The sequence below is a fragment of the Cynocephalus volans genome, chromosome 6 (genome assembly GCF_027409185.1).
Source record: "Cynocephalus volans isolate mCynVol1 chromosome 6, mCynVol1.pri, whole genome shotgun sequence".
NCBI classification, from domain to species: domain Eukaryota; kingdom Metazoa; phylum Chordata; class Mammalia; order Dermoptera; family Cynocephalidae; genus Cynocephalus; species Cynocephalus volans.
The window spans coordinates 66,661,919-66,927,688 of NC_084465.1; the positions used below are offsets into that span (position 1 = coordinate 66,661,919).

General features: G+C 36.0%; 2 protein-coding genes across 6 annotated transcripts; one reads left to right on the forward strand and one right to left on the reverse strand.

The window, feature by feature from the left end:
• Positions 1-16,118: 16,118 nt before the first annotated feature.
• HEPACAM2 (HEPACAM family member 2) lies at positions 16,119-60,440 on the reverse strand. Of its 4 annotated transcripts, XM_063100534.1 has the most exons (10): positions 60,331-60,440; positions 47,877-48,230; positions 45,362-45,646; positions 35,046-35,342; positions 23,910-24,035; positions 23,795-23,819; positions 23,665-23,702; positions 22,258-22,331; positions 19,078-19,187; positions 16,161-16,222 (listed from the first exon to the last, which is right to left on the reverse strand). In XM_063100534.1, the coding sequence occupies exons 2-10, from the start codon at positions 48,079-48,081 to the stop codon at positions 16,219-16,221; spliced, it is 1,164 nt and encodes a 387-aa protein (XP_062956604.1). In that variant the 5' UTR covers positions 48,082-48,230; positions 60,331-60,440; the 3' UTR covers positions 16,161-16,218. The 4 variants fall into 4 exon arrangements, with proteins under 4 accessions (XP_062956605.1, XP_062956604.1, XP_062956603.1 ...); XM_063100533.1 differs by lacking the exon at positions 60,331-60,440 and having other exon boundaries at positions 47,877-48,270; XM_063100535.1 differs by lacking the exons at positions 23,795-23,819; positions 60,331-60,440 and having other exon boundaries at positions 16,119-16,222; positions 47,877-48,270.
• A 439-nt stretch (positions 60,441-60,879) lies between these two features.
• VPS50 (VPS50 subunit of EARP/GARPII complex) lies at positions 60,880-181,811 on the forward strand. 2 transcript variants are annotated; one of them, XM_063098871.1, is made up of 28 exons: positions 60,880-61,001; positions 67,916-67,984; positions 76,377-76,499; positions 77,593-77,664; positions 79,980-80,033; positions 80,879-80,949; positions 81,657-81,774; positions 81,856-81,891; positions 83,053-83,135; positions 96,563-96,605; positions 98,125-98,223; positions 99,684-99,824; positions 114,632-114,764; positions 118,016-118,107; positions 130,458-130,552; positions 130,889-130,987; positions 132,933-133,023; positions 135,834-136,010; positions 139,463-139,581; positions 141,815-141,921; positions 152,746-152,867; positions 160,183-160,263; positions 170,536-170,684; positions 171,765-171,861; positions 172,938-173,096; positions 176,727-176,848; positions 178,698-178,887; positions 181,157-181,811. In XM_063098871.1, exons 1-28 carry the CDS (start codon positions 60,969-60,971, stop codon positions 181,274-181,276), a joined length of 2,895 nt encoding a protein of 964 aa, XP_062954941.1. In that variant the 5' UTR covers positions 60,880-60,968; the 3' UTR covers positions 181,277-181,811. The 2 variants fall into 2 exon arrangements, with proteins under 2 accessions (XP_062954941.1, XP_062954942.1); XM_063098872.1 differs by lacking the exons at positions 170,536-170,684; positions 171,765-171,861; positions 172,938-173,096; ... (1 more) ...; positions 178,698-178,887; positions 181,157-181,811 and adding an exon at positions 156,029-156,139 and having other exon boundaries at positions 160,183-160,259.
• The last annotated feature ends 83,959 nt before the right edge of the window (positions 181,812-265,770 follow it).

The following is a 265,770-nucleotide window of genomic DNA, read 5'->3' on the forward strand; positions in this document are numbered from 1 at the left end:
TGAAATTGGGACATTTCAAAAATATAAATTTCTGGAGAATTTACAACTAATAGATTTTCACTGAAAAATTATTATAGTACTTGATAAACTTTAATGGAAAAGAATTGAACCTAGTGGGAAGACACATGACTTAAAAAATTGGAGGCACACAAATTGATTAAGGTGTGTGTGTGTGTGTGTGTGTGTGTGTGTGTGGTCTGATGAAGAGATATTAAAACATTGTATTGTTCAGGAAGGACTATAAAGATATGGATTAATTCCAGATTTTGAAATGAAAGTGTATAGATAGATATTAAAAATATAGGGTACCCACAAAGCAACAAGAAATACCATTTGGAGCTTTCATGAGAGTAGGGAATAAAAAAATGTAGAAAATTTTATCAATCTGCCAGAAGGCAGGAAAACAGAAGAAAAAAAAAAAAAATAAACAGAAAGCGTGAGGTATAAAGAAAAAAGAAAGCAATTTATAGTTCGTATAGTGAATATAAATGGATTGAATTCACTTACTGAGATTCAGTCCAGTTTACAAGAGACCCAACTAAAACCAAAATCACACAAAGAGACTTAAAATAAAATACTGAAAGATACACTAGGCAAATAATAACCAGGCAAAGGATATATCATTGTTAATGTAAAACAAAATAAAATGAAATAGAATGTAAGACAAAAAACTCTGATAGGGATAAAGAACATTTTACCAAGAAAATATAATAATAAATTTTTGATCGCCTAACAATATAGCCTTGAAATATATAAAGCAAAAACTGAATTATATGGTAAAATTGACAAAACACAAAAAAAAATTTCAAAAGAAAGTATTTAAAACTTGAGGCTTGAAAAAAAGATTTTTGAAACAAGACACAAAAATACAAACCATAGAGAAAAATATCTACACATTTTTATACATTAAAAAATATTTTTTATATAAGAAATCATCAAGTCGAGGGTATACCTGTTCCCCAATGTTCATCGCAGCACTCTTTACAATAGCCAAGAGTTGGAACCAGCCCAAATGTCCATCATCAGATGAGTGGATACGGAAAATGTGGTACATCTACACAATGGAATACTACTCAGCTATAAAAAAGAATGAAATACTGCCATTTGCAATGACATGGATGGACCTAGAGAGAATTATATTAAGTGAAACAGCAGGCACAGAAAGAGAAATATCACATGTTCTCACTTATTTGTGGGAGCTAAAAATAAATAAATAAATAAACAAAAAAACTGAGGGGGGGAAGAAGACATAACAATTACAATTGCTTGAAATTGATACAACAAGCAAACAGAAAGGACATTGTTGGGAGGGAGGGTGGAGAGGGAGGGTGGAGGGAGGTTTCAGTAATGGGCCACAATAATCAACCACATTGTATATTGACAAAATAAAATAAAGTAAAATATTTAAAAATAAATAAATAAATAAATAAATAAATAAATAATTTTTTATACAAGAAGATACCATATAAAGGAAAAAAAAAGTCACATAATCAACATAGGATTATAAAATCAATAAACAATTAATATCCAGTATGTAAGGAAGTCCTACAAATTGATATAAAATGATAACTTATTAGAAAAATGGGCAAAAGATGTAAAGAATTTATAGAGGAGAGAATCTGAATGGCCAATAACCAGAAGGAAAATATCTCATCCTCACTGGTAATCAGGGAAATATATATCATGCCTCTCACCTAGCTTCTAGTAGCCTCAGGTGTTCCTTGACTTGTACCTGGTGTTCTCCTTGTATTGTCACATAGCCTTCCCTATCTGTGTCTCCATTTCTTCACTTATTTTTTTTCCATAAGGACACTAGTCATTTTGAAGTAGGGACCCATCTTACTCCAGTACAACCTCATTTTAACTTAACTAATCATATCTTCGATGACCCTGTTTCTAAATAATAAAACATTCTTAACTATGGGGGGTTAGAACTTAAACATATAAATTTTGTGTGGGGTGGGGGGGGCCACAAGTCAACTCATAACACAGAGTAACAAAGGAAAAAAAGACACAAACTGATAATATCAGAAATGAAAGAGAGATAATCACTACTGATCCCACTGATATTAAAAAGATAATAAAGGAATATCATGAACAATTCACAAATTTGGAATGTTAGATGAAATGAACCAATTTTTTGAAAGGCGCAGACTACCAAAATTCACACAAGGAGAAATAGATAATCTGAATAGGCCCATGTTTATTACAGATATCAAATCAATATTTAATAACCTTCCAAAAAAGAAAGCACCAAGTCCAGATGGTTTCACTAGTGAATTCTACCAGACTTTTAAAGAAGAAATGATACTGATTGCACGTAATCTCCTCCTGAAAATAGAAGCCGAGGGAGCACATCCTAACTCATTCTATGAAGCCAGAATTATCATAATACAAAAAAAACCAGATTATAAAAAAGGACATCATAAAAAAGGAAAGACAAAATAACAAAGACATAATAAAAAAGGAAAACTACAGATCAATATCTCTCATGAACATAGTTACAAAAATCCTCAACATGGTATTAGTAAATAAAATACTAAAAAGAATTATACATCACAACCATGTGGAACTTATTCCAAGTACGGAAGGTTGTTTCAACATTTGAAAATTAATTAATGCAATCCACCATATCAACAAGCTAAAGAAGAAAAATCATATGATCATGTCAATCAATACAGTAAAAGTATTTGGCAAAATGCAACATCCATTTAAAATAAAAACTCTCAGCAAGCTAGGAGTGAGGAAAAATTTCCACTTGATGAAGAACATTCACAAAGAACTAGGTTAATGGGCCGACCCCGTGGCACACTCGGAAGAGTGCGGTGCTGGGAGTGCTGCGCTGCTTCCGCCCCGGTTCGGATCCCTGCGCTCACTGGCTGAGCGCGGTGCGGATGACACCACACCGAGGGGTGCGATCCCCTTACCGGTCACGAAAAAGACAAAAAAAAAAAAAAACTAGGTTAATGATGAGAAAATGGATACTTTCTGCCTAAGATCAGGAATGAGGCAAAGATGTCCTCTCACCACTCCTACTCAAAATTGCACTGGAAGTTCTAACTAGTGCATTTAGACAATAAAGTAGATAAATGGCATACGGCTTGAGAAAGAAGAAACAAAACTATTAGGACTATTAAAACTAATAACTATAGCAGTAAAGCCAGTAAAGATAATGATGACTTGGTGGAGATGGATTTAAGAGGTAGGAAGTAAAATCGACAGGGCTTGGGGATGGATTAAATGTACATGGTGAAAGAGAGAGAGGCATGAAGGATGACTTTTAGGATTTGGTTTGCATAAATGGTGAGGCCCCTTACAGAACTGAAAGAGCGCACTGATAGAGAGTAAATTTGGAAAGAAAAATCACATTAAGTTTTGGTCAAATAGAGATTAAGAGACTTAGAGACCTCTAAGAAGTGAAGTCAGTAGACCATTGTGTGTGTATGTGTGTGTGCGTGAGTGTTCATGGAATTCAGAAGAAAGCACTGGGCTAGAAATTAGAGTCTGCCGAATGGTGATGGCCAGCTTTGTACTCCATGAATATTCATAACCAATAAAAATAAAAAGAAATTAGAGTTCGTAAATTATTTGTATGTAGGTGGATACTGAAACCGTAGCTATGAAGAAATTGCCTAGGGAAAGATTATAGAGTGAGAAGAGGGCAAAAGACTGAGCCATGACATTTAATGGCCAAGAAGAGGAAAATGAGCAGTAAAGGAAACAGAGTAGCAGCTAGAGAAGAGAGGAAAAGCAAGGGTAGAGAGTGTTTCAGGGAGGAGGCACTGCTCACGGGTGCTGACACCTGCTGAGACACTGCAATGAATGCAGGAAAAAAATCCATGAATTTAGCAACACAGAGGTCGTGAGTGACTTTATAGAGAGCTGCTTAGCTGGAGTGATGGGGCCACATGCCACACTGGAGAGGGTTTAGGATGGAGCAGGAGGTGTGAACATTTCAATAGCCCATGCAGGACATTAAGCGGGTTGAGTGCGAAGTGAGCAATAGAAGTAGGACTATGGCTTGCTAGAAGTGAGGAGGCGGAGTACATGGATTTGAGTGAGGCATTCTTTTTATTTTTTCTTTTAAATAACACGCACTTGAGTGGTGTTAAAGCTTATGGAAAACATTCAATTGAGAGGAGAGGTTGAAAATATAAAGGGGAGCAAAAGGGATAATGGATGGTATAAAGTTCTTGAGTAGTTAACAGGGGGTAGAATTCAAAGCAGAGCTGGAGAGATTAGTCCCCTCTGTGGAAATTAGAGAGATGCAGACCACGATGAAAGCACAGGAAGGTATGTTTATTTTAGAAAGATGAAAAAGTTTCCATATGATGACTTCTGTTTCTCTGCAAAGTAGGGACTTTATATCATTTGTTTTGACTGCTGTATATGCAAAATACAACAATTTCTTCCAGCATATTTATACATCCTATTTGCCAAGCAAATAGCTGTTTAGTTTTGTAGGTTATGGATTATATTAATTTTGGTGTGCTATTGCACACTGTAGAATTATATATCTCTTTAGGTTTTTGACAATTTATAAAAGGCCTAGAATATTTCCATAAGGAGAAAAATTATAAAGATTACAACTAAAGGTGATTTTCCTTCTTTTGACACATTTTAATAATGGCTGCAATCAGAATCCATCATATAGATGTATTATAATCACTTGCACATTAGGTTCTTTTAAATTATACTGTAATATATCTCCTTACACGTGTATGTTTGTCTCTCAACATTTCCTAGATATGGAATTACTGGGTTAAAGATTCTAGACATTTTAAAATCTCATATATTGCCCAATTTCCCTCCAGAAAGATATCCAGTTCTGTTAATCATACGTAAAAGGCAAAATAAAATTGAGTGATAAAGCTAATTTTAAATCAGGAGACTTACCAGTATCTAGAATTTATGTTTTAAACTAATGCTTTCTAAATTGGGACCATAGGTGGCACTAAAGGATTAAGCAATGTAACCACTTTTGAAATCCTAGGGTGGAAGGGATTTTGAATGGACATTTCAGCCACCCTCTTTTATACCAGATAAATATTTTATACCAGATAATTTATAATTATCTAAATTATAAATTTTAGAAAACAAACCTTTCTTTTCTTAACATTATCTGTAAATCACCTTGGTCTCACATTCTAATCTCCTACTTTTAGTCTTAATAGTCTGTTTGTTCTACTTGACATTCTGTAACAACATAAGCCTGTTTGAATTTATCTTGTCCTCTAGGCTGTGGAGTATACTTCACCATGCCATTTGCAAACTATTCCTTAAAATAACAACTGTCATACACAAAACCTTGCCACCTTTCATTCTTCTGCTTTTATAACTCCCCCCCCCCCAAAATGGAAACATATAGGTTATGAGTCAGAGAGACAAAGAACTCTCTCATGATCTGATCATAAAGCTTAACACTGTATCACTCTGGATATAAATTTATGTGACATACTTAACTTGCTAAGTTGTATGGTAACTTTCTAGGTTTGCATTGTTAATTTCCACACTGATGTGTCCTGGTAGAGATGGTTTTGAACGTCAACACTGTCCATTGTTTATACCATCCATGGAGTTGTTTTGGTGACTTTTTACCTGATACTTGTAGATTTCAATATTCCAGTGACTGAGAAGCAAACAGGAGATGGCTTTCCCTCTGTAACCTCCTTCAGCAATGACAGTAGAAAATGTTTTCAGTCATTCCCTATTTATGGTTGGGAGATAGGAAGGGGAGGGAAGCAAAGAGGGAATTTATGTTAGAGCCTTTCCTAAAATAGATCACAAAATGCTAATCCTTACTTACTGCTTGACACTCACAATGAAAATGCATTAGATGCAGAGTACCCAGGAATTGAATCTACCTGTTAAAACTGGCTTATACTAGTTTAAACATGTACCCACTGCTTCATAGACCTTTCAGAGCCACATTAAACACACACACACACACACACACACACACACACACACACACACACACACCCCTCCTTCATCTGGGCTGCTTTGTTTCTATGTAAATAAAGGTCTCACTGACTATGTTCTTGGAGCAGCTGGGTATCAGAGATAGGAGTTGAGATTCTAGGTACCCAATTCTGGAAATGGAAAGAATACTACTTTATCTTTCTCTCTCCATAGATAATGAAGTTTGTAGTCTGCCTCACAGCAATGGAAACATTGCTTGAATATGTGTAAATAAGTATGTAGATATTTCTATGTATAAATAAATAAATATATGTATATGTGTTTAGTATACATTAAATATGTATTGAGAGTCATACTCCTTTTGATTCTAGCTTGTTAATTCTGAAAAAGTTCTCCATTCTTTTTCTAGTTTTCTTATGTAAAGTAGAAGCCACCTAAACACTGAACACATTGAGTAGTTGTGTTCCACAACTGCTCACTCCAAGACAGCTTAGAGGCTTTAGCTAAGAACTTTGTTAAGTAAACACACGGCTTCATGAAGATGCCAGTATAATTCCACAAAGCAGCCTGGATTTTGCTGAGAATGACACAGACATTTACTCATTAGTCGGTGACATTGAAGAGGCTACGTAACTTCTCTGAACTTTGGTTTCTTCATCTATAAAGTAAAGATAATGCTTCATATAGTTGTTCTAAGGGTTAAGGAAGAATATATTTTAAGCACCTGGCAGAATTTGACTTACAGTGCACACCAACTTGCAATAATAAATTAAGTGAATACACGAAAAGCTGCCACCTCAGGTTAGTCTTTTTTGTTCCAATTCAATGTGTTTCAATTCTATTCCATTCCATTCAATTTCAATTTCAATTTGATGACGTAGACTTTTAGCCGTAAGAAGCAAGACCCCCACATACTGTATATCTCTCACTCACCCTTCTGACTAACCTGGCAGTTGCCATGATAACCAATAACCCAGTCCTTTCTTGATGATGGAGGCTCCTTTATCCCAGTTTTGCTCTTTTTCCTTCCTCTAGGAGAAATGGCCAGAAGGTGAAATGTCTACACCCTTAAAGCCAAATTTCTACACATTTTGGTGAAGAAAGAAAATTCTGGATTTCAGTGATAGAATTTTGTTTTAAATCTCTATGGTTGGTCTCTGAATCTTGATGTCCTTTTATCTTGGCCACAGGTCCTCTCAGGTGGCCAGACCACACAGTCCAGAATCTTCTATTTGGGCAGACCTGGGCCATGCCCAGAGCCACCACCCAACACAAATGTCACCTGTGGGTGACACTCTCAGATTTTCACCTTTCAGGTATCTAGCTGAGGGGCAGGAAGAAAGGAAAATAAGGCAAGAGGACACAGAATACGGCAAGGAAAAATGAAATCAGAAAGAAAGAAGGGAAACCAGGAGGAAAGGGACAAGAAAAATGGAGAGAAAGAAAAATAGGGTAAATGAATGGGAACAGATAAGTGGTTTATATACATAAGCAATTACAGAACAATGTTGCACAAATGGAATTTCAATCATGATGTGTGATTTAGAATGTTAAGTTCTCTATGTAAATTTTTTGTGTTTTATTTTATCATTGTAAAAATATATGTGAAGCAGAACAAATTTCTGTAAAATAAGAAGGAAAACAATCTAAGCCTCCTGCCTGCTACTCTTTTTCCCAGAGGTTGCTACCTAATATTTTCTATATATACAGAAATAAAATTTGTATTCACATATGGAATCATACCATAAAACTGACCTGTAACATACTGTTTTCCAGTTAATGTTTACGGAACTTTCTCCCATGTTATTACATTTAGATTTATCTGTTTCTTTTTTATAGGTGCAGAGTGCCCTAACTCTATTAGCAGTACTAGTGCTTAACTGGTCCCCTGCTGATAGGTGTTTAGGTTGGTTTCTTGTTCCCTTCCTTTAAAAAGATAATTTGAAAAAGAGAAAATTCAAAAATACTATTGGAAAAAGGTTGAACATTTTACTGACATAATAGATGTTCGGCAATGATCAGTCTGTGTGTAATTACTTGATGGTACTTATGCTAAGTGGTACATAAAAATGCATAAAAATGATAAAGGTAATAGTGAGGTCCCATGCTGACCTTCTTTTATATCTAGTTCCTGGCTCAGTTATATAAGCAAAGGCAGCAGTTTGGTTAAAACATTTGGACCTTACGATATCTGTTTGCTAAGAAGATATACATATTTTTAGTAAATTAAAAAAATCAGCCCATGGAGCTTAAAGGAATCCTAGAGTTTATTTTGTCCTACCCTCTCATATTACAGATTAGACAATCAGGACTGGGCCCAAAAAACTGTTTGGTTTTACATTGACATACCCACTACTATTTTGCTAATATCATTTCTAGGTTTGTAACCCGGTAACTAAAAGATAATTTCATTTATTTAAAATTACTTCATCGTTCATCTAGTAGGGGAAAAATTACCAGGGCTCCAGGAGAGTGTAGGCAACATTATGGGACCACATAAAAGTGGTGGACACTTCTGGAGAGGTTGCACAGTGGAGATGACATTGGCACTGACAGTCTCGAAGAGTAAACAGGAATTTTCCAGATGGACAAGGAGGCAAATTAGAGCTTTTCATGTAAAGTCATGATACAATTTATTGTTCAAAAATACGTGTGTTTTAAGCATGTGTATTGGAATGGTGGGGAGAAGACGGCCAATTTTTTCCATGGCATGGGAAACTATTTCAAGGTTAGAGGTTGTTTGATGGATGTAGAATCAGGCAGATATGTTTGTCTATTAGAACCCAATTATGATAGCCTGGCAGATCAGCCCCTACTACTAAGGGTTTGTTTGAAACTAAGAATCAGGATTCCCAGGTGGTAGATTTCTTCATATGCAAACTCATAAAGTTAAAAATTTAATTTCACTTAATTATATATCAACTATATGTCAATTAGACTAATAAGATTCCACTAAGATAGAACTATCTGAGAGATGGTTTTGCACGGTCATTGCAAATACAGAAATCTTTCCTGATCAGGAGCCAGGATATATGAGGGGGGTCTTCAAAAAGTTCATGAGATGATTCATATTATCTTTTAATTTTATTTTCCATGAACTTTTTTGAGTACCCTCATATAAGGCCACCCTCTTTCTTAGCTATTTATGGATACACAAGAACAAAATTCCTGTTCTTTTTCTCTTTCTCACTCCTGTTCTTAGATGTATCCTATTACCCTTAAAGTTTCTTTCCAAGTTCTCCTCTTGCCCCTTTAACTACTGCTTCTTAATCTTCCGTGGCTTATATTTAATTTCTTGAAGTTGGTGTTTCCCTCTTTATTTGCTTTCCATCTCATTCTCTCCCACCCATTTCCAACTGTTCCTTACTTCCAAAAAAACTTCAATTTTGTTCAGATACCCACTGTTTTTCCATCCACCCAGGTGCTTCTGGAGATGTTGGCTTCTTCTGCATGTCTAGGGAAGTAAATTCTGAGTATTGTTGGTAATCCCATTCTCTTTTCAGTAATTCCTTTAGGGGAGGACCTGTAACTAGTATGGCCAAGGTAACACTACTGAAATTCTAGTGGAGGCTTCTGGGAAAGGTTTTCTCATACCTAAGAAAACAACATAGGAAGAAAAGTGGCTTTTTCCATATTCTGGATTTTGTAGCATCTGGATGTAACTTCTAGAATTGCTCCAGGCATCCTGTAACCATGAGAGCAGAGAGATGGAAAAGGAACTTGGGTTCTTGATAATATTGTTGAGTTGTTAAATTAACCAATCCTGGCATCCACCTCGCTTTTTAACTTCCTGTCATTTGAGATAACAAATTATTTTTTAGGCCAATTTTAATCGGTTTTCTGTTATTCTCTGCCAAAGGCATTGTAAGTGATACATTGTTCAGCTTTATTTCTTAAACCCAGACCTTTCCTTGAAGTTCCCATCTTGGATATACAATTGCCTATCAGGCATTTATATTTGGAATACTAAACTAATCCTGATTCTATATAGTCCTGAGCTCATCACTTTCCCCTTTCTAAACCTGTTGTTCCACATGCATTCCCATCTAATGTGATGGCCTTATCAGGCAGTCAAGACAGAAACACAGGAACTGTTCGTGGTTCTCCTCTATATTTTATTTCCCACATCCAATCAGTCAGTCCCTACAAGTTTTATCTTCAAAATGTATATTTCAACTGCCCTCCTACATCCAATCCAGAGCTTCGTCCTCACTATGATGATAGTAATATCCTCCCAAATATTTATCTACTTTCAGCCTTGTCTCATAAAATACATTTCCAAGCTGCTGTAGAGTGGTCCATCCAAAACAGACATCTGATGTGATTACTCACCTGATCTGATGTCTCATCACTTAGAGAGTAATTCCAAGCTCCTTGACCAGACATGCAAGTTCATTCATGATCTGGCCCTTATCCAAGTACTCCCATTAATTCATTTTATCATCAAAAAATTATTGATTACTGAGACTTGACAAGCACTGGGAATATAGGCAGACATAGTTCCCTGCCTTCTCTGCCTCTGGGAGCTTACAGTCTAGCAGAGAAGATAGGGAACAAGTAATTAGTCTTGTGATGAGTGTTAGGAAGAAGTTTGCTATGACCATTCCCCACCTTATTCTCTGTCATTACTGCACCATTTACTGATTTTCAAACAGACCAGGTTGTTCCTCGTTTCTATGCCTTTGTCCAAGCGGTTCCCTCTGCCTGAAATGCTTCCTTCACATTTCCTCACTTGGCTCGCTTTTCCCACCCTTTGAGGTTCAGCTGATCTTCCTCCAGGAAGCCTTCTTTGAATCCCCTAGATTCAACCTGATGCCTTCATCCAAGCTTCCGTAGTATGCTCTGTGTTCTTCTTTCATAGTGAACCATGTTGTATTTAATATGTGCTAGCTTTATTATTAAAATCTTGCATTTCTTTTTTTGACTAGATTGTAAGCTCTTAGAAGATATGGACTGAGTCATATTTGGTTCTTCTCTATCTTCTGGCACATAGAAGACAGCTATAAAAGTTGATTAAACATAACTGAACTGAAATTTCTAATGAGATTTATCTCCCAAGCACTGAACACATTTGTATAATTTTACTAAATACCCCCTCCTGGATAATCCACATATTCTTTGTTTTGCCTGTCTACCTACCACACTTGCTCCTTGTATATTACAAATCTTTTATTTTTTATTTTTATTTTTTGGTAGCTGGCTGGTACAGGGATCAAATCCTGGAACAAATCTTTCTTAGTGTTACCTGTTGAAATGCCCTTTCCTCTAAAGCTGGTGAACTCCTCTTGACCTTCAAAACCCTGCAGGCTGTAAGAAAACTTCCTAGATACCCCCAAAAGAATTAATCACTTCTTCCTCTGCACTGCCTCTGAACTTTTACACCATTCTACTATTGCATTTAGAGCACAGTATTATAATTATTTCTTTATATGCTTGGTCCATAATATAATTACAGTAGTTGATAAGGGCTTTGATAGACGAATGATGAGAGCATAGGAAAGCACCTGACCTGCTTGGAGGGTGTCATTATTGGGTAAATCAATGCAGAGCACAGGTTGCCTAGTCCACCCACTTCAAGTTCTGATAGGGAAACTGAGGTATCAAAAATCTGAGTCTTGGTTACCCCATTTGTAAAATGTTTGGTGACCTGTGATCTGTGAGTCATAAACTATCAATTATTTTGTAAGTAATGAGTAGGAAATTTTATAGACACAATCACACTTCCATGACTCTCTACTTTCTGAAGGAGAAAACATTTTGATAGAGTTTCAGTGAACTGCAAGGAAAAATAGCTCCCAAAGTTATTAGGGTGTTATGGAACAGACTTTACAAAGAAGTGGTCAGCACTCAGAGGGTTGGAGAGTCAGGTATTTTATTACACTGGCAGACAAGCTAGCTCTCCTAGCTCTGAGCCCCGAGTTTAGGTCTTACTGGGTTTATATAGGCAAACTCTTCCAGGTTTTAGGTTTCACTTTCTCAGCATTCATGTAGCTAGTACAGTAATATGTTTCATTTCTCAGCATTCGTGTAGCTATTGCAATAAGCAAGCTCAGTTTACAGAAGTGGGAGTGCAGAGCAGTTGATTAGCAGTAAAGCTGATACTAAGCAGGTTCTGTTTTAAAGGCAAAACAAGCTACTGAAAGAATTAATTTTGAATTTTTCCAACAAGGGGTCCCTGAGGGTCAAACTGAAAGGAATTTGGTTATTGGAAACACAGTAATTTATTTGCATCCTATGGATGCTTTCTTCATTAAATATACAGAGTGCAGGCAATTCAACTCAGTATAATTCAAAAAACGTTTATTGTCTGTGTTCTAAAGTGCACATGCTGGGATGGGTGCATTATGGGACACTCAGAAGAGCTGGCTTTCATGGGAGTCCCTGAAGCCTCTACCTCCTGTGACAGCTGTTTATGTAGAACTTAAGGGAATTTAAGCCTTAAAGCTTCAAAAATCCTCTGTCCACAGAATGATGCTGACCTGAACTTCTTAACTTCTTTCCCTATTAAGCATGGTGAACAGCTCCCCTTGGAGGGCTAGCCTTTCTGTAGTTAACCCCTTTATAAATAAGTCTATCTCCTCTTTTAATAAAGCATTGCTTGCTTTAAAAAAAAAAGCCTCTGTCATAAATGTAAGGTGGGATTCTGTTGGGGATTTTCACAGGTAAGAAAACAATCTGTCAATTTATGCTCTGGTGATGGCAAACAATTAAGTGATCATCTTCCCTAGAAGCATATTCAAATGAGGAAGTTCTCAGTCCCAAATACACACGTAAATAAACTGTTCACTGGGGGCCCAATAGTATTTGAAACTAGTGAAGTTCCCAAGGTAAGGCTGACAGAAGAAATGTTCATGTACACTCCACTCCAAGATGCCATGTCCAGAGAAATCACGTGGTCCATTGGAATAGATCCTGGACTTGGAGCCAGGGGTATAGTTCAAGGGTCAGCTCTGCCACTCATTGGTTTGATGACTTTAGGAAACTCATTTAACTCTTGGATGGAGGCTGGCCGGTTGGCTCAGTTGGTTTGAACATGGTGTTGGTAACACCAGGGACATGGGGTCATGGGTGCAGATCCCCATACCTGCCAGCCACCAAAAAAAAAGATAAAAAGAAAAAAATTTCAGGGCTGGCAGGTTAGTTCATTTGGATATTGTGCCACCTGGTAACACCAAGGTCAAGGGTTCAGATCCCTGTATTGGCCAGCCACCCAAGAAAAAAACAAAAGAAATTAAAAACTCCCAGAGTCTTGGTTTCTCCATCTGTGAAGTGGGCATCCTTGTTCTAGCCACAGGGTTCTTGTGAAGATCAAAGGAAGTCATATGTAAAAGTGTTTATAAACTTCAGGGTTGACACGGTAATCACAATAAACAGAGTATGTAAGAGATGAGAAGGAAGGAAAGTAACACTGTTAAATCCAAGTGCTGTGTCTGATGTTTGTGTCTGTGAGGAAAGAAAAATTGCTTTCTTACTGCCTTATGAAACTAAAACATATATATTAATGTATATCTGAACATGAATTTTAGAGGAATATATAAGAATGACATAGGAATATACCTGGTCATACACAGCAATGTAGAAGCAGAAAATAAAAAATTTTTAAAACGAAATTAAATCTTCTGTATGTCAAGTACTGTTACCACTCAATTTTTAATATTTTGGCAGAACTTTAATAAAGTACATGATCTGGTAGAACTGAAGGATCATGAGGACCTTGTTCAGAGTGTATGTGTGCAATTTAATTGAAATTGTCTTAATAACATGGAAGTTACAAATGTCAGAAAACCAAGAAAAACTGTTTAATTCATAAGTATTTTAATTTTTTGTTGAATAGTCTATCAGTAAGATATACTCTTTAAAAATAATAAAAACTAGCAATATGATTCTATTCCAAGTTAGAAGTAGTCATATGGAGTTAAAAACTAACAATAGCTAAAATTATGTTTAGCAGTAAAGAAGAACTTTAGGCTGGTTTTTAAAGATTAATTTGCTAATTAAGTGAACATCTGGGTTTGGTTCATCACTTCCCTTGGAAACCTTGATTAATTTATGAGATTTTTCATCCCATTTACTAAAAAAGCAATGAGTCATCTAGTGTTACACACCAATGACAGCAAAAGTTAATTGGATTCTAGATCCTTTCACGTTTCTCCCTTCAGCAATTCCTTGTCGCTTTCAGAGGAACCACGTGATGAGGGGGTCCATGTTTTTGTGTGTGTGTGAGAGAGATACAGAAATGAGAGTAATTGAAAAGTGAGTTTGCAAATAACAAGAATATATATGACGGCACTTGAAAAAGTTCGTGAAAGAATGGAGTTAAAAGATAATACGAATCTTTCCATGCACTTCCTCTCATATTTTTATTTTCTTTGGTTTGTGGTGAGAAACTCTGGAGGGACACAGAAAAATAACCAAACTGAAAACCAAATGCAAAAACTAATAAACATAGTTATCTTGTTGCATACTTTTTTATAGGGTTTTGGTTTGCGAATCATGAGAGTGTATCACTACCTTTTCAAGAAAGACTGTCGGTTAAAGTGTTTCAGGGGGAGGTTTAGGAAAAGGAAGGCAGAGATGCAGCCATAGTTTTTTGTAGTGTCTGCCCTCCAAATAAGAGGTGTGTCAGCAAAGAGAACAGCCCCAGGAAACGTGAGGACCTGCGAATGAAAAAGGAGGGGAGAGGTGGATGGAGCTGGGGTGGATGGGTGACTGTGAAAACTGACCTGCTCTCTCCTGGTCCTGCAATGGGATTGCAACCTTTCTTTGACTCTGACACTGACAAATTGCATTTAGCTTAGAAACCCCTCCTTGGATATACACTTGTATATGCCACATGATCTCGGTGGTGTAAAACAATACCCACAGATGAAGGGGAATTCACCACACTGATGATTAACCTCATTTCTGCTTTCACTTTGCTTTTCACTGTTCTTTCTTCCTGTTTTCCTTATCAACTTTATTTTTTGAGGCTTTTTTTTTTATCTTGTTCTATTTTTGCATTTTTATGAGATACCACAAATCCTTTCTGGTACTGGAAGGAGTATGAATAAATATATATGTAATGAATCTAGGAAAAAGCTAACAGATTATTTCTGAGAGGTGAGATTATAAGTGGTTTTAATTGTCTTATGGAGGGTCTTCTGCATTTTCAAGTACTGTGTTTTTACAATGGGCATGAACTCTTTTTCTAATCAGATAAAGTAGTTTTTAAACTAAATGCAGAAGAAAATATTTGTGGTAGGATTGATTGACTTTTCCAACAGAAAAATATATGTGGCAGAGAAAGAAGACCAGGAAGGATTATAACACCAAGTTTAAGGGTTCAGATCCCTGTCGTGGGACTTAGTTTTGGTTTTCTTTTCACCCTCTGTGTCTATGAAAATATGGGACGTACAGTGTAAATATAGTGGTTTGCTTGAAACATTTTTAAAAAGAAATTCTTTTTTTCTCAATTTATTTTCTTCTGTATAAAATGGTAGACCACAAGAGAGCAAGATTCTTACTTTAATAGTTTGCTATAATCTACACTTTATTGCACATTGGGAAATAAGGATAAAAAATCGAATTCTACAATCTGTAATATTTTTACTCTGCAAGACAAAAAATCAAGGCCATATACAAGCAAAAAGGGAATAATTTATTTGAATCCATCTTTCCCTGAAAAATAAAAATAAGACTTTAATAAGTCATTTCCTTAAGGGTTTACAAGTCTTTTCAAAAACACCATTGATGACTGACAACAAGGAGAAGGCACAGTCTTGCTTGTTGTGAGAACCATTCTTATTATTTTGTGGTACAAATAACAAGAAAAAATTTGGGGAATAAAATTTAAAAAAATGAACTTAGCAACCTTAACAGTAATGGGAATTTAATAAAACAAAGCCTGCTGAAAAATGTACAAATAAAGTTTCCATACTTGTAGGTGTGATAGGATAGTGTTAATGTTGTTGGAAGTGAAAGTATAGATTAGAATTAATTGCGTTTTTAAGAGAAATTTGATATAAAAAGAGCAATTGAAAAGGCACATCCTTTTCTCTCTCGCAGTCAACACAACAGACTGTCCACTGAGGAATATTTCCCATGACGTTCCTCTGTAGCACAACACATTATGTGTATGCTGGAAAACCTGCAGTCCAATTTGTATAATGCCTCTATTCTGCATTTAAAAGAAGTAATGAATAAGAGGTACTGGGCTTGATTTCTTCACTGATTCCAGACGAATAAGCATTTTCAGTGTTTTTCCTCAAAATGTTCCATCATTATTTCACTCCAATGTACTGCTTTGCCCATGAAAACTCACCTGGAAAAGAGAGATACAAGATAGGTAAACTGTTCTATAGATTTTCAGGCCTACAGGTAGAAGAAACAAATTATTTTATTCCTTTCCATGGCTGCAAATAATGAATGTTTTGAGGTAGCTCAAAAAAATTACATTTATCAACCAATAAATATAAAGAGTAAGCAAATGTTAAATTCTGTAGATAATTTCCTTTTGAAACTATAGGTTTACTTCCTTGAATGTCTTATATTAACACTCAGCTTTGGGTTTAAAACAAATCATGCCGAGCATATTTAAGGAGGTCAACAGACAGCATTTAAATAAATGCAGCCATAATTTCAATAAAAAAGTAATTGGGCTGAGTACTAGAACATGAACACAGACCAGTTTACCAGTTTGTTAAACACCAGTCCAATTAGGTAATAGACACATGTAGTCAAGGAAATAACACTGTTAGAATAGTCTGAGAGCCAAAAAATGAAGTTGTTTGGCTGTCTTTTCTACCTCAGAAGCAACTGTCAAATAAAGATAAAAGAAAGCTATAAGTTAGGATTCTTTGACCAAAACTGGTACATTCGCTTTGTGAATGGAGGATGGAAGAGATTCACTAACCACCTGTAATACTGCATTATTCATGAAATTGATCTTTGAATTTAATTGGACCTAGAGAATAAAACCATAGGTAATCAGGAGAGAAAAATGGTATCTGCGTCTATAGGCAGTATTTATTTTATTGAGTAATTTTTATTTTACCAGGTATCACCAGTCTTTAGTTAAAACAAGCAAACAGGAGCCTACTAAACTATGAAATCCTTAAAGACTGACTCTTGGTTAACCTCTTTTCCTAGCACATAGTAAAATGTCCTGGAAATATCTGTGGATTGATGATAAATAAAATAAATGCAAAACAGTTTCTGATAAAAAAAAAAAAAAGAAAACATTCTACTTATTTGTTTTTAAAATTTAGAATAGGAAATGGAAATCTGCATTCAAAGAAAATAACACTTTTTAAAATGTTAGCTCTCCCATTTGGATGAGTTGGAAGACAGGACAAAAATTTTAAAAAAGGATATTAGAGAGAAGGGAGACAGTGTCACAGAGAAAGAGAGGAAAAGTGAAGGGCAGACTCAGAAGAGGCAGAACTCGAAGGATGATGATAGGGAAGAGAGAATGAGCCACTGAAAGACAAAGACACACACAGAGAAACAAAAAAAGAGTCAGAAGACAGGGAAGAAGGAGGTGAGAAGAGAGAGGCCACGGGAGCCAGGATGTCACTCAGTTTGGGGCTCGGATCATGAGTGGGTGTCCTGGAGTCCTGCCTTTTGAAGGAGTATATCCTCGGTAGCAGTTGTGAATAGTCTTTTTATAGGCTTGAAGGTGGGCATTTCTGCTTTATTTTAACCTTCAAATTTTATTTTTGAAATACTCTTTTATATTTTCAAGAAATTCTAAAGATTTTGTTCACGTCCAAAAGTTTTAGTTTAGAAGGTGATTTTTTTTTTTTTAGAGAATTGGTTTTTTGACATGTAAAAACAAACCAATCACTTTATTTTTTGTTCTGAAAGTGTAGCTGCCATATTCACAATTTCAACTCAGATTTATTTCATTCTTGGGAAACTTAAAAGATAAACCTCAAGTTTTTATTTGATTTTACTGTATTCTAGAGGGAAAAAAATAGATATTTAGAGCAAAGGATATATTTTAAAAAATGAATTTAAATAGGATGATATTTTAGTGGGATTAAATCTTAGAAAGCAGACATACATACCGTGAAAATTGTTTCTGTACCTTATATTTAACAAAGAAAAATATCCCCTAATTTCCTGTCTAGAAAGAAAAGAGTTGGTTAAGTATCATTTTAGAGAGATTTTATTTTTATACTGTCATGGAATATCATCCCACTCCCGTGTTCTACTAAATTAATAATATAATGCTTTAAACCAATTTTTTTTTATTCAAACCAGTAGTTCCTAGCTCCTTCAGGGTCTAGGTAAATTTTCTCTCAAGGGGTGTTCTGAAGTGTCTTGCCACTTATTTAGCTCTTAAATGACTGCATAGTCTCCCCAGGATTGGTTTCTTCCTCGTAAGATGATTTCCCATGCATTCGTTCACTCCTAGCTGTTATTTCTGCTATTTACCCAGAGGTGTGCATGAATTGTTTGGCTGGAACTGTTTCTTTTGCCAGAGGGGAAGTTCTTGCAAGTGGTTATTGATGTTCTTTTCAAAGTCAATAAATGATAAATAAATAAATGATGTAAGATGATTTGTGGCAGTTATGCCTGCAGGCAACTACAGCCCACAAAAAAAGAGAAGTTTATTGTGTTATTTCAGAAGACTTAGGCTTAGTTTCTCCATGGCAGGAAGGGAGAGAAACTCTTTAGTGGTAGCCTTGAGCTTAACTGGATAAGTAGTTTCTTGGCTTTGGCCTCAACACAGGCTTTGTCCTCTCTGGGTGAGAGGTCAGGCCTCACTGTGGTTCTACTCACTTGGGAATAGATTGTTGTAAATTGTAAGAGGTTGGGTATTTGATGCTGCTTGTACTGGGGACCTTCTGGAAGCTTGAGAGCTTCCATACCTAGACATGCAGTCTTTGAGGGGATACTCAAAGATTGACGGGGAGAAATGTACACAACAGCTGACTCTAGAGCTCTGTATCTAGCTCACTGGCCCACGTGTGTGGTCCCAGAAAATATTTGTGTGTTTGCCTGTTTTATTCCTCAAATTTATTTTCAGGTTGAGAAGTGTGTTTAAATATACAGAAACTGTAATTTCCTGTTTTAATATTTTTCTCCTGAGCTTTTCAATAAATTCCGGGGAAAGCAGAGGCTGAACGCCTAGCCCCTCCATAGCACCATCAGATGCAAATTCATACTTACTCTGGATAGTCTTGCTGTTGGGCAGGGATGTGCTGAATAACTTCATAAATTGTACTGTGCAAACCTTGCCCTGATATGCCATCAGAGGCTGGAACAGACCTACTCGGCCCCTACAAAATGTGGCACATTAATAGAAATTAGTACAAGACCAGTAAGTAGTATTTCCACTATCTTGCATAGTTGAAAACAACTGGCAGTAGTGATAATTAGAGAATTAGAATTGCTATTGTCCCTAGAATGTTCATTTCCTTCTTGTTACAGTTTCCTGCACTGAAAGGTCAGAAGGGGAAGAGCTTGACAAAGCTATCACTTTTTTTCTTCAATTAAGAGGAAAGCTGGCAGTACTATAAAGGTAATGTAATAGAAAGAAAAATAGTGAAAGAGGAGATATCAGGACAGCTTAGAAATAAGAGAGCATATATTTTCATCTTTTAAATTACATTTCAATTGGGCCGAGCCCGTGGTGCACTTGGTAGAGTGCTGCGCTGAGAGCGCGGCGACGCTCCCGCCGCGGGTTCGGATCCTATATAGGCTGAGTGCCGGTCACAAAAAAACGACAAAAAAAAAAAAAATTACATTTCAATTATTATAAATACTATTTGCCAATTATGTGCGTGAGGGGGCTTAAAAGGAAGACTGTATCACATTGCAAATGAGTAAAAACAGTACCAAGAAATATAGAACACACAAACGGAGATACTTGGGTTTGAAAGTAGTAATGGGCTCTAAAGACTAAAGACTTGGATGAATGTGGAAAGAATGGTAGTGTATTTATGTTTGGTAAAAACCAGTATGTACTTTATTGAAAATGGCATTTGTTTTTTAATTCCCATTCCTTATATTTTATAATTTCCTTCTGCCTGTAAACTTCCTTCCAGTTATTTAGCCAAAGTCTAGCTCTCCTTCCCTTCCCAAATGCTTCCTATTTTCATCATGTTTCTGCTCATTTTCATATTTATGTAGCTCTACCTAGGGACTCTGCCCTTTGTAAGTCTGAAGAGTTCTCTATCTCATACAATTTGACCGGCTAGGTTATATTGGAACATTTTATCTTTATGTTTTTCTGGAAACCACCTGTTTCCATTCCATTTGCTGAAGCTCTTATGGGCAGCCATAGTATGCAGTCTGTCCTATAATTTTTGTGTTGAGGAGATTTTGGTTTATAGTTTGGTTTTTATATACTGGAGATCTACTCTTGATTTTCTTTGGTATGGAGGTGCTATGATAAAAGCAGTCTATAGATGTTCACTAACTTACTCACCTAAGCTAATATTAGAGCTGTTAAATAACAAACTTGTTCATTTAATGCAATTGTCTTCTGTCCAACTCCTGAAAGAGGTACTAAATGGACAGTGAAATGTACAACAGGTACAGAGAGAAGTATTCCATTTGTACAGGTACCACAACAAGCCAAGGGATTATTTCAATTTTTAAAAACTCAAAAAGTTAGTAATTTATATCTCTTCTTAACTTTGCTTTTGAGATCTTGTTTTATTATTTTCCTTTTCTTCTCAAGGCCACTGCATTTGATTGCTAATCTTCCTACATAACTGCCACTCTGGCTTCTTCTCAGGTAGATTATCCTCACGTCTTCATCTTCTTCCTCCTCCTTTGATTGTTGGTTTTGATTTCTCACTTCTTCCTCAAAGTACCTGGCATTGCCAATTAGGAACCTCGGCAGATTTCTCGGGAGTTTTCAGCTTTGAAGGTGAGCGTGGTTCCAATTTAAGTTATTCTGTTTATGACAGAAACAAGTAGGGCTTTTGACATATAACTAAAGCACCCATTTCACTGCTTCAAGTTCTTGAGGACTGCAGCATTTCGAATCAATAGAAGTCCTCCCAAAAAAACCTCAAAACTGAGTATTGATTAATCCCAAGGCTAAATTTAAAGTTGCTTACATAAATCTCACTCCTGTCAGGAATTCGCTGGAATAAAAAGTGTGCACTATTTTAAATAAGGAAACTCCTTAGTTCAAAAATTCAATTGTAAGTCTTCTTAGCTCTTCAGCTTCCTGGTCTCCCATTTGAAGCCATACCTTAGAGCAGGGCTTTCTGTGATGGTGAGAAGCCATTTGAAATAATTGATCCACCAAATTTTTATTTTTGTCTTTTTGATTGTGGGAGTGAAGGGTGAGCTAATTCTTCCTAAGACTGACTAGACTGCAAAGACTTTGCAGGGCAGTCTCCCCTTCATCTGTGACAGTGTGGGTGCTACTGACTCGCCCTTAGGGAGGATGAAATCCCAATCAATCTCTCCGTTACTCACCTGGCACTTCTGAAATAAAGTCTATGGCCAGGAAACTTACTGGATGAATCTTTCACATTGATAGAATGCTCTGAACAAGTGAAGTAACCATTCCCTAATGGCAAATAGTTCTTTTTAAAAATGGAAGTGAGGATGCCCAGAAGCAGGTAATCCATTTACGGCCTCTTCCTTAAGGAGACCATCATAGGGAAATAAGGAAGTAGGGGAGAAATTGGTCCTAAAGAGATCTATTGTTAATGAGCTGATTAGCTCAGGAAAACTTCCTGCATATCTGTTAAACAATATTGATTGCTTTAAAAGACCTTTTTATTTTTTTTGGCAGACTGAAAAAATGGCTTCAACTGTATAAAAGTTCCCTCCCCCTCCAGCTCATGCACTTTTAGGATACTAATAAAGATGTATACCTGCATACTTTAGGTCTGTGTGGTACCTTCTTTCTGAAGAGCACCAGGTACCTTCAAGAATATGATCAATTGTCTTTGCAATGTCTTCAAAAGATATGAGGGGGGAATGAAGGGGAAACTGAGGAACAGAGAGAGTTCAGTAAAGTGATGTGCTACAGTCACCAAAGTGATGCAGTATGATTTAAACCAGGATCTCCTGATCCTTTATTTATTCAATTCTCTTGACCTTCAACCTAGTTAGTTCTATCTTCACTGAGCTTACCAGGTAAAGAATGTTTATTAATCAGCATAACTTCCTTATTTGTGTAAGCTTTACTCATACAGGCCGAGAAAGATGTTTTAGCTCCCCAGATCCGGCAATGTCATTCATTATAGAGTAAGTCAACACTGCTTAGTGGGTAATGCAGCCATTCGACCACACTGCCCAAGTGTTTAAATGAATGCTGCTTACACCTCTGGTGAAGCAGAATTCTACTTCTTGGTTAATCAGCTACTAGGAAAAACCAACCCTGGGAACACCAGAAGCATCTGGAAAAGCAACAAATTCATATATTCCAAAGTCATCCAGAGCGTCTTCATGGCCTGAAATGGAAAACAAATACTATTTACAAACCAGATGTCTTGATTTGCTATTGTTTTTAAAAACATTTGCAAAACTTATCTTTATTGTCTGCTTTAAGTGGTATGTGTACAAAACCAATTTCACATTTCCTAATCCCCTATAGTCATATTGCCATTGAAAAGTGTTAGAAATCACTTCTTCTGAACCTGAGAATTGAAACAAAATTGGAAGAGTTATTCTTAAAGCCTGATGTAGGAACAGAGTCTCATATATTCAAATGCACACATGTGGGCAGGGTTGTCCTTTGCAACCTGCAGTTACTGGAGACTCATGGACACTAAGGCTTCAGCCTGGAGGTCACAGCAGCCCTTGATTCACTCATATTTCCTGCACCCTGCAAGATCTAACAGATACCACCAGAACTAACAAGAATAAATAAATAACTGTAGCTTCCCATACATACAAAATATAATACAATATAATCTGTAAAATGACGGGGGTGGAGGTGGTTGGGAGGAACCAAATGGTCTCTGGGGCCCTGCCCAGCTCTGACATTCTATCATCTGCAACTGAGGGAGGGCTCGGTAAGAGGGAGAAAAGAGGAATTTATTAATCATCAGGTGTCATATTAGGAACTCCACATACATAGTTTTATTTAATTATTTATTTAATCTCATAGCAACTCTAGGAAGTTTTCATCCCTATTATATAGGTGAGGAAGTTGAGGTCAAGGAAAATAATTAATTTTCCCAAGGTGACATAGGGTGAAAGTGGCATATATGGAACTGAAACCTGGCTCCCTGTAACTCCAAGGCCTAAGCAAATATCCATTGTTAACTTATAACGACTCAGTACAGAGTCAACGGTGATGGCAATGAGGGTCACACTGAGGACAAAGAAGTAGCACTGGCCCCTGTCAAATCTTCATTTCCTCTTCTCTCTGGGATGAAACTGCCAGCATTATATCTTCTTTAGGAATTAATGAAGTGAAAGAACACTTTGACATTTTCAAAATAATAATACTAGGATCAATGGACTAGGATTCAGTAGAACTCAGTGACTGTGGCAAGTGACTTCATCTCTCTGACCTTAGTTCTCTTGTCTGTAAAAGGGAATTAAGAGTGCCTTCCAGGCTTGTTTTACAGACTTGTGTCATTTACATAAAACCAATACAAAGAAAAGCACTTTGTAAAGTTAAGGCACTATTTAAAGGTAAGGATTGTTAGTATTAAATTAATATAGCTTATATTAATTCTATTACATTAACAGTATATTATATATAATAACTAATATCAGCAATATTAATTAATGTACATTAACATTGATAATAGCCCTTTTCAGCCTGGACATTACCTGAAAATGTTTGTGTTTTCCTGTATTCTGGTTCTGGCCTGAAAGGACAAATAGGTATTTCTATCATGGATAATAATGGAGGAAAAAGCATTCAAGGAAAGAATTATTTTCATAGAAACATATGAATTACCTGCCATCTAGCTTCTGTTTTATAACTAAAACCGAGAGAGAGAAAAAGAAACAAAGTAAGGTACTTTTTAATACATATATAAAACTTTAAAAATTTTTTTCTAATTTTAACTTACCTTTGTAGGGTTGGTATTTTTTCCATAGGAAGAGAAGACCCATGGATATAATAAAAAATAGTGATATCCCAGTTATAATTGCTAAAGGGGACAGTGATTTCCCTTTTTGTGCAAGCTTTTCCAGTCCTAAATAAAAAGACAAATATATTTTTAGTAATAAATTACTATATAATTTGACTCTTTAAGATTTATCTTAAATGAGACACAATTGCAAATATATGTATATACACACAGAGAGAGAGAGAGAGACCAAATGGAAGGACTGCACTTATTTTAGAACATACACTAAACTCCCTAGAGATATTTGTGATTGGAAATGTGTGAACTGCCCAGGATAATACCGATACATTGTACTAGTTGTAGCAAATAGCTCATGTCATACTTCTTAATTGTGCTTGCACCTTAATTTAGATCTGTTTCATCTCATTGTCTCTACATCCCCAGATGCTAGGTTGTTCTCTCTCTCTCTCCTTTCATCTCACTCTTTTAGCATAATCCAAGTATGCGAATTTTCTAGGGAGGTGGTGTGTGATTAAAGTTGCTAGAGGGAAGGTGTTTATTTCAAATATACTTTATCGATTTTTGACCAATAAAGAAATGTCAATTCCTAAAATAGGAAACGTGTGGTTTTCAATAAAATTGAGTCCCATCTTGTGATTATAATTCACTTTGTTTTATATGTTATTCCCTTTGTTAATATCACCATATAAAATATGGTACAAATATTTAACATCTACTTAGCGCTTACAATATGTTAGGCTCTGTTCTAAGGGCGCATGATACATATTAACTCCTTGAATCTTCACAACAGTCTTATTAGGGAGATATTATTTTCTCATCCTTTCTTGCAGATGAGTCTGAGGCTTGCCCAAGGTCACTCATGTTACAAGTGGTAAAGTCCAAATGTGACCCTTGGTTCTTAACACTTTATGCTGCTTCCCTTTAATGCTATTTTAACACAATTTATTAACCATGGCTATGATAGTACAGCTCCAGACTCTAACATGTTTAGTCATACAGTTAATCTATACAGTAGGAAGGAGTTGGCATGCAACAAATTCGAGTAACAGATGTCTTCCATATTATCATATGAATCAGGTATCCATGTGGAAACGAATCATGGCGGTCGCCTGTCTCTGTTAAGATGAATGTGGAGTGGAAGTCATGTGATGCCACTTGCACTCCACAGTGGTGGTGAACAGCCTGGAGAACCTGAGTGTGGTGAAGAGCATGGTGGCCACTCACCAGCACAATAAACACCCAGCCTGCACCCTGTCCTCCTCCACATAAATCCTCTGCTGAGGTCTCCAGCAGCTAACATAAGCAGGAAGCCAGAATCTTTTCTTTTTCTCAGTATGGACCTACATACACTCTCTTGGCTTTTCCACCTAGAATACTTTCATTTTTTAATCTTTGAAGAATCTTTTCATAATGAAGTATACTATAGATCACATATGCCAAACTCTAATAAGTAAGTCATAGAAATTATGCTATCTTTTCTAATTTTCCCATACAACGCTGTTCCCCTTAAGTTCTCAGGAGTTAAACAAGGTTGTTTTTCATTATCAAAAATCTTTACCATCTCTGATGGGAAGTTTATACATTTCTAATATTTATTTAGAGAATTGAGTTCTTAAAGTATTCTTCTACGGAATTATAATAGCTGTGTGGTGTGACATGTATTGTCTTTAAACAGATTTTAAACTCTTTTAAACTTGGATGGAAGAAATAAATGCAAGGTAGTTGAAAATGAACTAGAATAATAATTTACTGGTTTTAAATCTAGACTAGAACATGGCAATTTAGTAGACAGATTTTTTCCTCCTTTTCTCTTTGTCATTAAGTTGTAGAATAATTCATATTCTCCCACTGCTAGTTGACTTTTTAATTTTTCACTGCTTTAGCACTTGGGTGATCTCTTAGTGAAGTCTTAATCAGCCTTTTTTTGAATATTGTTCTCCTGCTTCACAGGTTTGTTCTCTCTAAAGAGCTGTGCAATTTTGAGTGAGCCATTTGACTCTTATGGGTTTTGATTTTCACACTAGTAAAATGAGGAGGTGAGAGTGATTGGCCTTTGTGTTCTCTTCTTGCTCTGATACTCTATTATTTGGGGCAGCCAGAGAGGTTTACGGAATGTTCATTATGTCAATAGGACAGTGTATCTAGTGGCATGCTAATAACTCAGTTTCAAAAAAGATTGCCTGGACATATATACATGCATAAGTTATAAATTTTACTGATATAAAGGATGTAAAGCACATAACTTGCAAATAACAATATAATACGCAATACTCTTTATTGTTAATTTCATACAGCTAATCAATTCTCATGGAGTGCTTTTGTTGATTTTGCTGAGCTCTTGTATCTGTAGTCAACCTATGGGTGAAACTCAACCATGTTTTGACAAAATTAGTCTTTAAACAAATGCTTGATTACTATCCAATTCAGCAAAGAAATTGCTTACATCACTGATGAACAAGTGTAGTTTCAACATGAATGTTGGTTGATATTTAATAAGATTAAAAAGAATCAATAATGACATACTTGGAACTTCATTCATAAGTGACGTGAACAACTTTTTTGCTGAACTGAATAGTAGTTTTTGAATACTGAAAGAATATTTTCTCAATTTTGGTATTACAAGGCTGCATTCCAACCAACTGAGCTAACTGGCCAGCACCCTTATTTTCTCAATTTTTTTGGTGTCTTATATATAATGTAATGTCTACAGACACAACATACTTTGAAGCATAATTTGCATTACTATTTTCTCCACCATTTTCTTAAGTTTAGACAAACTAGTTATAGAGAAACATTCTCTGAGTTTTGAAAAGTAGTATTTTCAGTATCAATTAAAAAACATTTTTTTTGCTTTTTTTTTTCTGTGTTTTTTGGGGGTGGCTGGCTGGTACAGGGATTTGACCCTTGGTGTTATCAGCACCATGTTCTAACCAACTGAGCTAACCAGCCAGCCCTAAACATATTTTCTGATTTTCACTGAAATTTATTATTTGACCTATAGGTTATTTAGAAGGGTGTTACTTTTCTTAAGCTTGGGAGTTTTCTAGTTTTCTTTCTGTTATTGATTTTTAGTTTAACACCATTCTTGTTAGAGGGCAATCCTTTGAAATTCGTTTTTTTTTTTTTTTCAATGTCCACACGAATGGTCATATGAAAAGAGGGTGTGTTCTGCAGTTGTTGAATGTAGTATACTGTTTCAATTAGGTCAGATTGTTTTCCTCTATTTCTGCTAAGTTTTTTGTCTGTTTGTTTCATCAGTTACTGAGAGAGATATTTTAAAATCTCCCACTGTGGATTTTTCCATTTTCATTTGTCAATTTTTGCTACTTACTAGGTGTACTTTGAAGCTATGCTATTAGGTGCATACAGATTTAGAATTTTTATATCTTTCTGCTGGATAGACCACTTTACTCTTATGAAATGTTCACTTTTTATGTGAAGTAATGCTTCTTATCTGAAATAATTTAATCTAATTCTTATATAAGTTATCTGATATTAGTATAGCTACACTAGCTTTCTTCTGGCTGTTTGTATGGTTTATTTGTTCATACTTCTATTTTCAACGTCTCAGCATCCTTATATATATGAGATGTGTTTTTTGTAAGAAGCAAATCGTATTTTTCTAATCCAGTTTGACAATATTTGCCTTATAGTTGGACTATTTAGTCCATCGACACCTAATGTAATTACTAATATATTTCTGTTTAGATCTACAATCTTATTTTTTCTATATTTCCTACCTTTTTATTTCTCTTTCTCTCCTTTGTTGTTTTAATTTGGATTAATCAGGATTTTATTTTATTCCTCTTTTCTTCTCTATTTGCTTGTTAGTTACACATTTTTATTTGTCTCTTAGACTTTAGAGATTTAAAACATTTTTTGACTAAAATTAATACTTTTACTACTTACTGCTTCCATCTGCTTCTGTAATGCAAGAATAAATTCCATATTAAAGACGGGAAATCTAAGACTCCAGGACTCAAATTTGAATTTAATAACATCTGACTACAATTCTATGTTCTTTCTACCACTTCTGCCTGACCATTATACAAGAAACAGAAATCCTTCCCCCAAATTAAGCCCAAATATACTTGGTTCTATCAATTTGAGCTACAACAAATAAATCAAATACTTCCTCTATGTAATGCCATCTCAATTGTTTGATGAAACTCCCACATCTCCCCTAAGGATTCTCTTCAGATTCAACATCCCCCGATCATTTTGTTACTCTTTATAGGTCTGGTTTTCAGATTCTCTACCATCCTAGAGGTGCAATTTTGGAAGCTCAACAAAAGTTATACAGTTTCACTCCTAAGATATAAATTCAGAACGACCCCATACTTTGTTTTGGTTGTCAGTAAGACAAAGGCAAATAGAGTGCTTTCTCAGATACCAGTAGTGATTAAAAAAAAAAAAAAAAAAGAAGAAGAAAAATTGGTAAGAAGTAAATAATTAAACTTGATAATAATTAATAAAGAAGAAAAAATTGATCAGAATACCAAATAATAGAATGGCAAGATTTAAGATATATTACATGATTTGGGCATCACTTTTAGCAAGTGAATTCTCTATTTCATCATTTTAGATCTGATATTAAAATAAAAACTAGCTAAGAAAATTTTCAGATAATGCACAATTAAATGTAGAGCATTATGTGTATATAAAAACAAATGTGCATTTGTTTCCTATTTACTTGGTATAGATGAGTCTTATCAGTAATAATGAAAATAATTTAAAAATTACAACACCATTTATAGGTACAGATAAAGAAATAGTCTCAGAGAAACTAAAATATTTGCCACAGTAAGCCCTAGAATTCAGATTGGAACATAGCTTTTTTTCTGACTGCAGGTTCAATTTTTTCCCCACTAATCTGTGGTCAAAGAATGGTTTTTGCAATTGGCAGGTAGGCACCTATACATCAATTTTTCCTCTAACCTTTTCTAGCACCAGATTTCATGTGCTTCAGCTCTTCACTTCTTGACAAAAAAGAATTCAATGCTAATGTATTCTGTTCAAGTTCTTGCAATGTGCTTTACTATGAGTAAAACTACAAAAAAATTTTAGTTATCTCAGCTGTTTTTTTCCTCTTAAACCTGAAACTGTGCTAATAATTATTTCAGAGCACTTATTCTAATGGTGAAGTTTCAGTCTGGCATACATTAGCTCTTTGCCAGATACTTCCATGATGCTGGTAGTAGGTTTAATATATAGTGATGGGATGTCTTATACTAGATGCATCTCCTCTCCTATCTTCATTTTTAACTGTCTCTTTTGATAGGTATTTACTAAAATGACCTAATTTGCACATTGTCTCCTACAGAGGACCCCGCCCTTCCCTTCTCCATTACTTCCTTATTTCTTTAGACTCCTTCCTTACTGCCCTCTTGACTATTCCCCTTGGCCTCTGCTCTGCAACATCAGAGAAAAACCCTGTAGTGTTTAGCTCCTGTCAGCCCCAAAACTAATGAGGAATAAGAATAGTCCTTTCTCAGAACAAATGATCTTTCCTGTTAGGCCCCCTTCTCCTCCCAAGCATCTTGGCTCTCTGCTTTCAACACCACTACTCTATCCCAGAACACAAAATATTTGCTAGGTCCAGTATTGCAAATTTGTCCCCTTTCACAAAATAAAAAGTGTCAAACATGTCAAGGATCAAATCAAGGGGTACAGTTTCTGTGGTCTCAGCCCTAGGCAAGAGGGTTTTGGAGAGATGAACTAACAGAACCCCAACCTGAAAATAAGACAACAGGGAAATTCTGACTTTATTGCCAGAGGATGTAAAGGGATCCCTAATGCAATTCTGGACACTTGCAGGAGCTCTCTTCTTTCTCATTTCATAGAGTTTACACTATTCTTTAGCACATAGCATGCCATTCTCCCCATTATTTAAACATAATTGACTCATTTACCAAAGCCCTACTGCAAATCCTATTTGCCCCCTCCTTAGGCAAACAAATAAAATGGAATAGCATGGTAAGTGCAAATATGGGCAAGAGGTGTGGTTTCCATGGTATCGCAACCCTGCTGTTGGAGAGACTGCTCTCAAAACAGGACGGCCATATGCTACTAGTCAGTGTGTCTATTTCTAGATCAGAATGAAGTTCTGAGATGTCTCCTATCCAATCTGTTCCCTGATTACAGTAGCTGATTTGAGTCCCTATGGAGATGAAGGTGCTGTATTGCAGGGTGTACTATCACTCCAATCCACCATGGTTCCACTGGACATGCACAGTTTTTCTGTGTACATGCACATGGCAATGTCACCTAAGGTCTCAGGGTATGGATGTCAGGGCTTTAGTTCTGTCTCAGTCATTATTTCCAGAAGCCCAAAGTGAAATACATCTCTTAGAGAACTTGACTTGAGAAATTTCCAGGTAGATAGAAGAAATTAGTAAATTCATTTTCCTGCCTTGGATCTTTTTCTTTGTGAAAAATATGGAATATAAGTAGATATAAAAATGGTAGATTTCTCAGGATCACATAAAAATTCATAACATTTCTATTATGGTTAATCTCAAACTATGGAGGCACGGTACTAGGGAACTCTATATATTTGAATGCTTTCATTAAATGTGAACATCTGAGTTCTGATTAGATCATTATATTTCCATAAACACTTTGTTATATATATATATTGCATATCACAATAGCAATTTAGGCTTAGTTAAAATGTTAAAGTAGGGAAATCTGCATTCAAGGAAGTCCTTTATTAAGGTAATAAAATGATTGTTTTTCAAAATACAAATGCTAATTGATTATTTTAGCAACAATTCTTAAAACTTACATTGTAGGTATTATTTTTAGTTACAGATATTTCATAATTTCTCATTAATATGAAATTATACATATGTCATGAACAAACCAGAGTACCTTTATGTATACAGCATTAAATTAGCTGAGGTGAAGAGAAAATGCACACTGTACTCTATATGTGTGATCCTATACATACGTTTTAAAAAGAGCTTAGTTCCATCAATATTCTCAGTTACATTAAGGGAGATAGTTTGTATAGTGGTTAAAACCAAGGGCTTTGAATTCAGATATTATTTTATCACTTACTAGCTGTGTGACCTTCCTCATTGTCTCTATTCTCTTTAGGATATCTCCACTGAGATATAGAAAGGTCAATTAATATCTCAAATTAGATGGGACTCATAGCCCACAGAAGTGGTTTTTCTTACAAAGGCAAAAAAAACACAGAGCTAATTGTCATATTCTCTAGCCTTCCTCTCCCCACTGAAAGTTCCCAATAAAACTTCTGATTATTTCCTGACTTTGTTATTTTCTTTCTACGTCAGTGACCTTGGAGTCATCTTTGACTCCTTTTTCCTTTGCCACATTCTTATTCCTGAGACTTTTTAGTGGGCCACATTTTTCATCTCATTAAAAAAAAAAGAAGTTCATCTATTTCCTACGACTCGACTCTGGCTATACCAAACACCAACTTAGTTTTGAAAATATTACAAAGGCAGGCACCTTATCTTTCTAAATGATTTCAAATTCTTCACAATCTGCATATAGCTCATTTATCAGAGTAAGTGATCAATTGATAGTTACAAGTGATGGTCATTTATAACTGTAAGTTGGTCTACACTTAATCTGGATTGCAGAGATTGATTCATTTGTAAACTTAGAAAAAATCAAATACTTAAAACATATCAATACCATTCATTTTCTTCACCATTTTGTTGCTGTTTGAGTTAAAGTTCTGTGGACAGTTGGGTGCTGGAAAACAGCTCTAAAAACCACAAAGAGGTCACTAATGTTGACAACCCTGAATCCCTCTGAAAAGTAAGCACCTGCTCTTCTTATTTACTATAATAACAAATGCCTGGTCTTTGTACAGGTCAAACAGGTTTTTTAGATTTTGCAAAAGGTAATTACCTAACGTTAAGACTGTAGGTGTCTTTGGACCTCGGTAATAAGATCTTAACCAAATATTGGGGGCTTCTGACATTATGAAAATACCTTGGCTAAATATTAATGGAGAAAGTTTAGGCAGTGGGAAAGGCTTCACTGCAGTTCACTTCTACATATTACAGTCATGATTTTACTTGCAATGAGCACAAGGAACAAGTCTAAGATGACATCTAGATTGCTACTAAATTATTTTATATGCTTAATTATGGCTTGCTTTAAAATTATGTTTTGGTTAACTAGTGGGGTGAAAAGCTGGTTAAGTGTATTAAAAATTAAGTAAAATTGAAAGCAAAGGATGTACCACAGCTAAATATTTGCTATCTATATTGGATCATGAGCAGGAATTCTTGTGAGCAGGAATTACTTTTTTTATATGGTATTTTCAGTGCCTATTCCAGTATTTGGCCTATAGGTGCTAAATAATGATAAATGATTGCCTAATTTACATCACCCTAAACACACATATGCTTTGGGGGTCTACAAGTGAAATACATTATTATCTACTGCCCAAATGAAGTACGATTCAGGTAAAAATTCTAGAGCTACATTTCTCAATATGGTAGCCACTAGATACATGTGGCTATTTCCATTAAAATTAAAATTAATAAAAATGAAATGAAATAAAAAATTCGGTTCCTCAGTAGCATAGCAATATTTTAAGTGTTCAGAAGCCAAATGAAGCTAGTGGCTACCACAGTGAATAGTGCAGATATTGGACATTTTCTTCATTGCAGAAAGTTCTACTGGATACCACTCTTCTACAGAGCATAATATTTTCTTATTAAAAAAACCAAAACCTCACCATGACAGTATATAAATTCCAATATATTCAGGTGATTGTTTAAATATGAATGCCTTCAACCTAAAGGAGTTTTAGAAGGACCCCATCCATTGTACATTTATTCATTAATCTGAAGGTTTGTAATAGTCTTATAATTCTTGATGGCTCTTTAAGGGCTTTTAATAAATTAAAAATGATATAGAAGGATAAAACATCTTAAACAAGTGGTTATCATGCTTGTGCTTGCTAAATATTCAGATTCCTGGCTCCTACTTGCAGGCGAAATCCTAATCCAATAGATCTGAAGTATCTTGATGAAACTACATTTTTAGCAACTTCCCCAGGTGATTTTGATGCAGGTGATTCAAGGGCCACATACTGAAAAACTTAGCCCATAGATTATATTCTTGCTTCATTTATTCAACAAAATGTATTGATCTTCTCTATGTTGTGGGCCATATTCTAGGCACCCCAGCTATAAAGATGGCATCAATGGAAATATATTGATGCCATATAAATATATAGCATCAATGGAAAAAGTATTAATGGGTGTTACTTTTTGTGAACTTGTACCTCCATCAATCATAAGCACCTTAACCACCACTTTCTGTTCAAACCTGCCCCCAGGTTCTCCCCAAGTGAAATCTGGCTTTTCTTTTTCTGTATACAAGGGGGAGTCCAGGAAGAACTTGACAGTAGCAGTAGAAATGGTAATAGAAGAGGAAGAAGAAAAAGAGGAGAAGGAGAAGAAGAGGGGAAGGAAGACAGAAAGGGAGAAGAAAAGAGAAACAAAAAACTAATGAAAAAAAGGAGAAAGGAAAGAAGAAGATGGATTTGAAAGGTAGGAAGGAAGGAGAAAGGACAGAACTTGGTATCTGAATGTGGGGCAGGATAATAAGCAAGAGGAAAGAGTTCAGGATGACATTTCACTTTCTGCCTTAGGTTGGTAGATAGTAGGGCCATTCACTTAAACAGGAAATACAGATAGAATAGCAATCTGGGGGTGAGGGGAAGAAGACAGTTCAGTTTTGCTATACTGGACCTGTATAATGCCTCTGGTACTTCTAAGAGGAGACATCCAGAAAGAAGCTTAGTACATACAGTTTTAGAGCTTTAAAGATATAGATTTGGGATGCACTATTGCTACAAACCATGGGAATGAATGAAATCATACAGGAGAATAAAGTCATACTGTAGAGAGAGAAAAGGAGGCTTGAAAGATGGGAAATTTGTGGAGGATAGCAACATCAATAAAGCAAATGTAGTTTTAGCAAGGCCAAAGCCCTGTAGTTTAAGGTATAGCCTAACTTTTTAGTATTGCACATAGAAATGCTAAGCTTGGGGGAAACTGAAAACTTTCCCAGGACTAAAGTCTCTGTTGTAGATAAAAAAATTGTAATACAGCAAAAATGCCTGCTCTAAGGGCAGATGTCCTTGGTGCAGCTAAACCTAATGATGGGAAAATATGTGGGCTAAAAGGCTTCAAGGTTGTTGGTTGGGGGATGTTCCACATCTTGTCTTCAGCTGTTTCTTTGAGTTTCTTGGGGAACTAAGGGTAGCCATAACAATTATCTCATTGTTCCTTTTGTAACCACCTGTGTTCCTTTTCTGTAACTTTCTTGTCTGGACAATAAAAACTGAGAGAAAACCTCATTCAGTGTTATTTTCCTAGGAATCCTTCTCTCTTGAAGGAATTGTTCCTGGAATTAACCCCTTCTGGGCCTCTCAGTGCTCTGGAGAAATGGGCTTTGAGTAATCCTTTGCGTCTCCGTCACCCTGGGAGAGGTGACAAATTTGATGGACATCAATATTTTAGGCAGGAACCTTATCAGGATTGATGACCTTTTTGAAAATCAGATGATTTCTAGAGAATGCCAAATTTCACAGGCTTACAAAATTTTGTAATTTCCAAGATGTTGAAACTACTGTTGAGAACCTCCACAGATCTCAGGTGTTTCAACGGTGAAATAGGAAGGGGAGCTCATGAAGGACAGTGAGAAGGGGAGTCAAATAGGTAGTAGGAAAACCAGATTTCCAACTCATGGAGATGTAGGCAGCTGACCTAGTGCAACAGTAGATATAAACCCTCTGAATGAACAGCCTGCTTCTCTTACATTCCTGTTTGTAAAATCAGGAAAGCAGGAACGCACATTTAGAAATAATTTATTGAATTCTCTTTTTCTTCATAGCCCTTCAGAGCCAGCAATTGAATTTCCCCTCCTTTTGGATTTGGGCTTTCTTCTTTGACTCACAGAAACCATGGTTCAGTTAATGTAGGAAACGGAGCTTTTTAGAGCATATGAATATTTCCACAATGACTTTCTCTTCCACACAGGTATAAGATAGGGGAAGAACAAGGCCAGCACGCATTTGTGTTTTATTGGGATTCCTTCTTCTTATTTCACACTTACCTACAGAAGTGATGATAACTGTGAAATGAGTTTCATCTCGCCTTCCAGTTACGTTGTTGTAAGCACAGCACACGTAGTCAGTTGTCTTCTGGGCTACTTTCTCAGATGCAACTTCCAAGCGAGGCCCATGCTTAATGACATATGTTATATTGTCAGTCCTCCGGATCCAGGAGTAGGTGTTGGGGGGATAAGAATCAGCAGAACAATCAAATAGAATAGCTTCTCCAAGGTCAACAGTAAACACTTCCCCTACTTTTAGCCCTTTATCAGAATTAACTTGAAGTCCATAAGGTCCATCTGCATCAATGCAAAAGGAAAAAAAAAAAATAGAGGAGTAACAATCACAACATAGTTTTTGAGTTTGGAAGAGCTTAGTAGCATTTTACTTTCTCTGAAAATCTTCATGTTGGACTTGGGCAAACAGGTCCTCATTTAGACTCCCAATAAATGATAAAGACCTAAATATGCTTTATTCTGATATCCATGAAAATGGAAATTGAGATGTGATTGAACTTATTTGAAATAGTGAAAAGCTGAAATTTAGTATATAATTGTACAAACACTGTCATCGTAATTGTGATGCTAAGCTTTTGACTAGTGTATTGATAAGGCCTCAGTTTTGTTAGACAAACTCAATCTTTCTGAAACAGTTATTGCACTTCAAAATATTTTGAAAACAGATTATGGCCACTATTTTCTCTTTGACAGCCATACTTTGAATATTATATATTATTCTTCTCAGTGCTAGGGTAAGTAATGCAAATATTTATAAAAGACATAGTTTTACATGGAACACAGATTTTTGCAAATAGATATATTCCAAATATTCATGACATTTTAACAGGTAAAGAATTTTAAAAATTTCTCCCCCCAAGCTAAGCTTAGGATTTCATTTGGAAAAAATATATTTTCATTATCATTAACAAATGCTCATTGATTATCAACAGACTACTTAATTATGAGTAACTGTGGTGTTTTTCCTCAAGCTGCAGTACTCCTGTAGCACTTTACCATTTCTATGGCATCAGATTGATTGACAGAAGTTGAAGACACATTTCTCACTGCTTCCTTCAGAGAATAAACAGAGAGATTTAAAAAAATTCCTCAGCTGGATAGGTTTTCTCATCCAGTCTAAATCCTGACTTATATTCTAAAAAACTTTGAGGTTTGAGTATGATAATGCTCATTTTCCAGCTAATTATTACTGACAATTATTGAATATTTGCCATGTGCAGGTACTTTAAGTGTTTATACAGACTGCCACATTCAATGTTTAAAGCAACCATATGAGATAGATGTTATTCCAATTTTAAGATGAGGGAAGATATATTTGAAACATTTATTGGCCCATGGCCACATAGCTATTAAATAGCAAAGCTGTGACTCTAAAATATAAAATCACTCATACACTCATCAACTTCAAAAAATTTATGGAAAAATTCATATTATCTTTTAATTCTATTTTTCCATGAACTTTTTGAAGTATTCTCCTATCACTTCCCTAAAAAGAAAGAAAGTGTAAGTGGTATAACTTTCTATATCAGAATAGTTTCTTGTTGCCTGAATATACTATGAGTTCTACAATAAATTATTGTCGAATTATATATTAATTCTGTAATCAATCAAACAATCGATCAAATATTTATTTGAGAAATACCAAGTGTTAGAATATATGTAGTATATGTAAGATAGAAAGACATATAAGGCACAGTTCATATTGTGTCAAGGAATTTACAAATTGTATAAGGCAGTGGAAGTTTCGTGTAGTAATGACCTAATCTCAACGGTCCTGTTTTGTTTTTATTTAAGTACTGACTGCTCATCTCCCATCATACGGAATAATAGGTGCAGTGACTAGACAGTAAGAATTTTTGTCAATCATTAGTTAAATATTCTTTAGAAATCATTTAAACTTTTTGAGTCTCACTTACCTTACCTTTTAACATAAAAAGATGGATTAGATGACTGATTGCCAAGGTTCTTTCTACTTTTGAAACAGCATGACTCATGCCATGCTAAAGCTATTTTGTATACTGGCAAGCCAATTTCAAGTTTGCAGATTCCCAGAGCGGTTCTCTATTATGTCAGCATTTTCTGACCAATCTACCATTGGGAAAACATATTTCCTAAGATATAATAGAAACTGAAGACACTAAACAATAGATTACATTTAGCTAGGGAATATACACTTAAACATATTTTCATTCTAAAGTCATGGAGAATTGTGAAGGCACCCTAGAGATTTGTATTAATATGTTTATATGCAGTAACCCTGCTTTCAGAGAGCAAACAGAAGTTAGCACTCACTAATTTAAAGTGATTAGGGGGTGGATGCAGAGGATTAAAATGGGGAGAAATGTATTGCCCCTTCCTGTTGACTGCACTAGGACACTGTCACACTGTTCTTTCATTTCAGGCTATGAAACAGTCTCAGGTGAAACCACTGTGACAAGGGGTTTAGAAAAGTGTGCTGGAAAATGGAACCTTCTTATTATGAAATCCACTAAATAGTAAGTAATGTAAAGAGAATGAAAATTTGCTGTCACTCACTCAACCAAAATCAATATTGAGATGTTACTGTGCACATGATACTGTTCTGGTCATTGTGAGGGAATCTGCAATGTTGAAAACGTGGTTTCTGTGACTATTTTCACAGGTGCGTGCAGCAGCAAGTTCCCTTCAAGTTGTCAGCATTGATAGAACATTAGGGCAGCAGAGACCACCTACAGGGGGCACTGGTTATGGTTCACACAGAAGGAAACCAACAGGAGGAATGGACAGAAGTTCGGGAGAGTGAGAGATCTAAGTCTATGTCCCCAAACTAAAGTCTGAGAGCCCTTTTGGGAGCAGAGCAAGACAGGCTTGATGAATAAAAGTGTGATCATAAAAATATGGCCATTCAATTTAGTGTCTTCCCACTGGGTTTCAGGGCTTACAGAATGTTGCTATAAAAACAAATTGCCTGATAATTTAACACATGTAAAAGTGAATGTTTCTCCTTTCAAAGCATGCTGACATTACTCAGAACTTTTTTGGAAACTCCTCATTTGGAATTGCCTTAGGACCTTGCAATATAATGGAGTATTCTCACAATTAGTGATTCTTCAATTTTGGAGGGTGGGTTCAATTTGTAGAGGAGGCCCACAGTCATTTAGATCCAAGGCTGGTGAATAAAGTCAATGATCTAATTTATTAAGATCACTCTAGTTTAAAATAAAACATACTTTTAAAGAAAGAAATCTGATTATCTGAGCTTATCTTCCCTACTCACTCCTGTTTATTTTGTTTTTGTTACTTTCTCATTTGTTGGGTTTCATGGTCGAAATAATCTTTTCTGTTTGTCTGAACTATATGCTACACCTGACTCTTCAGAGTCAGCCTCAATTCCTCAAACTGCCCCCCCAATCCCTGCCCCCCAGCATCTCTTCCAGCTCCTGGAAGCTAACACCCTGAAGCATTTATGTTCCTTGCTTCTGATATGATTTCTCAAACTAACATATTTTATCTGATTATTTAAGAAATACATGCTCATTGCAGAAAATTGTAAAATTCAAAAAAGCACAAAAATGAAAACAAATATCATTTGTAATTTCATTGCTAAGAAAACCAATTTCCACAAGTCTTTCTTTTATGCATCTCTCTCTCTCTCTCTCTCTCGCACACATGCACAAATCTATCTCTCATGCTCTATACACTGCTTACAGTCTATTTTCTTCTGACTACACTATGATGTTGTTTCCTTTATTATTAGCACTTCAGGCTGACTATCCGTCTACCTTGAGGTGCAGACTAGTACATTATTCAAGTGAATGGGCAATCCAGTTGGAGACATTTGGAGTGAATCACCAGGGTGGCCTCTGATACTGAAGATTAAAGCAGAAAGATAATTCCATGTTGACTTTGGATTATGGTTTACTTTCTTGCCTTTGGCCAAGAGCTCCCAATAGAAATGAACCCTTTGCCTCAGGAATGGCTGTTTACCAAATGACTTGTAAAATCACATATCATCTGTTCTCTTTAACAATTTATGGCTGGGCGGGAACAGTACCTAAATTTCCATCATGATGCTGCTTGCCACCCAGCTTGGGAACAGATGGTAAGTATTTACTGTGAATAACCTTTTTTTTTCCTTTAATTTTTATCACTGGAGTACTCCCCTGCAGCAGTGTCATATGTTGCACACAAAATGCGGTGGTTACTGGATTATCCTTTACAACTGGAGCTAGAAGGCATATACATTTTATCAACCACAAGTAGGTATTTGTCCAAATTATTGGTTTGACATTGTATTCCATGAAGGCTAATACCAGACTATGACAGCCTAACTTCAAGAATATATGGTCAATCTTGATAGATTTTTAATACTTTTTTTTCTGCCAAAATAAAAAATAATTCCTGCTTTCATGAAAGAAACTACCATGGAAATAGTGCCTTTAGAAAACAGAATAGGTGATTCATGCTGGAATTCTAAATTATAATGTGGACCTTTGTAGGAGAGTATTGGAATATGACATTTACTAGGTTATTGAAAAACTTTGCTAACGGTCAGAAAAAAAGAAGGGCCAAAGCACCATAATGAAGGTGCTGTCATTTTATAATGGGAATTTAGCCTTTCTACAGCATCATCAACTAACACTGCAATCTGAAAGGATATGAAGAAAGATGAAGTTCAAGAAATTTTTTGTGAGTTCTTAATCTGTGTTAGGTATTGCCCTGTGGATACAAAAATGATAATGCAGAACTGCTATTTGGGGTTGATGTGCTTACAAGTGCAGGAGAGTCAAGGTAAATTCAGTTCAGTGAGAATTGGGATGGATATGAGCATAGGACACTGCAGGAGCACAGCGAACCTTGTAGTGACACTGAGGAGGTGAGACAAAGTGCAGGCAAGTAAGCCTTTCTGGAGATGATGTCATGAAGGAAGAAGAGGGTAACCAGATGAAGAAAGAGAGTAGAAATAAGATCAACCAAGGCATATATTCCCAGTTTGCATGGAATGATAAAGACTGCAAACATGTTGATATCACATCAACAGATAGGATAAATGACAAATCTTCATATTACACATTTTATTTAATTCTTGTTCCCAAAACCAAGGAAATAAAACAAAAACAAAAACAAATAATAAAATAAGGCAAAAATAGTGATAGCAAGAAAAATTATTAAATTAACGAGCCTGGATTGTGCTCTTATATGTTATGTGATAGGTAATAATTGCTTTGCACAAACAAGACCCTGACATTTGATTTTTGTCAAACTATGAATGAATGAGTGAATAAATGAGTATCAGTAAGATGAGATGTTGACCAAGTGAAGGTTTCTGCTTTTGAACGTAAAAATAATCAAGACAAAAAACTAATTATACTGTATTCACAATTACCAATTAATAGTCAAAATATTTCTTAAGTCATGTAGATAATTCATCTTTACTGGGGCTGGCCAGTTAGGATAGTTGGTTAGAAGGTGATGCTGATAACACCAAATCCAGAGTTCGATTCATTATCGGACAGTCACCAAAACAAAATCATCTTTACAATGTGTAAACAGAACCCTCATTTGTAAATTTTCTGAATGTTCTTCTTTCAACTATCTGTCACCAGTCTTTACTCATGATAGATGTTTCTCTGTGAGATATTCATAAGTTATTTCTAAAAGAATGTAAAGAAGAAAGTTTAATCTGTAAGTAGAAGGTACGTTCTGTGAAACATGAACTAATTCGAATTGGGATATTTTAATTCTTTCAAATAACACAAGAAAGGAAAGACGGTTTAGGAGTCTGAAGCATAATATTTAACATTTACAGGTGTGATTATGTTTTTTCCTCCCATTTTTATGTTTTCCACATTGTATATAAACATATTCTGTGATAATAATGAGATTGGTGTACATACTTGCACATGTAGAAAGAGAGATCTCATTTTCATTTCGTCAGATTAAAGTAAACTATATAACAAAATGAAAGTGCATTTCAAAAATATTTGCATGTGCCTATAATTGTTTAGGCAATTTTTCCCAGGAATTTCTCATTTAAATCTATGGTGAAAGTTTAAAGATAGATAGATAGATGGAGAGGTAAACAGAGAGCCATAAGAATCAATATAAAGAAAATATTTTATTGTAGAAAAATAAAGTATTTTAAATTGGGAAATGATAATGTATGGAGAAGAAAAATGTTCTTCTCAAGGCATTCTTCCAGTTTTCTCGTTGCAGGTTTCTTTTAAATTATCCAGGCTCTCCATAAATTCTTACCACCATGTTGCCAATTATGTCAGCATAGCTTTGGTTCAAAGAAAACAAACAAACAAACAAACAAACAAACAAAAAAAAACAAAAAGAAAAAGAAAAGGAAAAGGAAAGAAAAAGAACTAACAGTATTGAGTTTTTCCTATGTGCTACACACTAATTTCTTCATACATAAAATCTCCTTTAATTCTCTCTATCCCTCTGGAGATAAGTATTAACACTATACTGAGGACAGCACAGATAAAGAGACAAGGAAACGGTGCACAGGAAGGGGAAGTAATTCGTGTACACTGGTAATGGCAGAAGAGGGCTTTCACCCAGTCAGTCCAAATATATAGCTCAGGCTCATAACCACTGTGCTACCCGATGCACTCCCAAAAGACAAGATATTAACTAGAGCCCATGGGCGAAACCAAACACGATCAGGTTTTCCTCAATTAACAAGGAATGCTCCAACACAATCTCATTTCCTGCTGCTTCCCACCACATTGAAAGATGGTTTTTTAGGGTTAATATTCAGTAGATGATATCTGGTTGGTTTAAAACCTTGTTTTGCATTTTGTACCTTTCCTATGTGAATGTAAACCATTTAGACCAAACAACAAAGAATAATGTAAAGACATGTCTGTGTAGTCCGAGATTTGATTCAATTTGTCTGCTCATACTTTCTTTTCACTGTTTAAATAACTCAAACACTTATATCTGTGCTACTTGAAGTTGAATGGAAATTTTAATTTATGTCAGAATAACCCTTTTCAGTCAAGATTACATGTATAAATAGACTACACCAAGTCCGAATTTTTCATTCCAATTCAATGTTAGCCAAGCAGTATAGCCACACCTTATACTTTTTTTGTGAACCTATTTCTCTGCCTATGCTTTAAGGCAGACAGAATATTTTTACAACATTATCTGAATATAAGATTATGTGAAATTACTGTAAAAATATAGCTAAAAGTTCAGCTAAAAAAATAACACCATTTTAAAACACAATGTAACTAACAATTGTAACAAGTCTTAAATAATTTTCTTGCAGTGTGTGGTGTTTTGGTATTTCTCAGTGAAAAACTAATCTGGAACTCTAATATAATTTCTTCTGTTTCTGAGTGAAGGCACTGGTTTATCTTTGAGACACTGAATTTTGAAGTAGGTTGGACTAGTAGTTAATATTCTTTGGTTTTCCTACACCAAAATTGAATTACTCAATCAATATAGCAAGTTTTAAAATTTTTATATGAACAATACTTTTTAGAAAAAATGCTTTCAAATTGCTCTTAGGTATGTTTAATCACTGTATAGAGTTCAAAATTGGTGACTTTCCTGTTTATATAGTAGATGAATAAAATATGTCCTATGTTGCTTTTTACCTTTCCTATACATATATCCTTTATACAATTGTATAAAATTTTTGATTTATATTAAAAATATGTGCTCTCTTGACAAACATTTCTTGATTTAGCCTGGAATAGGTATGTGATATGGATTCTTGTTTAAAAAATATTTTTTATTCATTCTTTGCTAATAACGTCTGGCATTCAAAGCTCCTCATAATTTGACTCAAATTGATCTGTCTGACCATCTTTTCTACCACTATCCTGGCCCCTATCCCTGACCCCTGTATCCTACACTCCAGCTGAAGTGGGCCATTTGCCAAATACTTTTTACCTCTGCTTTGTGTCTGGGCTCCTGCCATCCCTGTTGTCTGATTTGGTTTTCCCAGACATTGCCACTTGCCCCAGTCATACCCATTGTTCAAGGTCCACCTCAAATGTTCCTTTCTGCAAGAAGCCTTCTCCCCAGTCAGAAGTAATATTTCCATGCTCTGAATTCCCATGGGCTAACAACATTATAGTAATAACAATGGCTAACAGTTATATAGTCTTTACTATGGGCCAGTCACTGTTCTAAGCACTTTACACATAGTAACAGATTTAATCCTCACAATAACTCTATCAGATAGGTACTACGATCATATGGATGAAAAAACTGAGGCACAGAGAGGTTGAGGTAGCAGAGGCAGGATTTGAACCCGGGCCTTCTGGCTTTGTTTTTAGCCATAATACTCATACTTCTTTATATGCATCTCTAGGGTATCTATGACATTCGATCTCATATATTTTATTGCACACATTTTCACTCTTCTACTAAAATATAGGATAACGTCCAGTTTCAACATTCAATGATTCTGCTTTCCTTAGCTTAATTTTGCTGGTTCAAGCAAAACCTCCATTGTCACCTGTATCACTCTGTTCCCTTCTTCCCAGCGGTTCCATTCCCTGCTCATTGCTGCTGCTCAGTTTTATTCTAAAGTTTTCTCTAGTTGGGAAAGGCTACATTTTGTACATATTCTGGTGCTTTTTCCCAGAGTTAATAACACACTTCCTCAAGAGGACTCTACAGGGATTTTATTTTATTTTAATTTTGTTTTTAATTGGCAATTGATATGTCTATATTATGAAATGATTAAATCAAGCTAAGTAACAAATCCATCTTCTTACATGCTTATTTTCTGTTGAAGAAAGTGGAATACAGATGCGTCAATCATAAAAACAGGCTCTATTTACTGAGTGCTTGCGTTGTGTCAGTCATCGGCTATTTTTCAGACAATACCTCATTTAACCATGGCAATACAATGGGGTAGTTTTAACTATCTCCATCCTACAGATGAGGCTCAGAAAGATCAAGGGATTTACTTAAGGTAACACAAATAATGACAGAAGCATGCTTCCCGCATCAGTCTGTCTGACTCCTAAGCACTTAAACTAGGCTTTTGGGTCTCTTCCAGTATTGTGAAGATATATTTGACGAGTGAGTGGATATATGCACCAGGCTTAATTCTATCCTTATGAATCAACCAGCTGAAACCTCCACCCTTATGCCACAGGGGTGAGGTGTTTTCCTTTGCCACATGTCACTTTTCTTGTTAAGGTGCTGTTGTAGCCATGCTTTAAGGATACATGGTAACTAATAATAAGATTTCCCAATGTGACAGGCCATTGGCTCTCAACTGGGGGATGTTGCGCATGGGAGCATATGGCAATGTCTGGAGAAACTTTAGTTGTCACAACTGGAGCGGGGTACTACTAATATGTAATGGGTAGGGCCCAGGTCCTACAATACACAGGACAGTCCCCACAGAAGAGAGTTATCCAGACCCTGTGCTAAGAGGCTGAGAAACCCTGTGCTAAGCTGAAATTAGAGTGCAATATTACACAGCCACTAGTGTAGAGGCTGAGAAACCCTGTGCTAAGCTGAAATTAGAGTGCAATATTACACATATTAGAGATAGTGTTATGGAGTAGAGGGGACTGGGAAAAATAATACAATAAAGAAAGAGAGGGACCTTGCTTGGGTTGGTGATGATAATATGACATGAACTGAAGAGTATGAAAAACTTAACTCTGTACATGAGGCTCAACAACAACAGAAAAAGAACCAAAGAAAATTGGAATTGAGAAATAACTACTGATTCTCTGTGAATCTGAATACTTTATGCAGAATAATTAAGTTTTTTCTGGATATGATCCTCCCTGCACCCTTCTTCTAAAAATGGTGCTGAGAAAATGGGCAGAAAGAACAGTCATGCCCTGGGATGTACTACCCATGCATAACCTGGAACATTCTTTTTCCCTGGGGTCAGCTACAGAGCACATCCCTTTACACGGTTTATGGTCACCAACTCTTCCTCCTTGGGGATGAATAAATTTGTGCCTCTGCATGGTTCTGGGTTCTTGAAGTTGAGGTTCCCACTTTCTGATGGAAATGAGGTCACACAATGGACTGAATCACAAAATGTATCCTTAATGGTCCCTGCACAGTATGTATCTCAATTTGATCTTCAAGAAATAGGGTTGTGCTAGTAGATATATTTCATGACAAGACAGTGCCTAGGAGGTGTAGTGTTGTCACAACTGGAGGGGGGTTACTACTAGGAGGTGTGATTAGAACTAGTACTAAACTACTGTGATGGTAAAAACAAAATGACATCTGATGCTGACATTCTCTGTCTACTCCTGTGAGAATTTCTTACGAAAAAAAACTAACTCACAAACATTTTTTTAAAAAAAACTTACAGTATATGGTTGGCATAATCATGTCACTTTCCATCTCACTGACAGGGTTCTTCACCAGGCAACTGTAATTCCCAATGTCTTCCTTGGTCACTGGAACAATACGAAGGGTGTTGTTTTGGGGAGAAAAGGAGTAGGTGGAGCTGGTGTGGACAGGCCTCCCATTTTTCAGCCACTGGTAAATCAGCCGGGTGCCCCCTTGCACCCAGCATGTCAAGGTCATGTTCCCCACATACTCCACAGCCCCAGAGGAAGGATAAGTCTGCATCACAGGCTTTGTGACAGGATCTGCAATATCAAAAGGGATAGAAATGATTGTTTCCACCCATGGGGTTATAATAAAACTCTATGAGGTCTTTCAAATATTAACTCCTGGAAAAACAATTCCAACATTTTAGACTGTAAATGTAGATAGCTAGGCAATAATTAAAGAAGAGAATAAAAAACTCATGGGAAATGCAAAATGATAAAATATGAAAATAATATTTATAGTGAGAGATAAACAAATTCTAGAACTTACTCTTCAAGATTTGTCTAATGAAACCCTTTATTTTTTCAGGTAACGTAGTGAGTGGTTGAGAACACCAGATTTCCTTATTCCTATTCATTGTGCTTTTTCCAACACCATAAATGTATATGCTCACAGGCTACATTTCTATGATTATTCCCCTCTCTTGACTTGTCCTGATGTCCTAAGAGCTGCTGGTTGGGGTGGATGTGGTGAACCCAAATTTATATTCACCACCTACAAATACACAGCTCATCTATAGCATACTTTTGGAGAACTTAGGGAAAATTTTAGAGAGTCACATATGCACAACTTCTATTTCTTTCTATGTAATTGAACTAATTATATGTTTTAATTACTTTGCATTTGTGTTGCAACATTGTTAGTCACTTCAACAAAACAAAGCCTACATTTCAACACTGACTCAATCTGAAAATAGGATAAAAATATGTTTTTGGGATTATATCAAATTAGAGATATAACAGGCAAATACATAGAAATCCCTGTTGAAAAGTCAATTCATAGGAAAATAATCTTATTTCATGGTCTAGAACACAGTAGGCTGTTAGTAATATTTGTCAAATTAATAAGTTTGCAAAAATTAAATCTGCAAAAAATAAAAGTAAATATTTCCTCTCTGAGTTTTAACTATAAAGTTGATACATAAGGGTGGGGATTATATAAACATTCATGATCATTTTCAGCAACTTTCATTAATCTTTGAGGTTCTTGACTCTATTTGATAAAAACAGTGACTTGCCCAGAGTTACGTGCAGTCAGTGGGAAAATGAAGAGGGTTTTAAATCTGGCAATGTACCTCTCTTGCATTTTGGAAAGAGATATATTTAATTATCTCCTTCTATGTGTGACTACAGGACAAAGAGAGATGGGGATGAATTTTTTTTGGTTGCATTTCTCTAAATAGATCCAAATTTACTATATATTCACAATGAAGGGATGTTCTATTAAAAGTTTTGGGGGAGACAGGACACCACCCAGGAAAATTTCATGAAAATTCTCTTTAGAAATCTCTTTTCTTTCCAGTTGCTCTCTAGGCATCTGCTTCCACATCCTGTGTCTTTGCTTCTCCTGAACGTATGTCGTGGGAGATCATGTTGGGCCTTGCAGGCCATTTTTAATAGTTTGACTTTTATTCTTAGTGAGATAGAAGCTATGGGAGGATTTTAAGCTGCAGGTGGCAAGTACAATGGGGGTCCAGGTCTCAGGTGATGGTGGTGTTGAGCAAGGCAATAATGGGGGTGGTGAGAAGTGGTTGGACTCTATCTATATTTTTATGGCGAAGCCAGCAGGTTTTCTTGTGGATTGGATGGGGGATGTGAAAGGAAGAGGGGTCAATGATGACTGCAAGATTTTGGCCGAGTTAATTTATAGAATGGAGTTGGTACTTACTAAAATGGGGAATATTGTCAAATAAACATGTCTAGAGAGAAAAATCAGAAGTTAGGCTTCAGATATAGTATATTTAAGGTGTGCCACTTACATATCTCAATAAAGAAAATAAATATCTGAAAGTTGGCGGGCCCCACTCCCCCTCAGAGGACATTTCCAGGAACTTCTATTGTTTCTTAAGTGTGGTCCTTGAGCAAATCTCATTCTCCCCCAGTGCACCAAAATCAAAATCTTCACATGAAAAAATAGGGTTCTTCCTAGGGTGCATTCTATTACTGAGAAAATAAGATGTTCTCCATATCATTATATCAGAAACTTTATACTTGGTAGTTCGCAGGCAAAGAAGTAATAAGTTATGCTTATTGCTTGATGCTTTTGCTGGGCACTGTGTATATGTCTTACTCGTATGTCTTAATTACTCCTCAGAAAGCCCTATGAGGTAGATAATGTCATTAGTGCTATGAGATGTTGATGCTTTGAGAGTTAATTAATTTGCCCAAAGTTACAGAGCCAGGATCTAAAGCCCAGGTAGTTTAGTCTCCTAGTCTTTGCTAACTGCCAGGCTAGCCTGCTGCCCATATACACTCAGAGTGGACTCACCATCCACAGTGACTTGTATCTTCTGACTAGCAGACAGAGTTCCATTTCCCTGAATGTTGACCTTCATGATGTAATTGCCTTCATCCGTGAACTGAAGAGGGTTGATGAGCAGAGATGCATTGGGCGGCATCATGGTGAATTTGTGTTGGTATTCCAAGTCGGGAACCACAGACTCATTCACAGAGCCCAGTAAGTATTTGGGCATCGTGTGGGGTCTCTCAAACAGCCATATGATCTGGATGTCTGATGCTGGAGTGTGGAAGTCATAGTGCACGGGGAGGTAGAGAGCCTGACCTCTGATGCCATGGATGATGTGTGATGGCACCGTCACCTTCAGCCCCAAGCAAGTGCTTGCTGCAAAGGAAAGGAAAGCTGTGAACACCCTGAGCCACATTCCACAGTCTAAAGGGGTGGCTGCACAGAAAACTTGATCAGGTGATAATCCTTTCCAAACAAGAGAGGCTTCTAGGTACCGACCAGTCTGGTACTGTTACATGTAGAGGTAAATATTTGTCTCTAAAACCTTCTGCATTTGAAAAAACTCCACCCAAAGCCTATGTTGATCACATGACTTCTTTAAAGGCAAGACAAAAAAAAAAAAAAAAAGAAAAAGAAAAAGTAGTTATCTATGACTGTTAAATAATAATGGGAAAGGAGAACTGGGAAAGATCATTAGTTCTAAAGTCCAATGAAACCACTAAAAACATTTGAAATTATGACTATATGAACGTCTGTGTCATTTCACATCCTAATCAAACTAAGTGATTTGAGAAACACATGGATGGTTACTTCTTCCCAGGAATTTACCCCAAAGCCTTCTGAAATGGCTTTATATTCCATTTTTGGAGGTTATTTTTCTTTAGCCAAAGCCTTGCCAAATGCAAATATCCCAAGGACAGTGGCATTAAACCATTATCAGTCATGACCAGTCATTCTTTCCCCAAACGGGTATCTGGTTGGTGTGTTTGAGGAAGAGCAAGAGGCAGGTACACACAGAGCAGGTGGAGGAGGAGGAGCGTGGCAAGATACGAGGGCAACAAGGTGGCCAGGCCAGATCTGGCAGGACCTCAGGATCACGGAAAGACTTTGGCAACATTACTCTGAGTGAGAGTTTTGTGGACAGTGGAGGGATAGAATCTTATGTTTTATTAGACTCATTCTAACAGCTGTGAGAATAGATTGAAATAGGGGCAAGAGCAGGAGCTGGGAGACCACTTAGGGGTGACCGCAATTAAATAGGCAAGAGATGACTGTGCTGTGGACCAGAGTGGTAGTAAAAGATACCATAGGAAAAAGTTGGTGGTGTTAAAAGGATTTGCTGACACATTGGGGGTGGGATATACAAAACAAAGAAGAGTCAAGAATGACTCCAAGGTTCTTGACTTGAGCCAACTGAAAGAATGAAGTTGAAACTAATTAATTAATCATGGGGAAGACTGTGGGGAGGATAGGTTTTTTTGGGGGGTGGAATATGAGGAGTCAGTTTTGGGCATGTTCATTTTGAGATGCCCATTAGACATCTGAGAGGCAATGTTGAAAGGACATACCAGACATAAAAGCCTGATTAAGGTGAGTTTAAGAGAGAATAAGTAGCCTAGAGGGCCTTGAAATATACAGCTCTGTGCAATGCCTAGTCCTGGCTAGTGGCTGAGTATTTGGGCCCATGTACTCACTGCTATGTCTGCAGGTTTTTTTCTAGTTTCTGGCACCTGGAGATCTCCCCATTTTATCTTAAGCCATATTGACATATTGTTTTGTTTTATTTAGCATTTCAATGTATTTGCAGTGGTTAGAGAGAGCTCAGACTACTATGTCGCTGGATCCCTAAGTAAAAGCTCTTTGCTTCAAAATCCTATTTTTAAAGGGGGGCAATATGGTATCTATATCACGGGAATATTTGAAATAATGGGGGAATGGGAGGAGTTTAAATGTGGAGTGTTTTGATGTTCAAGAGAGAGAAGAGAATCAAAAGGAAATTGGAGACAGTATAGACAACATTTTGAGGAATTTTGCTGTGAAGGTGAGCAGAGAAATGGGGCAGGAGCTGGAGAGGGATGTAAAATCTGAAATCAAGAGCTTTTAGCTACTGGGAATGTTCCACTAAGAGGGAAATGTTGATGAAGCAGAATGGAAATGGGTGAAGGTGGAATAAAATGCTTGAGCAGGTGAGAAGAGAGGGATATCAGGCACAAATAGAAGGATTTTACAATTTCAATTTTCTTATACACAAGATATTATCCTCTTTGGTTGCTTCCTCTATTCATTGCTACTAGGAAGGGGGTGGTTAAGCTTCATCCAAGTCATTTTGTGAAAGGCCATCAATACTGAGAAAGGAAAGGTAGAAAAGTCTGTTTTGTCTTTTGCAATGATTTCTTTGGAGAAACTCAAATGTGTAAACCTGCTCCTATGAGGAATCAAGTTCTACCAAGAAGAAATTTATCTCCTTCCTTCCTAGGGTGGAGGTGGGAGCAAAGATTCAATGGTTTTGGTGTTTGGCCAGCTATTTGTAGACAGTGAGACTTGGGCTGGCAGGGAAGTCAGAGCAAAGAACTCAGGAGGAGAGAGCACGAGAGGAAGATAAGAAGAGATTAGAGGGAGGAGAGACTCCTAATCACAACTGAAACTGACTGTATGGACTGGAAAGTAGGTGACTATATGGGAAACATAATGGCGTGTCTTACAGTCTCCTTGGCCTCTGTGTGTATTTGTGATTAACTTCTAATTTTTTTTTTTTTTTTCCTGATTATGGACTGTACTTGTACATTCACTTTAGTGATTTGGTCCATAACAAAGGAGTTACAAAGTTATGAGGATTCGCTTCTGTATTCTTTCCTATAGAAGAATGTTAAATTTGGATTTTTCATAATTTGAGTGATTAGAAAGAGAGAGAACCGGGTGCTGGGGTTTCTAAAGAGGAGATAAAATGGATTGCAGTGGGAATAGTAGGAGAGAGAAAGAAAGACGAGAGCGTAAATTTATGTCTTAAAACTAGTGATGTCTAAGACCAGTGAATCAGAAGCTGAGAGAAGCGGTGAAGCTCTTACGGTCATAAATATTGAAAGGCATTGGACATTTGGATAGGACCAGCACGGGAAAAGATTCCTCGTAGTATATGTGTTTTCTGCACAAAACGAAATGTACTTACATGACTTTCATTGAAATTGGAGACAGGGAGCTCATGATAAGTTCCTGCTAAGCAATAAATAAAAACTAGTTCTCTAGTATTCGTTATTACCAACTTAAGATATGTAAAATGTAACTTTCACTGTATTTATTAAGTATGCTGCTGTCTCCTTTTTTACTTGAGTGAATATGATATATTTACAAGAATTTCATGGCTTAGTCTTGATCTTGAAACTCCCTTGTACTATCTTCACCATACAGTCTTAAATTCACACTTTCAAATTACCCTGAAATAAGGATTTTCTGAAACCTATTCTCTAAGCTTGCAGAGAGATTACTGTATTTGACACTTGGATAAAGTTAAAATTTTACGAAAACATGAGGTCTTAGTAAAGGAAACACACTTGGGATAAAATGGTGATTGGTCAGTTATGGGACCTTAGACAAGTCATTTTAATTCTCAGCCTCAGTTTTCTCATGTGTGAAAATAGGGTAATATTTGATGAAGTCTAAAACCTTTCTCTACTCTTTATGTTCTTGACATGCGAAGATGCTTTTCTCAGGGTAGCAGCTATCTACATTTGAAGGTGGAGGGCCCAAAGAATTTTGAGAGAATTCAAATTGAGAGAGGGCCTAAAGAAGTTTGAAGTATTGAGTCTGAGTTTTTAGTCCACTTATTAAGTTGTCAGTCCCTGGATATCCTTTAATAAACTGGCAATGCTGTATTCGTTACCAAGGAATCAAGAGGAACGGTGGGAATCCACATCATTGCCTTGGGTGTACACTAGCAAAAGCTTCATGGCTGCTGACATAACACAAGTAGTTGTCTCTGGCAACGAGCAATTTTGCCATTGATTTATTGGTCCATTTAAGACATTTCATAGATCAACCTAAAGACCACTGCTATGCTGAGATGTAGAGATAGAGGGCCTGAATGCAATTCTGGCCGATCTGTTCTTGTCATTTGGGAACATCATTGCAGAAGTCCCTGTTTGTTTTTTGAAAAGGGACCAAATCCTTTAATCTAGTTTCTTTGTAGTTGTAGTTGAAAACGATTGAGATTTATTTAATATCCCGGAAATGTTTGGGAGGCACTGTATTACTATGGCGTGACAATATCACTAGAATAGAAATGTTGCTGACTTTTAGATCTTGATTCAGAATGTTGAATCAATTATGAACAGACTGTTTGGAGAGTCTATGACTAACGTTATGGGAAGAAAATTTTACTTAATAAAATATTAAATACAATACAAATATTACAGGCTAGAGAAAAATGAAACTACTTTAGTAGAAAACATGGCATTTACAATAATTGTTTAGGGGGAAAACTAGTTTTCTGGGCTATTTTAGAGACTGCATCATGCAATATCTCTGAATATATTTAATGCTTTCATATCAAATGAAAATTTTTAAAAATATGTGTGATTTTTCAAATGTTGTATGCCAGTGAAAGACAGCACAGCTTTTATAATAGCTGTTTGCTTACACCATTGTTATCAGTTAAATTATAGGTAGCAAGTTATATGAATGCCAGCAAGGAATGAATTTTTCTTTATACAGCATCTTATCTCAGACACCTAAAATATTTTCATATTGCAGGAAGAACATAAACCTATTTATATGATGCAATCTTTACTCGTAGTGATAGACAGCTAATTGGACGCTTCCTCTACATTTTAGGAACACATGCTCTCTTGCCAATTATGTGTTTCTCACTGCAGCTGTAACGAATCCATGCTGTCAAATGCAGTAGTTTAATAATTTTAGAAACATTAGCTTCATTTTGAGAAATTTTCAAGTGCTCTTTTCTAGTTGTAAGAGAAAACCTAAAGGACTAAAACTATTGATTTCAGAAAGTCAGTCCTATGTATGAACAAATAAATTTCAAGAAAATAAATGATAGAAAAATTGATGAAATTTTAATTTCCTTTTGATGTTCTAAATATTTGGACTTAAATGGAAATTTAATTTTATTATTAGATTCACAAATACTATCTGAATATAAAAAAGGAAAATTCTTAGATTTTTTGCACATAAGGCATTATACTAATCTGGAGAAACATCAATAATGTCATTGATAATCTGACATACAAAATTACAGCAATAATCTCCCCTGTAGAGACTCTCTTAAACTGTATAATAGCATTATAAAGGAGTATACAGTATTAAGAAACACTTGAAGTTATACTGTAAAATTTATCTATATTCTAGCAACAAAGAACTCTGTAGACCAGTTCCACTGTATTGAATATAAACATCAGACTTCACAAAGTGACCTCTACTGTAGCTCAAAATAGTTGGCATTTACTTCCCCATTATCATGCACGGTATTAGCAAGCATAACACAACTACTGTTGACTGAAAATAAACTGGCATTTTTAAAGAAAATAGAAATTATTAAGTTGTATTTTGAATAGGCAGTACAAACTACATTTTGGGCTTCAAATTATTTAGTTTTTTTTTTTTTCAAAGGAAGAAGTAAACAAAAATTCAATATTCCTAAAAGCAAGAGATTTCCACATTACCTGTGGTCTTTACAACACACTACCTATGGAGAAAAGTAAACTTGTATAAGAAAGAAAGTCTTAAGATATAATAACTGCTTCAACTATTTTTGAACATGCTATTTCTCTAATGTACATTTTAATTTTATTTTAGTCAAATTTCTCAACTGAATTGTCTCTTAAGTTCTTCTTAACACCAATTCCAAAAACATCACTTATGAAACGACAGCAGTCCTGTTGTTTTAAAATTAAAACTAAGTGGGGCACTGACACAGGATATTTTCAAAGCTGAGAAAATGCCAAAGATAAAGGTCAGTTACGGTAATTAATTAGTTTTCAAAAAAAATTTAAAAAGAAAGATCTATTACAGGGTCTTATCTTAAATTGATAACATAAACACTGTAAAACTGTAATAATCACAACTATGGGAAACTCAAATACTTTTTTAAAAATTGCCAACTGTACATTTTAAATATGTAAGATATGTACAACATTAGGTATAAATTTGAATAATAACCATATTTACAATGACATTTGTAACAAAATATACCAGTGAAAGTAAGGCTCTAAATAACTGAAGAAGTCTAAAACTTAAATTGCTTATTTAGCAAAGTTGTTATTAAAACTTAAGAAATATTCTTTTTTGAATTCCTATCTGTTGAATGTAAACAAAACAAGAAAGTAACTTGACTTTTAAAACCAATGAAACCGATTTCTTCCTAGAATGGAAGAGAGAACATCTGGTGAAAATAATGTTAACAAATAAAAACAGTGGGAATGTTAGAGAGACTCCTTTGAACTCTTGGGATAAAGAGGAGGATGAAGGAAACATATTAAAGTACAGTAAAAAAATTTTAGTAGGACTAGCCATTGGGCAAAGAGAAAAGCTAAAGGCATTTTGGAAAAATAATCCTTTTTAACACTGCCTTTTGTGTATAAAATATTTTTTGTTAGTTTGGAACCTTACTTTTTTCCCGATATTTCATAAAATAGGTAATTTAAAATGAAGCAGAATCAACCGTTTGCATCAATGTCTTTAATTAAAATAATATCTTAAAAAGAAACTTTTCATAAATTGTTTTGAGTTTTACTCTAAGTGGTCACAATTTCATGGCCTATTAGAATATTTGCCAAAATAAATGCACTAAAGACTATTGAACCTATATGTAAACTCTGAAAAGAACAAGTTCATTAGATTTTAAAAATGTCTTAACTTTCTTAATGAATGTTAGTGACAACAGTTGTTTTAAGAGAACAATAGCAATCTATTTATTGAACTTCATTTCTCCTAAATGTTCCTGCTTTTTGCTGGAACAGTGTGTTATTGTTAAAATGCTCCAAACTACTCTTCAATTACCTGAACAAATCTACAGCCTAAAGCAAATATTTACCTTATACTCACAATTAAAACACACACACGTACACACACACACAAAACAACTAAAGCACAATTCATGAGGGCTTACCTAAGAGGAGGAGGTATATTTTGCATTGAAAGACTCCAACTGTGCCACAGAAGGGCTCCATGAAAGCATCCTGTCCCATGCATACAGTGCCCTGTTCTCAGTGGTAACTTGGTTCATGGACCAGCAGCTGCTGGTTTATTTGCTAGGGAAATTAGCAGTGAGGTAACAGACCCTATCCTGCCTCTTGCTTCTGTGATTTGAATACAGAATGAATATGTATACAAAGGACACAGGGAGTGGGAACACCTGTTATATGCTGTGCAAGAACACAGGCTTCTGACTTTCATAATAGTTTCTTAGTGATTATCGGTAACCATCAATATATTTTATAAATTATTCTTAGTTATTAATAATCACACGAAGGAAAACATCCTTTTGGATGACTTATTAATATACAGTATGCTTTCATAATGAGAGCATATTATGAAATATCCTTAAAAACAAAAGCTGGTTTCCTATCATGCAAAACTCTGCCATTATTTTGAAATAATTATTTTCTATGAAAATTGAAGTAGTTTATGTATCTGCTAAACAGTTATAAATCTTCATGAAGTCACTAACATGTAAAAATTATACCAAAGAATCAAAACAGAACACCAGAATGTCTTTTAAAATGTATTTTTCTACGCAGTGTTTACTATTACAAATGACTGCTGTGGTTTTATTGAATGTACAGATTAATCTTACTTTTACAATCAAATCACAGGTGTGTTTCCAAGTGGGGCTGAAGCATGGACCATGCATAATTATAATGAATAGCCTATGTCAACAGATCATATGTGAGGCCACATTTTCACAGCCGAAGCATAGGGGAAGTGAACCAATGATCTAGAGAAGATCTTGCCTCTGCTGCAGTGCCCATGCTACAGTTTTACAGCCTGGCCTCTTCATTGTCATGGCAGCAGGTAGTCTGAGCACTTCCGTTTAATTTACTAAGTTATCAGTTAACTCCCATTTGCAAGAAGTCTCTGGTCTGAGCCTTCTACTACATAAAATGGGAAGTATATAACCAAATCTGCATCAAATCAAGTAAAATTCCTTGCATAAAGAAGTTTTAACAGTAAAAGCTCACTGAAGAAGTTCAATGACGAGAGGAGAAGGAAGAATATTCCTTAAGCATAATTAAAAGTCAAAAAGGAATGATAGCTATTTTGGAATCCAAGTTGGGAAATCCTCTTGCATTAAGGTTTCCAACTCAACTAGAAGGGCTTCTGTAGGCAAAGAAAGTGAGTGACTGTTGGGAAACCTGAGTCCTCTTCAAAGGTCAGTCACTTTATGAACTCTCCATGCTTCAGAAAACCGGCAAGAGCTGCCCCCTGTCCCTATCCCCCGCCCCCCCCAGGTAATAACTATACAACAACTTTGCACTATTTCTAAATCTTGCACATACACCTATTATAGAACTTATCTCATTAATTTAAATTGATTTTTGATGGATGTTTATTTTCCCTCTGAGCTCCTTGAATACAGAGAAAAGTCTTATTCATTTATGGATCCTTAGCACCTAGCATAGTGCTTAACTTGTATTTTCGTTAAGTTGTTCCCCCCAGAAACAAACTCTGAATGCTCTTTTGCCCATGCCTTTTGATTCTCAGTTGATGCTTAAGAAGTGCAAATAAATTTTAATATCGGATTGCACAAAATATAATTTGGAAAGTAATATGGAAGTTCTATAGATATCACATAGGCTCCTGCAACACCATTTAGATCAATATTGATCTCCAATTGCTTTTATTAAATAACCTCTTTCCAGTGTATTTCAACCCAGTGCTTGCTAATGATAAAGTTTGTTGGATCCTTGGCAAGATGAAAGAAATGTACTAAATATGAGGACTGTTTTTTATTCTGAAAATTTTTCCTATTTATTTTGTTGTATTTAAAAATATCCCTTCTTTTGTGACATAAGGTGACAGTATATAATACATAAATTAAATGCCAAAATGAATCATATTTGTGATCTTTTCATGTCATAGCACATATTAGGAAATGACAATAGCTCTATGGCACATCTTGGGAAAATGCTACATGGTATAAACATGATAAAACACCCTCTAGTGGAGACTGGTAGGTAAAATCTCTTTTCTGCTGGAGTAATTTCTGAATTCAGGATGCTTACACAAGAAGTCATACAAGCAATATTCAAATTTTACTTCAACTATTGTCAATTTTTACATGATTCTTAAAAATGGTAAGAAGTGTTTTATCCTTATAAGAAATTTCCATCATTAATATCTCACATCAAACCTGTAACCCACTGGGAAGCCCTGTTCTGCCACACTGTTCAAGAAAAAAGGGCCTATATAGCCTTACTGTTTACTGATCTTGGTTATATTTGCATTAAAAATGAGAAGGCTGATTAACCTAAAACAATTTATATCCGTGGTGATTAAATATCAAGCAATGCAAGGAGCCACTGGGAAAATGTGTGGGGTGGGAGTGTAGGGACAGGGCTTTTTCATTACCTCTCCAGTCACACTGCATAGTTTACAGTCTAATTTAGTTAAATTGTAAGTAAGGCTGGTCTTGCTTTATACAGCAAAAGTCTGCTACATGAATTCCAAACATCCACATTCTTTGATCATGTGTAGCATATGAATGTTTTGCAATGGCAGAAATAATTTCAGAGGTGCTGAAATTCCAAGTCAACATGGAACAGCGAGGACTAAGAACTGGGGAAAGAAAGCATTTTTCTTATTGTTGTAATTAGGTAGATCCCAGGAAAGATTACAGCGTGCAGGGAAGAGCTAGCTGCTAGAGACCACCACATATGCCTATGCCTGAGCTAGTGTTCACTCCTATGTGGTCAAGTCCACAATGATGCCTCCCGGAAGCCTAGATCTATCTTATATGGCTGCTAAAACACTATGCAGCAATGTCTTCCTCCCTGGGTGCCTCTCTAAGTCACTGCTTTACCTTCAGCAAGTGTGTTTTTTCTTACTGTGTGCTCAGGAAGTGTAGTCACATCATCCTGGAGGGGACACATCTCTCCACTGCTTTGGTATTTACAGGACGATAAGGAATTTTTCTAATCAAACAGGGATCTCAGCTCTTATTTAAACCCGCAGAGGCACCTTCTGTTTGGGCGATTAGAAATATGCTCTTACAATGCTTTATTGCTAATTCTATTGGCCTAAATCAGATCAGTTCACTTAACTCTCAGCTCTGATGCTCCCACCTGAAAAACGGGGCTGGTCCTCCTTTACCAAGGAACTATCATCCAGCAAGCTTTCCTCAAGACTTGTTGGAAGGCCATCTAAACTTTTCACTAGTTTGCACTGGCCTACCACTAACAACAACCCTTAGGCAAATGTGGAAGTCCTAAATAAATCTTATATATATATATTTTTGAAAAGTAGAAATAAAATAGCACCCCCTTTTAAAAGGTGTTCTTTAGTGATCTAGGTTTTTTGTTTAGGGAGCTAAAAATGCATCACATATAGCTCAAGTATTTTATACAGTGTTAGGGTATACTGAATTAAAAAATATAGTTTAAACAACACCGATTTACTTTACATGCTTTCAATATTATCGTTATAGCCTTTGACTTTTAGAAGCCTGGATTATCCATTTCTCCAGTTTACAAGAAATAAGCTAAATTGCAGAGTATTAAAGTAAAACAAAGTTGTAATCCTTTCTTGCTTTTCAATGTCAAATAAATATGGAAAACACTCATTTTCCCGAATTTGGCCAAAAGAAAAAACAAATGCACTGGATAAAAAAAACAAAACTTCATTTTGGTTAACCTTAACTTTATGTATTTGAGTGAGTGAGGGAGAAAATTCTGGGTTTGATCTAGGGATCAATCTAAGCTCTAATAAGATGTATGGCCTCAAAACCATATATAAATAAATTTCTTATCTCTAAAGAATGAATTTGAAATGCGAGACCTTGGCTGCCTATAACAATGACTGAAGATCTTAGACAACCCCAAAGAAAACAATAACAACAGTGCACTCCTCAGGTTATTGAACATTTAGGTTTGAGAACTACTGGACTTGCATTACCCCTATGATATGCTTTTCAACTAAATTGTAAACTCCTTGAGGACCACAATCATAACTTATTAACCTAAAGTGCTTAGTATAGTATTGCTTTGTGTCCAACAATCAACAAATGATTATTGAATTTGTCTTATTTTATATGCTAATATGGTTGGCAGTTTCTGTTTCTTTTGATGCTCTCAGGGACTTCTAGATATTGATGATTTTCATACGTTAAGAACAGTCTGACAATTATGATTAGAGCAGGTAAAATAAGAACTAAACTAGAATTGCCCTAACGTGATGGTAATTTCTTTAAGGGGTTAGAAATAACAATCAGAAAAGCATATAGGTAAACATATAATTTCAAAAGGAATTGCAAAGTACAGTAGGAGTAGTATGCACAAAGTGGTTCTGATGGAGCAGAGACCCAGGCAGAATTATGACTAATAATACTTCATAATTGTACAGTGTTTTACAATTTATAAATTACATTCACTTACATCATCTCATTTATCCTTACAAAGACCTCGGTAGGTCAAATCTTACAACCTCATTTATAAAAGTTAATAAAACAAGGTTCTGAGAGGTCAAATAATAGAATTTCCAAATTGGAAATAACCTCTATATGAGCGTCCCTAAAACTTCAGTCATTTGCAAACTACCTTTACTATTTTTGCCATATCTACCACCCATACTATGGTTTACCTAATATTTTTCAATAGGTAACTGACACACTTCAACATTTTTTTTAGTTGTCCTAATTAATACTTTTGAAATCATAGGTCTGTGTCATATTTTTAAATAACATGAAAATTAATGTAAATTAAAAAAATTACTGGTACCATGCTTTAGGATTCGTTTTTCAACACAATACATGAAACCCTTACTTAAAACATCTGGATAATCAGTTCTGCAGTTTCTGCTTGCACATGTGCAGTAATTTTAGGCAAGTTCCTTAATTTCTCCATACCTGTCTCATCATCTTTAATGGGGATAACAGTAAAAACCCCGTAGCACGCCCGTAAGGATAAATGAATCATATGTGTAAAGCTATTAGCAGAGCTCCTGACACGAAGTAAGTTCTCAATAAGTGTTATTGTTAGCTCTTGGGCCGCTGTTTTCTGGTATTCTCATAATTGGGAAGTCCTTTTTAAACTGAGCCCCCAAAGACTCTCCTATTACTTTCCCTAATTTAACTAAACTGTAAAAGTTGAAAAAAGGACTATAAAGTGACATATGTACTCATTAGTATTGTCATATTTTCCGTCTCAACTTGCCTTAGGTTATGCAAGTAGTAAAATGATTGGGGGGGGGGAGGTGTCAAAATCCTTTGATTTTCGGGCTTTTGCAATGACTGAGGGAGAACAGTCCTAACCTTGGCCCGCCGCCTGTGGGGCAACCTGGACCACACCTTTCTTCAGGCCAAACCCAGCGCCGCCAGGGTAGTTCGGAGTTCTCGGGTCACCTCTTGGAGAATGCGCTTTCTTGAGTTCCTTCTTCGCGTCAGACCCACGTTTTCCCACCCCGCCCATCTAGACCAGGTGGGGTTTCCTCCATCACACTCCTACGGAGCATCGAGTCAGTCATCAAGTCAGTCTGGTCTATATATTGTCTCCTCAACGTTTGTTCCTGTCGCTCAATGCCTGGGCACCTACGACTTGGGTTTCCACCTCGCCGAAGCAGACACGCCGAGTGTAAACCCTTCCGTAAAGACCGGCGATCGCCGCGGTCGCTCAGAGCAAGATCTGGAGGTTTCACTGAAGAACCCGCTGTGTTGCTTGCTGGGAAATGTTGTACCTGGGTTGGCCTCTTTTCTTTGTTGCCGCGGCTGGCGTCAGCCGGAAGACTACAGTTCCCAGCATGCTCAGGGAGAGAAAGGATGACCCCGGTCGGCGGCTTCACGTGACCACCCACTATGGCTTCCCTGTGCCGGGGCCAGATGTGTGGTAGTTCGGTGTGATTTGTAAGCTCTTTACTGAGGGGTTCCCCTGCCCTCCGCTCCACGATTTCGACATGCAAAAAATCAAATCTCTCATGACCCGACAGGTAAGTCGCAGCGGCCGAAGCTAAGGCCTTCTTCGTCTCAGCTGGGAGAGGAACAGAGAGATGTTCTGTGCCCGGGCCGCGGCGGGCGGAGACCGAATAGGTGGAGGCAGGTGTCAGGGGGACGGAGAAGCCGGAGCACATCCAGGAAAACTTACCTGATCTGCCTGAATCTTAACCCTGCTCCAGCGGGTAGCGGCCTCCCAGAAACATTTCTGTAGACAAGGGTAATGGGGAAGTCGGAGGCTGTCTTTGTCTCCCGTCCTCCCCATTTTGCCATCTTTCCAGGACAGCCCAAGCTGCCTTGCATGGTACCCCGCATCCAGGTTGTCTGTCGTCTGCGAGCAGGTGGCCTAGGTGGGGAGGTGAGGTCTGTGCAATAGGGATGACCTGGAAAGAGCGGATGATTTGAAGACAGAATTGGTAGCTTCTTGATTTGGGGCAAGACCCCAAACCTTGTACCTTAAATTTCAGGATGTAGAAATGAGAATACTAATTGTTTTTGTTCATTCTATCTCACATTTCTGTTATGGAGTCCTCAGTAAGCAAATATATGTGAAAACTCTTGGTGAAATGCTGCTTTTAAAGTTATTATTGTCACGGCAGTATAAGGGTCTATTTTATGCTAGAATGACAAATCATGAATAAATCATGAGCTTTGGCTATTTTGTAATCTGTTGCATAAATGTTAGGGACTTCCTAATAATGCTTCAGCTTCCTTCAAGCAAGAAGTGACAGAAATTTCCTTTTATGTATTTATTCATCACTTGGTTTTAGATAGCTTTATTTCAATTCAATATTTCACTAGAATTGGTCATTATTATTTAATATGAAAGAAACAATTTAGATTGTAATTTTAAATCAATGTGGCTTTGAGAAGTTTGGAGAATGTGGAGGATAATCATTTAGTGAAAGGTTCATTTGTGAGTTTATTTTGTTGATTTAAAACAATACAAATTCCAAATTCTTATTTGGTAATTTAGAATTTGAGAGGTATCTGAACAGGTTACAAATAAATATCTCTGGTGGACAATACACAAATGATCTTCTCATGATTATTTTAATTTTGTCAAATCATATTGCTCATGCCATGAAAATAGAATTTAAATTTCAGTGGATTAATAAAAGGTTGCTTAAATAAGCGGGTAGTAACAGTTGGAAATTCCTCACATTTGTGGAGAACTGGTGTTATGCTTCCTACTCCTTACTTGCAATTGAGTTTTTAAGGGTTCTGTACTATCCTGTGGTAGCTGTGTAACCACGGGCAAGTTACCTAACATTTTTAAGTATCCGTTTCCACATCTTTAAAATGGGAATAATAATGTGTACCTCATGGGTTAGCCTGGTTATGATATAATGATGTAAAAGAGATAAATAAAGGCGTTAACACAGTTCTGGGCATTGTCAAGGAAGTTCTTTATCCTAGAGGTCATCACATTGGCTACACTGATGGTGTGAAAGCAGGAAAACTGGAAGCAGGTTGTTGCAATAACTCAAGCAATAGATAATTTCATGCTGACTTTGGGATCTGTTTGTTTGATTTTTTAAAACAATACACACTTTTGTACATTATAACAATGCCCCTAAACTGCCTTTGGAATTCTGAATTTGGACATTTGTACATCAGTTCAGTCTGGTGATCTCTCATGTTTGTTGCCTGCCATAGAGTTCAGTGTAGACAACATTGTCATAGCTGTACAGCAGTTTTGGTTGGTTTATTGTTTTTTTGAACTGATTTGTCAAATGAGTAGGAGAGAAAAAATGCAAAATTACAGATACCAGTGATAATAAGTTTGTCTCCTAAATGTAATGAAATTGTGCTGAAAAGTTTAATTCCTAAGCTTCAATAAGTTGCTTATTGAATTTGAGCAGGTCAAATCTGTGTTTAATTGGAATGGAAAAAAATCCATGAAGAACACATACAAAAAGCTGGAATTATACTGTGTGAAAAGTGAGGTAAAATTAGGAGTTTTACACAGATTTTTAAAGTCATTCTAATTATATATCTTTATGGCTTGACCTCCACATATTTGGTTATTATTAATGCACAGGTCATGAATCTATGAGGTATGAAAATAGGGTACTGCCTAGAGTTACACTGGGAGTTTTAATTAGTACTGTTTATTATTGGATTACATGTAATAATATTGCAAATAACTATATGCCAAGATGTTTCTTTTTTTGAGACTACAGAATATGCTAATAATATATGTTGAGTTTATGTGGAGAGATATGAAATTAAGGTCTATGAAATTTAGTATTTTTTGGCATTTCAGCTATCCTAGGATCTTTATTTGGAAAAGAATAGGAGGGAGGGAAGGCTTTGTTAGCTCTCTTTATTTAGATGAGATCTGTTGTTTATCTTTCTCCATTGTCTTGGCCTCTGTTCTTTCAGTTCATTCAACAAATGTTTATTGAGCACTGTGTGCCAGGCACTATTATAAGTTGAGGATGCGGCAGTGAACAAGACAGACAAGTGATAAGGCAGACATAGAGCAAAAGAGGATAGGAAGTCGTGGGAGTTGTTGGCAATTTGGGGTAGTTTATAATTTTAGATGGGGCGGCCATGGACGTCCTCAGTGTAAAGGTAATAAAAAAGACCTGAAGGAGGTGAGAAAGTGAACCATGTGTATATCCAAGAAGGAGCATTCCCAGGGGAAGGAAAAGCAAATACACAGGCCCTGAGGCAAGAGCATGTCTGAGGAGCAGCAAGGGACCAGTGTGGGTGGAGTGAAATAAATGAGGAGAAAAATAGGAGGTGAGGCCAGAGATATGATGGCAGGAAGCTAGATCACATAGAACCTTACAGGTCAGAGCAAGGCCATGGCTTTTATTCTCAGTGAAATGGCAAGCGGAGGAGTGATGGAATCTGCACAATACTTCAGAAAGACCATTCAGACCTGTGTTTTAAGAACAGAGTTAAGAGGGAAAAAAGAGCAAAAACAGGGACCAATAAGGAGGCTATTGCTGTAATCCAAGGGAGGGAGGATGTGGGCCTTATCCATGGTGCCAGTGCTGGAAGTGTTGAGAAGAGGTCAGACTGTGGATATGTTGTAAATGTAGTTGACAGGATTTCCTGAAGGATTGGATTTGGGCTTTCACTAAGGAAGGTTGACTCCAAACAGCTTGGCCCCAGCAGTTGGAAAAATGGAACTGCCATTTGCTGACACAGATAAAAGTGAGGGAGGAGCATGTTGAGGGAAGGGAGATGGCTTTTAGACTTGTTAATTTAAAAGCCTCTTAGATATTTAAGTGGAAAGATAAAGAAGGCATTTGGCCAAATTAGTCTGAATTAATGAGGTAAAATCCAGGGTATAGATAAAACTTTGGGAGTTTCAAGCAGGTGGATGGTGTATAAACTGGTTACGATCACCAACGGAATGAGTGTATATACACAGAGTCCAAGGTTGGAGCTTTTGAGAATTCACCATTAAAAGATCTGAGAGAAGAGGTGGATCCAGCAAAGCAGAATGAGAAGGAGCAGCCAGTGAAGTGAGAAGTCTTCAGCCTCCTAAATGTTAGTTGGCAAATGGCAGATGCTCAGTAAATATTTGCTGAATGAATGGTGGATAAAGAGAACAGGGAAGAAGACACTTCACTGTTCTCTTTATCCAGAAGCCAAGTAAAGATTTTAAAAGAGGAGGGAGTGATCATCTGTGTTAAATGCTGCAGATTGGCCAAGTAAGGTAGCATGAACCATTGGACTGAGCATTAGGGGGTCATCAGCGAGCAGACAACAGCCGTTTTTGTGAAGTGGGGGAGGAAAGCCTGATTAGGGTGGATTCAAGAGAAAATAGGGGGAGAGAAATTGGGTACTGAGTGTAAACACTCTTGAGTTTTGATAAAAAGAGAAGGAAACATAAATCATTGCAGATGCTCCTCTGGATTGATAGGACATAAGTTGCTGGTCTCATAAATGGAAAATGAGGATTCACGTAGACATAACTGAAGTTGTCTGAGGTGTTAATCTCATTTAGGCAAAGAAATAAAATGCAGAGGCAGGTGTCATTTATGTCAAATTTTGTGTAACTTTAAACTGGGGAAATTATCAAAACAAAAATTCAAAAGAAAGTCAAATAATGGCTAATGATTACAATGAAAGTTTCAATCTAATAAAGACTGCATTCTGCAGTTATGAACATGACTTCATGCTGTAGAGAGATGAAGATAAAATAAAAATTTCATATTTGTTAGTAGAAATTTATAACATTGATGATCAAAGGGTTAAAGATCTATGATCGTAAAGTACAGTTTAGTGTCAGATTTTGTGCTTTGAAACATTTATGTGATTCTTCTTCATTTCTGTTTTGATAAAAGAAAAGCAATTCTCTGTGATCATGATAATATTAAGAATAATGGTTAACAAAGAACCGTTGTGATGTTCCAGACGCTATTTTTGTTTCCTCACATACGTTATGTCTTCTATTCCTTCTAACAGCCCATGAGTTATCACCGTAATTAGAATATAATGCACTGGCAGGATATGTAACTGTTGAAGACCACAGTGCAAGAGTCAGGGTACAATCCCAGGCGGCCTGCTCTGGAGCCCATTCTTGGAATCACTCCACTCCTCCTAACATATACACAGGGTTTCCAATTTTTGTTACCTTCATTTTGTACATTTGGTAGAAACTTACCAAGTATTAGTTTAAAATTGTGTGTGTTGATTAATTTGGAAGTAAGACTGTTTCTAGATATGGGTATATATTACATTACATTTCAGACATTGGTTTCTTTACTGAGTAGCTCTGGGGAAAGAGAAAATTAGACATGATGTAGTCCTCCAAGGATTTCTGTTAGACTAGTTAAACACATATGTACTTTTAAAAATGTTTGTTTAAAAGTCATGACAGTTATACTTTAAAAAAATATTTTAGGGGTGTTCATGATTTTGAATTAAATTATGAAGTTTTGATTTTGTGTGTCTGTCTGTATGTGTGTATATATAATGTATGTAGAAGTTTAGTTATATAACCCAACCTTGCCTTCTTTACCACTTTTGAAGCTTCATGATGACTCTTGGTGAGAAATTGAAACGAGGAAGAATAAATGTCTCAATACAAGTAACATACTTCCCCCACTCACTCATTATAGGGCATATTAAACCTCAGTAGGCTCTTCTGTTTCCAGCAAGCCTTCCTGCAAACTTCATTTTGCAGTCAATCGCATGTTCTCATGGGAACAGTGTGCACTTGGAGATCAGACTTCTGTCCAACAACTTACACGTTTCTTTGGTGTTTACTCTGTTCCTGGAACATTGCTAGCCACTGGGTTATAGAGGCATTTAAAGCTTGGTCTCTCCCTTCCCTTGGGACTTAAAGCCTGGAAGAGAAAGAAATACATTTAAAATGTAAAACGTCACTACTTTGACCACGGTGTTGTCTTAGAAAATATCTAGCTGTGTTTCCAAAACATTAGTGATCATATGTTACCTAGGGTAGTTGTTAAAATGCAAATTCCTTGTCCTAATCCTCAAATATCTGTTCATTAGGTCTGTGGTAGGGCCCAGGAATCTTGCTTTAAAAAAATTTCCTGGGTGGTGTTGATGGAGATGATCCACGGGCTACACTGAGCAGTACTGTGTTCTGTGAAGCATAGGGATTTAGGAAGACTTCATAAAGGAGATCATTCTGAAGGTGGCGTACTAGTTTCTCGTTTCTTAGAGTAGGGTGTGGGGGTGTGTGTGTGTGTGTGTGTGTGTGTGTGTGTGTGTGTGTGTGTGTGTGTGTATGAGAGAGAGACAGAGAGAGAGAGAGAGAGAAGAAATGAGAAAAAAAGGACGAACAGGAGAGAGAAGGAGGGAAGGGTGAGTGTGTTAGATATTCTGGGAGTAATGGAAGATTTGAGGATGAGGCAAAGCTCTTTGTCAAAAAAATTGTAGATATGACTGGTGGTATTTTACAGCAGGAAAGATGAAGTACATACCTCTATAATTTACAGATAGGCAAGTCTGCTCTAAGTCCCAAATAATCAACATAAGCATACCATATATTTTGTTTACTAAGGACTCCAAAGGTTAATATAGGGCACCTAAAGGACAACTTGACAATATCATCTCTACTCAAATTAATGTCCTCGCTAATTTTGTCTTAACACTAATATTACAGGGACTTTAGGTATCTGCTTTGAATAGCTTATTTTTAGAAAAGAGGCTTTTATAGAAAGTTTAAGTTGCTGACTTCTTTCTGTCTTGATAATTTCCCCTGGCACAAATAAGGCTTTCAAAATCCCTTAGTGGATGTGAATATAGAAAGTACAGGATAATAAAGAGCTAAACAACAGGTAGAAAGCAGTGAGATATGAGATTGAAATCTTAACTTACTCAGCGTGAATTGGATACATTGGTGAGAAATAATCAGGTAAAATGAAGGGATTACTTATGTATTAATTAAGCAATTTACATTATTTAAAAATCTTTGATTAGCTCCCTTAGTATATTGTATCTGTGAATCATAATACAATTGCTTGGACCTTTTTATCAGGTGAATTTGGCTATGATGAATAGATAAGTACTTTTATAGAATGTTTTTTGTCACCTATGTTTCTTTTCTATTGGTTGTTTTAAAATAATGGTAAAGTTAGACTTCCTCCATTAGTTGTGAAGGTGCCATATAATACTTTTTTCTTTTAAAATTCCAAAAGTACATCCTTTTCTGATTTAATAATAGGAGGAGTCTTCAAGAAGTTAATGGAAGGATTTGTATTGTCTTTTAATTCTATTTTTCTGTGAACTTTTTGAAGTACCCTTGTAGTACTATGTGTATTAAATGACGATTGTTTCTAGAATATACGTTCCATTTATTTTGAAGCAGGAAAATTTCTAATTTTAAAATGGTCATTTCTCTTACATTAAGTGTGTTCTATCCTTTTACAGTTCTTCAGCATAATTAAAATTCTCCTTATCTTGTTTTTTTAAGGGTCTGAAAAGCCCTCCGGAGAGCCTCAGTGATCTCGGTGCCATTGAGAGTCTCCGGGTTCCTGGAAAGGTATCGATCTACACGTGTGAGCGTGACCTTTCACTTCCTTAAGAAACTGTTATTCCCTCTGGATAATGATTGATTCGCAGAAGCATTTCTTTCCCACAGGCACATGTTTGTTGTGATAAGCTAGATAAATTTTTGTAGTGCCGTAGGGGTAGGGCTTGTTTTTGCTTTCATTACTCATTGGGATGCAATATGATTCACTGTAGTAAAGCAAAAAATGCAAATTGATAAATTTGGAGTTTATTATATCAAATTCTTAGTTTAAAAACAATTATAGATATATTTAACTTATTGATTTATCTGCTGTAATTTGGGGAAATAAAAAATAGTTTTCTTCTGACTTTCTGTACTCTGATGCTCTGAGCCAAAAATCATGGTTAATTATATTTTTGTTGTGGAGCAGAGATTTTTGAATAAGCAGTTGAAATGTAACTTACACAAGGTGGTACATATTTTAGACTTTTATCCCCTAATATTCATGTGAACTTCTCAATTTACAAATTTAATATGCATTATTGGAAAGCTAGCTGGCTTCCCCTCAGGAGAATTACTAACCGTTGTTAAATCCTTGCTGCTTCTCTGGAGTGTTGCAGCTTGGAACTCCTATGTGAGTAGCAGCCCCATCACAGATTAAAGCTGGCACTTCTGAATGTCTGCTCTTGTGATTTTTAATTTGAAGAACACGTTTGAAAGCACTGTTTATTTTCTGTGTCCAGCATCTTTACACATAGTGCTTGTTTCTCTTGATCAACAGTCTAATGCCTCTCCTTACCCTCAGTGTCAGCTGCTTAGGTGCATGACTTCTCATCTCTTTGAGGTACCTTACCTCCTAAAGGGTATTTTGTATTTAATGAGTAGCCTTTTATTTTAGGTCAGGTTCTCTAGATACTAAAAATTCTGACCAACCCCTTTGCATGAAATGGTTCAGATAAATACTTAGAGGCATTTTAGAATAGTTTTATATAATGTTTTTAAAGATTATTGAATGTGATAAAATGGGGAAATAAGAGATAATCATAAATCCTAGTTGACAAATAATTCTCTTTATTTCTTTGACTTCAGAAAAAAGATTATCATGCATTATGAACATGCCTTGAATTAGATTGCATTACATATTTCAGAATCAATGTCAAATTGATGAGTGAGCCTCTTTAAAGAAATACATGAATGTGTTAATAAGAACTTTCTGTTGTCTTTAAACCATAAGCCTTAATGTTTTTACAGTCGTGGTAGGTAATGAATTTATGATGCTCTCATTAATAGTCTTCTTACTGAGTCTTCACCCCCAACCCCATGAGTGACCACTGCTGTCCACTTTTGAGATCACTGGCCCTGGTAAGGGTGGCCAGTCTGGAATCACAAGGTCAGCAAATGTAAACGGTTCAGGGGAAGATTAGGCCTGGGGCATTGGTTTATTTGGCACATGCTAAGAAGCTTAGCTAAATTGTTAAATAGTTAATAGTAAAATAGGTATTAATGCTGTAAGCTTACATTTTGCCTTACTGTTAAGAAAGCCTTACAAGCTTCCTGGCCTGTTTTCTCATCTGTGAAAAGATGTGATTGGACTAGATTATATTTTGTAGCTCTTTTAGCGCTAATATTTTATACTTTCTGTATAGTAATATTGGTAGGAGAAATATACATTCAGAAGAATGTACTGAGCAGTGTTTTAGAAGATGAGTATATTGGTATCTGTATTAGACAGAATTAGTACTGAAGTTTATAACTGAGACTATTGACTTTAGTGATTAAAACCTTTCAGTTTAGATTATGTATCATTTAGGACAGATGTCTTCTGTAGGTGATACCAAGTATGACTCTAACCATGGATCTGCAAAATCATTTAGTTTTTCTTAGGTGCTCATGGCTAACAGTATTTTGCTGTGTTCTTTTTAACCATTAATGAATTATGCTTCTTATGGCTTCAGATGCTTTGAACTTCTTAATCCATTGTTCATAGCAAATCATAAAAGATCATTCACGCAGTCTATTTGGCAAACATTTATGGAGCCAGGCATTTACTAATTATTGAAAATACAAAGAGGTACAAGACTCTGTTCTTACCTCAACCTAAGTGGGAGAGACAAGCAAAAGTAGATAAGCACAGAGTAGTACAAGATATAAATAGATAATCACAGGAGAGGATCTATATATGAAGGTGTGCTAGGAGAGGAGTAGGAGTAGGTGGGAGGGAGTGCAGGGTCTCCTAGAGTTTGTGATTAATTTTTTAGAAAGATTTCAGGTGTGTGGGGTAGATTGTTGAGTGGAGGCTAGAGAGTAGGATACTGATTTAAGAAGAAAATAAAAAAATGAAGTGTAGGAAATGGGGAAGGGTTAAATTTGAAGGACATTAAAAACAGAATTTATAATTGAAGATCTTTTTGGATGTGGAAAGAACTTTAACTGGGTTTAAAGGTGCTATGATGTCTTTTTTTCAGAATAGATAGTATTTCTTCTTTTAGAGAGGGTCTGATGAGATGTTTGGAAACTAAAAGAAAAACAAAATTAAGATGTACACATTGGATTTTTCTGTCTGCATCTCAATTTGTGATGTGTCTTTTCTCCAGCATTGGCCTCTGAATGGGCGGGCATGTGGCAAACAGCTTAATGTTGTTCACTGAAGATGAGGTATATTTTTAAAGATAGCTTTTTAAAAAATATATTGATTTCTCTAGAGCTATTGTCTTTAATGTTTTCCTTTTCATAGAAATAAATTTAGGCAAATACTTGTTAAAAATTATAACAAAGTACTGAACTTGGGTTGTATTTTTAACTATTGAATAAGAGAAATAAATAAAAATATTTAGAAGAGTACCAAGTATGAAATTTTTGCTGTCTAATTTTATGATTTTAGTTATGTTGATAACTCAGTAAATTTCTATGAATAAAATCAGTTTTAATTCACGATCTATTTCTTTAAAAAACAACTATGTGTAAGTTTGGAAGACTTTCATTGTGTTGAAATTGATTAAAATGCATTATTTTTATCACTTAAGTGTTTTGGGAAGCCAGATTAAAATAATGCCATACAATAACCTTTAATAAAAATTTTCTATAAATCATTTTGCTGAAACTTCCTTTCAAATTGTAACCTCACTAGTATTCCACTAGGTGGCACTGAAAGCCTGAAGAAAAACAGGATAGCCATTAAAAGCTATGTTTTATTTAAAATGCACACACTGAAATTGATGAACCGGCTACCTTTGATGGATTATTATTATTGTTCTAGTGGGATTTTGAGGAAATGTGCTATTTCCCCACATAATCAGACATCTGGCAATTCATTATAAAGTTACGTGGTATATGGTTTTAGGGTATATGTGATCTTGAAATAGGTTTTGAATCCTGTTTCATTTGGAAACATATCAAACCTATTTCTGTTCAGTGATTTGTGACTTTCATAACACTTATTGAATATTGAAAACTTCATGTTTTGTTCTTCCTTTTAGCTATGTATAGGTTTTGGTGGCTAAACATTTTTTGCTTTCAGAGCTCTAATGTGATGTTAAGTTTGATAAAAATATGGCTTCTGATTTTAGAATGTAACAGAATAGCTTGTTTGCGATTACTGAAGAAATGCTAACAGTAAAAAAAAAAAAGCCTTTGATAAGATTTGTTGTGACAAACCCAAATCCATGCTTTATAAGAGCAAAATCTACCCCCCTCCCCATGCATTCTGCCATCCAGGTGTACATATAGTCAGGAATATAATGTGCACTGTGGTCTGATAAGCTAAGAACAGAAAGGGGAGTTGGTTTGCATTTCATTTTTTATTCTATAAATTTTCTGTGGAATTTGGAAAAGAAATGAAATCTATGAAAATGAATATTTTGCATTCATTTCTTTGTTTGAATAAAAACCTACTACTGAAAATTAGGAATTTCCAAGCTATTCTGTGGGTTTAAAAATGAGGTTAAATTACTTTCCAAAATTAAAGAGAATATTGAGTTTAATAATGGAAAGGAGAACTGTTAAGTTGTCCTGACTAACTTTTTACACTTACATAAATGAATAGAATTGAAGTCCTGAACTTGGGTTGGTAATTTTAATTTGTGTGGTATTTTGGATAATTTGAAAGTAGTGGTTAAATGCAAAATTTGTAGTCTCTTTTTTCTTTCCTAAACTTGAATACATTCCCATAAGAGAGGAACTCTTAAGTGGGAAATTGCTTTGTAAAGTTATTGTCTAGTTCCTTAGAGACCATAAATATACTAGAAACGTTTTGTAACATCTTATATTTGAAGGCTCGTATCATTTTATAGACTTGAATCCCCAGTTCTTATAAACCTTTTGTTGTGATGTTGAGAGGAAAAGTGGCTTGGCTAAATCAGACATGTTGAGTTAAATTTCTGTTATGACTGTTTTTTTTTTCATGTTTTATAAAGTTACATTTATGATGTGCATTTAATGTGTATGTTCATGTGGCTTTATTTCAGAGATGATCAAAAGAAAACAGGCTGTGTAGTATTATATGCAACCTTATGGTGTTTTGTGACTGCTGGCAAACACAGCCTCTAAAATATTGAATAACTTCTTTGTTGTCTACCACTTCCCTAAAATAGTCCTGCCTGGTTTGTTATGTTAAGAAAATGTTGACTATTTATGCTTATTTTGATATAAGCATCTGGCACAGTGATGTATGTTAAGATACTTTATTTTTAGCAAAGGTAAAATGTGGTTCTAATATATATAAAAATATACCGGATTTTTAAAACTCAGTTGTTGCATTTTCTTGCTTGTTGTGTACTTGCCGAGTCTCCCCCTGGTTATTTTTCTGCCCTGAGGAGCCACCCTTTATTGCTTGAACCTGTTTATGCTTTCTTGATGTAATGTTTTTATTTATGCTTTGCTTTATATTTGTAACCCTTATTCCCCAATTTCTTAAATTTGAAATTCTGCCTGTTCTCATATTCTGCAAAGGCCAGCTCTTCCATCAGCTGTGAGCTCACCGTCCTTTGGCGCCCTTTATTTTGTTTATACCTCCCTCATGTTCTACCTGTACTATCACTCGTTACCTTTTCATCTGACCCCTCCTGTTACTTCAGCAACTATTTGAGGGAAGAGGTGTATTTTACCGATCTTTGTTCCTGTATGACCTAGTATGGGAGATTTTTACGTAGTGGAAATTTAAGAAAAATTGTTTGGTAAATGGAATTATGTTGACTGCAAAAGGCAAGGTTTATAGAGCTTTGAAAGTAGGCAGGTTAGTTCCTAATGATAGTATGGGAGAGAGATTTAATTTGTTCATTTTTACCTTTTGTGCTTTTGTTTTCCCTCCTCTGCAATTAAATTCATTACCTTAATTGTAGTTTTTCTCCAGCTTTAATTCTGGGATGACATTGATATACTTTTTATTTTTATTTTAGATGTAGTTGATTACCATTGGCAGGCAAGTTGTGGCATATTTGATAATCTATGTTTGTTGACAAATTATTTTTGTATTTTCAAGTTTTACAGTGCATTTATACCATTATTAATGTTAATACATGCTTATTAGTTTCTATGTGACACGAAACTTATGGTAAAAATAAGTCCTTTTAAACATTTCATTAATATAGCAGCAGTTTGTAAGACTGAAGTATTTTACCCCAAACTTAGCTTAAATATCTAATATTATTGTCACTTTTTTTTCTTAAATCACTTGTATTAATTTAGTATAAAGAGTTTCATTTTGGTATCCTTTTCCCTCTGATTTTGCCTTTTAAAATTTTCACAGGAAATCTTTTGTCCATTTTGTTTATGTAAAATTTTGCCTCCTACCTGTGTATTGGCTTGCCAATTTGGTTCTGTTTTAGGTGAAAAATTATGTATTTTCACACATCTCTAATTGCAGGATATCAGTTTATATTAAATTATGGAGTAATAGTGTGAAGAATATGCAGTCTAGCTGCTTCTGTTTACATGCATAAAATATTCCTAAATCATAGAAAAAGAAACCTTTTATTAAAAGTTGATAGAAATTTTGAGTATCAAAACAGGAATATATTGTCTTTTCATTTCTTTCTGTTTTACGTTTTTTAATTTATAAATGACTAAATTAATTTTACTTTGATCCATGATTATTGTCTACAATGCGCTTTAGCACAACGGAGCATGAAGATGGAGAGTAAGGAGAAATCTCAGTTCTCAAGAAGGGTGTAATCTGATTGAGCAGACAGCTCTAACAGTGATGAAACATTTGGAGAATGATTAGATAGATGCAGAATCTTCCAGACTGCATGTGCAGTGCGACTAAAAGGAACACGGTGATCTGGATTCTTGTCAGAATGGAGTTTGTCTGAATGAGTTAAAATGTATGTTTTTACCTAGGAGCCACCAAATTCTCTGAAAGAAGAGGGCATTTAATAGGGATATAGTGTTAATTTGAGGCATTTGTTCTGAGTTGACTTCTACTTTGTGTGCTATACATTTCTTTTCCTGCCTTTCTAGGTTTTATGTCTCTTCTTAGTGCAGATTTCTTACACTTGGAGTGTCAGATGTTCCATGTCAGTTCTTTCAAATTATATGGGTTTGTCTGCTCTCTGTGGTATAAATTGCTCCTCACTTGGATCTAATTTCCTCCTATGCTTGTGGCATTTGAAGCTGGTATTTCAAATGCCTATGGACTTTTAGGGAGGGAGAGTGCCAGATGTTTCTGACCTCTTCCATTTCATGTCTCACTGTCATTTCAAATTTCCATTGCATACATGGATGTTGCCTGTTGACAAGCTAGTTGAGAATCTTCCCTCCCACAAGTGGTGTGAGATTAATCCAAGTCTGTGTGTCAGTACCATTGTCCAGAGTGCCAGACGGATTAGTGTGTTGTAGATAAACCCCCAAAGGAGTGCAGCTCCCACTGTTAGGATGCTAGGTTTCTTATTGTACTTATAGTATCTAATTGCATACTGAATTGATGATAGCCATATCTTTGACCTTTTTTTGTTAGTGTATTTTATAAGTTGAGTTTGGTACAGAAGAGGCATTCCCTTTCCCATGCATTTTTGTCAGCACCACGCTCAGCCAGTGAGCAAACCGGCCATCCCTATATAGGATCCAAACCCGCGGCCTTGGTGTTATCAGCACCGCACTCTACCGAGTGAGCCACGGACCGGCCTTCCATGCATTTTTGATTCTGCAGGCTTGATTTTTATATAATTTTGCATTCTCTTTTAAATTTATTGGAATTTTAAATTTAAACAGTTAACTGTTCTCTTGAGTTTCAGATTTATTGTCCTAATATTTTCTTTTAGCTTGAACCTAATAGGGGATAATTGTATAGTTAATAATTTTTACAGATATAAAATATAAACTCTAAACGATACTCAAGCTAGACTCTTTGTAAATGAAAAATAAGCCCTGCAGTAAAATAATCTAGAATATCTCTATTTGGAAAATAATGTCCTTTAGCTGACCAGATAATTTTTGTGTGTTTAATTAGTAATGATTCACTAAGATTTTTGTTAAGTATTCTTTTAATGACTGTAAAATGATTTTAATAATAGTTTCTTTTTGTGTATATAAGTATATTTGAGGTTAATTTGAATAAAAAATTGAATGGCTAACTTGTTATATGTTTATAGTAATGTCTTGATAAACAGGTGTGGCAGGGGAGTGGTATCTGGATTATTGAAATTTCCCAGTTAATTGAAGGTTTATCCAATTATGCAATGAAATGTCATAGGATAATGGTGCTGACATTAGGGGTAGGGATTTATTTGTCTGTCAAGCTCTTTTTTGTTGCATAAATCCACAGAAGCCCCATTCTGTATCATTAGAAAGAAAGCATTTTATCAAATGCAGAGCTTTAGGTTTATAATCAGATTATTAATTGCAGCATCAGTACACTTTGAAGGAAGCCTTATAGAATTACTGAGCTAAACTTGTGAACCTTTTCTGAAGCCAGTGTTTCTTAGCTGAGCTCTGAGATTTTTAGCAGAGTCGGGTGTCTGCTGCTCAGGGTTTGAATGCTGATTGTGACCAAAAAGTCATTGAGGTGTTGTTTTTCCCTTGTTACCTGTGATGAGACAGATTTTTAGAATGATGTTAAATGGTAAAATGTGTGTATATGTAGTATGTATTTATGATAGGTTTAGGAAGTCACCTTTGTTTTTTTCTTTTGTTAAACATTTAAATTCTTTTAACCTTGTTGGCACACAGGGAATTGAGAATAAAATCTGAATCTTCAGACTGGCTAATTTTTTCTCCAATAGCAGTTTTTAGTGTTTTGCTGTTTTATAACTTTTCATGAACTTTTCTGGCTTTTATTAATTTGTATCCTTGGTCAGAATGATCCCCAGAAGATACGTGATTGTTAAGACAGATGATCACTTATTTCCACAGACGATCATTTATTTCCATGCAGTTGGAATTTTAACAGCTACAAGAACCATAAATTGTGAACTTTTTTTTCTTAAAGGAAGAATTCAGGGAACTTCGAGAACAGCCAAGTGACCCTCAAGCTGAACAAGAGCTTATTAATAGTATTGAACAAGTATATTTTTCTGCAGACTCGTTTGATGTTGTTAAATATGAGCTAGAGGTAAAAAAAATTTCATTAAAATATATCTAAAGCCTATTTTGTTGAGTGATTGAATTTGTGAGATTTGAGTGCTGGGGCATTTATATATATTTTTGATACCAAAACCAGGTCTGTGATTACCAGATTATGATTAAATGAACTGTCTGCATTGTTTAAAGATGAAATTATTTAAAAAAATGTAACTTCTAAGTGCACCTGTAGAATATTGGTCAGGGAAACATTTCTGTATTTTTGGTTTTCAACTGTTAGCATCCAATATGTTAGTGTGCTGCTGCTATCATCTTTTATATTGGCTGAATATGCTTGGAAATGCTCTGAGACTTTAAATCATGAACATGTATTTACATAATTGTTTAGTCATGATAAAAACCTCTCTGCCATAATGTTTCCAATACCAGCATTTTAAATTTTTATAGGAATTAAAAAAAAAAAGTCAGAATAGTAAAATTTGATTTTAGACAAAACCGAATGCAGTATGCACACATACTTTATCTGCAGTACATACAAAGTCAGTCAGTCCCCACCTCATTCTGAAGTTCATCAGTTGACTGAGACTTGGAGTCTGTTTCCCCATATACACAATGATATGCATTTTTTGTTAGTTTCCCGTATTATCCTCTGAAAGCTGGTATAATCCAGAATGCAGTTCAACAACTATCACTGTCACACTGTAGTACTTCATTACCATTCATAATATTCCAGAGGGGAAGTCTGTCATAGACAAGGAGGGATGTATCTGTGGCTGGTAGAGTGGGGATTAGGGTTAGGGACTTTTCTTACCTTCTCCTGTGGAAGCAGTATCTCCTAGCCAGGGGCTAAGGGCCCCAATGATAGTGGGCTTTTCTGGAGGTCAGAGTAGCAGCAGTGGGAGTAGCAAGGCTGGGTTACGGATGGAACCAGAGGGTTGTGTAATACATATGTAGGCTTTTGTGGCTGGAATGTAGTGAGGGGCATTGGGACGACAGGAAAAATGGAGGGTGATGGGATGTGACACTGTTTTGTATGCAGATTGTAGTTCACTAGTCAGAAGTGCCCAGGTGAATAAAACCAAATCAAACTATTTTTTACTTTTCATTTATGAATTTTTCTATAGAAGCTCCCACCTGTTCTCAATTTGCAAGAATTAGAGGCGTACAGAGATAAATTGAAACAACAGCAAGCTGCAGTAAGTAAAAAAAGCCATATCTTTCTGACAAAACTGTAAATGAAACACAGCAGAGAGGTATAATATTTGCAGATTTTGTTGTTTTAACTAATATATCAACATATAAACAAATTCTGTTATTTAACATGACTTTGACTCAAATGACATATTTATATTAAAATTTAATGCCTATGCAGTTTTCCTCATGTTACTTTGATAGTTTTGCTTCTAGAACTTGGAGTTGTCTCTTTGGAATCCTAAATGTGATTAGAGAAATTTGCACTTTTTTTCAGATTAGTGAGTACCTTTAGGCTCCTTGTCATGAGTGCATGACTTTTCCACCCTTAGTTTTGTAATGGAATATTCTTATCTCAGAATAAAGGTCCCTACTTCTACTTGAAAAAGGTTTAAAGAGAACACAGGACTAAGAATCAGAAAGTCTGAATTGTGGTCACTATTTAATTAAGACATTGGGCAAGTCATTTAACCTCGCTAATTTCTTTTGTTTTATCTGTAAAGTGATAGCTTAGGCTTGAATTTTCTCTAATGCTATAAAATTCTGTGATTTGATAATTTCCTTATGGTAGGCTGAACTCATTTTATGAAATTCAGATTTCATCGTAGAAGGTTAATGATAGCCTGTGGTCTTATTATTTTTTTTTAAACTAAAGGAACAGTAGTAATAAATTTATCTATTTTTTATTTAAGATATTTTTAATAATGCATTTGGCAAATAAAGATATTCTTTTCTTTTCTATTACTCCCAGTGGTCTCAGTGGGAGCAGGGATCTCCCTGGGGGTAGCAGTGGTGGTGTAAGGTAGGCTTGGGCAGGTGAAGGGACTTGAGCTCTAGAGAACTGTGTAGTAAAACTGTATTGTGCTTTTGGAGAATGAGATTTCAGTGGATGGTGGCATCTTTTGCCTTCTCTTGGCATGTTTAAATAAGTACTCTTCCATATGTATACATTATGTGATAGTATTCTTTTGGGAATGAGCTGTATCACAAGGGCTGTGTATCACAGTGACCTCTAGAATTTGATAAACCTGGGCCTGAATCCTTGTCTTGCAACTTACTGACTGTGGGACTGTGGGTGAGTTACTATTACTTTTAAGATTGTTTATCTGAAAAATGAGAAAGTATGGAACTCATCTCAGTGGGTTGTCATGAGTCCTGATTGAGATAATGTAAAAAAAAGCACTTAGTATATTGCCTGGCACAGCTTAGATTCGCAATAACCACATTGTCTTTTTTTTTAAAAACCCAATTCAGTAGAATTAAGTGAATTTCTGTCTGTGTACATCAATACAAATTCATATACATCAAAATATGTGGTAAAAAGCTAGAGCTTGCTGATTTCATTTTCTTACTTATGGCTCCTATTTGACTTTTTCTTAATATTAATATTAAGAAATTAATAGTAAGGATTAATATCAATATTCCTTTATTAATTGTAGTCTTAAAGCTAATAAAGTTTGATTTCCTTTGCCTTAATGCAACCCCTCTTTCTAGACCAAAACAATGTATCTAGAAAATAATTCACATAATTGGAAAGATGCTTGAAGTAGATTAAGAGAACGTGAAAAGATTAATGCAGTAGTTTAATATGTGTGCAATATTTCGTTCTCAGGGCCTGAGGCAGGGGAGCCAATTTTGTTTCTTGAGCAAACACTCACGTACTTGGTGTTAGATTTGGTATCTCCGTAGTGTAGTTGGCCAGGCCCTGAAATCATGATTAAGAACCTTATGTTTAAAATCATAACTCTAACTTGCATACATTAACATTATTCATGGACATTAACATTATTCATGAAATTGGCCAATAAAACCTTAGATATCTTCATAGCATTCTAAAAAACATATGTTTTTCAGCTTTTGAAGATCAAAGTACATGTTTGTTATCGTATGTGGTACAAAGGCTATAAAGGGTTTGAACAGTTCTCTGTTTCCTAGATATTGTCTCCATAAAATCAGTTGATTAGAAATTTATTTGTTTTAACAAATTCATCTTTTAAAACCAAATCCTCTACCCTTACAGATTGTTACACTTTCATGCATGTTAGTTAAATCATATAATGATATTCATTAACAGTAATAATGACCATTTATTGAGTTTCTATTAAGGAACAGGTACTATGCTATGTGCTTTATTATACTACCTCTTTTACTAATTTCATAGCCCAGAGAAATGTGTATGGCCATAGCATGCCAGTATCTGCTCTAGAAGTTACCGGGAAGACCTATGGGATATTCTTGCAAAAAATTTAAATGTGAAATATAGTAGAAAGCATGAAGCATTTTTCTTTTACTTCCTTCATTTGACTGCATATTCTTATAGGTCTCTAAAAAAGTAGCAGATTTAATCCTTGAAAAACAGCCTGCCTACGTAAAGGTAGGATAATGTTTGTTATTTTTTATAGTTAAATTTTAAAAATAGTTGAGTGATTTACAATTGAAACTGTTGAAATACTGTAATTTTTCTTTTGACTATAGTTCTATAGCAAAATATTTACTCTGTTTGGGGTGTGTGTGTGTGTATGTGTGTATGTGTGTGAATATTTTTCTCTCTCATTTGGGGAATTTACCAAACTGAAGAAGTGAGAGTTTTTATGTATGATTCGAAAGTGAGCTCTTTGGTTTTACAAACTTAAGAAAAGCCAGTGAAAATTGCTCACATGAACTTTGTAACAAACACAATAATGTAACAGAAGCAATAATGACCACTCAATGGCAATATAGCAGTCTGGATTAAAAATAAGATAAAATTGGAACTGTCTAGGTGAATCTGTGTTTTTATCAAAAAATCAGAGCCTTCAGAATCAGTTGAAGTGCCTACCAGTGTTTAAAAGAAAGCACTCATTGTCAAAGCATCTTAGCAAACGGAAATCATATTTGTCATATCCTTAATTACCTTGTGAAAATCTGTTGGGTAGAAACATTTAAATGGATATATTATTGTTATTTGTTCCTGTCTAAAACAGGTTAAATCTAGGTTAACTTACAAGCAATACCAACTAAAAATTTTGTCATCTGTCATCGTGAAAATCAATTGAAAATAGTTATTTTAAATTATTTCATGAAAAATATACTAACAGTTTTCAAGCGCAGGTATTTTTGTTGCTACTTTGTTTTCCAAGCAGGCTTTTGTTTTCAAAACACTGTAGGTTTTGTTAGGGTACCATACAAATAAGAAAAAAAAAATGCCTGAACAATAACCTGTACCTAATTTTTCCGTAGGAACTCGAAAGAGTTACCTCATTGCAGACAGGTCTTCAGTTAGCTGCTGTTATCTGCACAAATGGGAGGAGGTACTGCTTTTGATGAAATTTTGTTCTTTAGGCTGGAAAGTGTTTCAAGAATAACTATGAAATCTATCTTTGATAATTGATTTTATATTTTGGCTATGGTTTCTAGAATACCATTTATTAAGTAAACAATATATTATGATCTGAAAACTGCACTAAGAGGGTATGTGGGAAATATCTATTAATCTATTTATGGGTTAAAAAATATTGTTGTTTTTGTATTGTTTAGGTTAGTGCTTCTTAGCTTATTTGTGGTATGGGACCACTTTTTTTTTTCTTTTTTCATTTCCAACCTGTCACAGGCTGTTGTTTTTGAAAACGCAATAAGAACAAATTACCAGAAAATGAAATAAAAAAACCAAAGCAAAACAATCAAAGACATACAACATGGTTCAAAGTTTTTTTTATTAGATTCACAAAGAATAAAATTATTCTGTCAACTTTTGTACTCTTTTTAAATACTATTACTCAATTACAGAAATTTCTTGTCATGGATCATTAATAGTTTGTGGACTGAAACCAGTCCACCTGCCGTGTTTTGAGGAATGCTGCTTTAAAGTGAGCCCTTCAATATATTTATCAAATAGTAGTCACAATCCCCAGTTTTAACAGTAGTTCAGGTCAGTACTTCATTAGTTGCCTAATTGTTCTGTGTGGATAGTATTCTTATTATACTTAAAATTTTAACTATTTGTTTTTTACTTTTACAGACACTTGAATATTGCCAAGGAGGGTTTTACTCAAGCTAGTTTAGGCCTTTTTGCAAATCAGAGGAAACGTCAGTTGCTGATTGGACTTCTGAAGTCTCTGAGAACTATAAAAACATTGGTATACACAGGTCAATTTTTAATAATTAGAACTTAATTTTGTGATTGAAACAGGTTTTACCTCTGATTTTTGTTTTTACAGCAAAGAACAGATGTACGCTTAAGTGAAATGTTGGAGGTAAGTTAACAAGGCTTAGAAATTTGGTGATCCTAATAATATTATATAGAAAAATTATAGTAGACAATTCAGATGTGTATTTTTCTCAAGTTGGTATGTGTTATAAAGAGCATTTTTAGACATGTAAAGTTATTTGCTGTAGAAACTTTTTCTTTTGACATAATACATATTTTATTTATAAAAACAAATTTATTTGAGGAAACATTTATTTTGTAGAAACATTGAAATGTTAACTTCAGTCTTTTGATTGTATTGCATCCAAATAGCAATAAAACTATCTTTTGTACCTAACATGTAGTAATGATTTAAGAAATGTGTGATATTTTAGTTATATTTAGTATCTCATATATTAATTAGTTTTCTGAGTGAGCCTTCTGTTTTCTCTTTGATGCTTTCTTAGCATTCTTTATCTACTTCTGTCATAAGGTTTATCAAAGCATAATGTAATGTGTGAGTTTCCCTATAATATTAGAGTTCCTTGAGGTAGGTACTTTGTCATTCTCAGCACCCACAGTGGTTTGAATTGTATCTGTTGAATTTTGATATGAGGATCGGGGAAAGTTTTTTGTGGTTTTCTGTGTAATTGTTGTATTACTTCTAAACTATTACTACTAAACTAGGGTTTGAGATATCCATATGAAAATTCATTTGGCATTAAATTACTGTTTAGGGGCTAAAAATATTCTGAGGTTATTAATATTTTACTTTTTCCTAAATTTATTTCTTTAGAAATATTTTTTGATTTCTTGGTTGGTAGAATTGTTGACTGTTGAATAGAAATAGAATGCATAGTGTTTTGGAACATATTATGTAAACATTACTGAAAGAAGATATGTTAACAGTTAAATAAAACCTTCCCTGTGAAGCAGCTTAATCCTATGTAGGCTTTATCCATAAGTCATGGTCTCAGAGGGCTGTTCCTGTGTATTAGAGGGAACAGAATATTTTAAATACTTTTTCTATGCATACATTTTAGGCCTGGAGCTAGTGGCCTCTTTATATTTTCTTATTTATCTATCATTGGTATTCTAATCCTTGTTTAAGAGGGATTAAAATTTTTTGATTCTGTAATTTTTGGTCGGAGTATGAACAGAGATGTATTTTTATCAAAGGTGTTAAGAAAAATGTTTCCAGTCTAATGAGTTCTGTTGTTATCTTAAGGAGGAAGACTATCCAGGAGCTATTCAATTGTGCCTGGAATGTCAGAAAGCTGCCAGCACTTTTAAACATTACAGTTGTATAAGGTAAGGTAATATAAACATTGTAAAGCTGATTCTATTGTCAGTTTTTTATGTGGGAGTTGTGTAATAAACTGTTAATAAACATTGGAAGTTAATATAAAGTACTGCGTTCTAGTTTAACATTTCATGTTCATAAGTGAGTAGTACAATAAAGTTATGAAAGTTCTTAAGGTGTAAAAGAGTAAATATGTTTTAATCATGCCTCTTCTTGTCACTTCATTGAAACTCTTTTTCATATTCTCTCCAATGTGATTGATTTCATTTTTATGGAGTAGTAGACAAGAATAAATTCATTTGTTCATGTCTACTTTGCATCTCTTAGTAATTCTTCCTCAACTTTGCCCAGCTTATAAATATTGAGAGTAGTATTGCAGCTTGTTTTAAAGATCCACATGGTTCTAGTGTTTGGCTCATTATGATAAGAAGTCTTTTGGGGGCCGAGCCCGTGGCACACTCGGGAGAGTGCGGCGCTGGGAGCGTGGCTACGCTCTCGCCGTGGGTTCGGATCCTATATAGGAATGGCCGGTGCGCTCACTGGCTGAGTACCGGTCATGAAAAAGACAAAAAAAAAAAAAAAAGTCTTTTGGAAAATTTAAGTATGATTTCAGTTTATGTAATTATCATTTTTGTAATTTTTAAGTTATGTTTTTAATGTATTATATCTTTTGTTTAATTATGGTAAAATGTACAGTGCAAAAATGGCTGCTGCATCTTTTGCTTTTAGTTCTAACTTCATGAATAGATTTTTGGTTTCCTTGAAATGAAGTGTCTCTATTACTTGTGATAGTTCCTTAGGGAGGCTCTAATCCCTAGGTGTCATTTCCATCATTCCTCTAAGGCCATCACAAATAAACATACAATCTAAGTAAAATAGTGTGCTTGTGAGGCAAATCCAGTTTCAAATTAAATCCATACCTGTCCCAGGATGCAGCCCCTTTGTCTCTCCTCTATGGAAATTCTGGCAGTCAGTGAACATGGCTTACTGATGTTGTAGATGTTGATTCTAGTATCTGAAAAATAAAAGGATTATGATAGATTAAAACATTAATACAGTTTTGAATTAATGTTTTTCTTTTAATGTACTCTCATATCATAGGTCTTTGCTGGGTGTAAACTAATGGCTAAATAATTTCCTCCCAGAGATGGTACTTAAATATTTATGGTATTATTTTTTTATTTAGGATCATGCAGATTGAAGCAACACACTTTTTTATTTGATTAGGATATATATAGATGGGTAGTACCAGTGATATTTTGGTTTTGTCCAATTTGAGAGTGATTAACTGTCATTATTAAAAACCAGATAATGTCACTTACACTTAATAGATTGAGTGAATAGAGAAGTAGCTCTAGTATGTTGAATGTATTTGTAAATTTCTAACAATGTATTCCGGGTTGTGAAAAAACGTATAGCATCCTTTTAGTTCATCTTGTGGTGATAAATCTGTTACAGTGGTAATAGCTTGTTTATTAGGTGAAAATGATTCAGGCAGTTATATATTTACTGAGTGTTTACTGTGTGCCATGTGCTTTGCTTTGAAATTGGCAGTATAATGGTGAACCATACACAATGTTATCAATATAATTCCTGGTTTCATAGAGAACATAGTCTATCAAGAAGGACTTGCAAAGAAGGCACAAGTGGAATTGGGCCTTAGAGAGAAGGAAGTTCAGCATACAGTGGAAACACTGGGCTCTAACTCTCCCTGGGGGGGATCAGGACTAAGGAAGACCCAAAAGAGGGATAGGAGGAGAAAGCTAGGTCAAGATAGGAAGAGTTATGGATAGGAAATTCTGGGTACCATGAATGAAATCTTTGTTGCAGAGATGCCAAGCAATATAAGGACTGAAAATATCTGTTGGATTTATAGCAACAAAGAAGGGGACAGCTTTGGTGGGAATTGGTTGAAGTATAAGTGTAGGATGAGGAAATCTTGTGAAGAGGAGAGATTTGGAATTAAGAGAGAGAGAAACCTGAATATTTGAAAAATAGATGGGAAAAGAGTGAGAGGTTGAAAATAATATAGAGAATATAATAATATGCCAAGGCTTTGCAGGGATTATAGCAGAGATTGACTTTGAAAAGGTCACCCTCTATTTTAATAGAAAAGAACTTGAGTGTGGAATTTGGTGGAAGGAAATTGAGGGAGCAGGTGATGTGTTGAAACTTTATATTTTCCATTAATTAAAAATTCTATTTTAGCTATGCTAAAGTAAATATCTTACGTGACGAGACTTAACTATAAAAAAAAGTCTTTGAAAGAAAATCTTATTTGGGTTTTTTCAAGTTAGTGTGAGGTGGCTTCTAAGCACTTTTTCATTAATGTATGCATTGATAAGTGGTGTGGCTATAGTTATCAGACATGTAAAAAGTGAAATCGAAAAGATCTGTAATGACATTTAAATTAATAGTGGTTTTATTTTAGATAATACAGTATCTAAGAAGCATGCTATGTTTACATATCTGATGCATATAGTAGTAAGAAGAGTTTGTCTTATTCTCTGCAAACAAGTAAAAATCCATCACAAATACATTCAAGGAATATACTGTCATGGGATTTTACCTTATGTTTCTCAGGAAATCATTACATCAAGTTGTGTTTTTAACTTGATGACTTAGTGACAATTTCAGGGCGGCTTACAGAACTATCAGTTGGAGCTGTGTGTGGTGATGGGAGCACCTCTGCCAGCAGTTTTTCTCCCCTGCAGAGTGTCCTTTGCTAGTCATCATTTATCCTGCCTAATGCCACTCCTCTTTTCCCTTCACCTGTTACTTTACCCTTTTGTTTCTAGTTGGGAGAGCGTGGTAAGTTTGTTCACTTCTTTTGTAGATAATGTGATGTAGGATACAGGGATAGGATTAGTTGATATGTGGGAAAGGTTGAGTTCACAAAGATGAAAGACATTTGTTCTAAATTTTTTTTATTAATTATATGCACCTCTTTTATTCTATGCATTTGTTTTTCTTCTTTTTTTCTTCTGGTCTTCCGAACACAATGTTGTCCCTGTTCTTGAGCATTGTAGTTGGGCCTGTTCAGACAGTGTTTATCAATACATTAAAAATTCATTTAATTTGCCTGGTCTTGAGAAATTTAGCCAAAGGCAAGATTTAATCTTTGCTTGGACCTGAGTGAATCAGAGTGAAAGATCATTTGACACTCTGGTAATCATAGGATTAGAAATTAATTACTAATTGAATTTACGTATTCTCATTTTTCTTAACACTTAAGTCTATTTTCATTCCTGTTGATGATTAGAGAATCACAAATAATTCCCTATAGAAGTGTCCTTTAAAAGAACCACCCCATGATTTAGAGCATTTCTGGATTCTGGAGTGATTTTTTTTTTTTTTTTTTTAATGTTTCAAACAAGTTCATATGCACAATGTATCTGCCTGTCTGCTCCTTAATTTCTCCTTAGTAGATTGCGTGTTCTTCTTTTCATTCCTAGTCACATCACTCCTTTATTGGAAAAAAGGTTTCTGATAGAGGGCAGAGACCCTGTGGTCTTAGGAGATGTACTTGGAGTAGATTAATGGAACAGCTTTGACTTATGATTCTGAAAGTAGGAAAAACAGAAGTCAAATACTTCTGCATAAAGAGATATTGACTGTATATCTAGTAAGTCTCAGATGTTATGACTGTGTAGTTTGATACACGAAGTGCCAAGTACAGTAATATCATGATGCACCTAGTTGGTTGAAAAGTGAAAGAAAACTGATGCCTCTTCTCTACCTTTCTTGAGATGTTCTGTGTTTCAGCATCTTTAATAAGAGATACTGTAACAGCACTTTTATTTTTATAAGTGACAAAGAACATTTTTATATTATTTGACATTTCTTCAGTTGATTGACAGAGTCATATAGTTGGGGCTTACTGGGAATAAGAATCAGAATGTGTTTCCATTAAAATGTGTCTGTGAATGAAATATTTAATTTCTTTTTCACTTGAAATTTATCTAAATTAGTTTCAAAACAAGTTATTTTTAAAGTCAAAACTGCTTTATTTTTATTCTTTGAGAAAAGCAACTTGAGGGAACTTGAGCATTCTGTATTACGCACTGAAAAGTTTGCATATTATCAGAACTAGTTTGTTGAGTACTCTAATGTAGACATATGTGTTTAATTTCTCATAATCTTTAAAGTATCTTTTTATTTTTTCTTAGAATATGATCATGGCAGTTTAGTGAAAACTGCAGATTGAAGAAGTTCTTTCAGTCATACAGTAAATGAACATAGCTTTTATCTACAAGTATAGCAGTATTAGGGACTTTTCTTCTTCTATCGCCCTTTATTCCTTTCTAGCAATATATGCCTGCTTTTTCTTTCTCTAGGCTCAGGCCAAGGACCACCAGCAACTCTGCCTCCAGTAATGTTTGAACATTGAGTGTTTCTGCTGGGTCACTAGGCCTATTAACTAGATCCATTGCCTTGATCCCAAGTCCCTGTTGCTTGGTCCACTTGGACCAAGTTATTGATATCTTGCTACTGACACTGCCTGTAGTCCTTATCTTTTAGGTTAAATTGTTTTCCTTTGCCTCCATCCCCCCATGCTGCATCATTTAAAAATAATGAAAAATGATATCTGCACATGGCAAAAAACATAATATTTAAATAAAAGGGTCTTAAAAGTTAAAGGTTTTTCTTTCTGCCACATCCACCATTCCTTTCCCTACTCCCAGAAGTAGACCACTTCTTCAGCTTATTATTTTTTAGTAGATTTCATTGTAATTTAAATACTACACTAAAATATCTTTCTCCTGATTTGTCATTGTAGATAGTTGTCTGTTGATGCCCCATCTATTTAATTCCCATAACAAGATATCAATAAGAAATAGGAATTTGATATACTTCCTTTCCTTCTTTTCCTTCTCCACTTTCTAGGTTTCTTTAGTGAAAGTGTTATTTTATTTGGTCAATTTTATAACATTTATATTCTTTTTGCGACTGTAAGTATGTAATCTGTGCTTTTTCAGTAGTTTACTTCTAAAAAAATTAACCCAATAGAAATCATTTACTGTATTATGATTATATAAATTGTATTATCTGCAGAACTAAGTAGAATGATTGTACTTATAAAAGAAAAAAAGTAATCCTTTGTCTGTAAATGAAAATCAAGGTCCATTGGTGCTCGTTTAATTTCTGTTGAACATTTTTCACTTTCTCTTAGGTCCTACTCAGCTGCTATCATTTCTTATATAATATTTCTCTTTTGTATATTCCTTTGTCTTGTTCTGTTACAGTTACCTTTTTGAGAGTTTTTTGTTTTTGTCTTTTTGGTACATGAGAGGTAAACTTTCAGAGTTTGGAATTATCTTAATTTGGTCCATATACATGATTGAAGGAAAAATTTTTTTTTTTCCTCAGGAAAATGGAAGGCATTGTTCAGTTGTCTTCTAGACTCCTATTTTGTTAGACAGAAGTCAGATGCTATTCTCATTCTCATTTCATCATTAATGGTATCATTTCTTTTCTTTAGAAATATTTAGGATTTTTTCTTTTTCTTCGATGTTCTACAATTTCACCAGTGTTCTGGAAAAGTCATCTGTGTCAAACTCTTCACTCGTAGATGGTGGAACAAGAATGGAGGATTATTTATTTAATACTTATCTGCATGAGATGCTAGGTTACTTATTATAACAAGAGGTTTTGAATTTTATTTGTTCTTTAGGAGTTGTAATAACAGGCAGTTAATATGGGGACTGTGGGATAACATGCTGGTAAGGAGCAGAGTATACAAACAAAAGACCATCATAGATGTTCACTCTGTGAATGGCTCATCTCTTATAGTCCTGCAGGAATGGGAAATACTGACATTCATAGGAGTGGAGAAGTAGAAGCTAGGCACTATTAGCTAAGGTAGTAATAGATCTACCTTAGCAATCTAGGTAAGGTTTAGCTAAGGTAGCAATAAAATCTAATAAATTAGATTTTAATAGTGTTTTCTCACTAAAGATTTTTTTTTAGCTTTTAAAAATTGAATCATGATGATGGTGATAGTGATGATAGTTATGATAATATCTGAAATTTTTTGGCTTTTACCATGTGTCAAGCATTATCCTAATGATTTTCCTTATCTTGTTTAGTATTTACAGAACATTCCTCAGAAGTATTGTTGTTGTCTCTATTTTATAGAAATTGATGCTTTGTAAAGTAAGTGGCAGAGCCGAGATTTAAACTCATGTCTGTTGGAATGCAGAACTTGTGCTATTAACCACTACTGCACTACACTCTCTACTAATGTAATAGCTGTTATATAAAGGGGAAGCTCATGGCTAGTAGGCTAATTTTTATTATTCTGTTCCAGTGACTGAATTGTGTGCTTATTAGAGTTAATTGTATTTTTTTCCTAATCTTGCTTTACCAGTTGTCTCTGTTACTGTATTTATGTTAAGTAAATAAATTAATGAAATGAAACAGGTTTAAAAAAGAGAGAGCAGTAGGTTTTATTTGCAAAACATTGCACTTAATTATCATCAATTATAAAATAATATTGAAATTCCAGATTTTAAGAAGGCTTTCTAAGAAGGAATTATGAAATGAGACAAGTTTTTGAAAGTAAGTTGAATGTGTTGGAAAGACAAAACATATGTTAAAAATAAATTTCCTTTTGAATTTGTTGTAGTTGAGACAACTCATAAAAATGGGGAGATATAAGGTAACTCAGTGTGATTTGGCATTTGGATTTCTTTGCATTTCTTTTTAAGTTTCTGCTTCACCTGAGAGAAACTGAAACTTGAAATTGCAGACAATTTATTTGTGATTTGGATCATTTAAGACTAAGAAGTTAAAACTCCAGTTAAATGAAAAGAAAAGGCATTGGCTCTAAATCAAAAGATAGATGAATGAATTTCATTTGTACAATTTTAGTTAAAATATTCAATGCACATGTAAAGATACACACATGTATATGAAAGTACATCAAAGAGTTTGTAGAAAAATAGAATTGAAAGATAATGCAAATCTTTCTATGAACTTTTTGATATATCCTCATGTATATATTTTCATGCCTTATATAATGATGTTTCAGTCAACAATCAACTGTGTATATGATGGTGGTCAGGGCAATAGGCTATTCCATATAGCCTAGGTGTATATATATATATAGTAGGCTATACCATCTAGGTTTGTCTAGGTAAGTCTATGATGTTTGCACGATAATGAAATCACCTAATGACTCATTTCTCAGAAAGTATCCCCATCATTAAGCTATGCATGACTTGTGTGTGTGTGTGTGTGTGTGTGTGTGTGTGTATGTGTGTGTGTGTGTGTGTGTGTGTGTGTGTATAAATCTTTCCTGTTTTCACTTTGATCAGTTGACCAACTAAACAGTCTTCTGCTGAACTTTAGCAAAGGGTTGCCAAAGTTTTTCTCTAAAGGGCCAGATAATAAATATTTTTAGTTTTGTAGACCATAAAATCTCTATTGCAACCTCAGTATTCAACTTTGCCCTCACAGTCCAGTAGCAGCCATAGACAATATGTAAACAAATGGATGTGGTTGTGTTCCAAAGAACTTTATTTAGAAACATAGGCTGCTGGCTGGATTTGGCCCATGGGTTCTGATCTGTGCTCTAGAATTACAGTTCATAAACTTTGGAGATGATTTGAACATTTAGTATTCTTAGGAATGGACTCTGAGCTTTGTGGTCTCGGTTAGGTGAGGGCTTTCTGAATAGAGTGAGGATAGAGATCTAGCTAGATCCAAAGTGATCACAGTCTGGTCATAACTGTTCTGCAGGATAATGTACATACTTCATAGTACCTCAGGGTTGTTGGTTTAGCTTGAAAGTGTTTGAGAATCAGGTTTTCTCTGAGGTCTGTTGATAAATTCTCTGCTTCCTGTGAGTATATCGAATAGATTGAAACTACTGGAATAGGCTCTGATCTAAACAGACTAGAATTTTCAGGGGCCATGGACATATATTATAAACCTGGAAGTCCATTTACTTAAGTTCATTCTAAAAGTCTTAGAACTTCACTGAGCCATATACAAAGTTGTGGTAATTGGGTAGCTGGTGTTCTGCACATAATAAAATTATGAAGTATTAGAGTTGGAAGCAACCCTTTTGATCTTGCCCACCTTTATATAGGAAACTGATGCCCCGAGATATTAAGGGACATGACTTAAATCACATGGCTTGTTAATAACAGACCAGGGAAAGATCATTAAGATGTTAATTATCTTTGTACCACCTTGTCTTTTTGTATGGTCATACTTGTACAAAATTCTGATTTATATTCTCCCTTTCTAGTACTCATTTTTGCAAATATGTGTGTATCCTAGATTAGCTATTTAAAAGAACTCTATTAATTATTTATGGATATGTTATCTTTAATACGAGGGTATTTCAAAAAGTTCATGGAAAATAAAATTAAAAGATAATATGAATCTTTCCATGAACTTTTTGAAGTACCCTTGTAGTTTCTGTAGTGATGGTAAAGATGTTCTGTAGAATTGTTTGTTTCACTACATTCAGCTTGCATATAGCTTTTAAAAGCTTTTAGCCTTCCATCTTAAAACTATTAATTTTTTTGTCCATATTGCAACTTTTATTTGTCAAAATGTTTATGAATAGATCCTTTTAACATACTTTTATTAACTGACTACAATGGCTTGAATTCACAATTCTGAATGATGGCTAAGGGCTTCTTTAAAAGCCACACAGTTAATGTCCACTCCTTAATCATATAATTTGTATATATATATTTTTAATTAGTGGTAAACTGTTGTCAAACTGCACTTGTACATTTAAAAGCATTTTTAATAAAACCAAATTTTTGATTTATAGATTTTATATTTATAATCTTCTATATGCTAATTACATTATTATGTTTGCATTTAACTCAATACGTAGGATTTAGAATCATTTAATTATAAATAATAGCAGCAATAAAAACATCTAGATTTATGATAGTTTTATAAACACTGAAGCCCATTTTTTTTGATAGAGAAACTGAAGAAGTCATTACTCTTACCTGTGAATGAATTTAGATGTATTTCTTCTCCAAACTCAAAATATTCCCTAAAAGAATATGTTTACCAGTTCTGTATTACTCATTATTCTAGTTGTCCTTGCCTTTCTGTGTCTTTCTCTATGTGAACTTTTGAATTCCATCTGATAGAAGAGTGGAACTAGCTTTAGGTCTGCTCATCTGTTCCTCTTGTTAAGGCACCTGTAGACTCAGAGTCTAGTGTGGTTCTTTTTCTTCTAAAACATTCTCTTCCCTTTCCTTCTCTCTCTATAGTTTTTTTTAATTGAGGTAGAATGGCAGTAAAATTTTGCCATTTTTCTTTGAATTGCAAATTTGACTCAGCCATTATTTATTACCTGCTCTGAATCAGGTAGTGAATTTAGTTCTGGGAGTCACTGGGGAATAAGCCACAGTCTCCAGGAGCCTTGTGCCCAGAGACACAGTCACGAGTATTCCTTACTATAATGCAGGGTGCTGTAAACAGAGTATTGTGAAACTTATGGGAGCAGTTAGTTAGTAGGGGAGGAATTCCAGAGAAGATGGAATTTGAATTGAGCCTTGAAAAATAGATGGACATTTGTGAGTGAGAAAGGGAAAAGGGATAGTCTAGTTATTATGAACACTGTGTGCAAGAACAGAAGGTGTGAAAGTCTGAGGTTTATTTGAGGAACTACACACAGCCCATATGACTAAAATATAGTCATTGAAAAGTGAATGGGAGGCTAATTTTTTCATGTCAGATTGTTAAGGGCCTTACATGCTGTTCTAATTTGAGGCTTTTTCCTCAGTTAATGGGGAACCACCAAAGGTTTTAAAGCATGAGATTACTGTGATTTTATTTCTGCTTTACTTAAGAGCTGCAAACTCAGATGTCCTTATGGACCAGGCAGGTAACATAAATGTGAATCTGTCAGATGCAAGACCATAGGGAATGGTAGGGCCCAGAGGACTGAAGAGTACTTGCCTTCCCTGAAGCCTTTCACATACAAGCTGTTCGTGTGTGTCTGCCAAATCACAAAGAATATTGACCAAATCCAAGGTGAAGTTAGATCCCTGCTCTGAGCTATCCCTGGCTTTTGGAGGACATTGTCCAATGTTTGGTTGATGGTATTTGTCAGGCAAACAGATGGATGGATTAAAGGGTGGAATGTGTATGTTGTATGCAGTGATTTTTTAATAGGCTGTTATAATAACTTAAGCAAAAGATGATAATGTTTGAATTAGGACACAGAACTGAGAAAGGGTACGCATGGGTGGATATGGGAAATACTGAAATGAAATGGTAGTATCATCAGGATTTGATTACCAGTTACATGTGAAGAGAAGGAAGAATTAAAGATGACTGAGATTTCCAGCTTGGATTGAGTGAGTTATTATGCTATGAATCAAGACAAAAAACATAGGAGAAGGAACAACTGTGGGGAGAGAGAATACTGATTTGTTTTTCTTTGTTTTGTTTTGCATGGAGTATTTAGTTCTTTCTAAGTTCTAAGGCATAATCATGACTATCCTTTTTGAGGTATTATTTTGGGCCTTTAGCTCTCATTCTTACTTTGTTCATTCATTCACTCATTCGTTCATTTATTATGTTTTGGGCAGGAATTGTCTTAGAATCATTTTTTTAAGGAAAATATCAGTCCAGACTAGTATTTCCTTAACCTGTACCTGTGGATTTGGCTATATTCCTGGCATAAATCTTGGTTAGAGATCTTACTTTTTCTAATAAGGTATCAATCCTCCACTGTCAATTGCCAAAGGATATAGTTTTGCTCACTAATTGCCAATCCTCAACCTCAATCCAAAGTATGCTTATGATAAATATTACTTGTAGAAAATTCCTCTAGATGTTTGGACGTTTATCTTGGAGACCATCAAAAACTAGGTACTCATGTTATATTAGTTGTACTTTTCCGAAAAATTGCTTTATATCTATATCTTTGTCTCTGTCTTGCTCTGGTGTTATCTCCTAAGCTGCATTGAAAGGTTCTATAAGAAGCAAAGCACAAGGAACTGATTATTGTATATCCTGTAAGGTATTGTGAAGGGCGTTGTGCCTTAGGAAATAAAAGGTTCCCTTTATCAGGACTCTGGCAAAATTTATGTCAAACTTAATGTCAGCAAAAGTGATTTTTGTTTCTTTGTTTGATTTTGATTTTTTGCCCCTTGAGCTACTGGTATATTTTGATATTATGAATGCTGAATTGTATATTGTGGCCCTACCTACTTGCTTTGGCTGCTAGGAATTTGAGAGTCAAATTTATAATCAGCAGACAGCAGTTATAAAAAGCCTGTATGATTTTGATATATTAAACTACACTGTTGACTTGTTCTAACTATTTTAAAAAAAATTTAAGTATGTCTTTTTTGTTAAAATATTTTCTCATTTTTTAATTTTGTTAGATATCATGAATCTTTTTTCGTAATAAGATAAAATAATTCTCTTAATGTCAGTTCTGTTGTTTTTTTTAACTGACTTAGTGAGAATTAAAGGGGGGGAAAATAAAAACTAGATTCAATCACATACCTAAGTGTATAACTCAATAAATTTTTACAAAGTAAACATATAGTTATATAATTACTACCCAGATATAGAAAAAGAACTTTCTAGTACCCCAGAAACTTTCCTCATGGCCCATCCCAGTCGTTCTCTCACGGTGACCACTGTTTAGGCTTCTGTCACTAAAGTTAGTTTGCTTGTTTAGAGCTTTAAATAAGTGGAATCATATAGTATATACTCTTTTAATTGACTTCTTTTGCCCCAACATTATATTTTTGAAATTCAGGTCATATATTTTCATTGCTGTAGGATTTCATTGTATGAACATATCACACTTTACTTAATCATTTAATTATTCATAGATGATTATGATGCTTCAAGTTGTTGCATGTTATAGGTAATGCTACAAGGATTATGTGTGTGTTTCTGTTTTATATATATATATATTCAACATACTCCGCAGTTCTAATCCTATATATATATATATATATATATAGGATTAGAACTGCGGAGTATGTTGAATTTCAATAGATATTACGGTTTTCCAAAGAGAGTGTAATCAATTTTCCCCTCTTTTAGCATTGAATGAATGAATATTTGTTCCACATCCTTGCCAGTATTTGGTGATGTCATTTTTAATTAAAAAAAAATATTTTTAGCCATTCTGGTCATTTGTTACAATGTTATTGTAGTTTTAATTTGCATTTCCTGAATGACTAATTGACTTGAGTGCCCATTTATGTGTTTATTAGTCAATTGGATATTCCCTTTGTCAAGTATCTGTTCAAGCCATTTACCTTTGTCTTTACTGTGTTCTGTTGATCTCCTTATGTATCCTTATGTCAGTACCACACTGTCTTATTGCTGTAACTTTATTATAATCCTCAACTTATTTTAGTACGCGTCCTTCAACATTATTCTTCAAGATTTTCTTGGCTATTCTTAGCCTTTTAAGTTTACACATAAATTTTAGAAGCTTCTTGTCAGTTTCCATAAATTAAAAAAAAATCTTGCTGGGATTTTGATTAGAATTTGAACTATTTTAGGAGATCATTTTGGTGAGAACTATATTGAAGGTTTTAATCTATTATACATGGATATACAGATGGTCCCTGACTTATGGTAGTTCACTACGATTTTTTGACTTTACAGTGGTGTTGAAGTGATATGCATTCAGCAAAAACCTTACTTTGAGTACCCATACAACCATTTCATTTTTCACTTTCAGTACTGTATTCAATAAATTACTTGGGTTATCAAACACTTTATTATAAAATAGGCTTTGCGGTAGATGATTTTGCCCAACAGTAGGCTAATGTAAGTGTCTAAGCATTTTTAAGGTAGGCTAGGCTAAGCTGTGATGTAAGTCAGGTATATTAAATGCATTTTCAACCTAGGATATTTTTCAATTTACAATGGATTTGTCAGGGTGTAACTCCTTGAAGGGTGGAGGAGCATCTATACTTCTAGTATTTAAGTCTAATTTATTTTAGCTCAGTATTGTCTGGTATGTTTTTGTTATACTTATTCACAGGCATTTGGCTTTTTTAAATGGTATTTTTAAAAATTATAGTTTCTAATTTTTTGTTCCTAATATATAGAAATTAATTTTATTTTTGAAATTTTACTTTTTATTTACATTATACTTTTTATCTTAAAAATTTGCTATTAATTTTTAATTCTTAAGTGCTTAGTTTCACCTGTAGGTTCTTTAGAGTTTTCTACTCACACAATTCTGTTGCTGCTAGCAATGACTTGTATTTCTTTCTCTCTAATCCTTTTCCTTTTATTTATTTTTCTTGCCTTATTGCATTATCTGTAGATTCACCAGTGTGTCTTACTGCTCATACTATTGATCTTTGAATTTGTTGATTATTTATTCAGCTAGCATGTCTTTATTTAGCATTTAGTTGGTCTTTTTAAAAGGTAGACATATCTAACTCTCTGTTTTATTTAATAGTGAACTGAATTCAAAGTTGCAAGATACTTTAGAACAAATTGAGGTAAGAAGGGTTATATTATAATTTAAACTGCTTTTTCTCTTCAGGTGTTTCTGAATAGCATAGGTGCAACATTATGTTTTGACTTTCATGTTATTACCAGTGTTTCTAGATCACTATATCTTGTTATTTTTCATTTGGAATAGCTATGTGTAGTCAGGTTAGTGTTAATCTACTTGTGAACTCAATAATACTTTTCGAATTATTAGATCTCAAAACAGTACTTAAAGTATCACCATTTCCAGAAAAATCCCCAAACTGTTAGTTATAGTTATGTTCTCATGCACGTTATATTATAGCTAAAATATTTCCTCTGTATTAATTATATTTTGATTATCAACTACTTCTCTTTTTAGTTTAGTGAGTTAATCTACTTATGAGTAATTGTTGGCTGATGAAAACCCTCCTAAATTACTAAACCTGATAGTGATATCTCATATAGTTCATCAAAAATGTACAAACTGCGCCAAGCCCGTGGCGCACTCGGGAGAGTGCGGTGCTGGGAGCGCAGCGATGCTCCCGCAGCAGGTTCGGATCCTATATAGGAATGGCCGGTGCACTCACTGGCTGAGTGCCGGTCACGGAAAAAGACAAAAAAAAAAAATGTAGAAACTGGAGAGGAAAAAGGTAAGTCATTGTGAGCATGAAGCCTTGTTTTTCCTCCTACCCATATTCAGAGTTCATCTGTGTCCTTGGCAGTCTTTGCAAACTGTGTGTTTATGTTAATAAATTTAACTAGAATTATTTAGTTTCTTCTGGTATTTTATTTTATTGTTTTCCTGATAAGAGTACTTACAAAAGTTGAGGCTAGACTTTGAATGACCTTTTGTGAAAGTAGTTTTTGATTTTAAGTGCAATTATTTGCTAATTGTAAGAATGCTAATTTATTTGATAATCACAAAACAGTTGGTTTGAATCCCTTAAGTAAACAATTCCATGAAAATTTTTTTTTTTTTTTTTGTCTTTTTCGTGACCGGTACTTAGCCAGTGAGTGCACCGGCCATTCCTATATAGGATCCGAACCCGCTGCGGGAGCATCACTGCGCTCCCAGCACTGCACTCTCCTGATTGCGCCACGGGCTCGGCCCCTTCCATGAATATTTTTAATGAGGGCTTTCTATTGAGAGCTCAATATTTCTTCACTTTTAATATACAGTATTATTCTGTGCTTATGGAGAAAATCATTATTTAAAAATGAAATCATTGAAATAGAAACCCATAAACAAAGTAACACACTTGGATATAAAAGCCTAACTATTGAGGTATGTACTTTTAAAGTCAGTGTAGTTTTGTTGAAAATTGCTATTCAGTGATTACAGAATGATTGTTTTATTGTTTTTCAGTAGTCCCACAAATTCAGTTTATATAATTGTAAGATTTTAGTTGATGCTTGAGGAAACATAAAATTAAAAAAAAAAAAAAGATTTCTTAAGAAACTATCATACTTACACTAGGCATGGGTTTCAAGACATAGAAAACCTAATTCCTTAACCACCTCTTGCTTTCTCTTTGAATTACACAGGAACAGCTGGATGTAGCTCTTTCCAAAATCTGCAAGAATTTTGACATTAACCATTATACCAAAGTTCAACAAGCTTATCGACTTCTTGGAAAAACACAGGTTAGTTTCAAAATGACATTCAATTTTTTTCTTAATTAGGAATCTGTTGACCTACATGATTGATTAAGTCTGAATATTTCTAATGTAGTGTTCTTAAAAAATTTCATTCAGTGAAGTACATTTTTATGCTGAATTAACAGTGATAACATGGATGTTCACATAGACAGTATTATATTGATACTGAAAGTTTGTTCTGAACTGTGAAGTGTTTGTCGGGTTTAATATTTTCACAGTTTTATGTAGGTTTATAAAAAGTATATTATAGGATAATTCAGTGGGAGATGACGTGTGGTCTCTTATATACCTCAGATCTTGGTCCTGAAACAAGGCTTCTTAATTTGGAGCTACATGGGTTCCTAGATAGACCAGCATGACTCCCTCAAAATGGCTTGTAAACTTTTGTTCGTTGGGTACATTTATCTGTAAAATAGGTCCATTGCCTTTATTAGATTTTTCTCACAGGGTTCTATTATCCCCCAAATGTCGTAACTTCTCTCATTATGCATGGCTTTTCATACTCTTAACTGTTCAAGGTCTTCCTCAAAAAACTTGAAACAGGGGCCATCGTTTGCAAGGTAATTGTATCTTCTGTGTGTACAGGATTATACATTTATGCAACTTTTAAACATAATAGATGTAAATATTTTCTTCCCTTAAGTAGTCCCCTCTCTTAGAAGGAAATTTAAGACTTTACCAAACAATTTAAACTCTATTTACATTTTAAAATCTGAATAAAAAAATTCAGCTGTTTATTGTACTTCATTAACTTGTGTGACTTAAGCTATACCTAGGAAAAAATGCAAGAAGAGAGACATTTGGCAATTTTGAGGGACATGTTTAAAGATCTTTGAAAGTAGGATTATAACTTTTAATTTTCTCCATAAGATTGTCTTAGATTCATGAAATATTATACCTACTGTGTGCATTGCTCCAGGCACCTAAATGTAGGCCCTCATGTATCTTACCTTCTAGTTAGTGATATAGACATTAAAGAAATAATGAATATGATGACAGGTGGGAACAAGTGGTACAAAGAATTATAAATCAGGGTATGGTGATGGAAAGTACTGATTTATATAGGATAGTCAGGAAAGGCTTCTCCAAGAAGGCGGCCATTGAGAAGTGTCCTGAATAATGTAAGAGAATGATTATGTGATGGCAGAGGGGATCCAGAGGTGTGATTATGTATGACATGTTTGGGAAAGAGTGGGATGAATACCAGTTAGAAATACGGAGCAACAGAGCAGTGTTCACGATTCAGATTAATCTTGAGTGGTATGTCATGGTTATGTGAAGGGTTATTTGCAAGTAATCTACACTGTAGTTATAATTCTGGGAATAATAGTGATCTTTGTGCTGTAGCTATAATTGGTAAATATTTTTCCTCTGTGTTTTCCAATCTGTTGAATTTGTTTATTTTAATAACATGAAATTATGTTGTGTGTTTTTTCTTTCCATAGACAGCAATGGATCAACTTCATATGCACTTCACCCAAGCCATTCATAATACTGTGTTTCAAGTTGTTCTTGGTTATGTGGAACTGTGTGCAGGAAACACAGATACAAAATTCCAAAAGCTGCAATATAAAGATCTCTGTACAGTATGTAGTAACTTAATTACTGTTCATATGTTTCTCTTCTGGATTTTAAATTCATATTCCCTTTTTCTTCACACTTACTATTTGAAGATGCTACTAAAACAAAAACAAATATGTTTGCCAAAAGTTTTCTCCCATATTCTTTTCCTCATAGAGAAACTGGAAGACTCAGTTACACAAATGGTAAAGGCTGCTGAGATCAGAGTGTGGTTACTTCTAAACTGACTTTCTACTCTCTCATAGCTTCTTTTACTCTTCTCTCTCAGGCTCTGTTTTCTCTTCTGTGATTGCATCTAGGGTGCTTTTAAGCAATCATGTTTGCTGGTTTTCCATGCAAACTTTCAGTCTTTTTGTGTGTGTACAAATGCTGTCTCCGTCAGCATCTGTAACCAATTTTTCTTTTTTATTCTCAAAGAGACATAGATCTTTAGGTAATATAACCCAACAAGTGAGAAGTGGACTGATTTGGGCTCTTGTTTTAGAAATAGGTCCTGCTGATGGGTTGCTGTAGAGTATGAGGAAAAGAGAGTGATGAACAACTGGGAGAATGGTAGTGTCATTTGCTTTTACAGGGCATATGGGGAAGGAGTAGGACTGCAATGGAAAATTATGAGTTCTGTTTGATACCTGTTAACATGCAAGTGGACTTGTTGAAGAGGCAGTTGGATGAAAGAAGCTAGGGAGGTTAGTCCTGAAGTTATAGATTTGAGAGTCATTAGCGTCTACTTGTAATTAAAGCCATGATACTGGATAAGAAGATTGGGGGGAAAGGGTGTAGATAAAGAAGACATGAGGGCCCTGGGCCTTGTAACATTCAGGGACTAGATAGGGGAAGAGAGGCTAGAAGAGTCTAAGAAAGAGCAGCTAGCTGGGTAGGAGGAAAACTTGGAGATGGTGTCACAACAGCGTGAAGAAGGAAGTGTTTCATGAATGGAATGTAAACCTATGTCAGATGCTGCTAAGAGTCTGAATATGGTGATGTTACAGAAATGACCACTTGATTTGGCAATATGGAAGCCATTGTTTACTATGTTCTCTTTCATTCTAGGCTAGGAATGCTCTGTGTCTCTCAGTAGAGACATCCTTGAGTTTTCCCTAATGTCATCTCAGGAAATTGTAACAGTTCTAGGAAGTAGATATCTGTTCTCTTTTGTAGTTGTGTCCAGGTATTAGTGTGAAATGAAGCTAGTCTTATTCTTCAGTGAGTTTATTTGCCAAAAGCGCAGGTTGTATATCTGTCGGGTACTAGAGAAATTTTCTTACTTGAGCTACAACAAATATTTGTGAAGGGTGTGATCATATATGATGTGTTAAAGAGTAAGTTGATAATGACAATGGATGGTTGTTAATATGGCTAAAAATATGTTTTAAAAATATTTCATAAATCATGAGGACTGTTTCACAAATTTTGTGATTATCTTTAAGTGTGATAGAATTATGCAATTACATCTTTAAATATCCAGTTTTAAGTACTGCTATCGTTATAAATTTTTAATAATTTTCAAATTTGTTATTTATTTTCTTATTCATATACATTTTTAGTTGGATAGTATATATTCTATTTAAATACCAAATCTATTTTTTGATTCTATTAGTGTTGCTATCACTTATAGATGATTTAAATGATAAAGCAATTTATTGCTAGTTAATGATTATTCTGTTAAGCAAAAAATAACTCTTAATAATTAAAACAAACAGTTTAAACAAATCAGGTTTTTGTCCTTTCATCTTTACTTTAGTTAAACCTGGTGTGTGTTGTGTGTGTGTGTGTAGTATTTTGTTACCACTTTTATATGCTTTTAAATGTCGAAGATTTAGGGTACTTCAAAAAGTTCATGGAAAAATAGAATTAAAAGGTAATATGAGTCTTTCCATGAGCCTTTTGAAGACTCCTCATATTTGTGCTTATGCTTCTTCAGAAAGTCCTCTGTGCATTTACATAGTATAAAGCTCAAAGTTGTACTTGGCTTATGTTTTTATGAACAAAAATTTATACTCAAGATATTTACCATATCATTACGTTTCTTCTGAATTTCTTTTATTTTTTAAAAAAGCTGAGTGTGTAATCTTTTGAAGTGGCTCTGTATATTTAAATTATCAGATAACAAATAGCTTATCCTTGATTTAATCTTGGGTAAATTCTTGTTAAAATTACCCTCAATAAACTTTTGGTACATCATTATAAAGTTATCCATATGTTTGTGATAGTAGATGAGGTATACTCGTATATAATTAAATTAAGGAAACTGATTTATTAATATACTAGAGCTTAATCATAGAAAACACACACATACAACAGTAGGCACACATATTATTCATCTAACGGAGTTAGTTGTACATTTTTGGCTTATGTTCAAGCTGTGGTAATACATTAGTTGAAATAGTTTTGGTTTGAATTGGTGAGAATAGTAGTAGCAAATGTTAGCGATGGCTTCATGGAGGAATTTCTTTTGAAGAAAGGAGTTAATGTAATGTGAATATTGTGATACATATTGAGTGCCCATTCTCTTTGGCATTATTTTTGATAGAAAATTAAGGAAGTTCGGAAATTATCCTGTGTGTCCTAGAAATTACCCTAGGAATCCCAGTCAGTGCTGCTATAGGCAGACAGGGATGGAGACATATATTTGAAACCTGTTAATTTATTTCATTATATTGAATCATATTTGACATGTTTAAACTAGGTAACATTAGGTAGAAATTATTTCTTACCAGCTCTATTTATTTAGTATTTAGTTTGACAAAAAGATGTGAACTTATAGTAACTGATTCTGTAAAAGACAGTGGTTAGCTCAAGGAAAAATAAAGGGAACCCTTAGAAGTTGAAAAATAAGCTGATGAAAGGAAATTTAAATATGCTTTCCTAGAGAGAAAAATATCAAGTCTCTGGAATGGCATAACTCAGGCAAGGGAGATAATTAGTGAAGGAGCCTTGTATTAGAATGTAAGGTTCTTAATTTCTCAATATGTGGCAGGGGGGAATCATATTAGTCCTGATTAAAAATAACTGATAATATTCACCAAGGATATATTTGTGTGAGAGCAACCATGGCAATGGAGTGTCAGATAAGCAAGAAGCAGCAGAATGCTCGGGGGATATGGGGGTACTTCAAAAAGTTCATGGAAAAATAGAATTAAAAGATAATACGGGGCCGACCCCGTGGCTCACTCGGGAGAGTGTGGCGCTGGGAGCGCCGATGCCGCGGGTTCGGATCCTATATAGGGGTGGCCGGTGCCCTCACTGGCTGAGCGTGGTGCGGACGAAAGGAAGCCAAGGGTTGTGATCCCCTTACCGGTCATAAAAAAAAAAAAAAAAAAAAGATAATACGAATCTATCCATGAACTTTTTGAAGACCCCTCATATGTGGAAGGTTGTTGACTGTGGCGTATTTTGGAAATTAGAAGAAACCCTAGGCATTTTGGCAGTTTATTTTCTCTACACTATATCAGTATTTTGAAGGAAGTCCTTAATCATAAATAGAGTTGACAATAACATTGAAAATTAAGATAAGTGAATGGTAAAGAGTAAGAGGGAGATGGAGTTCCTGTGAACAGACAATAATTGTGCTTACCTTAAACGGAAAGAAATTGGAAATGAAAAGAGATAATCATCTGCTTGCTTTATTCATAGTATTATTTTAAACCACTTTCATTTATCAGCTTAAATGAGCTAGAGAAATCGAAATAATTTTTTAAAAAGACCCTTTACAAAGAAATCCAGGGTAAAATTAGTGTTCTGTTTTTATTTACACTGGTGAATAGAACCAGAGTTCTTAAGGCCAGCAGAAACCTACACTATTATGAAATTTCTGCCATTTGTTTCCTTTACCATTGCTTTGAATCCATTGCCCGCATCACAAAGAGATGATTAAGTTTTGTAACAATGATATGGTAATTACTCTGATTTGATCATCACACAGTGTATACTGTATTGAAATGTAATTCTAGTCCACAAGTATCTATAATCAATGCATTTCAATAAAAAAGTTAAAAATAAGTAGTTGGTTTTGAACTTTTTGAAATCATTTTTCGATTGAATATGCTTATTTTTTTCTTTAGTAAATCATATTTTCAAAATGATTTAATTAGAAGCATATTTTATCGTGTTATAGTTTATCTTTCTGTCTGGTTTCCCTGTTTTTCTTGAATGTATTGGCTTATTGTTTTTAGACCATTTAGATTCTTCTAAAAAAATGTGTACATTATTTTGAAGTCCAAATAAATGGCTAATACTTAGCAGCAAAATCTTCAAATGAGAATTCAACTTCATTTATTTCTGGAAAGGGTCAGTGTAGAGGATCATAGTGGTAATTTTATTTACTTAAAAAATTAAGCCTTGCTTGTGATTGCATTTACATTTTTATGTACCCTGTGTGTTTACACCTGTTTGTGGAGAGATTTACAGACACCATGTGGATGTTCTTTATTTTGTGACCTTATAGAGAAACTTTTGTGTATTTTTAAAAGTTTATGAAGTATTCATCCTTTTTTTTTGGATATTTGTAACATTTTTTTAAGCAGGCTGATGGGTTTCCCTGGGGAGTTCCTTTCAAGATGTTAATTAGAATGTTATTCATTCATTTTATGATAATGGAGTTGGCTAAGCTGGCTAAAATATTTTGAGCCATTTTTCAGTTGTTCATTGCCAAATGATCTTAATGAGCTTTGAGTTTGGTTTTTGAAATAAACTTGATAATGCATTAATACTTTTGGAAAAATATAATGTTTTTTTTAGAAAGAACTTTCAAAATCATTTCAAGTTTTCGCAGAGTCTGGCACATTGTAGGTGTTTAGTAAATGTTTCTTGAGTAAATTGGCTTTCTATCTTTGTCTCCAATTTGTGTAGTGTTGACACAATTCAAATATGATTAGGTTAAGTGGGAAGGAAAGAAAACCAACATACTGAGTAACTTTTCTGTGCCATGCACTTTTATAGGTGCTTTATATGTGTAGATCATACAGAGAAAAAACTAAAGGCTAGTCTAATATTTCATTCTTCTAGGCTTTTAAAGTTTAATTCTTATAGTACCCATTTTGTGTAGTACCCATTTTGTTCTGGGTACTCATTTTGTTCTGGATTCTCTATAGAATTAACTGCCTCTTTCTCCTTTTTCTTTTTTCTGTCTTAAACTAGTCTGTTATGTATGTTTTTATGTCACTCACACTCTTTATAGTTAGACAATATAAATTATATAAATAGTTGCTAGAATTAAACAATCATTAATTAATATGATGCTTACTCTTAAAAATATACATATTTTAAATTATACAGCTAAAGCATATTGTTAGAAAAGACAGATAAGCAAAAAGAAGAAAATAAAAATTATATATGTCTGCATGCAAACCTTGTTCTTTTAACATATATATAAGCAGATAGCCTTTAAAAGTAGCTGTATATGCTGTCTTATAACATTTTTTTCCCGCTTGCTATGTTATAAATAATTTTTCATTTCAGGAAATACGCTACCCACATAACTTTTAATGGCTTGACAGTATTTCAGTATAAGAGATCCTACAGATTAATTAACTACTTTCCTGTTCTTGGGTATTTTTGTTATTTCCAGTTTTTGTCATTATGAACAACACTGTAGTAAATATTCTTAAAGCTGCATCTTTGCACACATCTTTAATTATTTCTTTAGGATAAGTCAGAAGAAAGGAAATTACATTGTCGAGGTTTTGCATTTTAAAGGATTTTTTGTTTGTATTTTCAAAATTGCCCTTTAGAAAGTGTGTTTCAATCTACACTCCTGATTAGTGGTGTCTGTATTTATCCCTTTTCCTGAACACATGGGTGTTATACTGGGACATTTCATTGATTGTTGAGGTTAATTTGGTTGATTGGCTTGGATAGGTGAGTGGACTTTTCCTTTCTTGCTGAATGCAACCAATCTGAATATTGGTCGAAGAGAGAAACCTTATCATTTCAAGGTATATTACTATTTACTTGAGGGCTTGCTTAGGTCAGTTTTATAATAAACTAGGAATTCATCTGTCAGATTTACTATTATCATGTGTATATAGGGCCTAGCTAATTTTCTTGTATGTGAATTTTAATATTGATTTCTAGTTATTTAAGGTAAAATAGAAAGTGGGTTTTGGAAATTTTTATTATTATTAAAACTTAATGATCAAAAGATAGGTAGGGAAAGTTTATCCATCCCTTCCTTTTCCCATGCCATTTACTTTCTGGGTTGTCAAGAATTGTGACAGGTCTGAAATTTTATTTTGTTTTCAAAGTGAAAAGCTAGACTATTACTGTTTCATGGGTGCTGGAGAAGACACTAGACTCCATTTTCTTAGCACTATGACTTGCTAAGTGTAAACCAGTTTCCTTTTCATTACTCAGCTTCGTTAATCAGTAATCATTTCAGCTCAGCAAGGATGAATAACACTTTGAAGAGTTTATAGTCTAGTAAGGTTGCATTAGTCATGATTAGAGGTAGAGTATGAAAAGTTTAAACAGCATAAGGTGTCAAAATGGTCAATACGGTTCTTTAAGGCTTCTAAGGAAGGAAAAACTGTACCTTATTGTTAAGAGGAGATGGCTACTTTTGAGTTGGGTTTTGATTTCAACAGGCATAACAGGAACAATGTATGTGGATGGATCCAGAAATACAGAGAAAGTAGGAGCAATGGCATGAATAGGAGAGCACAGGGTAGGTGAAATGTATAGCAGATTGTCTGACTTGGCTTAACAGGATTTTAGTTTGGTTGTTTGGTTGTTTCTAATGCATCTGAGACTAATAAGTGCCTGTGGAGCACATGCTTTGGGCTGTAGTTATCTGGGTAACCAGCTTTCCCTCTCTTAGCTAGAAGTGGAGGGGTTTTCTATGCACTTGAAACTGGCTTGGATATGGCAAGGCCTGTCTACTGTCCCAAGTCTAAGAACTCTTAAAACTATCAATGTAATTTGACTGCTGGGTGATTTTTTTGGGGGGTGGGGGTGTGGGGAATTATGGGTAAAAGTTAAAGAGCCAACCTTTTTTTAGAGGTGGGACACAGCCACTAGCAATTTACTTGTAGAAAATTGTACTGATAGAGAATTTACTGGTACAAATTCACTGGTAGAAAACCATTTTTGAAACCTGTCAAAAAAGCCTATTCTTAATTTGATATTGTTTTTATATTTTTAAATAGTGCCCTTTTTGTGGACTTCGCATGAGGGGTTAACAGCATTTTATCACTTGAAATTTTGACAGATAATTATATATTCTGATTACACATGCTTTGCTTTTATAAAATAAAGTTATCTATTTGATTAAGACTATTTAACAGTAGTTAGAAAAACCTGAGAATGGTACTAAAAGAGAATTTTCTGTTTCACAATTTAATGAGTACTAGTTACTTAGTTGGGTGCTAGTTACTTAGTTCCAATTTGGGATCATTTATATCATATATTACATGTCCTTATGTGTGTGTGTACATATATATATATATTTTGTATTAATGATAAAGTGTTTGGCAGATGAGAATGACTAGTTTTCCTCATGATATATTTGTGTTTTTAAATCATGAATGAATACAGTCATGTATGAGGAAAGTTTTGTTAGAAACATATGCATATTTTTGTCTATGGAGAGTCATAGTTTTTAAAGCTTCAGAGAGACTCTAGATGATTTGCTTTAACTCTTGGGGTTTAGAAACATTAAGTATGCAGGAGTCATGACCAAGTCAGTCACAGAATTGGGCCTTGTCGGGTCTGCCGCCGGCCGACCCAAACAGCCCTAGCCTTGTTCCTTTTGGTGGGCGAGCGAATGGCCCGGATTCCTCTTTCCCTCCAGCCCAGATTCCTCTTTCCCTCCGGTCCCCTTTGGAAGGAGACGGGGGAAGAGAGCCGTGAAGAGAGGTGAGCACAGCCGCTGGCCCCAACCAGCCCGGTTTAAAGGACACTCAGAGGCAGCGGGGGTTCTGTTGAGCAGTTCCGTTTATTATCACACAAGCACTTGCTTTTAAAGGCAAATGGGGAAGGGAGGTTTTTTACATAATCCTATCAGCTTAAAGGTCAAGGGCATGCATCCTGTCTCAATGCCTAGCTATTGCAACCACGCAGTGTTCACAAGCGCTGAAGCACGTATTTGTATTTGGCCAATAAGGGCTAAGGCAAGGTTCCCGCAGACACTCCCACCCTACTTCCTCCCGGGGCCGTCTTAGGCTGCCACATTAATACGCCCTTGTGGGCCCATAATGGCACCACTTGTAATGTCACGTAAGGTGGCATTAGTTTTTAAGGCCCGACAGGGCCTCAAACTGGAACGTGTTCCATCCAGGTCAGTGGTCTTTCCGCTATACAGTACCATCTTTCTGGTTTCTGATGGTTAGGAAGTAATTAAGATATTCATATTTTGTACAGCTTGGCACAGAAATAATTAGAGATTGGAAGGATCTTGTAACTGTGTGGCCCAGACACTTGTTCAGATCTAGAGTTCAGCACCCACCAGAGGTGTTTGTAGCTCCCTGGGCCTAGTGCTGTTTTGACCAGCAGCATATTTCCAGATACGAGTCAGATAAGGAGGAGAGTCCCCAGCAGCTTATGGTAATGTGAGCACACAGTGCTAATGTTCTTACTGATAACTCTTTGTTGTTGTTGTTGTTGTTTCTTAAAAGATGACTGGTAAGGGGATCTTAACCCTTGAGTTGGTGTTGTCAGCACCACACTCTCCCAAGTGAGCTAACCAGCCATCCCTATATAGGGATCTGAACCCGTGGCCTTGGTGTTATCAGCACCACTCTCTCCAAAGTGAGCCATGGGCCGGCCCCCTTTGTTGTTTTTTGAAACCCATCTATCAGTATTGGGGGGGGGGCTGGTGGAAGGCACTGAGAGTTTTGAATTTCTGTGAGGTTTCCAAAACATCTGTTCCCTTTATGTTTGTTAGGATGTGATTAGAGTGCTAAATCTAAATGTGAAACAAGAACAAAATAATGCTTTAAAGATACTACTGAGAATTAACATTTTGACGTTTAATATTTTTCAAAAGCATCTTCCTGAAATTTTTGTAGGGATTTGGTAATAGGGATTTCTGATGGGTAGACTAACTTCAGCCTCTTTTTTTCATATTTGCCACTTTGCTTTTAAGCAACTTTAAGAAGATAACATTTTTTCAGTGTGTGCTTCAAATTCAGAAAAGCTGCTTATATTCATTTCTGGATTTACACTGTTCTCTGAAAATAGCCTAAACTTATTATTGTTCATAATTAAGGCTGAGATGTTGCTGGTTTTGATAAGCTTATTTCGTCAATTTTATTTTGACCAGGTAGGTTGGTTGGAAGGTGCCAGGTGTTACTCTGAGCTGATAGTGCTGAGATGGGAAGTCAGATCTATGGATTTTGTGAAAGTGTTAATCAGGATTGGATTAAGGAACCTATTTTGGTGTTTGAATTGTGAAGCATGGTGGAAATGCTGTGTTGAGTTTTTTGTATAACATCTGAATTTGTGAATCTGCTCCAAATCCTGCCTTCTGGGATGTTTGTTGCTTTTTATGATCACCAAAGTTAATAGACATGTATGTTATCTCTGCTGAGGGTATGCTTTTTAAAAAAAATTTAGGTTACTTAAAATATCCCTTCTTTTCTGCATGTTTTTTGAGATACTTCTCAAAAGACCATATACCTTTTTTCTCTTTTGCCCTCACCTCACAACCTTCACTGAATAAATCGATGCTACTCGCTTTCAGTTAAGAATAGCAGTGGAAAATATGTCTGGAACATAGAGAAATAGTCGATAACTAAATTTTTATTTCCCTTCTATTCTTTTTAAAAAAATTTCAAAACATGTTATTTAATTCTTTGGGGTGTCTTGCTGTGTGAATATTTTCTAAGTTGATGCATTCAAGACTTGCTATTTTTTTAGATATGTGATATGAACATAGAACTGGAATTACGGTATGGTGCTGCTTGGCTGTGATATTCCTGGTCTTATACCTGATGAGTCCCCCATTAATTGGAACTTGAACTGAGTTTCAGTGTTAAGGATTTAGTAATTGATGAATGACTTAAACCAGTGATGAGATAGGAAGATCCAGGTATCTCTAACACTGTTTTATGAAAGGTGAAACTGAGAGACAGAGTGGTTTATTGACTAAGGGCATGTGACTAGTAAGTTATGGAACTAGGGCCAGCAGGAACCCAGGCTTTCAATTCCTTGCCTTGGTCTCTCAATTTTGCTCTGCAGTTATGAAGAACTAATGTCTGAGTGGAAGTTGTATGGGCTGTTAATCAGAAATTCAGGTCCTCTTCTTGACCTGCTTTTTATTTTTTGATTACTTATGCAGTTATTTGCCTATATGTTGGTTTCTTTGAATTTCTTGGTTATGGTTCGTGCTTGTCTGTGTAATTAGATTCTCTATTTGAAATTTGGAGGTGATTTTATAAAGTAATTAGAAAATACTTGTGGCAAATGATTTTAGTTATATGGTATTAAAAGCATGAGAAGAACTTGCCCCTGTGAGAGCTGATACCAGTTGGTTGCATGGTATAGGGGAGAGTGGTCCAATTTTTAAATGAAATGACTCTTTTAACTTATTGCCAGCAATACGTCTTCAAGTACAGAGATTAACGTATCTGGGTTTAATTCTATTTAAAGCATTATTATTATTATTTTTTAATTTACCCTACCTTGCCTTTTTTTCTTAAACTATTTATTGTACTTGTATGTATTTAGTAAAATGGTCTCTACATTTGTTTCTATTTTAGAATGTAAACTTAGGCAAGAATTATCTTGTTATCTGGTGCTGAGTATATCATAGTCTTATGTTTGTATATATGAATATATTTGAAGATAATAATATTTGGGTTCTTTTGGGAGACTTAGGCACACGCAGTAGTTTAACTAGATCTGCTAATTATTTACACTGCACATTTTAGTGAGAAGAACTTACTATATACCTTTATTACATAATTTCAACTTTTTTTGAAAACATTTTACATACATATTTCTATGTCTATATCTCATTCAAACCCATTAAATTTCAGCAAATCCTCAAGAGAAAACATAGTAAACGACCTCCTTTTCCTCGAATAAATAGGCAAATAATGTAGCTAGACAGTGGTTGGATGAAGAATAGAAGGTAGTAGGTCTTAGGTCTAAGTTTCAATTTTCTGGTTTGCTAAACTGTGACAGGAGTAATAAAAATTATTTGGTGGACTATAACACGGTTATTTGTATAGTAGTAATTGTTCTTTGGGAAAAAATATGACTAACTCTGCCTTCTTATTATCTACCAGAAAGAATGTTAGGATACTTAGATTAAATTTATTTGTATGATATAAGTTTGTGCAAAGTTGAGTTTATGAAAGTTAGAAAAATTGACTTGCAGGGGAGTGCCTTTATTTGGGTGAATGATTGCTGAGTTGCAGCACAGCATGTTTTGTGATTTTTGCTTTTCTTTGTCCTCTGCTTCTAGCCTTACTCTGACTTTGTGCATCAGTGTTGGTTTTCATTATGTGTGTGGTATAACAGATGTTAGGTGAAATGATGTGGTAAAAATAAACCAAGGAAAAAAACTAAAACAGGTTCATTTTAAATGTAGCAATTATAAAAATAAGCCTGAGAAATTACCCCAAATTACTTTTTTTCACAACTGCATAGTACTCTTGTGTGTGTATGAATGATAGTTTATTCTACCAATCTCTTTTGTTCAGACATTTAGATAGATTCCAATATTTTGCAATTATAGATAATCCTTTAACGAATAACTTTGTGCCTATGTGTTTGTACATTGAGGTATATCTTCAGGAAAAATTCCTGGAAGTGGAATTGCTGGGTCAACGGGAAGATACACATGTAGTTTCGTTAGATAGTGCCAAATTCTCCTTCTTGGGAATGGGGTTGTATCACTTTGCGTTCCCACCAGCAGTGTATGAGAGTGCCTGTTTCTTCAAGCCTTGCCAGCAGAGTACATGGTGTCAGAGATAAACACAGCCAGATGCTAAAGTGCTAAAGACGGATTTTAATTAGTAATATACTATTGCAGTAGGGACTCAACCTTGATTTGTGCAGAGGTGACTGGACATTTTAGAGGGAGAATGAGGGAATAGGAAGGGGGGTGATTGGTAGCTTAGTAGAGTCAGAGAAGTGGTGATGAATTACAAAAAGTAAGAAGGGGGTTGGTCCATGTGAAACCTATCTGGGTTTGCTAACTGGTGCCTATTGAAGTTAGGCTCCTCCCCTCCCACAGAGGCTGGGACAATGGGGCCTTTCAGCTGTTAGCTAGAACAAACAGTAAATTCTTTTGGCAGCCTTGAGTTTCTCAGGCAGGCACTTTAAGGAGTGCTAGGGTCATCCTAGGGATACAGTCTTGAGCCATTAGAAACTGTATTAGTGTTTTGTTCAATTATTTTTAGGCCAAGCTTGAGGCCTCATTGAGAAGAGGGCTCAAGAGGAACACAGATAGAGTTTGGTTGAGGAGAGAATCTTTCTCAGTGGTAGCTTTAAAATTTTTACCAATCTGATAGGTGGTAATTTGTATCTTATTGTAGTTATATTTATGTTTGCCCTATTACAAATAAAGTTGAATGTGTTTTCATTTTTAAGGTCTGTCTTCATATCTCTCTTTGAGAAGTGTGTTCATGTGCCTTCTTCCAATTTTTCTATAGAATTTTTGGTCTTTTTTCCTAAACTTTTAAGAGTTCTTTATAAATGTAGGGCTATTAGTTTTTTATTGTGAATATATGTTGTAAATTTGTCATTTGTCTTTTGACTTTGCATATAGTGTTTTTTGCCATGCAAATTCTGTTTTTATTAATTACTTCTGAATTTGAGTTGTAATTAGAAAGGCTTTTCCTATATCAAAGTTAGAGAAGAATTGATTTATGTTTTCTTCTAGTGCTAGTATAGTTTTGTTCTTTACATTTAGATCTCTTATCCATTTGGAGTTTATTCTTGTGTATGGTGTGAGGAGTGGATCTAATTTTATCTGTTTCCAACTGACAATCCAGTTGTCCCAACACTATTTGTGAAAAAGATTATCTTCACCTAAGTGATGTGAGATGCTGTCTTTATCATACACCAGATTTTTATACAAGGCTGGATCTATTTCTGGACTTTTTTATTAGTATCGCAGTAAATTTATAAATTAACTTAGGGAGAACTGACATTGTGATGACATTGAGACGTCCTAACTAAAAGTAAGGAATGCCTTTCCATTTGTTCAAGTCTACTTTTATGTCTTTCAGGAGTTTTTCATAGTTTTCTTCATAGAGTTTTTGATAATTTCTTGTTAAATTTATTCTTAAAAATTTTGTCTCTTCTTATTGTAAGTGGAGGTTTCTCATTCAGTATATCTTCTAATTGGTTATTATTTGTATATGAGCACTATTATTTTTTGCATGTTAATTTTATAACCTGCTACCTTGATGAATTCTTTTATTGTTTTAGTTTTGTCATTGATTCTCTAGAAATTTCTAGATATAAATTAATCATAAGGTAAAAACAGCTTTATTTCTTCTTTTCCTATTCTTTAGCTTCTACTTGTTTTCTCTGTTGCATTGGCTGGTCCGTCCAGAACATTGTTAAATAGTAATGGAGATAGGGGCATCCTTGCTTTTTTCCAGGCCACAGTGGTTATGACTTAAAGTTTCCTCATCTTAAGGAAATATCCATTTATTCTTATTTTCTCATGAGTTTTTATTAGGAATGAGTGTTGAATTTTGTCAAAGGTTTTTTTTCAGCATCTTTTGAGATAGTCATTTGATTTTTCTCCTTAGACCTATTAATAGAATGAATTGTATTAATAGACTTTTATAAGATTTATTTTACTACTTCCCAATTTAATTTCAAAGACTTGACATGCTAACATGAGAGTGTTCTAAGTCTTACAAATTAATACTTTTATTAATTGCTAAATAGATGTTTTAGTAAATGAGGAGTTTAGAGGAGGAAGAGATCATTATGGGGAGAAAAGCTTTTTGAAAGAGGACCACTACCAACTGTGACATCCTGAGCACCAATCACATGGTAGCTATACGTGTTATAGCTTATTAGAACTAGCTGTTTACCTTGGAGAGCTTACTTACACCAGAGTCTTAGCCTTTCAATGTTTTATCAGCATGATCAGTCTTGGTAGATTGGTCACAAACTAAAGAAATGCTAGAAATCTCAAGTGATAAAGCAAATGCTGTATCATGACATGCAAAATATGTAATATGCCTGCAAAATAGAATAGAAAAAGGACAGAATGGCACACTAATTGTTTTTACACAGGAAGGAGAGGGAAAAAATCCATGCATTTCCATTAGGGATAAGATTTGGGATCACATATTTTTCATAGCCTTGTTTATGTAAAACATTACTTTAATATGTTATTGTTGGATATAGATTATCTGTATCTGTATGATTTAAAGAATTTAGAGATTGTCAAAGGTGTTTACTTAATCTACACAAATGATTGAATTGCAAATCCAACTTTATTTTTGTAAGTTGTGACTCAGGTCCGAGGATAAATATAAAGTTGTGTTTGCATGTTTAGAAACATGTCTTTGAAAAAATACATTTGGCGAAGTTTATGCTGCTATTTATGAGAACATTCACTTTCAGTAATTTCTTGTAGACTGTATGGTTCTGTGACTACAATTTGATTTGCAGTAAATGGACCCATTCCTAATGGGTACTAAAAAGCCATGTTGAAATGAGAATTACTTGAAAAAAGTTTTCTTACTGTTGAATTTTCTCCTTAGATATGTTAGTGGGAGGAATTTGCTTATTTATCTCTTAAATTTTTAATGAATTTGATTAATAACATAGCATTTTATTGTGATTAACTGTAAGTGTTAAACATAATAATTCAAAAATTGGCTCTTCTCATTTTCTTCAGCACGTTACACCAGACAGCTATATTCCATGCCTTGCAGACTTGTGCAAAGCACTGTGGGAAGTTATGCTCAGCTATTACAGGACTATGGAATGGCATGAAAAGCATGACCATGAGGATACCGATTCATCTTCTGGTAGGAGATTATTTTGATATATATTTTTTTTTAATTGAACTATAAACATGCCACACTTCTGGAATAAGAAGAAAGAAAAGGAGCAGACATGCCATTAGGATTTTAGGGACTATAGTAACTATAGGTTAAATGTTCAGCGAAGAAAATGATTCAGCTTCTATAAAAGCACCATTAACTTTGGGAATTAACTGGACCAAAGGACTTTTTAAGTGGCAGCTAGTACCAGTTTCTAGGAGTGACTGCTGATGGCTTTAGGACTGAATTATTGGGAGAGTTTTTTTTTTTTTTTTTTTTTAATTTCTTTAATATTGCTAGTTGTAAACTAGGTAAGATATTGGTCTATGCAAATTTACTATGAAGTGCTTAATGTTCAATATTAGTCTACTTTGCTAATTTTCAAGTTGTATTAATAAAACTAGATTCTGTTTATTTGCTGTGTGTGTTTATTTTGTGCTTATAAGTCTTAGTGCTGACTACTACAGAAAGATGTAGGCATTTGATGGTCCCTTCTGGAGAGTTTAGTGGGACTGTAATGAGGTCCTTGGTAGTCTTTCCAAAGTGTAATTTTTGGGGGGTTGGGGGGCTGCAGGGAGCTGGCTGGTACAGGGATCCAAACCCTTGACCTTGGTGTTATCAGCAGCACCATGCTCTAACCAACTGAGCTAACTGGCGAGCCCCAGATTCTAAAAATTAACTATAGTCATACTTTCTTTCCTGAAAATACAGCAAGACTTACAATTTTATATTAAAAATAAGTGTTAAAATATTCATCTTTGAATGGAAAATACAACTATGGTATAGGCAGCTAAATAATAAGAACAAGTCTTTGGGAAATCAATATATTTACTAGGCATTCTATTTAAATTGCCTCATTTGTATAATTTTATATCTTAAGTGATTATCCTTGAAAAGTAGCTAATATTTAGTATTCAAAATACTTTAAAATGCTGATAAATGATTTTATCAGCATTTTATTTAAAATAAATTATACTGCACAAGGTTTTTGTATACTTATAATTTAATGTAGCTATTCAACCAAGTTATTTTAATAACTTCTAATTTCCCGGGTGCTTGGTGTCTGTGGTTGAGTGGGTGGAGGAAGTACTTACATCTCATTGTTTGATTTCAGTAGCTTAGAAGACATTAATCTTTGTCTTGACTCATAAGAAGGTTATAAATATAGAAAGCAAAAAATGAGAGTGAAATTTTATGGATGGATTTTCATCCATTTAGAAATATTGTTGGGAAAGGAAAGGAAGGGAGAGAAAGAGGAGAAAGCAGAGAGAGGGGTGGGCACTAAGCCAAGATTTCAGGCCGGACTGTTTTTACCTAACCCTTATATTCTCAACCCTGTGTTACTTCTGGGATCATGGGCTTTGCAATTTGAGAAGTCTGGCTTCAATTTTTCACTGCCATTTTCCAAAGGTGAGAACTTAAAAAAGTTACTTTATCTTCTTCAGTGTTCAGTTTGCTTCTTAAAATGGTAGGCTAAAAAATAAACAAAGAAAACCCACAGAGAAGTAACACAGCTACCTTGCAGGATTGCTGTAAAGTTTAGAGAGAGTATGAGGTACCTCTATTAGTTATTGTTAATATCATGAAAGGGAATGGATCAAGAGATAATTATAATAATAATGAAATGTATATAAGGTTTTTGTTTTGTTTTGTTTTGTTTTTTAATCTCAGTTTGCTTAAGGAATTTTTCCTGGGCTCACTGAGATTCCAATTTTCCACAAAGCTTATTCTGTTTTGGCAACCTTTATATTTTTCCTAGCAGTGGACAGTTAAGACATTTCAGCAACTCTCCTTTTCCTTTTCTAGTACATTATTTAAAGGAAAACTAAAGGAAAAGTTTGGAACAGAATTAACACATGCTTTTAGATATAAGTTAAGAATTTAGGGGACAGTATTTATATATTCATGATGGTGAAGCTTGCTTTTTGCTTTAAGTCAAGAGTTTACATTCTTTGGAGTACTGAGTCAACTTAAAACACAATTTGAGCCTTATATAGTCAGTTCTCTTTGCCAAAATTTCTTGACCTTAATCCGTAAATTTTTTTTTTTTTTTTTGTCGTTTTTTCGTGACCGGCACTCAGCCAGTGAGTGCACCGGTCAGTCCTATATAGGATCCGAACCCGCGGCGGGAGCGTCGCCGCGCTGCCAGCGCAGCACTCTACCAACTGCGCCACGGGCTCGGCCCTTAATCCGTAAATTTTAAGAATACAGTATTCAGGTCCTCTGATTAGTCTGACAGTCAGCTAATAGTATCTAGGACTTTAAAAAGTAATTTATTCATCTGAAATTAATCCTTTCGTATTCATATTCAGGAATAAAATTGCAGGAATTAGTAACTTGAAAATTACTCTTCACAGAAACTTCATAAAGCTGAAGAGGCCTCTAGAATTCATCTGCTATAGCTCTGTAGTGATACTCTTTGATGCTGTTCACTTTAATGTTCCAAAATAAAACTCTAAAGCTGTAGTTCAGGTGTACTGCCCTAAGCTTCTGGGTTCCTAACAGCCAGACCATGCATATGATAAGGCTTAAGCTCTCAGAATGCACAGAGTTAAACTAGGCATGTATCTGGGACCTGGCCTGTGCCAGGGCCTTTTAGTAGTTACCAGACAGGCTCCCTGGTAGCCTAAATCAAAATGATAGTACACTCAGTTATTTCAGTTTATTCACACAAAGGTGTAATCTTTTCAGTACAAATGTGTATGTGCATTCTCAGTTGTTTTTAGGGGGAGCTTTGTTTTGAAGCAGACCATTGATTATCTGGAATGGATAAAAATATTATTCATCATGAAAAACATAAACTGTATGTATCATTACCTTATTGCACGAGAAGTTCTGCAATCTGTACTCTTGTTAACATGCATATTGATAATTGTATTAAGTGGTCCTGTAATGTCCTGGCCACATACTGTCACATAATCTTACAATAGGAAGTGTATGACTATTGAGAACCTAGTCTTTGGGACCATACTACCTGAGCTGGAATCCCAGCTCCAGTCACATTCAAGCTGGGTCGTCTTAGGTGTATTTTGTATTTCATGATCTGTGTTTATTTATTTTACCAAATGGGTGTGATCCTAATATGTATTTATTGACATTGTTTTGATTGTATAAATATTGGATGTGTTTTCTATACCTTACATAGGCTCACAATATAAGAGAGGCCAGATGGAAATTATTTGGAAAACAAAAACATGAAGTAAATCTAAACATTTATGCCATCTTTTTTTTTTCAGAAGGGAATAATATGATGGCTACTGAAGAAACTAATTTTGATCGTGGCTACATTAAAAAGAAATTAGAACACGGACTTACACGAATATGGCAGGTTTGGTTTTTTAAAAATTATTTCTCACAAAAAGACAAAAAAAAAAAAAAACGTGCAACAATAAAAAAAAAAGTTTAAAAAAAAATAAATAAATAAATAAATAAATAAAAATTATTTCTCACAGAAGCAGTAGAAAACCTAAATTGTTTTTAAATTTTCTGTAGTTGTATTCTTTGCAGATATAATTCTGTTTTAGTGTTTCTTTGGAACAAAGCTGTCATTTAATTTAAATTTTGTAATTTATTTGGCAATTATATAAGACTACAAGTGGCAGTAAAAAAAAGTCTTAATTTGAAAATCTCCTTTGGAAATAAACTTATATTCCTTGATTACATTTTTGCTTTTTAAAGTCATGGCAAATTTATGCTTCTCTAAAGAAATTTATCCTTTCTTATTAAGATATTTTGTTTGTTTTTATTTCATCTACTTGTGTTTTTAAAATTTCCTTTTCTATTAATTTTAGGAAAGGGTTAATTAAGTAGGTGATGTATGTGGATCAGAATCTAGTATAAAATGAAGAATTTTTTCTCAGTCAGTGATCTTGGTGTCTTGAGCGAATCTTATATACTTATTGGCTGAATGTAACTGTTTTTAGTTCAATTGGGCTGCTATAACAAAATTCCCTAGACTGTGTAGCTAATCAACAACAGAAATTTATTTCTCACAGTTCTGGAGACTGGGAAGTCCAAGATCAAGGTGCTGGCAGATTCAGTGTCTGGTGAGGACCCATTTCCTGGTTCATAGATGGTGCCCTCTCTTCTGTGTCCTCATATGGTGAAAGGAACAAGGGACCTCCCTCAAGCCTCTTTTATGAGGGCACTAATCAGAAGGTTTTGCTTTCATGACCTAATCACCTCATAAAGGCCCCACCTCCTAATACCATCACCTTGGGAGTTAGGATTTCTGCATATGAATTTTTTAATGGACACTCATTTAGTCTGTAACAGTATCTTAAGCTTTTTTTTGCAGATTAGTAGCTTATTGTTGTAATCAGATTTGTTAACTTGTTAAAATTTGTTCTTTCCTAGATCAAAGTGTAATTTCTTTGACAGTAACTCATTCTTTTTGGACTTCTTTGAACCTTGGAGGACTGTAGAGCCTGTGACCATGTTATAGCCTTTTAAAATGCATTTTTGATTTTTCTAGACTGATTTTTAGTATGGCCATCTTTTATAAGATTTATTTTTTTAAAAAATGTTTAGGAAAATATATCCTGAAAACAAATTTCCTTAAGAATCACTTAACATTTATAATTTAGTGCTTCTTATATGTTTTGATAACTTTATATTGGATATACTGTGAGGGCATGGACAAGGTTCCAACTCAGCTTACTCTTAGAGCCCAGAATTATGTATGCACATGACCCTTGGTTCTTGACCTCATGGAGCTTACATATCTATCATATGAAGGGGTTGGTCTTCCAAGATTTTCTTTTTCATCTTTAAAGATTTGGTATGTGAAAATGAGTTTAAACTTGCTTATTATTAATTTCTCTTTTACTGTAGAGAATTAGGATTGTACTGTTTCTACTTTTTTTAAAATCTGAGATTTTCTTTATATCCTAGTGTTCTATCCACTTTTTAAGTTCTTCCTGGAGCATTTTAAAAATAACCATGTATTTCCTCTTTGTATCGGGAATTAAGTTTTGTATGTATATTAAAACAAACTTGTAATATTTATTTATTTATTATTTGAAAGTGAGAACGGGTTTAATGTAACAAATAATAGAGTGTGGCCTAGCTCCAGAAACTGAGCAGGGCCCACACCAAGTTTAACACAAAAGTAGGAAATACACATTTGAGATTTAGTACAGATTGCAGACTGGCTCAAGAGAGCAAGCAGCCACCTGCTAAGAGTAAGCTCAACACAAAAGTATAGCAAACACATCTCAGCTGGTGAAATGTGGGTTGGACCCAGGAAAATGAGCAATAACCCTGCCTTTTGCCAAGATTCTGCTTTTATAATTTTGCTTTTTAATGCATATTCATGCTGTCTAATGAATATTCAACTAAGGGGGTGGTTCCCTGTTATGTAATGTAGTCTTGCACATGCTCAGTTGTTCTCCTTTTAGGGTATGTTCATTAATCAAATCCTATCATATGCCCTAGCCATATTCAAGAATATTCTGTGCTCTTTAGTGCCTCCAGTGGAAGGTCATTCAAAGGATAAACTCCCTTCCACTGAGCATGCTCAGTCACTGGGGTCATATAAGCCTGTATAAATTCCTTTATTGAGCATGCTCAGCTACTAAAGTTTTAGGACTTCTTTCTAGTGATCATGCCCAGCTGTTGGATTTGCATAAGTCCACCCCTTGTGGTCTCAGTCTCCTCTTGTTGGTACTGAAAATATGTCCAACAAGCAACAGTAACTCTTCTGTAGGGGAAAGCCTAGAGGAGGGGATTGAGACCTTGAGGAGTGGCTTGAAACCAAGAGGTGTGTCCTGAAACCTGAATCCATGGAAACTGAGCATTTCCTATCTCATTCCCTTCTCGGAGATTCCATTCTCTTAATCTTAAGGGAAGATGAAAGCAAAGGTCCATCTTCAATAGCTGCTTCAGGCTGATTGGGACTGTAGGCCCTGCCTATCTGGGAATAGAAATCTCTGAATTCCTGATGGGAAGCCCCAGCTCAGTTTTAGGTGGTTGGGTTGGAACAGGGTAGAAGCCATGTAGAGTCATCATTTTCACATGCAACTTTTGAAATCTAGAAAAGACAAATTTAACAAGAAGATTAAAGATACAGGGAAAACAAAAATCAAAAGCAATAGAATGGCCACTAATGGTCCTAACAAGGATAAAAACCAAGTGGCTGAGGGCATGTAATTCTTTTTTGATTCCCAAATACTTTGAGAGTTATGATTATAAAACTCATGTAACCAGATGGCTTATTCGTATATTCTTTTTATGTCTTATTCTACTTGGCTTGAAGTGTTTATGTATGTGCAACAAATTTTTATCACAGCACATACTCCCCCTTGTTCAGCTAGAAGATAATCTGGGGCCAAACAGTTGTCCAGCCCAACACCAGCTAAAAAGTCCAGGGATGCCTGTAGTTTTTGTATGGCATCACCAGTCTTCTGGGCTAACTCAGCTACCATGTTAGATTCTGTAAAGTGGCTTCCTGATGTGCAAATCCTCCCCACAGGGCAGCTAATCCAATAACTGCCCCGATACCGGCTAATAGGCCAGTGGCTCGTTTCTTCCTGTGTGTTCCGTTGTAAATTTTGTTACAGGAAAATATACATCAGGAGTCAGTTGTCCTAACGTGCATTGTCCTGTAAATACTACATTGTGTATACATGGGTAGGTCCTTGTTTTAAGAGGTGAGGAAAACCTTCCGTTTGGGTATATGAAGTCTGGGGCCCAATTTGAGGGGTCTGTGCATAAGAAGATGTATCCTGATGGACCACAGGCCCTTTTGGGAGAAGTGGTGTCAAATTCCTTAATTATTTGCAATACCCAACCAAGGGAATTAGAAGTATTGCATTTGGGGAAAGCAGTTCCCCTTACTGGGAATTCATGTTCTTGCTAAATCCTGCCTTGGGAATGCCAAACTCTGCTTTCCAGGAACCTAGGGGCATGCTATATCCTTCCCACAGAATACAACTATCTTTGGTATCTGGGATTCCCTTGTTCTTGGTATCATTAACAGGACACCAATGTGTGTCATTTGGGGTACAAGGACCTGAGATAGTCTTAGGGTATTTTGCTGAGGCAGTCCAGACCAAGGGACTTCCACAAGGGTAACAGACTGTACCTAAAGTTGTGCGAATTAACTTTTTGCTTTACCTTTATAGATGTGATATTGTGGAGAGGTGTCCGGTTCATGCACGTCATAGGTCTGGTATTATCTAGAGAGATTTCAATAGCTGGTAGGCTAGGTTTCCAAACCAGAAATGTAATATTGACGTCCCCTTCATGAGGGAATGCTCTTATCGTGTTTGCCTGGACATGAGATTGTAATGACATATCCAGCAATCAGAAAGATTCTTTCCTTTACCTATAATTGAAGACATATTGACTGTATCATTGTTTTCCTGTTCTGCATAAGCCATTTTAAGTGATAAAAGAAGGATGGTTGGGTAATAGATGTCCATTTTCATTATCATAACACACACCCACCATCTTTACCAAAAGGAGGGGGTCTGATAAAATAGCAGAATGGCAATATGATAGTATCACCAGGAAAACTACTAAACCTAAAATATCTGCCATATCACTTATCTGGTTGGAAGTTGATCCCCCAGGACTTTTCTCTCCTGAATAGGTACTTGAGGCCTTCCACCAGTTCTGAAGAATAGGTAGAGTCCTTTCGTCCTCCTGGAGTCCCTGTAAGGACTCATAAAGGACAGGTTTTGCTCGAGAATGATGAACCCAACTAGTTATTCCTTGTAACTTCACAACAGTTGGAGTGGACCTTAATTCTTGGTAAGGTCCCTTCCATTTAATTTGCAATTGATTTTCTGATATTCCGTCTTTCCAAGTTTTAAGTAAAGCTAGATCACCTGGCCAAATAGGTGAATCTAGTTGTTTTGAGGCCAGGAAATGTAACACCTTGTTCCCAAATTCCTAGAGAGCTTGCTACATCTGATTTAGGTTGATGACATATCTGACCATTTTATCTGTTTTGTTATCTAAAAGAAAATCTGATGTTAGGAATGGTCTACCATATGTCATTTCATAGGGACTGAGCTCTAAGATAGTTTTAGATGCCGTTCAAATTCTCAAAAGAGCTGTGGATAAAAGGTATATCCACTTCCCTAATGGTTCCTGGCATAATTTAGCTAAGGTCCTTTTGATAGTGTGATTGGCCTTTTCTACCTTTCCTGACGATTGAGGTCTCCAAGAGGAGTGCAATCTATAAGAAATGCATAGTACAGTTGCAACTTCTTGTGTGACTTTTGCTGTAAGAGAAGGACTGTTGTCACTCTAGAGGGATCTATGAAGTTCAAACCTGGGTATAATCTCTTTAAGCAGATACTTAACTACCTCTATGACCTTTCCTGTCTGAGTTGGAAGTGCTCCAAATCCAAGCTGTAAAGGTATCCACAATCACCAGAAGATACTTGAGTCCATTAACAGGTGACATCTGAGTAAAGTCCAATTGCCAATCCTCCCCTGGGTGTATTCCCCTATGTTGAACAGGTTTTAAGAGGGGAGGAGGAATAGGATGATTCCAAGAGTCATTGTGGGTACATAATTCACATCCCCGAGTTACCTCCTTAATGGTCTTTGTGAGTCCCTTGCCTATAAATGCCGGCTCGACCAGTTTAATCATAGGATCCCTGCTCAGATGGGAGGAATTGTGAAGATGTTTGATTACCTTCCACTGTATATTCTGGGGCAGGAGAAGCTTATCGTCTCTTGTTAACCATCCTGAAGTGTCCTTATGGTAGTCTTGAGCCATAGCCCACTCTGTTTCTTCTGGACTGTATTGTGGAGTTACTTTGCCAATCCTGGGGGCTTGGAATTAAAGCTGCCTGTAATTCTACTTTGGCGTTTGCAGCTGCTTTTGTAGCTCTATCAGCAAATGTATTATCCTTTATGGTGGTTGAATCCCCTTTTCTGTGTCCCCTGCAGTGCATGACTGCTACTTCCTTGGAGTCCTACACTACCTCAATAAGTTCTAAAATTTCATCATGGTGTTTTATGGGGGAATTTCTGGCAGTTATTATATTTATATTTTATTGCGTATTATATTGTATTATATTGTATTATATTATATTGTACTGTATTGTGTTATGTTATGTTATGTTATGTTACGTTATGTTATGTTATGTTATACCTGGCAGTTATTACACTGCCACTCCTTCCATATAGCACCATGAGCATGTAGCACCAGGAAGGCATATTGGGAGTCTGTGTATATGTTCAGTCTAAGGCCTTTATCTAAATGTAGGGGTTTGAGCTAAAGCTATTAACTCTGCTTTCTGGGCTGAAGTGTTTAGAGGTAGTGCCTCTGCCTCAGTGACCTCTGATTGGCTTACTACTGCATTTCCTGCTTTACGATTAGCATTGTCCATGAAGCTGCTTTGGTCAGTGTACCATTCAGCCTCTGGATTCGGGAGGGGTTCATTCCTTAAATCAAGCCTGCTAGAATAAGTCTGTTTAACGGTTTCCACGGAAGAATGAGTGAGACTACCTTCAGGGTCTGGTTCTGGCATCAAAATGACTAGATTTAAAGTCTGGCGGACCTTCTGGGTTACTGCTGCTATTTCCAGAAAGAAAGCCTGATATTTTAGTAGCCTATCAGCCATTAACCACTGATGACTTTTGGCCTCTAATACTTCTAGCACTTGATGGGGTGTTAAAACCTCTAAGGGATGTCCTAAAGTTAATTTGGTGGCTTCTTCTATTGGAACTGCTCTAAACAACCAGGCCAGCTAGATGCCACTGTCTCCAGTTGCTTAGGGAAATAGGCCACCGGCCTAGGTACGTTCCCCGGTTTTGGGGTGAGGATCCCTAGGGTGATTCCTTGCCTCTCTGCCACATACGGTGTAAAGGGCTACTCTATATTTGGGATCCCCAGAGCTGGAGCTGTGCTCGATATATCTTCAGAGTTTGGAAAGCATTTTGATGTTCTCCCTTCCATACCAGAGGTTCGTGATCTGGGCCTTTAACAGCTTCATATAAGTGGTTTTGCTATTAGGCCAAATCCAGGGATCCAGATCTTACAAAAACCTGCCTTTTCTAAAAAGACTCTAAGCTGTCTTTTGGTGTGGGTGAGGAGGCTGCAATGCCAGAATTTTCTTTTTCCTCTCTGAGGCCAACATCCGGGTCCCTGCTATTAATAACTACCCTAGATATTTGACCTTTGGGGCAGAAATTTGGGCCTTTTCTGGAGACTCTGTAACCATGCTTGGCCAGAAAGTTTAGCTCTTTCACTGTATTGCTATCCAAGTCCTCCTTGGTGTGACTGCATATCAGCAGATCATCCACATATTGCAGGAGAATCCCCTTTTCTAGCTGTAACTGTCTGAGCTCTTTGGCCAGTGTGCTCCCAAATATATGTGGGCTGTCCCTAAATCCCTAAGGCAACACAGTCCCTGTGAGCTGGGTAGTCATCTGAGTCTTGAGGTTTGTCCACTCAAATGCAAAAAGGTTCTGGGAATCAGGATTCAAAAGAACACATCCTTTAAATCCAGCACCATAAACCACTTAGTTCCATCAGAACTTGGGGGAGAATCATATAGTTGGCGGGTTAGGAACGAGAGGATAGATGGGCACTACTGCATCATGAATAACTCGTAGATCCTGCACAAACCTGTAGTCTCCATTGGGCTTCTTTCCTGGAAGAATTGAGATTGGCAAAGTTTTAGTAACCCATATTTAAGAAATTTATCGTTTAAAGGTTGCAGCCCTTGTTTTGCCTCTGGTTTAATTGGATACTGCTTTTTGCAGGGATAAATGGTAGATTCCTTCAGGGCAATTTGAAAAGGAGGCACGTTTAGAGCCCTCCCTGGTATTTTGGTTTTCCATACCTGGGCATCTACCGAAGATAATAAGTGAGTTGGTATCTTATTTGTAGTTGTTATTGCCACCAAAGGTGTACATAAAGATGTTAATAGTGGCTCTCTTTCCCCTGTGCTGGTTATTCCGGCTAGATGGAGGGTGGCCCCTAACTGAGTCAGCAAGTCTCTACCCATCAAAGGGATAGGGGATTCAGGTATAACTAGAAACTGGTGGGAGAATATAAACTCTTTGAAAGAATGGTTAAGTAGGAGCATAAATCTTTTAAACTGAGCTTCCCTGTATTCCTGTCACTGTGCAGGTTTGAGAGGAAACAAGACCAGAGTGGCGAGTTAGAACAGAATAAGACTCCTGTGTCAATTAAGAATCTGACATTTTTACCTTCTACTGGAGAGATGGTCAGTTACCCATTAGGAGCAGTCCGGAGTCTTGGGTCCCATCAGTCACTTGCCCTCTCAGCCATCATTGGCTCAGGAGTCTCAGGCCCTCTTTGGGCTTGGGGGCAGTCCCGTTTCCACTGGCCTTCCCTCCTGCATATGGGGCCAGCCTTCCAGTGGCCAGCCCTACTGCTTCTGTAGAATGTACTTTAAATTGGTTAGGGCTTGACCTCCCAGGGCCTCTTCCATAATTGGAGTCCTGAGATGGGTGACCCCAAGGGGGCAGGTAACTTAAGTCTACCACTAACATTTGTGCCTTCTGCCTCCCTCTCTGGGCTTTTACTACCTTCTCAGTCAGTTCTCTATTATTATATACTCCAAAGGCTGTATCCAGTAATTGACTCATTGGGGTTTGGGGCCCTGTGGTGGCTTTTTGGAGTTTCCTCCAGGTTTTAAGAGCCGATTGAGTGATAAAATACAGACCTAGGAGGGCTTGCCCTTTGGAGGAATTAGGGTTAGTATTAGTGTGCTTCCTAGTGCCTTCAGTAGGCAACCTTGAATCATGGCTGGGTTTTCATCTCTCCCTTAGGTGACTTCACGCATCCAGTTTCATGATTTACCTGTTTGACCATACATTTCCTCATGCCCTCTAATTATGCATGTTATCATATGATTTCTATGTTCCAAATCAGCAGATCCCTGTTGATAGTCCCATTGTGGATCTGCCTCTGGGATGGCATTTTCCCCTGCCCGGAAAATGGCATGGTCTTCACCTTGGGCAGCTAAGCTATCTTCGTGTTCTTGGGTGGCTCCTGTTATCCTTTGTTTTCCCTCAAATCCACAACAGGTGGATAAGAGGACTTGTAAGTTCTGCCACGTCAAATCATAAGTCATGGTTAATTTTATCAACCCCTCAGTAAACCTCCCTGGGTCCTCTGAGAAACATCCAAACTTTTCCTTGCCAAGTGCCAAATCGGACATAGAGAAAGGCACATATACTCTGATGGTTCCCCCATTTCTGTTAGCCACCTCACACAGAGGGCAAAGATTACCCTTAGGGGGCTGGTAAGAAGCTCTGCTCCTAGTAGCGCTAGTGGCGCTCACTTCCTCACGTATTAGAGAATACACAACAGGGATAGTGGGGTAAGGCAAAGTGTCTGTGGCGCTTGAGGGAGAACTTGGAGGAGGTGAGCTAAAGACCCCGTCAGAGATTGAGCCTGAACTGCCTGGAGATGTTGGCAGTGCTGACGGTTGGGAAATAGGTGTAGCCAGCACCAGCTGAGGCACTGGGGCTGAGGCTGTCCTGGGACAGTTCCCAATAATGGGTCATCTAAAATGTCTGGGCTCAATTTTGAGAGTGCAATTAGGTCATGAGCCAAACAGATTTTATGCTCTTTTAACCTACTGTCTTAATAGTTTCATAAAAGCCTGTACATAAAGCATTTCATCCCATTTCCCCTCTCCCTGGCAAAACAAGATTAACTGTAAAATATTATCAAAATTTAAAGTTCCATTTTTAGGCCCAACATCTTGGTCACCCAGCGTATACTGGGGCCAAGCCTTGTTACAGTATTAAGTTAACCTCTTTTTCTTTAAACTTAAACTTTTTTCAGTTACCTAGAATGCATCATAGTGGGGAGTCCACTGGGATGTGGGAGAAGGAGTTTCCCATACCTGATTAGGATGCTGAAAGGGGATGGGTGCAGAGTAAGTCTTCATGTCCCGTGGTCCAGGATCAGGCAAAGAAGGAGGACCCTAGTGGCTCAAGGCAGAGCACTGAGCACATGGCTGCATTGAGAAAATCCTAGCTACTAGGGGACACTCTCCTGACTGACTTGTCACTTATGATACTTGGAGGAGAGGGTCTGGGGAGGCCTGATACCCAGCCTAAACCCATCCTATCCTCTTACCTGGTTCTTGACTCCGCCACAGGAAAGAATTCAAGAGCAGAGTCACGGTAGACAATAAGAACAGGTTTAATGTAACAAATAAGAGATACAGATTTCACACAGAGAGTGCGGCCTAGCTCCAGAGACTGAGCAGGGCCTTCACTAAGTTTAACACAAAAGTAAGAAATACGCACTTAAAATTTAGTACAGAGTGCAGGCTGGCTCAAGAGAGTGGGCTGGGCAGCTGCTTGCTAAGCTTAAGCTTAACACAAAATAAAGCATACACACCTCAGCTGGTAAAGTGCGGATTGGTCCCAGGAAAATGAGCAACAATTAGATTATTCTAATCTATATCCCTATATGTTTTTTGTTTGCTTGATCTGTGCAGTTCTAAGGGAGGAGTTCTAACTTACCAGAATGATTGTAGTTTCGTCAGGCTTTTCTTTTATTTCTAACAACTTCTGCTTTTTATATTTGGATGTTATATTGATTGATGCTGAAATGCTATTAACCACATTACCTTCTCTGTATGTAGTTCCCTACATTAATTAAAATAATAGTTATTTCGTCCTGAGGCATTTTGCTATGAATTCTAATTTGCTTGGTATTATTACTATTACTCCTGCGTTTATTTTGTTTATATCTGCTTGGTAAATCTTTGACCATCCTTTTCTTTTCAGTGTGTTTGGCTCATATTTTAGTTGTGTCTCCTATAAATGTAAAAATTTGTTCTTTTGGGTTGGAGGGGGAGGTACTTTATCTTATAGTTAAAGAAGTTGACCATTTAAGTATTTATTAATTGTTGTAGTTTGTTATGTAAATTATTTGCTCATTTTTTTTTCATAGATTCTAAATGCTTTGTATGATAATGAGTAATCCTTTGTCTATCTTTTGTTTTATTTTCAATATGCAGATGGTTAGCATTTTTATGAGGTCAAACCTGTGTCCTTTTGTGAGTTCACATGCTACATTTATTCTTTAAATGGTTTTTGTCATGTGAAGCTCTACTAAATATTTATCTGGTAATTATAAATATTCATCTAAACGTTAATTAACTGCTATATTCCTAATACTTAGAATACTGCCTAGAACACTTAATGGATACTTAGAAAATATTTTTGCATTATTGAATTAATCTAAAATTTTCAATTTTTTATCTTTTGAAAATATACGAAAACATTTATTTAATGTTTTTATATTTCTTTTGATGTATGATGTGAAAAGAGAATTTTTTCCCCCCAAATCTAGTCAGTTTTCCCTTTACAACTTACTGAATAACCTTTTTCCTCCTCTTCATTTGTGATGCTTCCTTGTTGCAAAGTACAGTGGAAGGAGCAGACTTTGAAGGAAGGTAGACTTGGATTCAAGGCTTAGCTTTGTCATTCACTGGGCATGTAAGCTTAGACAATTACTTGATCTCTTTTTAGTTTCTCTTCTCCTAGGGGGATAATAAATGCCTGCTCAACAGGCCTATTATAGAATTAAAGATAATATGTAAAGTTCTTAGCATAATGTGTGTCACAAAATAAATAATCAGAAAAGAGTTTTTATATATATATATACACACACACACACACACACACACATACATATATACATTTATATGTATATATGCATGCAGTATTTCTGGGTTATTTGTCCTAGTCTTTTGATTTTTCTGTATCATATTGCTTTATTTATAATGTATTTATAATATATTATATTACATTTTCTGTGTTATATTGCTAGCATTCTTAAAAATATTTTAATATATTTAAAATAGGTAGTACAGATCTTCCAACATTACTCATAACTTTTACTCCATCTTTTTAAAGCTTTATTTTTAGAAAAGCGATTATTGCTTCATATTCTTCTAGGTGAATTTTAGAATAGTTGTTCATAAAAGTTTTTGTTATGATTTTGGTTAAAATTTCATTGAACCTATGCTTTAATTTGGAAAAATTGATGTCTTTACACTCGTCACCCATTCAGTCCCATGACTCTCAATTTATTGAAATTTCTTCTCACATTTCCTTTTTTATCTCATTAGATTTGTTGGTTTTTTCTTATAGATCTGATATTTCTTATTGAGGTTATTCCTGGAGTATTATATTTTTAAACTCTATTTTAAATGGAATCTCTCCATTTTAAGGTGCTATGGGAAGTATACATGAAAACAATCAATTTTTATATAATATCTTGTACATAATCACTTCACGTAGTTATCCTATTCTAATTATTTTTGAGTTGATTATTTTGGGTTCTCTAACCAACCAACTCATGCATAAATAGTGATGATTTTTATCCTCTTATTCAGTATGAGGATATAATTCTTCCTATCTTGTATGCGTGTGTGTTTTACATTAAATAGAAGTTTATAGAACTATGCTAAGTTATAGTGATAATTGTGGCTATTACTGATTTGTATCTGATATTCATCTAATTGTCTCTATTATATCACCCTTAAGGATGTTGGCTATTGGCTTAAAACAGGTATTCTTTATCAAGTTTAGAGTGTATTCTATTCTTGTCTCATTTTAATCTGTAACTATAGAATATGTGGTTCTGATACTTTATTTTCTATATTTTGGATTTACTTGGATTATTTTATTTTATTTTATTTTTTTGTCTTACAGGATGTTCAGCTAAAAGTAAAAACCTACTTGCTTGGAACTGATTTATCTATTTTCAAATATGATGATTTTATCTTTGTTTTGGATATAATCAGCAGGTAGTGTTTGAGTTCTTATCTTTAGTTTCATTCATTCAACCACTGTAAAGAAATCATGAATTAGTAAAAAAAAAAAAACAAAAACAAAAACAAAAACTTCTTCATTGAAATGAAGACAGTCATACATTCATAGTCCAATTGCTGCTGAATTTGTGTGTGTGTGTTTAAATATTTCTGCCCTTTGGATGTTTGTAAGCTATAAAGGGTATGTGATCTTTAGAATTTTTTCAGATATCCAAATTTTTATGATTTGTTATCTTTGAAAAAAGAGAACCTGGACTTTTTTTCTGTATAAGAATGTTGCTGTAATTTACATAAACCTTTCTATCCAACTAGGTTGATGCAAGTTGGAGAAGAATTTTGTGGTAGCAAGTCTGAAGTTTTGCAAGAGTCTATTAGAAAACAAAGTGTCAATTATTTCAAGAACTACCATAGGTAAGAACTCTAATAAAATATGAAGACCTCTTTAGGTAATGAGAATACTTTTATCTGTTGCTTAATCTCATAACATTAATTAATTTAAAACAATTACTTTTGAATTTGAACGAACATGTTCTTTGTAGCTCTTTTTAGGATGGTTAAGGATTTTTTTATCAAAAATATGATAAAATTTTCTCATTACTTATTCATTGTAAATCTTAATATATTCTTTCTCTTTAGGGGCTCAAAATATTGGAGTAAGTATTGAACTGATTTCTTTATGGGTAAAAGGTGATTATTACATAAGGGTTCACTGAAAGAATTTGGCCACTGTTTGATGCCTGCATCTATAGGGTGTGAGCTAGTAAGGAAGTTAAATCAGTGAAGGCAGCACTCAGTGAAGAAGTGCTTGAGAGCATGTGCCTGTTAAGAGTAAGAAGCCTTCAAGAGGAGAGGACGTGTTGTTACTCAGAATCTAGCTATAAAGCCATGATTGTATACGACATTGCTTTGCGAGACAATCACTGCTAACTTTAAAAAGGCAGAAGGTGGGAAAGAATGTTCATATAGCAGTGTGATTGTATGCTTAAAGCAACATTAAATTGAGGGGAGAGCTAACATTTATTAGACCTTTCTTCACATAAGCTAGACTGTGAGCTGTACCCTTTACATGCATTTTGTCATTTGAATTGACTTATATCTTTTTATTCTGATTGTCTATTTGATTCTTTTTTGTTTGTTTTTATTACAATTATTTGAAATTCTCTTTTCATTTTGTACGTCTTTTTCTCTATTTTACTTAGAATAATTATCTTAAAGTCCTTGTCTGTTAACTCCAATATTTGCAGCAATTCCTGCTTTTCACAGATTCATCTATTTATTGCCTCTTTATTTTAGAACCTGTGGGGGAAAAAAAAATCTAGATTTTGTTTTTAGCATGATAGTGACATCTTAGCTGTGATAGGAAGGAGAAGAATAGGACAGGCATAGGAAGTAAGGATTTGTTTTTCTGGGACTGCGTATATAATGTGCTGATTCCTCAGGATAGATAGAAAGAGCAATAGCATTAAAGAAAGAAGAGATCAGCATGACATAAGTGATTAGTGGAATGTTGGGTTTATAAAGTCAGCCTGTTTCCTCAGGTTGCACATCTATGGATTCAACCAATAGTGGATTGACGATATTTGGGAAAAAAACACAATAAAAAATTACAGTACAACAGTAAAAATAATATAAATAAAAAATAACTATTTACATAGCATATACATTGTATTATGTATTATAAGTAATCTAAAGATGATTTAAAGTATATGGTAGGATGTGTACAGGATATTTGCAAATATTGTACCATTTTATACAAGGGACTTGAGCACCATGGATTGTGGTGTCCCCAGGGTTCTGGAACCAATCTCCAAGGGACGACTGTGGTACCTTCCTGCTAATTTAATTTGTACATGTGGTGTAGCAATAGACACTAAGCTAAATATCTTCAGAGAGTGATAATCATCTTGATTTGTGGTTTAGTAAGTATGGTTATGTTCTATGCTGCCTAACATAAAGTATTTATTTGTATTTATGGTTGCATATAATCTGTAAATTATTCCTCTGTGTTTTGACATTGATATATGATTAGCTAAGGATATTTTAAGTACACGAGTAGGGACAAACTTTTAGTTTAGTTCTTTAATAAAAATGTCATCTCTTTATACACATTTATTATTTTTGCAATATAGTTAAAATATTAAGAGTTTAGTAAATATTTGAGAGTGTTTCTTTCCTGAGAATGATAAGGTATTGACAAGTAAAAGTAAATATTTGTGTTTACTGTGTTCATCTGAGTGGGTTTTCAAAGTTAATTATGATCATGATGGTAAACCTATAATTGTATTGTACTTTATTTCCTCAATTCTTGTGTGCAGTTTACTTTTCTTACTTTTTGGAGTATTCATTTTCTTTCAAGAACACGGCTTGATGAACTGAGAATGTTCTTAGAGAATGAGACCTGGGAACTTTGTCCTGTCAAGTCAAATTTTAGCATTTTGCAACTTCATGTAAGTGTTTCTTAAGACAAAGAAATCTGCCTTTTAGTTATCTTTTTATTTTTTTTCAAAAACACAGATATGCAAAAGAATTTATAAAATAATTAAATTAAGGAGTAGTGCCTTATCTTCTTTCCTTGAAAGTCATTAATAGCAAGCCTCTTTTATAAGAATGATCCTTTTATGGATGTGAAAATCGGTGTCTTTACAAAATTCAGTTTACACACTTCAGGAAAACTCTTTTCCCTATAAGTCTGTTATAATGATGTTTCTTCTTTTGAATTCAGAAGAAGGTCTACTTCTCTGTTTAAATTTTGTAGAACATTTATCAGTTATATTTGAGTATTGTTTAATAAAATTGCTTTTTTTTTTTTTTTTTTTAACCTCCCTCCCTTCTCCCTCCCCCCCTCCCCCCCAACAATGTCCTTTCTGTTTGCTTGTCATATCAACTTCAAATAATTGTGGTTGTTATATCTCCCCCCCCCCCGGTTTGTGTGCGTGTGTGTGTGTGTGTGTGTGTGTGTCTGTGTGTGTGTGTGTGTGTGTGTGAATTTATATATTAATTTTTAGCTCCCACCAATAAGTGAGAACATGTGGTATTTCTCTTTCTGTGCCTGACTCGTTTCACTTAATATAATTCTCTCAAGGTCCATCCATGTTGTTGCAAATGGCAGTATTTCATTCGTTTTTATAGCTGAGTAGTATTCCATTGTGTAGATGTACCACATTTTCCGTATCCACTCATCCGATGATGGGCATTTGGGCTAATAAAATTGCTTATTTATATTTGTAGAATATTTGTCATTTCTACTAATAGAACTAATAGGTCTTAATTTATGCTGCATAAACTTGACTGAAATGAGATAATGCCTCTGAAATAAAAGAGGCACTTATAAAAAATATTCTTAACTAATCTTTATTAGTTAGTTGATTCCTTGATTCCTTATAGAATCAGCAAACTGTGAAAAGGGTCTAATTGGTTTGATATTTCCCTTGGTTGAAGCACATTGTAGCTAAATATTCTTGTGAAAAGATTGTGTCCTACAAATACCAAATGTCAAAATGCAAAGCATATACTTAGATCCTGGTTTAGAAAGTACAGCATGTTTAGTTTTTGCCTTTGGAAAGAATGGCTTTCTAGAGCAATTTTCTTATTCTGGATAAATTTAAGGAATACATCTGTAGAAATTTTTTGATAGGGATATTGTATAATAGCTTATCTCTTATCTTAATGCCTATATTATGTACTAGGTTACCTCTTATCCAGTTCTATTATATTGATTTCTTAATATGGAAATATTAAAAACACTGAAAAATGTTGATTAATAAATGCTTGAAAGATAGCAAACATTAATTTTAATTAGTGCTAATAAAATAACAATTAACATTAACATAGAATTTAAGAACTTTAAAAGAATTAAGGTAATTCCTTAACGTTATATAGAATTATAAGTTTAACATAAATTATAGAATATCTATTTAAATAGTTTTATTTGAATTTTTATTTAACCATCAAATTATGTGTGTTTCTGTACATATGCCTGGTATACAGACTTAAGAGGCACATTGCAATGCTCCCATCCAGGTGAACATTATCTCCTTTAAAGTAGGTACATTGAAAACTATTCACAACGTAGTATTCACTTAGTATTCCTGTGGATTTGGTTATCTCATTAATTTATATTTACCCCTTGCTCATGATTCTTAGGCATTATGATGGATCTGATTTAACATGTAGTTGAAATTTAAAAAGAAAATAAACACATACATCATTTAAAACTTAACAAGCCAATGTGCCTTTTAAGAATTTAAGAAGACCTTTTAAGAATGCCATTGAATATGAAAAAATTGAAATTTGGGTTTAACCTTTTTATATATGAGAAAAATGTTTATTAAATTTTTGTGATATATCATCAAATTGAGAGTTTTGTAATTCAAAGGAACTTTAGAGATTAGTTCAGCTGCTGTGTGGTGTTGAACTTGGCACTGAATGGCTCCAGACTGCCTCAGTTGCTTCATCTGGATAATGCATGATTTGGGCCAGGTGCTAAATGCTAAAAACTCTTTAGCATTTGTGATTCTTTCAATCTAGATTCTTTCAATCTAGATTGATCCTCTCATTTTACACATGAGGAAATTGAGTCTTTAGAGAAGCCAGCTGACATTCTCAACATTATAAGGGAAATTAATGGAATGTAGTGGGTTAATAGCAAGCTACGAGTAGAAGCCACATAATCTGGCCTTAGCATGTGTGTTTGTGTTGCCTGCTTCTTGGTATATAAAGAAAAACAAATGAAAGTTTATAGACATTAATATAAAGATATATTAATATATCTTATTACATAAAGATATGTATACTTCATGCTTTATTTTTTATTTGTATAGAATATCTTAATGGTACAAGCAAATGAGTAAGCAAGATGTTTGACTTGACAACAATTAGTTTTTGTAAATGACTTTATTAATTAAAACTGTATACTAGGACTTTTGCTGCTATATTAAAATTTTTAGAAGATATCATTCAAATTTCTTAAGTTATTTTAAAAAATTTTCTGTTCACTTTCTTAAAGTAAGACAAAAGTAGCTTGATGCATATGACACTGTTTTAAGTGATATCATTGACTGAGTTGTCTTTAGGAAAACTTTCCAACATGTATTTCCAAGTTTGTGCCTTCAGACAATTTGCATGATTTAAAAGTGAATAACCTGAAGATCGGGATTTTTTTTCTATTAACTCTGTATTTACATTGATGGAATATGTTTACATAGTTGAATCTCATTATTGTTGCTAAAAGGTATCTGACTCCTTTTTTAATATCTAGGAATTTAAATTCATGGAACAGTCTCGTTCCCCATCAGTTTCACCAAGTAAGCAGCCAGTCTCAACTTCTTCAAAAACAGTGACCTTGTTTGAGCAGTACTGTAGTGGTGGGAATCCATTTGAAATTCAGGCCAACCACAAAGATGAAGAAACAGAAGATGTCTTGGCTTCTAATGGGGTATGTGGTGTTTTTAAAACATATAGTAAAACATAAGTGAGATTTCTTTATTTAAAAGTGTTATACCCAATGAGCAAGGTAATTTGGTAGGTTTATTTATCCATCTACCACCCGCCTTCCTACCTTTATACTTATGTACCTATGCTATTACTTGTATAGATAATGACGTCACAATATGCCTTATTGACATTGCCGAACAATAAATTTTGCCTTCATCTTTGCTTTATGTTCTTATTAAATTACTCTATATTCTTATCAGGTAACTAATCGATAACTATTAGATAACTAATAGTATAGTTTCTTCACTGAATATTTATATGATTTATTGTACTGACATATGGGTGAGGGAATAGATTATCTGACATTTTTCTCTACTCCATTCCTGGGGAACTGCGAGTCATTCCATTTCCCTTTATCTGAGAGAGAGTAATGTGTTCTTAATTGCCTGGAAGGGATGTTTTTGGGATCTAGAAGTATGATGTTTTAGCAACACTTTGGACAGCTCAAAACAATATTAACTAGAGATAGTGTGAATTAGTGGGAAGGGTTTGAAAGCAGGTAATTGATATCACCCTTATTATTCATTAGTTTGTGTCCCTTGGCAAATTATTTTAACATTGTGATCCTCAGTTTCCACATATTTACAATGAGGGGAATGCTTACTTCACAGATACACATAGGGTGTTTTCACAATATTTTATTAGCCTACCATGTTGTTTGATGGAGTCTTCTGATCTTCAAAATTTCCAGAGAGACTCAGTATAATTTTTATTTTAGATTGGATGGAGCTGAAGTAAAAACTGTTCAGATCTGTTTGTTGAATTTGTCTTTGAATTTTAGTTTTGAAATTTCTTTTTTGTTTAGTGAAGATATATTTTTTTAAAATGGTGCCATGAAAATATACCATTGTGATCTTTTAGCATGGTTTACATCATTTCATAGTAAACCATATTAAAAATTATAATTCAGTGACTCCTTGTGACATTTTGCCTCTATGAAGTAGAATAAACTGAGAGGAATTAAGTCATTCCAATTATTTTGTAATGATCTATCCCTCTATAATAGTGATTTCTTCATTAAAACTCACATAGAATGTGATTCTCATTATTTGCAGCACTTGTGTTCTATAAAATTTCTGCGAACACTGAATTAGCAAATACTGAACCATTGATCCTAGGGGAAATAGAGGATTAGGTTCCTGCAAGCACCTACTCACAACATTTTCATCAACCCCTCAATATATAACCTTGTAACATGTGTGTTTCTGTTTAAAGACACCTTATTTAATATGCATTGTTGATTGATTAACATTGAACTCCTGGCCTGCAGCACTATAATTTTGCCTAGATGAAGCTTATCTAACATATGTATTTTTTCCATAAGGCACATCAAAGCCTTCTGTACTTAGGAACACTAGACAGTATTTTAGCACTACACATGGGGACCATTCAGCATTTTAGCACTACATGTGAGGATGAGCAAAATCATCAACCAAAAGCACAAGAATACTAAATACAGGGCACTAAGTAGACCATGAAAAGAACACTTGTTTATAGTTTGAGGGTTGAAACAAAGGCAGAACATCACCTTCATTGCCATCAGCTGGAAATGTGTGTATTGGAGAACTCAGTTTTTGCTGCTGTGCACATGTCCATGAATGGCTACAAAAATACAGTCACACATCACTTAACAACAGGCATATGTTCTGAGAAATGCATCATCAGGCGATTTAATTGTTGTGCAAAAGTGTATTATGAAAGGGAACAGCAGTGCATTTTCCTATTATTTACACTGGCCACTAGTTGCGTAAGCGTGGGCGCTTTTAATTATGTTACTGAGTCTTTCTGTGCATCACTTTCATCTATTAAATAGGGATTAGAATAATACCATAATCCCCATTTAATCATTTAAAAATGTAAGAATTCTAAAGCAGACAACAATCCTTTCACTTGGGGTCAGACCTAATGTGTCAGATGCTTGGCTTTCTGTCTTAAAGGTCTGAGCTACCTTAGGGAGGGTCACCTGGTAGGAGCTAGGCACTCCTCCTCAACATATTTACACCAGCATCACCACAAACATGTGAATAACGGTGGCTCTATGATGTTATGACATCACTAAGTGATAGGAATTTTTTAGCTCCATTATAATCTTATGGGACCACCTTTGTATACGCGTTCTGTTGTTGACCCAACTGTCATTATGCGGCACATGACTGTATCTTACGTATTGATTTTAGGGTTACAAGCAAATTTTAGTGAGTAAGCAAATTTGAAAATATTGAATACTCAAATAATAATGAGGATCTCACAGTATCTACTGTAGTGTAGAATCCCAAAGTTCTATTGTTATAACCAGGAAGCTGTTGTTTGTATAGAATAACTTTCTGCATGTCATCAGGATCACATTGTGTGTAGGTATAGGAGATGCCTGTAATGCTTGTTTGCAGTTATTAATGTGTGATCTAATCTTTCCAGGTACAACGTAAGTCCTTGAGAATCAGGGTCCATATCTAAATATGGCCTATCATAATGCATTTCCTTAATAGATTCTCAAAAAATAGTTGTTGAATTAGGGGACTAATTTCTTTCCATGTTGTCCTTATACTGGTTTTCTCCACAATCGCATGGGGATAAAACTTTTTCATAGAATCGTTTTTAGTATTCAGTGAGATAATTCATGAAAGCACCTGGCACAGTACTTAGATAATGAGCCATTATCTAATCATATTAATCTGTAACATTAATTGATGATGATGATGCTGCCCCTGCTTCCTTTGCTGTGCGTGGATTCACCTGTCCTTTCCCATGCTGTCATTGGGCCGTGGTGCCATAAAGTTGATGAAAATGTTAGGAGGCACCCTTCCTCTCAAGAGTAAATCCATATTTTTGTTCTTGCTCTCAGTAGGTCCCTGGGTGTTAAGCCTAATTTTCTAAGCTGCCCTTGGAATTAAGTCTCATCATGAAGAATTAGATAGAACATCAGCATGTGTTTATGTGTGTTTCTTAAGCTGAATTAAAACTTCCAGATTGCCAGAATTGGATATTCAACCTCTTTAAAATGAATTAGCAAATTAGAAATGAGTATGATGAAACCTCTGGGAGACTTTTTTGTACAAATATCAAATGTACACTCTTTTCTTCTTTTTAGGTCTAGTGGGGTGTTTGTTTTTGTTTTTTGTATATGGGGATTTGATTTTATTGGACATTGACAAACTTTAATATGTACAATATTTTTATTTCCCTTTACTTTTGAGCTGTGTAACATAGGATGATGAAGAAGAAAACAGAAGGATAATATGATGCTTGGTGGCAAAATTAAAGCTAAATTATTAAGAATGTTTGTATATTTAGCTATTTTTTGTAAAATTAGGTACTTTTATTGTGTTGAAAGATATCAAGAAAGGTGGCTCTTTTTACCCATAGTTGAATGTTCTGTGTTCTTGTTCTTTTTAGTATGAATCTGATGAACAAGAAAAGAGTGCCTATCAGGAGTATGACAGTGACAGTGACGTTCCTGAGGAACTCAAGCGAGATTATGTGGATGAGCAGACAGGCGATGCTCCTATGAAAAGGTAGTTGTTCTTAGATTGTATGATATTTAGCATTTTATGTTGTACTCTTAACATATAGTATTTTCTTTGAAGGCTAAGTAAAAACAAAAATTAAATATTTTGGTGGTTATAACATCACATGACAGAAGTTGATATGTTTTAAAAGATAATTTCCAGAAGGCTAAATATGTAAATTTTCCCTTACATTATATAACAGTGAATTTTCAGGATAAATAACATTGTTGTATGAAAATTTCTATTTAGCAAAGCATTTACTGGCATTTCACAAATCAGTTCATTTACCTATGAGTTTGGTTTGTTATTGTGTCAAGAAAAACATTGGTTTAACATTTAAAATTTTTAAATGGCTTAAAAGAGCAGTTTTAAAGTAGTGTTTCTTTTGATTTATACAGTTTGTCTGACATTGTTTTTTGCAGTAAGATTCTGATTCCTTTTTTAAAAAATGGTGTCACAAAGCTAAATAGTCATGTTTTCAGATCTTTTTAAAAATAATTTATTACCTTGATGAAAATATTGGGGATAACCAAAGAATTTTTGATTTAGAGAACAAAAGTTTTTGCAGAAGCAAGAAACTTTAGATTTACAAAATCAATGTGCTGTGTTTGAGGACAATACATGCTTCACATAGATCAGAAAACCTTGAGGGGGAAAGTGGTCATTTGTTTTGGATGTGGAGTTCTTGCTTCAATCTAGTAAATATAGAAAGTATCCACTTATTTTCCCAATGTCATTTGTGTTCACTTTTGAACCTTCCATTAAGGTTTTCTATTAGTGGTTATTGTCCTCTTAAAAAGTATGACAATTATATTGGAATGTTTTGTCACCTTCTCCCAGTTAAATGGGCCTGATTCTGATGTGTTGAAGTGAATTAATTTCATGACTATCAGACGTTTAGTGACCACAGGTACACTTTCTTTTTAATGATAGATTTGAGTATACTCTTCACTACCTTTTAGCCTCAAGGTACCTAGCTAGTTAATACTTGATTAACTTGAAACCCTGACTGAAATAATTCTCTGCTGAAAAGTGAATATGTAGTTGTGTATATTTTAATTGGTAAAATTTGTTTCTATTGGTTTTTACATATGTATGACGTCTAAATATCTACAGGTATGATCTACTGTGAACTGAATAGAACTATTTTGTTGGATTTCTTCATTAGATATGTTTTGGGTATACTTTAGCCAGAAGGACAGCTGTATTTGAATTGAAATAAACAAGTAAGATAGTGTCTGCCAGTACATGTGTATATACCTCCATTTTTGTTAGGGTTAATGCAGCTTCCTAAACCATCTAAATTACCCCTAAGAAGTTTGAATCATGTGAATTACTAGCTGAAGCCAGTTAATAGTTTCTGTCAATTCCAACTTGTGTCTCTTGAATTTATCAATTTTTCTTGTACTTCACCACTAGCATCCTAGTTTGTGCCAAAATTATCTCTGTGGCAAATTATTAAAACAGCCCCTTACCTTGGCTTCTTGTCTCCAGTCATGCCTTCTTCAGATCCATTCTTAGATATAAATTTAGATTGTTTTCTTAGATACAAATTTAATCATGCCATTTTTCTAGTTAAAGATTTTTGTGGCTCACCACTGCATTCAAGATAAGATTTATACTCCTTGGGTTTGATTGCTTTTGGTGTTCTGGCCTTCACTTACCTCCTTTCTTGTCACTTTTCCTCGGCCTACTTCTTCCATATGCTAGCATAGGGAACTCCTTGTGCTTCTCTGAGTACACTGTGTTCTCTCTTAGCTTTACCCTGTTACATGCTCTTTCTATTTTTTTGCACTTACCATATAATTTCTACTTTTCTTTTGAATCTAGAGCTGCACCCAGCCCCAACCCTGCCATCATACCAGATACTTAATTCAGATTCTAAGGAGGGTATTTTTTCGTGTTTATATATAAATATCAAGAAATTTGGTTCATTTGCACTTAGATATGTAATTTTAGAAAATTGTTTTCAAAGTGATGTATCTTTTTAAAATGGTTAATAATGTCATAGAATCAAAGAAATATGTTATAGTACTCTTTCTTTGCTTACTTATTTCTCTTTCCCTCTGGACTGTAAATTTTGTAAGGACAAGAGGTTAATCTTTGTATCCCCACCTGACACATAGTAAGATTTTCAGTAAATAATTAGTAAATAAAGGCTAGATCCTAACCTGAATGACTTACTGCTTTATTACTCAACAACCCTAATTGCAACTCTGTTTTGTCTTTCCATTTTAAGTGTTTCTCGAGAAACCCTAAAAAGCAGGAAGAAATCAGATTACAGTCTAAATAAAGTGAATGCACCCATTTTAACAAATACAACGTTGAATGTAATAAGGCTTGTTGGTAAGTAGCTATACCCTTTTAAAATAATTATAGCAGTTGAACTACTTTACTTCTGTTCTTAATGGTTTTTGCTTAGGATTTTTATTGGGTGGTATAAGCCAGAGCCCCCTCCAGAGTGAGGGATTTAAGATTATCATATGTCAGTGCTTCTCATCTTAAATGTTACAAATAGCATAATACTGGTATTAATGCCAGTTTCTCTTTTTCAGTTAACTACTTATTGTTTTCATCTCATTTTTCTAAAATATTCCAATTAATTGAAATGTAATGAAAAATTCTCTAGGTGAGTTAGAGGTACATGTGGGATGATGATAGTAACAGTTTCACATTTACACAATATTTTTCTACTTAATTGTTTCATGGATCTTCACAGTCTTCCTGTCAGATAGGCAGAATGAATAGTGATTCTCTGGCTTTTTCAGACACAAGGGTTTTATAAACTAGATGTTCAGATCATAAAAGTGTTGTTCTTATTACAGATAAGACCTTTATTGATTTTGTAGAAGGCAAACAACAGAAGGAATACTATTTTAAATATTCATGTTTGAGAATCGTATGGATTTTTTAATGTCAGTATTTCAGTATCTTATAATGTTCTCAGGCTTTATATCCCACGAATAGGTCTGCACATTTGACAAATAAGTTAAAGAGATATCTTCTCACATTAGTTGTCATCTATACCAATTAAGACTTTTAGTGGTTGTCTATAAAAATCTGTATATTCTATTTATGGAGATGGTATTCATCTGTTGCCTAGTTTGACTAATCTTAGCCCTGATGAAATGGTCTTTGTTCTTAAGATAATCTCTACATTTCATTAACGAATAGGATAAAATGTACAAAACGTTTTTTAGTAGTCTTACCTTCTTTAGAACAAATATGGAAAAGTAATAAGGAATTGCTAGGAAAAGAAAATTTTCTTGATGCATGGAAAAAATGACAGATTCTAAAAAGCTATTCTGTGGCTAATTATTGCCAGGGAAATTAGCTTTTCTTCTTTATCCAGGGGAGCTAATTGAACATAGTGTTGTGAGTTACTCTCTAGAATTTATAGAATTAGAATCAGAAGGGTGATCTGGTATACTAAGGTTTTCTTTCTATAATGTTCCTAATATGTAGTGGCCATATAACTTTTGTTTCATGACTCACAGTCACTGGAAGCACATTATTTAGTAAGACTACTCATTCTACCGTAGACTGAACTCATTGCTAGAAATCTCTTCCCCACAACCAACTGAAATTTCTCTCTCTCTCTCTCTCCTTTTTTCTCCTGTTCTTCCATATGGTCACGTTTCCGATGTGTGGTGGTAGATATCCTGTCCTTCCTTTCTTCCTGCCCTTTAACCCCCAATCCATTTTTCAGGCTCAATGTGCTCAGTTCCCTTGTCTGGTCCTTACTGATAGAAATTCAGAATTCTCGTCATCCTCCTTAGTCTTCTAGACTCAGAAGTTTTCCATGTCTGAACACACTACTCGAGATGCGGTTTGATATACTCAGCATTTGCTAGGTTATGTTGAAGTAAAAAACAACCCTGACATATCAGTGGTTTTCAGTCACGAAGATTTATTTTCCCCCCATGATGTGCATTGGCTCCTGATCATCTGTAGCTGTGCTCCACCTGTCTCTTCATTCCAAGATGCAGGCTGAAAGAATAGCACTGATTGGGAACATGGGGAAGGGAGCAAGAACCGAACCATGTTATGATTCTTAAAGCCTCTCCTCTGATGTGGCACCCTTGACTTCCTCTGACATGTCACTGGCCAAAGCAAGTCAGGCTTGACAAAGGGAGGGAGAAGTAGGCTTCTGCCCAAGGAAGCACTGCAAGTCAACGGAAGCAGACAGGGATGTATAATGCTCTTTCAGGAAATGGGGGTAGTGGATAATTGGGAAAAATAATACAAGCAACGTAAGTAGTTGTTTATATTTTTTACCTTACCCAGTTCAAAAGGGACTAGAGGTAGTCATGGTACTTTTTACTCTAAAAGGCCTATATTCATTAAAATAAAATCAAATAAAATGTAAGGCTAAACCAAAATTGAGGAGGGGGAGATATCGTTTCATTCAGTTAAATGCCAACATCAAATGCCTTCTTGGTAGGCATAAAGAAATTGAAGAAACAATGTATTCTGCTACTCTCATTATCTATGAAAATAATACTTGCCCTTAACAATAATGGTAGAAATATGCTCTTAGTGCTAAATTCAGAAGATTACTGATTGACGTAGTGGACGTTATTTTTTAACAATGGATTTATAGAAACAGAAAAGATGCTTTCTTATGGTCCTTTGGCTTATCAGCCCTATAAAACAAGGCACAGTCCTGAATAAAACCTTAGTTGGTGAAGAGATTATGATCATTGTAATTTCAACCCTCTCCCTATATCTTTTACTAGAGTTGCAGTTAGGAAACAATGCTGAGTATGACAATTTATCTTTCATGTCTTCTCATTTAGGGCCAGCATAAGGTGCTGCTAATATTCCTGCCCTCTCCCCAGTAGACTTGTATGCCTATCAATTTCTCTCTCCCTGGAATGTCTTTTTCTTCACTTTGTACATATTCATAAAATAGAACTTTAAGGGAACCAATTACTCAGGGGTCCCCAAGTAGTAAATGCACTATTCTATCCCCTGTTATTATTGCACATAGGTACTTGAAAATTATAAGCTGGGGGCCAGCTAGGAAGCTCAGCTGGTTAGAGTGCAGCCTTGTAACAGCAAGGTCAAGGGTTCAGATCTCCATGCCAACCAGCAGCCAAATAAATAAATAAGTAAGTAAGTAAATAAATAAATAAATAAATAATACATACATACATGCATACATACATACATACATACATACAATACAAACATACTGGCAAAGGTAATGCCTCTTCTTACAAAGAGAGAAGTACACTCGTATAAACAAGATATATTAATTTTGGTGCCTGGGAAGTTGAAGGAACTAGTTGTTGAGTTCTTGGGAAAAATATTTCGAACATGAAAGGCTTATTCAAAATGTCATTTTCAAGGCATATTTACTTGGCAGATAATTAGGAGAGATTAAACAAAAGAGTGTTAATGGGGCTCCTAGCCCCAGGTGGGTACCTAAATCTTTTAGAAAGGCTCAGGGAGACTTTCCACTTGTGCCAAGAACTAATCAGAACACTTGCTCATTTAAAAGGAAAATCCTGTTAGCTTGATGATCTTTTCCAGAGACTGAGAAATTTTAGGGAATGTACCTCATTACCAAAAAAGCCTTGGTGTTCAAGGTTCTCCCTCCTGGAGGCAGCTCTCATTTGAGCAGATATGGCAGGTCTTAGGGGAAGGAGATGAGATAGGTTGCCCAAGTCGATGCTACTGTAACAACTACAGACCCTACAGCACAAAATTATTACTTTAGTAGCTGGAAAAAAATACACATTGGCACATGCATCAGGATTTAAAATGAAACTAGAATGTGTACATCTGAGGGATATTTAGGCATAGTGTGGCTGGGCTGCAGCTTGTGTGGTGGAGAGAACACAGAAATGGGAGAGAAGAGATCTACTCCTTATCCTTCATTGGCACATTCTTCTTGGTGGGACATTAATATTATTTTATCATTGAGTATTTTAAATTGAAAGATAATGCATGAAAATGGTTAAAAGTTAAAATACCCCAAGGTATAAACAAAGCCCCAAGTTTCCTTTCTCAGAGAAAAGTACGGTTTCTCCTGTTTTCTTTTGGAAATATTAGTATGCTTTTACAAGTATATTTAATATGTCTATCTCCTCACCCCTGTTTTTGTTGTTGTTGTTGTTTGTTTCAAAAATTGGATCCCACTGTATATACTGTTCTTCATCTGGCTTTTTTCTTTTTTTTTTTTGTCTTTTTCGTGACTGGCACTCAGCCAGTGAGTGCACCGGTCATTCCTATATAGGATCCGAACCGGTGGCAGGAGCGTCGCTGCGCTCCCAGCGCTGCACTCTCCCAAGTGCACCACGGGCTCGGCCCTTCGTCTGGCTTTTTTCACTTCAAGTGTCTTAAGGTTATACTTAAAATACCTTAAGATATTACATATCTTAGTACGTATAGATCTTATACTTTTTCATGGTCCTATTGTATAGATGAACCACTATTTTACAAGTTCTCTATTTTTGAACTTTTAAGTTGTTTCAAGTCATTTGATACTACAAATAATGCCACAGCACATGTTCTTGAAGAAATATCTTTGTTTATATACAAATACAGCTGAAGGATAAATTCCTATAGATACTTCCTCTGGCTGGAGCAAAGAGTGCGCATTTTCAGTTTTGGTGGGTGTCCCAATTTACCGATGAAGGTTACTAAAGAGGTCTGTAAGTTTACCTATTCACCAACAATGTCAGAGTATCTCTTTTCCCAGTTTCTCAGCAACATTGCGTCATCCAATTTTGGATGCTTCCACCTTCATAGAACACATAAGAATATAAACACGAGATAGCTGGGTCAGAAACCTAGGGAGTAGCAGTGGATGTGGATACATTGGAGGGGGGGCAGACAGCAAGAGAAGCCTGTAAAGGAGGTCATGAGTGAATGGTAGAGAGGCAGGAGAAAAATTAGGAGGTAAAGAGGTCATCTCGAAAACCAAGGGATGAGGGCCTGTCAAGAAGGAAGAAGGGCTATGCTTTATCAGTCCTTTATGATGATCTATGCCATTGGTCATACAGGGACCAAACTTTGAGAACCATTAGTTCCTTTCTATATTTTTCTAATTAAAATGTAAAGCAATGTGTGTTTAAATACAGGGAAGTTCTTGATTGTATAACAGGTAATACAAATGGTAGTTTCTTTTGTTTTTTTATGAATGCAAATAATCGTGCCAATTGTTTTCAAAATATTTTTATTTCAGATATTTGGATCAAGTTATTGAGTTCAATGAAATTATAAGTGCAATCTTACAGAAGTATCACAATACAATTTTTGTTCATTTAAAAATTTTAAAACCTTGTTTTATGATTAAATTAAAAGTCTTTTAAGTGACTTAATGTTTTCATATGTAATGTTTCAGGAAGAAAATAATCATTCTCTTTAATTTAGATTATATTGCAATATTTCTGTTTATAACATTAATGATATTGTCATATAACTATATTAATAAAATAATATGCTGTATAATATTGTAATTTATTATATTATTTATATAGAGGGTACTTCAAAAAATGTTCATGGAAAGATTTGTATTATATTTTAGTTCTGTTTTTCCATGAATTTTTTGAAGTACCTTAGTATTTTACTGTTTATAAGAATTTGTGTTTCTAAACAGTTTTAAAATATTTTTTGAGTTGCTAGCTGCATATATGACATTATGTTTTGAGAGGACAATCCAAGAAGCACCATTCTTCAGTACATGTCATAAGAAAATGATATTGGAGATTTTGGAAGCTAAGATAATATTCAAATTACAGAATAAAAACGGATAGCCAGGCACTTAGGTTAATTTTTTACTCCAGTCTTCATTTCATTATTCAATACTTTTTCTAAATTGCCCAAGCTGAATTATTCATTCCTTTTCTTTATGCCTCATTTATAGCATTAACAGTTTGCCTGTTATTATAGTGCTCTTTATATCTATTGATGATTTCTCAAATTAGTGCACTGTAGTGAGAATAATGAACATCGTTCCAACTTAGATTCTATTCTTGCTCTTGCCCCATCAGACTGTAAGCTCCTACAGACAAGAAGAGCATCTGAGCCATTTTGCGGCATTTTTATATAGCACTGAGCCAAATGCTTTTCACTTTGCAGATGTCCAATATACGTTGAACTGACAAACCTTAATTTTTAAAATTCTTAGTATTGGAGAAACTCCTTATCCTCTCTTGTCACAGTCCACAATGGGAGAAATTTCCCCTCACACTCCCAGCATTTCTCTTTACCCCATGTATTTATTCTCTCCTCTACACTGGAGGTGTGACTGTCATGTTGAATTCCCCTAGGCCACCATTCATGTGGTAACAACACTCTTCTCTATGTCTCCCACTGATGAGGTGGCTGAGGCAGGCTCCCTGTTCACTCTCCTGTTTCTAGTTCTTGTCAGTGCTGCATGTTTGGTTTTTCTGCCAGTCCCTCTGTTTCTTTTCCCCATGGTCTAGATTTGGGATGAGAGAATTTAAACAGTGCTTCCCCTGTGAAGCCTTTTCTCATTTCCAGATTAGGTTAGGTTCTCTTTATGTAACATCCCATACTTCTCTCTGTTGCATTAATCATAATTATAATTACAGTTGCACCTCAGTATCCCCAGGGGATTGGTTCCAAGATCCCCACAGATGCCAAAATCCTCTGGTACTCATGTCCCTGATGTGAAATGATGGGAGTATTTGCATATAACTTAGGAACATCCTCCCATATACTTTAAAACATCTCTAGATTGCCTGTGATGCCTAATACAATGTAAGTGCTATGTAAATAGTTGTTATACTCTATTATTTTTTATTGGTATTATTTTTTATTGTTGTATAGTTATTTTTTATTTTTTGTTTATTTTCCATCTCGGATTGCTTGGATTTGTGGACGTAGAACCTGCAGATTTGGAGGGCCAACTGTACTTTTCCCTATTGCATGTATTATAATTATCTTAATAGCAATATCTAAGATTTGATTACTTAAATAGTAGTCAAGTACTGGTAGGTAGACTACTTAACTGGTTAGGGGTATACCTAACCAAACATTTTTCAGTGCATTTATTGAAAAAAAAAATGTGGGTATAAGTGGACCCCTGCAGTTCAAACCCATGTTGTTCAAGGGTTTGCTGTGATATAGCTTGGAAGCAGGAATAGAAACCTTTTGCAGTTGATAATTTGGGAAGAGATGCCTTTTCTTGTCACCTGGGTCCTATTAGAAACCTTGCTTAGAGTCCCCAAAGCATGCTGTGTGTGCTTCTCTCACTGTACCCTCCTGTGGGGAACACTGGAAGGGAAGAGAGAGAGGGGACAGTGCATCTGAATTACATCTTGAATTACTGACCAGTTTTTACACTAGGCAGGCTAACTTCAGAACCATGTGCTTATATTTTTATCACAGTAATACATTTCAGAGTAACACATCAAAGTAGTAAGAAAGAGCCTGCGATGAAAAGCAGGAGACTCTCAGCCCACTACTCTCTGCCAGCCATGTGGAGGTAATTTCTTGGTCTGTTCCTGTTTGTCTTCTAGTTTTTTCCCAGAAAAGGGTGATGAGAGGTAAATGTTTGGAATTCATGTCAGTCTGAAAATGCCTTTATTCTGCTCTTTCACTTGAATGACAATTTACCTGTGAATAGAATTATAGAATAAAAATTATTTTCTTTGGAACTTTGAAACTTCTAGTGTTCTAGTCAATCTATTGTAGGTGAGTTTCTCTCTCTCTCTCTGAAAGCTTTTATTTTTTTCCCCCCATGATGTTCTAAAATTCTATGTTGATATATCTAGGTGTGAGTTCTTTTTCATTAAGTGCATGCAGTAGTTTGTGGACTCTTCAGTCTAAAGGCTCCTGTGTTCCTCAGCTATGACTGATAATAATATTTTATAATTTCTTTCTATTTTCTCTGTTCTCTCTTCTTAAAAATTTTCCATTACTCAAATGTTTAGTCTCTTAAATTGGTCCTTTATGTCTCTTATTTTCTCTAATGTTTTTCATATTCTTGTCTTTTTTGCTGTACCTCTTGGTAGACTTCCTTTTTTCCCCATTTCTTTAGTTTTTTATTTTAAAATCATAGTTTTAATCTTTAAGAGCTCTTCCATATTGGTTTTTTTCATATTCTCCTGTTATAGGGTTTTGCATTCTTATATTTCTCTTCCTTAGCTTGAGTTATTTTATTTCCTCTGGGGTCAGCTTTTCTTTTTACTTTCATACTCTGAGTTTTCCTCATGTGCCTGGTAATTTTTGATTATTCGTATTTAAAATAGAGGGTCTATGTAGCTGTTTTGGGTTTCTTCTCAGTAATTAAAGCTGTGTTTGAGCAGGCTCTTTTTCCTCAGTAGAAATTCTGACTGGGAACTTTGTGCATAATATGGCAGGGCTGATTGGATTTACTGTCAGCTTTTACTTAATGGGGACAGATCCTCAAATTCTGAGAAAGAGGTAGACTTTAATCTGTGGTGCCAATATCCAATCTAGAAGCCTTAGCTTTCCTATTATTTTTTTAAGTTTGCTCAATATTTTTTGTTGTTGTTTGGTTTGTTTATCTCTTTTGGAGAGGAACTCTAAGGGTTTTTCTTTTCTTTTTTGTCTGTAGGTGAATTCTGACAGCATATAGCACTTACTACTAGAGAGGGGGATAGTAGTGGGGGAGGCATATGGACTGGTTGAGTTTGTCTCATATGTGGACTTGCAGTTTCATCTTTTTTCAGCCCCATTTGTCATTCCTGCTGCACTTGCTTGAGTCTAAGTAGTCATTGTCCTACTGAAGAGCGTCCACCTCCTTTGTGGCACTCTCATGGTTTCCTTACATTTTTCCATTAACCTGCTCCTATCTACTGTCAGTCATCTAGAACAATTTTGTTTTGAGATGTCAAATGTTTTGAGAAGACAAATCTGAAAATATTTCTAGAGCAGGGGTTGAAAACTATAGCCTGCAGACCAAATTAGGCTGGCTGCTTGTTTTTATAAGTAAAGTTTTATTGGAGTACAATCATGCTTATTTGTTTACACATTGTCTGTGGCTATTTTTGTGCTACAGTGGCAGAGATGAGCAGTTGAAACAAAGGCCAGCAGAGCTGAATAGTTGCCAGAGAGACTGTGTGACACTTAAAGGCTAAACCATCTACTGTTTGGTCCTTTACAGAAAAGGTTTGCCAACCCCTGGTCTAGAAGTGTTTTGAGGTTTCTCATTTTCTTGTGATCAAACCTACATGCTCTTGCCTTCTCACCTCCTTCTCTTTATAGTTATTGGCCTATTTCATTGTAAAACTTCTTTTAATTCATTAGGTCCAAGGGGATACATAAGTCTTCTCAGGCCTCCAAAGGTCTGCTGTGCCCTCTTGGACTGGAAAGACAGAGTCCTCACACATATACACTGCAGTATACTGGAGGCCTGCTTATTTGTTGTTGACTTCCATGTATATGACCTTTTAATGTGCGAGAGCTGGGACTCTGTGTAATTCCTTGTGGTTGAATACAAGGCCAAGTACACAGTGAGCCTTCAAAAAGTGTTTGATGAATGAATGTATATCATTATGTTTAAATTTCAGAGTGTTGAGGAACACCGAGTTTTTTTTCTTCTGAATACCCATTTAAAATAGCCTTTGCCTATTAGTAATCCATTGTTACATCCTTTCTCAAGTATAAGCACAATGGTTAATCTTATTAGGATTGGAGAAGAGCTTTGTATTCTAGATATAAATCAGCCTGGTTATTTGCATTCTAACTTTTCCACTTATCTCTGTTTTACTTTTACTGATTAAAGTAATGTAATATAATATTTTTTCATTTTTTTATCCCAGTGTCATAGTACTTTATGTGTTAACTAATTGCAGCTTAAGTAATCGTATGTTTGTAGAACAAATATCTGCATTATGATCCAGAATGTTCTAGGAGCATATCTTTCAAATGTTTTTCAAATGTGATTTTTTTAAAAAAATGTCTGAATGTGTGGAAATAAATGTGAAAGATGATTCTGAAGCAAAAGACTAAATGGGAAGTAAGAATAGAATCAGAGTTGAATGCTTTTTATTTTTTCTTGATATATAATTGTGTTTGTTTCTCTTTCTGACCATCTGACTATTATTTAGAATCATCTCTCAGACAGATGAACTGAGTTTTAGATGAAGAAATAGTTTTGATTGTAGACATTTTCATTAGAGTAAATTTATCATTTCTCCTACTTCAGTTAATGTGTTTTCTCTTGAGCTGTGGTGTCTTCAGTAGTACCAATTTAAAATTTATAACAGTTAACTTGAAGTGGATCCAATACCTGAATTATTTGCTCATTTGGAAATTAAGCAAATGGCCTTTCTTAACATCTTCAACAGAAGATGATGTAGAGCATTTTTAATAGATATTCTTCTTTCTCTATTATTTCTCATAAAAAAGAAACAGAATTAGGTACTTGTAGTTGTTACTTGATATTTGATTCAGCCTGTCTGTCATGTGTCCTTCAAATACATTATATTAGCAAGTTTGTGAATTTTGGTTTTTAAATTTTTTTCTATGACTCTCTCTGATCATATGTTGAGAGGAAAGAGAATGGAATATTGGCATCTCCCAAAGGAAGGAATGAGGAGGATATGTTTTTGGCACTTTGAGAGTATTGAGCTTTTGAGTGATGTAGTGATAAAGAAATGTTCTTGGCCTCTGACACAAGATTTCACAGGGCTAGGATTCAGGGAAGGGACAATATCTACCATGTGTCCTTTTCCTCTTGCTTTTTTACTTTTGCTAGTGCGTATAAGCTTATGAAAAAACGCTTTTTCTCAGGTATGTTATATTTTACTTTATTACACTTAAACATTTTTGGAAAGATTATTTTAAATGAAATCTCCTAGAAACCATTAACTATGTTTCATGTTTGTACAGTGTCACTTGTAGAAGAGTGTAGTACTTTCATAAAAATATGACAAACAGTAAAATATCATAATAGGATAACATCATAGTAGGTACTATTTATATCAGAGTTGCCCAATAGAACTTTCCGAGCTGGTGGAGCTGTGTGTAATCTGTGCTGTTCAATACAGTAGCCACTAGCCATGTGTGACTACTGAATTCTTGAAACATGGCTAATGTGACTGAAGACTGCAGTATTTCATTTTATTTAAATATTTTAGTATAGTATTTTTATTGTCTTTTTATAATTATAGACTAACAGATTTAAAATTCGTTCTGCTTGATTTTTGAAATTCTTTTTTTCAGGTAAATATATGCAGATGATGAACATTCTTAAACCAATTGCCTTTGATGTCATCCATTTCATGTCTCAGCTGTTTGATTATTACCTGTATGCAATATATACGTTTTTTGGTCGGAATGATTCAGTAAGTCGACCTGTGGAGGGAAAATCTGTTTCTTTTAAAATTCATTATGTTTTAAAAATGTGAAGTAGTTTTTCATTTTCTGTGTATAAGATACACAAATAACATTTTCAGAATTATCCATCCAATTATTGATATCTGCTTTCTGTCTGCTTAATTGCCTTACTTATATGTAAATTTTGAGGTTTGATATGATAAATATATTGTATGTTCAAATTTTTGGCAGAAAAAAATGAAACATCTGTTTCTAACCTTGACATATTTTGGCAATGAAAAATGTGCAGATTTCTTTACTTAAATGTGGCCTTGTGTGTATAATGACTACACAGTAAATGAGACATTTTAAATATTGGCTAAAAACCTTAGTAGTCACTATTGCATTCAGAAGATGACAAATATTTATTAAAATAACTGAAAATCTTTGAATGGAACTATCTGCTTGCCACAGAATTAATGTTTCCTGTGTCTCCTTTTTGCATTTCCAAAGCTCTTATTTAGTTTATCTTTTTCTACTTTTAGTCAGGTAACTTATCTGATATTTGGAAATTATTATGTAGTTTGCCTGGATGTTTGGCAGTTTTCTGTGTAAAAGCATACTGCTGGGTCCTGTGAATATATCATACTAACTTTTCTTACACTATATTTTATACCTTCTCAAAAAGTGTAAATTTTTTTTTTTTTTTTTTTTTTTTATTTTGTCGATATACATTGTGGCTGATTATTGCTACCCATCACCAAAACCTCCCTCCCTTCTCCCTCCCCCCCAACAATGTCCTTTCTGTTTGCTTGTCGTATCAACTTCAAATAATTGTGGTTGTTATATCTTCTCCCCCCCCCCCCCCGGTTTGTGTGTGTGTGTGTGTGTGTGTGTGAATTTATATATTAATTTTTAGCTCCCACCAATAAGTGAGAACATGTGGTATTTCTCTTTCTGTGCCTGACTTGTTTCACTTAATATAATTCTCTCAAGGTCAAAAAGTGTAAATTTTAATGTGTAACTATATTCATTAAATGGATACTCATATCCTTGCTGTGATCACAAGTATATCAAAGACATGATCTTATAGGATCTGAATTTCCTATGTTCTTAATTCTGAAAAATACTTCCTAGGAAGAATGCTAATATAATGAGATACAACATGTTGCTACAGAATTTACATTACTGTAAGATATGTACTAATTCATTGCTGTTAATGTAGCAGCTCACTAAATAAATATTAATGGAGAAAGACATTCTAGAGTTTTAGCTAATTGGAATCTTTCAGTCTTCCAGATCAGTCTTATTCTGGCTTCTGGGCCATACCTCTAGATTAGTGCTATCCAAGAGATTTTGAAATAATGGAAATGTTCTACATCTGCACTGCCCAGTATGGTAGTCACAAGCCACATGTGGCTTTTCAGCACTGGAAGTGTGACTAATGTGACTTAGAAACTGAATTCTTAATTGTGTCTAATTTTAATTAAATTATTTTAAAATGTGAATATATAAATACATGTAAATATAAGTGTGACTAGTGACTATCATTCTGGACCACATTACTGATAAGATGTGTTAAAATAGAGTCCTTCTGAAACTTTAGGAACTAAATAGTTTGGGGCATGACTTTCCAGTTGATTATAGATTGGCACAAATTTGTTTACAGTGGGCTCACTAAAACCTGAGAAAGTTAGCAAAATATAGTTAGGTGCTTATTGTAAAATATGTTGCATATTTTATTTAAGATCTGTTATGTTTTAAAGACATATTAATGTGATATTTTATATTAAAATCATTTTTAATTCTGTACGACTCAGTAAGAGCTATTTAATTATATTGAAACAATTAGCCTGTTAGTTATAAGAGTTTCTATCTTTAACGTTTATGTTGTAGGTTACCCATATGTTGTAGGTGTCTGCCCATATGTTGTATTAGAAATAATTTTTATTATGTGAACCAATATAAAATGTGCATATGAGTACGTATGAGTAAATATAGCATTTCCTATTCCTCTTACTTGCACTTTTTATGATAAACTTTTTCTATTATTAGATTATATTTAGTAATACTAGGTTTTAGCTACAATATGAATATTGAAAATATACACATTTTTAAATCGAATAACTTATAATTCAGACCCTACTATTTTTGATTCTGCAAAACTGAAGAAACAAAGCAAAAGACTTTAATCTCTATGAAAGGGTTTTCTGTACATATTTGTACAAATAAATACTCCATCTTACTTTTCTACCCTTATTTTTTTTTCTGCTTTATTTTTGTATACATTTAAAGTTTTTCTTTTGTTTTGTTACCTTGCAAGGTTATATTCTTCTTAATTAGTTACTTTATTTCTGTTTTGGAACAAGACACTGCATAAATAGCTCAAATAAGTATATGCATGCATGTAAGAGTGAAGAGGTAGGTTTTAATTGCTTAAAAGAATAAGCTTTTCAAGCCTATTAGAAATCCTAAAAGTTCCCATATTTATAAAAATAAATAAATAAATACTCTCAATTACCCGGTTAGCTGTTGAGTCTTAGGAGGGGAGGGGGAATCAGATAATGGGTACACTGGGAAGAACAGGGTATGCGGTTGCACCTGCTTCTCTCTCAGAAGAAGGGGACTTGTGCGAGTGAATTTAGATGGGTACTTCTTATGGAAGAATAGGCATCTTTTTCCCAGGGGTTCTGGCTTCTAGAAAGTCTTTGACTGGAGGGCACAGTGTGTACATTAGTTTAAAGGATTCCTTTTGTTGATACTGATTTCTTCAGAAGCCCCTGTTCTTCACTAAACTGATTATAACCTACTACATCATGCTCTATTCTATGTCTAATATTAGATTCTATTTTAATAATGCTACTCATAGTATTGCTTTATCTTGCCTTGCTCCCAACGTTCCATTGTTTACCTCGAGTTATGTTTTCCTTAGTCTTTTTATTCAATTCCCTTGTGAAGACCGTTCTGTGGCTTACCGTAACAGTAGTAAGCACATAGTAAATACTGAGGCACGTGGATCGATGTTCAGATTATTTGTTATCCGAATAGATCTTATGAGGGTTCTTACTTGGCAATGGTTTGTAAGCCTCACTTAAGGTTCCTTTTCATTAATTAAACTGTTTCTTTGTAGAGAGTTTGTGATTTGCTATCTAAACTTTTTTTTTTTTTTTTTGGTGGCTGGCTGGTATAGGTATTGAGCCCTGGACCTTGGTGTTATCAGCACCATACTCTAAACAACCGAGCTAACTGGCCAGCCCCTGATAACTAAACTTTTAAGAAATGAATTAACTTCCACTTCCAGGTATGACAGAGTAAGACCTTACTGGATGGCACTTCCTGCAGAATGCAACTATAAAACCTGAATGTTATACCAAGGCAACTATTTGGAGATACTGGAGAGTAAACAGAAGAAGCAGATAGACTTTGGTAGGGAGTTCATGCTAGTCTGCAGGTGGGGGCAAAAGGAACTATAAAAATAAATCGCATTCCCATGGCTTTTTAGCCCAGGGCTAAGTGCAGTCCACACAGCACACAATTAGAGGCAAATACTAGAAAACTTGCAGTTCTTATGGACTGGGGAACCAGAAAAGTGGAGCTAGGAAACCAGTGACACTGAAAAGAGTGAAGGAAGCTCAGAAGGGAAAGAGCCAGAGAGGGGATCCTCAAATTCAGTCTACCTATATCTCTGACCAACCCAGGAGTTACGTTTATGTGGAACAGACTAACTACAGCTCAGTCAAAGAAAGAAGATTTGACCAGAAACCAAAGCTGCTGCACAAGAGAGTTAATAGTTTAAGCCCAGCCAAGAAAATTACGTACTGAAAACAAAGGAAACTATCTGTGGGAGAAAGGTAACAGAGTCCAGAATCTCCAGAATCAAACTGATGGTGCAATCCAACTTTACCCAACATACATAGAACCAAAAAAGTAGAATGCATCCTTATGTAAAAAGAAAATCAACCTAGTCAGACTCCAAGATACTGGAACTCAGGGATAAGGATTTTAAATGGGTTATTATAACTATCTTCAGTGGAGTAAAACAAAACATATTTTAAATGCATGGACATCTCAATAGAGAAATAGGAAATTCTAGTAGCAACAGTAATAAATAAAGGGAAATCTTAGAACTGAAAAGCACAATTTCAGAAAATGAAAAAAAATTACTGAATGTATTTAATAGCCAAATGGACATGACAGAAAAAAGAATATGTGAACTTGAATAGAAATTATTGAAAGTGAACGAGTATAGAGAACAAAGATTAGAAAACAAAAATGATCAGAGTCTTACGGACATGTTAGTTTATAGCACATGAAAATCTATGAGAAATTGGTTAGTGGACACAAAGAATGATTATTGCAGTGATGAATATGCTAATTATCCTGATTTGATCATCACATTGTATACAAGTATTGATAGTCAACTCTATACCCCACAAGTATGTATTATCAATTATGCTTCAATAAAAAAATAAATGTAAAAATCATACATGTAGTTGGAATACTAATTGGAAAAGAAGAGAGAGAGAGAGAATGGGGCAGAAAAACATATTTGAAGAAATATTGGCCAATAATTTGCAGATACAGGATGCTAAACAAACAGCAAGCAGAATAAGCACAAATAAGATACAAGATGCTAAACAAACAGCAAGCAGAAGAAGCAAGCAGAAGAAGCTGGTTACATCATAGTGAAACTGTTTCTTGAAAACCACGATAGACTTAATATCTAAAAGGAAGCAATGATCTCATTAACAACTGACTTCTCATAAGAAACTGGAGGCTAGAGGAGATTTAAGCAATGCCTTTAAGGTACTGAAAGAAAAAAAAACTGTCTATCTACAAAGAACACCATTCAAGAATGGAAGTGAAATTAACACAGATTTAGATAAACAGAAAAACTAAGAGAATTTGTTACAACAGACTTACAATATAAGAAATTCTAAAGGAAGTTGTTTAGACTGAAGGGAAACAATACCAGATGAAAACATGCATCCTTAGGAAAGAATGCAAAGAATTGGTAATAGAGTCTTCTTGGGGAAATGCAAAAGATATTTTTATTTTATTCTTAATTTCTTTATAAACCAGATAGCTGTTTAAAACTGAAATCATAAAATTGTTTTTTGGAGTTCATAATATATGTAGATGTATTATGTATAACAAATATAACAAGGTAGGTGGGAGTATATGGACCTATATGGTTGCAATATTTCTGTATATTATGTAAGGCAGTACATAACAGTACATGGACTGTGAAAAGCCAAGGATGGATATTGTAATCCATAGGACAACCATGAAAAAAAATGCAGAGAACTTTAATTTTCCTGTTGGCTAAAGAGTTAAAGTAGAATTCTGAAAATATAATTGCAAAAGGCAGGAAAGGAGGAACAAAGGAACAAAAAAAGAGATAACAGAAAATGGTAGATGCAAATCCAACCAATCATTATCTTAAATGTTAATGGACCAACACTCAAATTAACAGGCAGAGATTGTTAGAATCAAACCCACACCTAAAAACAAAATACACACTTTAATATTAAAAACCCATAGGTGGAAAGCAAATGAATGGAAAAAAAAAAAAAAAGGCCATGTAAACGTTAAACATAAGAAGGCTGCAGTGGCTATATTCATATCAGAGATAAAATAAATTTGAAAATAAAACGTATTACCAGAGATAGAGGGACACTTCATAATGATACAAGGGTCAATTCAATGAAAACATAATGATCATAAATATTTATGTGCTTAATAACAGAGCTTCAAAATAGATGAAACAGTAATTGACAGAATTAAAGGTAAAAAGAGAAAATGCAATCAGCTGGAGATTTTAACACCAGACAATAACTGCTGGAACAAGTAGACAAAAAATCAGCAAATACGCAGAAGATTTGAACAACACTATCAACCATGTTGAGTTAATTGATATATATGGAACAACATACCCAAAAGTGGCAGGGTATATATTCTTTTCAAATGCTCATGGTACATTTATCCATATTGTGGGCCATTAAACATGTCCTAATAAATTCAAAAGATTGTAATAATGTGGAGTATATTATCTGATGGCAATGTAATTAAATTAGAAATCAATAACTAAGATAGAGAACCCCTCATATTTGGAAATTAAACAACATACTTCTAAATAATGACTGAGTCAAAGAAGAAATCGCAAGAGAAATTAGAAAATAACTTTGAATTGAACGATATGAAAACAAAAGATACCAAAAAGAGAAAATAAAATGTATTATAAAATTAGCATATAAAACTAGTTCATGTTTTAGTACACAATGTCATCATAGCTATTTTAGCTTGATGCTTTCTGACATATGTGGTGTAAATCATTTCTCTTTCTTGTATCAGATGGGAGAGGAAGAGGAACAATAAATATGTGTGCGTGTGTGTGTGTGTGTGTGTGTGTGTGTGTACACATATAGTCATATGAACATAATTTCTGTGAATATATTAATGGGACTATATGTTTTATAGTTTAATATTAATAATATTTTAAATTTATTGGTTCATACAGAACATTTTAACATTTTTCCAAATGCCTATGTACGTATTATTACCTCTAAATTAAATTTATTTTCATCAATTGAATCATCACACAAGAAACTAGCTAACTGTCTTTTCATGTCTTAACAGTCAATTCACCCTTGCCATTTATGCTCTTGTGTGAAGGTTTTTATAAATGCTTTGGTTTTGTTGTAGTGAACAGATTATACTGTGAAATGTTTACTAAGCCTAATAGAAAATTTCACTGATTTTTGAATGAAGATTTAGGCTGTCTCTAACTTGTGAAGGAAAACTGAATAGCAGCACTATATATAACTGTGCTTCTACATAAACATGACATGTATACCTTAAATACAACAGAGTATACTATTTTTTTTTTTTTTTTTTCGTGACCGGCACTCAGCCAGTGAGTGCACCGGTCAGTCCTATATAGGATCCGAACCCGCGGCGGGAGCGTCGCCGCGCTCCCAGCGCAGCACTCTACCAAGTGCGCCACGGGCTCGGCCCAGAGTATACTATTTTTAATTATCTAAAATCTCAAGTTTTATAACTAAAAATAATAAGTTGTAGGGAATTATCTCCTGATAATTCACAAAGCTGATAGATGTTATTGTAACCTGTAAATGCACGCAGATAAATGGTTCTGTTGTTCCCTTAAGAGCTAATGTTTGAGTTCTTTGCTTGATGTGTTAGAATTTTTTAACACAATTTGGAAATCCTCTGAAGGCTAAGTATCTGAGTTAAAACTCATTAAATAATTTGGTTAATTTGAAGATGTAATATTTGGAAGGTTATCTCCAGAGCTATGTATAACGTGCCTTTTTTCTTTTTCAGTTGGAATCAACAGGGCTTGGCCTTAGTAGTAGTAGACTAAGAACAACTCTAAACAGAATACAAGAAAGCCTTATTGACCTGGTAAGTAATGAATTGGAACTAATTCCTTTGGGTTATGTGAAGTAGAAATTAGCCATTAAATCAGCTGCATATAAATGTGTGTCTATATGTATATCGAATGCCTGAGTCCTTAGTATTATATTAAGTGCATGTATGAAATAAAATGGAGGTTGCTTATAGTTTGATCAGAGACAAGAAACTAGTATACTTGAAAGAATATGATATTGGCTATATGTCCAGCACAAGTTCAAAGAGAAGAAAGGTTTATGTAAAAAATTGATGTCAGAGAATGACTAAAGAGGAAGTGAGACTTGTGCTAGATTTTGAAGAACAGGCATGGGGTTAGTGGGAAAGAGAAGAAATAAAACTATTCATATTAAGGTACAGAGGCTGAGCAAGGGCCCTGTGGTAAGAGCAGGCCTGCCTCAAAATTAGGCACATCTTTGTGATTGGGGCTCCAGTATATGCTAAAAAGTTATGTTGCAGAGAGTGTTTGGGACCACTTTATAAATATCCTTGAGATTCAAGGAGAGTTTGGATTTAGTTTCCTATGTAGTAGGGGATCACGGTCCTTGCATTAAGGTTAGTAGCAGTACAGGACTGGCCCTCTGTAGTGTTTAAGCTAACACAAGCATTTAAAATGAGAAAAAGTTTTTCTTGTGGTTGGTCACTATAGCCAGAAATTTATGTTGTTCAGAACATTTCTCTTCATCTACATTAATGTCAGGCTTCTCTGAATTTTTCTTTATTCCTTCAACCTACCCCAAGCAAGCAATCATTTTCATCTTCTTTCTTAAGCTCTATATTATGTACATACTTGTGTTATTGAAGTTTTTTTAAAGCAATGTAATCATTCATTCTTTTAAGAAATAATGAAATAATTGTTACATGCCAGGCATTGTTACAGCTGAGAATTCATCAATGCATGGAAGAGATAATTACTGTCTTCTTGGAACTTGTATCTTATTGGAGCAGAAAGACAAGTAAACAAATATGTAGTGCAGGGTCAGATACTGATAAGTGATAAGAAAAAATGAAGCAAATAGTGATAGGACAGTGATCTTTGAGCAGAGATGGGAATAAAGTGAGAGAGGCATGTGCTGATATCTCGGGGGAGCGAAGTTTGGGTGTCCATCTCCCATATCATTTGTAAATTTTTTCCCCCAGCACATCATTAAAAAAAAAAATATTCATAGCACTTACCTTGGCACATAGCATTTCTTCAATAAATGTTCATATAGTGGAAGAATAAACTCCAGTTCCTGGGTTTCACGTTTCATGTCTCAACCTGGCTTGTTTTCTTGGCTTTGATATCCATTTTCGTAGTCAAAGTTCCTTGTTTGACCCAGCCTTTTTTTTTTTTTTTAAGTCTTTGTTTTGTAAAATCCAATGACTCTCAACACCATTGGCAGTTTTCTGTGTTTTGATTTTGATTCTCCTTGTTTGATGATTAGCATAGCCTGTGCTATCAGATCTTGTTCTCCAGATCTAAGCCCACACCTGAAGTTTTTCTTGTTTTTGTCTGAAAACCTCAAGATTGATGGACCAAAATTCACCACTAGAGTCATTCACCTGGCATTTCTCTGTCATCTCTGCTACCTTTCTAGCTTAAGATTGTAAAACCACAGTTCCAGATTTGACCCTTAGGGTGTGGATTTATGCTTCAGGTTTTGCCACATGATGCATAATGAAATAGCATGACCAGCTGAACAGTGGGACCAAAGTAGCTATTCTTTGAGACAGAGTGCCACTCATCTACTTGATAACAATGTATCTGTGTCATCTGTCTGACTTCTGTTATCATTAGATAAGTTTTTTTCCTGAACTGGTATAGTTGTCAAATTTGGAGATATATTTTTAAAAAACCAACTACACTTTCCCTCCGCCAATAAATAAATAGGTAGATATGTCTGTTTCTTTTTCTATGGCACCTTATCTTTTACAGATATCTTTTCTTTAAATAACTCTCCTTCCATTTTTGAAATCAAAAGATGCATGTTGGATGAGAAGACCATGTAAGCAGTCATTCCTCCTTCACTATGTAAGGAGCACTGCCCATTGACAAGGTTTCTGTAGTGTCCTTATTCTTCTGGAGGATAACACTCCATGCAATACAGTAGTTTTCCTGAATTTTTCCATTAGTTTTCCATGTTTTTTATGTGTTGAACTATTACTCATACTGATGAGCATTGTTTTATTATGTTAGAAAATGTATTTGTCATTTATTAGACCTTGATTTTAGGGTTTTTTTTTTTTTTTTTTACGCTGGTATATTAATTTTCTTCACTTCATTAATTTGCCTCTACATTGGCAGAGAACATTAATTGATTTCTTGCTATTCGATATATTCTTTGGCTATTAAAATAACTTATAGCCTAATAAATCTGGAAACAACTACGTGGAAGTAATATTTTTCCTTATATTGCTTTTCCAAGTCAGTTAAAATCTTCACAAACACTTCTTTTTGCTAATTTTGTTTTCTCCATATATATTCTATAATTTTTAAGCTGTAAAAGGCAAAATGGAATCATTGTGGTCTTAAAAATGCCACCTGAAATAATTTATCATATAAATTTAGTGTAAACTGAGAAAATTTGTTTGACACATCAAAAAAAGTCTAATAAAAGCTGTAAAAGAGGAAAAGTAGGAAAAGAAACTGGTAGAGGTGATAATGGGACCAGAAATTTGAATTTTTAGTTATCCATTTGATGATGCTAACTAAATTGTTTGCTTTAAGACCTTTGGTCAAGTTTCTCTCTTTGATAATAAAAATGTAATAAATTTGAACAGGAAAGTATGAATTGTCTTTCTAGTAGTAAATTAGTAGCAGAAAGTGAAATGTGAATTTCACTGTGAGAATAAAGATTGATTAACGTTGCATTTTTAAAAGTCTTTAACGGGTTATATCCTTTAATTATTATACTGGTGTAAACTGTAACACTGACCCAGTTTAGTAGCATTTCCATTTAAGTGTGCAATAAGTACATACCATTTATTTAAGTCAGCTTGACATTTTTGTGGCTCTCTTGCTGTCTTCAAGCATATTTCCCTAAGTGTAAACACAGAACTTTTAGCCTTTAAGCAGATGATTACCATAATTTTTATGCCTAAAATTCCAGTGTTAACCGGGAGCAAAGGAAGGCATCCTAATGAAAACCTTTTGGGGGGAGGGGCAACAGTTTCAGAGATCTCTGAAAGAATGTTTTTTTGTGAAAGAACTCTGTAAAGGGGAACTCAACTCACTTGTGTTGGAGGTACGAGGGAGGTAGGAAAGTGCTTTGGTCCCTCCCGTTATAACAGAGATAGACTGCACTTCTCTCAGGCCATGTTTTTTCTCTCCTTGCCTTTCATCCCCTTCTAACACCACCTCCCTGTTCTAGCCCAGATTAACTAGTTAGTATCTAAAGTCAAAGAAACTTTTAGTTTTAAAAAATGTTGTATATATGGTGATATTATAAAAGAAGGAAATTCGAAAGTAACTGTTATTGTAAGTGTGTGATATTTCTGGTGACCCTTGAGATATTTTAAGTCTGAGATTGTACAATATTGTCAGGAAGTTCATTTTAGATTTAATTATAAAATATCTTTAAAACAGGAGTGTTTGATGCTTAGGTATTGTTATACTATTAGAGTATAATACTCCAGATTTCTAATCATAAAACCATAGAAGGAAGCTTATCCGTGCTCATTTAACCTGTCCAGTATTTATACATAACTAGTAACTACTAGGTATGCTTCGCTTGAACTTCTCCAGCGTTAGGGAACTTATAACCACCCAAAGCAGCCCTTCCTGCCTTACAGTCTGCCTGATAGAATGTGCTTTGTTAGGATGTAGCAAAATCTGCCTCTCTGGAACTGTTTTCTGGTATTGCTATTTCTATCCTATTGGGACCACTTAGGCTAGTTTAGCCATTTTGCCCAAGTGAGCCATCTCTTCTCCCAATTCCTTTATTAGTTGTTAATGCTTCAGAATTTCAGGTATCCTCATCATTCTTTGACTTGTTATGAGATAGATATTTACAACTCTGAACTAAGAGGAAAATACAGAGTGCTATAAAAGATGCTGGAAGTAGACAGAAGGCAAGGAGCTATGTGATGAGGGTGCAGGACAGTGGATACAAGATAGTTGGGTGGTCTTTATTATTAATTTGTTCAACAAATACATGTTACATGCCTAGGTACCTCTGATGGTCACTTCAGTGGGAGGAGGCAGATAAGGAATAAATGAATATCTAATTTAATGTCAGATTGTGTTGAGAGCTATGAAGAACCAGGTAAGAAGGATAGAAAGAAGAAAGAAAATGTGTTAGTCCATCTTTGTTGTTTATAATAAAATACTTGAAACTGGGTAATTTATAAAGAAAGAAAATTTATTCCTTACAGTTTCAGAGGCTGGGAAGTCCAGAGTCCAGGGAACACATCTGATGAAGGCCTAGTTGGTGGGTGGTAACTCTTCTGAACAATGCAGAGTGTCACATGGCAAATGGCTTGAGCTGGAGAGAAACTAATCTCCTCACTTGCTCTCCTTTTAAAGCCATCAGAATCACATCCATTTCTTCATGAATGTATCAATCCATTCATAAGAGTACAGTCCTCACAGTCTTATCACATCTTAAGGGTCCCATCTTTCAGTTACCGTAATAGGATTTCCCACTGTTAACACTGAAGATTAATACATGAACCTTTGGGGGACACAATTTAACCCATAGCAGAAAGGGTACAATTTTATTTGGGTAATCAGAGAAGATCCCTCTAAGAAGGTAACATTGAAACGGATCTCTGAAGGAAATAGAGGAGTGAGATACCTGGATGAGAAGTCATTTATTTAACAAACATTTATTGAGTGCCTGTTTATCAAACACTTTATATATGATGCCAGGCACCATTCTGGGAGTCAGGGATACAATTATTGGGGTGGGGGTGGGGGCAACCAGAGAAAACTCCCTACCCATGTGGTGCTTATTTTCTAGTAGGGAGAGAGAATTTTATGTTGAAGGAATAGGAAATGCAGAGGCCCAGAGGTGGGAGCCTCAGGAGTAGCAAAGAGGCCAGTGTAACTGGAATGGAGTAAGGAAGAGTATCATTGATAGATGAAACCGGAGAAGTAGCCAAGGCTTGGATTATGTAAGGCTTTTACTCTGAGGAAAATGAGAAGCCACTGAAGAGCTTCAAGCAGAAGAGTTAACATGATCTGGCTTAATTATTTAAAAGATAATTATTTTGGCTGCTATGTATAATAGTTTAGGAGAAGGATGAGGTGGCTTATACTGAGATGTTAGTGGAAGAAGTAGTGAGATATGGTCAGATTCTGGATCTGTTTTGAATGTAGACCTATCAAGATGTGTCGATGTATTAGAAGGTGGGGTATAGAACTGAGAGGAGTGAAGGGTGACACCCAACTTCTAGAGAATGGAGGTACCATTACTGGAGATAGAGAAGACTTTTAGGAGGGACCCATTTGAGGAGGACACCTTGAGCAGTTTCAGATATTAAATGCACTGAAGGTTAGAGAGAGGTCAGGACAAGGTATGTAAATTTTGTTATTGGCATGTGGATGGGATTTAAAACTGGGTCTGGATGAAATCATGTAGGTATTAGACCGAAATCATGTAGTGAGGGCATTCTAGTGTTTAAAGGTCAGGGAGAGGAGGACAAAGTAGCAAAGGAGACTAACAAGTGGCCAGTGAAATAGGAGAAAAACCAGGACGATGTGGTGTTCTGGAAACTAAGTCAAGAAAGTTTTTCACGATCAGCCATGTAGGATGCTGCAGATCGGTTTTATTCTCATCACAAAGGAATGATAAATCTTTGTGATGATGAATATGCTAATTACCCTGATTAGTTTATCACACATTTTATACATGTATTTGAAATATAACTCTGTACCGTGTAAATATGTATAATCAATACAAGTCAATTAAAAGATAAATAAGAAGTTAGCAGAGAAATAGAATTAAAAGATAATACAAATCTTTCTGTGAACTTTTTGTTTGTTTGCTGCTGGCTGATAAGGGGATCTGAACCCTTGACCTTGGTGATGTCAGCACCATGCCCTCCCAAGTGAGCCACCAGCCAACCCCTCCATGAACTTTTTGAAGTACCCTTGCATAATGGATATTCAGGATTGACTGCTACTGGATTTTGCCCTATGGAGGTTTTTGGGGACTTTGATAACTGTTTCTTTGGGGTGGGGCACACAAAAGTCTAGTTGGAATGGATTTGAAAGACCAGGAGAGGGGAGGAAATGAAAACTGTTATCATCATTATTGTTATCATTTTCATTAGTTAGACCAATTGAGGACCTGCTAATGCCAGCAGGCATGCCAAGGTCTTGAGATGCAAAGATGATAAAAGTGGTCTGCATCCTCCAAGAAGTCTCAGGAGGTAGGGGAGTCAGGAAACAACAGATAATAAAGCGCAATTTATGCCGTAGGAAAAAAACATGTATCTGCATGTATGCATTTAGATACACATCCCTTGACATCTGTGGGGGCTTGGTTCCAGGACCCTTGCGGATACCAAAATCTGTGGATGCTCAAGTCAGTGTTACAAAATGGTGTAGCATTTACATATAACCTACACGTATCCTCCTGTATACTTTTAAATCATCTCTAGGTTACTTATAATACCTAATACAATGTAAATGCTATGTAAATAGTTGTTATACTGTATTGTTTAAGGAATAATGACAAGAATAAAAGTCTGTATATGTTCAGTACAGATGCAGTTTTAAAAAAAAAATATTTTCAGTCTGTGGTTTGTTGAATTCACGAATGCAGAACCCATGGATTGAGAAGGCCGACTGTAATAGGAACACATGTAAGATACTAATTCTTCTTGGGAGACTGAGAAAGTATAGAAAGGTGGTGGTACATGAGCTCAGATTTTAAAAAGTGAGGCAAGCAAGAGCTTGGCAGACCAGGGGAAGAGAGCTAGTAAGACAGGAGTCTCAGGAGAACAGGTACAGCAAGTAGTCTAGTGTGGCTAGACCTTAGGGGCAAGGAACGACAGCTTGAAATGAGGTTGGCAAGGTAGCTGGTGTCAGCAGTAAGGGAGTAATATCATGATAACACATTTAGACTTTGATCTACTGTAAGGAAGTGATCAAGGCTTCTGATACCAGGGAGAGGTATGATCACATCTCTAGTTTAGAAAGATCACATTGATATTATAGTAAAGTAAGCTAGATAACTTTGTGGAATCTGGAGCAGAAACAGAAAAAGGTAGAGACAGAGCGCTGTAGTCAGGGGCTTTTAGAATAGTCCAGTCAAGACTGTTCAGGGCCCTGGGGCCTGGCTGAATAGTGACATCTGGAAGGAACAGGAGAGGTGTCTATTTAGGCATGTTTTAGTGATTGATTGGATGTGGGAGAGGAGGAGGGGCAGTCATGCATGACTGCAAAGTTTCCCACTTGGATACTTATTACATAACCATCAGAATTAAATAGCACAGGCAACCAATTGGTATCAAACAGTACCTAATTTTGTGAATTATTATTGTTTGCTGGAGTGAGGTTATTTCCTGTTTAGTAGAGGGAAATAAATAATGGAGATGTGAAATTGATTAACTTGCATAGTTCCATGATCCTGATTCTCCCTAGAGGAAGCTCAGTTATTCCCAAAATAACTTTTAAGTACTAATTGAGTAATTAGAGATTGAAAAGAGACATATCTTTAGGAGAAGATAAGAAATGAAAAAGAACTAAAGAAGAATAAAGCCATTTTCTAACTTGAAAGGTTTTATAAATTTATAAAAGTAAATTACTCCCAGAGTCTTGTCTTTGATGTCTCTTTTATTCATATGGAAAATGTTGGAGATTTGTGACTATATAGTTACTTTAAAAAGTAATCTAGATTTATATTTCGTACACTTTTAGATTTGTTTACATTCAATTTTGTGGTAGAATTTTCTTTGAGGGTCTTTTAAAGGTATTAGTTATATTTGCATTTAAACATTTAGTTGTGCTGTCTCCTCATATGTTCTCACCTTTAGACTCTAATGGAGATAACCATTTAATGTTTTTCCTACTGAAAGTACTACATAAACTGCAGAGGTTATATCAAATAGTGTTTAGCATCTCTTCTAGCTCTGTCATTCGGTGTTTCAATCAAAACTGAAAACTTTTTGCTAAATGATTGAGTGAGGGCAGGAATTAATCTGTATTTAGGCAAACTTAAAAAAATGTAACAGCACTTTTGTACTAGGAGCTATTGTATAATTTACATAGCATTTTTTTCTGTTAATTCTTTTGTTTTGTAAATTTCTCTTCTGAATTTTTTTCAAAATGTAATAAATGAAGTTTTTTGCCATGTCAGTACCGGAAAGCCCTGTACTTAAAATTATAATGTCCATTTCTGATTCAACTTAATTGTCATTAAAAATATATTTGGTTGTAAAAGTTCTTCATGGCTTCACACGAAATGACTTTGAGATGATAATGCTATTAGCTTTGTTAGGAGTCATTCATTGAAAACCAAAATAACTTTTTACAACAATATTATGATATTATTTATATTATCATTATTTACAGTGCAGTTGTGATGGATGTCACTACCTTGACCTCTTTCCTTTCTTTCCCCCCCAAAACAATAATTAAAACTCTCTCTGACATTAAATATAGCAACTACTTAAATAACTGATGTGATGGTATAAATATTCTAAACAGCAATCTTTCATCTTTGCTTTACAAAGGGAAGCTTGTTCACCTAAATGTATCTTTTTTGAACTGTTTGGAATGACTGGTAACTCTGTAACTGCAGCCTTCTGCTGCTCTATCAGCTGCTTCAAGTAGCTGATGTAGCACCTGCTTAGGTAAGATCTCCTCAAGACATTCCCCTGCTCCCCACAAAAAAAGATGGCCAGGGTGCCAATAGTTCAAGTGTTTTTTTGGATTTTTTTTTTTTTTTTTTTTTTTTTTACTGTTTCCTAAGAGCTCAGTAAGAGTTATTTGCCATGTGTTGAGCATATGTTAGAAACTCTTCTTGTGCCAGTCTCTTTGTTTATAATATGGAATATATTTCTATGAAGTCCAAAAATGTACATAACTCTTTTTCTAGGCACTGCTTTCCTGGCATCAGAACATCTGGAAAGTTAAATTAGTAATGAGAAGATTGCTAGTGAGCAAGGCATCAGATAAAAGTCAAACTGAGAGATTTAAAGTCTGATGTGTTTTCCTGACCTCAAATTAGACTGCATCACTCCTGTTGACAACACGGTTTACCTGAATCAGTGGTTCTCTTCTGGACAGTGCTCCGGAGCCCAGTATTCCCTCCTCTCTGGGTGTCCCTTTCCTTTCTTCGCATTGACCATCTTCCTTCTCGTAATAGTCTGGCTCCAGACCTATACAAAAAACTGGTTCTGTTTCAGTTCATAACTACATTCTAGTCCTGCCTTCTTGAGATTATACCAAGGTTACCTTGATTAAGATTTGGGTGTTATATTAATCCGTTTTGTGTTGCTGTAACAAAAATACCCGAGACTGGGTAATTTATAAGGAAAAGAGGTTTATTTGGCTTACGATTCCGGGGCAACTGCATCTGGTATGGGCCTCGGGCTGCTTCTACTCATGGTGGAAAGTGGCAGCAGTCAGCAGGGACAAGCAGAGCACATGGCGAGAGGAAGCAGGAGAGAGGAAGCGAGAGAGAGAGAGAGATAGAGAGAGAGAGAGATAGAGAGAGAGAGAGAGAAGGTGCCAGGGTCCTTTAAACAGGTCTCACAGGAACTAATAGAGCGAGAACTCACTCATTAATCCCCCCTCCCCCAGGGAGAGCATTAATCCATTCATGAGGGATCCACCCCCATGACTCAATCAGTTTCCAACACTGCCACACTGGGGACCAAACTTCCACATGAGTTTTGGTGGGGACAACACATCCAAAATCCATCAGGTGTGAAAACCATAATTTTGGATTTTACCAGCTGGGTTCCCAAGGGGCAGTCTCATTTCCCTCACAAGTTCTTGAGGGGCATCTCACTTATTTTGTCTCTATGAAACATCTGTCAATTCATAAAGATTCCTTGTTGGCAGACTTCAGGTCATGCACAGATTGTAGGATATAGAGTTGGATGATATTAGACAGGATCATTTTTACTTAGTATAAAAAGGAAAATCCCAATAGTTACAAAACAAAAGCCGGAAAAACAACAACAAAAAAACCCCCCAAAACTGAAACTAAGTATGTGCCTAAGAGTATTTTAATTGTAGTTGTAGTTTTGTCAAAATCATGTGGTTTGTTACTTTTGGACTTGCTATTTATTATAGGTTGTGTGTGTACTTGTGTGTTATATTTCCAGGAAGTTTCAGCCGATCCTACCGCCACACTCACAGCAGCAGAAGAAAGAAAGGAGAAGGTACCAAGCCCACACCTCAGTCACCTAGTGGTTTTGACATCTGGGGATACATTGTACGGGTTGGCAGAAAGAGTGGTAGCCACAGAATCCTTGTAAGTTGTTAAAAAACAGTTGCTTTGTCATTACATACTTAGAAACGTTATACAAGTAAGCATTGTATAATTAGACTTCTAGCTACATACGTCTATCACTTCTAAATATCACTTATGTATTTCTGAGAAGGATATCCTAACATCGTTTACCAATCAATTTTTAAAACTCCATGGTTGGTTTTCAGTTATATAAAGGGAAGGAAGGAAATCTTTCAAGTTTTGACCTTTAGCAACATGATCCTTGCTTTAAGTAAAACTTTTTTAAAAAGTTTTAGTATATAGTTGTTCTTTATATTTTCCTTTTGATGACTGATGAGTCCGGAAAAACTGTAGTTACATTGTCAGTTTAGTGTTGAATATAGTTGACCCTTGATGTCAGCAAATATGCTTCCTGACCTTTATAAATCCCCAAATTTGTTAATACAATTAAGGCATATCATTTCTTCCATAAAATGTAGTCCCATATAAGAGCTTTTGCATGCATAACAAAAAGTTGAAAAACAGTATTCAGTTGTAGTGCATCTGCAGGCAGTAGTCCAGGCTCATTCTCCAGCCAAATGACTTCCATTGCTGTACACCAGCCTCCTGCACCTGTGGTTCATTTGTATGTCTCAGCCAAGTTACAGTTTGCTGCATGTATGAACGTTTGGGATACTCTGGAAAGTGTTAAATGTTGAATCTGTGAATTCGAGAGTCTATTGTGAATAATTGAATGGGATCTTTAAAAGAAATCCTTTAAAAAATACTGTTGTATTCTTTTTTCAATTGTCTGTGTTATCTGTGCTCATATCTTAAATTCAAAGCAGCATAACTCTGCACATTATGGTAACCTGATGAGCTCCTTTGAAGTTATTCTTCTTTCACCTCTACTTCCATTCAGTGATAAGCTTAGCATTAATTATTATGTCGATTGTAAATGAATGTATCAAGTGGTAGTATAAGATAGTGCGCTAAAGTGGAAAATAATTTTAATTGTTAAAGTTTTACTCAGAGATCTCAAAAGATTGCTTGTAAAAAACCGTTGACAGGCTGTAAGTCCAGTATGGTTTGTTTACACAGCGGGTTATTTATTCCCTTTAGGGTATTCTTGGCTGAACAATTTGAGTTTCTTCAGCCACATCTGGATGCTGTGATGCCTGCAGTCAAAAAGCCCTTTCTTCAGCAGTTTTATTCTCAGGTCAGAGCTGGTCTTAATTATCGTTTCAACTGTGAGCAAGATATCATTTCAACTGTCACAAATTATTTAGGTTTTTTTTTACTAGAGGTCAGTCTCTAAACCCCAGGAGAGGTAGATTGAATATTCATTTATTCACTCATGAATTCCAGTTAAAATAAATACTTATTGAGTATTTATAAAATAAATACTTATCTATACCTTTTAGTCCAGTGAGAGAGAGCGCCAAGTAAAAGTATATTTATAGTAAGGCATGATGAGTGCTATGATAAGGGGAAAGGGCAATGACAGAGTGTTGAACCCAGACTGGAGGAGGAGAGGGGCTGTGGTTGGGAGAAGCTTGTCTGGCAAGGCTGCCTGGAGGAAGTGATATTTAAACTGGACCAGCCAGGCAGAGAGGGGGAGCTGGGGATATATTTCAGACTAAGCAGATGGCATATATGAAGACCAGAAGGTGAGAGAGCATGGTGCAAATGAGCAGCTGAGGAAAACCCAGCTTGTCAGAGCCGGGAAGAGGGCTGGTGACGAGAAAGCGGGTGGAGTGTAAGCAGGAGAGCCACATCATACAAAGCGCCCTTGGCCAGGAGCTTTATCCCAAGGGCACTGGGAAGCTGCTGCAAGGTTTGTAACAGGTGAGCAGCATGGTCAGGTGTGTGTTTTAGAAAGAGTTCTTTGGGGGCAGAGGAATTGACTTTCGATGAGATGCCTAGAGACAGGGAGACCCGTTTGAAGGCTGTTACAGAATTGCAGGTGAGAAATGACGGAATCCTGAGGTAGGGTGGTGGGGATGGAAATGGAGAGAAGGAGAAGAATTTGAGAAATATTGGCTAGTCTCCATGAAAATCTCTAGGTCTTTTATAGTTGTAGTGTCAGTGGCCTCAAGTTTATTGAATTTCTCAAAATTATGTTTTAAGTAAGCCCTTTTGCCTCCTAGTTAAAATATTTTCATAATTTAAATCTCCAAGTGTATGGTGTTTTCCTTTCATATATGATATATATGAGAAATGGGCAAAATAGTCTTTATAAAGTGTAATACTTTTAGAAAATAATTGTTTTCATTTCTGTGAAATTTATTTCAGACAGTCTCAACTGCCAGTGAACTACGCAAACCAATTTACTGGATTGTAGCTGGAAAAGCCATTGATTATGAACAGATGCTGCTTCTAATGGCTAATGTGAAATGGGATGTAAAAGAAATTATGTCACAGCACAACATATATGTAGATGCACTGTTAAAGGTGAGTACTCTGGAAAACACTTTCGCTAAAGATCATTCCACTAAGAGAAATGTTCCTTTATTGCAATGACTCCAAAGTAGTGAGTTATGACCACACTTCTAGCATTGTGGTGTTAAAGTCCCTGAATTGGAATAGGCTTGCTTTCTGAATTTTATGTCCTTTTAGATCTAAGAATACTTTGTAGATTTTTTGTTTTTGCTTACTAATTTTCCATTTTGAGTTAGACTTTGATTATTGTATGTCATGGCTGACTTTCATATTATGTAATCTCAATAGTTATGACTCTAATGACAAGAAGCTATTTCTGTTTAATAAGAAGTTATTTCTGTGGTTTAGTGTGTATATTCATTAGCAAGAGACCATATTCCTGATTATTTCAAGTTGTTTTTTTCTAGAAGTCCCATTACTTTTGCAATGTGTCAGGCAAACACCTCTTTGTGTTTAATAACCCGCATTTATAAATTTCCTGGAAAGACTTTAGTTTTTTTCCATTTATGCATGAATAGATATTCATAGATCTCCTGACATGTGTCATGCACTGATAGAAGTGCTGGCAAAATAGTTGTGAATTAAAGAACTTACATGCCCTCAAGGAATTTCCATGCCAGTGCGGAGATAGCCTTAAACATAAATAATTGAGGTGTAATGATGAATAATGCTGTGGAAAAACAAACAAACAACAAGCCAGGTGGAGAGAGAGAGAGAGTGATAGGATGTGGGTCATGTGGGAGAGGAGAACCATTTGTTTATTGTGGTCAGAGAGGACTCTGATAAAGTGAGAAGGTGAAGGAAGTAGGGAAATGAGCCATGTGGCTGTCGGAGGTGAGGAAAATGTCAGAGAATTCAAGAAGCTTTCAGAAAAATTTTGCTTTTCATTTTTGTCAATGAAAAGAAAATTGGCCTTTTTAAACTCCTGACTTTTATCCCATTTACACAGTCATTCTTACCTGCTTAACCCAAGGCAGTCAATAATAGCCTGGAGCACCTGAGAACCTATAAACAAAGCCACAGATTAAAACAGAGGTAGCCGAGTAGCAAGTTCTTCTAGTGTGCTGACTCCTAGCAACTCTATAGTACCCTTCTGGAGGGCTGGGTTGGAGACTATGAAGCTGTCCTCAGACTCAAGGGACTAAGGGCGTCATGATCAGTAAGCAGCATCTGGGAGCTTCTATAGAGATGTAAGGAGTGAATGACAGCAAGGATGCTCTGTATTTGCCACCCTGGAATTCAAAGATCAATGACCATGAAAAATAATCAAAGGAAGAACTTTGGTGTCTAGAGCACCCAGGAGATTTCAATTGCAAATTTTCATTTGGAATGTAAAAGATCAATGTAGTTTATAAATAATGACACCCTCCTCCCCCATTTTAAACAATTCTGTTTTTGAAAAGTTGATTTTATTTTTATGACATACTTAGTCCGTACGAGCTGCTATAACAAAATACTATAGACTGAGTAGCTTATAAACAACAAATAGTTAATTTCTCACAGTTCTGGAGGCTGGGAAGTCCAAGGTCAAGGCTCAGGGAAATTCAGTGTTTGGTAGGGGGCCTGATGTCTCACAGATGTCACCTTCTTGCTATTTCCTTATGTAGTGAAAGGGGTAAGACAGCTCTCTGGGGCCTCTTTTATAAGAGTACTAATCCCATTTGTGAGGGCTGTGTCCTCATGACCTAATGACCTCCCCAAAGGCCTCATCTCCCATCACCATCACCCTGGGAGTTAGGATTTCAGCATACGAATTTTGGGGGAACACAGACATTTAGACCACAGCACATTCTAACCAAGGTGCTCATAGGGATGTAAGGAAAAAGATTTCTGTACTCAGCAAATATACATACTAGAAGGAGTTTACTTATGTTAATCTTAATTCTAAGAAACATAAATATTATAAGAAAGAACCAATGTTATTCATATTATTAATCTGAACCCAATTTTTAGCAGCTTAAGGCCTTCCTTAAGCATAAAGGTTAATTATCTGTGATAACTTTTGTTCCTTTTATTACTTTTCCAAGCCTAAGTAAGCATTTAGGTGAAAGCAGCCTGCTTTTGTTGTTCCAAAAGAATCATAAGCAAAATGAAATGATTTTATTATTCATTTAATAATAAGCATTCTTGAACATTGAATTTAACAATAAGTAGAATGCTGTTTGGTACAGTAAGCATATAGCTTTATTTTAAAAATAGAATATTAATGAAAAGTGTTAAATTTTGATTCTTGAAATCCAAAGCAATTTACTGTAGCGAATGCGTAAATAAATACAAGGTACTTGAAAAAGTTCATTGAAAAACAGAATTAAAAGATAATGTGAATCTTTCCAAGAACTTTTGAAGTACCCCTGTACAGTAGCAAACACTACTGCTCTGCTAGATCTATGAAATGACACAATAAATGAAGAGCAATTATTTATTTTACTTTGATTTTCAAAGGTAAGCTTAGTGAATTGACGATCCACTTTTAAAAAAACAGTTAAAAGCAATGAACTGTTAAAAAGAAATCAGCAAGAAAAATTGTGATTTAGGAAGCAGCGAAAGAGCACAGGATAACACAGTTATTATGTGGTATTACCAGCTGGACTGGTAATGTTCAGGTTAGATTTTTTTTCTCCTGTGTGTTGTTGGAAAATTTGAACACACCTTAGTCTTTTTTTCTTTTTTTGGTATGGAGATCTGATTCCATGGCCGTGGTGTTATAAGGCTGTACTCTAACCAACTGAGCTGACTGGCTGGCCCCACCCTTCAGTCTTGACTTCTAAATATTGTGTAGCTTCCTATTTAGGAAACTAAAGAAAAATGTCATTTTAAGTTTTCTTAAGTTTCTTTGAAATATATTGCCAAGGAAGGTCAATGGCATTTACTTTTATAAATGAATATATTTAAATGATAATAGTCCAAAGAGACCAGAAACACTTTTATTGAAGAGTGAACGATCTGCTGCTTTCATTTAATTTTTTGGAGTTGTCTAAATTAGTTATGTGTATTTTTATTTTTAGTATAATCATAAAAGTTAATAAAGACTAAAAATGTTCGGTTTTTCTGTAGGTAATAGAAAATATTCTGTTTTGTTTTTTTTCCTTTGTACTAAAAATTTGTAGTTATAAACATGACTTCTGAATCATTTGGTATATAATAATTTATTTACTTTCAAAAAATGTTTAGGAAAGAATAATTTATCATATTGCTCTCTAAAGAGTATAGCCACAATTTACAATTGTTAAATCTGAGTTGAAAGCTTCTAAAACATTTTTTTAGAACTGTGTTTCTTGAAGATATTTTTAAAGCCAAATCAGGTTATTCAGCTCTTTTAATCTATACTGACAATCACTGAAAATTTTGAGATGTAGAAACATTTTGAAATTAACATTGTTTAATGAGTTAATGACACATTTCTTTAGAGATGAAATGTAGTGTACTCTGTACTTTAACATAACCTATTCAAATTGGTGTGTGTGTGTGTGTATGTATTTAAACCTTCACACTAAGTCCAAATTCTCTTTGGCATTGTCACTTTTTGTTTTACTTGGTTTTGTTTTGAGTCTTTCTAAAAAAATGTTTTTTTACCACATTTGTGGGAAAGCATTGTGGCATTAGAATGATATTCACCAACAACCACAATTTTTGTCTTCTTAGGAATTTGAGCAGTTTAACAGGAGGTTAAATGAAGTTTCTAAGAGAGTTCGGATACCGTTGCCTGTGTCTAACATACTTTGGGAACATTGTATACGATTGGCTAATAGAACTATTGTGGAAGGGTAAGTTCTTCATGAAAGCATCATCTGCTTCTTAAATGGTAAATTATAATATATGAACAACATTGTATGTTGTTACTAATAAATGGAGAGAATAAGTAGAGAGAATGATAAATAGACAAGTTTAGAATATAATTAGAGAAGAAACCTTAAACCCTACTGTGCCTATCTCTGTCTATGCTTTCTTTTCTTGCTGGTGAAATAGAACCAGCTAGTAGACGATGAGGAATGTAGAATCTAATGGTGATCTGAAAGTTAAACTAATAATAGTTATTATTACCTAATAACGAAACTATTATGATTATGATGATACCTAATATTTATCGAGCACTGTGTATCCAAACATTTCACAGGATTATATCACCAAGTCCTGTCATAAATTCTCTTTGACAGTTACTATTATTCTCTCTGTTTTATCAACAAGAAAACGTAGGCTCAGGAAGCCAAGGCTTAAACCGGTTAAATAACTTGTCCAAGTTCACATAGTTTTTAAAGGCAGAGAAGGTGTAAGAACTCCTGATTTTCTGATGGCAAAGTCCTCATAACTCCTATATTAGCATTCATCATCGTATTATTATTATTATTATTATATTGTAAATGGTATAAATCTTTCATGTGTTGAGTTTACAGATCTATCAGTAGTAATTTTCTCACTTACTCAGAGACCGTGCTTACCTGCCCATAACATCTAGAACACAAGTAAGAATCAGTAGTACATTTAAAGTATCCCTGAAAAGCAAACAGCTGTTTCAGAGACCATGCCCAATGATCTAGAATTGCATGTCAGTTGAATTTTTACACTATAACTTATGTGATTTCTCTTTAATTCTCACTTGTTATAAAAAAGAATGTTTTAGAAAATGGGAAGGTTGTGGTGACAAGCTGACAATAGTCTTGGCACTCTGTATTAAAACCAACAACACACCAGCAGTGCTGTAAATCATAAAATGGCTCTATGTCAACAATCATGACTGAAAGTATTTGTAATAAATTTGTTTAGTAAACTAGAAAAGTGGATAATATATGTTAGATTTCTGTATAAAGCACTTCTTATTGTTTTTTTAAAAAAGGCTTGGTCACTTTAAATAAAATAAGCTTTAATTTTCTTGCAAATTTCCTTAGGGGAAGTACCTCATTCCCTAAGGTTGAATTTTCCATGTTCTGTGTGACTGATTGAAGGAATGAGAAACTGATTTACAAGTAATAAAATGTACTGTTAGGGTTAATATATTCATTCTTATTACTAGTCCACCATAAAACACAGTGTTTCAGTAGTGTGGGGTGTCAGAAGAAGTCTGTAAACTTTTATTTTGGAAAATGTGTATATACTTTCTATGCTTATACACTTACACATTGCTTTGATTTGCCAAGTGTTCAGAAAATTATTGCATTTGTTTCCTTTGCATTGAATAGTTACAATATTAAACAATTTTATAAATTAAGATTACTTTGTAGTATTCAAAGCTTAATTTTATAAATAACTGTTGGCAGCCGATTAACTAGAATACCAGCTTAACTTTCTTACAGATAATTATGTTAATTGGGTACAGAGTACGCTGGTCTGTAGACCAACAAACAACCTTAAAGTTTTTCAGTTTCTCTGCTTTGCAGTTGAGAAAACTGAGACCCAGATAGGTAACATGACTTTTTTTTTTAACCAGATAGGTAAAATGACAGAACATGAACACAACCTAGTCCTTCTGATTCAAGGCTCACGTGCTGTATGTAATTCCTGTAACTGTCTCATTTCTGGAGGATCTGTCCAAATGTGGGTTATAGAAAAGTTCAAGCCCCTAAAGATTTCTTTTTCTTACTATCCCATTATGTATTTTTTTATTATTGTGTATCTTAGATATGCCAATGTCAAGAAATGCAGTAATGAAGGTCGTGCCTTGATGCAATTGGATTTTCAACAGTTTTTAATGAAACTTGAAAAACTAACAGACATTAGACCCATTCCTGATAAAGAATTTGTGGAAACCTATATTAAAGCCTACTACCTAACTGAGAATGACATGGAACGCTGGATCAAGGAGCACAGGGTGAGAGCTGGAAAACATTTAATTAAGTTTTTTCTTTTCCTTTGTGATGTTCTTGTCTGGTATATTAAATTCAAAATCTTGAGAGTGAAATATAAAGAAACATTTGTTTTTTTAACATAAACTACTTAGGTCAGTTCATTACCATATTCAGACTGTATCTGCGCAGTGCCCTTTGCCTAATCAAATCTTCGTGAGCCGTTTGTGAACTGTTATAGTAATTATCTAGAAATATAGCCAAAGTCAGAATGTTAGCTATGTTTTTTCAGAGCTGTATTGTAGGAAAGGCTGAAGTTGTTTAACATCAAGATAACTTGAATACAGTAACATTAAAATGATTCTTAAGCTATAGTCTCTTATATATCTTAAACTTTATACTCCTCAATGAAATGGTTAACGTTCTATACGCACTGGCATGCATTAGTAATGATTGACAATATCAGTATTTAAATGGCTAAATTTAACCTGCATCCTACATTAGATTTTAAATTTAATATAGATTTGATTATTTTTCTTTTGTATGGATGTATAAATAAATAGAGAAAAATACTATTGTTATTTAGGGTGCTGAATTTTTGACACAGTTTAACTCAGCGTATGTCACCTGAGCATGTTCAGTATACATAGCTTGTCTGTACGATTGTTTTATCATTTGTCTAGATGGGTAGTATGTGAAGATGGATTTAATGAAAATATGGGAAGTGTTAAAGTCATCACCAAATCTTGTTACTTTAATAACTCTAATGTTTGTATTTACTTTGGCTATAAACATCATGGGTGAAAGCTAAGTACAATTTTATTTCATTTGGGTAAGGAAATAAGGAATTATTTATATTTACTTTATCAGGCTTGGTCTTTTTTTTCCCAACACACTAAAAAGACAAAATGAACAGTAGCCTCGATTATTACTGTGTTTTGTGAAAATGTGCCCCATTGAAGATCAATTTCAAACCTTTGGAAGCCAAGTAGAAATGTATCTGTTATTTTCAATGATTTTGATAAGTAAGCCAGAACTGAGAAAAATTTCACCTTGTTTACCTCCACTGACATTTTGAGAACCAAAATGCAAAACCCAGATACAGATGGACTGCTAGAATCCATTCAGTGAAGTATGCTGTAAACCCTTCAGGACTGGTACTGAGGAAGGGATTTGGGTAAAAAGTGGCCATGGAGAAAAAGCACAGCACTTAAATTAAATATCCATTATTTGATGAAGGAATGATGCCCATTTTTGGATTCCCTCTTTTAATATAGCAGACTGAAATTTTTTTGCTCAGTATTTTGGAGGAGCTTTAATTGATTGATTTTCTCTTATTTGGTTACGTTTTTCCAGCAATAGCAGGGACTCTGTCGTATCTTCCAGGGAAACTCCCCACTACGATGAGTCCAGTGCTCGATGACGATGGATATTCACTGAGTACTGACTGTTTAAATGCAGTTATTTACCAGGTGGTGAGAAGTGCTCTCAGAGGTCAGATACACAAACTAAGCAGTTTGCTGAGTTCTTAAAGTGAACTCTGTGTCATATTTTGAAATTGCACTATCTTTAGTGGTTACCTTCAATAAAGACAGGTTTTCTTATTAGATTATAGTATACAACTCCCTCTGAGCTCTTGCTATTCAACCTCTAGAACCAAATCAATATGCAAATATTTCTATGAATCCCTGTTCATTCTCAGCAACTCATTGTCTGAAATCCAGGAACCAGAGAAAGACCTGGGTATCGAAAAATACTTATAGTCTTAATTTTTTTTATGAGCTACCAATGACAATATGAGGACTTAAAAAACAGTGACTTTCTGATCCTTCTCACCTTATTCATTTATTTTATCTTAGAAGAGTTGTTCTGTTAGTGGAGATTTTTTTAACTAAAGTGTTTACAAATGTAGAATGGCAGAAAAATAATCAGTAGCATTTTTAAGGTTTGAAATGTCAGTGTATTTTGGTAACTCAATAACAGAGACTGCCACAGAAACAAAGTGTGTGATCTTTAAAGTAATAAAAAACAAGCATGTCTGATTATCTTGGCATATTAAGACAGATTCTGTTTCTTCCTGTTTGAAATGTACACTACAGGATCCTTATTTCCTAAAGTTGCAGTTCAGTGAACAATTTGTCTTCCATTTCTGAAGTATAGTTTCTATTGTTTTTTACTGGTCTGTAGTGCTTAGTAACCACGCACTGACACTCAACTATCTGCCTGTTCTTTTGTTGTGTTGATCAAATACTTATCTTTAAGTGTACTAAATTTGGATCTTCCTTCTTTGAGCAGGAATATTCATCAAAGCAGCTGACCAATCTGGTGAATGTTTGCCTGGGATCTCATATCAATAAGAAAGCAAGACAAAAACTTCTAGCAGCAATAGATGATATAGACAGACCTAAAAGATAATGAATACAGTTCTTTTTCCTCAATGGCATTGATCTTCACTGAACATATATGACATGAAAGCCAATTTTTCGTGCATTCCCGAACCACTATTTGCTAAGAAAACTTTGTGCATGTTCGCTCCACCTGGAAAGTGGAAAACATCCAAGCGCGTGTGGTGTTTTCACATGACTTTTATATGCTCTGGTCTCTTCTCTTTGACTTTTGGTCTCGTTTGCTGTAATCTTTTCCTGAAATGATATTATTGCCTCATAACTATTGTTAAGTTACTGCAATGATACATTTTAAAGAAGAATGTACCATAAGTATATAATTAGAATAAACAATGATTTAATATATCTATGAGCAGTTTATGGAGAATGGATATATGTTGTCATGTTTTTACCCTCTGAACTTGGTTCTTAATAAGTATAATATGAGAGGGTTAATGTACAGTATCTCCTAATTGTAAGCACTGCATGAGAATTAAAAAGTATATGTAAGTAAAATAGTTGAAAAATCAGTATGTTTTCTGTGTTTTAAAATGTGAAAATTTATGTCAGGGTTAATTTGGTTATAACAAAGTGATCATAAATGATGAAATTTAATAAATACTGTGCTCTAGTACATTCAGCCTATGTGAGACTGCATTTTGGTACTTTTACATGGTAGGCAGATATCATGAAACTAATTCAATTTTTTAGCATGTTCTAATTTTAATTATTTTATATCTTGAAACTAATGGAGAAAAGTCATTTCATTGAGTATACCTTTTCGGTACCTGGCTAGCATACAGAATGGTGATTATGGGCTTTTCTCTTATTTTCTTTATAAAATACAGGATGTTTTTAATTCAAGTTTTGTTCTCTTTGAATTCCACTTTTGTCTTAGGATGGCAAAACCTGGGTTGACTCAGGAAAGAGCTTTCTGTTAGTCAAGCATAAGTATAAGGTCATATGTTTGCTTTTCTTAAATATCTGCTTTATAACACAGATGTAAAATAATATGGTTTAGCCAATGATGAACTTTGGAACCCAGTTTATTAGTCTTTACTAACTATGTACTGTTCCTCTAAACTTTGCTTTGAAGCTAGGTATCTTCTCCAATATATGTGACGTGAAAATCCATTTCCCATGCACTCTGGCCAGCTGTCTAATAGGGAATTTTGTGTATGTTGTTTGTGTTAGAGAGTGGAAGACATCTAAGCTTGTGTGGTGATAGTCATGTGATTACTGTGCATGATCTGTGACATCAACAGCTTGAAGAATCCTGAGGAATCACACAAGAAACAGGATTCTGTGAGTCTACTGGCAGCTGAAATGCTGAAGTGGAGGTCTCAGGGTGGCATGTGATCAGGCATGGAGGTGATAAGGAGATGATTGCCACTCAGTGTGCATCAGTCCCAGCGGGTGTCCAGACTAGCACAGTCTAATGTGGAGCACTTTTAGAATATGTTTATGTGTGGGTGTTGGTGTGTGTGTGTGTCTGTGTGATTTTTTTCATATTCAGCCTCTCACTTCACTATCTATTTAAAACTTTCCTCTTGTAAAAAGGCTTGAGTTTGGTGCCATTATGATCTGCTTGTGGCACTAGATTGTGTACTTGTAAAGTGGATTGTGCCTGTAGCCATCAACAATATGTAGCCCCTTGAGGAATACAAACATGAAATAAGGTTGGTCTTTGTGTTTAAATGGCATATTCATTTGGGCACATAAAGAGCTAATCAACCTTACTTATTTCTCAATTGATTAGGAGTTGCTTTTTCTTTTTTTTTTCCCCGCGGATTTTATAGTTGGTTTCCTTTAATGTCTACTTTAGTTAGGTCTAGATAATATGAACAGCAATTACCTGCCTGGTAAAGCCTGGTGTTTTCTAGGGTAATAGGAATTGATAGAAAAGAATTACTTAATCTTGTTAGAGACTTATTCATGCACTCTGATAGACCTTTTAACCTACCCTAACTTTGCTTTTTCCATCTTCAAAATAAAAATGGTAAATCTCTTCAGTGCTTTTTGAAGAAGGTTTTTGGGTTTTGTTGTTGTTTTGCTTTAAAAGGTAGCTTAGTAAGTGCTAACATCAAAGCAAGAGATTTGAATCATGAAATTACCTAATAACAAGAGAGATACCAGACATTTCTCAAATATATTATACACTGATATTGAATAATGACCATATAACAATTTGTGAAACTAATTTTAAGATAAATAGAATTGAAACACTGAGAATGTAAATGGAATTATACATGTTCCAAAAACTACTGTAGTTACCAAAAATTTCTTTTTGAGTCTAAGTTTTCCTTAACTTTCACATTTTATTTGAGGGTATTTTAAAGAATTCAAGATTTTAAGTTAATATGGGAGCACAGTAAGTTAGTATGATTAGTAGAATGATTACTTCTACAAATATATTCTCATATTAAAAAATGCTAAAGAGATACATAATAATTCAAATAAAGTAGTTTGCTTCAGTTTATAAAAACCTACCAAGATCTTGTAAGTTCACTTTAAGTAATAAACTCACTTATTCACTTATAAAAAGAAATAAAATTTCCCTTGAAGCCAGGATCATATGGTATTTTATCATATCTGGAAGCAGAATTTCCTTTGAAAATTTCTGTTTAGCTGAGTGCTAAAGTGAAACTTTAAGTTAGATTAAATAGCGTTCTCTGTACCCACTCACTGAAAAGTAGTTATAGAAAAAGGCTTATAATTCAGTTTGAAAGCATAGTTATCTTTTGTAATGAAAAATAGGATCCGAAGATGAATACAAGTTGGGCTAAAAGCAAATAGAAGTAGTACAGGGGAATATGCACACACATTTTTTTTTTCCTTTGGGATAATTTTCATACAGACTCAGTGGTTAAGAAAATGTCATTTAGCTCTTGACAGTAATTAGTGACAAGAGAATTAATACTCCAGTGTAATCTTCGTAAATGTTACAAACACTGGTGCAGCTTTCTACAGATTTTTTTCTTATTGTGCAAAATATTTGCTCATTTCCTCTTCACAAATTTTTCAAGGCTGTTAAAAAGTTTAATCTGCACAACTCTCATTAAAACAAAACTATATCAGATTTATACATGAGAATCCTTAACTGGTTCAAAATAAATGGAGGAGAATAGTTCATTAGCTTTGATACACATTTCTTGATTGGCACATCCTTTTATGAATACAGGGATCTTTAGAAAGTTCATGGAAAGTGTGTATTATGAAGACTATGCATGGATCGCAAAAATTTTTTGCACCAAAATAAACTTGTACTGACTTGTTAAAACATATCTGAAAAGGATCTAGTTTGAGGCACTAACAAGGATAAAACATCAATTTGAAAAGAGCCCCTATCAGAGCAACATGAATTCTGCTAAAACTGGCATAAGAACAAACATCAAATTGATAGTGAAGCTTGGATGGAAGAATAGTGAAATCATTGATGCTTTATGAAATTTTTATGGAGTCAATGCCCCAAAGAAATCAACAGTTTACAAAAGGATAACTTGTTTTAAGAAGGGATAAGATGATGTTGATGATGAAGCCCACAGCGGCAGACCATCCACATCAATTTTCAAGGGAAAAATTCATCTTTTGTTTGTGCCCTAATTGAAAAGGACCAGACAATAGTTAACACCATAGACATCTCAATTGGTTCAGCTTGTACAATTCTGACTGAAAAATTGCAGTTGAGCAAACTTTTTGCCTAATGGGTGCCTGATGCACCCAGATCAGCTGCAGACAAGAGCAGAGTTTTCGTGGAAATTTTAAACAAGTGGGATTAAGATCCTGAAGCATTTCTTTGAAGAGTTGTAATAGGAGATGAAACGTGGCTTTACCAGTATGGTCCTGAAGACAAAGCACAATCAAAGCAATGGCTACTGTATTAGTCTGTTTCTGTTGCGTATAACAAAATACTCAGAAGTGGGTGATTTGTAAGAATACAAAATTTATTTGCATACAGTTTCAGAGGCTAGGAAGTCCAAAGTCCAGGGAACATATCTGGTGAAGGCTTTCTTTGGTGGTGGTTTCAGTGTCAGCAGGGTATCTACACTGTGAACATGGCGTAGCAGAGAGAGAGACTAACCTCATTCATTCTCTCTGTAAAGCCCTCCAAACCACACTCCTGACCACCATTATTAATCCATTGACTACGGCATGGTTCTACAATGTAATCACCTCTTCGAGGCCCCACCTTTCAGTTGCTATCATAGGATTTCCTACCTTCTTAACACTATCACAGTGGGGGTCAAGTTCGGGGGGACACTCAATCCAAGGAAGCTACCAAGAAGTGGGAGTGGTCCAGTTCAAAGTAGACTGGGCAAAAGCAAAGGTCATGGCAACAGTTTTTTGGGATGCTCAGGAATTTTGCTTGTTGACTTTCTGGAGGGCCAAAGAACAATAACATCTGCTTATTATGAGAATGTTTTGAGAAAGTTAGCTGAGGTTTTAGCAGAAAAATGCCTGGGAAAGCTTCAGCAGAGAGTCTTTCTCTACCACAATAATGATCCTAGTCATTTTTCTCATCAAACAAGGTCAATTTTGTGAGAGTTTTGATGGGAAATCATTAGGGATCCACCTTACAGTCCTGATTTGGCTCCTCCTGACTTCTTTTTGTTTTCTAATCTTAAAAAATCTTTAAAGGGCACCAATTTTTCTTCAATTAATAACATAAAAATGCCTGCATTGACATGGTTAAATTCCTCAGTTCTTACGGGGTGGGCTAAATGGCTGGTACCATTGCTTACAAAAGTGTCTTGAAGTTGAGAGAGCTTATGTTAAGAAATAAAGGTTTTTTTTTTTTTAATCTTTTAATTCTATTTTTCCATGAACTTTTTGAAGTTTCCCTGTATTGCTAAGTATACGTGGATCACTTTTTCCTACTTGAAAACAAAACTATAGCTAAGTATTCTCTTTCACTTAGAAGGATCCCTGTGCGGTTTTGGTACTTTGTTATATGATTAATTTAGAATATTTTTGGTTTGAGTTTTGTTTTTGATAAAGAATCATTTTTGTAAGTTACTTTAGATATTACTTTTTGATTTCGAGACTGAGAAAACTTGGGCCTGCTGAGGATTTCCAAATTTTCTCTTTAAGTAGTTATTTACAATGAGCTGAGCCTTTGTATCCAGAAAAGATTTTTTCTTGATCAACAATCTTTATTTTGTTGTTTCTTTCCAATCTCTGGTCTCTTTATTCTGCCTATCAGTAATCAGAAGGGTTTCTGTTTTAAAGAAAAGACATTTCTATACTGTGGGCACTTTTACTCAGCTACAGCAAACAGCAAACATGTTAACTTTGGCCTTAAAGGCAAGGGATTTTGTAGTTGGGGTTTCCATTTTGACTGAGCTCAGCTCTAGAGCCTGCACTAAAGTGTAATTACACCATCAGGTAACCATTGGGAGACAACTTTTGCTTACTACCTGCTGTCTACCTGTACTTACTTCTGTTATCTCTGCTTCCTAATCATAATTTTAGCTTAAAGAATCCAACCAAAATGCTATTCTTTCCATGAAACTTAATCTTCTCAGTGATAGGCGCTGTGGAGAAAAATCGATCAGCAATGGTGGCGGTCATGGTGGTAATACAGTCTTAACAAGGGTGATTGCAGAAGGCCTTACCTGGTAGGAAGTGAGGAGGCTAGTCACGCAGACGTCTGGAGTAGAGTGCTGCAGGCTGAGGGGATGGTGAGCACAAAGGCCCTAGGTTGGAGGCTGCCTTCCAGAGAGCAGGAGGGAGGCCAGTGTGGCTGGCACAGTCAGCAGAAGAGAGTAAGAGTGGAAAGGACGTGGCAGGAGGGGTCACACAGAGTGAAGGCCTGTGGACCATGGAAAGGACTTTGGATTTTACTTTCAGATGGAAAGGATTTGGAGGGCTGTGACCAGAGTGGCAACCTGGTTTGTGACCTGAGGTTTTATCCAAATCACTACATAATTGAAAAAAGGTCATGGGGGGACAATGACCAAAGCAAAGAGACAAAGCAGGAAGCTAATGCAGTAAACCATGAGAGGCATGATGGTGGCTAGGACCGCAGTAGTATTGGTGGGTATGGCGAGATATGGTTGATTCTGAACATATTTTGATAGTAGAGACCATATGGTTTGTTTTTTGATGTGATGTTTGAGAAAAGAGAAATTAAGAATGGCTCAAGACTTTTGCTTGAGGAAATAGAAGGCTTCGGGGAGACTGGGTTGGTGAAAAAGATGAAGTCTTGGCCAGTCCGAGTGCAGTGTTGTTTACAAATAATTGATCACATCCAGTTACAGATTTCTCTGTGCCTTCTCCACTCCCACTGCTCCATTAACTAGCCTTAAATTTTTTTTTAAAAAAGTTATGGGTAGGGGAGTTTGAGATACCTTGAAATATACAGTTGGAGGTATAGAAGAGGCAGCTGCCCTCATGAGGTACGGTTCAGAGAAGAGTCAAGGCTGAGGATGTAAATGTGGGAGTCTCAGAATGTAACAAAGCCAAGATTTCTTTAGGAGGCAGAAAAATACATCAGCCATGAATATTAATGAGTCTTGGCATGCAAGTTGGGTCCCTTCAGAGTTGCCATCTGACTTGCAATAAGGCTCAGAAAAAAATCCACATCACACCAAAGGAATTAAGGAATAGGATTTCTTGGGGCAACTTATAAGCCTGGGACAGAAAAAAAAAAAAAAAAAAAGAGAAGGCACCACCTCTCACTCCCTTGCCATTGTCACCAGGAGAGGCAATACAGGACCAGGGTACTGTACTGGCGGGAGGGTTTTCTAGAGAAAATATGAGAGTAACTTGCCACCCAGGGATCTACCTGGGTGGGGCCTTTGGACGTTGTAACTCCTTTGGCTGGGAGGAGGAAGCCGTCACTCCTGCGAGAAGATGCGTTCTGGTGCAGCTTGTCATTCAGACAGCCCAGTGAGCTCCAGGGTCTGCAGAGTCAGGCACTGGCTGAGTTCTGAGAGTGCTCTAGTGGAGAGGACAGACAGTGTCCACCTCAGGGAGCTAAAAGGCAGCAGGATAAACAGATGTAAGTCAAATGTTTCATTACATTTTGAAGTAGGGTGGAAATGAGGAAAGACTTCCTTGAGGAAGAGACATGCAGGTGGAAACAGGCTGAGTAGGAGTTAGGTGAGGAGGCTGGCGAAGAGCCTCTTTGGGAAAGAGATAGGGCAGTGTGGTTGGCCTGTAAAAGGGAGGGGAAAGGGTGCAATAGAATGCCGGGGAGGAGCTGCAAACCTGATGTGTTATGCAGCCAAGCAGGAAACACAGGTGAATAAAGCAGCAAGTGCTCAATAACTAGGAACAGACATTTTGACAAGTAGACAACATGGACCAGGCTGTAGTATCTGTGTATTCTGCAGTGCAAGGTTCAGCACCTAACTCAGAACCTTCCTTTGCTCAAAACTATACAATGAATGAGATACAAGTATTTAAGCCTCTTGAACTAGAATTCCTGCCTAAACTGTCTTGAACAGTTCCTTTGGCAACTGTATACTTCTTACACTCCAGAGCTCTCTGTCCCAGATCAGACACATAATTGGTGTTTATTTATTGACTTTTCAATATTGTGGAGAGAGGATTAATTACTCAATGGTAGTTGAAGAGAGATGCACACTGGCATTTGAAGCCAAAATATTAGCAGTTAAGAAGCGATAATTTAATTCCTTAATTTTTTTTTTAACCCCTGCAGGCTGCCTGAGATGAAGCTTGACTTGGATTACTAGACTGCCCTAGACCACTGGTTCTGACTGTGTGGGTCACAGCAGCCTCAGCATCACCTGGAAACTTGTTATACACACAGAATCTCAGGTCCCAGACCTACAGAACTAGAAACTGTGGGACCGGAGCTCAGCAATTGGTGTTTTAACAAGCCTTAATGCACACTAAAGGTTGAGAACCATTTGTCTTGGACTTAGCTGTTAACACACACGCACTGGGATGAAGGTGTTCTAGAAAAGTTGTTCACCTGGAACTTTCTTTCCCTTAACAAAAATACTATGTGTAGCTATTCCAGACAGACTGCGGAGAAGGCCTTTCCTTCAGTTTTTACACAGTATTTATCTTTTGCCTACTTCAGAATAAGACCTGCTACTTTTCAATGAAATAAATCTTAGACTCAGAGCATTGTGTTTCCTGTAAGAGCCTCTGAGTGACTAGTGTTTGAACAGATCACCAACTATGTTGTGTCTCCATCACACTGACTTAAGCTGAACAAGAAAGATTCTCCAAGGAGATTTGTTTTAATTTAAATTTTTTAAAATTTTAACATTTACTTGTACATATTTGTGGGGTACAGTGTGTTGCTTCAGTACATGCATATACTGCACAATGATTCACTTAGGGTAGACAGCATAGTTTTGTACCCATTAGTCCACCACTTTTTCCAAGGAGATTTGTAATTGGTGCATGAGCTGTGAACAGTGAGACAAGAGGAACCACAGAATAACTAATATAATGTGTCATATTTTACATTGATTTGGTCTTTGATTCTGTCAGCAGTTAATTGAATCACACAGAGAGGAAAGCCAATTCCCGATTTGGTAAGGGAAGCTCGCCATCCAGGTGGTTATTGTCTGTGAATTAGTTGGGTGTAAAATTTCACTGTGCTGACAGTCCTCCAAATTTAGGAAGCGCTGAAACATTTGACAGAATTGGTTAGTGCACAACTGTGGTTGCAAATACCAAAAGACTTGTGGAGACCCCTGTTTCTACTACAAAGCCACAGCTGGACTCTTTATAGGAAGTGTACATCTCTTTCAGCACTTAAAATGAAAAAAATGGTTATTAAACTGAAGTTATTATGTGATTTCCATAAAGCTCTACACAAAAAAGGCTGTTGTAATTCTTTTCCTAATAGAATACATCTTCCCCAGTCAGAATTACTAGGAGAGAAAATGGTAGGACAAGTGACTTTTAAAAATGGAAAAATGCATAGCTTTTAGGGAGTATGTTTCTTATGAAGCAAATTCTAAGAAATACACTTTCTGAGAACTTTCACAGATCCATCTTTTCCCAAGAGAATATGAGTGCAAGTTACTTTTGTCTTGCACGTAGCCTACAAAGCAAACTGCTCCCACGACCTATCCCTCTCCGTATCAACATCCTCTGCTGGCTCCTTCCCTCAGACCTTTGTTGTCACCACCTCTTTAATTGCCTCCATTTCCCTATCCACATTCACTCAGGAATCTTCTCAGTGAAGCCTTCCTGCCATCATCAGCAATAGCCCAGACTACAACCTGTGTATACCACATTCCAAACCCTTTGTGGTACATTATCTTGGATAGGAGAGTCTTCAAAAAAGTGCATGGAAAGATTCCAGCAATACAACTTCTGGGTATGTGCTCAAAGGAATGGAAATCATCAAGTTGAAGGGACACCTGCACTCCCATGTTCATCAGAGCTCTATTTACAATAGCCAAGACATGGAACCAACTTGAATGTCCATCGACAGATGACTGGATAAGGAGAATGTGGTGTATTTACACAATGGAATACTACTCAGCCATAAAAAAGAATGAAATTTTGACATATGCAGCAACACAGATGAGCTTGGAGAAAATTATGTTAAGTGAAATAAGCCAGGCACAGAAAGAGAAATACCGCATGTCCTCACTCATAAGTGGGAGCTAAGGAAGGGAGGCAGGGAAGGAGGAAGGAAGGAATGAAGGAAGGAAGGAAGGAATGAAGGAAGGAAGGAAGGAAAAGACCATAATAAAACATTGAGCCTTCAGAAGGAAAGAACTGATGTGTGGTTACTAGAGGGGGAAAGGGGGAGACGGATAGGATAGGGAGTAATCAGGTAAGGGACACAAAAAGTATTTATGATTTGTAATGATGAACATGCTAATAATATTGATTTGATCATCACATATTGTACACAGATACCGGTAGTCAAACCTATACCCCATAAATATGTATAAATAAAAATAAAAAGAAAACTGGATAAATCTTGATAAGAAAAAATAAAATGTGATTTATATATATATATAAAAGATTCATATTATCTTTTAGTTCTATTTTTCCAGACATTTTGAAGTACCTTTATATGTTGTCTTGGTTTGGTCTCCTGTGGGAGGGGCTGCATGCTGCATGTGCATATTTCTCACAAAACTCACCCCAGCTCTGGACAATTATTAATAACAATCTCAGTAGATAACATTCACCAAGCAAGCTTAAAATGCTTTGCCTCTATGCCTTTAACTCTAACAAATATGTGTAATGACCGTTATTATCATCTCCACTCTACAGATGAAGAAATTAGATAATCCATTGAATTTCTGTGTAAGTTAGTGTTCGAAAGTGGAGGGAAGTGGGTTTGACTCAGATATCCAGGAATCTACTTTGATGTAGCCTGGGCATTTATCTATTACCATATGAGCACCCCAAGCAAATACTTTTTGTTTGATTAATTTAGGAGATGTATATCTTATTCTACACAGAGCTAATGTGGACTTTTCCCTCCAATTTGCTACTACATCAGACTTACAATGAGCAGGATGTGTGTTGATGACTAGAGCTCCGTTGAATTCACTCTTGTATACTTGCCCAGTCTCTAGTTACTCTTTTGTACTGTAATTTTATTTTATTATATTTATTTATTTATTTTTAAAGATGACCGGTAAGGGGATCTCAACCCTTGGCTTGGTGTTGTCAGCACCATGCTCAGCCAGTGAGCTAACCGGCCATCCCTATGTAGGGATCCGAACCTGTGGCCTTGGTGTTATCAGCACCGCACTCTCCCAAGTGAGACATGAGCCAGCCCTATGTACTGTAATTTTAAAGAACATTTTCTTTTCTGTACGATGGGAATATACCTACTCAATAGGGCTATTGTAAGAATGAAAGGAAATGTGTAAAATGTTTTTAGAATAGTGCTTAGTAAATAGTAGTCATTATTATTAACCTTGTTTTGTGGAGGTAACTGGGGCTCAAGAGTCTTAAGCAATTTTCTCAAAGTCACACTGTGAGGTATGGAACCAGAACTTGAATACAGTGCTCTTCCGTCAGGTAGACCTCCTGGCCACTGGTGGACCTCTCCACACTTCATCAGGGCACCAGTCTGCCTGGCTTGCATCCAGTGTAAATTCTTAGGCTGTGTAGTTGCTGCTTCCTGAACGGTGGGTTAGCACAGTGCAGAATGCATGTTGGTCCTCAGTGGAATTCCTTCAGTTTTTAGTGCCTCCAGATGTAATGGCAGAACCTATTGCTAGTAGTAAGCAGTGTGACCTGTTTTGGGAAAGTGAGAATCAGTGGTTATGCCGTGCACAGGCAAATGCTTGCGTGTTTTCCTTCATGCATTCTTTTGGTAATCCACCTAAGAGACCCTCTTTTGACTGCTAAGAAACTCGTGACAAATGGTACTGTTCATGCTGCCACACCAGCTCCTAAGGAAATTCTGTTATGTTCAGTTCTACCTCAGCTGTGGGGAAAGATTTCCTTTTATCCATACAAGGTATACAGCTCTCCCAGTCTATACTCAGGGGCTTAAGTCTGGGGCTGTTGAGTGGTAGGTGGCCCACAGGTAATAGGAACGTCCACACTTGGGACAGCTCAACGCTGAGTCCCTTCCGCTCCCCTCCTGTTGCTCACATGAGAAAATCCCCTTTTCCCTTTTTCTGCTTTGCTCCGTCTACTACTTTCTCTCACCCCAGTCACTCCCACTACAGCCCTTTTCTCTAGCCCTATCCTTATGATGTTTTGGGGCCCAAAAGAGGTGGTCTGCAGGTGGGCACATTTTAGTACACACGTAGATCAGAATTTCTTACACTCATTATTTAAGCTTTTTTGAGGGTTGAAGGAGGAAAAATGGCACTGAGATGACAGTGAGAGGCAAAGAAAGTGGAAATACACAGAAAACCAACAGAGGCATTAATCGGAATATAACCCTGCCATTGATCAATATCTTAAGATTGTCAGGAGAGCACTCTCAATTCTTAGTAGAATTATTTGTAGTTTGCAAATTTATAATACAAAGACCTGATATTTTCCTCTCCAGGCTCATATGTCCACATGTACGAACACACACACACACACACACACACACACACACACACACACACACACACACAAAATCTCCTACCCCCAACTTCACTGACTAAACAAATAAATATACTGCCTGGTGTCTGTTTCTTTAGATAATGGGATGGTTGTTTTAAAATCTATTTTGGAAGAAGTCCATTGGTTACCTCTTCTGAGTCATTAATCTTTGAGACACGGCTTGTAACAGGCAAACTAACTGCAGTTTTGTCCCTGAGATTTAAATGTGTGTCAGTAATAAACTTCTAAATGAAATTGTAATTAGTGCACATCCAGGGACTGAGATTTGGCGGCACCTGATATACTTAGTACGTACTTTGTCTTCGTCTTTAAAAGCTCACTTATTGGAAGCTGGTTTAAATACTTTTTAAAACATTGGACGGGAAAGCCAAGATGATGTTTATAATTGAAATTCCATTGATTACCTTGAGCATGTAAGAGGAATTTTCGACATATTGGCAATTTGAAGTGTTGTTTGGCTGGTATTTAACCATGGTAATAGGAACATGGCTATGTTGTTTAAGATGGTTAAAGGTTAAACCATCTTGATGATTTCTTTTTTATTTTAAGCCAAAATAGATTGTCTTTACTTGTTAAGCGTCAAATCTCATTTCCTTTGGCTATTCATTTTTTCTCTTTTAGTTCCTAGATTTCACCTTCAGGGGAATATGAAGAGGAACATTGGGAAAAGATTAAGATTTAATAAAAATGATGGTGATATAGAAGACTTTGTGCAGGGAGTGGGGTGGGCAAGCATTGGCCAGTTGGTGCTATGAGCTGTTGTTCCCCAAACTTCAGGGATAATGTATAAATGATATCATTGTGGCACTTGAAACAGGAAGATTTAGCAATGACAGCATCACACTAGAATTATCCATCTGGCAAGATAGTGTAGGAGGGTAAAAAATATTTTAGTAAAAACAGGTAACACTGAACATGCCAAAAAAAAAAAAAAAAAAAAAACCAAGCAATTATCTCTTTACCATGATTTGGGAAGTCCACAGTGGGTCTGCATGGAGGTGGGGAGTGATGAGCAGGCAGGTAGTGTCAGCAGTCTCTGTGAACCTGAAGTCCAGGACCTGATGTTCACCCCGGATCCAGTGAATCTGCATGGGAGTCAGCATGTGGGCCTGGAAATGGGAATCTCATAACCTGTAGCCCCAGGAGACAAGACAAGATGCTGGGAAGCTTCCATAGTAAAATATAACAGTTTTGAGCCTAGAAGGAAGCTTAGAGATCACCTGGTACAATCTTCCACTAGGAAGGTTACGGATATCCAGCATCCATAGGTCTGGTTATCCTGAGGGCAGCATATATTCTACAGCATTTCTAGCTACTTCCTGAGAACTTCCCGTGATAGGAAACTTGTTTCCTTGCAAGGATAGTTCTGATCATGAGAGATCTTCCTCGATCTGAAACTGTACTTCATGGAGCCGACAGTCCTTGTCCTGTGTTCTGCCCTCTGACCAGGGAGAAATCAGAAACCTGTCTATCTCCCTCCCATTAATGCTGCCTGCAGCTATATTGACTGATAACAGCCAAATCATATGCAGATGTTAATTCATTTTGAGGGTGTGGTCAACTAAAACGAGTCTATTCGGTGCTATTAAAAATCTATTCCCTTAAGCATTCATACAGTGGATTGTTTTAAATGTACATTAAAGATCCTAAGTAATTTTCTTCTAAATATTATTTTATTACTTTTGGCCTTATTGTAGCCTCTCTAGAATGTTTTGGTTCAAGATTGTGTCATTCAGAATACAGAGCATGTCCCACTTCTCTGCTCAAGTGATAAGAAAGTATTTCTTGTAGGTCCTTATCCAAGTAGATAAAAATGTGAGTGGGATAGAGCCAAGGACAGAGCTCTCGGGCCCAGCACAAGGCAATTCCAGTAATTAAACCTCTTTGAACAGATGTATCAGAGCCATGAATGCACCCCCTGTTACCATTTTCTCCATGTTTTTTAGTTTGGCCTAAATGTTACATGAGATTTTGTGAAATTCTTTGCTGAAAGTAAAATACTAGCAATACCCTCAAAATGGAAAGTGGAAAAACTAGGGTACTTCAAAAAGTTCATGGAAAAACAAAATTAAAAGATAATATGAATCTTTACAGGAAATTTTTGAAGTACCCTTGTATTTTGGAAATGATGCTGGCTTTTAGTGATGACCTTTTATTTTTATAAGTGCTCACAAACTATTTTTTAATATTCCATTCTTGAAGTTTGCCAAGCATTCCATGGTAAGCTCACTGGATGGTTGTGTGGGAAGCCTAATCCCTCTCAGTGCATTAGAATGTTATTCACCTAATTCCAGACTTTGAACGCCTCTCTTCCATTCATATAATTGTGCAGACTTTTCTGCTGGTTCTCACTTCTAGTTCCTTTCTAGGAACCACAGGAAGAAGACTTGAATTCACATAAAGTTCCTAGGTGTTTGTTTACTCAATGGGATGTTATTAATACCTGACTTTCATTTATCTTAATTGTGTTGTTCTTCTGTAATTGTAAATGACATTCTTTTTTAAAGCAAATTAATATTACTCCATATTCCTGAAGTTGTGACTTGTTTTCCTCCTTCTTTCTTGTTGGACACATATGTAAAGACCGTTAGAGCTATCCCAAGCTTTCTTATATTGTAGGTCATGCTACACTTTTACTTCCTTGAAGGTCCCTGTCACTCTTTGGAAGTTGACTGGCTATGCACCTCTCTTTTATCTTTTGTGCTTTTTACAGTGAAGTGAGCAGAATATACCTTGTGCAGGCACACTGGCATCTTTAGATGACTCTTTCTCCTTCCTGAGAATGATTGCTTGTAACTCCATAGTTGGAACAACCCCACCTTTAAAAAAAAAAATGTTATTCCTTAAAAGCTAAATTCCCTTTTGGTCTCTAGACCCAGGACTGTGATGTCTTTCCATGACCATTTTTTGAAACCTGCTCTCTTGGGGTAGACAGTGTATAGCATAGTGCTTAAGCACTCAGCTCTATAGTCCCATGCACTAGGTGAACTTGGGCAATTTACTTAACCTCCTTGCACCTCAGTTTCCTCCTCTGTAAAATTGGAATAATAGAATTATATGTTATAGAATTAAATGAGATAAAATATGTAAAATTCATAATAAAGTGGCACAAAAAATATATATTAGTTATGGTCCAGGGGCCATTTTTGACCATGCCTTCCAGGGTGCCTTGGATTGAGTGTCCCCCCACCCCAAACTTGACCTCCATTGTGACAGTGTTAAGAGGGTGGGAAATCCTACTATGGTAATTGAAAGGTGGGGCCTTGAAGAGGTGATTACATTGTAGGACCATGCCCTAGTGAATAGATTAAAAATGGTGGCCATGGGAGTGGTTTGGAGGACTTTAAAAAGAGATTGAATGAGGAGGTTAGTCTCTCTCCCTCTCTCTGCTCCACTATTTTCGCAATGTGATACCCTGCCATCACTGTTGCCACCACCAAGGACTTCACCAACTGTGTTCCCTGGACTTTGGAATTCCCAGCTTCGGAAACTGTAAGCAATACATTTTACTTTCTTTTTAAATCACCCAGTTTCAGGTATTTATGTTATAGGCCACAGAAATGGACTAGTACATAGATTCTGTTCAAAGAATGAAGTTGAAAGTAGCTGCTCCCAGGGCTGAGTGTTGTGAACTGCACAACTCCAGGGTGCAGCATATGTAGACTGCAGTGGAACTAGCATGTCTTACAATTGTGCAGTGCACACTCACTGGTCCCCTTGTTCCTTCCACTACTTCCTCAATGATGAAACCACCAGCAAGGCAAGGCAAGGGAATTCCTCAGCATAAAAAATTGCTTTTAGCAAAATAAGCCTTAGAGACGATGTCTTCAGATTTGAGGTCCGCAGCTGTTGCTGTAGCTTGCCTCTTAAGGTAAGCTGCAGTGAGAGCCCAGCCTGCCTTCAGCACTTGACTCCACTACTTACTTGATGTGTGACTTTGGGGATTTTACTTTCACAAGATTTCCTAACCGTAGTTCTCTCATATGTATAATGGGAATCATGATATCTACATCGAAGGGTTGACATGAGGTCTGAATAAGATGAGGTGTATGAAAGTGCTCAGGGCAGCTCCTGACACATAGCTGTGCTGTGCTCAGTACATGGCGATAGTCCTCCAGTGCCCAGCCCCAAGCTCTGCCTCCACCACACCTCTAGCTTGGTGATTTGTAGCATATGTGTAGGAGAGTTGAAATTGATTTCCTTCTGTTCCAACACAAATGCTTCATATTTGGCATTGTCTTTACATCCAGTGCTACTTTCTACCCATTCTTTAAAATAATAAATAGATAATAAACAGTTTCTTTCAACAGGCTCATTCTTCTATTACTATTTTCCCGTCACGTATCCTATTTCTCCCAGCTCTGGTGATACTTCTGAATCACTACTTCAGATCCTTCCCTCTATTGCCAAAATTCAGTGCCTGCTGTGTATCTGAGGCCAGAAGTGCTGCCCCCTCCTTTCTGTTATCAATTTTTTTTCTCCTAAGAATTATTGAGAACCTCCTTTTTCCTTCTTTCTAGGTTGATCAGAGAAATGTTCACTCTAAGTGGAGCTCTGTAGGAGGGGGATGATGAGGATGGGCATGGATTGGTAAATTGATAGTTGTAAATGGAGAGAAAAGCTCGGATAAAGTCTGGTGGAGAAACCTTTCCAGGTTTGTACCTTTGACCAGTGAGGGAAATGTAATACACATGTAATTTTTCCTTTAGTTTGTGGCTGTGAGTATTACATTGAAATAAAGATTGCATCTCTGGAATAAACCTCACTTGGTCATGGTGTTTAACTCTTTTTATATATCACTGAATTATATTTATTAATATTTTTAGGGATTTTTGTGTCTATAGTCATAAGGAATATTGGTCTGTAGTTTTCTTTTTGAGCTGTCTTTCTTTGTAGGGTTTTGATATAAGGGTAATAATAGCTTCATAAAATGAACTGGGAAGTGTTCCCTCCTTTTCAATTTTCTAAAAGAGATGATTTAGAATTGGTGTTAATTCTTCTTTAACCATTTGGCATCGTTCTTCAGTGAAACAATCTGGGCCCGGAAATTTCTTTTTTTGGAGATTTTAAGTTATAAATTAAATTTGCTTAGTAGATATGGGGCTATTCAAATGGTTTATTTGTGTAGAGTTTGTCATATTTCCTTATTATCCTTTTGGTGTCTGCAAGGTCTAGTGATACCCCTGTTTTATTCCTGATATTGGTAATTTGTGTCTTTCCTCATTTTTTGTTTGGAAGTTTTGCTAGATGTTTGTCATTCTTACTGGCCTTTGCAAACAGCCAGCTCTTTATTTCATCGACTTTCTCTACTGTTCTCATGGTTTTGATTTTATTGATTTTGCTATTATTTTATTATTTATTTTTCCTTTGGGTTCCTTTAATCTTTTTGGGTGCGCACTTAGATGATTGATTTGAGACTTTTCCTCTTTTCTAGTGTAAGCATTTAGTGCCATAAGTTTCACTCTCAGCACTGATTTAACGTCTTCCTACAAGTTTTAATATATTGCATTTTTACTGTCATTAAGTACAATTTATCTTTTGATTTTCATCGAAGCTTTCTGCTTGACCTATAGTTTATTTAGAAGTATGTTGCTTAGTTTCCAAGTGTATGGAGATTTTTCTGTTACCCTTCTGCTATTGATTTCAGTTTGATTCCATTGAAGTCAATTCAATGGAGAAAGGATAATGCAGAAAAAGCAATTTGAAAAAAAATTCAGCATCCATTCATAATAAAAACTCTCAGAGAAAGAAAGAGAGCAGAACTTACCCAACTTGATAAAGAGCACCTGCAAAATGCTACAACAAACATTATAGTTAATAGTGACAGACTCATTCTTTCCCCCTCAAGATTGGGAACAAAGCAAGAATGCCTGCTCTCAACGCTCTTATCTGCTTTTACTTCAAAATTTATTATATAGCTAAAGTAATCAAGATGGTATGGTAGTGCTGTCAAAATAGACATATTGACCAATGGAACATAATTGAAAGACTAGAATAGACCCACATATATGTGGTCAATTGATTTTCAATAAAGCACAAAGGTAATTTATTGGAGAAAGAATAAAAGGTAGTCTTTTCTACAAATGGTGCTAGAACAATTGAATATTCATATGCAAATAAAGAAGGAAAACAAAATAAAACCCTCCAAAACCCCTCCAAAACCAAAATTATTAAGAACTGATCCATGACTTGCATCATATACAAAAATTAGCTTAAAATGGGTTCTAGACTTACATATAAAACCTAAAATCATAAAGTTTAGAAACATAAGAAAAAATTTTTATGTCTTCAGGTGAAAGATTTCTTAAATTCAACAGCAAAAGCGTGATCCATAAAAGAAATATTTGTAAATGGGAATTCATAAAAATTAAGAACATTTGTTCTTTAAAAGTCCCTATTAAGAGAAAAAAAGACATGCCACAAACCGAGAGAAAATATTTGTGAGTCACATATCTGATGAAGGAATTGCATGTAGACTATATAAAGAACCCTCAAAACTGAGTAATTAGGGAATAAAACCCCAATTAAAAAATGAACAAAATATGTGAATAGATAATTTACCATGAAAGATATATTGACTAACAATAAGACATGAAAAGGTACTCAACATCACTAGGTATTGTTAAGGAATTTCAAAAGCAGTTTATTCTATGTCAATTTTGCCTCAGTAAAGCTATTAAAAAATTAAATCCACTTATGTTCCCGCTTGCCAAGATGTTATAAGTTCAATTTCAATCATGTTTTCAGAGACCCTCCTCTCCTCTAAGGCCACATACGAATTATAAGGATTTCCATGGCTCCTGGAAAACGGATGGGGGGCCTGGTCTTCACCATTTCCATGGCCCTTTGCCATTGCAGATGCTGTTGCCAGAGTCTGGTCCTCCCCCTGTTCTTGGGCCCTGGTACTTATGGGTTTGCCTCAGAGACAACCTACTCACTGTTCGTTACAGATCAGACTCAGACTCAGAAGTCTCCACAGCATCTTAGGGCTCTGCAGCTGCCCCCACAAACACCTTGCCTTCTTATCCCCATCTGGAGTTCTGCACAATAACAGGACATAAAGGAAAGCTATCCCTAGCAACTTCTATTTCATTTATGAAAACACAAAATCTTGAAGAGTCTCCCCAGGAAAGAAACACCACACTAAGAGCACAATGGTTTGATTACCTTCTTGGATGGGGGAAAGATAAATACATGTCATTTTATTTAGGTTCCTCCAGCAGTAAGCACACAACACAAAGACTCTTCTCAATAACTTGTTCTGCTCCCATATGTCATCACATGGATCTCATTGATCTCATTAACACTCAAGCTGTATCTCCAAACCCTTTTGGGCTTAATATTTACTGACACAACATTTCTAAAATATTTTAGTCCAGTAAATGCACATCATTGGTAGATAATTGGGGGTTAATTGAGAGTTTGTTTTTGTTTTTGATTTTAACAGTGATTAATGACCTCATGGAGGCTCAGACTCATCACTCTCAAAGTTAATTATCAATATTCAAACATGTCAAACATGTCAAACATATGAAAGAGATCGACTGTATCTGTCCTCTCTTGGTGGCTGGCATTTTGACTAAACCATGTGATTTGTGCTTCTTTAACTGTGTTTTGTTTCTCCCAAAAGGAATGTTGGAAAATGCTATTGAATCAAAGCTTGTAGTTATTTGAGTTTTTATCTTTATTCTGAAGCTGGCTGGTGGGTATCTAGGCTGTTTGATCCTTCATGAAGGAAATTTACAAATTTCTTAATATTGGGAACAATGGAAAGAGAATCTGTAGCTTCAAACAATTTTAACAAATCTTAGTTGCACAAAGTTTGATGAGGTATAATCCAGATTGCACAAAATAATTTATAACATAGAATTTTCAATATTTCTGGTCAGTTCCCTTAACCCTCTGAAAAATTTCCTGAGTGGAGCATTAATTTTTGGATGAGAAAAGGCAAATCTTTGGCTCTATAACCTCCATCAAACAATTTGGGGTTTGGCTTAAGGATAGTTGTATTTGGAAGTATCATGGTTAATTTTATGTGTCAACTTGACTGGGCCATGGGGTGCCCAGACATTTGGTCAAACATTATTTTGGGTATTTCTGTGAGGGTGTTTTAGGATGAGATTAATATTTAAATCAGTATATTGAGTCTAGAAGACTGCCTCCCTAATGTGGGTGGGTCTCATTCAAGCAGGAGAAGGTCTGAATAGAACCAATGGCTGATCCCCCCACCCCCAGAAGGACAGAATTCTTCTACCCAATAGCTTTTGAATTGGGACATTGGCTGTTCCTGGTTCTACAGCAGCTTCTAGCCTTTGAACTTGAACTGGGACATTGGCTCTGCAGATTTTGGACTGGCCAGTCTCCATAATCCCATGAAGCAATTCCTTATAGTATATATAAAAATAATTATCTATCTATCTTTCTCCTATCAGTGCTTTTTGTTTCTCTGGAGAACCTTGACTAGTACAGACTAATACAACTGGCAACTATCTAAAGTATCGTCCCCCATGCAGCCACCTAGTTTTTCCCTATTGTATCACCCTGTCTTATTTTCTTTTTTTATAGTACTTATCACTATTGGAGAAAATTTATTTATTGTTATTCTTGTCTACTGTTTATTTTACTCCACCTGAATACAAAGTTCCTGAGAGCAGGGACTTTGTTCCCCTTATCCATTGCTGAATTTCTAGTGCTTAATATTCAGTAAGTAAATTTTGAATAAATTAGAGTACACATTCAAAAATAAATGTTAAATGAATTAATGAATTCCAGGCACTGTGACAGGCGATTAAAATACATGAACATGATTAAGGTGTAATTCTGGCCTTTGATGAGCACACAGATACATACACACATGCAGAATTTAAAAAGAAAAACAAACCCCTCATATTATAATGCTTTGTAGCTAATGGTCACAAGATGTGTTCTTCCAGTTATTGTTTCCCTAGCAGTATAGATGGCTTTACATTTACCCAAGCACACATTCTCACCCATTTCTTTTTTCGGACCAACCTGCCATATTGCTGAGTGGGTTAACCACAGGGAGAAGCACAGGTGTTGGTAATACAACATCATAGAAAGAGTTTTGCTCTGTTCTTAGCCATATTGTCATCACTGACCACTAACTAAGTGTGCTAGCCACAGAAGTTCTCATCAACAACTAGGAAATTGGGGAGTATCTGTAGCATGTAGAGACACTGAAGGTTTTCCTGATGAGCATTTCCCATGGTTTGCCTCTCAGAACACTGAATCTCAGGATGTTAATAGACTTTAAGTGAATAAGATGATGTGTGGGCACACACACTTTGGAAATGCCGGGTTAAAAGAAAACAACAGATTCCTTTACTTGAAAACCCTTAATATGCAAATACAGATTTACAAAGAGGGTTATATAGTATGCAATATTTCTCAACCTTATTTGACCAGTGTGTGGGTTGAATTGTGTACCCCCCAAAATATATGTTGAAATCCTAACCCCCAGCACCTCAGAATGTAATCTTATTTGGAAATAAGGTGATTATAGATGTAATTAGTTAAGATGAGGTCATACCAGAGTAGGCTAGGCTCTTAATCCAATATGACCAGTGTCCTTAGAAGAACAGAGAGATACACACGCAGAGGATGGCCACGTGAAGAAGGAGGCAGAGAGTGGAATGATGCATCTATAAGCCGAGGAATGCCAAGGATTGCTGGCTGTCCCCAGCAGCCAGGAGAGAAGAATGGACCAGATTCCCCCTCAGAGCTCTCAGAAGGAACCAATCCTGCTGACATCTTTTTTTCCCCCCAGACTTCTGGCTTCTAGAACTGTTATAGAATAAATTTCTGCTGTTTTAAGTCACCCAGTTTGTGGTAATTTGTTACAGCAGCCACAGGAAACTAATACAACCTGGTATATATTTTAATCAACAAGTATCTTGGGGGAACAGTCTTTGAAAAACACTTTTCTAGGTGTTAAAATGTGATTCTCCAGTCCCTTCTTTTTCTTCTATGCTTTAATAAATAGCAGAGAGAGAGAGAGAGGCTTACTTGAAAGAACCCTCCTTCATGGACTTAGTCAGAACCAACATGCTGAGGATTTTACAGTTGCAATAAATACTGTGTTTACTTGGCAGAAAATTTTTAGCATTGGGAGGAGTCATGATTTACCAGAATCTCTTCCTTAAGATGATGGCAAACCTCAAAAAATGCAGTCTTCCTTGGGCAGCCCCAAGAGCCTGTTAGAAAAGGCTGATTGTTGTGGAGAAAGGAGCTCTGGAGTTGAACAGGCCATCAGTTCTAATCTAGGGTATCTGGCCTTGAACAAATCACTGGGCCTGTCTACACTTTGGCTTCCACAGGTGACAACCAGGGACACTAATGGCAAGAGCCCTGATACTGACTGCCTCACCAGGAAACTTTGCAAGTTGTGAAGTTTAACTGTAAATTTAAGGTTCTTATTAGGTTAGAAATGACTCTTCAGTACTTCTTACCTTTTGTTTAACAGAGAGTTTGGTTGTAAAGTGTTTTGTATCAAAATTTGACACATACATATTCTAGAAGTGAAATAGCTTCTACTGAACCATAGATCTGTTTCTCAAGCTTCTTTGGTATAGAGAAACTCCTGGAAGATCTAACTTGTACTACAGTAGGAATGACTGGGACTATGAAGAATCACATGTAGAGTCCAGAAAAAGAAGATTTTCTGGACAGATATTTATAAATATCTAAAATATTTTAACATTGTGTTTTGTTCTAAAACATTGTACTTCTAAAGGAATTTGAAGCAGTTTTTGTTAGTGAAAGATACGTACATATAAAAAATAAGTCATCTATATGGGGAAGGAAAAGAACTGTACCAGGTTTCACTTACCAGAGAATTATGGAAATAATAGAGAAGAATTTGTCTCATCTTCCTATCAGCCTATGAAAAAAAGAAAATAGGTATGTTACATAGATACCAAGGCTACTTTCAGGGCTATTCTAGGTGTATTTGTAAGGATCATAATCAAACGTAAACTTGTACCCTCTTATGAAACCTTTTTACAAGACAGCTTTGTATTGGAAGATAACTCCCCCTGCAGGCAAGCGCACAGGAGAGGCCTTATAGAAACTTGCAAGAGTTTCTTCATTAAATACAGTCACCACATGTATATACACAGCGGAATACTACTCAGCCCAGAAAAAGAACAAAAGCCTGTTGTTTGTGGCAACATGAATGAGCCTGGAGACATTATGTTAAGTGAAATAAGTCAGGCACAGATAGATAAATACCTCATGTTCTCACTCATATGTGGGAGCTTAAAACAAAAATGTATATTTTGAAGTAGAGAGTAGAATTGTGGTTACCAGAAGCTGGGGAGGGGAGGGAGTTGGGGGAGAGGTTGGTAAATGGACACATGATTACATCTAGATAGGAAAATTAAGTTCTAGTGGTGTACAGTAGTGCTAGGTATCTATACTTGATAATTTATTGTATGTTCTCAAATGCCTGCAAGAAAGGGGCTCAAATGTTCTCATTACAAAGAAATGATCAAGTTTTGTGATGATGATTATGCTAATTACCTTGGTTTGATCATCACACATTGTATATGTGAATTGAAATATAACTCTGTGCCCCATAAATATGTACAATCAGTGTGTGTCCATTACAAAGTAAATAATTTTGAAAAAAGAATACAATCACAATGGCGAATTTATTTGTATCTATCTGTGTGTCATTTATTTTTTTCCTGTATCTGCTTTCAGAGGTATAGAAGGTATATTTATTTATAGGGACCATAATAGAACAGACCCTTAAACTGTACTGTGATGCTAATCAAGTCGTTCTGAACATCTGCTGTTCAGTTTGCCCTGCCTTCTTTCCCTCTTCTTTTGGGGATTGTATCTCTCATCTTTTGGGGAGCATTCTTTCCACCACTTCAACCATGAGAGAGCTTTCATGGTTTTATCCAAAGTTGTTGCCTCCTTGGAAACAGTGATGCTCCAAGGATGGCATCTAATTCAAGTGGAACCAATCAGAAGCCATTTCCTAGGATTTTAAAACCTGAATTCAGAGAGTGCAAGCTCAGGACCCTCTCGGGTAAGGCTGAGAGAAGATATATTAGGAGCTGTAGGTCACTGTGTTTCCAGCAGGGAGGAGTTCAGTCTGAGAGAATGAGGCCAGCATACAAAGAGTAGCACAGACGAGGAGAGAGAGATCGTCCTGGCCGTGTCTGAGTCCCTGAAGCCCAGCTGCTCTTCTGCCAGTGGTTTGATTTTGTGACCCCAAATCTCCTCCTTTCATTGTCCAAGTTAGAGTTGGGGTTGTTGCATGTGGTCAAAGAGTCCTGCTACTTTTGATAGACACCTGTAGGTTTTGCTTGTCCATTATCCTTTCTCCCTTTTTCTAACAGCACTTTGATTTTCCTTTTGAGAACCACCCTTATTCATACCTGGTAGGTTGGGTCACAGGGACCCTTTACACATACCCCATTCTGGTTGCACGCATGGAAACATGATCCAGGCATAGTCAAAGAGACTTATTCTCTGTGTTTTAAATGGAATTAGGGGAAAGAGAAATTGGAAATGCCAGGGATTATTCAATGAAGGGGGCCTAGCTGTGAGCAAAGCTAACACAAAGGAAAACAAAACTCAGGGAGGAGAAAGGGAGATCGAGTCCATATGGCACCTTGAACTTCTGAATCTTATAATGCTTAACCAGTGCAACTTTGGCATTTTCATCTGTACTCATATGAGCCAGTGTATTCCCTTTTCCCCTTAAACTGATTTGAGTTGTCCTTTTGTCACCCACAGCTAAGATCTCTGGTTAATAACAATGTCTAAAGTCAGACTTACTAATCGAGTGTTAGGTTACTGGGGAGGGAAGCCCCAAAGCTTCTTCCCTCCATACATACATTTAGGAATTTTCTTACTCTGGTAAAGTCTTAAGTCAAGACAATTCATCAAAAGGTGGAGAATCAGATTTAAATACATTGTAGTCTATCAACATGAAATATTTTTGATTGAAGTTTTCCCAAAAATACTTTCAAACTTCCGTAGAAAGAGTGCCAACAATAAGCCACTTAAAATCTGATTACGCTATTTATACCAACCATGGGGACAATAAACTAATTAGCATGTATGTCTTTTGTGTCAAAGGTATAAGAGTTACATTATACATTATTTTCTGCTCAGGTCTTTCCTAGGAAAGATTTTTTAAATAGAAAAATAGTTAATAGTTAAAATGGTTAATAGTTAAATAGTTAAATGGTTGGTGTTAATCCATTTTTATTATAATTGATCTACTATGTCGTAATGAACATAAAATACTCTGAAAATTTGTAGGTGAGAAATGAGTGCATGTGCAGTTAAGTGAAATGAATCAGTGTTGCTCTTTGGTAGGGCTTGACCTGTGGTTTATTTTTTATAAAAAGGGGAAAACTCTATCAGATATATTTAGGAATATTATTTGGTGTATTCTCTCCTATATGAATAATTTCTTTGTCTTCATTCAGTGTTGATAAATATCAAGTTCAGTATCCCAAAGGCACAATTTACAAATGTTTTAAGGCCCAGCAATGACCACTTTTCATGGTCACATAACAGTGTCTTGTTTTTAATAGTTCTTTTTGTGATTATAAGACCTTTCTTAATGACTATGTGTTTCTTTACTTTTGGTAAAACATTTGATCTTGGGTGAACTGACCTTACCCCCCTGCCTTCCTCTGCTGCCTGGATACATAAGACGGCTTTTTTTTTTTGCCTGAACCGGTGGTTTTTGTCTGTTTTGGAATTTACTAACCCACACAGAGTAATTACTTATTCTTAAAGAAATCACTGAGAATATGTAACTTTTGAATTCATAATATTTACTGAAAAATTATTGCTTATGTCACATTTCCTAAACATTCTAACATTCTATGTATTTCTGCAGTTCAAATTGTCAGGAATAGAATAATCACTTAGATAGATACATTTGAGAGCATTTTTTCCCTGATAAAGAAATTGAAGACTATGTAATTTGCAAAGCACTTTGTTATTTTGATGCTGTGTCAAAGCAAAAGGTTAATTACAATGCCTTTTAATCCTGTTTTAAAATAGCAATCTGTAAGAGTTTATGTAAATAGATTTAGTTTGGCACTTTCTAAACAAGATTTCTGATAGGGTGTCTTGTATGATTTTGCTTTATAAAAAGTGCTTTTTAATTTTCATATATGCAAAATTTTGGATGTTCATACTGAAAAATATATTTTTAAAATTTAAAATTGAAACATTAAGAATGTAGAAATGATACAAATAGTATGATACTCTCTAAAAACTGAAGCTAATACATCCAGAAAAATAATTTCACAAATAATTTTGGAACTAGAAGGATAAACGTAGGGAGTAGAAATGCAACTGAGGTTATTAGTAGACAGAAAATTATACTCAAATTTTAAATGATAAATGGATTTTTAAAAATTACTAAGAAGTATAGCCCAAGGAATTCTGTTACAGTCTTGAGAGGCAGTATGTCCCTTCTGTTCTACTTTGTTGAGTAATATATTCAGTTAGTCCTGGTCATCTCATTACCTGGGAAATGTATGCAAAATGGAAGGAGTTCAGAGATAAGTAGCAGCCATGACGAAAGCCTTGAATATGTATTCCACAGAGAAAGATAGAGCAAAGGGCCGCTAATCTGCTTGGGAAGACTGGCCGAGCTGTTTGAGCAGACACTGAGGGGATAACAGGTCTCAGGCAGAGGCAGCAGCATGCAGGTAGCCCGAAAGCATAGTAGAACCAGCTTCGTTAACTATTTCAGAACATGAACTCACTGGGATTGAGGAAAGGACAAAACCGACCAATTAAAAACAGGATAAATGAACTAACAAGCACCTGTTAGGGATGTACTTGACTCCCTGACTTCAAAGTGTACCTGGTATCATAATCTTTAAGAGTCTATCATGTATGACTATCTTCATGAGAAGTAATGAAAGACTTGCTTCCTACCACCCAGTCAAGCCTCAGAAGTGGAAGTTCTTCCTTTCCTCCAGGACTGACACTACAAGATGCTTCTAGCTCCAAGAGGCCATGCAGAGGAAGCAGCATCTGTCTGTAATTTTCCCACCTGGATAGTTTGTACCTTTTTCTAGTTTGCACAAGGTCTTGTATGCGTTGGCTACAGTTCTGGCAATTAGGATGAAGTAAGCTCTGTTCTAAGACCATGCTGTGCTTCAGATTTTCATGTCCAAGCTTTTCAACCAAAAGCAAAGGTGAACAAAGCCACAATGACATTTTAGTATTTATTTATTTTATATTCTGTTTAATTTACACAAGTACTTTAGGCGATTCTATTCTAATTACAAGCTTTCTAAAGGCCTGAAGTGTTAGAACATATAAATACATGAGAAAATGTAAACAACTCTGTGACAAAAGCATCCTAATAATAAAAAATATATAATTTTTTGGAGGAAAAATGTCAGCCTTTTTTGACAATGCTGTTCAGTCAGACAGATTAGCACCTTTGTCTGGCTTAGATCATGGAACTTCAAACTTTCGTTGTGCAGTGATGGATTTGGATGTGTTGTCCCCTCCAAAACTCATGTGGAAGTTTGATCCCCAATGTGGCAGTGTTGGAAACTGATTGAGTCATGGGGGTGGATCCCTCATGAATGGATTAATGTTCTCCCTGGGGAGGGGGATTATTGAATGAGTTCTTGCTCTGTTAGTTCCCGCAAGAGCTGGTTGTTTAAAAAGACTCTGGCACCTCCTCTCTCTTGCTTCCTCTCACCATGTGATGTGCTTGTACCCACTGGCTGCCTGCCCCGCTTTCCGCTATGAGTAGAAGCAGCCTGAGGCCTGTGCCAGATGCAACTGTCCCAGAATGGTAAGCCAATTAAACCTGTTTTCCTTATAAATTACCCAGTCCCAGGTAATTCTTTTATAGCAACACAAAACGGACTAAAACAGAAAATTGGTACTGAGGAATGGGGTTTTGCTATACAGATACCTGAAAATGTGGATGCAGCTTTGGAACTGGGTATTAGGCAAAGGTTGGAGGAGTTTGGAGGACTTAGAAGAAGAGAAAAAGATGAGGGAAAGTTTGGAACATTTTAGAGATTGGTCAAATGGTTGTGACCAGAATGTTGATAGAAATGTAGACAGTAAAGACCATGTGGATGATGAGGTCTTAGATAGAAATGAGGAACTTATTGGGAATTGGACAAAAGATAACCCTTGCTACACCATAGCAAGGAATTTGGCTGCATTGTGTCCATGCACTTGGACTTTATGGAAGGTGGGACTTAAGAGTTGTGAACCAGAGCATTTGGCCAAAGAAATTTCCAAGCAGCAAAGCATTAAGGAAGCTGTCTGGTTACTTTTAACAGCCAACTCTGAGTTATGGCAGGAAAGGCATGATGTAAAGCATGAATTTAAAAGGGAAGCAGAGCGTAAAGATTTGGAAACTTTGCAGCCTGGCCATGTGGTACAGAAGTGGAGAGCAGGAGAAAAATGCAAGGATGAAGCAGATAAACTGTTTGCTAAAGACATTATCTTGGTGGTGGGGCAGCCGGATGCTAAAAACCAGGACAATGGGAAAAATGCCCTAAAAGTATTTGAGAAGTTTGGAAGGGTACCCCACCTATCACAGATCCTTTTATGCCTAGAAGGACTGAGTTGTCCCAGAGGACAGACCTGGGGCACATCTGCCCTTGGGAACTTGCTCCCTGCATCCCAGCTGCTCCAGCCGGAGGGGCCCCAAGTGTGGTTTGTGCAGCAGCTCTGGAGAATAGAGGCCTGAAACCTTGGTGGCATCTGCATTGTGTTAAGACTGCAGGCGGGCAGGACATGAGAGCAGTGGAGGCGTGGCAGCCTCCACCCAGATTCCAGAGGATGTATGGAAAAGCCTGGGGGCCCAGGCAGAGACCTGCTGCAGGAGTGGAGCCACCACAGAGGCCATCTACTAGAGCAATGCAGAGCAGAAAAATGCGGTCAGAGCCCCCACAGAGAGCTCCCACAGAGAGCCCCCACAAGAAAAATGTCTAGTAGAGCAAAGGGAGCGGGGCTGCTGCCAGGACCCCAGAACTGTGAGGCCACTGGCAATGGGCAACGCAGGCCTGGAAAAGTGGCAGGCACCAACATAGCTGTGGAAGCAAGGCTGCCTGAAGTTTTGGGGACTCAGATGCCTAGTTGTGCCCAGGATGCAGGACTTGGAGTCAAAGAAGATTATTTTGGAGCTTTAAGATTTAATGTCTGTCCTGCTGGGTTTTGGACTTGTTTGGGGCCTGTTTCTCCCCTCTTTTGGCCTATTCCTCCCTTTTGGAATGGGAACATGTTCCCAATGCCCATTCTACCATTGTATCTTGGCAGTAGATAAATTTGCCTTTGATTTTTACAGGTTCACAGCTGGAAGGACTTTTGCTTTTGGTCTCAGATGAGACTTTGGACTTTGGACTTTGAAGTTGATGCTGGAGCAAGATAAGACTTTGGGACTGTTGCGATGGAATGATTGTATTTTGTATGTGAGAGTGACATGAGTTTTGGGGGGCCAGGGGTAGAATAATAGAGTTTGGATGTGTTGTCCCCTCCAAAACTCATGTGGAAATTTGATCCCCAATGTGGCAGTGTTGGAAACTGATTGAGTCATGGGGGTGGATCCCTCATGAATGGATTAGTACTCTCACTGGGGGAGAGGGGATTAATGAGTGAGTTCTTGCTCTGTTAGTTCCCACGAGAGCTGGTTGTTTAACAGACCGTGGCACCTCCTCTCTCTCTATCTCTCTCTCTCTTGCTTCCTCTTGCCATGTGACGTGCTTGTACCCATCGGCTGCCTGCCACTTTCCGCCATGAGTAGAAGCAGCCTGAGGCCCATGCCAGATGCAGCTGTCCCAGAATCGTAAGCCCCGTAAACCTCTTTTCTTTAAAAATTACCCAGTCTCAGGCAATTCTGTTATAGCAACACAAAACGGACTAAAACATGCAGTATATGCATGTATTGAAATAACACACTGTACCCCACAAATACATACAAGTAAATATTAAAATATTTTCAAACATTAAATGAAATAAAATTTCTTATGAATTAAAAGGGAAGCATCAAGATCTGTTTCTTGTTTTTTGGTGGGGGGTGGGGACAGAGAATCAGAAAAACTTTGATTCAAACCATTATGCCCAGATGACCTATGTGAAAAACATTGTGGTATGTGAGAGTCACACCTGAAATATTTGTAGAAGAGAAAGTAAAATGGAGTTATCCCACAGATGGCCTGAGAGAACTTCAGACAGTTTGGAAAACAGCCAGTCAACTTCCAGAGGAGTTATTAAGTAACTTTTTCAGTTAGGATTAAAGACAGCATAGAACTTCAGGATGCCTAGTCTGATGGTTACAACCATCTCCTTTGACTGGGTGAGTCATGATTTATTTCCTAGTTTTTAAATTAACTTGCTTAAATGCACAAAAAACCAAATAAATATACCAAATCACATCAATGTTTTAAATCACTCAAACAAATACAATTGCAGTTCAGCAAAATTTTTAAACCTTTGCAAAATAAATGTGATGTGCTGCCAGTGTCTTGTAACAGGTGTTTTCTTTCTTTTATCTAGAAATAGATTGCAATTCCTATTGTGTCTGTTAAAACACACCAATGCAAAGTCTTCTGCAAAACATGGACTCAAATGTTTTTTATGGATGATGGCAATGATGAGGTGAAATCTGGTTCCTTGTGTTCACAAAGGGCAGGACTTTTTCCTAGGAAGAGAGGAGGTTAAACCAGGCCCTAGATTTCCTCTCATTTACTACTCAAAACAGGAAATGTGGGTTAACCAAAGGTCACATGCAGCCAGTTCAAAACACTCATTCTGGGTTCTGGGTCAACTTTGGGTCTGTCTTCTCCAGGACTCCAAATCCTAGGCAAGGCTGCCTATAGATAAAGGAGTGAGTTTATATGAGCTCATTCCAGCCCTTAACATGATCAAAGGGGAAATGTTTGGAGACTGGTAAAGTCTTCCCAGGGTCCTTCAGACAGGGTCAGCTCCCAAGTCTGATGCCCATAGATAAAGGTGCAGAACGGGTTACCATTTTCCTACATGAGGGCAGGGTCAAAAGGGAAGAGGAGAGAGAAAGAACATAGCTTAACTGAGAAGAAGCAGAAGAGGAAGCCGTAAATCAGCATCGTGAAATGCCACACCTGGAGCTAACAGGGTGCAGATTGTAGCATAAGAGTGCTTCCTAAGGGCAGGCACTATTTCTGTTTTGTAACCCCAGGACCTAGCACTCCAACAACAAATATATGAATATTTGTTGAATGAATGAACAAAGGAGAATGTGGTCATGAGAAGATTCCAGAGGGCAGTTCTTGGCCTGAAGCTGAGCAGGATTTCCTGAGGCCCGTGGAACCAAGTCTAGTCTAGACTTTACGGACTTTCAACAAAGGATGAGTATGATGACTCATTTTATGTCAACTTGGCTAGGCCAGGTACCCAGATATTTGGTCGAACACCAATCTCGATGTGTCTGGGAAGATATTTTTAAAGTTAAGATTGATATTTAAATAAACAGACTTTGGGTAAAGGCAGATTACTTTCTAAAATGTAGGTGGGCCTCATCCAATCAGTTGAAGGCCTTAAGAGAAAAATACTGAGGTCCCCTGAGGAAGATGGAATTCTGCCTCCAGACTGCCTGTAGACTCGAGCCATAATACCAACTTTTTCTGGATCTCCTGCTTGCTGGCCTGTCCTACAGATTTTGAATTTACCAGTCTCCATAATTGCATGAGCCAGTTCCTTAAAATAAATCTCTCTTTATATATGTACACATCCTACTGGTTTTGTGTCTCTAGAGAACACTGACTAATATAATGAGTATGTGGAAAATGGCAATTGGCCATGACCCAACCACCTAACCTTCCACATCAGGCTCAACTGACGGTTCTTCCAAGTCATTGAAAGGAAATCTTCCTGTCTTGTTCTCTAGCTGCTTATTCGTTCCTAACTAATTCTTGGGCCAGGGTGGAGTGGGCTCTTGCTCTCTTGTTTTCTAGGTCCCCATGTAATTTCTCCAGTCTCTTCAAGCAGAGACATAGCATTTTTTTTAAAAATTAAACTTTCTATTTTGAGATGATTGTGGATTCATGCAGTTGTATGAAATAATGCACAGAAATTCTTTATATACTTTCCCCAATTTTCCCCAATTGCAATATCTTTAAAAATTTTTTAAAAAATTTATGTTATTTGTAATTAACAAATCATAATTATATTACTTTTATAGAATACAATGTAATGTTTTGATATATACATACAATGTGGAGTGATTAAATCAAGCTAATTAACATATCCATAACCTCCCTTACTTGACCTTTATTTGGTGATATATTTGAAATTTACTCTGTTAGTTATTTTGAAATATACAGTACATTGTTATTGACTGTAGTCAACCTGTGGTGCAATAGATTTCAAAACTTAATTTTCCTGTCTAGCTGAAACTTTGTACCTTTTGACCAGTAAAGGGTACCCCACTCCCACTCCCAACCTTACCCATTCCCAACCAGCCCAACCTCTGGTAACCAACATTCTGTATTCTTCTCTTTACTTCTATGAGTTCGACTTTTTTTTTAGATTCCACATATGAGTGAGATCGTGTAGTATTTGTCTTTCTGTGCCTGGCTTATTTCACTTAGCAGAATGTCCTAGATTCATCCATGTTGTCCCAAATGACAGAATTGTGTTCTTTTTAAAGACTGAATAGTATTCCTCTGTGTGTGTATATAGTTATGTATGTGTATGTGTGTGTGTGTGTATATATATATATATTTTGCATTTTCTTTGTCCTTTCATCAGGTGATAGACACTTAGGCTGATTTATATGTCTTGGCTATTGTGAATAGTGCTGCAATAAATATGGGAGTACAGGTATCCCTTTGACACTCTGATTTCAATGCCTTTGGATATATTCCCAGAAATGAAATCGTTGGTTCATATGGTAGTTCTATTTTGGGTTTTCCATAATGGCTGTACTAATTTACACTCCCACTAACAGTCTACGAGGGTTCCTTTTCTCCACATCCTTAACAACACTTGCTATCTTTTATCTTTTTGATAAAAGCCATTCTAGCAGGTGTAAGGTGATATCTCATTGTAATTTTAATTGCATTTCCCTAATGATTACTGATGCTGAGCAGTTTTTCATGAATCTGTTGGCCACTATTCAGCTCACTTGCCCATTTTCTAATCGACTTTTTTTCCTTTTGAGTTGTTTGAGTTCCTTGTATATTCTGAATGTTAATCTATTATCAGATGTGTGGTTTGCAAATATTTTTCCCACTCTGTGGGTTGTCTTTTCACTTTTTCGGTTGTTTCCTTTCTGTGCAGAAGCTTTTAAATTTGATACTAAACCATTTGTCTATTTTTGCTTTTGTTGCCTGAGCTTTCAGGGTCATATCCAAAAAATCCTTGCCCAGACCAATGTCATGGAGTTTTCCCCTGCATTTTCTACTAGTAGTTTACAGTTTTAGATCTCATGTTTAAGTCTTTAATCCATTTTGAGTTTACTTTTGTGCGTGATGTAAGATGAGTCTAATTTCATTCTACTGCATGTGGATAACTAGTTTTCCCAAAACATTTATCAAATAGAATGTCTTTTCCCCATTGTGTGTTTTTGCCAATCTAGTCAACAATCAATTGACCATAAATGCATGAATTTATTTTTGGGCTTTCTAACCTGCTTGACTAGTCAAATAGTCTGTTTTTATGCCAGTACCTTGCTGTTTTCATTAGAATTGTTTTATAATATATTTTGTAGTCATTTAATATGATGCCTCCAGCTTTGTTCTTTTTGCTTACGATTGTTTTGGCTATTTGTAGTCTTTTGTGATTCCATATGAATTTAAGGATTGTTTTTTCTAATTCTGTGAAAAATAACATTGTTATTTTGGTAGAGATTGCATTGAATCTGTAGATCAGTTTGGGTAGTATAGACATTTTAGCGATATTAATTCTTTCAATCTATAAACATAAGATATCTTTCCATTTATTTGTGTTTCCTTCAATTTCTTTCATCAGCATTTTATAGTTTTCAGTATACAAGTCTTTTCCCTCCTTTGTTAAATTCCTAAGTATTTTTTGTTGGTGTTGTAAGTAAGATTGTTTTTTTAAATTTTCTTTTTGAATAGCTTGTTGTTAGTACATAGAAATGCTATAGATTTTTGTATCCTGCAAAACTTACTGTGTTTGTTTAACAGTGCTGACTGTTTTTTGATGGAGTATTTAGGATTTTCTATTTATAAGATCATTTGGTCATCACACAGAGACAGTTTCACTTTATTCTTTCCTATTAGGATGACTTTTATTTCTTTCTTTTCCCTAATTTCTCTGGCTAGGACTTCCAGAACTATGTTGAAAAGAAGTGGTGAGAGTGGGCATCCTTGCCTTGTTCCTCATCTTGTTTCAACTTTTCACCATTGAGGTTAATGTTAGCTACAGGTTTCTCATGTATGGCTTTTATTGTGTTGATGTACATTCCCTCTATAAATAGTCTGTTGAGAGTTTTTATCAAGAAATCAAATACTTTTTCTGCATCTATTGATCTTTGGTATGTTGTGTTTCCATTTTTATCTCAAGATACTGTTTTTTTTAAAAAATTTCCTTTTTGATTTCTTCTGTGGCCCCTTGGTTGTTAGGAGCATGTTATTTAATTTTCACATATCTCTGGATTTTCCAAAATTTCTCCTGTTATTAATTTCTAGCTTCATGTTATTGTGTTTGGAAAAGATGCTTGATACAAGTTTAATCTTCTCAACTTTGTTAACACTTGTCTTGTGGCCTAACATATAATCTGTCCTGGAGAATGTGCCATGTGCACTAGAGTAAAAAGTGTATTCTGTTTCTGTTGGATGGAAAGTTCTGCATATGTCTGTTAGGTCCATTTGTTCTAAAGTACTATACCACAGCCAGGATATTGACATTGATACAGTTAAGATACAGAACTTTTTCATCACCATCAGAATCCCTTGTGCTGCCCTTTTATAGCCATACTCACCTTCCTCTCACTCCCACCCCCTTCTTAACTCCTGGCAAACACTAATCTGTTCTCATTTCTATAATTGTTTTTCATGTCAAGAATGTTACATCAATGGAATAATATGGATTGTAACCTTTGAGATTGACTTTTTCACTCAGCAGAATTCTCTGGAGAATTATCCAGGTTGTGGCTTGTATCAATAGTTTGTTCTTTTTTATTTCTGAGTGGTGTTCTACAGTATGGATGTGTCACAATTTTTCTAATCATTCACCTGTCAAAGGACTTCTGGATTGCCAGTTTGGGGCTATTCTGAATAAAGCTGTTATAAATGCTCATGTGCTCTCAAGTTTTGAGAATTTTTTATATATTCCAGAGGCTAGTCCTTTGCTGGACATGTGATTTGCAAATATTTTCTTTCAGTTTGTAGCTTGTTTTTTAATCCTCTTAACAGAGTTTTTTGCAGAACAATTTTTTAATTTTGATGAAGTGCAGTGTATCAATTTTTTTATTTTATGGACCATGCTTTTGGTATCAAATCTAAATATTCTTTGCCTACCCCTCGATCTTGAAGGTTTTTCTCCTATGTGTCTTTATATTTAAGTCTGTGATCTGCTATGAGTTAATTTTTGTAGAAGGTGGGAGACTTGGGTAAAGGTTCGTTTCCCTAAGGATATTCAATTGATCCAACACCATATGTTGAAAAGGTTATTTTTCCTCCTGTAATGGCTTTTGTACATTCTTCAAAAATCAGTTTGGCATATTTGTATGAGTCTGTTTCTGGGTCCGCTATTCTGTTTCACTGATCTATGTATCTGTCCCTCCACCAATACCACATAGTCTTGATTATTACAGTTATATAATAAGTCCTAAAATCAGGTACATTGATTTCACCCACTTTATTCTTCTTTTTCAAATTTCTTTTAGCTATACTAGTTTCTTTGTCTTTCCACATAAATTTTAGAATAATCTTATCTCTATCTACAAAAATATTTAGCTGGGTTTTTATTAGAATTGCATTAAGCCTATATATTAATTTGGGAATAATTGACATTTTTAGTAAACTGAGTCTTCCAACCCATAAACACAGCATGTCACTCTATTTATTTAGATCCTCTTTGATTTCTTTCATAAGCATTTTATAAGTTTCACCATTTAAGTCCTCTACATATTTTGCTAGATTTACACTTATGAGTACGTATTTTATTTTTCTGTGTGATTATAAATGGTAATGTGTTTTTAAATTTGTTGTCCATGTGTTCATTGATAGTATATAGAAATGCAGTTGATTTTTTATGTTTATCTTGTATCCTGAAACCTCACTGAACTCACTTATTAGTTTTAGAAGCATTTTTGTGTATTCTGTAGGATTGTCATAATTTTGTCATCTGAAAATAAGGGCAGTTTGACTTCTTCCTTTTCTGTCTGTATGCTTTTTATCTCCCTTTCTTTTATTCACTCTTCCTTTTCTTGCTAGAACTTCCAGTGTTGTATTGAATATGGGTAACGAAAGGGGACATCTTTGCCTTGTTCCGGATCTTAGGAGGAAATCATTAGTATAATGTTAGCTGCAGGTTTTTAAAAAGATACTCTTTACCACATTGAGGAAGTTCTCCTCTATTACAGTTTTTCTGGGAGCTTTTATTTTAAGTGGGTGTTGAATTTTTAAGTGGGTGTTGAATTTTATCAACTGCCTTTTCTGCTTCTATTAATATCATGTGGTTTTCTTTCTCCCTTAATCTGTTAAATTGCTAATTACATTGATTGATTTTCAGCTCGTAAATCATCCAGGCATTTTGGCTGTGGTATATAATTCTCATTATATATGGCTGAAATCTATTTGCTAACCTTTTCTTAAGAATTTTTGCATCAATATTTATGAGGAATTTTGGTCTGTAGTTTTCTCTTTCTCTCTTTTTTTATTCTTTGTCTGATTTTGGTATCAGGTTAATACTAGCTTCATAAAATAAACTGTGAAACATTTTCTCCTCTTCCCCTTTTTTGGAAGAGATTGCATAGATTTTGATGTTATTTCATCTTTAAATATTTGCTAGAATTTTCCAGTGAACCTGTCTTGTCCTGGAGATTTCTTTTCTGGAAATTTTTAACTTATAAATTCAATTTCCTCATTAACTAAAGGGCTCTTCAAATTACCTATTTCGTGCTGGGTGAGTTGTGGTAATTTCTGTTTTTAGAGAAATTAGTCATTTCATCTAAGCCTACAAACTTATGTATGCAGAGTCATTCCCTTATGATTCCTTTTTCATATCTGCAGGGTCTGTAGTGACATCCTGTATTTCATTCATGATATTGGTGATTTGTTTCTAAGATTAGGCTCCCCCGGTGGTCTCTGCCTCTCACATGGAGGACAGCAGAAAAGGCAGAGTGAGGTGGAGAGTGAGCAGGTGTGGTGTTGGGCGTGAGCCTTGGTACTTACTGCCCTGTGGAGATGAAGGTCCTACCTCCCCACTCACCTCTTCCTGACAACACCCTATGTGATAGAGTTTGGACGTGTTGTCCCTGCCAAAACTCATGTGGAAATTTGATCCCCAATGTGGCAGTGTTGGAAACTGATTGAGTCATGAGGCAGATCCCTCATGAATGGATTAATGCTCTCCCTGGGGGAGGGGGGAGTAATGAGTGAGTTCTCGCTCTAGTAGTTCCCGCAAGAGCTGGTTGTTTTAAAAGACCCTGGCACCTTCTCTCTCTCTCTCTCTCTCTTGCTTCCTCTCACCATGTGATATGCTTGTACCTGCTGGCTGCTGCCACTTTTCCGCCATGAGCAGAAGCAGCCTGAGGCCCATGCCAGATGCAGCTGTCCCAGAATCGTGAACCAAATAAACCTCTGTTCTTTATAAATTACCCAGTCTCAGGTATTCTGTTCTAGAAACACAAAATGGACTAAAACACTATGGGAGTGGTGTAGGCTGGGATGGCTCCTTACAGTTTGGTGGTAGTGGAAGTCTAGGGTCTCCACTCAGCCTTTCCTGGTCTGGATGAGGGTAGGTCTACGGTTTTTTCTGGAGTGTTTAGTGTAGTACAGTGACTATTTCCTACAAGTTTTTCTTTTTGCTAGACTTCTCTCCTCCTGGTCCTTTGGCTAGAGAGAGTAGGTTTTTCTTGGGGCTTGTTTTGATCTGTGTCCTTTGGTGTTTCTGTGTTGCTGTCTTCTTCAACTTCTAGCCTAGGATATATCAGGGAAAAAGAGAACTCAGGAAACTTACCACCGTATTGTCTTTGGGTTCTGAGTTCTTTAGCCAGTCTGTCTTCTCTCCATCTTCCAGAGTCGCTCTCTTTCTCTTTTCCTGGAAGTGGAAACTCTCAGCATGTTTTTTTTTTTTTTTAAACACTAGATTCTCTACAATTTCTTTGTTATAGGCAAGACTATTTGCTGCTTGATTTCCAACATATGTGGGCTTAGTGTCAATTTCCTGTCTTCTCAGCCGGTTTGGAGTCAACTCTGCACATTTGATTTGTGTTTTCAGTTAAACACGATTCTGACCCCCAGTTCTTTTTGATAGTTCAGTGGCTCTTTTTGTGGTGTCTTCTTAATAGGAAACAACAATTGATGCCCAAGCATTGTCTCTTAGCTCTTGCTGACTGGGTTGACTTCCTTTCAAATTTTGGAAAATCTAAAATATTAACAGAATTTTCCACTCCCTCCCTGGGAAGTGGAAGACTTGAGTTACTAGGAGGTGAGATTATGAATTAGGCCTCTTCTTCTTCTTTTCTTGAGGGCCACTCTATACCTCTTCTACCTCCAGCTACAACCCCACCAAGAACTTGTGTGTGCTAACTCTCTATGGCTGTACCTCACTGGGACCTTCCCTTTGCAGAATGCTTACAGGATAGTGGCTCTTCTTGCTCTCTCCTGACAAATATCACTGTTTAGAATTCTATTGCTTGATCTAGGCCATTGCTCAGAAGTCGTTAAATTATATGTGTAAATATTTGGATGGTTGTTTGTTATTGTGTTAACTTTTCTGGTTAAGGACTTTGCATTTGACAAAAGTCTTTCTCAGGCAGAGTCTCATATAAAATGACTTGCAAGGTGGGAATTTGTAGCAATATTGGCAGGGATTTTGTTTATGAGCAATGACCTTTAGGGCCTTCTGAATCATCGTATTTTGGCATTTGTGTACTTTATTAAAGCATAGCAGTTAAAATGACAGGAACCTCATTCATTCTTCAAGACTCACCTGAGGCTTAACCATCTCAAAAGTTTACTCTGACTTCCTCCCTTCTGGCATAATTGTCCTCCATCCTCTGTGCTTCCACGGCACCTAATGAGTCATCCCATCACTGCTGTTATCATGCAGTACTGTAATTTTTAGTTTACTTGTCTATCTCCCTTGCTAAACTTTAAGATGGGACCTATCTCGGCCAACTTTGTAATCCCAAGTATCTATCACAGTAATTGTACATGGAGGAACTCAATAAATATTTTTTGCATGGATGAAAGAATGATAGAACTAGGTTAAGAAATAAAAAGGCTTTTGTATGTTTTAACTTTTTCTCTTTTGGTTTTAGGTGAATAGTTCTTTGTCATTTAGACTTACAAAAAAATCTGTCACTTGGGAGAAGCAGAAAAACTATAAATCAGAGAGCAGAAAGCTTGCATGAAAGGTTAAATGATTGAAACTTTGTCATATGATTGAAATTTAAATACAGCACACTGATTTTATAGGAAAGAACATTCCACGGACCTTTCACGAGAGTTTGAATATGGAGTGTAACAAGAGGAGCAATTAAATTGATACTTTATCAGGAAAATATTTGCCCACTTTATCTGAAAGCAGAATAGTCTTTATTGCTGCAAAAGTCTAAAATTGACTATTGTTTTAGATAAATAAAATATACTGGTTTATACATTTTAAAATTTACTGTATTATAAAATTTATATATGTTGGTACAATAGTTAAGTTTATAAAGAAAGTTGAAACATGAAAATGATATAAGGAATGTTTTTCCTTCTCCAACTGGCCTACCCAAACCTTTGGAAAACAAAAAGTGGAATTTTTGTTGTTGCAAAAATAGTGAACATGCTTATTCTAATGATTTATCACTACAAGTTTGTTTAATAACATAAGAGATTACATATGCTCACTTATTTACTTATAATTAGAGGCTATTAGAGAAGTGTGAATCCATAGCCTGCCTTAATAATTCAGAGAAGCCGTGATTTTGGTTATGAAATATTCAGGCTATGTGATTGCTGACGTCTTGATTTGTGGTCATAACTTGCTGGGCATCTTCCTCAGAGGAGAACAGAGTCTTGGGGAGGGCAAGCTTAATACATATTTAGTCACCCATCTTCTAATAAGGACTGGGTTTTGGTAAGACTATAAATTTCACCAAGAAAAAGATTAAAATGTTAATCTTTAAGTTTCTTGACACACTTGGATCATGTTTGTTCATACTTTCATTTATATATGAAATGTACAAATGTTATGAATCCAACCCCAAATTTTCTCCACCTACATTCTTTCTCCAAACCTCTTTCTTTCCTCAAATATCCTCACTTAGTTAATGGCATAAACATCCTTCTTTCCTCCTGGCTGTATATCATGAGGCTATTTTCAACTCCTCACTTTTCTTCATCGTCCACATCCTGTGAAATTCTAATTCTAGTTGATTCTGCCCACAAAGTTCAAATTATAATACTTTCCTAACTTGACTATGTGTTTCTGATATTTGTCACTTTCCATCCATTATGCCGCTTTCCTCCTTAAATGCTGTAAAGTCTTTGCATTTCATTTGCGACTCTTTTATTGACCCTTCGGTACAACTACAGCAGCCCACTCTTCCTTGAGGATGCCATTTTCACAACTCTGCTTGATTTATGCTAGAAATGGCAAAATAGGTATCAACAGTTTGGGCCCAAATCAGAAGCAACTTTCGACAGTTTCCATGTCATCCCTGCCCTTCTGAGCTAGGCGGCAGGGAAGGTTATGTGGTAAAAAGAAAAGGAAGAATGTAGCAGGACAAGAAACATTCCATTCTCATTTTTTACCCTTCTTCAGCCTACCTGCCTACGATGTCTTCATTTTGTCCCTCCAATAACCTCTAAATGCCCCCTGCATGCCCTGCTTCTGGACCTGGGGCAGGGCTGACTGGGAAGGTCTAGTTAAGAGCTGAAGAAAAAGAGAAAAGCTAAACTTCAATGAACATGCCAGTTTTGAGTGAATGCAGGGTCTGAGGCATTCTTTGGGGAAGAGGTAGAACCATGGGCTTGGTGTTGACCCAGTCCAATTATTTATTTATTTAAGCTGACTTTATAGCTGAGCAATTTCCCTAACTTAGGGACAATATGTACAATACCACTTGCACGGTGATGATGAACCATGGTTCTGCTGATGGTACATTTCTTACCAAAGCAAAAACAGTTGACTGAAATAGTTATAATAGAGCGAAAGAAGCATGGGTGTTAAGGCAAGTGGAGCCATGCAGGTGTGATGTGGACAAGCTTTTCAAATACACCCCTTGGCTCTCTTCTGCACAATCTTCTCTCTGCTGTATGAAGTAGGAATAAGAGAAGGGTGGGAAAGTGGGTAAAGGATCCCTCCACGACCTGCAATGTGGCCATTGGTCATGTGCTTTGCAAAAGCAGGTGCAAGGAGAAGACAGACAGCCCTCAACCAGCCCATAGGCTCCTGTTTCATGTATTCTAAGCATCACATTTCAGAATGGAGCCCTGCTGGCAAGAAGAGACAGACACAGTCCTTGTTGAGAGAAGGTTGTGGACTGAACCCTAGAGAGAAATGAGGCATTTGGATTACTGTTAAAGGGTTGGATAAAGTTCTTGGTTATTAGGAATTAACACCATTGTGAAACAAATGTGGGTCATGGAAAAAAAGCCGACTGGTGATGATAAAGTCCATGGTTTATGGAGAGGCCCCATCCTGCAAAAGCAGGTGACTGCTCACACCATAAATTTGTTAGATTTTTAGAGAGGAAATAGGTTTTTCCAAAGTAAGAAGCCATAGCCCATAAATGTTAATTGGCGAGCTGTGAACCGCTGCATAGTCAATCTGGATGCACTTTAATTAGAACAAGAGCCAGAAAAGTGGCCAAATGGACATCTGGGAAAGGAAAGAAAGGTTGGTCTTGGTAGTTCTTGATTGACTGCTAGGGTGGCTGGTGGTGGAAGCTAGAGCCTTGTGAAAATGGAAATGGAGCCATGCATTATGACAATTTAACTTTTCTTTTCATAGATTAGCAATAATGCAAAACTGGATAAGTTAAGAATACATTCATTCTTTAAATCTCCATATCCTCCTTGGAAAGATAATGTAGACTACCTAAGCTTTCTTCTCAGCTCTGGTAAAATAACTCTATTTAATGTTAATTTCTATTTGTATATCTCTACAGTGCTTATTATTGGCAGACTTTCAAAAAAACCCCATTTAGATTCAATATAAAGTTGGTGTAAACGATGATAAAATTATTTAGACATTACTTGAAGTCTTTGCTTGAGTTTAAATGTGTGCATCTGAGTCGGGTGCTGGACGGTAACAACTTTGAGCTATTATCCTTGTCTATGCCATCAATGATGAGGGATTTAATAACACTTTCTGAATTTAGTTGTTTCCTTCATATTTAGTTATTTTACATTTTTTTAGTTTCTCAGAAAGCAGAAAAGTGGGATTTTAGGACATGCCATCTGGACTCTGGGACTCACACACATTCAGAGAAAAGTTCTTACATTCAGAGAAAACCATAAATAAAATGATGTAATCAGGAGTAAGTGGACTGTAGAGCAGATCGTTCCTTGTGTAAGGTGCTAGAGCTGGGCTCGCCCGTGAGAGATTTTTGGGTGACTGAAACAAGGGACTCAACTAGCTTGGATTGAAAATTTGTTAGTACTAAATTTTTAAAGATGAAGATAAATGAACTAATTTGTAACCCTCATCAGTATCTTTCCCCCTCTGGCTACAATGCAACTGTTGACTTAAGTTTGCTGAGCATGAGAAACAGCACTGTGAAAGTATTTCCTAAAAGAATAATATCTCTTACTGATCTCTCTAAAGTGAATGTATAACTACAAAAAGAAGCTACAAATCCCACTGGTGATTGGAAAGAGGGAGAATCTTAGAGTTGAGGCAACACCTGAATTAAAAAATGGAGAGTTACAGCCAATTCCAGTCATTTGATGATATATGTTTTATGTTCTAATTTTTGTGGGAAAAAATGTAGCCCATTACCAATCCAAACAAAAGAAACAGCTGATTGAATTTCGGAAAGTGCTGACTACTGATGTATGATCTTTGCTTACTCCTGGCTTAGAACATTCTGCAACTTAAAACATTCTACATTTGCCAGGCCCTGGGAAATGTAAACAGTAGTAAAGTGATAATAAGATTTGGTGAGCTTAAGAGTGGCTTGACTAGAAAACCTGAGGAACTACTCAGGGGTACCATTGTAGCTGACAGGGTGTGGTGTATTTTCTGGGTACTGGAACCGGGGTCTTTGGGTGGATGTGGGCTTGCCTTCTCTTGTGGACTTCCAGTGAGGGATCCGGTTCTTTTCTGAGATGTCTTAGATGTGGTCCTCTTTGGGACAAGAATATAGTCCTTCCATCCCTGAGGTGTAATGAATTTCCTTGCAGATCACAGGGACATGTTCTGTCACCTGGAGTAATTTTGAAACAGGATTGCATTCAACTTATCTGTTCTTGGGCTTGAGTTTCTTGCTTTACCACAGTCTCACCCTCACATTCTCCCAGAGCCATTTTCCCACTTTTCTGAATGCTGAAGAAAGTTCTGCACACTCAACAGCGAGAATGAGGTCAGTGGAACACTGAGCCCAGCAAGGCAGAAATAAAGATGATACAATGGTCATTCTGGAGGGTGGTAGGTTCATGTCCTCAGAAGATGGAAACCTGAGCCCTTCAGGAACTTGAGAGAGTTTGAGTGCTTTCTCTGCTAGGTCCCGGCAGAGGTCTGTTCTCAGTGCTCTGTCAAGAGCAATTCCTCCCTCTCTTTCTTTCCCCAGACTGCATGTCAGAGATGTCTGTTACATGGAGCAAGAGTTGATCAGTAGAATTCTGCCGAGGTTTTGTACTTTTGCCAAAATATTTAACCATATCCTATAAACAGCTGAAATCCATATAGAACCAACTACCTTATAACCTAAATTGTTTTTATTAATTAATTAAAACTGCTAAAATTTTACTTGCCAGGCTTTCCTCTGAAATCAGTGGGAAATCTGAAAATAACTTTTGCTGAGAAACAAGACATGATCCTAAAGGTAAATTAAATAGAAAAGTGATTGTATCCCACAGCTTAAAAGAATTTCCATTTAATTTTCCAGCTGTGTGGCAGCATGCCAGATTAATGCAACAGTGACACATTTTTAGATTTTGCCACCAAAATGCATATAGCTAAACCTGATAGGGCAGCCCCCTGGAAAATGGGCACTCCATAAAGATACAAAGTGTCGGAGGAAACCCAAAATGTTTCTTTAGAGGTCTTTCTTCCTAAATTTGTTGATTTCTTTTAATACTGTATATGTAGAAATAAAAATTTTAGTGCTTACCTTTATGTAAGTTCCTATTTAAATGGGCTTTCTTGTGATGTAGGAAACATTTTATTTTTAATTTCAGGAATATCCAAAACTGAAATGTGTATAGTAAGGGAGTCAGGGTAATGGTTTGGACAGAAAATTTAAGATGTTTGGTTTTAGTCATTGCAAAGAAGAATGATTTCTATCTAGAGTCTTAGTTTGGTGGCATTGAAAAACCACAAAGACAAGATCAGTCTTCCTACCCTTAATGAGATACCTGAAAAACAATAGTCTCAGATTGAAAACTATTTTTCAGATCAGACATTTGGCAACTTCAGATATGTATGAAGTTTAATATGTGAAATTAATGTGAAGTTGAATATATGTTAAATAATGTATAATCTGAAAATGTCCACTTTCTATCAGTTTGTGGGTATCTATTTGGTATCCTTCTTGTGCATAACTGTAAAGCACGAGCTCCCAGCACAGGTGTCCCCAAGGAGAGACTCACATCTGTGCAGATGCTGCTGCTCTCTCAGCAAGGGCCACATTACCTTGTCCTCTGGTCATCCGCCAAGCCCTGGGACATCTCCTGTGTTCAGTCATGTCCCCATGGTGGATCCTCCTGGATGTTGTCTTCTGAGGCAGCCCAAAGTATCATGACCTTCAATTGCTAAAGTAAACCCTAAGGCACAAAACAGTGCTGTATCCCTTGAATCCTCACTGCACATGGCAGACTGTGGTCTTTGTGGTTGGAGTTGCTTGTCTTCTTTCCACTCTGAGCTTCACTTTGGACCTGGACCCGAGCATTACTTTTTGTGCTCTGAGTCTCACCAATCTCTTGTGAAAACAGCCTTTTCATTTCCTGCTGGAAAACAACCTCCTCTTACAGACTCAAAACCTAGCTACTACAGGACCAGATGCCATCACATTTCCCTTTCAGCCTTTCCTCTGGCTTCCAGGTAATAAATCAGCTCCTGCAATTAGACCCTGATGCATTGCCCCAGCAACAGCACTTCATCCTACAAATCCAGGACCACACATGAGGCATAGAGAAAACCGCCTCTATCGTAAAGACAGGAGGACTAGTAAGCTCTACAATCGTTTGAGACACACCTAGAAGTTTTCAGACCATCCCCTTCACCCTGCATTATAAACGACTCTTTTTAGAAATCTCAGAAAGTGGGGGTGGGGGTGGGGGGAAGAAAAGAGACAAACCAGTCCATCATATATTCAAGTGAGCACATGATGTGATAATTCTGAAAATTCCGTGTGGCTAAGAAGCTCAACACTTGTGAAACTGTTTGGAGCACATGTATCCAATATGGGAGGTGGGAAAGCTCATTTCTGCTTCATCCAGGTACTCCCTCCAATTTAACATGACCAAAGTGGAGAAAGACACTAATACTGAGTTCTCTGTAAATTGGTGCAGAGAAGCATGGGATCCAGAGGACCACAGAGACCCAGTTGTTCTTTTATACTCCTTAGAATTTTGGCGATTTCAGAAAATGACCTCATTCATCAGAAGCCTATACTAATAATAGACATCTGGGCTTGATAGAATTTCTTTTACTTATTGATTATTGAATCTATCAGAAAATTCTAAATTGCATTCTCTTTTTTATCTAGAGAGGGAAATTGTATGTGTCTTGTATATGTCACCTTAGTGACAATGTCATGTCACAATTAAAAGTTGAATCTAGTCTTCAAAATTCTGTCGACTGGTAATGAATGTAACTAAAGTGGAAATTTTTTGTGAAACAAAAATTTCTTTTAGTTGTACTATTGTTTGGGAAAAACAATTTTAAAACATCTGGATTCTGCTTTCTTGGCTCATGGCCTAGTTTATTATGTTGCTTTTACTCTTGTAAGTGGTAAGATAAAGTAAGGCAAATCATAATTAAAGCAAAAATGTTTCATTATTTTAGTTATACTAAGTTTCCATTTATATTGTCAGAGCTAGGGCTCAGACCCTCCAAACCCATTGTACAGACTGGGTCCCCAGACCCCTCACACGCAGGTCCGTGCTAGGTAATTGGGAAAGATTCTGGGAGCTGCTGGCAGATGACATGAGCTCAGTCCTCAGCTTCCTCAGTGGAAGCAGCCTACAGGTCCGGCTATGGCCTTGCAGAGGGTCCCAAGGGCACTAGCAGCATCAGCCTCCAGCAGTAGTAGTGGCGTCCCTATGGCCCCACACGAGGGAGGGGGAGGCATCCTGGGGATGGAAGGTACCGTGGATCAGAGCCACTCATCCTTATACTTAAGTCCATAACCCAGGACACCTGGGTGCACATGAGCAATTACACTAGACGATAACCAAGGAACAAACACTTGAGCGCATATGCCTGTTTACATCAAATGCTTGGCAAGATTCTGAACATCTGAGGGGCTCTGACCATTTTTCCTATATTTTCCCAACAGATAGTGATTTAGAAAATAGGATAAAATATAAATGTGACTCTCCCTTTCTTTTAGGATCTTATTAAGTAGAGAAGGAAATCTGCTTCAGCTTTTTAAAAGGCTGAATCATTCAGCAACTTTGTAAATATTTAGGATCCAGTAAAACTCAATTTGGGTTTGGTTACATACCTATATTTGTAATTTTGACATTGTGTCCCTTTTAAGGCTAATGTGATGTGTAAGTTTTATTCATAAGCACTCAAATTATCCACAAACATTATGAATTGATAAATGAGACTGAATTTCAAGCATGAAAAGTAATTCTCGTAATAAGAATAAGAATTTTGCCTACAGTAAATGAAGTATGGCGCGGGCTTAGTTTGCTCAGAATCTGTTCATAAGTCTAAGAATCTGAAAACTTTCTTCATTCTCTTTATTTGCTTCACATTTTTTGGGGGGAAAAATTCTCTGAACAGAAAGTGAGAGGTGGGCTGGCCTTCTCTTTTGACTACAGTCCTGGTTCAGTTTCCTTCCATTTAGTTGATTTTCAAACTCTTAACTAGAAACGAAGTATAGCTGCTTTCTCCCAGTAAGAGTGTCTCTTGCCACTTACTGGTTATGTGACACTGAGCAAGTTAGCTGGCTAAGCCTTAGTTTTTTTGATCCATAAAATGAGAACATTTCCTTCCTTGATATGGTATTTCAGGGTATTAAATGAAATGATGTATGGAAACATTTAACATAGTGTGTGGTTAAAGTAAAAGCTTATTTATTACATTGGAGAAACTCTCCTGATTTCACAGGTGAAACCATGTTTTTCATTTCCTCTGTATGAAATACTAGTGCATGTCCACAGCATGCTGAATGCTCATGGCTAGAAGCTACCCGAAAAGGTGTGGTCAAAGACCAACAGGATTGGCATCACCTGGATAATCACCTGGTGATAAAAACCCAACCCCATTCCTGCTGAATAGGAATTCTGAATTTTAACAAACCTCAGATGGTATATAAACACATTAAAGTTTAAGAAGCACTGTGATAAGTATACCTACTTAACAAGTGTTTGTTCCCAAATTATTTGATACCAGTTGCTCTTGCTTTTGTAATTCCATAATTTAATTAACTATCACATGAAGCTAAATAAGAGTGTGAAAGAGAGTTGTTTCTATTGCTTTGAAACAACAATAATCATGATAGAGCTATAAACATTGCTGTTGAGTAAGGGGGTGAGACAACTGTGAAGAATGGAAACATGCTAAAAATTTATAAGGATTTTGTCCTTTGAGTTCTTCTTTTGCATGTTTTAGCTTCTAGACTTCACTTCAAATCAGCTTAATACCATATAGTATTGGCTGAGGCCATCCTGAAAAGAGTGTGTGCTCAGCTCAAAAGATAAAGGGGACCCGAAGGAGTTAAAAGCTGTTGATTGTCAGCTAACCACACACCTGGGCAGCCAGTCCCTTCTTAAAGGGGAAACCAAAGAACACTCTCCATGTCTGACACAATCTCAACCTGTTTTCTTTTAAATCTGTAAACCTATGGATACATGCATCATATAAATGAACAAGCCTATGAGACCAATGTCTTGTCTACTTTGTTGGATAAAGACTCCTGCAAATGCAAAGACTTTGAACATCCCGGGAGCAAAAATAATTTATAAATTTTAGTGATGGTGTTTGAAACTTGGCAAACACTCAATTATGCTGTCTGCATACCAGTCTCTATAAACATAGTCATCAACAGCTGTCCCCAGAGTTATAACTTGATTCCTAACTGATTTTCAAATTGTTGTAAATTTGCTAACTAATAGAAATTCTAAACACAAATGAGCTCATTCAGTATGCATGATGTATATCTAAGGCACCAGGGAAGTATCTGAGTCTCTTCTACTGCTTCTGTTAATTTTTACAAACTAAGAATAGCCCATGGAAAGGAATGTTTACCTGAAGCATCTGTGGGAATCTCAAGCTCTGCTACATAAAAGCAAGCTGATGTGGTAAAAGGAGTGAGATTTGTTGTGTGAAGGCCTGTGTTTGGGCCTGGCCTCTGTCATTTAGTTCCTGACTTAATGTCATTAGAAAACCGGCAATCACAGTTTTTATCTGCTAGAAACTTGGGAGGGAAAAAGGAAGTTGATTTGTTGACTACCTACAATGAATCAGTAATGTTGTTATATTGACATATTACCTAATTTAATTTCAAAATGCTGTGAAATCAGACATTACCTACATTTAATTGATGAGGACTGTGATACATGGTTACTAAGTGGCAGTGATAAAATTTTCAATTTCTTGAAATTCATGGAAAGATTTGCATTATCTTTTAATTCTACTTTTCCATAAACCTTTTTGAAGTACCCTTGTATATTAGCTAATATTATAAATAAAATGTCAAAATAGGAGTGACATCATTAAGATGGTGGAATAGATGATTTCCACCATTGCTGCCCCCCACCCCAAGCAATCAATTTCCAATAATTAAAAAACAAAGATTTCCAACCTGGGACCACCAGAGCTAGGGGAAGAGGAAGAGAGACCTGCGGAGTTCATGTAGGCACAAGAGGCCATGGCAAGAGGGATCAGGGACAGCCCTGATTGTTCTGAGCCCTGGCCACTTTTGAGCCAGCCTGAGACAGGCTGGGGAGTAGCTGCATTACATGGATCAGCTTCTAGGAGTGGGCAAAAGCCACAGTGGCACACTTCATGTGAACTTGCTTGGAATCTGAAGGGGAGAGAAAGGCATCATAACACACCATATCAGCCCCCAGGCTAGAAAGACCACTGACAGTGTTCCCTTGGGCCCACGTAAGAGTGAGGGGCCACAGCCAACCAGACAAAGGAACAACCCAGAGGTTGGTGACTCATTGCAAGAAACATGTGCATGGCCTGCCCCATGGGAAGCATTTGGAGTATGGAGAAAAGGCTGTGCCACTGGCAGAACATTGTGGTGCAGCATGGGCAGCTGGTGTCAGTGGAGATCAGTCAGGGCAATAGAACTGCAGTGGGTGCAGTCTACAGGAAAGACTCAGTCCCAGGCCAGAATTTCCATGAAGCCCAGTAGTATCTATGGTGAACTCATAAGACCTGGAAATGATTAAAACACCAACAATTAAAATTCAATCTGCACAGAAAGACTTCCCAGAGAATCAGCAGCAAAGCAACAATTTAGCTCAAGCACAGAGCTCAAGTTCTGGTCCCCACAGGAAATATCCCCAATTTGGGAATTCATAACAGGACAGCACATTAGTTCCAGTGCAGAGTCTAAGTGGTGGTGGTAGCTATTAATCTACTATAGAATGGAAACCATGCACCAGAGACAAAGCTCTGATATTAACCAGTAAAGGTCTAACACCACCAAAGAACACCTATAAAACCTAGAAGGGGTAGTGTAGCGGTCTTCTCAAATGCCCAGATATCAGTGTAAAGATTTTGAAAGAACAAAGAAATATGTTACCACCAAAGGAAACCAACAAAGCACCAGCAGTTCCTCTACATCAAATCTATGAAATTTCTGACAGAGAATTCAAAATAATCCTCTTAAGGACGTTCAGGTTGTCACAAGAAAATACAGACAGAAAATTAAGTGATATCAGGAAAACACTTCAAGAGCAGAAGAAGTAACTTGACAAAGGAATAGAATCAATTAAAAAAAAAAGAAAAAGAAATTCTAGAAACAAAGAATACATTATCTGAACTGAAAAACTTGATAGAAAGCTCCAACAGCAGACTTAGTCAAACACAGGGAAGAATCAGTGTGCTCAAAGATAAAACATATGAAAAATATCAGAGGAGCAAAAAGAAAAATGAACAAGAAAAAATGAAATAAAAATACAGGAAATATGGGACACTTTCAAGTGAAATAACCTCTGCATAATTGGCATACCCAAAGGAGAAGAAAAAGGAAGAGACCTAGAAAGCATATTCAAGGGAATAATGACTGATAATTTCCCAAGTATGGAGAAAGATGACAACATCTAGCTACAAAAAGATCAGAGGTCATCAATAAAATTCAGTCCAAAGAGGAACACTCTAAGACACATCATAATCAAATTATTAAAAACCAAAGAGAGAATACTGAAAGCAGCAAGAGAAAAGAAACATATAACATTCAATGGAGCCCTAGTAGGTCTTTCAGTGGATTTCTCAGTAGAAACCTTATTGGCCAAAAGAGAATGGGATGATATATTCAGGGTGCTAATGGAAAAGGATTGTCAAACAAGAATTCAGAATCTAGCAAAATTAACCTTCAAATATGAAGGAGAAATAAGCCTTTCCCAGACAAACAAAAGCTAAGGGAATTCGTCAATATTAGACTTCCCTTCCAAGAAATGCTAAAGGGAGTTCTTCAGTCTGAAAGTAGATGATGCTGAGGAGCAGTAAGAAAACATTTGAAGGTACATAACTTATTAGTAAAGTTAGTTCACAGACAACCTCAGAATACTCCAATGTTGTAAGGGTGGTGAATAAACCACTTATATCCTTAGTATAAAGATTAAAGTACGCACCTAACAAGGCAATAATATATACAACAACCATACAAGAGATAGGCAATATTAAAAGATGTAATTCGGAATAACAAAATATCAAAAAGGTAGGAGGGAATGATGCCAAAGTGTATAGTTGGCTTTGTTTTCTTCTTTACCTATAAAGACACATTGACTGAAAGTAAAGGGATGGAAAATATATTTCATGCAAAGGAAACCAAAAAAAGAAAAAAGAGTAGGAGTAGCTATACTTATATCAGATAAAATAGACTTCAAGACAAGGAAAGTAAAAAAGGTAAGGAAGGTCATCATATAATGATATAGGGATCAATTCAACAAGAGTATATAACAATTCTAAATATATATGCACCCAACTCTGGAGCATCTTACATAAAGCATTACTATTAGATTTAACAGCAGAGATAGATTCCAACACAATAACAGTTAGGTACTTTAACATCCCACTTTCAGGAGAGGACAGATCATTCAGACAGAAAATTAACCCAGAAACTTCAGAATTAATCTCTACTCTAGGCTGGTTGGACCTAGTGAGCATTTATAGAACATTTCATCCAACAGCTGCAGAATACATATTCTTCTCAGCAGCACATGGAAAATTCTCTAGAATAGACAGGTCATTAAGTCACAAAACAAATGTTAACAAATTTTTAAAGATTGAAATCATCAAATACATTGTCTGATCACAACATAATAAAACTAAAAATCAACTAAAAAAGGGACACTAGAAATGATACAAATACATGGACATTAAATAAAAGGCTCCTAAACAATGAGTGGATCAAAGAAGAAATCAAAAAAGAAATTAATAAATTTCTGGAGACAAATGGAAATGAAAACACATGTAACAGAATCTATGGGATACAGCAAAAGCAGTTCTAAGATGGAATTTTATAGTAATAAATACCTACATCAGTAAAGAAAGACTTCAGATAAACAACCTAATGTTACACCTAAGGAACTAGAAATACAAGAACAAACCAAAGCCCAAATCGGTAGAAACAAATGACAAAGATCAGAGTAGACATAAGTGAATTAGAGATTTTAAAAGCAATACAAAAGACAATGAAATAGAATTGTTTTTTCAAAAACATAAACAAAATTGATAAAACTTCAGCTAGACTAGAAGAAAAAAGAAAGAAGACTCAAATAAATACAATTAGAAATGAAAAAGGAGGTGGTATAACTCAATTGATACCACAGAATACAAAGGATCATAACAGACTACTATGAACAACAATATGTGAACAAATTAGAAAACCTAGAAGAAATGGATAAATTCCTGGAACATACAACTTTGGATCATGAGGAGATGGATAAACTCCTGGAACATACAAAGTTGAATCATGAACTAGAAAACCTAAACAGACCAATAATGAGTAATGAGATTGAAACAGTAATAGAAAGTCTTCCAACAAAGAAAACGCCAGGACCAGATGGCTTCACTGCCAAATTCTACCAAACATTTAAAGGAGAACTAATAGCAATTCTTCTTAAACTCTTCTAAAAAATTGAAGAGGAGAGAATACTTCCAATCTTGCTCTATGAGGCCAGCATTACCCTCATACCAAAACCTGAAAAAGATACAGTAAACCAAGAAATCTACAGACCAAGATCCCTAATGAACACAGATGCTAAGACTTTCATCAAAACACTGGTAAACAGAATCCATTAACATATTAAAAAAGATCATACACCATGTTCAAGGATTCATCTCAGGGATGCAAAGATGGTTCAACATACACAAATCTATAAACACAATACATCACATTAACAGAATGAAGGAAAAAAACCAACATGATCATTTCAATAGATACAGAAAAAGCATTTGATAAAATCCAACACCACTTCATGATAAAAAAAAAAACACTCAACAAATTAGGTATAGAAGGATTGTACCTCAAAACAATAAAGGCCATATATGATGAACCCACAGCTAATATCATACTGAATGTACAAAAGTTGGTTGGTGGCTTTTCCTCTAAGATCTGGAATGAGGCAAGGATTGCCACTTTCCCCACTCTTACTCAACATAGTAATGAAGTTCTAGCCTGTGAAATAAGGCAAGAGAAAGCAAGAAAGGGCATCCAAATAGGAAAGGAGGAAGTCAAACTATCCCTATTTGCAGATGACATGATATTATACATAGAAAACCCTACAGACCCCACCAAAATATTAGTAGAACTGATAAAAAAATTCAGCAAAGCGGCAGGATACAAAATCAACACACAAAAATCAATAGCCTCCCTATAATGTTGACAACAAAATAGCTGAAGGAGAAATCAAGAAAGTAAACCCCTTCACAATAGCTACCAAAAATAAATAAGTAAGTAAGTAAATAAATAAATAAAAGAAATAGATAGGAGTAAATTTAACTAAGGAGGTGAAAGACCTCTGTAATGAAAACTATAAAAGACTGGTGAAAAAATCAAAAAGGACACAAATAGATGGAAAAATAATTCATGTTCATGGGTTAGAAGAATTAACTTCATCAAAATGTCCATATTATCCAAAGCAATCTGCACATTCAACACAATCCCTATCAAAATACCAATGACTCAGGGCCGAGCCCATGGCGCACTTGGTAGAGTGCTGCTCTGGGAGCGCGGCAACGCTCCCGCCGCAGGTTCGGATCCTATATAAGAATGACTGGTGCACTCACTGGCTGAGTGCCGGTAACGAAAAAACGACAAAAAAAAAAAAAAAAAAAAAAAAAATACCAATGACTCTTTACAGAAATAAAAAAATCAATTGTAAAATTTGTATGGAACCACAAAAGACCCTGTATAGTTACCGCAATCTTAAACAAAAAGAACAAAGTTTGAGGCATCATATTTCCTGACTTCAAAATATATTATAAAGCTATAGTAACCAAAACAGAATGGTACTGGCATAAACACAGACAAATTGATCAATGGAATAGAGAGCCCAGAAATAAACCTACACATTTATAGCCAACTGATTTTTGACAAAGGCACCAAAAACATACACTGGGGAAAGGACAGCCTCTTTAATAAATGGTACTGGGAAAACTGGATACACATGTGCAGAAGATTAAAACTAGACCCTATCTTTCACCATATACAAAAATCAACTCAAAATGGATTAAAGATCTAAATTTAAGATCTGAAATTATGAAACTGCTAGAAGAAAACAGGGGAAATACTGCAGAAAATGGGAGTGGGCAGTGCTTTTTTGAGCAAGATTACAAAGGCACAGGCAATTAAAGCAAAAAATACACAAATGGGGCTACATCAAACTAAAAAGCTTCTGCACAGCAAGAGACACTATCAACAAAATGAAATGACAACCTACAGAGTGAAAGTGTTTGCAAACCACATATCAGACAAGTGGCTAAGAGCCAGAATATATAAGGAACTCAACTAAAAAAACCCCAAATAACCCAATTTAAAAAATGGGTAAAGGACCTAAACAGACACTTCACAAACAAAGACATGCAAATGGCAAAGAGGCACTTGAAAAAGTGTTCAGCATCACTAATCATCAGGGAAATGCAAATTAAAACCACCATGAGATATCATATCACTCCGGTTAAAATGACTATTATCAATGAGACAGAAAATAACAAATGCTCGTGAGCATGCAGAGAAAAGGGAACCCTCCTGCATTGTTGGTGGGTGTTGGGCTGGATCACAGACCCCTCTGTCCTGTCCTGTGGAAGTCGTGAGTCAAGTAGTTGATAAAAGATTCTGGTAGCTGATAACAGGATAGATATGCTTTATTCTGAGGTGAGCTCTGCCTGTCAGTGGCTCAGAGCTGCTGCCTTTTATATCAAAAGCACAATAGTGGCAATAAGCCAAGGAGTATATGGGCGTGCATGCACAGTTACACCACTCTTATATAACTTGTTTACAGTGGATATGCTGAATCATACCCAGCCGGATATGAGGCGAGGGGACCTGACTATACTGACTCCATTTTCCTCACAGTGGGAATGCAAATTGGTACAGCCATTGTGGAAAACAGTATGGAGGTTCCTCAGAGAACTAAAAATATATTTACGTTATGATCCAGCTATCACACTGCTGGGTATATACATGAAGTAAATGAAATCAATATATAAAAAGACACCTGCACTCCCATGTTCATCATAACACTATTCACAATAGGGAAGAGATGGAATCAACCTAAATGCTCATCAGTGAATGGATAAAAAAAACTGTGGTATGTACATACAACGGAATACTATTCAGCTATAAAACAAAATGATATCCTATCATTTGCAGCAACACGAATGAGACTGGAAATTATCATGTTGAATGAAGTAAGTTGGGGACAGAAAGGCAAATGCCACACGATTTCACTCATATGTGGAGTCTAAAAAGATAATAATAAAAGTAGAAGTACAGAGTAGAATAATGGTTACCAAAGGCAGGGAGGGGTGAGGCAGCGGGCAGGAGAAGTGGTATACTAGTGGGTACAGAACCGTGCTATCTACCCTAAGTGAATCATTGTGCAGTATATGCATGTATTGAAACAATACACTGTACCCCATAAATACATACAGGCAAATGTTCAAAAAAAAAAAAAAAAAAGAATATCAAAATAGTACTTTTTGTGTCACAGTTTTGAGACTACAATGGCGGAGAACAACATGTTAGGTGTCTGATAGCCTTACAGAACACCCTAAAGCAATGTTTTATACCACGCTGGAGGCCCCAAAAGATTTAAATAAAATTTTCCAATATTGTTCTATTATACAATCTGAAGGCATAAAAGAGTGGAGGTAAAGATACCTAGGGAGAAGGGATTTCTTTGGAGAGTTGTAAATATTCAAGGACCCTTAACTTCCCACTCCCCTACCAATGGCAGAAGGAAGGTGGTTGCTTCCTCCCTGCCATAAGCCAAAGTAGGAGTGCTGAAAGGATGACTACTCAGAGAAGAGAACTTGATACGCTTAAAGAAGCTTAAAAAAATGATTCAGGAAGCCTGCAATCGTGACTGGTTGAAGCGGCCCCTGCCTGATGACAGGTAGAGAGGGTTTCTGGGCTTCCACTCAATGGGGCAAAGATGAATGTTCTCCAGGGACTAAATGTGGATCTCGCGAAGGGGAACCGGCCTGGAGTGAAGAGGTAAACTTACCAGAGGGGATTAAATAGTGGAGTCACAGGCGGAGAGAATGTCAGCTAGTAAGAGAGTAGTGTTCCCTCCTCCCCCCATATAGGGAGCCTCCATCAGAGGGTCAGAGGGTAGGAACCCTGGGAAGAGCCTCTTGGGAACCTGCACTAGAAACAGCCAGAAGCTGTAGGTCCTACACATCTGCAGGGAATAAAGATAGATCACACACGTACCCACAATGTAACACTACATTTTTCCCTCCTTATACTATCCTCCCCAGGTTCAACACTGGAGAGGTCAGAAACAATAGCTAGAATGTGGGAGAGAGAAATTATCAACACCTTTCTGCTCTGCCCCCACTGCAGTCTTCTCCAGGACTGAGGGACCTAAGGAGGGAAGAGATTTTACATTGAAAGAAGTTTGAAGTTATGTGATTATTACACTGTCCTGAACATTTTAGTTCCTGAAATGAGACTGTTCTGTGAATGGACGGGGACCTTCCCAAAACATCATCCAGCAGTGGGGAAGAACCAATTTTCAAAATGAATTTAAAGGAAATGATGAGGAGGAACACAAGTGCTCGTGATTTCTCCCTCTGGTGGTATGTTTATTCACATACAGGCTTTATTGTTATTGTCCAAAATGCAGACTTGCTGCTGGTCCTCATTCATACTCACCACGCGGCAGATGATGTTAGAGGCCAGCTGATTGAGATTTCCTGGTATGAAACTAGACACCTGGAAAGGATTCTTGTGATCATCCAATATCTAGCACCTCACACAGTGCCTGGCATCTTACAAATGTCACGCATTCCATAAACATTTGTTGAAGTGTGGTCTGAGATCTTCATTTGATTGATTCAGAAAGTGATGTTCAGAGAAGTGAAATGGCTTGACTAAGGTCGGATAACTAGTTAAAGACAGAATTGAGACTGTCTATCATTTTATAACTCTCTGTTCTCCATTCTGGTGTAAGCTCTTTTGAAAAACCCAGTTATAAGTCTAGGTAGGCAAGGTCATACTGTTGAAACAAATTAGCCTCCAAAATTTGGATTTAGCCCAACCAAGTTTTATTTCTTGCATGCACTACGTGGATGATGCAGATGGGTGGGTCTCTGCTATGAGGAAGCCAGGTCATCAGAGGCTCCACCATCTTGCGTTGCTGTGACTTCTAGATTTGCTGTGGTGAAGACAGCAATGGAGAAGGCACACTTGTCTTTTCCCTCACTTGAACTGAAAGTGGCACATCACTTCCATTCTCAGGCCATTGGCTAGAATTAGCATGTGGTCCCATCTATCTGCAAGGCAGCTGGGAAATTTTCCAATGTGCCCATGACAGAGAGGAGAACTGGATACAATGAACCTAGTAGTTGCTATCCCATCCGGAAATTAAAACTCACTTTAATTTTTTTTTCCTGTGTATAGATCCAAATTCAGAAATGGCCTCTGTCAATTGTAAGGTCACATAGGAGAGCTGTTTATGGACGGTCACACCAAAGTATCTCTTTAGAAGCTTTTGGTGTGCATGTTATGCTCACACTTGCTTACGAAATTGCTGCGAAACAGACTTTACAGCCACATATTAGAGTAATCTGGTAGAGCAACCTGTAGTGCTGATCTGGGAAAAGAAAGTCCTGTGATGAGATATTTTGTTGACAGGTATTTGGTCTTATTTTGATATGAGGATTTTCCAACCCAAAATTGGCCCATATTCCTAATAACTGAATTCTCTCCCAGCAGGAAGATCACACTGCTTTTGCAAATATGAGTACTATACCCACACAGTGAATGGCTTCATCTCAAAAATTTCTAAATGTGGATTGTATTTCTTTCTCTAGGTAGAAACTTTACCTGTAAAACAAACTCCTGGCTTCAATGACTAAATACTATTGTTGTTAAGTCTGAACAATACTGTTGTTGTTTGTAAATGTTACAGAGAGACATGAGATAAGAAATTAGGGGCTGAATGAAAATGTGATATAGATAAAGTGGGAAATGGGAATGAGGATGGATTTTTCTCTTATAGTCCTTTTGAATTATAGACACAGCTCAATATATGTATATATATATATATATATATATATATATATATAATCACCAAACAACTTCTTTTGGGCTTATAAAGATTTGGGATAAAATGAACAATAGAAAGATATCAAAGCATTTTTATAATCTTGTGCAAAGATACCTGTCACTGTCTGAAAAAGTATATACAGTAGTTGTAGGTGATTTTCTCCTCACTGTATAATATTAAATATCTATAGGCTTCTCTTCAGACACACTCATCTGCAGAACGCCTAGTGGACCAGCAGCATCAGTAGTACCTTAGGAGCTTGAGAAGATGCAGCATCTCAGGCCCAGACCTACCAAATGAGAACCTGCCTTTCAACCAGAGTGCAGCAAGATGCACCTGTGCATTAACATTCGCGGAGCACTGCTTTAGACGCCCTCACTTGGCTGTATTTCAGAGCGGAGAAAGGAAATTGTGTCCCAAATTGCTCCCTCCCAATGTCATTGGCAGTGTATGTTTGGCCACTCTTTGGCCACAAGGTTTATACTGAAACTCCTGACACCCGAGTCTTGATATTTCTTAATATGAACTTTTAATTGTTTCAGGGACAGAGTTTGAGAGAATATGATATTGGTCACATTTTATGGATGGATTTTGTGTTTGGAAAATTTTTAATTTGGAATCTGCTCAGGGAGATTGTTGCCAAACATGCACATTGAGTTCTTGGCTATAACATTTTGTGAGTGAATGAGAGAGAGAGAGAGAGAGAGAGAGTGTGTGTGTGTGTATCTTTAAAGACTCAATTGAGGATGGTTAGTAGGAGCTTTGAATAGCATGCTGCCTTTTCTTGTCCACTTGGAAAATTTGACATAGCAACATCTTCATGCTTTATACCTGCAATAGTAAGTCCAACTTGTTTAATGTCTGAAGTTTGCCCTCCTTTCTCCCTTTCCCTACACACACATTCAGTATCAAATATTATTGGATACAATCCAAACTGCAATTAATGACTTACAAATAGGGGACTATATAATTTATAGCCCAAGCTTGAGTGCTTTTGATATGAAACCCTATTAATAATATTTCCAGGATAATAGACACAAACTGGAGTTATCCTAGGCAAAACGTGACCTATGATCATCCTATTTATAAAGAAGAAGACTCCGACGAATAGTTTAGTCTTCCTAATGACTTAATGTACCTACGCGATTCTTGGCTCTGCTCAAGTTCAGGGAAAAGGGTGGAGAGTTCTCAAAATCCATATTTCTGTCACCATGCCTAGGAACATTATCTGGAATGTTTGAATTCTCGAGACCTGGAATAGAGTCCAGGAATCTGCATATTTAATATGAATCACAATGATTGTGTTGCAGGTGGTCCTTAGCACGTATTGAGAAAGACTGGAATATAAAGAGCACGGGTTATGGAGTCAGACTTTGAATTTTGGCTCTGCCACTCACTGCTCCACATTTTCATACCTGTAAATGGAGATAAAAGTGCCCACTCATTGGTTGTTGTAAAGATTAAATGAGGTAACATATATACAACAACTGGTACGTAGCAGGTCCTCAATAAACGTTAATTCTCATTTTTCTCTCAATCACTTGAAAAGTGGAAGACATCAAAAGACAAGTAAATTAATCCCTATGTCTAAAACATGTCACAAAACTCTTGGCATTCTTTCAAGTTTCTTAGCACTTATTCTAAACAATGTTATCAATCTAAATATATTTTACCTTCTTCCTATCAGTAATTATGTATGAGAGTATGTTCAAATAAAAATTATATTGGTAGAGAATTTCTCTTTTAGATCTAGTGATGAGGTATATCAGGGAACATTGTATTAAAAAATCATTAGGGGGGTTTCAAGATGGCGGCGGCTGTGGCGGCTGGCGCAGAGTAGCTGAGGTGGAAAAGGCGGCCACTGGGCCTTAGGCAGCCGGGAAACTTGTGGACCTTCCTCTCGCCATCTCTTAAGGGAGGACCGCTGCTGCTGGCCGGTCGTGGGGGCTGACCGCCACTTTGCCCCTGGCAGGAGAGGCTGCCTCATTTACAGGCAACAGCTTTGAAGTGTGGAGCAGGAAAAGAACTGTTTCTTAGCTGCAAAAGCGAGTCTCTAAACAGGGAACACGGCGCCAGGGCTGCTGTGGATGCAGACAGGATCCCGGAGGCCGGGGCCGCGCTGAAGGCGGCCAGCTGCCCTATTCAGGATTCGAGGTTTCAGGCCGGCATTAAAGAAGATTCCTGGGAGCGCCCGAGCTGCGCCACGGGACTGACTGAACAGCCCGAGGTGGCAGCGGCCCAGAACAGGGAAGGCGACAAACCAGAGGCCGAGAGTGAGCGCCCGACCTGGCACAGCACTGTGAGTGACCCCTGGCCCAGCCCTGCTCGGGGGGCTGACGCCCACCTAGCTTCCGTCTGCATCACCGGGTCACTCACTGCCCCGGGGCTGCCTCCATTTTCCCAGGTGCTGGCAGCTCCGTCCCAGGTCGGCTTGGCTCCACACTGAGCCTTCCCACTTGCTTGCCCCAGCGTGGGGCTTCCCGGGGCCTGCGGGCCGGCCTCCTCTCCCACTCCCTCCACGGTTCTCTGGCGGGGCTGGTGGCGTGAGCCGTCCCTGGCCAGTGTCAGGAGGGAAAGGAAGTACGGGCAGGGCTGACTGTCACTCCACCACACCCTGGACTCCGGCCCCTGGTAAACTTCCTGTTACTGGGAGGCAGATACCATCTCTGTGACCACCAGTTCGGAAAAACGCCTAAACAATTTCTGGTTGGGAATAGTGTGGTAGGAGAGTTCCCAAGTCCGCTTGAACCTGCCGGAGAGCTGGCTGCAGGCGGGCGCTAGACTTGGTCCATGCTGGGGAGATACAAAGGTGAACAAGTCCCAAGAAAGATCTACACAGTGCTACAAAGGCACCCAGAGCGACCGGTCATCTGTGCCTACCAGAAACCTGGTAGACTTCCTGGGCGAGGCGGTGCCGAGCAGGGTCTTGAAGGCCCAGCTGATAGACGAAGGTTGCAGAAGACACGCCCCAGCCCAGCACAGTGCACACAGAGTGGAGAGACGTGTGGCCAGGGAGGCGGAGACTCGACAGAAACCACACACCCGGTGGGGTTGCCACTGCACGATCCAACAGCCTGGGACAGAGCACACGGAACAGGGAGAAATCCTGCACAGGAAGTGAAAGCTCAACAGAGATCACACACCCTGTGGTACGTGATCCACCAGCCCAGCAGAGTCCAAGCTGACCAGAAAGGTGGCTCCCCAGAGAGGCCCAAGACCTGAGGCAACCATACACACAAGGCACTAGAGGCCAACTGAGCAGTCACAGAGGTAGCCATACGAAATTGGCAACGACAGCAACATCTTAGTTAGTCATTAGTCTCAAACCGGTGGACTGTGAAACCCTCTGCCACAATGAATAAACATCAAAAAAAAGATACCAGAAATACAAAAAATCAAGAAAGTACACCACCAAAAGTTAATAAATCTCAAACTCTAGATCCTATAGAACAAGAAGCCCTTGAAATGACTGACAAAGAATTTCGAGTGATAATTCTAAGGAAACTGAATGAGATACAAGAAAACTCAGCTAGACATCATGATGAAATGAGGAAAAGTATACAGGATCTGAAAGAGGAAATGTACAAGGAAATCAATATCCTGAAAAAAAATGTAGCAGAACTTGCTGAACTGAAGAAGTTATTCAGTGAAATAAAAAACACAATGGAGAGTTTAACCAGAAGGCTTGTCGAAGTTGAAGAGAGAACCTCTGAACTTGAAGATGGGCTGTTTGAAATAACACAAGCAGACAAAAAGAAAGAAAAAAGAATCAAAGACATGGAAGAAAATCTGAGAGAGATATCAGACAACCTCAAGCGCTCAAATATCCGAGTCATGGGTATTCCAGAAGGGGAGGAAAATGGAGATTCCATTGAAAACATATTCAAAAAAATAGTGGCAGAAAACTTCCCAGGTATAGGAAAAATCACAGATCTTCAGATCCAGGAAGCTCAACGATCTCCAAACGTATTCAACCCAAAAAGGCCTTCTCCAAGACATGTCATAATCAAATTGGCAAAACTCAGAGACAAAGAGAGAATCTTAAAAGCTGCAAGAGAGAAGCGTCAAATCACCTATAAGGGAGCCCCAATCAGGTTAACATCAGACTTTTCATCACAAACCCTAAAAGCTAGAAAGGAATGGGATGATATTTTCAAAATACTAAAAGACAAAGATTGCCAGCCAAGAATACTCTACCCTGCAAGGCTATCCTTCCGAAATGAGGGGCAAATAGTATATTTCTCAGACAAACAAAAACTGCGGGAGTTCACTACCACAAGACCACCCTTACAAGAAATCCTCAAGGGAGTACTGGGTTTGGTTCCTGAAAAATAACTACCACTGCCATAAAAACCTAAGAAAAATCTAAACCCGCTAGTACAATATAAATGGCATTCATGAAGAGAAAACAAGCTAACAAAAACACTATCTACAACCTAAGGAACCAACAAACAAAGAAACCAAACAGTAAATCAGAAAGCAAGGAACAAAAGACACCTAAGATAACCAAACAACCAATAAAATGCTAGGAATAAATCAACACCTTTCAATAACAACTCCTAACGTAAAAGGCTTAAATCCCCCAATCAAAAGACACAGACTGGCTGACTGGATCAAAAAGGAGGACCCAACTATATGCTGCCTACGAGAGACACACCTCACCCATAAAGATTCACATAGACTAAGAGTGAAAGGATGGAAAAAGATTTACCATGCAAACACAAAAGAAAAACGAGCTAGAGTAGCTATTCTTATATCTGACAAAATAGACTTTAAACTAAAAACCATAAAAAGAGACAATGAGGGACACTACTTAATGATAAAAGGACTGATCCATCAAGAAGACATAACAATCATAAATAAGTATGTACCCAATGTTGGAGCAGCCAGATTTATAAAACAAACTCTATTAGACCTAAAGAAGGAAATAGACACTAATACCATAATAGCAGGGGACCTGAACACCCCACTGTCAATATTAGACAGATCATCTAGGCAAAGAATCAGTAGAGAAACACAAGATCTAAACAAGACTCTAGACCAATTGGAATTGGCAGATATCTACAGAACATTCCGTCCAACAACCTCAGAATATTCATTCTTCTCATCAGCACATGGATCATTCTCCAGGATAGATCACATATTAGGTCACAAATCAAGTCTCAATAAATTCAAAAAAATTGGAATTATCCCATGTATCTTCTCAGACCACAATGGATTAAAACTAGAAATTAATAACAAACGAAACTCTGGAAACTATACAAACACATGGAAATTAAACAGCATTCTACTTAATGACATATGGGTCCAAGAAGAAATCAAGCAGGAAATCAAAAAATTTCTTGAAACTAATGAAAACAATGATACATCATACCAAAACCTGTGGGATACTGCAAAAGCAGTATTGAGGGGAAAATTTATTGCATTAAATGCTCACTTCAGAAGAATGGAAAGATGGCAAGTGAACAACCTAACACTTCACCTTAAAGAACTAGGAAAACAAGAACAATCCAAACCTAAAGTTAGCAGACGGAAAGAAATCATTAAGATCAGAGCAGCACTGAATGAAATTGAAAACCAAAAAACAATACAAAAGATCAATGAATCAAAAAGTTGGTTTTTTGAAAAGATAAATAAAATTGACAAACCATTAGCATGGCTAACAAAAAAAAGAAGAGAGAAGACTCAAATAACAAAAATTAGAAATGAAAAAGGTGATATTACAACTGATTCATCTGAAATACAAGGAATCATTCGAGACTACTATAAACAACTATACGCCAACAAATTTGAAAATCTGGAGGAAATGGATAAATTTCTGGACACACACAAGCTCCCAAAACTGAACCATGAAGACGAAGAAAATTTGAACAGACCAATAACAATAAAGGAGATTGAAGCTGTTATCAGAAGGCTCCCAACAGAGAAAAGCCCGGGACCAGATGGATTCACAGCAGAATTTTACCAAACATTCAAAGAGGAATTGACACCGATTCTTTACAAACTATTCCAAAAGTTTGAAATGGACACAAATCTCCCAAACTCATTCTATGAAGCAAACATCATCCTGATACCAAAACCAGGTAAAGATATAACCAAAAAAGAAAACTACAGGCCGATATCCTTGATGAATATAGATGCAAAAATCCTCACTAAAATACTAGCAAACAGAATACAGCAACACATACGTAAAATTATTCATCACGATCAAGTGGGACTCATCCCAGGGATGCAAGGTTGGTTCAACATACGCAAATCAATAAATGTGATACACCATATTAATAAACTCAAACACAAGGACCATATGATCATCTCTATAGATGCTGAAAAAGCATTTGATAAAGTTCAGCACTCATTCATGACAAAGACCCTCTATAAGTTAGGTATAGAGGGAAAGTATCTCAACATAATTAAAGCCAAATATGCCAAACCCACTGCCAATATCATCCTGAATGGGGAAAAGCTGAAAGCTTTTCCTTTAAGAACAGGAACTAGACAAGGATGCCCACTCTCACCACTCCTACTCAACATAGTGTTGGAAGTACTAGCCAGAGCAATCAGAGAAGAGAAGGAAATAAACGGCATCCAGATTGGAAAAGATGAAGTCAAACTGTCCCTGTTTGCAGATGACATGATCCTATATATCGAACAGCCTAAAACCTCTACAAAAAAAACTGTTGGAATTGATAAATGATTTCAGCACAGTAGCAGGATACAAAATCAACACACAAAAATCAGTAGCATTTCTTTTCTCCAATAGTGAAAATGCAGAAGGAGAAATCAAGAAAGCCTGCCCATTTACAATAGCCCAAATAAAATAAAATACTTAGGAATTGAGTTAACCAAGGATGTGAAAAATCTCTGTAATGAGAACTACAAACCACTGCTGAGAGAAATTAGAGAGGATACAATAAGATGGAAAGATATCCCATGCTCTTGGATTAGAAGAATCAACATAGTGAAAATGTCCATACTACCCAAAGTGATACACAAATTCAATGCAATCCCCATCAAAATTCCAAAGACATTTTTCTCAGAAATGGAAAGAACTATCCAGACATTTATATTGAATAATAAAAGACCACGTATAGCCAAAGCAATGCTCAGCAAAAAAAAATAAAGCTGGAGGCATAACACTACCTGACTTTAAGCTATACTACAAAGCTATAATAACCAAAACAGTATGGTACTGGCATAAAAACAGACACACTGATCAATGGAATAGAATAGAGAATCCAGAAATCAACCCACACACTTACTGCCATCTCATCTTTGACAAAGGCACCAAGCCTATTCACTGGCGAAGGGACTGCCTCTTCAGCAAATGGTGCTTGGATAGCTGGATATCTATATGCAGGAGAATGAAACTAGACCCATACCTCTCACCATATACTAAAATCAACTCAAAATGGATGAAGCATTTAAATATACACCCTGAAACAATAAAAATTCTTAAAGAAAACATAGGAGAAACACTTCAGGAAATAGGACTGGACACAGACTTCATGAATATGACCCCAAAAGCACAGGCAACCAAAGGAAAAATAAACAAATGGGATTATATCAAACTAAAAAGCTTCTGCACAGCAAAAGAAACAATTAACAGAGTTAAAAGACAACCAACAGAGTGGGAGAAAATATTTGCAAAATATACATCTGACAAAGGATTAATATCCAGAATATACAAGGAACTCAAACAACTTTACAAGAAAAAAACAAGCAACCCAATTAAAAAATGCGCAAAAGAGCTAAGCAGGCATTTCTCTAAGGAAGATATACAAATGGCCAACAGACATATGAAAAAATGCTCAACACCACTCAGCATCTGGGAAATGCAAATCAAAACCACACTGAGATACCATCTAACCCCAGTTACGATGGCTAAAATCCAAAAGACTCTGAACGATAAATGCTGGTGAGGTTGCGGAGAAAAAGGAACTCTCATACATTGCCGGTGGGACTGCAAAATGGTGCAGCCTCTATGGAAAATGGTATGGAGGTTCCTCAAACAATTGCAGATAGATCTACCATATGACCCAGCTATCCCACTGCTGGAAATATACCCAGAGGAATGGAAATCATCAAGTCGAAGGTATACCTGTTCCCCAATGTTCATTGCAGCACTCTTTACAATAGCCAAGAGTTGGAACCAGCCCAAATGTCCATCATCGGATGAGTGGATTCGGAAAATGTGGTACATCTACACAATGGACTACTACTCAGCTATAAAAACGAATGAAATACTGCCATTTGCAACAACATGGATGGACCTCCAGAGAATTATATTAACTGAAACGAGTCAGGCACAGAAAGAGAAATACCACATGTTCTCACTTATTGGTGGGAGCTAAAAATTAATATATAAATTCACACACACACACACACACACACACACACACACACACACACACACACACACACTAAAAAAAAAAACCGGGGGGGTGGAGAAGATATAACAACCACAATTACTTGAAGTTGATACAACAAGCAAACAGAAAGGACATTGTTGTGGGGGAGGGAGGAGAGGGAGAAGGGAGGGAGGTTTTGGTGATGGGGAGCAATAATCAGCCACAATGTATATTGACAACATAAAATTAAAAAAAATATCTTTCATCAATATTTTGTAATTTTCAGTGTACTAGTCTTTCACCCTCTTTAGTTAAATTTATTCGTAAGGTTTTCTTTTTTTGAAAACTATTGTAAATGGGATTGTTTTCCTAATTTTCTTTTCAGAAAGTTCATTGTTAGTGTATAGAAACACAATTGATTTTCATATATTGATTTTGTATCTGCAATTTACTGAATTTGTTATTAGTTCTAATGGATTTTTTGGGGGCATGTGTGGAATTTTTAGGGTTTTATGTTTATAAGGTCATGTCCTCTGCAAACAGGGACAATTTTACTTCTTCCTTTCCAATTGGGATGGCTTTAATTTTTTTTTTCCTAATTGTTCTGGCTAGAACTTCCAGTACTGTGTTGAATAAGCTGATGAGAATTGGCATCCTTGCCTTGTTCCTGATCTTATAGGAAAAGATTTTCTTTTTTTTACTGTTGAGTATGATAGTAATTGTAGGCTTTTCATAAAAAAACTTTATTATGTTGAGGTAATTTCCTTTTATTCTTTCTACTCCTACTAGGTTGAGCGATTTTTATCATGAAAGTGTTCTGAATTTTGTCAAATGCTTTTTCTGTGTCTATTGAGATGATCATGTGATTTTTATCCCTTTTTTCTGTTAATGTGTTGTATCACATTAATTGATTTTTGTTTTTTGAACCATCCTTCCACCCCAAGGATAAATTCCACTTAGTTAAAATATATGATCTTTTTAATGTGCTGTTGAATTTGGTTTACTAGTACAGTCATGTGTTACATAATGATATTTTGGTCAATGATGGACTGCATATAGAATAGTGGTCCCATAAGATTATAATGGCTATACCATATACCCTAGGTGTGAGGTGGGCTATGCCATGTAGGTTTGCGTGAGTACACTCTATGATGTTTGCACAACAAAGAAAGTGCCTAACAATACATTTCTGAGAACATATCCCCACAATTATTATTTTTTTTTTTTTACATTCAATCATAGCTCAGCATATTTTTATTTTTATTTTATTTTATTTTTTTTTTAAATTTTATTTTGTCGATATACATTGTAGCTGATTAATGCTCCCCATCACCAAAACCTCCCTCCCTTCTCCCTCCCCCCATCCCCCCCAACCATGTCCTTTCTGTTTGTTTGTTGTATCAACTTCAAATAATTGTGGTTGTTATATCTTCTTCCCCCCCCCCCGGTTTGTGTGTGTGTGTGTGTGTGTGTGTGTGTGTGTGTGTGTGTGTGTGTGTGAATTTATATATTAATTTTTAGCTCCCACCAATAAGTGAGAACATGTGGTATTTCTCTTTCTGTGCCTGACTTGTTTCACTTAATATAATTCTCTCAAGGTCCATCCATGTTGTTGCAAATGGCAGTATTTCATTCGTTTTTATAGCTGAGTAGTATTCCATTGTGTAGATGTACCACATTTTCCGTATCCACTCATCTGATGATGGGCATTTGGGCTGGTTCCAACTCTTGGCTATTGTAAAGAGTGCTGCGATGAACATTGCATATCCCCACAATTAAGTGGCATATGATAGTATTTTGTTGAGAATTTTTCCATCAACATTTATCAGGAATAGTTACTTGTAGTTTTCTGTTCTTGTGGTATCTTCTTCTAGCTTTCATACTAGGACAAATTGACCTCATAAAATGAGTTTGAAAATGTTTCCTTCTCTTCAACTTTTTGGAAGAGTTTGAGAAAGATTGGTGTTAATTCTTTAAAAAAAAATTTTTTTTATTGAAACATATAGATTGTACATATTTGTAGGGTACAGAGTTATATTTCAGTACACATACAATGTATGCTGATCTATTCAAGGTAATTATTCTATTAATCATTGCAAAACTTAACCATTTCATTGTTATGTGCACATTTGAACTCCTCTCTTCTAGTTGTATGGATATATGCAGTAAATCATTATTGATTATAGGTTTCTGGGTTGACTATACACCAATAGGGCTTATTTTTCCTATCTCACTCTATTTTGTGTCCATTAACTAGTCTCTTACTATATCCTTCTCCTTTCCACCTCTAGTGACCACAGTTCTTCTCTCTCCATTTAACAGTTATGCTTATTATTATTTATTTGTTTGTTCATTTATTTTGTTTTGTTCTCTTTCTTAGCTCCCACATATGAGTGAGAACATGTGGTATTTCTCTTTGTGCCTGGCTTATTTCACTTAACATAATTTCTCCAAACTCCTCCATGTTGCTGCTGCAAATGGCAGAATTTCATTCATTTTTATGACTGAGTGGTATTCTATTATGCATATGTATCAAATTTTCCTTATCCAATCATCCATCGGTAGACATGTAAGTTGGTTCCTTATTTTTGCTATTGTGAATAGAGCTGTGATAAACATGCAAAGGCAGGTGTTCCATTCATTTGGGTATATACCCAGTAGAGGGATTGCTTGGTCATGTGATAGTTCTATCTGTAGTTGTTTGAGAAACCTTCATACTATTTTCCAAAGTTGCTGTACTAATTCACAATCCCACTAACAATGTCAAAGTTGCTGTACTAATTCACAATCCCACTAACAATGTATAAGGGTTCCCCTTTCTCCACATCCTTGCAAGCATTTGTTATTTTCTGTCTTTTTGATAATAGTCAAACAGGGGTAAGTAAGATGTTATCTCATTATGGTTTTGACTTGCATTTCCCTGATGATTAGTGACGTTGAGCATTTTTTCATATACCCGTTAGCCATTTGTTTGTCCTCTGTTGAGAAATGTCTATTGAGCTCCTTTGCCCATTTTTAAATTAGGTTATTTGTTTTACTTTTGAGTTTTTTGAGTTCTTTGTATATTCTGGAAATTAGCCCCTTGTCAGATGCATAGTTTGCAGGTCCCATTTTGTACGTTGTCTCTTCGCTCAGTTGATTGTTTCTTTTGCTATGCAGAAGCCTTTTAGTTTGATAAAATCTCATTTGTTTTTTACTTTTGTTGCCTGTGCTTTTAAGATCTTATTTATAACAAATCTTTGCCTTGTCCTATGTCCTAGATCATTCTCCCCTGTGTTTTCTTCTAGAAGTGTTTATAGTTTCAGGTTTTACATTTAAGTCTTTAATCCATTTTGAGTTCATTTTTGTATATGGTGAGAGATAGGAGTCTAGTTTCATTCTTCTACATGTGGATATATAGTTTTCCCAGAACTATTTATCAAGGAGGCTGTCCTTTACCTAATGTATGTTTTTAGTGCCTTTATCAAAGATCAATTGGCAGTGAGTACATGGGTTTATTTCTGGACTTTCTATTCTGTTCCATTGGTTCAAGTGTCTGTTTTTAAGCCATTACCATGCTGTTTTGGCTACTATAGCTTTGTAGTTTAATTTGAAGTCAGGTAGTTTAATGCCTCCCACTTAACACTTATCACTCAGGATTGCTTTGGCTATTCTAGGTCTTTTGTTGTTCTATATGAATGTTAGGATTTCTTTTTCTGTTTCTGTGAAGAATGTCACCAGTAATTTGATGGGGATTGTGTTGAATCTGTAGATCGCTTTGGTTAGTATGGACATTTTCACAACATTAATTCTACCAATCCATGAGCATGGAATATCTTTCCTTTTGTGTGTGTGTGTGTGTGTGTGTGTGTGTGTGTGTGTCCTCCTTAAGTTCTTTCATCAGCATTTTATGGTTTTCATTGTAGAGATCTTTCACCTCTTTGGTTAGATTTATTCTTAAGTATTTAATTTTTTGGTAGCTATTATAAATGGGATTGCTTTCTTGATTTCTTTTTCTGCTAGTTTCTTGTTGGTGTATAGAAATGCTATTGACTTTTGTGTATTGATTTTATATCCTGCAAACTTACTGAATTTGTTTATCAGCTCTAAGAGTTTTTTGGTGGAGTCTTCAGGGTTTCTCTACATAAGACCATGTCATCTGTATATGGGGGCAATTTGACTTCCTCTTTTCAAATTTTGTTGTCCTTTATTCCTTTCTCTTGCCTAGTTGCTCTGGCTAGAACTTCTAATACTATGTTAAATAGAAGTGGTGTGAGTGGGTATCTTTGTCTTGTTCTTGTTCTTAGAGAAAAAGCTTTACAACCAGAATCTATGGGATACAGCAAAAGCAGTTCTAAGATGGAATTTTATAGTAATAAATGCCTACATCAGTAAAGAAAGACTTTAGATAAACAACCTAATGTTACACCTCAAGGAACTAGAAATACAAGAACAAACCAAAGCCCAAATCGGTAGAAACAAATAACAAAGATCAGAGAAGAAATAAGTGAATTAGAGATTTTAAAAGCAATACAAAAGATTAATGAAATAGAATTGTTTTTTAAAAAACATAAACAAAATTGATAAAACTTCAGCTAGACCAGAAGGAAAAAGAGAGAAGACTCAAATAAATACAATAAGAAATGAAAAAGGAGGTGGTACAACTGATACCACAGAAATGCAAAGGATCATAACAGACTATGAGCAACAATATGTGAACAAATTGGAAAGCCTAAACATAGTCAGCAAAAGTTTTCTTATAGTTTACATATAGCAATTTTAATGTCATATATCATTGCACATATGTTTTTTTCCAGTTCTTCTCATGTAGCCTAGTTTTTTATGTGCCTAGTTATCTTTGACTGTGTGCTGGACAGCATATTTGAACTTTTTTTGACTATTAAGAAAACATACACTTAAAAACTAGATTGTTTAATTTTGCTTTTGCCTAGCAATTGGGAGCACAAATGTATCTGGAGAACTTAAACTGAGCTCAAGAGTTGAAATTCCCTAGTTTACCACAGGGAGTGAAATGGGCTATAATTGGATAAGAGCTGTTTCTCTTTAATTCACCTGTATTTTGAAGGTATAAACTTTGGGTAATGCTGACTTATTATGGGGAGGAATTTTTCTTCTGTTACTTGTCTGTCAAAATTAAGATTCACATTAGCAAATGCTCTCAGTATACAAGTGGCTTCTGAGAACTCTTGTCTTTCTTGGTTACTATTTCCATACACCTTTTGATTTTGTTCTTTTTTTTCACTTTTCTGCTTTTAACAAGATGATTTTAATATTTATCAAAGTTTTTAGTTATTTTCTGAGATAAAATTAATCAGAATTACTGGATCAATCACTAACAGAAATAGAAGTTCCAGCTATGCATTTTTCTTCATAATATGCTTTATCCTGTTCAGAGAGCTTCCTGGATAGCATGCTGATTTATTTAGGTGCTCTTTTCTCTTCTCATCAGCTCCACTTTTGATTGCACAGGCAAACCAGTGATTTTTCCATACATTCTCAATATAGTATTCTGATCTTCCACCCTTTCAGTAATTCAAGGATTTTTGTTTGTTTGTTTGTTTTTGTTTTAAATAAGGCATCACATCTTTCTATTGCAGCTATCTCTCCAGCTCTCTAATATCCATGTGGCAGTACTTTCATATTTGCTAGATTTCTTATTCACTTTGTTACTCCAATACCATGCATTGCTATATAATGGTTGTAGGATATAAGAATTATTTGTGACTTTCTTCCTGGATAATTTCTCATAAAAATGTGTCCTATTTTTCTCCTATGGTTCTGCTTTATCTGTCATGCTGGGATTCTCCAGAGAAGGTTTTGGATTTGTATCTGAGAACTATTATTTCTCTCTTCCTCATGTTTCAGTTAAAAGATTTCTTTATTTTACTAGCAGGTTTCCTGTCCAATAGAATCTTCTCAGCTTTTAGCATGGGTAGACAGGACCTCAGCAGGAACTCAATATGCTATTATAATAAGATTCAGAAAATCAAATTCCATTTTTTACTGATATCCTCAAATCAAACTCCTCTTATTTTATCTCCTTTTTATGACAAAGCTACTATCTTCATTTGGAAGAAGAGATGAAAATATCTGTTCTTCCATTGTCTTCAGCTTCTTATCTAAAACCCTCTGTCAGGGAACATTTTTTTTTGTCATTGGTATGCATTCCCATGGGAGTGATAAGAGTATGTCCGGCACATTTAATGATCCTTGGTAAGGTTTTGTTCAGGGCTTAGGTATATGTTCTAAGAAGCCAATTATTCTAGTCAGGTCACATTGTGATGTTAGAACAGAAACCTGCACAAACTATTTCAAGGAAAAAAGAGAATAATTGTGAGAATACAAGGCAATATTACAGAACTTAGTTGTTGGAAATACAGCCAGGTCTTTGAGAGAGAGAGGGTAATGAAGCAGCTATTTGTGACTTGTATCTCTAAGATCCATCACCATGTAATTAGTAGTTTATGTATCTCAGTTAAAATTCCTGAGAGAGAATTTGATTAGCTCAGCTTAAGTTAGGTGTCTGTCAATGTCTACTGTTCCATGGCAAAGACAATATAGGCACTTGGGCTAAACATGTCTGCCAAACAATAGGAGGGAAACAGATTCTTTTAGATGGTGTGTATGAAGAGGTCGTAATTGGCTTATCAGTACATAAACACACTCACTGTTCTAAAATAAGTAGAGATTTACCCACTTTTCAAGTACATGAGGTGCCTTCGTTTCCATTATTTCAACATATATAAACACTGTAAGAGTAGGCAGGTTATTTTTTATTATTACCTGACCTGTAGGATGGTAGGTTTTTTCTTTTTTCTTTTTTTGCTTCTGTTGTTGCTGTTGCTGAATAAATGCTTCAGTTTTACCCTCCATGACCACATAGCTATCTTGAACATCAGATGAGTTGTCTTTCTTAGGTGCGATTTTTTATTTACTAAGTTCCAGACTTTGGCTTTGTTTTCTTTCTGATCTTTCAGAATAATTTTCTTCTGTTCTTCCTAGTCTTTCAATGAACTGAAGGGTTACTTCCTCCCAAATAGGGATACCTGTTTGCTTCTAAAGTCCATATCATCCGTGACAACTTTTGAGTCAGGAAGAAAAATGCCTGCTTTGCAGGTTCCCTGTCTCACAAGATGAGGCACAGACTTTGGTGGCTGTCCCTGGAAATAGTCTGTTTCCATATCTAATAGGGACACTTTTAGTTAGGAGTGTTTTAGTAGGCACTTCTCTCCTGATTAATCAGTCTGTGCATACCCTCATATAGTTGTTAACCTTTTGGATTACATCTGTTACCTCTTCTAAAAACTGACTGTGCAAATTACCATTTTACCTTACCCATATTTTCTTGTTGATTTACTGGAATTCTTTTTATGCTATAGATATTGACTCATTTTCAGATTTATTTTTCATTCTATCAACTGGCAGTTTAAGATATTTGTTTAATAAGGGACACTATTCTTCGTTCAACAGATATTTTTATTTTAATGCAAACAAATTTATCTTTATTTTGCCTTTTGACTTATGCAATTTGTTTAAAAAATCTTTTCTTGCCTTAAAGTACCTCCATATATATTCTTTTTGTAAATTCATAGATTTGTACCTCACAATTAAATTTTTAGTCTCTCTGGAATCTACCTTTTTATGTAGGTTAGGATGAGATCCAGCCTTATTTTTCTTTATGCTGTGAGCCTGTTTTTCTAACACCGTCTATTAAACAAATTGTTTTCCCCTGATTTGTGGTGCCACCTTCATTATATATTCTGAAAAATCTTGTATATCTTAAAATATTTTTTAGATAGGAATTAATTATTCCTCAATAACTTTGATAGAACTTATTTGTAAAACAATCTAAGGCTGTGGTTTTTGACTACTTAGTTTATACAAATTCTTATTTTTGTGTACATTTTTTCCACATTTTTTCTTTAGAAATTTGTTTATTTCATGTAGGTTTTCAAATTTATTAGTGTATGGTTGCACACTGAAGACATAAATATGAAAATCATAATGATCTCCTGTTTTTGTAATCTCTGCAGTGTCTTAATTATCCACCCTTTTATTAAATATTTTAAAAATAAGAATCCTCTTTTTAAAAATCTATCTCAGTAGAGAACTTTTTTTTTTTTAATAATGTTTCTTCAACAACCAAATTGACATTACTGTTAGGCAATCTGATGTTGGAAATAATAAATATTTCTAAATAAACCTTACTTTAAACATGATATTAAGAAGTATAGAATGCTGCTTCTCTTATATTTGTTTCATATTAGTTTTAACTAATAAGGTTAGTTTTGTTGGTCTTCTCTCTCTTGTTTTTTCTTTCACTGATCTTTGCTTTAAAACTCATGTACCTCTGCAATATGTGTTTGATGAGTTATTTAGAACATTCTATTCTGCTCTAGAAGACAAGGAAAGTAAATGAGGAGTATGAATAAGTAGGTTAGTAATCTATAAGATATATCAGACACATGGAATAAATTGAATAGAGCAAATGTGTGTTTAACATAGGCTATAAGATATGGAAGAACCATGAGACACCAAATATTTATGATACACTAAAGATATCAAGGCATATAAACCACTAATATTTATATTTATGATACTCTACATATACATGAGGCTTCTAAGACTCTCAGTAGTCATGAGATCTTAACTTTTCTACCCATGGTGACAGCTATTCTAGCTCCTGTGTCCTCTATCCAAGAAATGCAGATAAAACTCATAGCTATTCATCATGGTAATTGGCAAGCTACATCTGAAGCTATAAGAGTACCTGTCCTTGCATTTCTTTGGTAGAGTACGTATTATAGGTTGGCTCTCGGCCCCTTCCATATTCTGTCCCCCGTTGCTCAGACCTCAGTTCTGGCCTTCACGTCCACATCTTAAGAAGAAAATATGTGGCCAGAGGGGACATGTAAACACTGTCCCTGACGATTCAGGTACTGTGGTTCTACCACCACACTTGTGACCTATTCTAAGCATGCTAACCTACCACATCTCTTTCCCCAGGCTTCTCACTGAGTGTTTTCAACTGAATAAATAAACTGCATGGTTTGAGCATCTTCATTTTGTCTGTGAGCCTTTCTGGGCCTCTGAGATATCTTGCCTGATAATGTGCTTGGAGGATATCATTGCATCAAGGTAATTTCGCACATGACGTTGTCCTTCTTGTGTTTGTGCTTTTATCCTGTTGCTCATCTTCTTGTTTCTTCTTCAAAATATTTAAAGTTTAAGATTTCTTCTGGGAACTGTTTTAGGCTTGTTCCTTAAATTTAGAATGTAACTCTTTATCTAAATAGTATTAATGGTTAAAACTAATGTGACACTAATATAAGACAGATACCATTTCATAATTCTTAATGTGTTTTTTATTTTAATTTATCAATATACAATATAGTAATATAGTTGATTTTTGTGCCCCTTTATCAATTCCTCCTTTTCCTCCCTCCCTCTTCCCCCTCCCCCCATCAACATCCTATCTGTTCACATGTCTTAACAAAATCAAGGAGTTGTTGTGATTGTTGTGTCTTCTTCCCTCCCTGCCGCTGTCCATTTATTTATTTATTTATTTTTATTGGCTCCCACAAATAAGTGAGAACGTGGTATTTCTCTTTCTGTGCCTGGCTTATTTCACTTAATGTAATTTTCTCTAAGTCCATCCATGTTGCTGTAAAGAGTAGTATTTCATTTTTTTTAAATAGCAGAATCATATTCCATTGTGGAGATATACCACGTTTTCCTAATCCACTCATCCAGTGATGTGCATTTAGCCTGGTTCCAGCTCTTGGCTATTGTAAATAACACTGCAATAAATACAGGAGGGCAGGTATCTCTTTGAAATGATGATTTCCAGTCTTCTGGATATATACCCAGCAGTGTCATATACCCAGTGGTGTCATATGGTAGATCTATCTGTAGTTGTGTGAGGAACCTCCATACTATTTTCCATAAGGGTTGCACCATTTTACAGTCCCACCAACAGTGTAGGAGGGTTCCTTTTTCTCCAGAACCTCACTAGTATTTGTCATTCTCAGTCTTTTGGATACTAGCCATCCTAACTGGAGTGAGATGTTATCTCAAAGTGGTTTTGATTTGCATTTCCCAAATGCTGAGTGATATTGAGCACTTTTTCATATGTCTGTTGGCCATTTGTACATCTTCCTTTGAGAAATCCCTGTTCAGCTCCTTTGCCCATTTTTTAACTGAGTTACTTGTTTTTATTTTTACTGTTAAATTGTTTGAGTTTCTTGTATATTCTGGTTATTAATCCCTTGTCTGATGTATACTTTGCAAATATTTTCTCCAACTCTGTTGGATGTCTTTTTGCTCTGTTGATTGTTTCTTTTGCTGTGTAAAAATAAGGTTTATTTGGAAGTATTTATTGTTTCTAACATCAAATTGTTTAATATGGTCGGAGATTTTCTGTATGGTATTAATTCTTTGGAATTAATAGAGGGAGGTTTCATTTATGATCTTAAATATTGATATTTTGTAAACATTCTGTGTGTACTCAAAAAGAATGCATGTTTTCTGTTTGTCAAGCATAGAGTTTGATATATTTTTAATTGCTTAAGTTGATAGTTGTATTTTTCGAGTATTTTATAACATTGTTAATATTTTATTTGCTTGATCTAGCAGATTTTGAGATAGGTATGTTAAAATCTTCAATTATAGGGCCGAGCCCGTGGCGCACTTGGTAGAGTGCTGCGCTGGCAGCGCGGCAACGCTCCTGCCGCGGGTTCGGATCCTATATAGGACTGACTGGTGCACTCACTGGCTGAGTGCCAGTCACGAAAAAACGACAAAAAAAAAAAAAAAAAAAAAACTTCAATTATAGCTCATAAATCATCCATTTCTTCTTGCTGTTCTCTCAGTGTTGCTTGATGTATTTTGAAGTTATATTTTAAGGTGCTTATGAGTTTATGGTGGTTATAATCTTCTTGTTCAATTATTCTGTTTACTAGGACAAAATTTCCTTTCCTGTCTACTATGGTGTGAATATTTATATTCTCCCAAAGTATGTATGCTGAAACTTAATCCACAATGTGACAGTATTAAGAGATGGGGCCTTTTGGGAAATGACTAAGTCATGAGTGCTCCTAGCTGATGAATGGTATTAGAGCCCTTATGAGAGGTCTGAGGGAGCTCCCTTGCTTTCTTCTACCATATAAGGACACACAGAAGGCACCATCTATGAGAAACAGGCCCTCACCAGACATTGAGTCTGCTGGAGCCTTGATCTTGGACTTCCCAGCCTCCAGAATTGTAAGCAATAAATATATATTTTTTATAAATTACTCAGTCTAAGGTATTTTGTTATAGCAGACTGAATGGACTAAGACACTGTTCTTTATGATTTCTTTTGTCTTAGATTCTATTTAGTCAGTTATTAAGAGCAAACCTCAGTTTATTTTGATTCATATTTTCCTAGTATAACCTTTTCCATCCATTTCCAATATTTTATTTTCTTTTTGTCTTATGTGTGTCTCTTATTACCTGTGGGGCTTTCATTGTTTTTCCAATATGAGAATCTCTATTTTTAATTGTTGACCATGACCACCTTATTATAATTAATGTGATAGTAAGACTTATTTCACACATCTTAAGACCCATACTAATTTATTTAGCCATACTGCTTTCTTAATTATCCAAATCTCTATCTTTCCCTAAAAGAGAGAAGCTTTAATCTGCCATCATGTTATGTTGATCTCTTCTTGTCCCAATCTTGTCGATATTAACAAGAATTTTAGTTCGGGGCATTTATTTGGCAATCTTTGAGTTATTCCTATTTAAATTCTTTTATCTTTAATTAGGAAGGGCTTTTAAACATATTTCTTCAAATATGTCCCCTTCTCCATTTTTATTTTTTTGTGTCCTTCTGGTACTCCTATTATTCAGATATTGACACTTCCATCTCCGTATCTCTTAGTTTTTCTTTTCTGTTTTCTATCTTTTCATCCTTTTCTGCTTCCTTTGGAAGAGATTTCCAATCTGTTTTTTTAAACTCACTAATTCATTTTTAAGCTGTGTCCATGTTACCAATTAAGTAGTATTTATTCAACTATTGTGTATAATGCTTTTCAGCGTTTTCATTTTCATAACCAGTAGTCCTGTTGGGTTCTTTTGTGTGATTTCTGGATTCTTTGTGTGTTGCTAATATTTTTACTTAAGTCTTCCAATATGCATTTTCATGCTTATTTGGAATTCTTCATCAATGTTTCCCAATCACTCTGACAGATAGTGTACTTTGTTTAGTTTGTTAGCTCTCTTTTGGAATGGTTGTACTCCTCAGATGTCTAGTTATCTTGTCCAGTGAGCTCCTGATCCTGGAGTAATTGTTCTCTAATGGTTATTGGGGAATGGCTGAAGGCCAGGCCTTGGCTTTGTGGGTCCTGTTTTTGAAGAGATTGGAGAGAGTGAGCCTCAGTGTGAAGACCTAGTTACCATAGACGTACCCGAATGAAGAGAGCAAATGAATGCCCCAAGTGGCTGCTTGGTGCACACCTGTTTATTTTATGAATTTCTTACTCCTTAAGGGCTTTTGTGCTGCTCTGAGAGTATCCAATGAACACTGGGACCAGCAATCACACCTGTTGCTGCAGGCAATGTCCCAAAGCAATGGAGAGTGTGAAGTGAAGAACACAATAAAACTTTTTTCTCTATCCTCTTCTTTACTGTCTTGGTTCTCTACCTGTTCCCTGGACCCCCTTCTCCCCTCTTCAAAATGCACACTGGTTCAAGAAGTTTAGAGTTTTCTCATTTTTTTTTTTTTTTTTCCTTTTTGCTTCTTCTCCCTCACTGGCCCCCCTGCCACGCCCATGACTTACTAATTCTTGAAATGCCTGTGTCCTCTCTGCCTCTATAATTTCTCCAGGGTTGATGTCTGGAGAGGGAGCCAGCACCTTAATTAGTTTGCCGTCTTGGCTAGTTCTACCATTCCTCTGTCTCTTCTTTCTCAACTCTCTACCTTTCTTCACCACCTGGCACATTGTTGAGTGCATGAATGAATATTCGTGGTCTTCAACATCTTTTCTGTTCGATTTCCCCAAACAGGTTTTGTCTCCTAGATATATGCACAAAGACCACATTCAGCTGCAAACCAGCACTGTGTGTGAACAACCCTCTGGCTAAAGGAAGAAATCATCTCTACAGAAAGAAATCTTTCCAACTGTAGTAAGATGAATTTCATCTGAAGACCACTTATATTTGAAGGAATCTATGGACCATAAATTAATTTTGGACCAAAAAGATTTATGTTGCAAACAATCCCTCTTTTTCTCTCAAACAATTGGAGATGACTGTCTGATATCCTTTACAGTTAAAAAAAAAAAAAAGGGAAATTTGAGAGGCAGGATAGTGTAGTAAGGCCACCCAGGATGGCAATTTAAAAAGCGGAGGCATTGCACAGTCTTGATTCAAATTCTAGCTCAGCTACTTACTAAATATGTGATTGTGGTGAACAAGTTATTCAACTTCTCTTCCACTTAGTTTTTTCATCACCACAATGGGGATAAGAAGATTAGTTGTTGTAAAGAGTAGGTGAGCTAATGTCTATCGGTCTATTTATATTGAGTACAGTGTTTCAATGACTGGTGTTTTTCTCTCTTTTCCTTTTAAAATTATCTCTATTTAAGGGGTATTCTCCATAACATTAAGCCTACAGCAACCTTCTCCTGATGACAACATATGGAATCTTCAATGCATGGATGCAGTGGAGAAGGTGCTACATCCAAGGAAATGCTTGTTGTCCAGAGAATAGCTACCCACCCTGCTGTGCAAAAGATTTTAGGAGTTTGCAGACTGTTCTATACTTAGGTGTAAGGCCTCGACCAGTGTGCTAGCTTTAATCAGCCAGTCAGGGTTGGATGGGGATAGATTTCCTGGTCTATTCTGAACAGAGTTTTTTGTTTTTTCTTTTTTCATTAGAGACGTCTCAACTGGTTTTATTGAATTTCTATTCAGCACTTCTCTAGCAATACTCTGAGATTTTATTTAAAGGCAATTTCTCCAAGTTAAAGTTAGAGGTTTCTTAAGCAAAGGAAACTGTAGTGACATGAGTTGGCATTGCTGGTCAATAGGCAAAGAGGGACAGCACAGTTTGAGTCTCAGTGGAAGGGTTTCTGGGAAAGTTAAATAGAAGGAATTGCATTTCTGTAAAATAGAAAATGGACATTGATCAGTGATATAAGAGACTGGCTGACCAATGCTTAAGATATTGGAAAATCTCTGAGATCTTTTAGAGATGCTTGCTATTCCCAATAGAGGAAGATATATTAGAAAAAATCTTCCTGACCTGCATTAGTTACAGTTTCAGTGGCTGTGTTTTCTCTCCTTCAGTGCTTCATATTATTCAGAGATATTAAAAAGATGTTAATTCCATGTCCAGAAGTACAGAAGTCATCAGAAATATAGTCAGTTCTTAATTTTCAAATGTGCTTTCCATACCTTTCTTTGCCCTCACATGCACATATTATCATCCTTTTTCTTTATGTTTTCTGTTATTGTTTCCTGTACCCTCCTTTCTCCGAATAAGTTATTAGTTCAGTAGAATCAATTTTACTTAAGCTTAAGCTAGGAGCAAGGCACCTTGCTTCTTCTTTCAAAATAGCAAAATAACATATTTTTAAAATATGGTTTCTGATCTTTCCTTTTTATGAATAATCTCATTTTAAACCCTAATGTGTTAACTCCTGTGATAAGCAGTTGAGCTGTAATCTATCCAATGGAAGAACCACTATTTTAGAACTTGTCAAGAAAATGAGTCCTCACTAAGCAGAGATCTTGTTTGGAGAATGTTCTTATAGCTGGAGCTCTCCTGGCCAGTGCTGACGAGGAGGGCGGATCCCACTGAGCTCCCACCACCAAGCACATGTGTCACTTTGTTCTTCAACCCCAAAGATATCAGTGGCTATGGTTTTAGAGTCCTTCACTTAGCAGGTTTTGATTTTTACCACTGACACAGAAAAGCAGCAGTCACCCCTGCAAAGAAATTTTGCCATGAGAGCTGCTATTAATAAAGATTTGTTTTATAGCAGGATGAAAGATGTATGAAATATCTATTGAATCAATGAGTAATGAATGAAGAAATGAATGTGAAGGGTTGTAGCGCCACAGTGATAGTATTTTTCTCTTGCCTTTTCAAACATCTTTCCTTCCTTCAGGCACCATGATATTCATGTGCACCCAAAGGCCTGTTTTAGATCACTTTGTCATAGGGATCAAAGCAGGTGGGCAGCTGACCATCTAAATGTAAGTTATCCTCTTGAAGAATCAGGTTTTATGGTATAATGGGAAATTACTTTTGCTCTTCAAGATCAGAAGGATAACAACATCTATTTGTATTGCCCTATGTAATATAAAGGGAAAGATGTAGCCCGATGTATCTTTCTAAAAAAAGTTCCCCAGATCTCATAAGGCAACAATTTTGGATACTATCACATATTGTGAAGAACCTACAAATTGCTCCTTTTCCCTTTTATTAGTCCGTCTAATCATTTAATCCTCATTTTTTCTATTTCATGCCTTCCAGATCTGAAAATCTTCCTAACAGTGGCCTTCATGCTTTCTAATGATATTTAATTAGTTGTGTTTTATCTATCCTTCATCTCTCTCCCAACTATGTTAAAAATCAATGATTGTAACAATTGTAATGATCTAATGAGATGTTGGGCAGATCAAGTCTGGTCTCAGAATAATGAAAAAAAACAAGAACAATAAAAGTTATGATACTTTCTTGCCCTAGGTTTCTTTGCCGTGCTTCCCAATCTTATGTAATATGGTTTGACACTTGTATGTGGTTTTTGTGTCATCAAGGGTATGAGAACCCTGCCACCGAATTTACATTCAAATTGAAGACTGAAGCTGGTTACACTAACAAAGATAATAACCTTGGTACTTTTGCATGTGGTCTCTAACCTGTACTTTTAGAATATTTTTCCACTCCTGCAGTACCATCAAGATGGGATGTCAGCAGCCCAGGGTTGAAATGGAAAAGAGCATGGAATGAGCAGAGACAAGATGAATGAATGAAAAGATGAATAATATATTTCTTTAGAAAAATATACAAATATACATCTTTTTGCTTTTAACATAATCTGTATTAATTTATACATACACATAGCATAAGCGTTTCACATAATTTTGGCAGTATGTGCAATTCTATTGGAAGCTATTTTGTTTTCTTCAGCCCCTACTATATTAGCACAATAACATCTAAAATAGATCAGCAATATATTATCACATTTGTACTAGAGCTGCCTCAAATACTCTGTTTTCCATGTTTGTAAACAAATATAGGAACATTACTAATAACACTGTGATTGAAAAAATACCTTCTTTTTAACTCCTCCCTTACATTCTGTAAAGGGGACTTTAGTATCCAAAATACATTTTCTTTCAAGAAATATAGTTTTCTCTAGGTGCACTAAATATACAATCAGAACAAATCAATTTATTGTCTTTCCACAACAAACCACTTCTCAAAGGCAGTGGCATAAGACGACATAGAGGAGACTTGAGATTTGGAGGGTTTCCATGTATCTCCTCATTTAGCATACAAATTAAATAATGATCACTGTGATGACTGTTTCAAACTCACAAATTAATTTCAGGTGCCAGTAATAATATCGGTTTTTTTAAGGATTTCCAAAGATCTCATAGTGGGGAGTAAAGAAATATGTGGGAATATAATATTGGATCTTAATGAGAAACTCTATTTTTATTTTAACATGAATTGATATATGGTTAAACTTGTAGCAGTTATATTTTTTTCTCCTGCTTTTCTAATAGCAGCAAACAAGAGGTCAACTACAAACTAATTTCAAATTAGCCCTGCTGAATCTTCTGGGAAAAGACTGAGATCTTGTTAAGCTTTGAAGATGGGTGGAAGGCAGTTAATGGACTTACATGGAGTCTTTTAATTATGGGTCTTAAACAAATTTATCTTTTACTGCTAGATAGCACCCAAGGGCAAGAGGTAATCTGCTTTATAAACCTTGGAGTGATTTGCTTTATAAATCCTGGAGTTTAGTAAAGTGGAAAACTCTCTTTAAAGAAGAGTATTCTCTTCCACTAAAAATTATATTTTTGGCAGTTTTGTGAAAAATTTAGTTATGGATTCTTTGTGACCTCCCAATTTATAAAAGTTAGCAAACAAAGCACATTCAACATTAATTGCTGTATTCCTTACAGTAGTTAGGGCCCGCCCAGTGGACAGAATTACACTAAACCAAGCTGAGCACGTAATATTTCCAGCAAATTGACTCTAAATTTCTTTTTCATTCAAAGAGTTACATCTCCCTGCCAAATGCTTTTTCCCTACGTGCTTCGTCATCTTTATATTAGAACGCCACTTTGTCTTGCAGAGGTCATGTAATTTGTGCAGTTTACACTGTATGAATGGTAAAACATCTGAGTAACATCAGAATTGATTGAAATAAAAAATAAAAATAAAAAATCAGATCCATAGCCAAATACAGAAATGTCTTAATTTAAAATTTAGAGTTCAAAAGAAAAATATTGACAGTGGTTTTAATTTTTCAAAGGTATAAATGGCTCAAGGTTAACAAGGAGCACCCTGTATCTGAACTCGGTCAATTTAATTGTGTTTTTCTTGGATACTTTGCTTGCGTTACTGTGGC

Coding starts and splice junctions, on each gene's coding strand:
- VPS50 (XM_063098871.1), top strand. CDS start 60,969: ATGCAAAAAATCAAATCTCTCATGACCCGACAG. Junction 114,765..118,015: donor GGATACCGATTCATCTTCTG/GTAGGAGATTAT, acceptor TTTTTTTTTCAG/AAGGGAATAATATGATGGCT. Junction 141,922..152,745: donor GAATGTAATAAGGCTTGTTG/GTAAGTAGCTAT, acceptor TCTTTTTTTCAG/GTAAATATATGCAGATGATG.
- HEPACAM2 (XM_063100535.1), bottom strand. CDS start 48,270: ATGTGGCTCAGGGTGTTCACAGCTTTCCTTTCCTTTGCAGCAAGCACT. Junction 24,036..35,045: donor AGTTATCATCACTTCTGTAG/GTAAGTGTGAAA, acceptor CTTTTTATTTAG/GACTGGAAAAGCTTGCACAA. Junction 22,332..23,664: donor GAAAACACAAACATTTTCAG/GTAATGTCCAGG, acceptor TTTCCATTTCAG/GCCATGAAGACGCTCTGGAT.